The 288,358-nt window shown below is 46.0% G+C and overlaps 2 protein-coding genes and 1 long non-coding RNA gene across 3 annotated transcripts in view; all 3 read left to right on the forward strand.

Moving 5' to 3' along the window:
* Window positions 1-66,256: 66,256 nt before the first annotated feature.
* LOC142491917 (uncharacterized) lies at window positions 66,257-78,462 on the forward strand. The gene is made up of 3 exons (XR_012800585.1): window positions 66,257-66,354; window positions 77,579-77,809; window positions 77,939-78,462. It is a non-coding gene; the product is annotated as an uncharacterized LOC142491917 (long non-coding RNA).
* A 33,861-nt stretch (window positions 78,463-112,323) lies between these two features.
* Window positions 112,324-235,659, forward strand: ITPKB (inositol-trisphosphate 3-kinase B). Its single transcript, XM_075595483.1, has 8 exons — window positions 112,324-112,544; window positions 118,792-120,052; window positions 197,652-197,751; window positions 201,427-201,640; window positions 212,849-213,053; window positions 219,230-219,331; window positions 222,185-222,256; window positions 233,086-235,659. The coding sequence occupies exons 2-8, from the start codon at window positions 118,958-118,960 to the stop codon at window positions 233,299-233,301; spliced, it is 2,004 nt and encodes a 667-aa protein (XP_075451598.1). The 5' UTR covers window positions 112,324-112,544; window positions 118,792-118,957; the 3' UTR covers window positions 233,302-235,659.
* Window positions 235,660-287,619: 51,960 nt separating this feature from the next.
* LOC142492242 (uncharacterized) overlaps window positions 287,620-288,358 on the forward strand; it is a 1,489-nt gene continuing 750 nt past the window's right edge. The window contains exons 1-2 of the mRNA XM_075594912.1: window positions 287,620-287,693; window positions 288,057-288,358. The exon at window positions 288,057-288,358 is cut by the window's right edge and continues 750 nt beyond it. Of these exons, the coding sequence (XP_075451027.1) occupies window positions 287,645-287,693; window positions 288,057-288,358 (351 nt within the window). The 5' untranslated portion in view covers window positions 287,620-287,644. The remainder of the gene's footprint in view (window positions 287,694-288,056) is intronic.

The following is a 288,358-nucleotide window of genomic DNA, read 5'->3' on the forward strand; positions in this document are numbered from 1 at the left end:
TGCCTTGCTCGTGTTTGATAATATTGTAGAGGGAGGTCACATCCATAGTCACCCATCTGTAACTCTCTCGCCACTGTACGTGATTGAGGTCAAATATTAATTGACTTGAGTCTTTCAAAAAGGATGGTAGTGTTTGTACAATCGGTTGAAGATAAGCATCTATGAAACGAGAAAGTCCATCTCCCAAAGATCCAATGCTCGCCACAATGGGCCGTCCAGGTGGACTAGTGAGAGACTTGTGGATCTTTGGGAGATGGTGACAGATGGGGACTATGGGATTAGGAGAACATAAAAATTCAAATTCTTTCTTGCTAAGTACATACAATTCTCTCCCAAGGTCAAGCAGATCATTCAATTCATGTAAGAAAGTAGTAGTGGGATCTGAGGGCAGTCTGCGATAAGCTTGTTCTTCAGACAGCTGTCTCAGTGCTTCCTGTCTGTAAGACTCGGCGGATTGAACCACAATCGCACCACCCTTGTCTGCATTTTTGATAACAATAGTTTTATCTGATTTCAAGATTTGTAGTTCTTGCAACTCAAGGGTGGTTAGATTGCTGCTCTGATATATACTTTTTTTGTTGTTACAGTTTTCCGCCAAATTCCTCAAATCTTTTTCCACTAATCTTTCAAATGTGGTAATAAATGGACTCTTTGAACCGTAAGGGCAAAAGGTAGATTTCTTTCTAAAAGTGGTGTGTTCAAAGCTAAGGAAATTAGAAAGGGACATATCCTCAGAATTATTTTCTATATCTTTTTCCATATACAAATCCTCTAGGTCAGAGACCGCACAGTAATCTTTAAATGAAAGATTTGATACAATTTGCTCTGGTGAATCAACGCCAGAGTGATCTGGTGTTGATTCCGCAGAACCACACAACATAGGCACATCAGAAATGGGTACAGTAATATTTTGTTTGTTCATGAAAAATTTCTTCAAAGACAATTTGCGGGTGAATCGCTGCAGATCAATATAGGTGTTAAAGAGGTCGAAGTTGCTGTGAGGGGCAAAATTCAACCCTCTATTAAGTAAGGATAATTGTCCAGCAGTAAGTGTCTTATTCGAAATATTGATAACATTATTATCCTCTGTGGTTAAGAGTACTTTTTCCTCTTTGTTGCCCCTCTTGATCCCCCTCTTCCTCTTTGACCTCCTTGTCCTTGGTAGTTTTTTGACTCCTGAGATTTATACATTTGGGAAAAATGTCCAGTAGACCCTGACGTGGAAGCATCTCTTGCGTCTAAACCTGTGGAGCCTTTTCCCCTCCAAGTGTCTGATGTGATATCAAAAGACACAGATGGATATTTGTTTTCGCTTTCTGAATTGTCTGATTCATAACTGGAGGTGTCTGTGTATTTGGACTTTAAGATGGATTTCTTTGGGGTACTAGATGTTTTATCTCTATGGGATTGTGATTGTGACAGTGTTCTGGATCTTCCTCTATTGGGATTAGTATTCCCTGGTCTTTCCCAGGTGTAGACCTGATTTCTCTCATAGTCCAATTTATCTCGTTCAAACTTGGACTGCTTTTTTTGCATGATAGTATCTTCCATGTCTTCAATGTTACATAGTAAGACCTTATCATTGTTGGAGAAATGATCCATCTTTTCAAACAATTTGAGTTTATTTTGTAATGTTTTAATCTCTATACCCAAGGAAGCTCTCTCTCTTGTCTTATGTTCTATGATCAAGTCCATGAGTTTAAATGAACATTCATTAAGTGTGTCTTTCCATTTCTGCTCAAATTCTTTTGTGCTGAAACCAAAAGTGGGTGCTTTTTTAATCCTCAATCCTCGCGGGATTCTCTTGGTTTTATCATAATTTTGTAAAGTTGTTATGTCCCACCATAACCTGATGTTATCCGTCAGTAATTTTTCCAATTTGAGAAAATGGGCTGTTAAATCTGAATTTTCTTCACATATAAACTCAGTGGACGTGTCAAAAACATGTTCTGCTCTCTTAATCCTTTTGGTATTATCACCACATGTTTGAACAAATAAGTTACTCTGTATGTCTTCATTTTCAGAATGATCAGTGTCCTCCATGATGGTATGAAAAAAGTGTATATTAAAAAAGGGTTGTAGTGTGTGATTTACAGTTTTCAAAAAAAGTATAACCACATTAGGAGAAAAAATATCACCACAGCCTCATATACAAAAAGGATATAAATGTACTAAGTAAATAGAATCAGTCACTGGAACATATGAGCAACCGACGGATAATGAATATACAAGTGGAAAACGGGGATGGGTCCCCACGTGGAAGCTACAAATATGGCAAGTACTGTAAAACCCGGTATAAAAATATGAAGGCAGAGAGTGTCTCACATAGATATCTGATGTAATGTGTGGGTCTGTGTGACACCCACCTCACCTGTAGGATCTCGGGGTGTCCTCCGATCAGATCAATGGCACCAGTCCCCCATAGGATAGAAATTTGACCCTCCTCAATCCAGCAAGCGGTTCTGGCTCCTCGGTGTAAAGGACTGGCTGTTGGTAGTAGAGATCTGCAAGCAGAGTCTCCCGCCGCCTAACCGAGTGCCTGGTGGTGTGTCGCGATGTTTCAGCTAGACGGGATCTGGGGGGCACTGGTCAGCGTGGATGGAACGGCGCGCAATCCAGAGCTGCAGCCGCTCGTTTCCGCAAGCCGTGATCCTACCCGGAACAGGTGAGGGCTGGGCGTAGAGACCACACACTGGCCCGAAGATCCGGATCCACTCTGCAGCTCCTGGGGGGAATCCCCCGATGTAAACAGCTGCTCTGCAATACCGAAGACCGGAGCGTGCTGCTACACTGATGAGGCAAAAATAGAAAGGAAAGAAAAAAAGCGGAGCACTGCCAGGGAATAAAAAATTAAGGCTGGGGCAAAAATTGAAATAAAAATTATTTATTGGGCATAATGGCCAAAAAAAACAAACACACAAGGGGTTAAAAAAACTCTGACGCGTTTCCCGCCGTGGAGGCGCTTTATCAAAGAGTACTGAGGCTCTCACAGTATCAGAATATATATAGCAGTCTCTAGGGTGTACGCCCTAATCTGAGACCAATGAATCAAGAGATGGTCTAATTGATTATGCAAGCAGCTGTGATTTAAAGCTGTTGAAAGGGTCTAGTAGTATAAGATGTTAACATGACACCAATCATCATATGAGACTGTGAGAGCCTGGAGAGTTACAGATGGGTGACTATGGATGTGACCTCCCTCTACAATATTATCAAACACGAGCAAGGCATTTCCGCCATACAGCATTACCTCTCATTATCTCACCTGGCACCAGCACTATGCACTTTTTTAATAGAGTCCATCACGTTTTTACTCACACACAATTATTTTAGATTTGATGCACATTTTTATCTACAACTTCGGGGCACAGCTATGGGCACCTCTTTTGCACCCTCTTATGCGAATCTTTTTATGGGGTTGTGGGAATCTAATTTTATTTTTAGTGATCACAATTTATTTAGGCACCAAATTAAATTTTACAAACGTTACATAGATGATCTCTTATTCATTTGGGATGGTGACCTTTCTTCACTTCAATCATTTATTCACAAACTTAATATCAATGATAATAATTTAAACTTCACGTTTCAGGAGAATATTCACCATATTTATTATTTAGATCTAATGCTGTATGTAGACATGCAGGGGCACATTCAAACTGACATTTATAGGAAGTCTAATGCGCGCAATTCTTACCTCAGAGCAGACAGTAATCATTCAAAATATCTTAAAAAAGGTATACTTAAAGGTCAATTCACCAGACTGAAACGGTTGTGTTCTACGGAGGAATCGTTTGATGTTCAATCCAAAGACCTCATCTCCAGATTTAAATCTAGGGGCTATAATATATCTCATATTACAGAGGCTTTGAATTCTGTTAAACAACTAGACAGAAGGGACTTGTTGAACTCTTCCAAAAAGAAATCCTCATCAGAATATACAGATACACCATTGTTTATCACACAACAAAGTACACAGTCAGATCGTATCCGACATATTATATACAAACATTGGGACACTTTAAAACTAGATCATGACTTGTCACAGATTGTTGACAAGAAACCTAAATTTGTCTTTAGGAAGGCCAAATCATTGGGTACATCGCTCTCCCCTAGTCTTTTTGACTCCAGTTCTAATCACAAACGAATTAGTAACATCCCCAAAGGATTTTTCTCATGCGGACACTGTAGCATCTGTAAATTTGCAAACAAAATTAAAAAAATCACTGGAATTAATCCAAAGGTTGAACACACTATACATACTTTTATCAACTGCAATTCCAGCTACACAGTATACCTTTTGAGGTGCGGATGTGGAAAGGGTTATGTGGGCCGTACCATCAGGCCCCTTAAAACAAGAATCATGGAACATGTCCGTGCGATCAATAAGAGAGATCAATCCCACCCGGTCTCCAGACATTTTTCAGTATGTCCACAGGGGACGATTAAAAACTTTTCCTTTTCAGGAATAGACCATATACATGCTCCTATTCGGGGAGGAGACAGATTGGGTACTCTAAACAGAAAAGAAATGTACTGGATGTATAGTTTAGGTACTATGCAACCCTCAGGTATTAATATCGATTGGGAACTGAAGCATTTTTTATAAATGGTTTTTTTACAAATGGGTTTGTGTAAATCTGCTGTTTATATCAAAATATGCATTATTTCTGCTCTCTATGTATCCCATCTAATTATGTCTTCTATGCTATTTAGATATATTAGACTGTTGATTTGTATATACTTATACATATGTCCTCACTATTTGATATGCATTAATTGTATGATATATTATCTATTTCATAAGACAAGTCACCTGTAGAATGGATATTCATATTGGTTATATATATTTTATTATTACAATTATTATAGACACATATGTATATACTTATTCATTATCTATCCCATAGCCACATATAGGTGACTATACTATAATATATATACACGACTTCGTTATTAGGGTTTTTTATCACTATTTTTAACTTATTTGTATTAATTTGTTTATTTCACATTTGAAGATTCGACTAATTTTTAACCAAATTAATTCATTATTATTTTCACATTTTTATTATTTATAGATCTAATATTTTAGGATTATCTATGTTATAAAGCACTTATACCATATAATTCTATGTCTATGCCTTAGGTATACACATGGTTTATACTACTGCTTGAATATTTATTTATACTATCACATTTATTAGTGTTCATATAGCGTCAACACACGATTTGATTATATATACACATTATTTTTATTATCTTATATTTTTCATATATTTCTCACTTTTACACACATATTTTTCATTATAATAACACACTTGACATATTGCTGCTATAACATTCACTATTGGTCTTTCTCTTCTCTTGTTTTTTTTCCATATCTATTGTTAATTGTTGTAACCATCCAGGCTCTCACAGTCTCATATGATGATTGGTGTCATGTTAACATCTTATACTACTAGACCCTTTCAACAGCTTTAAATCACAGCTGCTTGCATAATCAATTAGACCATCTCTTGATTCATTGGTCTCAGATTAGGGCGTACACCCTAGAGACTGCTATATATATTCTGATACTGTGAGAGCCTCAGTACTCTTTGATAAAGCGCCTCCACGGCGGGAAACGCGTCAGAGTTTTTTTTAACCCCTTGTGTGTTTGTTTTTTTTGGCCATTATGCCCAATAAATAATCTTTATTTCAATTTTTGCCCCAGCCTTAATTTTTTATTCCCTGGCAGTGCTCCGCTTTTTTTCTTTCCTTTCTATTTTTGCCTCATCAGTGTAGCAGCACGCTCCGGTCTTCGGTATTGCAGAGCAGCTGTTTACATCGGGGGATTCCCCCCAGGAGCTGCAGAGTGGATCCGGATCTTCGGGCCAGTGTGTGGTCTCTACGCCCAGCCCTCACCTGTTCCGGGTAGGATCACGGCTTGCGGAAACGAGCGGCTGCAGCTCTGGATTGCGCGCCGTTCCATCCACGCTGACCAGTGCCCCCCAGATCCCGTCTAGCTGAAACATCGCGACACACCACCAGGCACTCGGTTAGGCGGCGGGAGACTCTGCTTGCAGATCTCTACTACCAACAGCCAGTCCTTTACACCGGGGAGCCAGAACCGCTTGCTGGATTGAGGAGGGTCAAATTTCTATCCTATGGGGGACTGGTGCCATTGATCTGATCGGAGGACACCCCGAGATCCTACAGGTGAGGTGGGTGTCACACAGACCCACACATTACATCAGATATCTATGTGAGACACTCTCTGCCTTCATATTTTTATACCGGGTTTTACAGCACTTGCCATATTTGTAGCTTCCACGTGGGGACCCATCCCCGTTTTCCACTTGTATATCAGATAACTGGACTGGTCCCATATCAGATAACTGGACTGGTCCCATGTCAGATAACTGGGCTGGTCCCATGTCAGATAACTGGGCTGGTCCCATGTTAGATAACTGGACTGGTCCCATGTCAGATAACTGGACTGGTCCCATGTCAGATAACTGGGCTGGTCCCATGTCAGATAACTGGACTGGTCCCATGTCGGATAACTGGACTGGTCCCATGTCAGATAACTGGGATGGTCCCATGTCAGATAACTGGACTGGTCCCATGTCAGATAACTGGGCTGGTCCCATGTCAGATAACTGGGCTGGTCCCATGTCGGATAACTGAACTGGTCCCATGTCAGATAACTGGACTGGTCCCATGTCGGATAACTGGACTGGTCCCATGTCAGATAACTGGACTGGTCCCATGTCGGTTAACTGGGCTGGTCCCATGTCAGATAACTGGGCTTGTCCCATGTCGGATAACTGGGCTGGTCCCATGTCAGATAACTGGGCTGGTCCCATGTCGGATAACTGAACTGGTCCCATGTCAGATAACTGGACTGGTCCCATGTCGGTTAACTGGGCTGGTCCCATGTCAGATAACTGGACTGGTCCCATGTCGGTTAACTGGGCTGGTCCCATGTCAGATAACTGGGCTTGTCCCATGTCGGATAACTGGGCTGGTTCCATGTCAGATAACTGGACTGGTCCCATGTCGGTTAACTGGGCTGGTCCCATGTCAGATAACTGGGCTTGTCCCATGTCGGATAACTGGACTGGTCCCATGTCAGATAACTGGACTGGTCCCATGTCGGATAACTGGGCTGGTCCCATGTCAGATAACTGGGCTGGTCCCATGTCAGATAACTGGACTGGTCCCGTGTCAGATAACTGGACTGGTCCCATATCAGATAACTGGACTGGTCCCATATCAGATAACTGTACTGGTCCCATATCAGATAACTGGGCTGGTCCCATGTCAGATAACTGGACTGGTCCAATGTCAGATAACTGGGCTGGTCCCATGTCAGATAACTGGGCTGGTCCCATGTCAGATAACTGGACTGGTCCCATGTCAGATAACTGGACTGGTCCCGTGTCTGATAACTGGACTGGTCCCATGTCAGATAACTGGACTGGTCCCATGTCAGATAACTGGACTGGTCCCATGTCTGATAACCTCTCCTGTGTTGTTACAAAACGAAGTGACTGTCTTGTGCTCTATCTTGCACTTTCTGTCTCTTAGTCTTAAGGCGTTCAGAAATGGTGATGTCATTATGTTGCACTGCCGGAATATTTATTATCTTGTCTTCTGGCAACCTTATTTACTTCCCAAAAAGGGCAACAACAAAATGAAGAAGATCTTTTATAGTTCATAAATCAGGGAGTTTCAGCAGCCCGTGCAAGACTCACAAACGGAAAAAGCCCACAGTTCCATGTACCAAACAGAAGAAGCCACGTGCGACCAGCAGAGGGAGACATAGTATCTCTTTATAAGTGATACATTATAGCCGATGTACTGTACCTCCTGTTTATGTGCAGGGCATGAAAGCTGCAGTTCAGTCTTTTTTTTAATTTATTTTTTTACTTCAATAGTTTTATGTGGGCAATCTCTAATTACCTAAAGAACTGTATAGCTGCAGGTCAATTCGTTCTCCATGTATTGATAGGTCGAAATTTGGTGACATAATTAGTGAAGGGATCTGTTTATATTCTGCTTGTCTGTCAGTGGAAGCTCATGAATATTCATGAGCAATCTTGCACTGACATGTTTATTTTATTATTTTATTTATAAAATATTTTACCAGGAAGTAATACATTGAGAGTTACCTCTCGTTTTCAAGTATGTCCTGGGCACAGAGTAAAACAAATAATACATGGTTACAAGTACAGTACATAAATGAACAAGGTATACATTATATACAAGACATTGCATGCACAGTTAAAGAAAATATATATTATGAGCGTATGAAACAGTTACAGACCAGATTAAAGTGTGAGACAGCCTTAGATTTGAAAGAACTTAAGCTGGTGGTGGATATGAGAGTCTCTGGTAGGTTGTTCCAGTTTTGGGGTGCACGGAATGAGAAGGAGGAACGTCCGGATACTTTGTTGAGCCTTGGGACCATGAATAGTCTTTTGGAGTCAGATCTCAGGTGATAGGTGCTGCATGTGGTAGGGGTGAGGAGCTTGTTCAGGTAGCTGGGTAGCTTGCCCAGAAAGTATTTGAGGGTGAAACAGGAAAGGTGAACTTTGCGCCTAGACTCTAGTGATGACCAATCTACAGTAGTTCTTTAAGCATTTCGCAGTGATGTGTGTTATAGTTGCATTGGAGAACAAAACGACAAATTGAATTGTAGAGGGTGTCAAGTTTGCTAAGGTGGGTTTGAGGAGCCGAGCCATATACTATGTCTCCATAGTCAATAATTGGCATTAGCATCTGCTGTGCAATACGCTTTCTGACCAGGAGACTTAGGGAGGATTTGTTCCTGTAAAGTACCTCTAGTTTGGCATAGGTCTTGGTTGTCAGGGTATCAATGTGCATCCCGAATGTGAAGTGGGAGTCAAACCATAAGCCCAGGTACTTAAAACCAGTGACAGGTGTTAGGGTGGTGTTAGTGTTGGTTCTAATCAGGAGCTCAGTCACTGGAAGCTTTACAAATTTAGTCTTGGTCCCAAATACCATTGTTACAGTCTTGTCAGTGTTTAAAAACAGTTTGTTTTGGGAAATCCAGTTTTCGAGTCTCAAAAAGTCAGACTGAAGTATGTGTTGAAGGTCAGAGAGGCTATGGCTGTGTGCATACAGGATTGTGTCATCTGCATACATGTGTATTGATGCTTCCTTACAAGCTGTGGGAAGATCATTAATGAACACTGAGAAGAGTAGGGGCCCCAGAACAGAGCCTTGCGGGACACCACAGGTGATATCCAGGGGGTTGGAGTTAGAGCCTGAGATGGACACATGTTGGGATCTTCCTGATAGGTAGGACTGAAACCAGTTTAAAGCATGCTTCCCTATTCCAGAGCTCTGGAGTTTGTTAAGCAGGATAACATGATCAACTGTGTCAAAAGCCTTTGCAAAATCTAGGAATACTGCGCCAGTGAGTTGTCCCCGTTCCATTCCACACTGGATTTCATTGCAAACTTTTAGCAGGGTAGTTACGGTGGAGTGTTTGGGACGAAACCCAGACTGAAATTGGCTAGGGAAATTTGTCTTGGTATAGAAATCGCTTAATTGGGAGTGGACACATTTTCCCATAACTTTGGATAGAATTGGGAGAAGTGAGATTGGCCTGTAGTTTGAGACAGTGTTTTTGTCCCCACTTTTGAAGATTGGGACAACTCTGGCAGTTTTCCAGGTCTTAGGGATATGGCCTGGAAACAGGATAGAGTTGACTATGGACGCAATTGGTTTGGCAATGGCTGGGGCACCAAGTCGTAGGAACCTAGATTGTAGTAAGTCGGGTCCACATTGCCTGCTTAGTTTTAATTTGAGGAGCGCTTGTGTAATCTCCTCTTCAGATACTGGGCTAAATTGAAAATTGTGGGCAGTGTTGGGAGGGGGTGGGACTGTAGGGATACTCCCAGGATGAGATTCATGTTTGGGGTTTGTGCTGCGTTTCGCTAATAAGTTAGTGGCACACCCCACAAAGTAATCATTGAATGCATTTGCAATGTCAGTGGGGTTTGTCAGAGTAATATCCCCCTTAGTGATATTACTTGGTTGTTGATGGTTAGGAGGCTGGAATATATTGTTGATAACCTTCCAGAAGTTAGCTGGGTTTGATGTATTTTGGTGGAGATTGTCAGAGTAATATTGTGCTTTAGCATGCCTTGTTTGCCTTGTGCACATGTTCCGCATGCATCTGTAGTGATTGAGATCCTTGGTAGTGCCAGTTACTTTGTAGCTTTTCCACAAGGCATCCCTGAACTGGTAGAGTGCTATAAGGTCAGGTGTAACCCATGGAAGGTGGCCCCCCCGTACCCTTATTTTGCGTAGTGGAGCATGGGTATCGCAGAGTTTTAAGAACTCGGATTGGAAATAGTCGAGCGCAGAATCGGGGTCGGGAATTAAATCGATTCTGTGCCATGGGCAGTTGGTAAGGTCATCCAGAAACTGTTGTGGGTTAAAGTTTTTAAATGTTCTAGTGAGGAGAACTTTAGGGATTGAATGGGGCGGTTTAATTTTCCTTACACAGTACACTATCGCATGGTCACTGAAAATATCAGGAACGATGCCAGAGGATTGGATTCTGCTGGGGTTTGAGGAGAGAATCCAGTCTAGCAAGGAATGGTTATGCGATTTCAGGTTTATCCGTGTGGGTTGGGAAATGAGTTGCGATAGGTTAAGTGACTTGAGTTGTATCTGGATTTTGTGGTTTTTAGGGTCAAGCCAATTGAAGTTGAAATCCCCAAGAACTAGCAGCTCACTCTTCTCATTCAGAGAGGAAATGGAGCCAAGAAATTGGGTAATATGAGTCAAGGATTGTAGAGGGGCTTTAGGGGGTCGGTAGATGCCAGCAAGCAAGATGGGCTTAGAAAAGGGGAGGCAGATTTTGCCAACTAGAGTTTCAAAAGAGGGTGGACTTGGTGGGCAATTTAACAGTGTAAATTGTAAGGTGTCTGCAATATAAAATAACACCCCTCCTCCTCTCTTTGACCTATCTCTCCTAAAAATGGAGTATCCCTGAATGGCACTATTTGCATCAGGGGTTTTAGGGGATAGCCATGTTTCTGTAAGAACGATGGCTTTGGGTTTATGCATAAGGCACCATGCCCTTAGTTCGTCCAGTTTGGGCAGCAGGCTCCGGATGTTTATATGGGTGACATATAGCCCTTTTTGGAATTTAAAGGTGGAATTCTCAGGGGCATGGGACAGAGCTGAAATGGGAGGACCTGGGTTAGGTTCAATATCACCTGCTAAAGAGAGTAATAGTATGAGTAGAAATTTGGTTAGTTGTTTGCAAGTTGTAAATTTGTGGTGTTTTCCATTAGAGTGAGCAGTGGTTGGTGTGCTGGTTTGTAGAGTTCTCCACCAACATTCAGTAGACAGTGCAAGGCTTTTGAGCAGTCCAGGGTGTATGGTGATGTTGGGTGTGGGCCAGGATGGAGGAGTTTGTAGTGGATAGAGGGAGTAACATCTCCATGAGGCCAGGAGAAAGAAAAAAGTTAAAAGACATAGCAGGTTCATGATGCCAGAGGAAGGCAGTGCTGCATGGAGCTGTTATGAGCAGAGTGAGTGTGTGCAGACTAAACAGCAGGGGTGAGGCTGTACCTTGTCAAGTGTTTTGCTGCATTGCAATGCTAGGGTCAATTCAGGGTTTCAGTGTTTTGTGCAGTCAGTTTTGGGAGAGGCTGCAGTGAAAGAAGTTGTAAAGGGGTGGGGGGTTAAACTATGCAGGCTAACAAGCATGGGATCATAGTGTGATCTGAATAGCTTACCGTTTGTTGTATTGAGTAAAAGAGTGTGCAGTAGGTCCAGTCACAGTCACCTCTAGTCAAACTGTAGTCTAACTGTGTTTATCACTTAAAAACCTCACTTTAAAATGCCTCACTATCTAATGCCAATTGCAGTGCTAGAGGGAGGGCAGGGCTGACAAAGGGGTGTGCCAGGGCTTGTGACAGGACATGAAGGGGCAGTGCCTTAGTAAATGGCTGTTAAAATCGAATACAAGAAAATTGGTCTTTCAAAGTTGTTTTTTTAAAAACAGAAAATGCTAAAAGTATTTTTTCTTACTACAGAACTGATTTATTAAAAAAAAACACACATGCAGGATATTGACTGAACTGCAGCTTGAATAGAAAGTTGTTTATTCTGCGCACACAAGGTAATTTGTTCATCTGATTGTAATGTTTGACATACAGTACAATGTGCACCTCACTAGAGAGAAGGGCACACAAGTCTATTGAATGACTATTCATGTACTGTATAATCATTATACCCTACCCCCTATTATTCATACTTTGGCAATACTGAAATGTTTTTTCGCTATGCCAATAAAGCTTACAGTATTTGATTTGATTTGAATGAGCGAACGAGATAAATGAAGATTTCAACTAGACTTTGTAGTCACTTTGGTTGTGTGGTTGTCTGTTTTTTTAAAGTTTTTTTTCAAGTTTGTGTGTTCTCAACAGGCCAAACACCTTGACCGATTCTGATGAAACGTTGTGGGTACCGTTCTAACATCCTAACTCAGATCTGCCAGAAGTTTCAACCAAAATCGGTGCAGCCCCCAATTTGGAATTCTTTTTTGGATTTTTTTAAGTGATAAAAAAAAAAAAATGGTACATCTCATCGACCAGATTCTTGATACAAAATCTTAAATGTATTATTTTGCAACTTGCACTACCTTCAGACAATTTGCTTGAACCATTTCAGCTAAATTAAATATTTAACATGAAAAATAAATTTGGTAACCATGGTTACAAACAAAACAGTATAATAACAACCTGTAGCTTTACCTTGACATCTAGGCGGCAGTGATAATTATTCACTGCCCAATAGGTTTTTGATTTCCCCCCCCCCCCCCATATCCACATGTCAGATCTTATCTTGCATTAAACTGCGTATGGATGGAAGGGAAGAAAACATAATTATACCCCAGTATAAAGCATTAATAAGACCCCACCTTGGGATAGATACTCAAAGCTCCTTTAAGTCTGGCAACTAACGGATGTTAGTTTCCCTGGATAATCTGAGGCAAAACTAACAAGTCACTCATTTGTATATGGCTAACATGGAGTTATCGGCTAATGCCAGCTCACATTGAGGTAAGCGCGCACCCGGCAGTAAGTGACTAACGCTGGCTCGCGTTAGCCATGTGTTAAGGAAAATGCCAGCTATAAGTATATTACAGTTCAATATATACCAGGCATCTTTTTACACAATAAAAATACAAACATTAACCCATTGGCTATAGTGTGCATGAAGGTATGCCTTCATGGCTACTAAGGTAACCAAGTAGTTAATGCAAAAACCCTAACTACCCTACTACCCATTGTATGTCATTGCGGCACAACCGCTATGGCATGCAAGGGGTTAACCCCCCATAACCATTCCGGGCGACCTAGTCTCCCTCCCTAAGACACCTGTCCCCATGACCCACAAACCTACCCCCCCCCCGCTCCCCACTAGACTAATGGCCAATACCCTTATTTGTCAAATGTGGCTAATAGGGCTTTTGCCCATAGAAAAGCATTTCACCAAATACATACATTAAAAAACACACATACTTAGATTGTAAGCTCTTCAGAGCAGGGACTCCTTCCACATTGTTACTTATATATCTGAAGCACTTATTCCCATGATCTGTTATTTATATGATTGTCACGTGTATTACTATGTACATTAATGGTGCTATATAAATAAAGACATTCAGTCTTTACATGTAAAAACTATCACTTTAATCCATTGATTATCACTGTCGTTACCTAGGACCTCAAAATGAATTATGAGGAGAGCTAAATTAGATTTGTTTAACTTAGAAACAGGTGTCTAAAAGGAGATATGATAACTATATACAAATATATTCAAGGTCAATACAAGGAGTTTTCAAAATAACTATTCATCCCAAGTACAGTACAAATGATACAGGGCCATCTCTTAAGGTTGGAGGAAAGATGATTTCACCAACAACAAAGGAAAGGGTTTCTAGGGCAGTTAAAATGTGGATTCATTACCCATGGTGACTGTGATGGCAGATACAATAGATATCTTTAAAAAAAAGGTTGGACACCTTTTTAGAAAGGAAAGGCATACAGGGATATACCAAATAAGTAAACATGGGAAGGATGTTGATTCAGGGAGAAATCTGATAGCCATTGTTTGGAGTCAGGAAGGAATTAAATGTTTTCCCTTATGAGACATTGGATGATGTTTCACTGGGGTTTTGTGTTTGTCTTCCTCTTGATCACTATACTGTATAGACTGTAATAATAAATATGGGATAAGTATCTGCCATCTAAATTGAGCACAGGTTGAACTCCATGGACATATGTAATTGTTCAACCTCATCTGCTATGTAACTAAGTTCATACATCACAGCCTCCGATCGGGGGAATGACGTCACGGAGGCCTCAAAGGGGGCGGAGCGTGTATTTTGGTGGGAGTTTGTTCATTTCTTGGCACTTATATTTCGGATGCCTGTGTTTTATGTTTTATAAATATGAATACAACCTTTACATTTTTTGTATAAGGGCGGTTGTGCCCTCCTCTCCTGTGAAGGACATACTGTAGATAGTTACAGTTCCTGCCGGGACTGAGCACGCATGTTATCTCTGTTTATTTACTCTAGGTGTGCATCCCCATCGGAGAAGGAGCGGCGCAGAGAGTAAAGACACTGACCCTGGCGCTGAGTTTGAAGCAGGTGAAACCTGGTTCAATTCCCTGTGTCAGCTCCTAGTGAACTTTGGCCGAGTCACTTTATCTCCCTTGGCCTCAGGCATCAAAAAACATAGATTGTAAGCTCTATGGGGCAGGGACTGTGTCTGCAAAATGTCTCTGTAAAGTGCTGTGTAAAACTAGCAGCGCTATACAAGAACAAACAATTATTATTACTGATATGTACAGGATGGTGCGCAAAAACTGGGGGCGCGGGATTTTGTTGGAGGGGGCGTGGCAGTGCAGAGGTCCCACGCTCTGCCCCGAGGCATCTAAGTTAAATGCCGGGGGACCGCGTGAGGCCTCTCAACCTCATTTGAAGTCGTGTTACACCACGCACCTGAATCCGAATCCCGGTAAGTGAGTTACAGAGGCCTCACGCGATCCCCCGGCGTTTAATTTAAATGCCTTGTGGAGGAGTGCAGGGCCTCTGCAACCGTCCGCGCCCCCCAGTATTAGTTGATAATGTCATTGGGAACTATGCACCACGATTTGGGGTCTGCAAAACTGGGTCAATAAAATAGTACCAGCATAATCAATCAAAACCAATCTGTAGTGTTCCATGTGATCTGTTACTTTGACAAAATCTGGTGTTGTTATTGTGCATGAACTGGAGTGAAGTTGGGCACTGTAGCAAAAAGGTTTTATTGTGTATAAAGTTGCTATTGTGCCCTGTGACTGGGGCAGCCTGTAGGCGAGGTCAGTTAAAAGTCCACACAATTAATTTTTGGCTGTACCAAAACATTGAGTGGTTTATTTCTCCACAAACACAACAAAATTGTGCACACTGTCCCTTTAAGGCAAAAAACAAAGCATTAAAAGAAAGCCTACTCCACCTTGGGAGACTTACTAAAAAGTACAAGCCCTAGCTACCTGGCTGGCTAGCCCAGTTACCAGCCCCAAAACATATAAAACAATACCAGGGAACAATATATCAAGTCCTTATCTGAGTGTGCTGGTCCGGAATTTTCGATTTCTCCAGGCGAAAATCAGATGCAGGCGTTGCAGTCCTGCTGCTCCCAGGAAGTCTCTTGCCCTATTTCTGTGCAGGCTTCTCTGCAGTGCAGGGCTTTGGAGTCCCCACTGTTCCCAGGCAAATCCCTCTGGTAAACAAGAAGCCTGGTCCCTGCGGGCTGGAGATCGGTTGGTGCTGGGCCGGGCCTTCTTTCCACTCGGTGGTCTGGAGGGGGTATTTTGTGTGTGTGTGTGTATTGTGAGGGAGTGGGGGTAGTGTGTGTGTGTGTATGTATGTGTATAGTGGGGAGAAAAAGGTGTGTGGGAGAGAGGAAGAGTGATAGGGAGACATAGTGATGGGGAGGGGGAGTGATAGAGAGTAGGGATGGGGGGAGAGAAAGAGTAGCGATGGGAAGTTAGAGAAAGATAGGGATGGGGGAGAGAGAGAGAGAGTAGGTGTGGGGGATGGGGAGAAGAGAGAAAGGTTATGGGAGGGATGGGGAGAAGGGCGAGAGGAGATGTGGGGAGAAGGGTGAGAGGACATGTGGGGAGAAGGGTGAGAGGACATGTGGGGAGAAGGGCGAGAGCAAGAGAGAGACATACATAGAGACCAGCGACCAGAGACATTGACATATTTTTAATAACAAAAATTTAAGAACAAAGTGTAAACGTAGGTTTAAGTGACTATTTATAAAAAAAATTCTTGGTGCGGCCGGAGTCTTGCAGTCGGATTTAAGAATTAGCCCAGAAGCTATTCTGAGTTTGAAGAGCATGGTCTAATCCAGGGGTGCACAAACGTTTCCCCCTGCGCCCCCTGTCTGCTCTCCTCCCCTGCTCGTTCCCCCCTCCTCACTTTGTTTTCGGCGTCAAATGCGCTGCGGTGTCACGTGACCCTGCGACGTCACTGGACGCTGCGTTTCCATGGCAACACATTGACGAAGACAAGGTAAGGGAAATTGCAGAGGCCTCACGCGATCACCCGGCATTCAATTTAAATCCTTCCCCTTTGGCAAGGGCGAGGGGCATCTGCAACCACCGCACCCCCCCCTGGAAAATCTTGCTCCTTCCCTGGGGGGTGCCCTCCCCCCCTCAGTTTGCGCACCACTGGTCTAATCCATGGGCCACCGGGCCATTTGTAATCCACCAGTATCATGGTTCCACAATTACCCATACTCATAGTCTCCATTGTAAGTGAAGGGAACAAAACCTACTGTTCACCTCTTTTTAATTAGAATGTATGAATGAGTGGTCTCCATGTGCAGGACAACATCGGTTTCATACCGGGGAGACGATTCGGAGCTGTATCACCTGAACTTTGTTCATTCAGGGATATTCATTCAGAATGCAGAAAAAATGGGTGCCGACAAAGCAATCACTAAAGTTAGGTCCCCAGTGGCCGCTACGGCGTGTGCGCCACACACCAGAGCACAGCCCTCTATGGGGCAGGCCCCAGAAGGCGTGTGTGCGTGGGCGCGCATAGCAAGAATTTTGTCTTTCCTTGCTGCGAAGTGATAACATGGTGGGCAGGCAGCCAATGGCAGGGCAGATAGTGTGGACCAATAGGAGTGCAGGTATTGTAGACCATCATGGCTGCGCCCCACCGGGTCTCCCATCGCTCCCCCTAAACGCACAACGCGGTTTTCATCGGTGCACGCGCTGCCAGGCCACCAGGCGCGCGTGCTGCAGTAAACACTGGGGCCGTAGCCTAAGGCTCAGATTATGCTGCATACTTCTGCGCGTGTGCGCGATCACCTGACGTCACGCGGCCAACGCTTGAAAAGACAAATGTATTTGTCTTTCCAAAACGCGCTCGCGCCATTGCGCCCTCACGCTGCCACGGTCACGTGCACTGTGTGCGCCTCCATTTTTTTTTATTTTGTCCCGGCAGCGCGCGTTATACCGCGCACGCACGCCGGCACTTTAATCTCAGCCTAAGAGGGACTGATGCCATCAGCCTTTCCCCCAGCTCACCAGCAGGAAGCTGCAGGCGGGGCCACTGCAATCGTACACAGGAAGAAATGTCTAGTTCATTTACTTAAGAAAAAAGGTGGGGCCTGCGACGGAGAACTGCCATCTTAATCACCGAATTCCAACATATTATCATATGACCAGTCCAAACGTAACGGCCACTCATCACCAAGCTCAAGAGAAATAAGAAATACTTGTGGATTACAAAAGAAGAATGGAAGCCTGGGAGCAACGATCAAAAGCGAACTTTACTAGTTCCAATACCAATACCAATATTAGTTCCAGTTCCAGCATGCACAACAAAACATTACCCATTCATGCGCACCCATCCAATTGTTACTTCTGATGAAGGGTTTGTGATGAAGTTAAAAACTTTTCTGGCTCACTTAAGATAACCTGGATCATGTCCGACCTTATCACTTGGTGGTAATGTAATGATCAGTTGACCTTATTAAATATCTTATTTATCAATGATTTCTATTTCTTGTGTAAAATAATTCCAACATATAAAAGTAGCTAACAGACCAGCACACAAGAACGCTAAACCAGGACTGGACCATTGTCACCTTGATGACCTGGAGTTACTTGGCAGGTGGGAAACCTGTCCTGCATGAACATCTTCAGGATGCAATAAGCCAGGTGGCAACACCACCCTTACGACGAAGCTCACACAGGATGCCATCATGTTTCCCTTTATCCAGGAGGGAAGTCTATTTGGATAAATTCTTTAACTAACTACGGACGGAAAAATGACCTAACCAATGGAAACTAATTTGAATAAAGCAGACTACCTCACATGTTGTATGTAAATACAGACGCTTCATTTTTGAATATGACAACCAAAGCAGCCTGTGTTCTCCAGGTGTATGGTTCCTGTGCGGAAAATCAACTGAGCAAATATAGGATTTTTTCCTGTTCCCGTGGCGAGGTAGAAGAGCAGCAGATGATACTAATTGTGGGGGTAGAGCGCTCTGTTGATGAAGCACGGGCACCAGAGGATGAAGTGATTAGCACGATGTCTTCTGCATCAGTGAAAAGGCATTCTGCAAAAGTGCAGCACAGGCTGCGACATGAACAACCATTGCTATCATTGTTAGCTATTCAACCCATCGGCCCAACATGTCTCTACTGGATGCGTTCATTAACCCTTTCACTGGCAGGAAGGTCTGCAACGTATTAATACTATGTGGCAGCATAAGGTGCGCGGCGCGAACAAAAGGCTGTGGCTCGATGAACACGGGCAAAAAGGGCGCGTGCGCGCACAAGAGCAACGGCGAGGACGATTTATCGCACAACAAAATATTTGATTTTGTCGCGCGATGGCTGGGTCATGTGAGCGGTTCCGCCAGTGAGGTCGAACCTGCTCTGTGACATCACGGCCACGCCTCCCCATTACGTCTCCCCCTAATCCACAAATCACCTCTGCTGCAGGCGCGTGTGATGTCACACACTCTGTTGCACGCACACACACGCACGCGCCTAGCATAGAAATGTAATGGTACTCAGTGACAGCCACAGCAGGGTAGCACAAGGCGTGACAAAGTATTAATATGTTGTACTGCTAAAACTTTCACTCTTGTTACTATTTAAGCGCAGTGCCACTACTTTTTTAACTACGCTTTTTCCCCTGCATAGTGAAACTCTGTAACCATCTATTTTTTAGACACCATAACACCCTCCTGCTGTCTCAGTAAGTTCTCCCTACTTACCACTTAGATTGTAAGCTCTTCGGGGCAGGGACTTCTATTCCTACAGTAATGTTACTTTTATGTCTGAAGCTCTTATTCCCATTATGTGCTACAGTATAATATTATGGCTGTGTGTTACAGCTGTGACGCACTGTGCATATGGATGTCGCTAAATTAACAAATATATCCATACTGTACATACATACGACATAAATATTGCACTGTACTGTATGCAATATTAATATTGGATTGGAAACTCCCCCAAGCAGGGACCTTGTTACCCATCGCGTCAGTATATTCCAGGTGGGTCCTTCACTGGTGTATTGGTTTTGGTTGGAATTTTATTTCTGTGTTTTGGTTTTGTAAGAACACGATTGGTTTTGGATTTTAAAGAAAAAGAAAGCAAGAAAATTGATATTGCCCCCTCCCCCCCCCCAAAAAAAAGTTTTTCTGATTACAGACCCAAAGTCCTTCCCATTTGTGCGACTCCGGACATCCGAACAAACTTCAGAGTTTGCACAGTTCTGATTTGGAGCCCACAAATCTGTCCCATCCTTACAGTGTGTAGCAATGTTTCAATATTGTTGTGTTACCATGTTCTAGAATTTCCATGCCTATTACACATTTATATATATATATATATACATATTAACATATATAATTGCAGTATTTTCGGCATTGCTTTAATCAGGTATTGTGCTTTCCTGTAATTAAGTAGTGTTTGAAAGACACCTAGTTTATTGTACCCAGAGTGTGACCGCATCAGTGGTTTGTACCTCACTTATGCCCCAGAGCCCTCATTTACTTAACAAAGCAGCTAGGATCTAGGTGACGCAGGCTCCTCTCAAGGCAATTCCCTTTCTTCCACACAGGATGCTGTGAAATGTAAAATAAAGTACATGAAGTGTACTCATCATCTGCCCTCATTGTAACCCTTTGGTTGCCAGGGTAGGCTGATTACCTTTGCTGGCACTTCTAGCAGGAGGGGATTGAAGCTTTGCATTCAAAAACTGTAGGAGCCTTTGTATCCAAGTCTCCCAGCCGCAACCCAGGGCACACAATACATGCCATGCGGGAGAGAGGAGAAATAATCCTTGTGGGTGGGTGCACACATAAGTAATCCTCTACTTGAAATATCTCGCCCTAGTATACAATAGCATACACAGGTGAATGTAAAGCACCAAACAACCTTATACACAGAGTGGGGGGGTGGGAGTGGGAAGGGGGGGTGGGAGTGGGAAGGGGGAGTGGGAGTGGGAATGGGGGGTGGGAATGGGGAGGGGGAGTGGGGAAGGGGTGGGGGGGGAGTTGGATGTTAGAGGTAGGACAGAGGCTTCCTTGAAAAGGTAAGTTTTAAGGGAGTTTTTAGGTCATCACTTTCTATTTTATATAAAGCCATGTCTTTGGGAACATGTCAGCAAAGGAACATGTCATCAAAGATGGGGGTCATTATTTAACGTCTCACGGCTCCAATACCAGCGCACACGGGGTACAAAAACACTGCAGCATATTTATCAAAGAAGAAAGTCCCATTGGCTTCACTAGAAATGTTTTTCATGAATAAATCTGGTGCATTTATTGTGTGAATACAAATAGTGTATAGAACTAACTGGCTCGAACTGATTAGGGTGCTACCTAAGGATTTGAAGCTTATATAGAGCAGATAATGGCATCGGCATGAGGTAGAGGGCGAGAAGAGAAATAATCCTTGTGGGTGGGTGCACTCCTAAGTAATCCTCTACTTGAAATACCCCCCTTTTAATCCCTCTCCAGTATTTCTTCACGGATACTTTATTATGCATACAGTATATATCAATTGTTTTTGTATGAGGTTATTTGGTGCTTTACATTCACCTGTGTATGCTATTGTGTACTAGGGCGAGATATTTCAAGTAGAGGATTACTTAGGTGTGCACCCACCCACAAGGATTATTTCTCCTCTCTCCCGCTACCTCCTGCCGATGCCATTATCAGCTCTATGTAAGCTTCAAATCCTTAGGCAGCACCCTAATCAGTTCGAGACAGTTTGTTCTATACACTATTTGTATTTCATGAAAATTTTTTCTAGTGAAGCCAATGGGATTTTCTTGTTTGATAAATCTACTGCAGTGTTTTTGCACCTGCGCTGGTATTGGAGCCATGAGACTTTAAATAATGACCCCCATCTTTTAAAATTACCTTTGCTCACTAGCGTGATAAACATTTTCCTAAAGACATGGCTTTATATAAAATAGAATGCGATGACATAAAAACACCCTTAAAGCCCCCCTTTTTTAAGAAAGCCTCTGTCATACCTCTAACATCCAACCCCCCCCCCCGCAACCCCCTCCTCCCACCTTATTGGGACCAGCTCCACAGCTGGACCATTCTCCATGCTACCTAACACTCTTTAGCATCCCCACCCTCAAACCTCAATGGGAGCAGCTGTGCGGCTGAACCATACTCCAGGCATACTCCATCCCACAATGAGCAGCCACTCTACATTGTTATGTTCAGCATTGTCCCTCATTCCCTGTAGATTACAAACTCTCATGGGCAGGGCCACCATTACCTCTTTGTATCCGTTTGTCCTTATTTGGTAAGTGTGTATGTCATGTACATCTCTCTGTACCCTCATTGTACTGTCCTGCTGGATATGCTATGACACAATCAAATGCATAACAACGTTTTTGGGAGGAAATCCCCCAGACTTTTTTTAAGAGCACAAAATGTTAATTTCACTAATAATAATAATAATAATAATAATGTGTGAATAGCTGCACTTTATTAAAAGTGTGATTTGTAAGCACTGCATGGTTGTGCTGTGTTACACTGCCAAATATATGATACACAATCATACGGCCCTTCATGTTAACGTTCCTATAGGAGAGATATACAGTAGTAACAAAGGAGGGAGAGGGAGTGGAGGGTATGATACCTTTTATTGGACCAAGTAGTTATGTTACAAGCTTTCGAAACCTCTCAGTGTCCTTCATCGGGTCGGAGAGATGTGTCACGGAAATGAGCTCTGATCCCTCATTCAGTATGCTGAACATTTTAGTCCCATTCATTTGGGGAATAGGCCAATAGGTCCATCATTTCATGTAACGCAAGACTTGTGTATGGATTCCCCAAAAAACAACCATTAAGCCAATCAGATAACATATTGCATGAACCACAAATGCTTGTACATCATTCGGGCAATGATTGACCCTGACAAAAGTACTGTAATGACTAAAGAGTCAGGGAACCCTGATGAAGGTGCATGTGCACCGAAACGTTGGATGCAACTCTGATTCTTTAGTCATTAGTTGACCTTTCTTGCTATTCCCTTGATTTTTCCTATCGTCTGGTGTGCTTGGCTCCCTTCTACGTATTGCTTTTCCCATGACTAGGAATTTTTGTCTTTAGCACCCAGCTCTTGCATTTGTTTTTCAACCTAGACCCCTGCGTTTAGGGGCATGCCAAGCTGCTTTACCTGATTCTCTCCTCCTAAAAGAACTGTAATCCCACTTGGATCAGTTTCAAAAGCGTGATAAAAATGGGACTGACATACAGTATAACCCAGTACCTTTGTCTCCTTGCTGTGCAAGCGCACTGGGTGGCAGTATATGATATGAACATGCATCAGTTTGCAGAGAAATTACTATATAGCATTAGTGCCATTTCTTTCTTTGGGTGTAAAACAAATCTTCTCCCACACGCCTCAGTATGTTTTCCAGAGATGTCAGCTGCTTTATTTGCACGTGCTGTAAGGGCATAGGGGAGCTGTATGCCATGCACAGACATTTCCATGACAGGGATCTTTACATCTGGTCAATAGGCAAGTTTATGTCCCTGTACAAATCTACCTAGCAGTGAGGAAGTTAAATGGATCCTTCTTCTGAGTTACAGTAAATTGGTCTGGGGTACAAGGATAACCTGTGTAGTTATTGGTGTGAGAACATTTTCGATACTCTGTAATTGCAAATAAAGCAAATACGATGTGTAGTTGATGAGCACTGATTCTTCCATTCTGAAACACAGGTGCATCATTTGTGGCAATGAAAGGGTGCAGTGCACTTTATAGGAAAGGGAGTGGTATTTTATCTTATCTCTTGATTTAAGTGTAGTCCAGTAAAATAATAAGAGCTTCCAGGTAATAAATAGCAGAAGAACTAGTGGGTTTGATGCATAGGCAATGGCCGAAGTGCCTAAGAAAAGTAGTGGTTCTGTGTTTCAACACTGGGAAGTTAGTTGGAAATATGGTAACATAGTTATTTAGACAGTACATAAAAAAAGGTTTATGCTCTATTCATGTTGTGAGAAGAGAAAGGAACTCGTCACTGCCAGACTGGATTGTAACACAGGCTGGCATCTACCCCATCAATAGCGTCAGCTCGGCATAATCCGGAGGTCAAATGGGATCTGGTAAAAGTAAAGAAAATGGGTGGAACAGGTGAGCCAAAATCAACTTATTTTTGGTTAATGTGAATGGTTCTATGTGCTATGTTACATTATAGAAAACAACACGTCCATAACTTCCTCACCTTAATCTTACCTGAACATCACCTATTATTACTTTATCGCTTTACGAGGGCGTGTCGAGGAGCTGCTCGTGAGTGGCTGAGAGACCAGGAAGTAGTAGAGCACTGCTAAAACTCTGTAACACCAGTGCCAGAATCCAAGATGGCGGCCGCGGCAGAGTTCAAGGTATGCGCTGGGCGGCGGCATGGGTAGCGACGGGGGGGCAGGGGCAGCAGCCGCTACAGTACTGGTAGTGGGTAAGGAGGGGTCATGCCGCAAAGGGACGTGGCCCCCGATTCCTTACAGCTGTGAAGCCAGCATCCCGATGCTTAAGAAACTTTCATATCCATTCAAATGAATGGCATTACAATATTTCCTTTGCTCTCCTTGCCCTGCTTTGTGAATTTACATACAGTACACTGGCTATATTAGGTGGTACGTGACACCAGACTGCCTCCACAGAGTTAACTTTTTTCACTGACCTATAGATGTACCTGGTACATCACAGGCCCTGGCACGCCAGAGGGTGTTGGCTTACCAGTTACTGTATGTCATCACCAAGATGTTTTTGTTTTCATGGTTATGACCGGGCTGGCCGCTTCATGCTCATGTCACAAATGTCCTACGTTAAACACAATTTGTTAGTCAAAGGAGATGAAGATAGTCCAGACTAGACAGAGATGGAAAAAATTGACATGCCTAAAAAGGTGTACTGCTGAGTATTATATATAGACGTGTCTGCCAACTCCTTCTAAAACCTTCCTGCCCAAAACTTAAACTGTCACACATGGTGCAAAAGAGGTCAAAAGAAAGCGGTGTGACTTTGTGTCCAAATGACCTGTGAGCATGCCAGAAAAAGAGAGTATGATTAACTGACATAAAATTAGAGATCAATAGTGGGGTTAAATGGAGAGATGGGTGAGAGGGAAGGCTGAAAGGCCAGGGTGAGAGGGAAGGCTGATAGGGCAGGGTGAGAGAGAGGGCAGGGTGAGAGAGGGCAGGATGAGAGAGAGGGCAGGGTGAGAGAGAGGGAAGGGTGAGAGAGGGGGAAGGGTGAGAGAGAGGGGAGGGGGAAGGGTGAGAGAGAGGGAAGGGTGAGAGAGAGGGCAGGGTGAGAGAGAGTTAAGGGTGAGAGAGAGTTAAGGGTGAGAGAGAGGTAAGGGTGAGAGAGAGGGAAGGGTGAGAGAGAGGGAAGGCTGAGAGAGGGGGAAGGGTGAGAGAGGGGGAAGGGTGAGAGAGAGGGGAGGGGGAAGGGTGAGAGAGGGAAGGGCGAGAGAGAGGAAAGGGTGAGAGAGAGGGAAGGATGAGAGGGAAGGGTGAGAGAGGTGGAAGGATGAGAGGGAAGGGTGAGAGAGGAAAGGGGGAGAGAGAGGAAAGGGTGAGAGAGAGGAAAGGGTGAGAGAGAGGAAAGGGTGAGAGAGAGGAAAGGGTGAGAGAGAAGGGTGTAGTACAAAGGGGAAAGGAGATGTGTGGAAGTGAAATATATCAGTGTTCCTGGAACTGATCTGGTGCTAACAGCCTCTCATCTGCCCTTAAAATAATAGATTAAAGGTTAGGTAGCTGTGGTAAACATTTTATGGAACGGAAACCTGTTCCAAGCATGCTTCCTTTGTATTTTAGGTAATTCTGGATTACAGGTAATGGCATGTTTCAATGGTTAAGATACTGTAAGAAGGAATGAAAAAATAAAAAATTAGAATGGACTATTAACCATTAAAATAAATGCTGTGTGTTTGACCAATTAGATTGTAAGCTCCCCGGAGCAGGGTCTCCTCTTCTGAAATGTTACTTTTATGTCTGAAGCACTTATTCCCATGATCTGTTATTTGTATTATTTATTTATGTAGCCAGGTCCCCAAAGAGTCCTCCTGGTGGCGTCAGAGGCACGGCGCCGCCATCTTTGTTATGTCCGCACCGGCGCAGAGGCTCGCACATGTGCAGATGCGGCGGCCAGTGTAGTGAGCGCGAAGGGGCAGAGATGGCGCTCTGTAGTGCACGGACTCCCCAAGGTAGCGCAGGCGCAGTTAAGCATAGCGGTGGCCATTACAGCTTCACACAGGCGCAGTAAAGATCGCGCACGCGGTCCCAATGCTAAAGAGGTCCTGAGTGGACTACAATTCCCAGCAGCCTCTGGGGACTGACCTTTCACCCATATCACGTGCAGCCAGCCAGCAAATAGGGTTTGCAGCTTCTGCTGTTGGAGAAGGATACAATGTTGCAGAGACCACGCTAGTCAGTTGGAGCTGGGAGAAGGAAGGGGGAGGAAGTGTGTAAGGAGCAAGTGGCTTCTTACACTAGGCCAGGTTACCCCCAGGCCCCAGGTAGGCCCCACTCTCCACTAGGTTAGTGGGTAAGTTCATAGGGAAGGCCCCTTAGGTAGGGACCCTGCCCTTAGGTGTGTGTAAGTCTAGTCAGTGACACAACTGCAGTGCTGTGTGCTCTGACAAGGAGAGACAGTGTGGCTTTAAGTGCAGCCACAGCAGTTAGCTTTGTTTGTGTCAGTGAAAGGCCCCTCATAGGAAGAAGGGGGGTTGCTTTCCAAGTTATACAGTGTGTGTAATATCACCAGTGCCAGTTGCACGTGGTGAGCTGCCAGAGTCTGGGATCAGACAGAATCTACAGCAAGAGATCTTCTGCATGCAGGGGCTAGGATAGAGGTATACCCCAGGGCCCAGTTAGTCCCCTGAGACACTATAGGAATACTGTATGGTATAGGGTCTGCCTTAGGACAGGGACTCCTTCACCATACTCAGAGAGAAAGAGGAATACTGCATGACAGGGCCTGACTGTCAGTACAGCATGTAGCAGAGACTGATAAAGGATCATTCCGGCTAGAGATCCCTCCCCTGTGGAGTCAGCGTGTGTATCCATTCCTGCAGAGAGCAGCGCAGCACGGCGTGGGATCACTATGCGGTGTTGTTGAGTTCCAAGGATTTTCCTGATCAGGACTGATCAGGGAGGTAGTATATATTAAGTGCACCACCGGGCCCCAACACAGGGAAGCGCTATCCCTCACACTCACACTCTCTTTATCGTTGTGGACACTCAAGGGATAAGTGTCCAAGCACAGTATTATCAAAGGGACTGAGGGTGATGTGATGATGGACATGTGGTCGAGGGGACGGTATGCATTCAGGGTGATGCACTGTTATTCATATGCTGTATTGATGTTATGCAAAGAGAGTGTCATTTAAGTTACCGTTCATGCTCAGTAAATACTGTTTATTCACACGGTGTGTATTTACTGTATGGTTGTTCTGGTGAGGTCACACCCCCACCACGTTGGGATCCCTCATCAGTGGAGGCGCTGCACCGAGTGTAAGTATATACCCCAGGTTCCCCGTGGCGGAAGCTCAGCCCTCCTGGTTGCCAAACAGGTACCGCACCACACTGATAAGTAGTCAGATACACCTACCCACCCCAATCTCACTTAGGGTGGGGGAAAGAGGGCTACATATATATGATTGTCACGTGTATTACTGCAGTGAAGCGCTATGTACATTAACGGAGCTATATAAATAAAGACTTACATACATACTGTATAGAAGATTATCCAAGGATAGCAGCGGAGCGCAGCTGAACGACGGGATCAACACCAGCAATGAGAGGGTTAAAATTCTTCTTTATTGAAACATGGTGCAGTGGGGGAGACAGCAAAAAACTCTAACGCGTTTCAGGCTATGCAGCCCTTTTTCAAAGAGTGAAATCGCGTCTCCACTACTCGCAGCTTTAAAGGGGAAACCCCGCCCACTTTTCCCAGAGATGCCGTGCGGTTTTCGCGCGAGTGCTATTAAGTCTCTGATTGGTCAGAGTAGCCCTCCAACTGGGAGCTAGATCGGAGAGGCGTCTCTGGTAGCTGTGGATACCAGCTAGCCTTCTGCTTGGTCAGAGTTGATCTCCAATCAGATTACTGATTTGGAGATGCATCTTTGGTGGTCAGGGTTACCCGTTCAGCCGCGGGAGTGGGGGAAATGACAGAGGGTATAACATACAATTGTGAGTGACAACAGACATATAAAAATACAAATCAATGACAACGCAATCAATTTCCTCGTATGGATAGACACAGGATGTAGAATAACCTAAAGTATATTGTTAATGTACAGTGTCTAGTTATATCAGAAAAATATATAATTCCTTCTAGCCCTTAATTTATTATCAATCAATATATAGGGCAAAGAATTGTTAATGATATTATATAGTGATGAACAGTTTGTTCCTATTTTTGTGCAGAACAATAGATGCTGAATCCATATAGAATGAATACACAATACCCTTTAAAGCTGCGAGTAGTGGAGACGCGATTTCACTCTTTGAAAAAGGGCTGCATAGCCTGAAACGCGTTAGAGTTTTTTGCTGTCTCCCCCACTGCACCATGTTTCAATAAAGAAGAATTTTAACCCTCTCATTGCTGGTGTTGATCCCGTCGTTCAGCTGCGCTCCGCTGCTATCCTTGGATAATCTTCTATACACTTACCTACTCAGCGTGATGCACGCACACAATGGATCAAGGTTCCATAAGAGTTTGATTCTCCCCATTAATGGATTCAGGGGAGTTGCTGACCAGTAACAGTGCCGCAGGTAAGAGAGATTTTTTCTAGTCTGATGAGGTGCTTTTCTAGCATTATACATGTGTCCTCATCAAAGACAGATTAATCTTTTATATCACTCCCTGCTTTATGATGCACTGGGTCCAATACTCTTTATTACTTTATTAACCTTGTCCTAACCTGTTCATTTACATTTTTGAGCAACCATTGCCATTGTACCCCATTTCGCTGAAGCACTGTTTCTAAGGAAATCTTTCCTTTACCTATCACTGTTACATACATACTGTACATACTCTCTTCCAGTTGGTGCTACTGCCTGTGCTACGTGACAGGGTTGCCGGCGTCCTCTCATGGGGAGAGATAAGGCTTTGCGGCCCAACCGTGAGCGGCATGGCATGGTGGCCTATTCTTATGGTGGGTAAGATAGTGCCAGTACAGTCTGGGTTTGGTGGTGGACTCTGGTACTGCCCTCTCATGGAGGTAGAGGCAGCGGTAATACTTAATGGTGATTGGCAAGGCACGGGGATGTCCTTTCATGGAATGTTGTGTATGGAATTCGGATTGGACCACTAAGCAGTTACAGCTGGCGGCTGGGTGTATAAGTGCATCTGGAACACGGTGCAAATACATACAGGCAGCAAGCATGACATTTCAATTTGCTCCATTGGGCCTCTGCCAATAAAGAAGTTAATTTGTGTTCCTCCTTCATATTTTCTTCTTTCTTCTTGTATTAGTCTAATCTCTCTTAACCAGCTGCAGATGTCCCGCCAGGGTACATCAATGTGTGAGCTCATTGGTTATTAAACTGTGTGTTTTAGGCCCTGACTCAAAATGCTATAAAGCCGTTTTGCTGAGCCGGAGATGATTTTAATCTCACTCATTTGAATGGAGCTGATCTCTTTTTCCAGTACGGGAAGTGACTTTACAGCATATTGTATATAGGCCTTGGAGCTAACATTGAGCTTTAAACTGAAAGTAAACTGTCTGCTAAGCTCCTCTTGCATAGTGACCCAAACGAGCCTTATCAGAGAAGTTCAGGATATATACGGCTGTTGGACGTCTGCAAGGTAAACAGGCTTGTGCTTCCTTGTGGTGTGGAGCATGTTAGCATTAGCAGAATTCGCAGAGTTACTAGACCTTTTTAAAGTAACATTCAAATAAAACAAAAAACAGATAGGAAAAAGTAAGAATAAGATTGTATTTTACTCTAAATAACATCACATTAAAGGAGCAATCCAAGCCTGCATTTTTTAATTTTTTTAATATATGATTGAAGCAGGGGGTCTCTGGAGCTGAACCTCATCCATTTCAGCTCTGGAGGCCCCCTGCTTCCAGAGATACTTACCTCTGAAGTAGGTGCCAGAAGCTGCTCTGTCTGAGCCAGCAGGGCGTTTACATTTAAAGCTCCCGCGTCACATGGGCCAATAGCAAGCCGCACCGATGACATCACAGCTTCCTATTGGCCGGCAGGATGTGAAATCTTTGAACAGTGGCCATTACGTGATCCCTGGAAGCTGAGGAGAGCGGCTTCCGGCACCTAATTCGGAGGTAAGTATCTCCAGAAGAAGGGGGTCCATGGAGCTGAAGTTAACAGAGTACCGCTCCGTAGACCACCTGGTTCAACTATATGTATGTATGTATATACTGTATATGTAGCCATGGCTGGTCCAGACTGCCTCTGCCTCCTGTCATGTAAGGCTGAGGTCCCAGTAATGTCTGTGACACGCGCGCCCGGTGGGGGGGGCGGCGCGTGTCACAGCGCTAACCGCGATCTGCGGTCTGTGAGGAGAGGAGAATCTTGCGACGGGAGGGGGCATGGTCGGGGATTTGCGGGGGCGTGGCCATTACGTCACGTGGCTGGTTCGCCCTCATTGGGTGAACCGCCGGTGGGGGCATGGCCACGCCTCCATCGCTAGGAGTAAACTCAATTTTAATGAGTTGTGAAAAATCCTGCCGCACGGCGCGGCTACACCTTCTGCGTGACGGTGCGTAGTGGGCCCAGCCCCATTGAGGGGCGGTGCTTACACGCACAGTGCACGCCGCGCCATGCGCACAGGCTGTACTGGGACCGCAGCCTTAGTCCTGATAGCTACAGGCTGTGGCATGCTATCCTAGGGGCATTGACCCACCTCATCTCTCATGCTGACTCTCTGAGTGACAGAAGAGGTGGTACCACAAGGGTCTGTGTTTAACCAATCATGGTGCAGACCTTGTGGCCTCCCCTTCTGGTGCATCAGAGAGGAAGTGCTAAATTATAGGCGTTCTCTTCCACCCCTGCTAGAGAGAGGAGGTGTGTGCTGCTCCTCCCGGCTGAGAGTGAGACATGCAGTCAGCCCCTCATGGGCTGACTGAGCAAGAGAGATTATAGGCCTCAAGTCTACTAGAGAGCGAAAGCATCATCCAAAGGTCTGGGGACCCAGATCAATCCTCATGCATACGCTGTACTGCTAGCAGTGGCTGCTACCAAAAATCATCCCTTTTTATATACCCCTGCCTGAGCTCTCAGTCTATTGGGCAGGGTATATGGATGGAATTTGCCCTAGTGGGGGACTGACTCTGGAAATCCTAGAGCCCACTAGAGCTGGAGGCACTGACAGCCTGAATGAACATTGAAGATCTACAAAAGCCTGTTCTGTTCCCCCACCATTGTGGACCACTCAGCTCTCCTGGACCGTCACAGGTATGCTTGCACCACAAACAGCAGTAACCAGTAGTGACATCTTCCAGAGAGGGAGGAAGGGGGGGGGGGGTATAAAGAGAACTGGGCAAGCCAAGGGTTCTCGTGTTGGCCCAAAATTCACCTCAAGCTCCTCTAGCAGCAAAAGGATTGAACATTTGGGTGTCCAGGGACCCTAATACACAGTGTATCCTTCCATATAATTACAGTACATCCCAAGTAATTAAAGATAGTGAAAATATTATAGCTTTGCCTAGCAACGATAATCTCATTTGGGGGTTTATTCATGGCTCGTGCTTTATCTTGTTAAATCTATTAAACATACCTAAGATCCATCAAACCATAGCAACCAGTTTATTAAAAGCTTCTACTTGTAATACAGAGAAAATTGATGTTCTTAAATCTAATAGCTTTGATGCCTCCTGCCTTCGCTTGAATTGCAATGTTTGGGCACATCCTTTAGCTAGAACGTAACACCATTGGATTGTAAAGAACACAGTGCACAAAAATACATTCACTGTTGTCTAAAATGGTGCACTATGTATTTGGCTGAACACTGTATACCAAAAGCACTTCTATCGTTCTCTGTGCTGTTCTCCGGGGCTGAAAAGCCAGGCCATGCTTTTCCATGTCAGAAAGCAGCAATCTACCACAAATATTATTCTTATTTTATTGATCTGAAATGGCGGGGGACCTTTGGTACAGCATTTTCCCACCCCATCCTGTGGTTACATCTGAACCAACTGATTCTTGAAACGCAGGTTTCCTCCTAGGAAAATTCTAGGGCATTATTTACTGAACTGATGGATGACACAAATGAACCGAAAGGTTTCTTAAGACTTACCACTATTTAGTCAATTTTGTCTTAATTCTTTTTTTTTTTTTAATGCTTGAAGAATTAATCCTTAACTCTGTTGTCTGGGCCAGCCATGCATTACTCTGTAGCAAAGGTTAAGTCCGTTTTAGATCAGCATGTGGGCATTTGTTTGCATGTATTTGGGCCTTGACAATTTCCTGTTGAACTTTAAGACATTGACATATATATATATATATATATATATATATATATATATATATATATATATATATATATATTGTTATACAGTTAACTTCACTGCCAGAGGAAAGAATTGCAAAACAATTGTCATCACAACCTTTTGCAGCAAATAGGTTAAAGAAAGCAGCCCCTCACACGTGAATATTTAAATGAAATTAAATAATTCAGCTGTGTACTGTGCTATAATAAATATGCCTATCTTCTGTTCTTTTACTATCAGCTTCATAACTGTTGTGAACATAAAAAAAGAAAACAAACTGCGCACTAACTGTGATAAATAGTGATACAAATATTAAAATAATATATTCCTATTGTCCATACCAAATCAATAAGGAATGATATGTGAAAAGTGCACTGAGTGGTTTAAAGGAACACACAATTATGTTCCATATAGTGAATATGTGATATATAAATTAAATATACATACAAAAACCTTAACTCATTTGTAGAGTCTGAAGCCTGTTAGAGTGGATGGCTCAACATCACACAGGAACGCATGTAAGAGAGAAAAAACAAACCGCCCACTCTCATAGGGTAAATAAGTAAATATATTGTGACAGTATAAAGTGTGAAAAAATGCACGTACAAAAAGGTTCTTTATACAAGCAGGGCGTGTTTAGGGTACTTGTTACCACTCCTGGATATAGACGACTTGCTTCATAGGGATCTGCATGCACTGCCTCCGGTCCGGTCAGAAGCTGTCTCGTCTGATGCTGCAAAGTATCCAATCGTCCCCAGTAACAGTGTCCGTAACAAAGTACCCACAGGGTTACAGAGAAGTAACGCTGGAACCATCTCTCCTACACCGCTAACCCCCCGGCAGGAACCGCCGAGGAGCCACACGACCTCCGTGCTATCCGTATAGTAAATAGTAAATCATGCTCTGTATGCTAGGTGATAATGGCGATAATGTGAATGTGCTCAAAAGTAATATTTTTATATGCTATATATGTGTGTAATATATTGTCACCGGGCAGACGTCCAGCAAAAAAAGAGGCAGCACACTAAAGAAATTCAAGGTTTGTATTGAGGTAAGTGGCACACACGCCGACGTTTCGGTCCTCTCAACGGGACATTTCTCAAGGGAGAGAAATGTCCCGTTGAGAGGACCGAAACGTCGGCGTGTGTGCCACTTACCTCAATACAAACCTTTAATTACCTTTGTGTGCTGCCTCTTTTTTTTTTGCTGGACGTCTGCCCGGTGACAATATACAGTATTACCTATTCTACTTCTATGGGTCAAGCACCGACAATTACCTGGATTCACGTGAGTGCCACCTGTTTCATTGACTATATATAGTATAGTATATATATATATAGAATAGTATATATATATATATATATATATATATATATATATATGCAAATATAACTGTATGCTCATCTGCATGTCTTAGGCAGGTCTGCAACCCCGCCTTTCCCCATTATCACCCAGCATACAGCACTTCCACTGCAGCAAGGGATTCTGGGAAATGACATGCAAATGAGCACACAGTGTCACTTTTTGCCTCAATAACCATTTTTTCCCTATAGATGTTTTTTTACATTTATAAATATATAAATGTAGAGGATGGGTAGGCAAACAAAAGGTTAAAAATATATTATTTTGTTTAAAATGACATTATGGGAGTGCCAATGATCTTGTTTTCTGTGTATCCTGCCACTGGCAGTGCTCCCCGCTGAAGCACATTTTATGCCACATCAGGAGTGCCCTCATCTTCCATATCTATCTATATATCTATTTATTTATCTATGTATTTTTCTATCTATCAGCTGCTTGTATATGTTTGTCTATCCTTGTGTATATGTCGATAGATGTTTGTGTGTGTCCATGGTGTAACTACAATTTTTGGACTCCCCTGCAAAAAAAATTTGAAGGCCCTCCTCTGTCACTCTCCCCCTAACTCCTCTCTGACTCCCCCGCTCTCTATGGCTGCGCTTATAGTACTGGCTCCGGCAACTGCGACGTCGCACAGCGCAATAGCAAGTACATGCAGTCCATAGCGGGTGCCAATAGTGGGTGCGACGCTGCAGAGCGACGAAGCAGTCGCGATCGCCTGTAGTCAAAGGATTTTGACTATTTCGGCGATCGCCACGTGAAGTCAGCGGCACGTGAGCGGTTCAGCCAATGAGGGTGAACTGCTCATGGCCACGCCTCCCCCAGTCGCGGTCGCCCGCTGGTCCTGGTCGCCCTCTGGTCTCCTGCACCACAAGAGTGCATGAATCGCTATTGTGACAGCGACGGCTGAAGTCACGCGGTGGCGTCGCCGAAGCCCTAAGTATAAGCACAGCCTAACTTTCTCCGCTGCTCCTGTAGCTCAACCAACGCCTCCTCTCTAACTCTCCCCCCTTCTTTCTAAGGCTGAGTCCATAGAGGGGTCCAGCCGTGCTCCTCTGCGCCTACGCTGAGGCTCGTCTGCTCGGCCAGGAGCGATTCAATGGGCTGGCAGGTGAGCCAGCGTGCACGATCATGGGGAGGTGGGGCAGTGACGTCGCTGGGCCAATAGCCCGCAAAGCGCCAACGTCACGGTGTCAACGTCATGACGCTGCTTCTCGCTGATTGGGTGTTTTCAGCCGACAGCGCGCTGAGAAACAGTTTTGGCTGTCGGCTGAAAATCCCTGCGCCTCAGCATGCCTGCGGACGCTTGCGGGAGCCCCCTCTAAAGACATCCTCATTGAGGATGATGGGGCTCAGCGCGGAGCGTCCGCATGGCTCAGTGTGGCTTCCCCCTCTATGGACCCAGCCTAACTCTCCCAACCTTTTCTCTATCTGTCATGCTCCCTCTCCTCTCTAACTCCCTCACTCCCCCCTCGCTAACTCTGTCACACTTCCCCCTTCTCCCTAACTTTTTCACTCCTCACTTCTCTTTTTTAACTCTCTCCCCCTCCCTCCTCCTCTCTCTCTCTCTCTTCCACCTCTCTAACTCTCTCAGTCTCCCCCCTGCCTCTCTAACTTTCTCACTTTTCCTCCGTCCTCTCTCTCACTCTCCCCTCTCATCTCAACACTCCCTTCCCCTCACACTCAATTGCCCTTCCCCTCACACTCAATCCACCCTTCCTCTCACTCAATCCGCCCTTCCTCTCACACTCTATCCCCCTTCCTCTCACTCAATCCGCCCTTCCTCTCACACTCAATCTTCCCTTCCTCTCACACTCAATTCCTCACACTCAATTTGCCCTTCCTCTCACACTCAATCCCCCCTTCCTCACACTCAATCCACCCTTCCTCTCACACTCTATCCCCCTTCCTCTCACTCAATCCACCCTTCCTCTCACACTCAATCTTCCCTTCCTCTCACACTCAATCTGCCCTTCCTCACACTCAATTTGCCCTTCCTCTCACACTCAATCCCCCCTTCCTCACACTCAATCCGCCCTTCCTCTCACACTCAATCCCCCCTTCCTCACACTCAATCCGCCCTTCCTCTCACACTCTATCCCCCCTTCCTCACACTCAATCCCCCCTTCCTCACACTCAATCCGCCCTTCCTCTCACACTCTATCCCCCCTTCCTCTCACTCAATCTGCCCTTCCTCTCACACTCAATCCGCCCTTCCTCTCACACTCAATCCTCATCTCTTTCACACAAATTTACATTGCCTTGTGGGCAATGTGAAACGGGGCGAGGCCTCCGGTCCCCCATCGGAGGAAAGCTGGGGCCTTGCGGGCAGAAGTTGGGCCCGAATTCTAGGCAGGTTCTACTGCTGGCGCCATCCGGGACATGGATACACCACAAAGGAGGATGGGGCATGTTGTGAGGGCCCCGACAGCAAACCAAAAGGGCCCGGCAGCTTGACCCAGAGGTTGGACCCGACCTCTGGTCATGCCCAACTTCCCCTGTTCTCATGCCCTCCCCTCCCCGCCCCCCGCTCTCGGGCAACCATTGCAGGGTTTTGCAGTAGTGTAGTTACGCCCCTGGTTGCCTGTGTCTATTTAACTAGTATCTATCAAATCTATTTTCTGTGCATATACCCATAAATGATATTTATGATAGATATAGATACATACAGTAGATACCATCCTCATAATCAATATTACTTTCACCTGCTGCTTATAAAAATCTTTAGAGAGGATGGAAACTTGTACTAAATGTCCTTAAATATCCTGATCTTTGTATCCCCCAAAAGCTGCTGTGTAGTTTCTCCAACGTGTCATCATCTGGCCTCGGCGGCTGCAGCAAGATAAATGACCTTATATGACTGGAACATTGTGTTACACGTCCCGTTTCCCCATTGCTAATAAAAGTTATGTAGAATTGTTTCTGACACTTTCCGGTTATGGTACGAATCCAAAGAAATGACTGATTCCAGTGACTGCAGGGAGCAGACTTTCAACCCTCAAACAAACCTTCAGTCATATTCCATTTATACCTGTCTGCCCTTCCAGAGCTCGCAGTAAAAGGCATAGTCCACCCATTAATGTGACACAATGCACCTTGTATCTATTGTTGTTTAATCTGCTGCTTGATTCTGTGGAAAGAGGAAATATGAGTGAGTATGATGTCTGATGTGAACAGTCTTAGTGTAACCCCCCTTTGGGATTGCTACGGCTTTAAGGGGTTAACTGTGTGGTCCCACATAGAGTAAAGCCCCTTTTCCAATCACATGATGCTGGGGTGACTCGGCAGAAGTTAAGCCCCACCCACTTCTACCTAGAGACAGTGACATCACAGTGATATATACATATGGGGAAGCTTCTGGAATCCAGATCCCAGGAGTAGTGGAAGTGGTGGGATCTCACTGTTAATATTGTATACACGTTCATATATATATAATAGAGTGTAAGGATCCCCTTTTATTGTTTTACAGTGAGGGACAATACCCTATTAGGTAGCGTCCCACGGAGATGGCTCCCTTCAACACTAAAGGTTCATAGAGTGGCAGCCTATGCCCAGAGGGGACTCAACAGGCCAAAGTTCCGAGGCATAGTTGGACCAGCTCCAGGCTGCCACGAGGGTATGCAGTGCCCGAGAGACACCTCACCGACTGAGGGAGAATAGCACCAGGCCCGTCAGGGGACCATATGAGATGGAGCTCTACCGAAGCCACCAAGAAGAGGACTTCCGTAGGTAACAAAGGGGTTCAAGCCTAAGCACCTAGCAGGCTGAGATAGGGACAGCTAGGTAAAATAAGGTTCAGACAGCACAAGGGAGAATGCAGTTATGTCCATACAAAGATCGTGTGGATGTTGAATGAATAAAGTTCCTGGCGCCCATCATTGCTAAATGAGCGCCCAGTCGCACAAATCCAACACCCTAACCAGGTAACCAAATCTGAGTAAGCCAAGATAAGAGGGATTGATGTAGGAGCCGGGCAGGAAGGGTTATATCAGAATTTAGGTGGCTTTGATCCTCCCCCCTGCAGTGCAGGAGGGTCCTAAAACCTAAACCCTTCCCTGAAGAGCTCACAATCTAACATTATTCAATGCATCACATCTAAGGCTGCGTCCCTAGACACAGCAGCCATGCGGAGGAGTGCGGAGGCGCGCGGAGGCTGAGGGAAAGCGGGTGGTTTCCCTGGCCTTCGTTCGCGCGCCGTGCAGGGGCGTGTTTATGGGCGGGCCAGTGACGTCACGAAGCTGGTTCGCCCTCATTGGGCGAACCACTCACGTAACTGCCTTATCGTGCGAAAAATCAATTTTGACTGATTTCACGAGCATCGCGCGCCCACTCATGCCTCCGCACGCACGCACCCGCACGCTGTATAGACGTAATCACTGCCTTTAGGCAGTCTGATCGCGCAGCGTGCGGACGCGTCAACGCGGTCTTTCCTTCTATGGACGCAGCCTAAGGATGCAACGAGATGGTGATGGGTGTTGAAATGGAGTGTCCCACTTTCAATTGCAGCACAACAAAATGAATTGCACAACTTAGGTTCTCTTTCTCATTTCTCATGCTGATCACGTGCTGATCACGTGCTGCACATTCTTGTTAAGCGTGTAGTTTCATGCCGCATGTTTGCACGTCCCTCTGTGTTCAATAAGTTCCGTGACGGGTTACCGCACCGGAGCGATTCCAGGACGGCCACCTTTGCCACGTATATTCCTTGTTCTGACACAACGTGGCACAGCCTGACTTGCCACTACATGCTTAATGGAATGAAACCTCTTTAACCCATTTTTGGCCAGATACGACTGCAACTGGTTACCGACACCAATTGGAAGAGACAGGGTTAGAAAAAATTACACTATCCCCCCAAGCAGCGAGTGCAAAATGTTTAGCAAAGGGGGTTACAGAAGGGAAGAGCATTTTCATTCTCAATTCAGGGATTTTGCACCAGGGAAACGGAAGGAATCGTATGTTCTCCTTGTTATTTGTGCCACTTTTAGTCGGTGGGTGACATTTCCATTAGAGCAGCAATACTGCATTCACCACTTGTTGTCTTTTTTGGGGCTGGTTTCTTTGTATATGTATAGCATGTGACAATGTATAATTCTACGTTCTTACCTCAGCGGGCATTCGTTTGGTGCTACTGTTATAAATCTGTCAAATTGCTGATTGCGTGAGTAACATAATGGCTGCTTCAGTCAGTGTAACTCAGCAGCTACAATGTATCCTTATATTAACTATTGCTGTGATGCCGCCTTTACTTTTTATATTTGCTGTAACCTCACTTATTTTCAAATTATGCACTTCCTTCCACCAGTCTCCTTATGTCTCTAACTCTATTCATATATCTCCATCTCTCCTTCCTTCACCACTTCTCAGTTCACATAAACTCCTTTCTAACCTGCGCCCTCTGTCACCGCACAGCTATACACCCTGCACTAAAATACACCTACAAATCATCCTCACACATTCTCTTTCTTTCCATGCTTCTCCTCCTTGCTTCTGGGGATATCTCTCCCAATCCTGGTCCCTGCCTTATTACTACTTGCTCTCGTCCTCGCCTCCCACATACAACTTCTACTCCTTCTGGTGTTAACCCCTCCAACCTCATCCCCATCCCCTGCCACCCTCCCTCCTCTCTCCCATTCTCCTGTGCCCTTTGGAATGCTCGCTCCCTCTCTAACAAGTTCCTCTCTGTGCATGACTTCTTTCTCTCTCACTCCCTGCTTCTCTTTGCTATAACTGAGACCTGGCTCACTCTGTCTGACACTGCACTGGAAGCTGCCCTCTCTTATGGTGGCCTTTCCTTCCCCCACACTCCACACCCTGATGGCGTGGGGCTCCTGCTCTCCTCTCTCTGCCGTTACCGAACCCTTCCTATTCCCCCCTCTCTTGCTTTCCCCTCCTTTGATGTTCACACTGTCCAGATCTTCTCTCCTCTCCCTGTCCACGTGGCAGTCATCTATCGCCCACCTACCTCTACTTATCCCCCTTCTGCCTTTCTCACTTTGAATCCTGGCTCTCTTTCTTTCTCTCCTCAGATTCCCCTGTTCTTCTCCTTGGTGACTTCAATTGCCACATTGATGACCCCTCTCTCCCTTGGGCTTCCCGCTTTCTTTCTCTAACCTCTTCTTTTGGCCTTCAACAGTGGACTGCAGCCAGCACCCACAAGGATGGCCACTACTTAGACCTGGTTTTCACTAAAAACTTCTCTCTCTCCGATTTCTCCATTTCCCCTTTTCCTCTCTCTGACCATCACCTCATCTCATTCTCTCTATCTCGCTTCTCCCCTTCTCCACCTCCGTCTACCCCCCGGTTTTGCAGAAACCTGCACTCTATTCACTTACTTGACTTTGAGTCCACTTTACACTCCTCCCCCTCCTCTCTCAGCTCTGCTACAGACCCTGACAACCTGGTCAGGAACTACAACTCTGCCTTGTCCTCCTCTCTTGATCTACATGCCCTGCTTGCTCTCTGCCGCACTCGCCCTTCTAACCCTAGACCCTGGTTAAATTCCCACACGCACATTCTGCGTTCGTCCACTCGTTCCTCTGAACGCCTCTGGAGGAAATCTCATACTCTCGTAGACTTCCTTCACTACATATTTATGCTATCCTGTTTCAACTGTGCCCTCTCGCAAGCTAAACAAGCCTACTTTTCTTCACTAATCAACATGCACAAGTCTAACCCACGCCGACTGTTCTCTGTCTTTGATACTCTACTCAAACCACCCTCAGCTGCCTCTCCTTCCTCCATCTCCGCTCAGGACTTTGCTGACTACTTTAAGGAAAAGGTGGAATCCATACGTCAGAACATCCCCTCTGTTTCTACCTCCCATCCTACTCCTCTTCCTAACTCTCCTCCTGCCTTCCTTGACTCTTTTTCCACTGTCTCAGAGGAGGATGTGCCGCTGTTGATCGCCTCTTCTCCCTCTACCACTTGCCGTCTTGACCCCATTCCCTCCCATCTCCTAAAACCTCTTGCTCCTACTATAATCCCTATGTTCACACACATTTTTAACTCCTCCCTCTGCTCTGGAACCTTTCCATCCTCCTTCAAACATGCAACAGTCATACCATTACTCAAAAACAACAAGCTTGAACCTACCTGTCTTTCTAACTATCGACCTGTCTCCCTCCTGCCTTTTGCCTCTAAACTCCTTGAACGTCTTGTATTCTCTCGCTTGCTCCATTTTCTCAACACCTACAGTAGAGGCAACTCTTATTCTAACAAAAACCAGTGGCAATTCCCCACAAAACCCAGGAAACACCCAGGTACATTCTGAATACAAGCCTTGAACTTTCCTTAAACTAGCCCCAGCATTTCTGCATTGATTAAAGGCCTATCAGATTAACAGCGGGGGTCCCTGGCAGTCCCATTCAAACTGAATTGGACTGCCAGGGATCCCTGCTGTGTTAATCCTATGGGTCGTTAGTCAATGCAGAAATGCCTTAAACGTGCCTCAAACTAGCCCAGAACATACCCAGCACATACCCAGCACATACCCAGAATGTAACCCGGCTAGTTTACGGCAAATGTTAGAATAAACGTTGCCTCTACTGTATTCTCTCTTAGACCCTCTACAATCTGGCTTCCGCACTGCTCACTCCACGGAAACAGCCCTCACTAAAGTAACTGACGACCTCCATGCTGCCAAAGACAGAGGTCATTACACTCTGCTCATATTACTCGACCTCTCTGCAGCATTTGACACCGTGGACCACCCTCTTCTCCTTCACATTCTCCATACTCTTGGTATTCGGAACAAAGCTCTATCCTGGATCTCATCCTACCTCTCCCATCGTACTTTCAGTGTCTCTTCTGCTAACACCTCCTCCTCTATTGATCTCTCTGTGGGGGTACCCCAGGGCTCTGTCCTGGGACCTCTTCTCTTTTCTCTGTATACACTCTCTCTAGGCGACCTAATAAAATCTTTTGGGTTTAATTATCACCTCTATGCTGACGACACACAAATATACTTTTCAACACCCGACCTTACACCTGCTGTACAAACCAAAGTTTCTGAATGTCTCTCTGCTATATCATCCTGGATGGCCCTCCGCCGCCTTAAACTCAACATGGCTAAAACAGAGCTCCTCATACTTCCTCCTAAACCTGGCCCTACTACCTCCTTCCACATTACTGTTGGAACTACGATCATTCACCCTGTAGCCCAAGCACGCTGCATAGGCTCCTCTCTCACATTCGCCCCTCACATTCAAAACCTTTCTAAAACCTGTCGCTTTTTCCTCCGCAATATAACTAAGATACGCCCTTTCCTCTGTTGCTCGACTGCTAAAACTCTGACTCAGGCCCTCATTCTCTCCCGTCTTGATTACTGTAACCTCCTGCTCTCCAGCCTTCCTGCCTCTCACCTGTCTCCCCTACAATCTATCCTAAACGCTGCTGCCAGAATCACTCTACTCTTTCCTAGATCTGTCTCAGCATTTCCCCTCCTGAAATCCCTCTCCTGGCTTCCGATCAAATCCCACATCTCACACTCCATTCTTCTCCTCACTTTTAAAGCTTTACACTCTCCTGCCCCTCCTTACATCTCAGCCCTAATTTCTCGATATGCACCATCCAGACTCCTGCGTTCTTCTCAAGGATGTCTTCTTTCTACCCCCTTTGTATCTAAAGCCCTCTCCCGCCTTAAACCTTTTTCACTGACTGCCCCACACCTCTAAATGCCCTTCCCCTCAGTACCCGACTAGCACCCTCTCTATCCACCTTTAAGACCCACCTTAAGACACACTTGCTTAAAGAAGCATATGAATAGCACTGTGGATATTCTGAACACATGATACATAAAGCTTGGCCCCCTGCAGACGCACTTACCAGAACTCCCTCCTACTGTCTCTGTACGTTCTCCCTACCTACCAATTAGACTGTAAGCTCCTCGGGGCAGGGACTCCTCTTCCTTAATGTTACTTTTATGTCTAAAGCACTTACTGTATTCCCATGATCTGTTATTTATATTATCTGTTATTTATTTGATTACCACGTGTATTACTACTGTGAAGCGCTATGTACATTAATGGCGCAATATAAATAAAGACATACAATACAATACAATACAATACAAGGTAACATTATCTTTTGTTACAGTTTGCAGCTCAAACTGCTGGGAACATTGGGAACAAATTATCCCAAACAGGAAAGTGTTGCAAATAACTAGCACTGCTTGGGACGTGGGCTAAAACCTTCTATAGAAATCAAAGGATGCTTTAAAACTCATTGAAAATGGCATTGAGTTGAATAATAATAATAATAATAATAAAGAAAGTAGTATCTAATGCAGGGGTGCTCAACTGCAGTTCTCAACCCCTCCACCCCACCAACAGGCCAGGTTTTCAGAATATACCTGCTTCAGCACAGGTGGCTCTATCAGTCCCTGCTTCAGCACAGGTGGCTCAATCAGAGGCTGAGACTCTGAATGAGCACCTGTGTTAAAGGTAGGATACCCTGAAATCCTGACCTGTTGAGGGGGGTGGAGGTTGGGGGGGGGGGGCTCTTGAAGACTGGAGTTGAGCACCCCTGATCGAGTGCTACAGAACTGATTTATTTATAAAAACCCAAATAAGATTTCCCATGTTTTTGCTGCTTTAACAACAATTGATTTCCTGCTGAGCCTACGCAGTGTGTCCACGGGAGGTACTGTACTTGTCATTATGATTCCCTGGATGAAAGTGAAATCATTTTATGGCTTCCTATTTAAAACCTGCTTTTTCAAATTCAACATGATATCTGGGCCAGGAGTCAGGGGCCCGGATACATCAAGCAGTGGTAAGGAAAAGCCGAGGTTCTATCTCCAAAAAGGAGTACATTTTTGGTCAACTTGCATGCAAGTGAGAGAGCTGGCAGAGCAAAGAGAAGGCCCCGGCGATTCTGTGCACTTTCCCTGTTACACTCAGGGCCAGTTTACCAGTTTAAGCTCTGTGCAATGCAACGGCAGGAATGAAATGTTTCGTGAATTCACATTTGCCATATTAACCTCGTCAGTGCTGGAGAGACCCGCAACGCGCTCTTTTGCAACACGGCAGTGACATGTATAACACCTCCCCCCCCCCCACACGTGTGGCTGGTTTCATTCACGCAAAGAGAAAAGGGACCGTTAACATTTCCCGACTTTTAGCACATCCCGTGGCAATAGTGCGCCAATAATCACTCGCCGACAGAAGAGGGAAGAACATATGGAACATGGGAGATTAATCACTAACGCGTGATGGTGCCTGTCAGGCGTTACCGCATGGAATCTCCCATTCAAGTCACGGGGAGTTTCTGTGCGTTAGTGCCCAATCTGCCCTAACACACTTCAATTAATAACCCCTATAAAGTTGAAGTACAGTATTTAGTGTCAGCTTACTCTCATTATACCCTTCTGTGACCCTTAATTCATCCCTCAATATTCGCAGCACTTTTAGTGGTGGGGTATTTGAGGAGAGGTGGCACAGTTGCATTAGATGTATTTACTTGCATTAGATGCATTTTATCTGAAGTACTTTTTAGGGAGTATTTTTAAGTTTACAATTTACAGTGTCCCAAATACACATTAATTAATGCTGTACTTAGGTATGAAACCATGGCTGATAATAGTTCTGAAAACGGTCTTGTAGAAGGGAGGTGAAGACGTACACACGAGGAGACAGTTTTAGGGGAAACTAAAACATGGCTTTATTTAGCCTGTCCCTTTTAACACTGTACAGCATACAAAAACAAAATAGACAAAGCAACAAACAGCTATCCCTGTGTAAGGGCTAACTCACTCCCTTGTCCCTCTCTGCAAGACTGGGAGGAAAAGCCCTTTACCAGCCTATCACCCCAAAGTCTCAAAAGGTACTTCAATGCATGTGGCCTTTCATGTCAGTCTCCGGGGCCTGGATAGTGTCTGCTGAGGGTCCGCCTCTGTCAGGGTCCTACGTCCTAAGTGTCCAGGCATAGAGGTCTGGTCCTCTCGCATCTTGCTGTCAACACACAGTCCTCCTGTGTGCTCAAGACTCCCTGGGTGCAGTTTCAGCAGGAGTTTTTAAACTTGTTTGATTACCAGGACAGACTGGTTAATTGTCTAGCTGCAATTAACCAGCTCCCTGCTGGTTTCTCAGACTATTGAGGCTTTGTATTGCAGCCTCATTGAGACAGGGTTGCTTCCCTGTTACAGGTCTCATAAGAGCACTCAAATCCCTAATGTGCACGGAACAAATTATTTTACAAATAAAGAATAACAACAATAATAATAAGCGATAATCACCCGTGTTACTGGTAAAAACAGAGGACGAAAAGCAGCATAACAGCCAAAAAATATAGAACCACTTGAACGCATTTCACGTGCAGGGCGCTTTGTCAAAGAGTATCTTTTTGACAAAGTGTCCAGTGCGTGAAACGAGTTAAAGTGGTTCTGTATTTTTTGTCTGTTATGCTGCTTTTCATCCTTCATTAAACTCTGTTTTAACCAGTAAGTTGCATTTTGGACCCCATCTTTTTTTGAAGGAGCTGCGCTCTCCCCCCACCCGTAACACAGGTGATTTTCGCTGATCTATCTGACGGGAGAAGCATGCCCTCGGAGCACAGACAGGATGTACACTGTGAGTAACGGCTGTGTGCTGCTCATGCAGACACTGCCTCTGCCTTGCGGGACTAAATTACTGGACTGTGGTTGTTCTCCACATATGACTGTGTACTGTATATGCCATGAAGAGGTTTAAAATTGGGAAGGACGTGTGAAGGGAGTGATGGTTTCCTGTTTCATTTGGACTTTAGGAGGAGGGTGGGCCGCGGCACCGCTCCCCCTCTACCACCTCTCCCTGCCCCACCAATTGCTTCCAGCTACCCTTACTCTAAGGCTGCACTTATAGTGCCGGTGATGGCGACAACGATGTGAGGTCATGTCAAAACAAATGCATTGCCGCGCTCGCGTGCGTTTATAGTAAGCGAGACACGACGGCTTGGTCACGAGCGCTGGAAGCCATCTCAATTTGATTTTTCCAGCGACCATAGCCTGACATCGCCGTCGCCGGCACTATAAGCGTAGCCTAAAGATTGCGCAGTTCCCTATGTCTGTACACCTGATGATTACAAATATTCTATACATATATTGAACGGTTTGGGAGATTTTTCTCTCTAAGACCGGTTATTACTTTGTAGAACTGGTCATGAACTTTGGAACTATATCAATCAATGAGCAATAATAATAATTATAATATTAGTAACACAAGATATGTGGATGGTTAATTGATTGATTGCTTGTCACACACGTCACACACGTATGATGTCATGAACTCCTCAAATAGACAATTGCAAACATGACGGAAGAGGCTTCAATCAATGTACCTTTTTACATACAGTAGTTACATATTGTTACATAGTAGATGAGGTTGAAAAACGATCTAAGTCCATCAAGTTCAACCTATACTAAATTTAGACGACAGATACTTTATCCTATATTTGTACTTACAGTATATTGATCCAGAAGGCAAACAAAAACCCCAGTGACATATCATCCAATAATATCTCATAAGTGGAAAAATAAATTCCTCCTGGCTCCAAATATTGGCAATCATATTACTCCCTGGATCAACATCCTTCCCATGTTTACTTATCTGGTATATCCCTGTATACCTTTCCTTTCTAAAAAGATGTCCAACCTTTTTTTGAAGATACAGAATCTATTGTATCTGCCATCACCGTCTCCATGAGTAATAAATTCCAAATGTTAACTGTCCTTAAGGTAAAGAACCCTTTCCTTTGTTGCTGGTGAAATCTCGTTTCCTCCAACCTTAAGGGATGACACTGTGTCCTTTGTACTGCCCTTGGGATGAATAGTTCTTTTGAAAGCCCCTTCTATTGTCCCCAAATATATTTGTATATAGTTATCATATCCCCTCTTGGACAACTCTTTTCTAATGTTAAAAAAAACTAATTTAGCTAGCCTCTCCTCATAAATCAGATTATTCATCCTCTTTATTAATTTGGTGGCTCTTCTCTGCACTTTTTCTAGTTCCATAATGTCTTTTTTATGGAGTGGTGCCCAAAACTGTACTCCGTATTCAATGTGTGGTCTTACAAATACTTTATAAAAGGGCATCATTATGTTTACTTCCCTTCCATCCATATCCTGCTTAATGCAAGATAAGATCTTGTTTGGCTTTGCAGCTACCTGTACTGCATGACTTTGAGCACTATTGCTAAGCCTGATGTCTCAGGCACTCCCAAATCCTTCTCCATCAAGGATTCTCTAATTTATCCCCATTTAATTTGTAAGTTGCCTGTTTATTCTTGTTTCCCAAATGCATAAACTTATATTTATCTGTATTTAACCTCATCTGCCATTTACCTGCCCAAGTCTCCAGTCTTTCCTGCCCAAGTCTCCAGTCTCTCCAAGTCATTCTGGAGAGAATTTACATCCTGCTCTGATTTTACTACCTTACACAATTTAGTATCATCAGCAAAGATGGAGACTTTGCTCTCTATGCCAACCTCAAAGGTCATTAATAAACAAGTTAAAAAGCAGAGGTCCCAGTACCGATCCCTGAGGTACTCCACTCACAACCTTAGCCCAACCTGGAAAAGTTCAATTTACGACAACTCTCTGTTGTCTATCCTTGTTTAATTTTGTACACCAACCTCTTGTGTGAAACGGTATCACATCCCTTTGTAAAATCTAAGTAGACCACATCAACTGCATTACCCTGGTCTAAATACCCTGGTCTAAACTCCTCAAATAGACTAATAAGTTAGTTTGGCATGATCTATCCTTCCTAAATCCATGCTGATTATTACTAATAATTTTATATATTTTTTACATTAGGTATTCCTGACCATTTTCCCGTACTAAACCTTCAAGTAATTTTCCCATTATTGATGTTAGGCTTACAGGTCTGTAATTCCCTGGTGTGGGATCTAGCCCCTTTTTAAATATAGGCACCACATCTGCTTTACACCAATATTGTGGCACTGAGCCAGTGGAAAAAGAATGTTTGAATATTAAATATTATGGTTTGGATATTACTGAACTTAACTCCTTGAGTACTCTTGGATGCATGCCATCGGGCCAGGTGCCTTATTTACTTTAATTTGATCAAGCTGCCTATGAACTACGTCCTCCGTTAACCAATTTTTCATTAATATAGAGGTTGTAGCTTCCTCCTGCTGCACTATTATTGCAATTGGTTCTTCCCTGGTAAATACCTGAATTAATACCTCTGATTTTCCCTTATCTCCAATAATTTGCCTGCCCATTTCACACTGAAAGGGTCTTATGTTTTCTTTTCTAAAAAAAATTGTTGCAGTATTAAGGTATTACATTACTTTTTAGGGTTGATCTTACTTTCTATTGCAATCCTTTTTTCAATTTTTGCTAATTTGATTGCCCTTTTGCAAATTTTGAAACATTCCTTATAATTCTGATATGATAACTCCGTCCCTTCTGACTTTAAGAATCTAAACGCCTGCCTCTTCTTTTCCATTTCCTCCCCTACCTGCTTATTTAGCCACATTGGTTTAGACTGCTGCTGCTCGGTAGGGACATCTTGAGGGTGCTTAAAGTCCGTAAAAAGTGTAACGGACCCCACAACGCACCATACGCCCAAAGACTTGACCTAGGATGGGTGATAGTGGGCAACGTGTGCACCGACAAAGGTCATGGACCAGACTATGTTGATGCCCGCAGTACGGTGATAACAGAATGTGGACACACATCCCTCTCTGAACCATGTCTTGGCCATCTCCAAGTGACAGGAGGGCCAAGTGAAGAGAAGAGACAAGGTCATACCCCTGAGACCAACAAAAATATCTTCGCATCAGAGGGATGTGATAATGGCCTAGGATGCTCCTAGGATCCGAGGATGAGGTGTGAAGACCATTTGGGCAGGAGGGAAGGGCTCAAGTACCCACGTCTTGGGATGAATGGAAGTCCTCCGGACTACACTATTCCCCACCAGACTTGGAGGAGCCTGGCCCAGCGGGTGGTATCTGAATAGCAAGGGGCTAGGTGGCAATCTTGCGCATGTCCCTTGGCTGATTCAGAAAACCCGCTTTCCCAGTTTCAGCTGGGATGATGAGTCGACTCCACCGAAGGAAGAAAGTTATCTCCCATAGGTGACCGACAAAGGGGTCGTCCAAAAGACAATAAACAATCGGACGGTCCTCCCGCGAGCAATGGCACGGCTAAGGCGTACAGTTGTTCCTCTCTACAGAATACCAAGTGGCAAAGCAGCCAGTTGCCACGGCTGGCATAGCCGCAAAAGATTGCGCCTTGCAGGTGAAGCCACAGTGGCAAAAAGACTGTCCTCTCTCACGTCAAAAAAGGGACAGTCGCAGAGAAATTTCACAAAGGGATTTACAAGGACAAAAGAGACTGTTCTTGGTCATGTCCAGGGAGAAAACAACCTCCTGACGTCAGTTAACAAAGAGACACAAAGGAGTATCGTCAAAATACGTGGAGACGTTCTCGTGCAAGAGAAACGTTCCGATGACCTAGGGTGTACAGCGTTCCAGATAACAAGGGACGGTAATAAACAAGTACCATCGATTGAAGATGGAGAATTCCAGAAGATAATGGATAAAGAGCTCTTCAAGGACAAATCGGGCAGTTGGGTGACCCCGCTACCATTCCATTCACCAAGAAGACGCCTCCCAAACAACAAAGAACATGCCATCTCTAGGCTCACTTCGCTCCGCTGCGACCTACAAAGGAAACCGGAGACCAAACATAACTTTGTAGCCTTCACCCAGAAGACATTCCTCAGCGGCCACGCAAAGCCAGCACCTTCACTGAAGGAAGGCGAAGAACGCTGGTACCTCCAATCAGCTTGGGTCTACCACCCTCAGGAACCCGATCAAATCCGGGTAGTGTTCAGCTCCAGCGCTCAGCACCAGGGAGTCTCCCTGAACGACGCTGTTGCAGGGTACATGCAACTACACACGTGGGTTTTTTGACAAGGCTTATTTATTTAGCCTTAAAAGATATACAGCACACAAAACAAAATTAGCTTTTCATCAGCAACAAACAAAAATGGCTTTTCCTTCCGCAAACCAAACAAAACAGTTTCTCTTTAGCAGACAGTCTATAAATCAGGCAGTTACCCTTTTCCTATGCAGGGGACAGACAGTTCACAATTCAACTACCTTGCTACTCAGACCTTGTTACAGGAATCTCTTTAGCAGCTTACTCCTCTCTCCTCAACAGCCAGGCTCCATGTGTCTACAGCCTGGGTTTTAACACACCTTGATTAGGCAGCTGGGATCCAACTAATTGTCCTGAGGTTCCCAGCTGAAGTTAACCTAGTCAGTGCTGCACTGCAGACTAGACATAGGTTTTCCAGGCATATAACTGGTGGCTTTTATTTACCCTGTCACAGACGCCCTCTTCACTGGACCAGACTTGACAACCAGTCTTCCAGGAGTGTTGATCCGCTTCCGCAAGGAGCCAAAAGCCATCTCCTTCTGCCAAACGCCAGGTGATAGAGTGACAGGCTACCACGACTGGCATACCTACAAGGGGATGCACTCTGTAGGTGAAACTACAGAGACAAAAGGACTGTTGTTCCATAAGTTTAACAAGAAACAGTGCCAGAGACTTTCACCAAGAGAGACACTGTGGTGCACCCAGCTAACCTGGAGCGGTGCATCCATTTTGCATCCTTTGCCCAAGAACCTTGGCCAAGGGACTTTGAAGCCAGTGATGCCAGCCGGTATCACATCGCTATGTGGACATGGACTTTTGCATTGTTATATTATGTATGCATTGCACATATGTTCCACATACTTTATTATAGTGGTATCTCCAGATACCAGACGGGGAGTGTCATGGAACAGGTTTCCATATTTTTCTGTCTCCTTTTGCAGTTCATGGGATTCATTTCTCTCTAGTTCAGCTACCTGTTATTTCCCCTGTCCCAGCAGCTTGCTGCATGTGAGAGGGCAACATTTTGCTACACATATTGTTTACTTAGACATAGTCAGTGAGTTGCTATAGCAACCTCAGCCTTTCTCTCAGAATGGGCTCGTTTGCTCTCTCCCCCTCTGCCTTGCTCACAGATGGTCTGTCCCCAGGCTATCTTGTTACCCAGAATACACTCACACTTCCTTTTCCACCTTAGATCACAGTGAGTACCGACCTGTCTGCATCCACCCCTGGTAAGGCCTTTCTGTCTTACCGTAGTCCACCTCATAGAAGCATTCCTGATAGAGAAGCACTCTCCACTCACACTACACCTACAAGTACCCGTTGTTTTCTACTTCTGCAATAAAGTTAAAAAAGACATTAAGGACTTCTGATGCTTTGGAAGAGGGAAGACATGAGTTAAAGCTAACTGGAGCTATTCATACTTCAAACGTGACCCTAGTTTCAGGATAAACCTATTATACGGGAAGATGTTTATGAAGGGAATGATGAAAATGTAGAGACCTTGTGGGTAGAAATTAGCAGTGGAAATAAAAGTATAAGGAAAATGTTTGTAGGGATATGCTATAAACCACTAAATATCTTTGTGATTGAGGAAGCTAAAATACTTTTGCAAATGGAGAAGGCATCAAAATTAGGTAATGTTTGCATAATGGGTGATTTTAATTATCCAGACATAGACTGGGGCAATGAGATTAGCATTACAACAAAAGGAAACAGGTTTCGGGGATGCTTAAAGACAATTATATGACCCAAATTATTGAGGAACCAACCAGGGGAAGTGCAATACAGGATTTGGTAATATAAAACAGTGTAGAAGTAATAGCAAATATTCAAGTCCTAGAACATTTGGGTAACAATGATCATAACATGGTCTCATTTGTAATACATTTTCAAAAAACAGATTGCTTGGGTTAAACAAAGACCTAAATCTTTAGAAAGGCAGATTTTAATAAACTGAGGACTAATCTACAAGGAATAAATTGGGATGATGTTTTTGCAGGGAAAAATGTGGAAGGTAAATGGGCAGTCTTTAAAACATTGTTAGAAAAGCACACTTATAAGTGTATACCCTTGGGTGATAAGTATAAAAGAAATAAGTCAAAACCAATGTGGCTAAATAAACAGATAGGGAGGAAATGGAAAAGAAGAGGCAGGATTAGACTAGATTGTTAAAGTCAGAAGGGACGGAGGCATCATATCAGAATTATAAGGAATGTAACAAAAATTGCAAAAGGGCAATTAAATGAGCAAAAATGGATAATTAAAAAAGGATTGCAATAGAAAGTAAGATCAACCCTAAAAATTCTTTAAGTACCTTAATAACAAACAATCAGAAAATAAAATATAGGACCCTTTCCTAGTAGATTATTGGAGATAAGGAAAAAGCAGAGGTATTAAACAAGTTCTTTGCCTCTGTGTTTACCAGGGAAGAATCAATTTCAATTGTAGAGCCGCAGGAGGAAGCCACAACCTCTATGTATGTATGTTTGTATGTATGTCCTTATTTATATAGCGCCAGTAATGTACATAGCGCTTCACAGCAGTAATATATATGTGACAATCATATAAATAATATAAATAACACATAAAGGGGAGAAGTGCTTCAAACATAAAAGTAACATTTAGTAAAAGGAGTCCCTGCTCCGAAGAGCTTACAATCTAATTAATGAACAATTGGTTAACTGAGGAAGAAGTTCATAGACAGCTTGATAAAATTAAAGTAAATAAGGCACCTAGCCCCGATGGCATACATCCAAGAGTTCTCAAGGAGTTAAGTTCAGTAATAGCCAAACCGTTACATTTAATATTCAAGGACTCCATTTCCACAGGCTCAGTACCACAAGATTGGCGTAAACCAGATGTGGTGCCTATATTTAAAAAGGGAGCTAGGCCACAACCAGGGAATTATAGACCTGTAAGCCTGACTTCAATAGTGGGGAAGCTACTTGAAGGTTTAATACGGGATAATATTTAGGAATACCTAATGGAAAACAAAATTATTAGTAATAGTCAGCATGGATTTATGAAGGATAGATCATGCCAAACTAACCTTATTTGTTTATTTGAGGAAGTAAGTAGAAATTTAGACCAGGGTAATGCAGTTGATGTGGTCTACTTAGATTTTGCAAAGGTTTTGATACGGTTCCACACAAGAGTTTGGTGTACAAAATTAAGCAAATTGGACTCAGTAAAAATATATGCACCTGGATTGAAAACTGGTTGAAGGATAGACAATAGAGTGTTGTCATAAATGGAACTTTTTCATGTTGGGCTAAAGTCGAGAGTGGAGTACCTCAAGGATCGGTACTGGGACCCTTGTTTTTTAACTTGTTTCTTAATGACCTTGAGGTTGGCATCGAGAGCAAAGTCTCCATCTTTGCTGATGAAACTAAATTGTGTAAGGTAGTAGAATCAGAGCAGGATGTAATGTCTCTCCAGAAGGACTTGGAGACACTGGAAACTTGGGCAGGTAAATGGCAGGTGAGGTTTCATACAGACAAATGAAAGGTTATGCGTTTGGGAAGCAAGAATAAACAGGCGACTTACAAATTAAATGGGGATAAATTAGGGGAATCCTTGATGGAGAAGGATTTAGAAGTGCTTGTAGACAGCAGGCTTAGCAATAGTGCCCAAAGTCATGCAGTAGCTGCAAAGGCAAACAAGATCTTATCTTACATTAAATGGGCAATTGATGGAAGGTAAGTGAACATAATTATGCACCTTTATAAAGCATTAGTAAGACCACACTTTGAATATGGAGTACAATTTTGGGCACAACTCGTTAGAAAATACATTATGGAACTAGAGAGAGTGCAGAGAAGAGCCACCAAATTAATAAAGGGGATGGACAATCTAATTTATGAGGAGTGATTAGCTAAATTAGATTTATTTACATTAAAAAAGAGGCGTCTCAGAGGAGATATGATAACTATATACAAATATATTCGGGGACAGTACAAGGAGCTTTCAAATGAACTATTCATCCCAAGGGCAGCACAAAGGACTTGGGGCCATCCCTTAAGGTCGGAGGAAAGGAGATTTCACCAGCAACAAAGGAAAGGGTTCTTTACAGTAAGGGCAGTTAAAATGTAGAATTCATTACACATGGAGACTGTGTTGGCAGATACAATAGATTTGTTCAAAAAAAGGTTGGACATCTGTTTAGAAAGGAAAGGTATACTGGGATATACCAAATAAGTAAACATGAGAAGGATGTTGATCCAGGGAGTAATCTGATTGCCAATTATTGGAGTAAGAAAGGAATTTATTTTTCCCCTTATGAAATATCATTGGATGATATGACACTGGGGGGGAAGAGGGGCTGGGGTTTGTTTGCCTTCCTCTGGATCAATATACTGTAAGTACAGTTATAGGATAAAGTATCTGTTGTCTAAATTTAGCATAGGATGAACTTGATGGACGCATGTCTTTTTTCAACCTCATCTACTATGTAACTATGTAACTACTGTGCAAACTACAGTTCATATAAATCCTTAGGTATACAGTGCTGGTCAGAAGAGGGAGCAGGTCTCACGTCTCCAAAATCCACATATAAGGGCAAAAAGATCTTCCTCGCTCTTGTTTAAGTCCCTGATTCAGTCTCTGGTAAACTTTATTCACATTTATTATAAAGCAGACAAAAAAAAACAGACAATGAAACAAACAGCACAAAGTTTCAGAGTCTTCACTTCACCTGACCAATTGTGCTGTGGCCAGGTCACTGCCCTTTTCAGGGTCATGTAGGAACGGGCATATGTGGGGACAATGCCGAGTCGTGTGACTGAGCTCACTACACGAGAAACATACTATGGGAGCGGAGGCGGTTGCAGGTTTCCTTCCCATTTCTGCACCTTCAACCGGGATTCTGCGGGAAGCCTCACCCCGGGTATCCTTGCTGACATCTATTGGGTCTCCCATACAGCCCAGTAGGGGGCCTCAGTTTGGTCCTCTACCTGGCATACGAACCATAGGTTTTACATGGGAAGATTTGGGGCTAAAAGGTCTATAGTTCCCCATATCAGACCAACCCACACAAGCAAGTTCTGCTGCCACAAAGTTATCCACCAGTTTGGTGGCTTATAAGATGGTAGAGGATGAATGCTGACAGATCTATCCTTTTCCCCCTGTGGGCCACCAGTTCTGCCACCTCAGTGGAACTGCTGGTCTCTGGCTTTAGCCAATGCTAGTAGAGGTCCCGCAAATGCTGAACTAAGGTGTGGGGTTGCATACCGGGAAGATACCTCTCATCTCTGAACGATTGCCGGAGATTGCTCTGTCTCTCCCAGGCGATCCAGGACGGCAGCGTAGACTTGAGCATAGTCATTGGCTCTAGCGTTTTCAAGCGCAGTACTCTGTTTGGGATTCCCCCCTTAGCTGTGGAGCCAATCAGACTGCCCATTACTCCCGAGGCCATTGGGCAACTGTAGCCAAGCGCTCAAAGGTAACAAATGGAATGCAGCAAGGAAATGGATCCGCGCTCGTGCTTTCAATTTGTTGATAGTAGAATGGAAACAACTTGTTTTCCTTGTAGCTACTGTGTATAGGAGCACTCCCAGCTCCTACCAATTCCACTGAAGAAAATAACCGCGGACAAGACAGAAAAAAGGAAACACAGAGCACACCAGAAGTAAGTATAATAGGTGTATTGAATAAATATAAAAAGAGTAAGTAGAAACTTACAATTCGGGTAAAGTGAGGTCAGTGGGTTAGCGGTTCATGGTGCCTTTTGCCGATCAAGACGCTGGAAGTGTGGTGCTTGCTGATTTCTTGACTCCAGTATCATTTTGTAATCTTTATCGGTTGCCAGGGTGATTTATTATTTGAAATTCCTTTATGAGGTTTAAACATATTAGAGACTCAGATGGTTCAATATTAGTATGCGTCCACTTACCTATTTATTGCAATATTATCTCTATTGCAATTCCATGTGAAGCTTTGTATGCCAAAATTCATTCTTATACCAGTGAGTTAATTATTTACCTATCTATTTGGACAGGCTATAACCATTGGTTAGTTAATCATTACATATGAGGCATGACATGATGTGGTAATATTTAATTGGGACATAACATCAGGAATCATCTTTGTCCAATATGTATCTCATTCATTCATTTTTTTATTTTTTTATTTGTTTATTTTTATTTTTGATCACTATTATCTTTCTTTTTTCATTTGTATATAGTATATATATTCATTCTGTTTTTTCTTATTCTGTTTCTCTTCTGTTCTGTCTTGTTTCTTTACTATCTGCAAAACAAAATCAAGTGGTTATTTACATCAGCTGTTTTGCATGACGGGGAGTATGTTAAATACCCAGGACCTCCCCTTACCCAGTACTCCTTGAGAAAGCGCCATAGTGGGCGTGAAACGCGTGGGAGAGTTTGTTACTGTCTATTTTTTGTTTTTATGTAGCCCAATAAATTAGTTTTTAACTTCTTTTGCTGGTGAGTTCTTACCTTTTTTCTCCTGGAGCGGATGGACCACGGATCCTTTACCTTCTTAGTCATTGGGCAACTGTAGCCAAGCGCTCAAAGGTAACAAATGGAATGCAGCAAGGAAATGGATCCGCGCTCGTGCTTTCAATTTGTTGATAGTAGAATGGAAACAACTTGTTTTCCTTGTAGCTACTGTGTATAGGAGCACTCCCAGCTCCTACCAATTCCACTGAAGAAAATAACCGCGGACAAGACAGAAAAAAGGAAACACAGAGCACACCAGAAGTAAGTATAATAGGTGTATTGAATAAATATAAAAAGAGTAAGTAGAAACTTACAATTCGGGTAAAGTGAGGTCAGTGGGTTAGCGGTTCATGGTGCCTTTTGCCGATCAAGACGCTGGAAGTGTGGTGCTTGCTGATTTCTTGTCCCGCACACTGGGACCAGCTGTGTATCGTCAATGATTCTGCACTTCCAGATTGTGTCTCCAGCAAGTGATTTCTGACATGCAGAAGCCTGGTGTATCTCCAATAGGCTCCGTCAGGTACTGCGGCATGCACTGAACCAAATCAGCTGTGCTAAGACCACTACACGTTTCACACAATACACCAATCAGACGGCCAAGTAACATTGGAGGCACCTGCCATTGACCCTCCCTATGTATATCCATGATGTGCCATGGGGTATAAAAGGTGGAGAGGGTGGCCCCAGTTAGTTCCAGGCATGATTTCCAGTTCCAGTCATAGGTCCCAGAGTTCCTGTTGTGCCTATTGGGGTGTCTGATAGCAGTGCCTGCTAGACACTGCATGAGAGCAGAATGGAGAAAATGTCCTAATGGAGGTCCCTGCACCTAGGCCTGCAGGGTGCTCCCCAGTTACCCCAGTTGGGTGCATGTATTTTACAGCAGAGACTGCAACGATTCTAACACAAACCAGTGGCAATCGCCAAAAAGACCCAGGTACACCCAGGTACATGCTGGGTACATGCCTTAAACGTGCCTTAAACTAGACCCAGCATTTCTGCATTGACTAATGGCCCATCAGATTAACAGCGGGGGTTCCTGGCAGTCCCATTCAAACTGAATGGGACTGCCAGGGACCCCTGCTGTGTTAATCCTATGGGTCATTAGTCAATGCAGAAATGCCTTAAACTTGCCTTAAACTAGCCAGGTTACACCCAGCAAGTACCCAGAATGTAACCGGGCTAGTTTAAGGCAAGCTTTAGAATACTCGGTGTCTCGTCTGTATGTATTGGACAGTTGTGGATATAATTTTCCAATAAATTCATTTTTATTAACTCTGTAGTTCTGTCTGGCGTGTTGATCCCGGGTGTATATTTCCTGGTCTCCTGTGACAGTCCCCATAGCAGTTTCTCTCTAAAACAAAGTCCTATATTTCCCGGAGTGGGAAAACAGGTTACAATACGCTTTGGTCAGTAGTGCAAAAGATCAAACAAAATCATATGTCTGCAAACAAAACAAAATGTCCTTGGCTTTGGTGCAAAGGGGGGGTGGGGTCCCAGCTATTTCCCAGATCAGCCCTCTGGGAACCTGTTCACTTGCAGGTAGTGACGCCCTGCTTCCTTGCAGGCTTAGGCAGCTCTGACTGAGTGTCTGCTGGCTTGTTTTTAAGGTGCAGCACCCAATCAAGAGGTGATTGACTGCATCCCTGCCCTCTAGGCAGACCTGGAACTAGGGTGTAGTTTCCTGGACCTGACATAGTGCGTAAAATTAACTCTTTCACTCCCTCCCTTCCTGAATGCCCTGTAGACTGACTCGCACACCTGCTCCTCCCTATCTTCCATCTTCTCACCCCCCCTAGCCTTCACCATCAAGTCCTTCTAACTTGGCAATAGTGACCAAATCTCCACGTACTTTCCAGCAAATAGCGTCTCTTTCGTTGCTACTGGCAGATGAATTCCCAAAAGACTTGAACTTTCTACATATGTAACCCCTCTTTATTTTCTCCAGACTGATTGTACATATGCAAGGGCAGGGGCCCATGTCCTACTCCCCCATGTGAACAATATGCTAGGCCACTACTGGACAGCTTGGCAGAGGTTAGACAATATGACAGAATACAGTACGTATCTTTGAATAATATGGGTGCGTAGTTATATGCTCCCACATTAACACATTGTGTTGGGTGACTGCAGACCCCCATCCAACCCTCCATTGTGGAAATAAACACCCTTATCCCCTACCGCTCTTCTCTCCACCCTCAGACAACCCCTACTCTTACTCACTCTCCCCTACCATTTCTCCAAACAAGAGCCCTATCACTCCTCTCTCCCGGAATCTCCCTCTTACTTTTACCCCTACCTCTTCTGGCCTTCCCTCCACCTTTCAACCCCACCGCCCAGCCCAAGGCCTCAACTCCGTCAGCTGTCCCACTGGCCTGCTGCTGCATGGAACTCTTCTTCTGGATGCAACCCTTGATGGTCTAGCCACTCATTTCTTGGGAATGGCGGCAGCGCTGTGGACAGTGTCTCCCGCGATCATGTTGCGAGGTGTCCATGCCTCCAGATCGGATCCCCCACAGCATTAATCCTCCCGGGCCGTGGTAGTCCGTGACAATGTGAGCGGTAAGCTTTGCTACATCTGTACATTACTCCCATCCAGACCCTGAAATATGAGTTTTGCTAGAGAGGGTGGCTTTAGGAGTGATTATAGCCTCATTAACATCATCCACTGCAGCTTTGCAGAATATTGTATAGATGCTAAAGAAGTGATGGTTTTGCAATATATGTTGTTGAATGGTAATTGCATTTACTGCTTTTTTAAATTACATTATTTCTAATAGTAAATAACTTCTGTGATAAACACACTGTATACTGTATATGTTTTAGATAGACTATGTCTGATATTTACTAAGCAGCTGCTATTATTTTGCTGTGGGCAAAAACTGGGTCAAAGCTAGTGGAGAAATACTGTACCAAATTTATCAAATAAGAAAATCTTATTGGATTCAATGAAAAAGAAACTGCCTGAGAGTTTCACTTTGCTCCAGTTTTGCACCACAGAGACTTGGAAAAGTGACCCCATTTGTGACATCATCACGCTTCGCATCGCTCGCAAGGCTCGGGACATCTACACTTAACTGCAGGAGATTCCCTTAACCTCACGGGACGCCGTGGAGATGGCGTTTTAAAACAGCAAGTAACTGAGCACCGATCAGGAGCATTGGAGAGGAGGCATAGGACTGAGGAGCCGGTGTGGTTCATACATGTTTATTGCTCTTATGCACTGTGTGGGTATTTTAATCATTATTTTCTCCATTAAAATGACCAACTATAGTTCACCATGGAGGCATTTCTATGCGCTATCTTCTAGATATTCTTTACTTCTTTCAATGTATCCTGAGGCTAAGGCCGCGTTTATAGTGTCGGCGACGCGACCGATGATGTCACCTGTCGCCACTAGCGAAAGTTAACCTTTAGTTTTAAGCGATGTCGCTGACGTCACGAAAGGGACGGGCAGGCTCTCTGATTGGATTAGAGACAGTCACATGTGGCGACTGTCTCTAAAAAATCAAATTTACACGGCTTCAAAATTTTTGTTCGTCAATGGATTTGTTTTGAAGCGACGTCGCGTCGCCGTCGCCAGGCACTATAAGCGCAGCCTAATGTGAACTTGGATACATAAGGTATTCTCTTAACCAGTTTTTTGGAAATGTTTTTTTCTCTCTCACATAACAAGTGTTCTCTATCCATTAAAAAAAAAAACTTTTTCAAGATTATTAGATAACAAATTGTCTGAATACCCACTTACAGCTAATTTTCCTGCCATCTGATTCAATACCGTTTCTCAACATTTTCTGGAACATTCACTATTCTTTTTACACACATTAATTTACTTAAAGGCACATTTTTAATTAAATGCGGTGGATGAAAACTCTCAGTGACACGTAGGTTATTACAATCAGTAGGTGTGCAGTAGAGATCAATATAATACGTTCTGTTTATTAGTAACCTCAACATTTAAAAAATATATTTTGATATAGTCAACAGCTAAACTGAATTTCATGGTCAAATGTTTGTTATTCAATCTATTCACATATTCGACCAATGTCTGCATATCACCTTGCCATAAAAAGAAAATATCGTCAATATAGCGGTTCCAAAGGAAGCAATGTCATGCATAGCCAGCATCCGTATAGCCAAACCATCTTCCAAATGAGTCCATAAGGATGCCACCAAATGCAGGCACTACATTGCTGCCCATGGCTGTGCCCTGAGTTTGCTGGTAAAACAAAGACTCAAAGCGAAAATAGTTATGTGTCTAAATGACCTCTAACATGTTTACGTAAAACGCACAGCAAAGAAATCAACCAGAATAGGATTTCTTACTGCCTCTATATATTTCAAATATGGTATGGAGGTTTACAGGGCCGGCCTTATCTTTGGCGGAGCCCAAAGCGGCATGCCGGATGCGGGGCCCCTCCTCCTGTAGCATCATGATGTCACAGTGGAACGACGTAGCATTGTCATGGCAATACTGCACCATAATGTTATGACGGAATGACGTCACGTCGCCATGATAGTGCGATGCTGCAGAAGGAAGGCCGCTCTGCATAAGGTAAGATCTCCCGCTATACACACCCTCCACCCCCTCCCTACCTTGGGGTGAACAGCGGTGCGGTCATGCGCCAGTTCGGGGACTCCCCAGCTAAACCCTCTCATGTCGGGTGGAATTTGTATCCCGACGCCGACAGGAGGAGGGAGAGGAGGGATCACGGGGCCTTGCAAAGGTGCAGGCCCAAGGCAACCGACTTGCTCTTTTTGCCCTAAGGCTGGCCCTAAATACAGTGTAGCTAGTAGCATACCTTCATTAATCTGACCAAAATGTTGTAGAATTCTAAAGAAATGTGTTGTATCTTTAATAAAGGACAAAGTCCTTTCAACATACTGTATGGTCAGAGTATAGGATCAACATACTGTATGGTCTGAGTATAGTATACCGCTAATGACTGAAAAACAATATGTCTGCCTGTGGGGTTTAAACTTGTCTTTGTGAATCTTTGATATGGTATATAACAGCGGCCGCACTGGATAATCACTTGTAAGGAAAGATTTGAATCCATTAGAATCAATAATATTCAAATGGTGTGCTTCTATCAGCGTAGAATCAATTCTGGATTTAATCTGAAATGTAGGGTCATAAATGAATAATTTGGTGAATTCCACAGTAATTAATGCACACACTATCATAGATTAAAGGAGCAAAACACCATGCCCTACATCTTTTTGGATCTAGGATTGAAGCAGGGGATCTCTGGAACTGAACCCCATTAATTTATGCCCTGGTAAACCCTGCTTCCAGAGATACTTACCTTCATAGGGGATGCTGTTATCTCTGCAGGCAGAGAAAACTGTGTGCCTAAATAAAGGTGGTGATTAAATGTCACGCGGGCCAATAGGAAACCGTGATGTTATCTTTTGCAGCTTCCTATTGGCCAAGACCTTTAAACTAGCGATGTACTGAGTACCCGAGATTACCCGGTACCCGACCTTACCCGGCTCTTTTTCAGCTACCCGGACATTACCCGGACCCGACAACTGAGAAGTGGGCCGAGTTACTCTAACCAAGTAATGTGGGCCAGGCGTCGGGTCACACCCGGCGCCAAGTAATGTTAGAGTAGCTGAAAATAATCACATCACTTACCTGCAGCCAGCGACGGAAGACATCTATGAAGAGCAGCACAGGTCCTGTGGCGGTGGCAGCATCTGAAGTGTGTCTTCAGCCGGTGTGGGAGCAGCAGGAATCCATTACACAGCACAGCAGCAGGTAGCAGTGTGAGCCGGCTGTCCAATAGGAACGCTCCTGCTCCGGTCACATGGTTCCCCGGCTCACACTGCTACCTGCTGCTGTGCTGTGTAATGGATTCCTGCTGCTCCCACGCCAGCTGAAGACACTTCTGATGATGACACTGCCACAGGACCTCTGCTGCTCTTCATAGATGTCGCCGTGGTCTTCCTCCACCCTGCAGGTAAGTGCCAACCAGGTAACTGGGTACCCGGCCAGGTAAAACAATTGATTTTGGCCAGGTACTCATTACCCGTTTTTTTTTTTAAATTACTACCCGGTACAACACTACTTTAAACTCCACAGAGATACTTGCACCCTCTATGGTAGTATGTATCTCTGGAAGCAGGGGGTCCCCGGGGGCTCAGCACCAGAGACCCCTGCTTCAATACTATAACAAAAAAAAAAAGAAAAACAAATGTAGTGCAAGGTGTTTCACTGCTTTAACACCAAGTAAAAAATGCTAATACTTTTTTGTTTTTAAACGGCGTCCATTTCCACACGTTTAGTTTTTCTCCATGGTTACTGACCTTATAATTTTATGTGTTATTCTTACTAAATTAACTCACAAAGAAAATGACAAGGGGGGCTAAGCCCCTCCCACTTTGAGATATCACTGGACCCCAAAGAGAAGCTCTTAAAGGTGCAATCCCACATACATAGTCGGCCAATTGAAATTCTTAGAGGTCTTTGAATGGGGGGGGGGGGGGAAGTGTTTGTCAATCAAGTGTTCTCTTTGCCTTTATCCCACCCTGTCCTTAGCAGAGAACCAAGAACGTTAAGGCTACCCACCAACATTAAGGTGAGGAGTGGGGACTCTGGCTGTACAAGCACTTACTAAGCACACAAAAGGGAGCAGCCAGGGGGAATCAAACCCCTCCTACGTCTCACTTTAAAAAATAGCTCAAAATACTTATACTGTACTGTAGATGTCAGCTTTGGGTAAAAAGGGTATCAATTACCCATATAGAACTCTTTATTCATGTCACTGGAATTAGTTCACTTTGGTCCTAGGAGGGATTGCATGTGCTAAAACTAGCTGAAGTTATGGCTGTGATGTGTTTAATGGCTGAAGTGATTGGATAGTATTTTAAAATAAGGATATTGTATCTTGTGCCATGGATAGTGCAGATTATGATTGAAAATCGAAGGTGTTATTGAACAAGCAAGTTTGTTATAAGTAGTCCTGTGATGTAGTCAGCAGGCTGGAGTACAGTGATAGGCTTGTAGGAGCCTAACTTTCTGAGCTGCTAAAGCCACTGACTCAGTGTCAATAGTTCTCATTTTGTAGGTCAGAAGAAAACATGTTTCTTTATGGATTATGTCTGCACACACATAAATCTGCAGTGAACTTGTTTCAAATGACCGGGTTGCTACCTTAAAGCTGCAGATCAAGCAATATCATACGTGTGTTTTTTTTTAATATATATATATATATATATATATATATATATATAAATCTGTTCATTACTATTAGAAAATACTTGTAGCATTTTTTTTAAAACAACTCTGAATGACATGTTTAATGTATTATAATGCAACAAGCATTTTTTGTTTCTATAGCAACCATTTATAAAGTCACATCCCCTTCCTCTTCTGAAAATGGCTCTGGAACACCCCTTTTTGAGCGCTGCCCTCTCTCTAGCAGTGCAGAGCTCAATTGTATCTAGTGACTGCCTGGTCACATGATCTTCCTCACAGAACTTTGTCATATTAATATGCAAATGCATTCCACTGACTGCAGAATACTCCTCTGCAGCCATTTAGTGAACCCCCGAGTCGAATCTTCGCCGATCGATCTAAGGAAAACTTATCGATCGGCACCTTAGCTAATTAATTATCATTGTGTGGATTGTATTGATGCACATATTAAAGGGGGGGGGGCACTATAAGCGCACACGACGGCGACAATGCATTTGTTTTGCTGCGACGGCGCCGTCGCATCGCCGGCACTATAAGCGCAGCCTAAGTTGCAAGATCTCCCTGTGGAAGGGAGAGAAATGGCGCTCCAGAGGACTTGTTGAAAAAGTTAAACGGGACCATGTTCTGACAAATCCTTTTTTACCTTTTGAACAAGTCCTCTGGAGTTGCCGTTTTTTGCCAGGATTACTCACCTCAGACACAGGTGTTTTTTTTTTGAAGCAACAATTGTGAGAAAAATGAGGGATCCAGATGCAAACTTTGTTACAACCCGTTATACTGTAATGCATGAATTACAGGATCTTGTACAGTATATTGCTGCCCGCACTTAGGGCCCCATGCAGTAAAGTCCAATAGAAACGAATCGGCAGGATTTGAACTCGCCACGTTTTTTGCCGAGTTGCTCTCACGGTATGCAGAAAGGCCCCAATACCAGTGAGAGCAACATTTCCAAACATGGCAAGTTGCCGGCGGCGATAGGACCTGCCCACCGATAAGGGCTCCCCCGGCGACTTGTATCTGCTGCAGAGAGATCCGCCTCTCTCTACGAAAAAATCGCCGTAAATAAAAATATTTTTACATTTAAATGCTATTACGGTGTATATATTGTGCAGGGGGTCTCCTGAGCTGAACCACGTTGTTTTCAGGTCCGGGGACCCCCTACTTCTCGAGATACAGGCCATGTTATGGGGTGCCGGTATCTCCTATGCATGTAAATGTCCTGGTCACGTGACCGTGCATAGGAGATACCGGCACCCCATAACGGGGCCTGTATCTCGGGAAGTAGGGGGTCAATCAAGAGGTAAGACAGTAAAAAGACAAAGACTGTATTTTTTTTTTTTACCTGGTTCCTGTTCGTGGATTGTTTTGAGAGCATGCGGTGTCCCCGGGATTCGGAGGGTGAAGACATCTAAAGGTAAGTAAAAAAATGGAATGTATGTTATATTTCTTTTACAGGTTTTTTATTTTTATTTTTATTGTGTTTGAATTTTTTTTGATGCCCATTCATTGCCACTGTATTTATGTATGTCTCTATGGATATACATACATACAGGGGACAATCAATGGTTGTTTGTGCAAATGCTTGTTTTTATGTACAGTATTTTAAATGTAGTTTGCTTGTTTGTTTAGAAATGTTTGGGCAATTTAATTTTTATTTAGTAAGAGGGAATTTTAGTGGTGTTTTCAATAGTTTATTTCAGGGGGCGGGGTGCTTGCTTTTTAATAGTGGCTTCCTTTTTGTCGATTTTGTGTGATGGTGGTTACTTTGAGCTTTCATTTATTTCATAATGGTTTTGTTTTGGTGTTTTAAAGGAGAATTGTGGAATTTATTTTGGATTGGTTTAATTGATGGATGGTAATTTATTTCTGTTTACTTCTTTATTTGTTTTATTTTCTGATTGTTTAGATGGCATTGGATTTTGTTTTTGATTGTTTATTTTATTTTGACCATTGACTAGCATAGTGTTAAATGATGCACAGATTATATGGGCATCATTTACCCACTGTGCCATTCAATTGTTATCTATTTAATTGGCTATGTGATGTGTTTTATTTTGCTATGTGGTGTATTTTATTTTGCTATGTGGTGTATTTGATTTTGCTATGTGCTATTTGATTTTGGTGTTCAATGTTTTATATGTGGCTATGTAATGTTTTTTATTTGGCTATGTTATGATTTATATTTGGCTATGTAATGTGTTTTATTTGGGCCTGATTTTTTCATCCTTCCCCATTTCTTATTATATTGGTCAATCATGCCCATTTTATATGGGCATGATGTACCAATGAATGGGTGAAGGTTATAGTGGGTCTTGCTGACATCGGAGGACATGGCCCTGCAGTAAGCTGACGAGGACGACCTTCATAATGCCAGTGGTGAGAAGAACTGTTTTTATTTACTTTATTTATGCTGGTTAATGTTGTGATTAATAATGGGTAAATAATCTATTATCCATACCTGGATAATAATTATTTTGCCCATTACTGTACTGTATTTGTTTGGTGGGGGGAGGGTGGGTATTGATTTCTGGGGTCCCTGGGGGCCCGCAGGGACCATCTGAGGGCCACCAGACCCCCGTGGGAACCACCTGAGGGCCCCCAGACACCTGTGGGGATGACCCGGGACCCCCAGACACCTGCGGAGACCACCCATTGGGGTCCACAGACACCCGCAGGTACCACCTGGAGGCCCACGGAGCCTAGCAGGGACCACTTGGAGGCCCCCAGACACCCGTGGGCACCCCCCAGGGTGCACTGTGGGGCCTATGGACACCCATCTGGACCACCGGTACCCCCGCTGGACTGGGGTATTAATCCTCTGTGTAAAAATTAAATAATGGTTTTATGGGGGGGGCACAGGGGGTGGGTTGTGTATGGTTGTTTATTTTTTTGGGCAAAACAACCCTGCAATTTTTGCTCTTATCGCCAGCTTCTCGGGGCTTACTGAATCGCAGTAGGCTTTTTTGGCGAGAAGCTGGCGATAAGGGGCTTATCGCTGTTTACTGCATAGGCCCCTTAGTCTGCGATGAACGTGCACCTGAGGTGGAACTCATAAATCGTGAGATTGTAGTTTTTATTCCTTCAATCTGTCTGTCCAAAAATCCCCTAGTCAGCTCTTGCTATCTAATTCTATTACCATATTAGGTCTTACAGCCAAACTGATGTCATGGCTGTTCCTTCATCGTAACATGAAATGCCAGCATTTCCTGTACACAATGATGTTTAAAGTTGTGCTACTTGCGATGAACCAGTAACCGTCTGTCTTTAACTTCCTGAAGGGTGATTCACCAGAAGAACATATTGGATGATTGAGGGTGATAGATACACGACAAAGCAAGAGTCAGTGACGTGTCCAGCAGTCGGTTCCTGTCCTTTTGATGTAAGCATTAATGACTATTAACATTTGTTCTGTCTCCTGTCTGTTCCAACACTTCCTGGTTTCTGCTGTTGCCCTGGCAACCCCCCCTTCTCTTCTCTCTGACTTGGGTTGCTCCTCCCCCTGCCATTTGGTGCAGCCCTACCTCCTATTTCCCCTCTGACTGTGTCATGTCCTGTGCTTTCAGAGTGTGTCTCCCTGCAGCAAGGTTCTCCCACTGTTTCCCTGTCAGAAGCCTTTTTTTTTTTTTTTTACCTATTCCTATTCAAATTCCCATTACATGTTCCCAAACCTTACTGTATATGTATTTCCTGAGTACTTTTTCCCTTTTATTCCTGTTTTGTTCCCCCCAATAAACAATTCAGAGAATAGAAATCTCCCTTGTTTTGAATAGGGATTGAGTTGAACTGTCTATCTCTACTCACTAGCCACAGCGTGCATGAGTCAGAACAACAGTCATTGGTTGCTTGGGGTCTTTGTATGCCTAGAGTACATTATCATCACTTTTCTAGATTTTTCTAATTTGTTCCCGCGGCCCCAAGGACATCTTGCTACATCTGTATGTTTCACTTACCTCGACTTGTTCTAAAGTGAACACTTTCCTTTTGCATACTGTAAATACACCCAAGTCCCATTCATTTCCCTGAACAAAATACTTTGAATATTTTTGCACTCACATTACAGATCAGGTAGATAGCAAGTCCACATACTTACTGTCTTACACAACTAAACTAGATAAATCATTGCAGTTCAAAATACCGATTCAGTACCTGTACTGCTTTACAGATTTTTTAGAAGATTGTGATACCTTTTTATGGCATGAAACTACTTCATAGATGAAATACTATAATTCCATACCTCACGAGTCTCTTCTTCAAGTGTACAAAAGTCTGGGTGGTTCATTAAATAGTGATCACAACCTACACTACAACAGATCTATCTCTATCTATCATTGTGAGTGACAGCAGATTTCACTAGCGTCATCCCTGCTGAGCTTCACAAATTGCATTCACCTTCTTGTGATGACATCATGTGACACGTGGGCCTCACGTGATGATATCATGTGTCATCAAGGGGACGCGTCATCACGTGGTACCTGGAGATGCCGGCTCTTACAGAGGCTCAGCAATCTCCCCCGGACCAACACTTTGGTTTTCACAGTTTAAATGTTTCCGTGGTTAATTTAACCATTAGAACATTTAAACCGTGATGACGGAAGTTGGGCCGGGAGTGAGCGCGGGGCCTCTGTAATGCAGGGCTCGGTGCAGTGGCCATGAAGCCAGACCAGCATGGACTGACACTAAAAGAAGCATTTTTGAAATGCCTCGTTCTGCATTTTTTGAGGAAAATACCCATTGAAGTTTATAGGGATTTTCAGATGAAAACGGCGTGAACGTGAGCTTCGGCATATAGGGAAATAGCCGCTAAAGTCCTGATTCAATATACCGAGAAGTCCCATCTCCCTGGCAGTGAAGCCACTAAGTTCCTTTTACTAGAATAGTACTCTATAAGTATGTAGCCCTTTTTCTGAACCCTCCCAAAGGAACTACTGGTCACTGTACGACACCTGCGGCTCCAGGAGATCTGAGCCTCCGCTAGCTGGGATCCTGGGGTAACACTTATACATATACTTAGCGCAGCGCCTCCACTTACCCAGGATCCCCGTGACGTAAGATTCCCCTGGGGAAGAAACATACAACACCTTATGATTGTAACTGGTTTTTACTGTAATAATGCAACGTAGCAATAACACATAACATGTACTTATACTCTAACGGTATAACCTTAGTGGCTGCCCACTCATCAGGAGCAATGTCTCCGTCCCCTCACCGCATGCCCCACACACCGTGTCTATGTATAGTATATTGTATAGGCTCAGTTCTTTAACCACTCGCTCAGTGTTCCTAAAGAGTTTAGCCTAAGGCGGGATCAGCGCCTGTTGACCGGTGTTGGTGCACTTGTTGTTATAGCACCTTCCGGTCACGGCGGTGACCGGTACCTCTTCGCAAAGGGTCAGATAAATTAGCGGTCTGCCTCCTGGGTCTCAATGTCCAGCCGTCTGGTCCCAGACGACTCGCCAGCAAGCCTGCTCCGCACGCTCATCCCTTTGTCCCTAGCTGTCTACACAGTAAGGGTGATGCTCACTACCATTATGGCCGTCCCTGCAGCACCGCAACCTTTGGTGACTTGAGGGAACACTCCTAGGGGCCTGCACACTCCTATGCAGGTGGGTCACTGACCCCCTGCACCCACTCTACCTCTCCCTTCACCACCCGGGTCCCCTCTGACTAACTTCCTAAACCTGCAGCAAACACACTGCACTCACACAGTACCTGCAGCAACCGCACTGCACTCAACCGGTACCTGCAGCAACCGCACTCCACCGGTACCTGAGCAACCAAACTGCACTCACTCGGTACCTGCAGCAACCGCACTGCACACACACACTGTGCCTACTTGTCAGCACTCACAGCACTACCAGCCATGACACTGACAAGACTGCACACTCACACCTAAGGCCAGGGTCCCTAACCTAGGGGCCGTCCCTCAGTACCTACCCCCTACCCTGGTGGGGATTGGGGCCTGCCTGGGATCTGGGGCAACTACCTTATCTGGTGTAGGAGCCACTTGCTCCCTACACCCTTCTTTCCCCTTCCTGCTCCCAGCTCCAACTGCCAAACGTGGTCCCCGCAACATTGTAGCCTTCCTCCACAGGAGAAGCTGCAAAACCCTATTTGCTGGCTGGCTGCACGTGATGTGGGTGAAAGGCAATCCCCAGAGGCTGCTGGGAATTGTAGTCCACTCAGGACCTCTTTAGCATTGGGACCGCGTGCGCTACCCTTACTGCATCTGCGCGACCAATGCGCACGCTCGTGCAACCTGTCATGGCGGCCCCCGCTAGCCGGGTACGCCGCAGAGACTCCGTGGACTCGGAGTGCTCCCTGCTCCGGCCCCCACCTTTGCGTTGTGCCGGCGGCACGGCACGCTACAGAGGGGGTCTCTGGAGGCAAAATAAGACCCGGGCTACATTCTCCCCCTCGCAGAATCCCAACGATCTCGCTTGGGTAGCAACTATGCAACAGGGGATTATATAATGAAAAATGCATTGCAAACGATACATCACACACAACATGCATTTGTTCACCGGTACCCAACATACTCACGTGGATACCCGAGGCCAGCTGAGTCTCAGAGTGGAGTGCCCCTAACTGATTGGGTGAGGGTATCCCACTTTGACTCCTGTGAGTCTTTTGGAACTCAAGATCAGGTGTTACAGTCTCTACCACCAAACCATCGCCTCCCCCTCGCAGAAAAAATAGTACGGGGTTCTGGGTATTGACCCTTGCCGGATCCTCTGGTTTCATCTCGCGGGAGACAGGGAGGTTCAGTCTCTTGCCTCGGTCCACCACCTGGCGAACGAGGCGCTCCATCGTGCGCATGGAAGAGTCAACAACTACCAGAGCGGTCACAGCACAGTCTGTCCGCTCCAGCAATCCCTTTAATGGTGACATCCTGTGGACAGCACAATGTCTACGGGCAGGCCCGGGTCTTGAGAAGACTAAGCTTGGAGATTCCTCGCGCAGGAGTAGGCGTCGCTCCTGGCCGCTGTACCGGATACCTTGATGAGGTCAAATCCGCTCCCTGGTCTGCAGAGATCTTCTGGAGGAGACACCTCCCCCAGGACGCGATGACGAGGGGAGCCCATCACCCGGGTGACCCTACCTTTGGAGCCACCAGGCTCCACGATCACCGGGGAGCTCACACCCGACATCCCTGGGGCAGTCAACTCACCCCTGTCGTCGTTGGCAGGTACTGATCCCAAGCCTGGGACCGCTGGTACCATCGTAGAAGGCCGGACTGGCCACAGTAGGGCACATGGGCCCACAGCATGCTCTGCATCCGCCGAGATAGCTGGCTCGGTAACTTGGCAAGAGTGGTCCGCCGGCAGGCACATCACCACGAGTGGTTGGTCGCTGGAATCACCAAAAGAGGATGGGGGTATAGACACCTTACCCTGTGATTCTGGCATCTGCGGTTCTGGGCTCTGTGGTTCCTGCTCGGGAACCGGGTCTGGAACCGACATTTGGGGTTCCAACATCTGTGACTCTGCTTCGGCGGCTCCGGCTCGGGACCTGAGTCTAGAACGTCCATTTGGGCACACGGGCCCTCCACAACCTCCATAGCTGAGGTGGACTAGCAGCGGCTTGGGGTGGAGACATCAGGCATCTCTTTCTCCACGGGTTCCGCCATCAGAGGTTCCTGCTCTAGCACTAGGATGTCCCGTTTGAGAGGGTCTGTGTAGACGGACGTTCACAGAGGTACACAATTGGAGACTTTATAAGGTGAAATTATAACGAGGCTTTATTGTGCCTTTTCCTTAACATCAGGAAACCATCCAAACAAGGGGGAAACCAAGCTTCTATTCACTTGGGAGTGGTTCTAGTGAAATACTATGCAATTCACAACTCCCTTAGTTAAGCATGTCTCCCAGCCCCAAACACATAGCATGAAATGAACAGATATAAAAAGTCTTTTAATAAAAGTTTTATCTGTTCCTTGTGGTTTGGAGGGAAAATCTTCTCTGTCCCTGGTTGCTACCTTTTCTTCAGGGTTTGTCAGCATTCAGGTTTAGAAGTTTCCCCTGTGTCATGGAAGCAGCTCTGCTGTGTCTTCTGGCAGAGCTCAAGACATGGTCAGCTCCAGAGATCTGTGTTCTCTTGGTCAGTCTCTCCTGGGAGACTCAAGAACCTCTGCTCTGTCTCCAAAGTTCAGCTCACACGTGAGCTAAGGAGTCACTTCCTGTCTCAAAGGCAGGCTTTTTCTACCACCTGTAATCAGGCAGGTGGTGTTAGTTAAATGCTACCAGCAGTTAACCACCACACTGCTGGATTAGAGGCACATTTGTGAACAGGAATAAGTCCCCTGTTACATACCTCCCCTGTTTGTGGGAAGCTCGGGCTTACCACGGCCAAAGCCCATCCTTCCACTCTCATTCGAGATCTTTCTGTGACTTAAATGAGAGTGGATGGAGGAAGAGAACTCTCTGTCCCGCTGGGATTGGAGCCCTTTCTCCAGTTTATTTTTGTCTCCTCACGAAGGTGCTTGAGATCAGCACTCCTCAGTCGCTCGAGGAGGACTTTTTCCAAGTACAGTCTTTTTTCTACATGCGCGTCATGAGATTTCCCTCGCGTCGGGTGCTTGTCTTATTGTAGGCAGACTGTATAGCAGCAATTGCAGAGCGTTTAAAAACAGCCTTTTGAGTTTTCTGCTCTTGAAGCTGTCTCTCTGCCCTTTTCCCACTCAATGGGGTTGCTAGTTCAGCCTCTTTGAGATTAAGTTGCAATTCCACACCCACTTCCAGAGAATGTTCCATCTTTTCAGCTTCATCAGCTAAGGATTCTTCTGGTTTTGATTCAGACAGTGTACCTTCTTTTGTTGCCTGTTGGGTGGCTGAAGGTTTTTGCTAGGGCTTGTTTAGGTGGTTCAAATTTTGCAACCTTGTCTTTCAGACGAGCGGTATTCCCAGCTCTCACTGTACCCTTGTCTTCATGGGTTTTTGTGGCCGTGGGATACTGACGCTTAGTCAGGGTCAATACTTGTCCTTGTAGGACTGTAATCTCATCCGCGAGAGATCCCTGTTTTTTGAGTGCGTCTTGCAAGTCTCTTCTCAGGGAATTTATCTGCCCGCTTTGCTTTCTCTGAGCTTGCTTCCACATTTTTATTGCATTGGGAAGCACTATGAATTTCTTTGCTCGGGCCACAGTTTCTGAACCTTCTTGTGCTCCCTTTTGTGCCGGGTTCTAAGCTTGGCCACTAGCGATGCTTTAGTGACGCTCAGGGTAGCCTTCAGTTTCTCATGCTGCTTTGCGGGGACATACTGGGTCATCAGACGTTCCTGCAGCACTTGAATTTCTTTAACAGCCTGCAGATTGTGTTCCTGCAGAGTTCGCTGCTTCTCCTCTGCCTTCTCGAGGTGCGTACGCAGACCTTGCAGTTGGTTCTGCAGTCGGTGCTCTGCTTCAAACTTCTCACCTTCCAAAAGTCTATTTATTTCTTTAAGCTCGTGCAGCATTTTTTTCCTTGACGTCGTTTGTCAAATTAAAATTTTCTTCTTTGAGTTTTAAGTTTTTTCTTTGTAATCTTAAATGTTCTCTTTTTTCAGTCTCTGTACTATTCAGGGCCTCTTTGCAGTCCTCCTTCCATTTATGCACATCTGCTTTGAGAATGACAGTCTCCTGGCGTGAGACATCCTTCTCTAAGTTGAGGGTCTGAAGCTCCTTCTGGGAGACTTGGAGATTTGTATTAAGATTGACAATCGTTTCTTTAGAAATGTCCAGCTCCTCAGTGAGACTGTGTAGTTCCTTTCTGGAAACTTCCAGGTCTGTGCGGCAGCTGTTGGTCTCATGATGTGAGGCATCCAGTGCTCTGCGGAGTTTCTGAAACTCTTTCTGAGATACGTCCACCTCTATCCGGACACTGTTGACCTCCTGTTGTGAGGCATTCAGCTCTATGCGAAGAGTGTGAACCTCTTGCTGGAAGACTGTCATCTGCTTCAGTGCCTCCTCATACTTCCGCTTTAGCGTAGCCACCATTTTATCAGATTGGCTCTGCTTTTCATCCATGGCTGAAATAGTAGCATTTGCAGTATCTAGCTCAGTCTTGAGATCGTCCAATTCTGTCCTGGCTAAAGAGTATATTGCGAGCACATATTCCTGTAGCTTCACGTTATTTTTCTGTAGCTCTGTGTAACCATCTTCCTTTTGTTTCAATTGTTCACGGAGCATATCACAGTCATGCCTGGCATTTTTCAGGGCATTTTCAGGACTGGTCAAGGGATCGTCACTCACTGGTTCCGGCTCCACTTCCCTGGGATGGTTGGTTGAGGGTTCCTCACTGTTGACACCAGACAGACACTTCTTTGTGGTACACGACTTCTGCCTTGGGCCCTCTGGATATTCGGTTAACCGCGGGACGAATTCTCCATTTTCTCTAGGCTGCGGGGCAACTCGGTCCCCCTTTTCCTCCACAGGATCTGCGGACGTGTCTGTTCCTTCCACGGTAAGTGAAGAACCGCTTTTCTTTTTCTTTTTCCGCTTTTTTGTTTTGGATGACTCCGTCCCATCCGGAATACTGGGGTCTCCTTTATTTGAAATTATAGCAGCGTCACTGGATCCACCCGTATTTTCTTGCAACTGTAATAGCTGACGGAAATATTCGGTGATCCACTGCTCCCGCTCTGTCTCCTGCTGATCATATTCGTCATCAAAGGGAGCAGTCTTTTCTGTTCGTGCCGAGTTCAGGCACCCCCACCATTCTTGGGGTGTTTTGTGGGTGTGACTCAGTTCGGGTTCCCCGTAAGAGATGTCTTCCTCTTTATTGGACTGGAAGGGCCACTCTTCCGTGGGGTAGGGTTCACTACAGGAACGCTGCATCTTGTCCTCCATTTTTAGGTGTAATTTTCTTCCTGACCTCAGGAGGCGCTATTGCAGCTGTTGCCACTTTATTTGCTAGAACCCCCAATTGTGGTAGTCCTACAGGTGGGCATATTTTGCTTGTAGAGGTCGTAGCTCTCACAGGCATCTCTGTAGAATTTTTCTTTCTTGGATAAGTTTTACAATATCAGCAGTACTGTGCATGCATTATCTCTTATCAGGTATACAAGATGTGCAGTTGCTAAGTAAAAACGTCTATTTGCTTTACACCATTTACTTGCTTGGTATAATCTCTCATTAGGTATGCTGAATGTGTAGTTGCTAGGGAAAAACTTCTGTTTGCTTTACACCATTTACTTGCTAGGTACAATACCTCCGCTTCAGCAACGGAATTTGGTTTTCTGCTTGAGTTCAGTAATTTTCAGTCTCATCCTTGGGTATTATGGCATTCACACTTCACACTTTGGGTGTCTTGTTTTGCTCCCAAGATAATAGGCATACTTTTTTACTTGCAGAAAAAAAACATTCTTTGCAGTGGAATATTTCTTTCACTCACGGCAGGGTGACTCAACACTCAGCAATTGGCTTTGGAATACCTTTTACACAGTTCAGCAATCCCTTTTCCCCCTCTAGGGCAATTTTACACTCAGCATTTGTTTGCTAAAAATTCCCTTGCTTCAGCACAGTCTTACATCAATTTTTCACACTTTTCTGCATAAACTCCCTTCACAGCTGGAAGTCCTATGCGTGTGGCAACCTTTATTTGCAAAATCAGTACTGCTCGTGGGTCACCATCTGTATTCACTGCTTCAGCGAAACTTTTGAAAACAACAAACACCTATCCCTTTTTAAGGGCTGACTCACTTCTTGAACCCTGACTATGGCTAGAAGGCAAAATCCCTATTTCAATGACCATATTACACTTTGTGATAGGCAAATAAAGGTTTACCTGCTTCAGCAGTCTCTCTCTCCTCTTGGGATTGGGGAAAAGAGCCCATCTGTGGTTTTGTAAGTTTCAGTGCAGTGTACGTTTCAGTGGTGTGTATCACTTTAACTCTGATCTCTGCTGCATGAGATTTTTTTTTTTTTTAAGTTGCTCAGACTGTTTGTAGGCAAAAAGCATAAAAAAATTTCACATAAAAAATCTCCGGTCCTTTTTAACTTCAAAGACACCTCTCGTCCCACTTCGGACACCATATGTAGACGGACGTTCACAGAGGTACACAATTGGAGACTTTATAAGGTGAAATTATAACGAGGCTTTATTGTGCCTTTTCCTTAACATCAGGAAACCATCCAAACAAGGGGGAAACCAAGCTTCTATTCACTTGGGAGTGGTTCTAGTGAAATACTATGCAATTCACAACTCCCTTAGTTAAGCATGTCTCCCAGCCCCAAACACATAGCATGAAATGAACAGATATAAAAAGTCTTGTAATAAAAGTCTTATCTGTTCCTTGTGGTTTGGAGGGAAAATCTTCTCTGTCCCTGGTTGCTACCTTTTCTTCAGGGTTTGTCAGCATTCAGGTTTAGAAGTTTCCCCTGTGTCTTGGAAGCAGCTCTGCTGTGTCTTCTGGCAGAGCTCAAGACATGGTCAGCTCCAGAGATCTGTGTTCTCTTGGTCAGTGTCTCCTGGGAGACTCAAGAACCTCTGCTCTGTCTCCAAAGTTCAGCTCACACGTGAGCTAAAGAGTCACTTCCTGTCTCAAAGGCAGGCTTTTTCTACCACCTGTAATCAGGCAGGTGGTGTTAGTTAATTTGCTACCAGCAGTTAACCACCACACTGCTGGATTAGAGGCACATTTGTGAACAGGGATAAGTCCCCTGTTACAGTCTGGAACATTGATTTGGATACACGGGTCCCCTGAGGCCTCTGGAATTAGGACAGACTGATTTCCAGCATAACTCACTTTAGTAGAGAGGTCAGTCACATCAGTGTTCTCTGTGGATTCCGCAGGCTGGGGCATAAAAGGCTTCAAGAAACAGGCACCGCTGCAGTCACATTCGGGCTACCACGCCAGTGCGCCTCTAGAACAGTCACAGGCGGTACTAAAACACTGTATACACGTTTCTCCTCCCACCTCGGTTGTCTGGGAGCCTAGCGGGAACTGTAACATGTCGACTCCCTTGTCACGGGCTTCCTGAACGCAGGGGCACATTTAGCACGAGGGCATCTATTCCTGGCAATTGCCAGGGCACGTACATGTTAGGGTGTAACCCCTTGCAGTCTATGCCATTCTCGGAGGAAAAATAATCCGTTTTCGCAACAGTGTCCTCCTCCGGCGGTTCTGTAGGCTGCGGCAGTCTGAGTTTCAGGAACTGCACCTCACAGTCGGGAAACTTGAGCCCTCGGGTCAATTCACTGACGGGGCAATCACATTTGCTCAGGCAGCACTGCATGCATTCTTCCCCATCTACCACTGTCGTCGTAAGCGCTACAGGTAACATAGGTGACCCGTCCGTCCAGCCACCAGTCACCTTCCAGTCTCTTAGCGCACACGGGCATACTACCATTGGCAAGACTAAATGTGGGTGCCGTATGACTCTATACAGCCAGGGGTGTGTTTCTCTGCATCCCATGCTTTCCTTAGCGGGAACAGAAATCGCTGATTGCTGCTCACTGTACTACCTCCTATTGTGGGGGCGGGGCTCGGGTTTTAATTATTGTCTCAATAACAATTGTGTGATATACTATATCCAGAGCACACACTTAGATATGAGCACCATTCTCCTGCAATCTTCCTGTTACATTGCAACCTATTTGGAGAAACTATTGAACCAATACTTGTTATTGTGATATTTTTGTATTATAATATCGTTTAATACGTTTATCTCTCACTCATTGTACTGCGCTGCAGAATATGTTGGTGCTTTACAAAAAAAACAACAACAATAATAACTTTTCTTATCTGCAAAGCCAGCTCCCACCTGGGCCAATAAATGCTGCTTCCACCGGAAATCGCTCTAGACCACATAGATCATTCTTTACTTAGGCTAGAAATATCATTAGTGATGGCAAGTTCTTTGACATCCAAATGTAATTCTCTTTGGAAAGGTTGAAACCTTTAGAGCTGCCAGATGTGCCAACCCCACATTGCAAAGTAATATGTTCCGTGCACTTGTGACAACAGATGGGGTAAAACACATTCACAGGAGCACATGCCTTCCTAATTTGGTTTGAATTTGGAACTTCCTTTGTCTTGACTTAGTTCAAGAAAAGAGCCACCACATTACTATAACGTAACGTGGGAAAAAAATTTTCTTCAAAGAGGTCTACCCGACAACCGTCCTGGTATCCTCTTCCCAATGTACCAACTGATTATAACTTACATCATACACATGTAGCAAGACACTTACTGTCTTTGGTGCCTCTACCACGTTGGTTACACGACCATGGTGATGACGAAACCAGAGGATTAATGCTACGGGAAACCCATTCAGTTGCATGGACCCCCGCGCAGTGCGATCGCGGCAGATGGTGTCCCCAGCACCACGGACGTCTGCATCCTTGTCTGCGGCGCTGAGGACAATAAGTCTTCCTACATCTGTACATCCGCAGGACTTCTCTCCCCACTGATCAATGTCCTCATTCTTCTTCCACTTATTAGATTGTACGTTCTTTGGAGCAGGGACCTCAAATACTGTGTTATTGACATGCATTAAAGAAGCTTTTCCCTTGGTGGGAAGCAGGGGGTCTCCGGAGCTGATCCATGCTAATTTCAGCTCTGGGGACACCCTGCTTCCCGTGATACTTATTTTTGAAGGTGATGCAGGTATCTTAAATCTGTTTAAAGGTCTCTGTCACGATGGTCCAATTGGAATTGCAAGGGATGATGTTGCGGCTTCCTATTGGCCAACGGAACCTTAAAACAGACATTTTCTGTGCCCAGCCCGAGCTGCTACCAGCAACCCTTTTAGACGTACCTATCTCAGGAAGCAGGGGGTTCCCAGAACTGAAATTAACGCAATTCTGCTCCGAAGACCCCCTGGTTTAAACCTAGTCCAACCCCGCCTCTCCCCAAAAGGTAACACCACTTTAATGTTAATCTGCTTGTTTTGCTTAATATTGTCTTTTACCACATTTACGTGTGCTGCAGAACATGTTTTGTGCACTACAGATAAGTGATGTCAATGCTATTAATATTTGTTTTAAGAAATTCCACAGAACAAACAGCCTGCAAGGAAATGTTCACGAAAGCCACGTTCACACTATGAGCGTGGAAGCGCTCTCAGCGTTTCCTGGTCCCTGGAAACAGAAGTCTGCAAAGTAGAGGCAGGTTGAAGGATCCGTGGCGTGCAGACGACTGGCAGGGCGGGACAGCAAGATTGTAGATAAGGCCCGTCTTCAATAAGCTGTCAAGCAGTTTCCCCGAGCTGGACAAGACTTTAGTCTCATTCCTTGGAATCCAGCACAGAGAGGCAGCGTCCCAGTATACTGTATTGAAAAGAAACCAAGCTTTTCAGCGGCAGTTTCAAGTCAGACCGGATTTTTCTGCATAAATTTCACGCCGCGGCTGCTGTTTTCTGTGGCTAATTTCTGCACAATTGAGGAATCCCGTCGGCGCTGTAAACGTCTTGCAAAATGGTTAATTGATGCATAAAATCCTGTACATGGAAAGTATGTTCATACATTAATACTAAGAGGATGAAAATGCCTCTCTTGGGGGGGGGGGGTTAGATTATGAAAAAATACAACGGAAATAATCCAATGCCATAGAGTTGAGGTTTTAAGGATTTCCCTGCTTCACCACAGGTGGCCCAATCAGTCCCTGCTTCAGCACAAGTTGGCCAGTCTCTGATTGAGCTACCTGTGCTAAAGCAGGGTAATCCTGAAAACCTGACCTGTTGGTGGCCTTTGAGGACTGGAGTTGCCCGCCCCTTTTATAGAGATAATCCACTAATATGCAGGTATTTGGTTACTAATTAGTCTATGCATTAGATTAGTGTACAGTAATTGCTAAGTTTATTTATTTTTATTCTTTCAGCGTGTTCGTTTTTAAAGGAAATGATCTTGCAAATCATGTAATGCTGTTTTATTCCCCCAGAAGCTTTTCAGTTGCCCGATGGGACTTTTTGTTGTTGTTACAAAGAATAAAGTGAGATTAGATTACCGTCAGGTACAGTGATACTGTAACATGCTTCACAAATCAGTGCCCATCTCAGCAGAAGGGCAATGCAACAACGTGGAATGAAGCAAGTCCCTGCCTCGGAAAGGGTTTCTATTGGGTTCTGTGCACTGAGATGTGGGAGGTGTGTGAGCCAGAGATAAAGGATTGAGTGAAACAGACACAGTGCCATCGGAGTACTTGTTGTAACAAGAACCCAGGTATGTGGCTATTTCAGGTATTTTGCACTTCACATGTGACTTTGGCTCTGCCATTCATTGCTACTCCCTACAGCACCGAAGGGTTTGAAACACATTCAATGTTTTATTACATTTCATATTATATTATCCTATATATTTTTTTTTTTTTATAAAGAATAATTTGAAGTTTAGGTTCCAAAAAAAACACAGCGTCAACAGGGTTAATTCAGGCAGAAATTCTGCCGTGAAAGATCCCTTAAGCCAAGACAAGGACCCAAGTATTGTATAGTTTGCTGCTATTTCTTCTTCACCTCTTTGTTAGGGACTGTCCCAAATCATCAAGGCGGCAAAACGCCCCATATTCGGACACAGAGTTTTTACGGCATGGGACTTGTAGCCGCGGTCATTTAGTCACCGCCTGTTTCGGCCCTGAGGTAGTTGATTAGCGTTAGGGTAAGGGGTTAATGTTAGAGTTTTTAGGGTCATTGGTTAACGTTAGTGTTTTTAGGGTAAAGGGTTATGGTTTGGGTTTTTAGGGTAAGGTGTTAAGGTTAGGGTAAGGGGTTAAGGTTTTTAGGGTAAGGAGTTAAGGTTTTATGGGTATGGGGTTAAGGTTAAGGCTACAGTTTTTAGGTTAAGGGGATAGGGTTTTTAGGGTAACGGGTCAAGGTTAGGGTTTTTAGTGTAAGAGGTAAGGTTTTTAGGGTATGGAGTTAAGGTTATTAGATTAAGAGGTTAAGGTTATTAGATTAAGAGGTTAAGGTTTTTAGGGTAAGAGGTTAAGGTATTTAGGTGAAGGGGTTAAGGTTAGGGTTTTTAGGGTAAGGGGTTAAAGCTAGGGATTTTAGGATAAAAGGTTAAGTTTTTTAGGGTAAGGGGTTAACATTAGGGTTTTAGGGTAAGGGGATCGGGAATTCATTAACGGCAGCGGCTAACTGTCCCTTCGGTGAAACAGCTGCGGCTGAATGTTCACAGTTAAACGACCGTGGTTAAAACTCCTAGACCAGCATTTTTATGCTGGTGTCTGACTTTAGTAATGCTCCACTGGTGTGGAGAGCAGATACACTGTGTGAGGAGGACAGCAGATACACTGTGTGAGGAGGACAGCAGATACACTGTGTGAGAAGGACAGCAGATACACTGTGTGAGGAGGACAGCAGGTACACTGTGTGAGGAGGACTGCAGATACACTGTGTGAGGAGGACTGCAGATACACTGTGTGAGGAGGACTGCAGATACACTGTCTGAGAAGGACTGCAGATACACTATGTGTGGAGCACAGCAGGTACACTGTGTGAGGAGGACTGCAGATACACTGTGTGAGGAGGACTGCAGATACACTGTGCCGAGGAGGACTGCAGATACACTGTGCCGAGGAGGACTGCAGATACACTGTGTGAGGAGGACAGCAGATACACTGTGTGAGGAGGACTGCAGATACACTGTGTGAGGAGGACAGCAGATACACTGTGCTGAGGAGGACAGCAGATACACTGTGTGAGGAGGACTGCAGATACACTGTGCTGAGGAGGACAGCAGATACACTGTGCTTAGGAGGACAGCAGATACACTGTGTGAGGATGACAGCAGATACACTGTGTGAGGAGGACAGCAGATACACTGTGCTGAGGAGGACAGCAGATACACTGTGTGAGGAGGACAGCAGATACACTGTGTGAGGAGGACTGCAGATACACTGTGTGAAGAGGACTGCAGATATACTGTGTGAGAAGGACAGCAGATACACTGTGTGAGGAGGACAGCAGGTACACTGTGTGAGAAGGACAGCAGATACACTGTGAGGAGGACTGCAAATACACTGTGTGAGGAGGACTGCAGATACACTGTGCCGAGGAGGACTGCAGATACACTGTGTAAGGAGGACAGCAGATACACTGTTTGAGGAGGACTGCAGATACACTGTGTGAGGAGGACTGCAGATACACTGTGCTGAGGAGGAGAGCAGATACACTGTGTGAGGAGGACAGCAGATACACTGTGTGAGGAGGACTGCAGATACACTGTGCTGAGGAGGACAGCAGATACACTGTGTGAGGAGGACAGCAGATACACTGTGTGAGGAGGACTGCAGATACACTCTGTGAGGAGGACAGCAGATACACTGTGTCAGGATGACAGCAGATACACTGTGTGAGGAGGACAGCAGGTACACTGTGTGAGAAGGGCTGCAGATACACTGTGCTGAGGAGGACAGCAGATAGAATGTGTGAGGAGGGCTGCAGATACACTGTGTGAGGAGGACAGCAGATACACTGTGCTTAGGAGGACAGCAGATACACTGTGTGAGGAGGACAGCAGATACACTGTGTGAGGAGGACTGCAGATACACTGTGCTGAGGAGGACAGCAAATACACTGTGTGAGGATGATAGCAGATACACTGTGTGAGGAGGACTGCAGATACACTGTGTGACAAGGACTGCAGATACACTGTGTGAGAAGGAGAGCAGATACACTGTGTGAGGAAGACAGCAGGTACACTGTGTGAGAAGGACAGCAGATACACTGTGAGGAGGACTGCAGATACACTGTGCCGAGGAGGACTGCAGATACACTGTGTGAGGAGGACAGCATATACACTGTGTGAGGAGGAGAGCAGATACACTGTGTGAGGAGGACAGCAGATACACTGTGTGAGGAGGACAGCAGATACACTGTGTGAGGAGGACTGCAGATACACTGTGCTGAGGAGGACAGCAAATACACTGTGTGAGGATGATAGCAGATACACTGTGTGAGGAGGACTGCAGATACACTGTGTGACAAGGACTGCAGATACACTGTGTGAGAAGGAGAGCAGATACACTGTGTGAGGAAGACAGCAGGTACACTGTGTGAGAAGGAGAGCAGATACACTGTGTGAGGAGGACTGCAGATACACTGTGCCGAGGAGGACTGCAGATACACTGTGTGAGGAGGACAGCATATACACTGTGTGAGGAGGAGAGCAGATACACTGTGTGAGGAGGACTGCAGATACACTGTGCTGAGGAGGACAGCAGATACACTGTGTGAGGAGGACAGCAGATACACTGTGTGAGGAGGACTGCAGATACACTGTGCTGAGGAGGACAGCAGATACACTGTGTGAGGAGGACAGCAGGTACACTGTGTGAGAAGGACAGCAGATACACTGTGTGAGGAGGACTGCAGGACACTGTGTGAGAAGGACTGCAGATACACTGTGCCGAGGAGGACTGCAGATACACTGTGTGAGGAGGACAGCAGATACACTGTGTGAGGAGGACTGCAGATACACTGTGCCGAGGAGGACAGCAGATACACTGTGTGAGGAGGATTGCAGATACACTGTGTCAGGAGGACAGCAGATACACTGTGTGAGGAGGACAGCAGATACACTGTGAGGAGGATGCAGATACACTATGTGAGGAGGGCTGCAGATACACTGTGTGAGGAGGACTGCAGATACACTGTGCCGAGGAGGACTGCAGATACACTGTGTGAGGAGGACTGCAGATACACTGTGCCGAGGAGGACTGCAGATACACTGTGCCGAGGAGGACTGCAGATACACTGTGTGAGGAGGACAGCACATAAACTGTGTGAGGAGGACTGCAGATACACTGTGTGAGGAGGACTGCAGATACACTGTGTGAGGAGGACAGCAGATACACTGTGTGAGGAGGACAGCAGATACACTGTGTGAGGACTGCAGATACACTGTGTGAGGACAGCAGATACACTGTGTGAGGAGGACTGCAGATACACTGTGTGAGGAGGACTGCAGATACACTGTGTGAGGAGGACTGCAGATACACTGTGTGAGGAGGACAGCAGATACACTGTGTGAGGAGGACAGCAGATACACTGTGTGAGGAGGACTGCAGATACACTGTGTGAGGACAGCAGATACACTGTGCCAAGGAGGACTGCAGATACACTGTGTGAGGACAGCAGACACACTGTGTGAGGAGGACTGCAGATACACTGTGTGAGGAGGACTGCAGATACACTGTGTGAGGAGGACTGCAGATACACTGTGTGAGGAGGTTTGCAGATACACTGTGTGAGGAGGATTGCAGATACACTGTGTGAGGAGGACAGCAGATACACTGTGTGAGGAGGACTGCAGATACACTGTGTGAGGAGGACAGCAGATACACTGTGTGAGGAGGACTGCAGATACACGGTGTGAGGAGGACTGCAGATACACCGTGTGAGAAGGACTGCAGATACACTGTGTGAAGAGGACTGCAGATACACCGTGTGAGAAGGACTGCAGACACACTGTGTGAGGAGGACAGCAGATACACTGTGTGAGGAGGACAGCAGATACACCGTGTGAGGAGGACTGCAGATACACTGTGTGAGGAGGGCTGCAGATACACTGTGTGAGAAGGACTGCAGATACAATGTGTGAGGAGGACTGCAGATACACCGTGTGAGGAGGACTGCAGATACACAGTGTGAGGAGGGCTGCAGATACACTGTGTGAGGAGGACAGCAGATACACTGTGCCGAGGAGGACTGCAGATACACTGTGTGAGGAGGACTGCAGATACACTGTGTCAGGAGGACTGCGGGTACACTGTGTGAGGAGGACAGCAGATAGACTGTGTGAGGAGGACTGAAGATACACTGTGTCAGGAGAACTGCAGGCACACTGTGTGAGGAGGACAGCAGATAGACAGTGTGAGGAGGCTGCAGATATACTGTGCTGAGGAGGACAGCAGATACACTGTGCTGAGGAGGACTGCAGATACACTGTGTGAGGAGGACAGCAGAAACACTGTGTGAGGAGGACTGAAGATACACTGTGCTGAGGAGGACTGCAGACACACTGTGTGAGGAGGAATGCAGATACACTGCGTGAGGAGGACAGCAGATAGACTGTGTGAGGAGGACAGCAGATAGACTGTGTGAGGAGGACAGCAGAGAGAATGTGTGAGGAGGACAGCAGATACACTTTGCTGAGGAGGACAACAGATACACCGTGTGAGGAGGACAGCAGATACACTGTGTGAGGAGGACTGCAGATACACTGTGTGAGGAGGACTGCAGATACACTGTGTCAGGAGGACTGCAGGTACACTGTGTGAGGAGGACTGCAGATACACTGTGTGAGGAGGACTGCAGATACACTGTGCCGAGGAGGACTGCAGATACACTGTGTGTGAAGGACTGCAGATACACTGTGTGAGGAGGACAGCAGATACACCATGTCAGGAGGACTGCAGGCACACCATGTGAGGAGGACTGCAGATACACTGTGTGAGGAGGACAGCAGATACACTGTGTGAGGAGGACAGCAGATACACTGTGAGGATCACAGCAGATACACTGTGTGAGGATGACAGCAGATACACTGTGTGAGGAGGACAGCAGATAGACTGTGTGAGGAGGACTGCAGATACACTGTGTGAGAAGGACTGCAGATACACTGTGTGAGGAGGACAGCAGATACACCGTGTCAGGAGGACTGCAGGCACACCGTGTGAGGAGGAATGCAGATACACTGTGTGAGGAGGACTGCAGGTACACTGTGTGAGAAGGACAGCAGATACACTGTGTGGAGGACTGCAGATACACTGTGTGAGGAGGACTGCAGATACACTGTGCCGAGGAGGACTGCAGATACACTGTGTGAGGAGTACAGCATATACACTGTGTGAGGAGGACAGCAGATACACTGTGTGAGGAGGACTGCAGATACACTGTGCTGAGGAGGACAGCAGATACACTGTGTGAGGAGGACAGCAGATACACTGTGTGAGGAGGACTGCAGATACACTGTGCTGAGGAGGACAGCAGATACACTGTGAGGAGGACAGCAGGTACACTGTGTGAGAAGGACAGCAGATACACTGTGTGAGGAGGACTGCAGATACACTGTGTGAGGAGGACTGCAGATACACTGTGCCGAGGAGGACTGCAGATACACTATGTGAGGAGGACAGCAGATACACTGTGTGAGGAGGACTGCAGATACAATGTGCCGAGGAGGACAGCAGATACACTGTGTGAGGACGACTGCAGATTCACTGTATCAGGAGGACAGCAGATACACTGTGTGAGGAGGACAGCAGATACACGGTGTGAGGAGGATGCAGATACACTATGTGAGGAGGGCTGCAGATACACTGTGCCGAGGAGGACTGCAGATACACTGTGTGAGGAGGACTGCAGATACACTGTGCCGAGGAGGACTGCAGATACACTGTGCCGAGGAGGACTGCAGATACACTGTGTGAGGAGGACAGCACATAAACTGTGTGAGGAGGACTGCAGATACACTGTGTGAGGAGGACAGCAGATACACTGTGTGAGGGGGACAGCAGATACACTGTGTGAGGAGGACTGCAGATACACTGTGAGCAGGACTGCAGATACACTGTGTGAGGCGGACTGCAGATACACTGTGTGAGGAGGACTGCAGATACACTGTGTGAGGAGGACTGCAGATACACTGTGTGAGGAGGACAGCAGATACACTGTGTGAGGAGGACAGCAGATACACTGTGTGAGGAGGACTGCAGATACACTGTGTGAGGACAGCAGATACACTGTGCCAAGGAGGACTGCAGATACACTGTGTGAGGACAGCAGATACACTGTGTGAGGAGGACTGCAGATACACTGTGTGAGGAGGACTGCAGATACACCGTGTGAGGAGGACTGCAGATACACCGTGTGAGGAGGACTGCAGATACACTGTGTGAGGAGGACTGCAGACACACTGTGTGAGGAGGACTGCAGATACACTGTGAGCAGGACTGCAGATACACTGTGTGAGGCGGACTGCAGATAGACTGTGTGAGGAGGACTGCAGATACACTGTGTGAGGAGGACTGCAGATACACTGTGTGAGGAGGACAGCAGATACACTGCGTGAGGAGGACAGCAGATACACTGTGCCAAGGAGGACTGCAGATACACTGTGTGAGGACAGCAGATACACTGTGTGAGGAGGACTGCAGATACACTGTGTGAGGAGGACTGCAGATACACTGTGTGAGGAGGACTGCAGATACACTGTGTGAGGAGGACTGCAGATACACTGTGTGAGGAGGACTGCAGATACACTGTGTGAGGAGGACTGCAGATACACTGTGTGAGGAGGACTGTAGATACACTGTGTGAGGAGAACTGCAGATACACTGTGTGAGGAGGACTGCAGATACACTGTGCCGAGGAGGACTGCAGATATACTGTGCCGAGGAGGACTGCAGATACACTGTGTGAGGAGGACTGCAGATAAACTGTGTGAGGAGGACTGCAGATACACTGTGTGAGGAGGACTGCAGATACACTGTGTGAGGAGGACTGCAGATACACTGTGTGAGGAGGATGCATATACACAATGTGAGGAGGACAGCAGATACACTGTGTGAGGAGGACAGCAGATACACAGTGCTGAGGAGGACTGCAGATACACTGTGTGAGGAGGACTGCAGATACACCGTGTGAGTAGGACTGCAGATACACTGTGTGAGGAGGATGCAGATACACTATGTGAGGAGGATGCAGATACACTGTGTGAGGAGGACAGCAGATACACTGTGTGAGGAGGACAGCAGATACACAGTGCTGAGGAGGACTGCAGATACACTGTGTGAGGAGGACTGCAGATACACCGTGTGAGGAGGACTGCAGATACACCGTGTGAGGAGGACTGCAGATACACTGTGTGAGGAGGATGCAGATACACTGTGTGAGGAGGATGCAGATACACTGTGTGAGGAGGACAGCAGATAGAATGTGTGAGGAGGACTGCAGATACACTGTGTGGGGAGGACTGCAGATACACTGTGTGAGGAGGACAGCAGATACACTGTGTGAGGAGGACTGCAGATACACTGTGTGAGGAGGACAGCAGATACACTGTGTGAGCAGGACTGCAGATACACTGTGTGAGGAGGACTGCAGATACACTGTGTGAGAAGGACTGCAGATACACCGTGTGAGAAGGACTGCAGATACACCGTGTGAGAAGGACTGCAGACACACTGTGTGAGGAGGACAGAAGATACACTGTGTGAGGAGGACAGCAGATACACTGTGTGAGCAGGACTGCAGATACACTGTGCTGAGGAGGACTGCAGATACACTGTGCTGAGGAGGACTGCGGATACACTGTGTGAGGAGGACTGCAGACACACTGTGTGAGCAGGACTGCAGATACACTGTGTGAGGAGGACTGCAGATACACTGTGTGAGGAGGACAGCAGATACACTGTGTGAGGAGGGCTGCAGATACACTGTGTGAGGAGGAGGGCAGATACACTGTGTGAGGAGGACTGCAGATACACTTTGTGAGGAGGTCAGCAGATACACTGTGTGAGGAGGGCTGCAGATACACTGTGTGAGGAGGACAGTAGATACTGTACACTGTGCCGAGGAGGACTGCAGATACACTGTGTGAGGAGGACTGCAGATACACTGTGTCAGGAGGACTGCAGGTACACTGTGTGAGGAGGACTGCAGATACACTGTGTGAGGAGGACTGCAGATACACTGTGTGAGAAGGACTGCAGATACAATGTGTGAGGAGGACTGCAGATACACCGTGTGAGGAGGACTACAGATACACTGTGTGAGGAGGGCTGCAGATACACTGTGTGAGGAGGACAGCAGATACACTGTGCCGAGGAGGACTGCAGATACACTGTGTGAGGAGGACTGCAGATACAATGTGTCAGGAGGACTTCAGGTACACTGTGTGAGGAGGACAGCAGATAGACTGTGTGAGGAGGACAGCAGATACACTGTGCTGAGGAGGACTGAAGATACACTGTGTCAGGAGAACTGCAGGCACACTGTGTGAGGAGGACAGCAGATAGACAGTGTGAGGAGGACTGCAGATATACTGTGCTGAGGAGGAAAGCAGATACACTGTGCTGAGGAGGACTGCAGATACACTGTGTGAGGAGGACTGAAGATACACTGTGCTGAGGAGGATTGCAGACACACTGTGTGAGGAGGAATGCAGATACACTGCGTGAGGAGGACAGCAGATAGACTGTGTGATGAGGACAGCAGATAGACTGTGTGATGAGGACAGCAGATAGACTGTGTGAGGAGGACAGCAGATACACTATGTGAGGAGGACTGCAGATACACTGTGTGAGGAGGACTGCAGATACACTGTGTCAGGAGGACTGCAGGTACACTGTGTGAGGAGGACTGCAGATACACTGTGTGAGGAGGACTGCAGATACACTGTGCCGAGGAGGACTGCAGATACACTGTGTGAGAAGGACTGCAGATACACTGTGTGAGGAGGACAGCAGATACACCGTGTCAGGAGGACTGCAGGCACACCGTGTGAGGAGGACTGCAGATACACTGTGTGAGGAGGACAGCAGATACACTGTGTGAGGAGGACAGCAGATACACTGTGAGGATCACAGCAGATACACTGTGTGAGGATGACAGCAGATACACTGTGTGAGGAGGACAGCAGATAGACTGTGTGAGGAGGACTGCAGATACACGGTGCCGAGGAGGACTGCAGATACACTGTGTGAGAAGGACTGCAGATACACTGTGTGAGGAGGACAGCAGATACACCGTGTCAGGAGGACTGCAGGCACACCGTGTGAGGAGGACTGCAGATACACTGTGTGACGAGGTCAGCAGATACACTGTGTGAGGAGGACAGCAGATACACTGTGCTGAGGAGGACTGCAGATACACTGTGCTTAGGAGGACAGCAGATACACTGTGTGAAGAGGACAGCAGATACACTGTGCTGAGGAGGATTGCAGACACACTGTGTGAGGAGGAATGCAGATACACTGCGTGAGGAGGACAGCAGATAGACTGTGTGATGAGGACAGCAGATAGACTGTGTGATGAGGACAGCAGATAGACTGTGTGAGGAGGACAGCAGATACACTATGTGAGGAGGACTGCAGATACACTGTGTGAGGAGGACTGCAGATACACTGTGTCAGGAGGACTGCAGGTACACTGTGTGAGGAGGACTGCAGATACACTGTGTGAGGAGGACTGCAGATACACTGTGCCGAGGAGGACTGCAGATACACTGTGTGAGAAGGACTGCAGATACACTGTGTGAGGAGGACAGCAGATACACCGTGTCAGGAGGACTGCAGGCACACCGTGTGAGGAGGACTGCAGATACACTGTGTGAGGAGGACAGCAGATACACTGTGTGAGGAGGACAGCAGATACACTGTGAGGATCACAGCAGATACACTGTGTGAGGATGACAGCAGATACACTGTGTGAGGAGGACAGCAGATAGACTGTGTGAGGAGGACTGCAGATACACGGTGCCGAGGAGGACTGCAGATACACTGTGTGAGAAGGACTGCAGATACACTGTGTGAGGAGGACAGCAGATACACCGTGTCAGGAGGACTGCAGGCACACCGTGTGAGGAGGACTGCAGATACACTGTGTGACGAGGTCAGCAGATACACTGTGTGAGGAGGACAGCAGATACACTGTGCTGAGGAGGACTGCAGATACACTGTGCTTAGGAGGACAGCAGATACACTGTGTGAAGAGGACAGCAGATACACTGTGTCAAGAGGACTGCAGGCACACCGTGTGAGGAGGACTGCAGATACACTGTGTGAGGAGGACAGCAGATACACTGTGTGAGGAGGACAGCAGATACACTGTGCTGAGGAGGACAGCAGATACACTGTGCTGAGGAGGACTGCAGATACACTGTGAGCAGGACTGCAGATACACTGTGTGAGGAGGACTGCAGATACACTGTGAGCAGGACTGCAGATACACTGTGTGAGGCGGACTGCAGATACACTGTGTGAGGAGGACTGCAGATACACTGTGTGAGGAGGACTGCAGATACACTGTGTGAGGAGGACAGCAGATACACTGTGTGAGGAGGACAGCAGAAACACTGTGTGAGGAGGACTGCAGATACACTGTGTGAGGACAGCAGATACACTGTGCCAAGGAGGACTGCAGATACACTGTGTGAGGACAGCAGATACACTGTGTGAGGAGGACTGCAGATACACTGTGTGAGGAGGACTGCAGATACACTGTGTGAGGAGGACTGCAGATACACTGTGTGAGGAGGACTGCAGACACACTGTGTGAGGAGGACTGCAGATACACTGTGAGCAGGACTGCAGATACACTGTGTGAGGCGGACTGCAGATACACTGTGTGAGGAGGACTGCAGATACACTGTGTGAGGAGGACTGCAGATACACTGTGTGAGGAGGACAGCAGATACACTGTGTGAGGAGGACAGCAGATACACTGTGTGAGGAGGACTGCAGATACACTGTGTGAGGACAGCAGATACACTGTGCCAAGGAGGACTGCAGATACACTGTGTGAGGACAGCAGATACACTGTGTGAGGAGGACTGCAGATACACTGTGTGAGGAGGACTGCAGATACACTGTGTGAGGAGGACTGCAGATACACTGTGTGAGGAGGACTGCAGATACACTGTGTGAGGAGGACTGCAGATACACTGTGTGAGGAGGACTGCAGATACACTGTGTGAGGAGGACTGTAGATACACTGTGTGAGGAGAACTGCAGATACACTGTGTGAGGAGGACTGCAGATACACTGTGCCGAGGAGGACTGCAGATATACTGTGCCGAGGAGGACTGCAGATACACTGTGTGAGGAGGACTGCAGATAAACTGTGTGAGGAGGACTGCAGATACACTGTGTGAGGAGGACTGCAGATACACTGTGTGAGGAGGACTGCAGATACACTGTGTGAGGAGGATGCATATACACAATGTGAGGAGGACAGCAGATACACTGTGTGAGGAGGACAGCAGATACACAGTGCTGAGGAGGACTGCAGATACACTGTGTGAGGAGGACTGCAGATACACCGTGTGAGTAGGACTGCAGATACACTGTGTGAGGAGGATGCAGATACACTATGTGAGGAGGATGCAGATACACTGTGTGAGGAGGACAGCAGATACACTGTGTGAGGAGGACAGCAGATACACAGTGCTGAGGAGGACTGCAGATACACTGTGTGAGGAGGACTGCAGATACACCGTGTGAGGAGGACTGCAGATACACCGTGTGAGGAGGACTGCAGATACACTGTGTGAGGAGGATGCAGATACACTGTGTGAGGAGGATGCAGATACACTGTGTGAGGAGGACAGCAGATAGAATGTGTGAGGAGGACTGCAGATACACTGTGTGGGGAGGACTGCAGATACACTGTGTGAGGAGGACAGCAGATACACTGTGTGAGGAGGACTGCAGATACACTGTGTGAGGAGGACAGCAGATACACTGTGTGAGCAGTACTGCAGATACACTGTGTGAGGAGGACTGCAGATACACTGTGTGAGAAGGACTGCAGATACACCGTGTGAGAAGGACTGCAGATACACCGTGTGAGAAGGACTGCAGACACACTGTGTGAGGAGGACAGCAGATACACTGTGTGAGGAGGACAGCAGATACACTGTGTGAGCAGGACTGCAGATACACTGTGCTGAGGAGGACTGCAGATACACTGTGCTGAGGAGGACTGCGGATACACTGTGTGAGGAGGACTGCAGACACACTGTGTGAGCAGGACTGCAGATACACTGTGTGAGGAGGACTGCAGATACACTGTGTGAGGAGGACTGCAGATACACTGTGTGAGGAGGGCTGCAGATACACTGTGTGAGGAGGAGAGCAGATACACTGTGTGAGGAGGACTGCAGATACACTTTGTGAGGAGGACAGCAGATACACTGTGTGAGGAGGGCTACAGATACACTGTGTGAGGAGGGCTGCAGATACACTGTGTGAGGAGGACAGCAGATAGACTGTGTGATGAGGACAGCAGATAGACTGTGTAAGGAGGACAGCAGAGAGAATGTGTGAGGAGGACAGCAGATACACTTTGCTGAGGAGGACAGCAGATACACCGTGTGAGGAGGACAGCAGATACACTATGTGAGGAGGACTGCAGATACACTGTGTGAGGAGGACTGCAGATACACTGTGTCAGGAGGACTGCAGGTACACTGTGTGAGGAGGACTGCAGATACACTGTGTGAGGAGGACTGCAGATACACTGTGCCGAGGAGGACTGCAGATACACTGTGTGAGAAGGACTGCAGATACACTGTGTGAGGAGGACAGCAGATACACCGTGTCAGGAGGACTGCAGGCACACCGTGTGAGGAGGACTGCAGATACACTGTGTGAGGAGGACAGCAGATACACTGTGTGAGGAGGACAGCAGATACACTGTGAGGATCACAGCAGATACACTGTGTGAGGATGACAGCAGATACACTGTGTGAGGAGGACAGCAGATAGACTGTGTGAGGAGGACTGCAGATACACGGTGCCGAGGAGGACTGCAGATACACTGTGTGAGAAGGACTGCAGATACACTGTGTGAGGAGGACAGCAGATACACCGTGTCAGGAGGACTGCAGGCACACCGTGTGAGGAGGACTGCAGATACACTGTGTGACGAGGTCAGCAGATACACTGTGTGAGGAGGACAGCAGATACACTGTGCTGAGGAGGACTGCAGATACACTGTGCTTAGGAGGACAGCAGATACACTGTGTGAAGAGGACAGCAGATACACTGTGTCAAGAGGACTGCAGGCACACCGTGTGAGGAGGACTGCAGATACACTGTGTGAGGAGGACAGCAGATACACTGTGTGAGGAGGACAGCAGATACACTGTGCTGAGGAGGACTGCAGATACACTGTGCTGAGGAGGACTGCAGATACACTGTGTGTGGAGGACTGCAGATACACTGTGTGAGGAGGACTGCAGATACACTTTGTGAGGAGGACAGCAGATACACTGTGTGAGGAGGGCTGCAGATACACTGTGTGAGGAGGACAGTAGATACACTGTGCCGAGGAGGACTGCAGATACACTGTGTGAGGAGGACTGCAGATACACTGTGTCAGGAGGACTGCAGGTACACTGTGTGAGGAGGACTGCAGATACACTGTGTGAGTAGGACTGCAGATACACGGTGTGAGGAGGACTGCAGATACACCGTGTGAGGAGGACTGCAGATACACTGTGTGAGGAGGGCTGCAGATACACTGTGTGAGGAGGACAGCAGATACACTGTGTCAGGAGGACTGCAGGCACACTGTGTGAGGAGGACAGCAGATAGACAGTGTGAGGAGGACTGCAGATACACTGTGCCGAGGAGGACTGCAGATACACTGTGTGAGGAGGACTGAAGATACACTGTGTCAGGAGGACTGCAGGCACACTGTGTGAGGAGGACAGCAGATAGACAGTGTGAGGAGGACTGCAGATATACTGTGCTGAGGAGGACAGCAGATACACTGTGCTGAGGAGGACTGCAGATACACAGTGTGAGTAGGACAGCAGAAACACTGTGTGAGGAGGACTGAAGATACACTGTGCTGAGGAGGACTGCAGACACACTGTGTGAGGAGGAATGCAGATACACTGCGTGAGGAGGACAGCAGATAGACTGTGTGAGGAGGACAGCAGATAGACTGTGTGAGGAGGACAGCAGATAGACTGTGTAAGGAGGACAGCAGATAGAATGTGTGAGGAGGACAGCAGATACACTTTGCTGAGGAGGACAGCAGATACACTTTGCTGAGGAGGACAGCAGATACACCGTGTGAGGAGGACAGCAGATACACTGTGTGAGGAGGACTGCAGATACACTGTGTGAGGAGGACTGCAGATACACTGTGTGAGGAGGACTGCAGATACACTGTGTGAGGAGGACTGCAGATACACTGTGTGAGGAGGACAGCAGATACACTGTGTGAGGAGGACAGCAGATACACTGTGTGAGGAGGATTGCAGGTACACTGTGTGAGGAGGACTGCAGATACACTGTGTGAGGAGGACTGCAGATACACTGTGTGAGGAGGACTGCAGATACACTGTGTGAGATTGACAGCAGAAACACTGTGAGGATCACAGCAGATACACTGTGTGAGGATGACAGCAGATACACTGTGTGAGGAGGACAGCAGATAGACTGTGTGAGGAGGACTGCAGATACACTGTGCCGAGGAGGACTGCAGATACACTGTGTGAGAAGGACTGCAGATAGACTGTGTGAGGAGGACAGCAGATACACCGTGTCAGGAGGACTGCAGGCACACCGTGTGAGGAGGACTGCAGATACACTGTGTGAGGAGGACAGCAGATACACTGTGTGAGCAGGACTGCAGATACACTGTGCTGAGGAGTACTGCAGATACATTGTGTGAGGAGGACTGCAGACACACTGTGTGAGCAGGACTGCAGATACACTGTGTGAGGAGGACAGCAGATACACTGTGTGAGCAGGACTGCAGATAAACTGTGCTGAGGAGGACTGAAGATACACTGTGTGAGGAGGACTGCAGACACACTGTGTGAGCAGGACTGCAGATACACTGTGTGAGGAGGACTGCAGATACACTGTGTGAGGAGGGCTGCAGATACACCGTGTGAGAAGGACTGCAGATACACCGTGTGAGAAGTACTGCAGACACACTGTGTGAGGAGGACAGCAGATACACTGTGTGAGGAGGACAGCAGATACACTGTGTGAGCAGGACTGCAGATACACTGTGCTGAGGAGGACTGCAGATACACTGTGCTGAGGAGGACTGCAGATACACTGTGTGAGGAGGACTGCAGATACACTGTGTGAGGAGGACTGCAGACACACTGTGTGAGGAGGTCTGCAGATACACTGTGTGAGGAGGACTGCAGATACACTGTGTGAGAAGGACTGCAGATACAATGTGTGAGGAGGACTGCAGATACACCGTGTGAGGAGAACTGCAGATTCACTGTGTGAGGAGGGCTGCATATACACTGTGTGAGGAGGACAGCAGATACACTGTGCCGAGGAGGACTGCAGATACACTGTGTGAGGAGGACTGCAGATACACTGTGTCAGGAGGACTGCAGGTACACTGTGTGAGGAGGACAGCAGATAGACTGTGTGTGGAGGACTGAAGATACACTGTGTCAGGAGAACTGCAGGCACACTGTGTGAGGAGGACAGCAGATAGACAGTGTGAGGAGGACTGCAGATATACTGTGCTGAGGAGGACAGCAGATACACTGTGCTGAGGAGGACTGCAGATACACTGTGTGAGGAGGACAGCAGAAACACTGTGTGAGGAGGACTGAAGATACACTGTGCTGAGGAGGACTGCAGACACACTGTGTGAGGAGGAATGCAGATACACTGCGTGAGGAGGACAGCAGATAGACTGTGTGAGGAGGACAGCAGATAGACTGTGTGAGGAGGACAGCAGAGAGAATGTGTGAGGAGGACAGCAGATACACTTTGCTGAGGAGGGCAGCAGATACACCGTGTGAGGAGGACTGCAGGTACACTGTGTGAGGAGGACTGCAGATACACTGTGTCAGGAGGACTGCAGGTACACTGTGTGAGGAGGACTGCAGATACACTGTGTCAGGAGGACTGCAGGTACACTGTGTGAGGAGGACTGCAGATACACTGTGGCGAGGAGGACTGCAGATACACTGTGCGAGAAGGACTGCAGATACACTGTGTGAGGACAGCAGATACACCGTGTCAGGAGGACTGCAGGCACACCATGTGAGGAGGACTGCAGATACACTGTGTGAGGAGGACAGCAGATACACTGTGTAAGGAGGACAGCAGATACACTGTGAGGATCACAGCAGATACACTGTGTGAGGATGACAGCAGATACACTGTGTGAGGAGGACAGCAGATAGACTGTGTGAGGAGGACTGCAGATACACTGTGCCGAGGAGGACTGCAGATACACTGTGTGAGAAGGACTGCAGATACACCGTGTGAGGAGGACAGCAGATACACCGTGTCAGGAGGACTGCAGGCACACCGTGTGAGGAGGACTGCAGATACACTGTGTGAGGAGGACAGCAGATACACTGTGCTGAGGAGGACTGCAGATACACTGTGTGAGTAGGACAGCAGATACACTGTGTGAGGAGGACAGCAGATACACTGTGTCAGGAGGACTGCAGGCACACCGTGTGAGGAGGACTGCAGATACACTGTGTGAGGAGGACAGCAGATACACTGTGTGAGGAGGACAGCAGATACACTGTGCTGAGGAGGACTGCAGATACACTGTGTGAGGAGGACAGCAGATACACTGTGCTGAGGAGGACTGCAGATACACTGTGCTGAGGAGGACTGCAGATACACTGTGCTGAGGAGGACTGCAGATACACTGTGTGTGGAGGACTGCAGATACACTGTGTGAGGAGGACTGCAGATACACTTTGTGAGGAGGACAGCAGATACACTGTGTGAGGAGGGCTGCAGATACACTGTGTGAGGAGGACAGTAGATACACTGTGCCGAGGAGGACTGCAGATACACTGTGTGAGGAGGACTGCAGATACACTGTGTCAGGAGGACTGCAGGTACACTGTGCGAGGAGGACTGCAGATACACTGTGTGAGGAGGACTGCAGATACACTGTGTGAGAAGGACTGCAGATGCAATGTGTGAGGAGGACTGCAGATACACCGTGTGAGGAGGACTGCAGATACACTGTGTGAGGAGGGCTGCAGATACACTGTGTGAGGAGGACAGCAGATACACTGTGCCGAGGAGGACTGCAGATACACTGTGTGAGGAGGGCTGCAGATACACTGTGTCAGGAGGACTGCAGGTACACTGTGTGAGGAGGACATCAGATAGACTGTGTGAGGAGGACTGAAGATACACTGTGTCAGGAGGACTGCAGGCACACTGTGTGAGGAGGACAGCAGATAGACAGTGTGAGGAGGACTGCAGATATACTGTGCTGAGGAGGACAGCAGATACACTGTGCTGAGGAGGACTGCAGATACACTGTGTGAGGAGGACAGCAGAAACACTGTGTGAGGAGGACTGAAGATACACTGTGCTGAGGAGGACTGCAGACACACTGTGTGAGGAGGAATGCAGATACACTGCGTGAGGAGGACAGCAGATAGACTGTGTGAGGAGGACAGCAGATAGACTGTGTGAGGAGGACAGCAGATACACTGTGTGAGGAGGACAGCAGATACACTGTGTGAGGAGGACTGCAGATACACTGTGTGAGGAGGACTGCAGATACACTGTGTGAGGAGGACTGCAGATACACTGTGTGAGGAGGACTGCAGATACACTGTGTGAGGATGACAGCAGAAACACTGTGAGGATCACAGCAGATACACTGTGTGAGGATGACAGCAGATACACTGTGTGAGGAGGACAGCAGATAGACTGTGTGAGGAGGACTGCAGATACACTGTGCCGAGGAGGACTGCAGATACACTGTGTGAGAAGGACTGCAGATACACTGTGTGAGGAGGACAGCAGATACACCGTGTCAGGAGGACTGCAGGCACACCGTGTGAGGAGGACTGCAGATACACTGTGTGAGGAGGACAGCAGATACACTGTGTGAGGAGGACAGCAGATACACTGTGCTGAGGAGCACTGCAGATACACTGTGTGAGGAGGACAGCAGATACACTGTGTGAGGAGGACAGCAGATAGACTGTGTGAGGAGGACAGCAGATAGACTGTGTGAGGAGGACAGCAGATACACTGTGTGAGGAGGACAGCAGATACACTGTGTGAGGAGGACTGCAGATACACTGTGTGAGGAGGACTGCAGATACACTGTGCTACGGAGCACTGCAGATACAATGTGTGAGGAGGACAGCAGATACACTGCGTGAGGAGGACAGCAGATAGACTGTGTGAGGAGGACAGCAGATAGACTGTGTGAGGAGGACAGCAGATACACTGTGTGAGGAGGACAGCAGATACACTGTGTGAGGAGGACTGCAGATACACTGTGTGAGGAGGACTGCAGATACACTATGTGAGGAGGACTGCAAATACACTGTGTGAGGAGGACTGCAGATACACTGTGTGAGGAGGACTGCAGATACACTGTGCCGAGGAGGACTGCAGATACACTGTGTGAGAAGGACTGCAGATACACTGTGTGAGGAGGACAGCAGATACACCGTGTCAGGAGGACTGCAGGCACACCGTGTGAGGAGGACTGCAGATACACTGTGTGAGGAGGACAGCAGATACACTGTGTGAGGAGGACAGCAGATACACTGTGCTGAGGAGCACTGCAGATACACTGTGTGAGGAGGACAGCAGATACACTGTGTGAGGAGGACAGCAGATACACTGTGTCAGGAGGACTGCAGGCACACCGTGTGAGGAGGACTGCAGATACACTGTGTGAGGAGGACAGCAGATACACTGTGTGAGGAGGACAGCAGATACACTGTGCTGAGGAGGACTGCAGATACACTGTGTGTGGAGGACTGCAGATACACAGTGTGAGGAGGACTGCAGATACACTTTGTGAGGAGGACAGCAGATACACTGTGTGAGGAGGGCTGCAGATACACTGTGTGAGGAGGACAGTAGATACACTGTGCCGAGGAGGACTGCAGATACACTGTGTGAGGAGGACTGCAGATACACTGTGTCAGGAGGACTGCAGGTACACTGTGTGAGGCGGACTGCAGATACACTGTGTGAGGAGGACTGCAGATACACTGTGTGAGAAGGACTGCAGATGCAATGTGTGAGGAGGACTGCAGATACACCGTGTGAGGAGGACTGCAGATACACTGTGTGAGGAGGGCTGCAGATACACTGTGTGAGGAGGACAGCAGATACACTGTGCCGAGGAGGACTGCAGATACACTGTGCTGAGGAGGACTGCAGATACACAGTGTGAGGAGGACAGCAGAAACACTGTGTGAGGAGGACTGAAGATACACTGTGCTGAGGAGGACTGCAGACACACTGTGTGAGGAGGAATGCAGATACACTGCGTGAGGAGGACAGCAGATAGACTGTGTGAGGAGGACAGCAGATAGACTGTGTGAGGAGGACAGCAGATAGAATGTGTGAGGAGGACAGCAGATACACTTTGCTGAGGAGGACAGCAGATACACCGTGTGAGGAGGACAGCAGATACACTGTGTGAGGAGGACTGCAGATACACTGTGTGAGGAGGACTGCAGATACACTGTGTGAGGAGGACTGCAGATACACTGTGTGAGGAGGACTGCAGATACACTGTGTGAGGAGGACAGCAGATACACTGTGTGAGGAGGACAGCAGATACACTGTGTGAGGAGGACTGCAGATACACTGTGTGAGGAGGACTGCAGATACACTGTGTGAGGAGGACTGCAGATACACTGTGTGAGGAGGACTGCAGATACACTGTGTGAGGATGACAGCAGAAACACTGTGAGGATCACAGCAGATACACTGTGTGAGGATGACAGCAGATACACTGTGTGAGGAGGACAGCAGATACACTGTGTGAGGAGGACTGCAGATACACTGTGTGAGAAGGACTGCAAATACACTGTGTGAGGAGGACAGCAGATACACCGTGTCAGGAGGACTGCAGGCACACCGTGTGAGGAGGACTGCAGATACACTGTGTGAGGAGGACAGCAGATACACTGTGTGAGGAGGACAGCAGATACACTGTGCTGAGGAGCACTGCAGATACACTGTGTGAGGAGGACAGCAGATACACTGTGCTGAGGAGCACTGCAGATACACTGTGTGAGGAGGACAGCAGATACACTGTGTGAGGAGGACAGCAGATACACTGTGTCAGGAGGACTGCAGATACACTGTGTCAGGAGGACTGCAGGCACACCGTGTGAGGAGGACTGCAGATACACTGTGTGAGGAGGACAGCAGATACACTGTGTGAGGAGGACAGCAGATACACTGTGCTGAGGAGGACTGCAGATACACTGTGTGAGGAGGACAACAGATAGACTGTGTGAGGAGGACTGAAGATACACTGTGCTGAGGAGGACTGCAGACACACTGTGTGAGGAGGAATGCAGATACACTGCGTGAGGAGGACAGCAGATAGACTGTGTGAGGAGGACAGCAGATACACTGTGTGAGGAGGACAGCAGATACACTGTGTGAGGAGGACTGCAGATACACTGTGTGAGGAGGACTGCAGATACACTGTGTGAGGAGGACTGCAGATACACTGTGTGAGGAGGACTGCAGATACACTGTGTGAGGATGACAGCAGAAACAGTGTGAGGATCACAGCAGATACACTGTGTGAGGATGACAGCAGATACACTGTGTGAGGAGGACAGCAGATAGACTGTGTGAGGAGGACTGCAGATACACTGTGCCGAGGAGGACTGCAGATACACTGTGTGAGAAGGACTGCAGATACACTGTGTGAGGAGGACAGCAGATACACCGTGTCAGGAGGACTGCAGGCACACCGTGTGAGGAGGACTGCAGATACACTGTGTGAGGAGGACAGCAGATACACTGTGTGAGGAGGACAGCAGATACACTGTGCTGAGGAGCACTGCAGATACACTGTGTGAGGAGGACAGCAGATACACTGTGTGAGGAGGACAGCAGATAGACTGTGTGAGGAGGACAGCAGATAGACTGTGTGAGGAGGACAGCAGATACACTGTGTGAGGAGGACAGCAGATACACTGTGTGAGGAGGACTGCAGATACACTGTGTGAGGAGGACTGCAGATACACTGTGCTGAGGAGCACTGCAGATACACTGTGTGAGGAGGACAGCAGATACACTGCGTGAGGAGGACAGCAGATAGACTGTGTGAGGAGGACAGCAGATAGACTGTGTGAGGAGGACAGCAGATACACTGTGTGAGGAGGACAGCAGATACACTGTGTGAGGAGGACTGCAGATACACTGTGTGAGGAGGACTGCAGATACACTATGTGAGGAGGACTGCAAATACACTGTGTGAGGAGGACTGCAGATACACTGTGTGAGAAGGACTGCAGATACACTGTGTGAGGAGGACAGCAGATACACCGTGTCAGGAGGACTGCAGGCACACCGTGTGAGGAGGACTGCAGATACACTGTGTGAGGAGGACAGCAGATACACTGTGTGAGGAGGACAGCAGATACACTGTGCTGAGGAGCACTGCAGATACACTGTGTGAGGAGGACAGCAGATACACTGTGTGAGGAGGACAGCAGATACACTGTGTCAGGAGGACTGCAGGCACACCGTGTGAGGAGGACTGCAGATACACTGTGTGAGGAGGACAGCAGATACACTGTGTGAGGAGGACAGCAGATACACTGTGCTGAGGAGGACTGCAGATACACTGTGTGTGGAGGACTGCAGATACACTGTGTGAGGAGGACTGCAGATACACTTTGTGAGGAGGACAGCAGATACACTGTGTGAGGAGGGCTGCAGATACACTGTGTGAGGAGGACAGTAGATACACTGTGCCAAGGAGGACTGCAGATACACTGTGTGAGGAGGACTGCAGATACACTGTGTCAGGAGGACTGCAGGTACACTGTGTGAGGAGGACTGCAGATACACCGTGTGAGGAGGACTGCAGATACACTGTGTGAGGAGGGCTGCAGATACACTGTGTGAGGAGGACAGCAGATACACTGTGCCAAGGAGGACTGCAGATACACTGTGCTGAGGAGGACTGCAGATACACAGTGTGAGGAGGACAGCAGAAACACTGTGTGAGGAGGACTGAAGATACACTGTGCTGAGGAGGACTGCAGACACACTGTGTGAGGAGGAATGCAGATACACTGCGTGAGGAGGACAGCAGATAGACTGTGTGAGGAGGACAGCAGATAGACTGTGTGAGGAGGACAGCAGATAGAATGTGTGAGGAGGACAGCAGATACACTTTGCTGAGGAGGACAGCAGATACACCGTGTGAGGAGGACAGCAGATACACTGTGTGAGGAGGACTGCAGATACACTGTGTGAGGAGGACTGCAGATACACTGTGTGAGGAGGACTGCAGATACACTGTGTGAGGAGGACTGCAGATACACTGTGTGAGGAGGACAGCAGATACACTGTGTGAGGAGGACAGCAGATACACTGTGTGAGGAGGACTGCAGATACACTGTGTGAGGAGGACTGCAGATACACTGTGTGAGGAGGACTGCAGATACACTGTGTGAGGAGGACTGCAGATACACTGTGTGAGGATGACAGCAGAAACACTGTGAGGATCACAGCAGATACACTGTGTGAGGATGACAGCAGATACACTGTGTGAGGAGGACAGCAGATACACTGTGTGAGGAGGACTGCAGATACACTGTGCCGAGGAGGACTGCAGATACACTGTGTGAGAAGGACTGCAAATACACTGTGTGAGGAGGACAGCAGATACACCGTGTCAGGAGGACTGCAGGCACACCGTGTGAGGAGGACTGCAGATACACTGTGTGAGGAGGACAGCAGATACACTGTGTGAGGAGGACAGCAGATACACTGTGCTGAGGAGCACTGCAGATACACTGTGTGAGGAGGACAGCAGATACACTGTGTGAGGAGGACAGCAGATACACTGTGTCAGGAGGACTGCAGATACACTGTGTCAGGAGGACTGCAAGCACACCGTGTGAGGAGGACTGCAGATACACTGTGTGAGGAGGACAGCAGATACACTGTGTGAGGAGGACAGCAGATACACTGTGCTGAGGAGGACTGCAGATACACTGTGTGAGGAGGACAACAGATAGACTGTGTGAGGAGGACTGAAGATACACTGTGCTGAGGAGGACTGCAGACACACTGTGTGAGGAGGAATGCAGATACACTGCGTGAGGAGGACAGCAGATAGACTGTGTGAGGAGGACAGCAGATAGACTGTGTGAGGAGGACTGAAGATACACTGTGTGAGGAGGACAGCAGATAGACTGTGTGAGGAGGACAGCAGATAGAATGTGTGAGGAGGACAGCAGATACACTTTGCTGAGGAGGAAAGCAGATACACCGTGTGAGGAGGACTGCAGATACACTGTGTGAGGAGTACTGCAGATACACTGTGTGAGGAGGACTGCATACACAGCATAAGGAGGAGTGCAGATACACTGTGTGAGGAGGACTGCATACACTGCATAAGGAGGACTGCAGATACACTGTGTGAGGAGAACTGCATACACTGCATAAGGAGGACTGCAGATACACTGTGTGAGGAGGACAGCAGAAACACTGTGAGGATCACAGCAGATACACTGTGTGAGGATGACAGCAGATACACTGTGTGAGGAGGACAGCAGATAGACTGTGTGAGGAGGACTGCAGATACACTGTGCTGAGGAGGACTGCAGATACACTGTGTGAGGAGGACAGCAGATACACTGTGTGAGGAGGACAGCAGATACACCGTGTGAGGAGGACTGCAGATACACTGTGTGAGGAGGACAGCAGATACACTGTGTGAGGAGGACTGCAGATACACCGTGTGAGGAGGACTGCAGATACACTGTGTGAGGAGGACAGCAGATATACTGTGCTGAGGAGGACTGCAGATACACTGTGTGAGGAGGACAGCAGATACACTGTGCTGAGGAGGACTGCAGATAGAATGTGTGAGGAGGACAGCAGACACACTGTGTGAGGAGGACAGCAGATACACCTTGTGAGGAGGACAGCAGATACACTGTGCTGAGGAGGACAGCAGATACACTGTGCTGAGGAGGACTGCAGATACACTGTGTGAGGAGGACAGCAGATACACTGTGCTGAAGAGGACTGCAGATACACTGTGTGAGGAGGACTGCAGATACACTGTGTGAGGAGGACAGCAGATACACTGTGCTGAGGAGGACTGCAAATACACCGTGTGAGGAGGACTGCAGATACACTGTGTGAGGAGGACAGCAGATACACTGTGCTGAGGAGGACTGCAGATACACCGTGTGAGGAGGACTGCAGATACACTGTGTGAGGAGGACAGCAGATACACTGTGCTGAGGAGGACTGCAGATACACTGTGTGAGGAGGACAGCAGATACACTGTGCTGAGGAGGACTGCAGATAGAATGTGTGAGGAGGACTGCAGACACACTGTGTGAGGAGGACAGCAGATACACCTTGTGAGGAGGACAGCAGATACACCGTGTGAGGAGGAGAGCAGATAGACTGTGTGAGGAGGACAGCAGATAGAATGTGTGAGGAGGACTGCAGATACACTGTGCTCAGGAGGACTGCAGATACACTGTGTGAGGAGGAAAGCAGATACACCGTGTGAGGAGGACTGCAGATACACTGTGTGAGGAGGACTGCAGATACACTGTGTCAGGAGGACTGCAGGTACACTGTGTGAGGAGGACAGCAGATAGACTGTGTGAGGAGGACTGAAGATACACTGTGTCAGGAGGACTGCAGGCACACTGTGTGAGGAGGACAGCAGATAGACAGTGTGAGGAGGACAGCAGATATACTGTGCTGAGGAGGACAGCAGATACATTGTGCTGAGGAGGACTGTAGATACACTGTGTGAGGAGGACAGCAGAAACACTGTGTGAGGAGGACTGAAGATACATTGTGCTGAGGAGGACTGCAGACACACTGTGTGAGGAGGACTGCACATACACTGCGTGAGGAGGACAGCAGAAACACTGTGTGAGGAGGACTGAAGATACATTGTGCTGAGGAGGACTGCAGACACACTGTGTGAGGAGGACTGCAGATACACTGTGTGAGGAGTACAGCAGATAGAATATGTGAGGAGGACAGCAGATACATTTTGCTGAGGAGGACAGCAGATACACCGTGTGAGGATGACTGCAGATATACTGTGTGAGGAGGACTGCAGATACACTGTGTGAGGATGACAGCAGATAGACTGTGTGAGGAGGACAGCAGATAGACTGTGTGAGGAGGACTGAAGATATACTGTGTGAGGAGGACTGCAGATACACTGTGTCAGGAGGACTGCAGGTACACTGTGTGAGGAGGACAGCAGAAACACTGTGTGAAGAGGACTGAAGATACACTGTGCTAAGGAGGACTGCAGACACACTGTGCTGAGGAGGACTGCAGACACACTGCGTGAGGAGGAATGCAGATACACTGCGTGAGGAGGACAACAGATAGACTGTGTGAGGAGGACAACAGATAGACTGTGTGAGGAGGACTGAAGATACACTGTGTGAGAAGGACTGCAGATACACTGTGTGAGTAGGACAGCAGATAGAATGTGTGAGGAGGACAGCAGATACACTTTGCTGAGGAGGACAGCAGATACACCGTGTGAGGAGGACTGCAGATACACTGTGTGAGGAGGACTGCAGATACACTGTGTGAGGAGGACTGCAGATACACTGTGTGAGGAGGACTGCAGATACACTGTGTGAGGAGGACTGCAGATACACTGTGTGAGGATGACAGCAGAAACACTGTGAGGATCACAGCAGATACACTGTGTAAGGATGACAGCAGATACACTGTGTGAGGAGGACAGCAGATAGACTGTGTGAGGAGGACTGCAGATACACTGTGCTGAGGAGGACTGCAGATACACTGTGTGAGGAGGACAGCAGATACACTGTGCTGAGGAGGACTGCAGATACACTGTGTGAGGAGGACAGCAGATACACTGTATGAAGAGGACAGCAGATACACTGTGCTGAGAAGGACTGCAGATACACTGTGTGAGGAGGACTGCAGATACACTGTGCTGAGGAGGACTGCAGATACACTGTGTGAGGAGGATTGCAGATACACTGGGCTGAGGAGGACAGCAGATACACTGTGCTGAGGAGGACTGCAGATACACCATGTGAGGAGGACTGCATATACACTGTGCTGAGGAGGACTGCAGATACACTGTGTGAGGAGGACAGCAGATACACTGTGCTGAGGAGGACTGCAGATACACCGTGTGAGGAGGACTGCAGATACACTGTGTCAGGAGGACTGAAGATACACTTTGTGAGGAGGACAGCAGATACACTGTGTGAGGAGGACAGCAGATACACTGTGTCAGGAGGACTGCAGGTACACTGTGTGAGGAGGACAGAAGATAGACTGTGTGAGGAGGACTGAAGATACACTGTGTCAGGAGGACTGCAGGCACAATGTGTGAGGAGGACTGCAGATAGACAGTGTGAGGAGGACTGCAGATATACTGTGCTGAGGAGGACAGCAGATACACTGTGCTGAGGAGGACTGCAGGCACACTGTGTGAGGAGGACAGCAGATAGACAGTGTGAGGAGGTCTGCAGATATACTGTGCTGAGGAGGACAGCAGATACACTGTGCTGAGGAGGACTGCAGATACACTGTGTGAGGAGGACAGCAGAAACACTGTGTGAGGAGGACTGAAGATACATTGTGCTGAGGAGGACTGCAGACACACTGTGTGAGTAGGACTGCAGATACACTGCGTGAGGAGGACAGCAGAAACACTGTGTGAGGAGGACTGAAGATACATTGTGCTGAGGAGGACTGCAGACACACTGTGTGAGGAGGACTGCAGATACACTGCGTGAGGAGGACAGCAGATACACTGTGTGAGGAGGACAGCAGATAGACTGTGTGAGGAGGACTGAAGATACACTGTGTGAGGAGGACAGCAGATAGACTGTGTGAGGAGGACAGCAGATAGAATGTGTGAGGAGGACAGCAGATACACTTTGCTGAGGAGGACAGCAGATACACCGTGTGAGGAGGACTGCAGATATACTGTGTGAGGAGGACTGCAGATACACTGTGTGAGGATGACAGCAGAAACACTGTGAGGATCACAGTAGATACACTGTGTGAGGATGACAGCAGATACACTGTGTGAGGAGGACAGCAGATAGACTGTGTGAGGAGGACTGCAGATACACTGTGTGAGGAGGACTGCAGATACACTGTGTCAGGAGGACTGCAGGTACACTGTGTGAGGAGGACAGCAGAAACACTGTGTGAGGAGGACTGAAGATACACTGTGCTAAGGAGGACTGCAGACACACTGTGCTGAGGAGGACTGCAGACACACTGTGTGAGGAGGAATGCAGTCACACTGCGTGAGGAGGAATGCAGATACACTGCGTGAGGAGGACAGCAGATACACTGTGTGAGGAGGACAGCAGATAGACTGTGTGAGGAGGACTGAAGATACACTGTGTGAGGAGGACTGCAGATACACTGTGTGAGAAGGACAGCAGATAGAATGTGTGAGGAGGACAGCAGATACACTTTGCTGAGGAGGACAGCAGATACACCGTGTGAGGAGGACTGCAGATACACTGTGTGAGGAGGACTGCAGATACACTGTGTGAGGAGGACTGCAGATACACTGTGTGAGGAGGACTGCAGATACACTGTGTGAGGAGGACTGCAGATACACTGTGTGAGGATGACAGCAGAAACACTGTGAGGATCACAGTAGACACACTGTGTGAGGATGACAGCAGATACACTGTGTGAGGAGGACAGCAGATAGACTGTGTGAGGAGGACTGCAGATACACTGTGTGAGGAGGACTGCAGATACACTGTGTCAGGAGGACTGCAGGTACACTGTGTGAGGAGGACAGCAGAAACACTGTGTGAGGAGGACTGAAGATACACTGTGCTAAGGAGGACTGCAGACACACTGTGCTGAGGAGGACTGCAGACACACTGTGTGAGGAGGAATGCAGACACACTGCGTGAGGAGGAATGCAGATACACTGCGTGAGGAGGAATGCAGATACACTGCGTGAGGAGGACAGCAGATACACTGTGTGAGGAGGACAGCAGATAGACTGTGTGAGGAGGACTGAAGATACACTGTGTGAGGAGGACTGCAGATACACTGTGTCAGGAGGACAGCAGATAGAATGTGTGAGGAGGACAGCAGATACACTTTGCTGAGGAGGACAGCAGATACACCGTGTGAGGAGGACTGCAGATACACTGTGCTGAGGAGGACTGCAGATACACTGTGTGAGGAGGACAGCAGATACACCGTGTGAGGAGGACTGCAGATACACTGTGTGAGGAGGACTGCAGATACACTGTGTCAGGAGGACTGCAGGTACACTGTGTGAGGAGGACTGCAGATACACTGTGTGAGGATGACAGCAGAAACACTGTGAGGATCACAGTAGATACACTGTGTGAGGATGACAGCAGATACACTGTGTGAGGAGGACAGCAGATAGACTGTGTGAGGAGGACTGAAGATATACTGTGTGAGGAGGACTGCAGATACACTGTGTCAGGAGGACTGCAGGTACACTGTGTGAGGAGGACAGCAGAAACACTGTGTGAAGAGGACTGAAGATACACTGTGCTAAGGAGGACTGCAGACACACTGTGCTGAGGAGGACTGCAGACACACTGCGTGAGGAGGAATGCAGACACACTGCGTGAGGAGGAATGCAGATACACTGCGTGAGGAGGACAGCAGATACACTGTGTGAGGAGGACAGCAGATAGACTGTGTGAGGAGGACTGAAGATACACTGTGTGAGGAGGACTGCAGATACACTGTGTGAGGAGGACAGCAGATAGAATGTGTGAGGAGGACAGCAGATACACTTTGCTGAGGAGGACAGCAGATACACCGTGTGAGGAGGACTGCAGATACACTGTGTGAGGAGGACTGCAGATACACTGTGTGAGGAGGACTGCAGATACACTGTGTGAGGAGGACTGCAGATACACTGTGTGAGGAGGACTGCAGATACACTGTGTGAGGATGACAGCAGAAACACTGTGAGGATCACAGCAGATACACTGTGTGAGGATGACAGCAGATACACTGTGTGAGGAGGACAGCAGATAGACTGTGTGAGGAGGACTGCAGATACACTGTGTGAGGAGGACAGCAGATACACTGTGTGAGGAGGACTGCAGATACACTGTATGAGGATGACAGCAGAAACACTGTGAGGATCACAGTAGATACACTGTGTGAGGATGACAGCAGATACACTGTGTGAGGAGGACAGCAGATAGACTGTGTGAGGAGGACTGCAGATACACTGTGTGAGGAGGACTGCAGATACACTGTGTCAGGAGGACTGCAGGTACACTGTGTGAGGAGGACAGCAGAAACACTGTGTGAGGAGGACTGAAGATACACTGTGCTAAGGAGGACTGCAGACACACTGTGCTGAGGAGGACTGCAGACACACTGCGTGAGGAGGAATGCAGATACACTGCGTGAGGAGGACAGCAGATACACTGTGTGAGGAGGACTGCAGATACACTGTGTGAGGAGGACAGCAGATAGAATGTGTGAGGAGGACAGCAGATACACTTTGCTGAGGAGGACAGCAGATACACCGTGTGAGGAGGACTGCAGATACACTGTGTGAGGAGGACAGCAGATACACTGTGTGAGGAGGACTGCAGATACACTGTGTGAGGAGGACTGCAGATACACTATGAGGAGGACAGCAGATACACTGTGTGAGGAGGACTGCAGATACACTGTGTGAGGAGGACTGCAGATACACTGTGTGAGGAGGACTGCAGATACACTGTGTGAGGAGGACAGCAGATACACTGTGTGAGGAGGACAGCAGATACACTGTGTGAGGAGGACTGCAGATACACTGTGTGAGGAGGGCTGCAGATACACTGTGTGAGGAGGACAGCAGATACACTGTGTGAGGAGGACAGCAGATACACTGTGTGAGGAGGACAGCAGATACACTGTGTGAGGAGGACTGCAGATACACTGTGTGAGGAGGGCTGCAGATACACTGTGTGAGGAGGACAGCAGATACACTGTGTGAGGAGGACAGCAGATACACCGTGTGAGGAAGGAGCGAGGAGGAGACAAAGAAACAGGACAGGTTTTTTTAATATTATTGTTATTTAGTTGTAAACCATCAAGATATTCCCCAGTGCCGTGGAATGGGCGGAGAGGCCAATAACAATACAATTGCAACATACCCCGGTACAGTAAATAACCAAAGCTCTGTCCCATGGGGCTTACACTCTTAGCTATAAAGAGGTTGCAATGTGCTAAATGCAGAAAATAAGCCCTGTCTGCGGTGTCACTGTTCTCATTGGGTGTTACTAATAATCAAGTGTCCCGACTTGCCCTGTTAGAAAGTGGGTAAGTGTAATTAAAATAGACTAATATCATAGCTGCATTAGTCCAGTCCAATACATTGCAGCAATTAAATATATGAACACATCTATTGTTTCGTGTACCTTATTAATAGATGCAGGTTTACATTTTTTTTTAACTGTTTCAGTGCCGGACTTGCAGCAGACCTCCGGGATTGGCGCCATAATGTCATCTGGTACGTCAATCGGGCACTCAAAAGGTTAATACATATTAATTACCCGGAACCTGAGGAAGGGATAAAATTAGCTCCCAAGGCTACGGCCCCAGTATCAGCTGCAACACGCGCGCCTGGCGTGTGCGTGCATGTGTGAAAGACGCGATTTGCGATCTGTGGCTGAGCTGCAGAGGGAACAATAAGATCACGATGAGGGGGGGGCGTGGCGGGGACGTGGCCATGTCACGTGGCTGGTTTGCCCAGATTGGCTGAACCGCTGCCGTGATGTGGACAGCGCTCCGTCCCCTCTAGCAACGACAAGATTCTTGTCTTTGCAAAAATGCGGTCGTGCATCGCGATCCGTACATGCGCTTGCAGGCTGCCCGGCCCCATAGAGGGGCGGATCTTGTTCCTGCAGCACACGCCGTAGCGCTCGCCGCAGCCTACACTGGGGACTCAGACTACGAATGTTACACTTTGCTAGTCCAGTGATCCTTTTGCTGCCCTAAGGGAGCAACTCCCTTGCATGTCAGGGCATACATCTCCTGCCAATAAAAAAAACAAATGGAACATTAGCATTTAAAGTAAAAGTAGCAGAGCTCCGTCTCGCCAGCAGGCACGATAACCAAACTCCTGTAGTGAGACAGGAATACAGCACTAAAGCAACCTAGCACAGCTAAAAGGCCAGCATCCTGCCAACCAGATTGCATGTAGCAACAAGGATCCAGTTATGCCAAGGGGTTGTGCCCATGCCAGCCAGTAATAGCAGCCTCTGCTGGGAACATTGGCAACAAATGATCCCAAACAGGAAAGTGTTGCAAATATCTTACACTGCTGGGGATGTGTTCTAAAAGCTGTTCTATATATCAATGGATGCTTTAAAACTCATTAAAAATGGCATTAATAGTAGACTAATAATAATAAAAACACAGCATAATCTAATACTGATTTACAGTATTTTCATAAAAGCTCATATAAGATTTCACATATTTTGTTGCTTTAACTAAAGTCTCCTGACTTCAAAACTGGAGCAAAGTCTGTGCAAAAGAATTGCACCAGTGGAACCCCCCATTGCTTTCAATGGGATTCTTTTCCTTTGATGAATATTATATAGCTATTTTTTTGCAGTGGTTTTGCACTACTTTTGCAGCGGTGAGATTTTAGTGAACAGATCTCGGTGTATTTCTTGGTGAGTGTGTAAGTCCTGCGCTCACGGTTGTGTTCTGTTTTGCGATTACTTGATGTGCTTGTGGCAGCAAACCTTCTATTTTTGGAAATGTCTGTTTAGACTTTGCATCAGTCGCTTTGCACATGTATCAGTGTGGTGTTACGTGTGCACTGCATGTGCAGTGTGTGTTAGTGAATTTGTGCATTAAGTGCTGGGTACCGATGTGCAAACCTTTCACGCGCTTAGGCGAATATCCCTTATTTCCATTCGCTTTCGATACGAAAGTTTGCAGCAAATCCGATTAATGCTGAAAAGCCTCGCACTTCTGTTTACCTTCTCTCCCGAAACTCCATCCAACGTGTAAAATAAACATTTAAGTCCCTGACCTGCCATTTAAAAAAAAAAAGGGCAAACTGCGAATTTTGACCCGCTTGGGTAAAACTCTTGGCGCCAAAAAGTTTAATCGAATATTTTCTGAGATTTTTTTAATTCTACCTCTTTAAAAGTTCGATCGAATCTTTCAGGGATTCGTTTGCAACGCTTCGCTGTAAACACCGGCAAAGCGGATCGCGTCGGCGCCTCCAGTGCTGGCATTAAAGATCAGCGGCTACAAACGGCAGGTGGTAGGTAGCACAGACAGCCCCAGGTCCCACCATACAGCATAGGAGTTGTAGCTTATTGCCCCCCCTCCTGTTTGCATGCTGCTGTGTACTGTATGCGACCCTGATTGGGCAGTAAATGAATGCAGGGCTCGCGGTCTGCACGTTGTCAGCTTGCAGGATCAGCCAGTGGAAAATAGCTGATGTATCTTTAACTCGCAGAGGGTGCAGCCTCCTCTGACAATGGAAACTTTCTGAGTGTTTCCCTCCTGCCAAGCCCCAGAAAAAGGAAGCTTGTTCCGCTGAGTTCAACCCCAGACAGCTTCACAACTTCCTTCCTGCTTGCTGCAAATTTTTTTTTTTTTTAATACATTGTACAAATATTGTAGGAAAAAAACACACACACACACACACACACCCACACACCCCCCCACCCCCCCCCCCACACACACACACACACACAACAATGTTGCAGCTGAAGAGGTGATCCTGAGTTTAGCAGAGACAGATAGAGCTGGTGGTGACACAGATCTCAGGGAAGCTCAGGCTGGAGGAGGGGGTTGATCACTGGGGAGGAAGAACCCTGCAGGATTTTTCCATCCCTCTCTCTACCAGTTTGAGCTCTTGGAGATGAGAGGTTGAGTGCGGAATACCCATCTGATTGCACAGGTAAGGGCTGCTGCTGCTGCATTCTCTCTTGGCTATCTGTGCACAGCAGAGCTGCTGTGTGTGATGTGAGGGGGTCACTGTCTGATTGTGTCCGTTCAATGCTGTGATCATCAGCAGGAGAGAGATGGCACATTTTTAATGGAGTTTTTTTTTCCTCCCCACTGGGAAAATGGCAAGATCCCTCTCCCATCTTTTCATACCAGTAGACGTGCTGTGTTCTGCTTGTCTGTGGATTTGTCCTCTCCCCATACAGACGGGATTGTAATTAGATTGTAAGCTCTTTGGAGCAAAGTCTCCTGTTGCCTTGTCATTTACCTGTTGCACTTATCTCCATTGTATTGTACTCACCTCCTGTTGTAAAGCGCTGTGTGTACTTGCCTGGCGCTATATAAATACGATGGTACATACATAATGTACAGTATCTGGGAGACTGGATCTCCAGTAACTGAGATACACGGTCCGTTTTCAGGGACTTTGGATTGATGAGCTTGCCTTTTTCCTGTACATGGACAGATCTGTTCGTGTTGTGTGTGGAAGTTGTCATGTCAGCCTTTGGCGGCGTCCACGCTAGCGCTGAGCGCGCGGCGCATGCCGAGTTTAGTTACTGCAATTTAAATTGGCCCGTCCCCGCTAACGCAGTGCACGCCCGCGCTCTCCCAAGCTTGGCACTTGGAGAGACAAAAAAAAAAGGGAGTTTGAAGCGCGCTCAACATGCCCCCAACGCCCCCTCTGCGCGCGCTTGCAAAATAGACAGGACACCCGGCGCTCATGCTTGGCGAGCTGGGGATGTCACCGCTCTCAACATGAGCGCGGTCAGCGCCAGTGGGGTCGCAGCCTTATTATTATGCCGCTTTAGAGCTATTCTCCCATGAGCAGCCACATAGAGAAATGTATCGTGCGGAGAATTGGGGGAGCAGTGAACACTGAGGGCCGTTCTCCTTGTTGTGTGTCTGTGTTGTGTAAGTGTGTGGATTAGCCCTTTGTGCATTTTTTTTTTTGTACATTTAAATGGGGCTTTGACGAAAGGCAAAGACGGTCAGATTATCAGATTATGAACTAGAACAGTTCCTCAATTAGCTCTTATTAGTTCAACTGGCAGCGAAGGGGTTAAACCCCCCCACAAACGTGCTGAAATTGTAAAAAAAAAAACAGGCAAACAAACAATAATGGGTCTGGAGACGCCAAATTTGTATAACAAAGGAGATTCTGATAAACCCTCCCTCGTTCTGCGCTACAATATATACCTATTATAGTTTATTACAGTATATCAAAGTGTAAAAGCAGTTAAACAATGGACCTGGCACGGGAGCGCTGAGTTTATATAAGAACACGGCGGTGGTTATAACAGCGTTGTGGAGACGGTTTAATAAATGGCAAAAGTTGAATGACACTGAGCGCTCCGGGGCAATAGAGGACGTCTAATGTCAGTATACTGCTGTGCTAATCAGTGGCTGTCATATGGAAACGGGTGATACTGTACATTGTAACATGATGGGCATTAGTGGGCAGGGGGTCCAGATTCTGTAGGTTTACATACAAACAAAAGAACTGGCTATGGGAAAGATATGAGTGATTAACCCCTAAACTACTGACTCCAGATGCTTATCCTCCCTGCCCTTGTAACAAATGTCATTTTACCCCCTACTGTGTCTGTCTCCCAATATACAACACGATTGCATGCTCTTGGGGGGCAGGGTCACCCTTTGCCTCATGTTGATAGTTACTTGTCGCCCTTATCACCCCGTTGCTTGTACTTTATTTTCCCTGTGAGGTACATTTTGTAAAGCGCTGTGTAGACCGCTGGCGCGACGGAAAATAAAATGATACGACGCATACACGCATTATCATTTCTTTCAAACGAACCAACCTATTCTGTAGCGTAGTACAATGGGGGGTGTGATGGCCATAACAGTACAATGACAAAATGAACATACATTGGGCTATCAGGTCATGGAAGAGGAGAGTTAATCATTTATCTCCACAGTTCAATAGGGTCTAACATAGGGGGGGGGGGGTGACTGCCTTACTCAAGGGTTGGCAACATGTCCGGTTTTCAGGATATCTCTGCTTCAGCGCAGGTGGCTCAGTCGAAGCCACTGCTATGCGGGCCGTGCTGCTGATGAAAGGGTTAAATGGAAGACAGATAATATAAGACAGGATAACGCCCCTTTGAACGTTGGGGCAAGTGATGCGTAAACTGAATTAAAGTTGGCTTTTTTGACATTTACTCTTGACATTTTTTAGGCAGTGTATTCATGTACAGTATATTTCTTATTACGTTATGATGGGGTTTTAGTGAACAACAGCTATCTACATCTTTCCCCCCAAAATACATAAAGTATTACAATACAGTAGTACAGTCCAAACAATACTTATCTATAGCCACATATCTATATCCACATATATATATATATACACACATATATAGAAATACACACACACACACACACACACACACAGGCAAAATAGTTATTTTTTGTTAATATGGCAAAGTAGGGATAATAAGGACAGGTGACATAACACAACCTGCCACAGTTCTGTAAAGGTGGATTGTATTTTCCCACAAAACCTTTAAAATCAGGGAAGCAAGGTCCCATTTAACCTCACAGGTAGCGTTGTGTTGCAACATACCTAGTTTTGAAGTCCTTAATGCTAGGTGTATTGAAGTTTTGGAGCACTGCAGGTGTTCAGTTACCTACAGATAATCCTGAATTTTGAGGCATAAAAGAGGGTAACCAAACTCCTGCAGCGCCTTAGTACTATTGCACACATTGTGTTGTCTCATTACAAAGCAAGTTGTGCAAAATAGGACTTTTAAGTGAGGTGACCAGGTTAGATATATATTCAATGCTTGAAGCACCTCCCGCTCTCCGACAGCATTTGCGACCTCACAGGCCTACTCTTATGTCAAAATATAGTCTATTGAAAGGCCATTTGTTTTTGTTCCAGAACCCCAAAATCTTACTTTTTTGGGGGTTCTCAGACTTGAACGCCTTTTCTCTGTCGCAGCCTTTTGAATACATGATCCGGTCGTTCTTTGGGTTATGGTTAGCCAAGCCAACTGGTCTTGGGAACCTCTTCTTTAGAAGATACTACATGTTGTCATAAAAGGACAAAGTGCTGTGGAGGGATGGACGCGTTTTCTTCTACCCTATCAGCAAGATTTCAGATATGCCCATATTGTTAGTAGAGTGACTGGAAGGGGGGGACCTACTGTCAATGTCACCTTTCATGTAGGTGAAGTGGTTCAAATCTTAGGCCTCGGAAATAGTAGGCGTGCGGGCGTGACGGAGCGGGTGGCGTCACGCGCCCGTCTGCTGCAGAGACGATCCGTGGCCCGTGGGATGGGGCGGAGGAGACGCGACAGGGAGGTATGTCGGAGGCGTGGCCATGACGTCACGTGGAGCCGTCCACCCTCATTGGCTGAACCGCTCACGTGACCCGCCCGTGGCGCGCGACAAAATCTAAAGGTTTTGCCTTTGCGAAAAATCGTCCCGCGTCGTCGCTCGCGTGCACAAGGCGCGCTCTATGTCACATCAGCCTAACTTCAAATCACGTGAGCAGCCTTACCTCATTATCCTCAAAGCCAATAACGCTAAGTCATGCTTTCTCCCGGGAAGGAGCATTAACGCTTAGCGGTTGTTAGCGATAATTAGATGCAAAGGAGACGTTTACCCTAATATCACGTATCCACTACAGTCTGTCCGGGTTAACGCAGGGACTTATCATAACGTTAGTTAAGTCATAGCTAAACGTGCAGTTACTCCCATCCAGACCCTGGTTTTTGTTTCTCTCCACACAAACAATAAAAGCCCTTTTGCAGGTCTGCAAAGAAGTCGTGCTCATTAGCTTAGTGCACGTGCCTTATTGTTCTCAGTAACATCATGCTATGAGCCCTGATTTAATGGAACAGTGTGGATCTATGCCTTAGTACAGGGCTGGGCAACTCCAGTCCTCAAGAGTCACCAACAGTCAGGTTTATCAGGATATCCCTGCTTCAGCACAGGTGGCTCAATCAGTGGCCGAGTCTTCGACTGTGTCACTGATGAAGCCACCTGTGCTGAAGCAGGGATATCCTTACAGTCTGACCTGTTGGCGACCCTTGGGGACTGGAGTTGCCCACCCCCTGCCTCAGTATCGTCTCATTACCTTGGGATGGTCACTTTATCTATGTGCCCGTTGCACATATCAAATAATTAAACACAATTGTAGGCTCGTGATCCATGCTGGCAAAATGATGTGGGTGTCATTCATTATATGTATTTATTATTCTTCATACGTGTGCTCTCGCTGGCCTTTTTGCTAAGCAAATTTCTGTCAAGTATTCCATGACCGGTTTATTGGCATACAAACACCTTTATACAAAACAGGGTTACCACTTTTTTTTTTTTTTTTTTTTTAAAGCCAAAAGAGATACAGTATTTTCTATATTTTAATGTCAGTGACTTTGTGCCACATGTCAAATCAAGAGGCTGAGATGGTGAGCCAAACCGTGACTACTTTTGTCTGCTTCTGGCTGTGTAAAGTGTAGCCAACATGTTAACAAAGTTTCTCACTTTGGAACCAGATCTGTTTGGTCAATAAGCCTCTCTCCCTGTAACGTGTGCTGCTAAATGGTGTTTGAAATATAGCACTGTGTTGCGTTGGCAGCAAGGAGTATGTGTTTAATAAGTCAACCAAATAGAATAGATGAAGTGTAGTAATTACAAGTAGTAACCAACCAGCATTGCATTTAAACGGGAGCATGAGGAAGAACATGCTATTTTCTCTGGTTTGGTGACCCAACCTTGGGCTTATTCATATGGCAACATTAGTCAATTAAAATAAATCTTTGCACCTTATCAGTGACTTTGTGCACTTAAAGAAAGCATGTCCTAACAGCACTTCCATTCCACCCACTGTGCGTTATTGAAAGAATTGTGCTTCCACTGTCTTCTACAATAAAAGACCTTCTTTGGTGGGATTTGGAGGGGATTTGAGAGCTTACAGGTCTGCAGTCTTTGGAAGCCCTAGTTGTGTCTTGCGACGTTGTCCTGCAGTCCTGAGATGTTGTTACTGAGAATACCCCAACGATATTTGATTGAGTTTGAGTCAGGAGTGGCCAACGCCGGTCCTCAAGGGCCACCAACAATATTTTAAGGATATCGCTGCTTCAGCACAGGTGGCTCCATCAAGGCTCAGCCACTGACGGAGCCACCTGTGCTGAAGCAAGGATATCCTGATAATCTGACTGTTTGGTGGGCCCTTGAGGACAGGAGTTGCCCACCCCTGCTTAATGCTGTTCGATGCACTTAAATGTCCTTATTGGAAGTCAGAGATAAAACTTCTGAACATGACAGGCTGCCCCCACCTAAGATCTGATTAGATGTGCCATCTTCGGGTTGGACCCCTGGACACCTCTGTGTTTGTATTTCTATCACTAATGCTCTATGCTCGTCTGTGGCCAAGTGTGCCACACTGCTGCTTTTTAAATGTTTTTGGGCCATGGTAGTTTGTTTGACCCTTTAGGGTTAATAGAATAGGGTATACAAAGACACAAAGCCCCTTCAGAGTCCAGCCACATGTCTCTCACAGGATTCCAACGAGATTATTCAATAAACCCTGAACGTATCAGAGCTTATTAAATAAGCCCTCAAGTATTTTGTCGGAAACTCCCATAGGAACTGTGGATTCATCCCTGTTGATGAATCTGTGTTATTATTATTATTATTGTTTATTTGTTAAGCACCAACATATTCCACAGCATGGTACAATGGGGGCACAGAGACTGATAATTACATAGAGTTATATACAAATAAGGACAGATACAGAGAGGCAATGAGAGCCCTGCTCCTCAGAGCTTACATACACTCTAGAGAGTTTAGACGGTTTTATCAGAATGGAATTCACAGATACTGTAATGATATGTAATAATAAGGGGGAAATAATCATCCACTTTACAATATACAGTAAAGGTAACCAAACTCCAGCGAGCCTATTCACGGCTCATGCAGGTTCCCCAAGCCAGCTCCAGTCTCGCACACATCATACGGCGTTTACACTTACAGAGACCAACATTCTGGGCATGGATGTGCAAATGACCACTCTATCATCATGGTGAATGGCATTAAGTGAGCTTCATTGTCTTGTACTGTTAGCTTTCAGACTCTTATGATCTCTGCCACAGTGAAAGCAGACACAGCACATGTGCCAGAAGTTTATGATTTAAATGTTTTTCTTCTCTCCCTCCCTCTCTCCTCATTTGCAGCTGATTTGTTTATGGAGGTTTGGGCAGCGGCCCAGCTCAGCTCTCCTCAGTCCAGCTTTCCGGGCGATGCTGCTGCTCTCCTGGAAGGGAAGGGGAGGGGATCCCCGTGTGTGAGCCCCAGGTGCACCGCCCACGTTGTGTCTGAAGCTCCCCTCCTCACAGTACTATGGCTGTATATTGCTATGCCTTGAATAGCTTGGTGATGATGAATAATAGCAATGTGAAGACAGGCAATGTGACAAAGACAAGCCCGAGCTGCCAGAGACCCGTGCTGCCCGTGCCTGACAGGCGGAGCACCTACTGCCCGCTGCTGGTGAGCCCACCACTTCCGCTCTATAGCCCAGGACCTTCCAGTCCCGGGGGCTCTCCCAGGAGTCCTTACACCACGTCTTTTATCTTCCCTGGTGAGACACAAGAGCGGCCGAGGAGCCGGAGCCCTAGCTGGAGCTGCAGAGGCGGACAGACACCACGAGCTGGAAGGTGTCCTTCCCCAATGCGACTTCAGGGTGGCAACATGGGAGAAGCAGGATCAGTGATAGGCTCGCGATTGAGAGCGTTATCAGGGATAGGAGATGGAACAGCTTCAGGATCTGGCATAGGTTCAGGAATGTGGCTGGGGGAATCGGAGGACAAGAGGCGTCTGGCTCGGATCCAGCGGGAGCTTCAGAATGTGCAGGTCAATCAGGTGGTGGGACTTTTTGAAGCGCACATCCAGGCTCAGAACTGCCCGCTGTCCCCTGTGCTGCGGAGTCCAAGATTGTGCAGCAGGTCCCCATCCCCCTTACGCAGAGCCAGGGGAGAAGAGATGACTTTCTGCTTTGGCCAGGATGTAGTGCGCAGAGTGTCGGGCTGCAGCCGGGAAGGAATGCCGGTGATTCCTACAACTCCATCAGTGGATTCCACAGTGGAAAAGGACCTATCCAGAACTAACAATGCAGTGTGTACAGGGCAGTCATGCGACAATCACTCCTACCAGGAAGACTCTACCAAGCCCAGCTCTCCAGGAGGGATCAGGCCAGGACCTATCCCTGCTGTTATTGTGACTGACCACGGGGCGGATGAGGATGGACAAGTGGAGAACAATAGTTATGGCAACAACCCAACGTCTTTCCCCAGGAAACTGTCATCCTCCTCCGCCTCCTCTACTGGCTTCTCCTCCTCCTGGGATGACTCTGAGGACGATGTGTCTAGTGACCCTGAGCGATCCCCAGACCGGAGCACCCCTTTCCTTCAGACTGTCGAGCAGCAGAAGCCACGCGTGGTAAGTGCACATTACCATCAATTCAAGTTTTTCTGAATATGCTTTGCATTGAGATCTAAAACACATGCCCCTAAAACTAAAAGGAACCGGCACTCCAGAGGTCTTCATACAAAGAGATGTTAATCCACATAGATCAACGTTTCGGTCAAGATGACAAAGGTCAGTGTGTTTGACCGAAACGTTGATCTACAGTATGTGGACTAAAATCTCACTTTTCGTATGAAGACCTCTGGAGTGCCGGTTCCTTTTAGTTTTAGGAGGATGTGCCCTATTGTAGAGGTCTCATCAGTGGGGGATGAACGCTGTGCACGTGATCCAGTTGCATACATCCAGTGAGTGCACCTATTTCTTTCTTCCTTTGCATTGAGATCTTACTGTAGATTTTGAGATCCACCACCATTTCTTTTTTTTGCAGACCCTAGTTGTAAAGAGGTGAAATTCCATTTAAAAAAAATTGTTGGTCCCAAGTTAGTTATCTTTTTCACTTCATTCTTTTAATGAGATTTTATCATTAAAGTTGGAGTGGTTCTGGAAAATCTTTAGCTTTGTCATTCCAGATCGTAGATGTCACACCGTGTAGAAAAACATCATGCTATCTACTTCACGTGGTTATCCAATTGACGGCCATTTAAATTCTAAATAGGAAACAAGTGTTTCCATCACGGATTCCAAACGGCGGTGTTTTTACTTTGCATAAAACTTTGCTGAGATAGTATCATGCTCCAAAAACTGCTTTAACAGATGAGTCCTTTTTGAGGAGGTCTTCGTTGAAGCGGATTCAATTGAGGTTGTCATAGTACACTATATGCAACATTTTTCTGCCTCCCAACTTGTCATATTCAGGGACATTTAAAGAGTGCAGCAGTAAGTAGGCACTTATTTGTGCACTTGAATGATGCTTAATGCTCAACAGTTTGAAACACCATTTGATTTTTGAGGTTACGATTGTCCTTTTTAATCAGCATTTGCAGTGTTGAGTGATACTGAGCAAGACAGTACTTTGTAAAAAGCTGATTTAGCTTGAGAGAGTTTAGAGCAGGGGTGGGCAACTCCAGTCCTCAAGGGCTAGCAACGAGTCTCTGATTGAGCCACCTGTGTTGTTGCCCTTGAGGCCTGGAGTTGACCACTCCTGGCCAAAATGATTCACGGCTCTCTCGTGTATGGCATTTTTCACTTTTACTACTTCTGTCTGTGTGTTCAGATTCAGGTTGGCGGAGGAATTTTCAGCTTTAACGTAAATGCTTCAGATGACTCCGGGCATAAGTCATTTTCCCACTAACTGCATTGTGTGCGATGTTTGTCAGAGATAAGAAGTGTGAAGGAAATCATAAATACAGCTTGGTTTTGCAGAATTACAAACCAAACCAGGCACACTCTCTTCAGTGCAAGATATAGGTATGTTCCCCATTGCACTTCAGCTTCCTTTTCAAGCTCGGAAAAAGTGTCACATGTGCAGGGAGGGAGTTTGGACTTTGTTTAGCAGATTCATTATTTTCGTTTTATTCGTTAAGCGCTTTCAGAACTGCGGATTCATTGCAGGCTTTACTGAACCAAAAAAATTACTTTTTCTTAGATGTAACTGAGCTTTCAAAACCTCCCATATCTCTTCTGTACAAGTGCACATTACGTCTTGCCAAAACTCTCACTGGTCCATTAGGGCCTTTATCCGATATACCGTGAAGCCACTTCCCAGGGCTCTGGAGCTCACCTCTTTGAAGACGACTGCACTTGAGTGTCACCGATCTTCTGGTACTTGACCATGTGATGGCTTGGTGTAGCGATCGTATGGTCACGGGAACCTGCCCCCCCCCTCAGGACATGATCGTGTTCACCGCCCCAATGGATCTCCCCCCACACCCCCAGAAAATGAGCATTTCTAGCATGACGGACACTGTACGGCATAGGGCACCAGGAGTGCCAATCCTTATTACATACAGGGTATGTCTTGGGAAACAAAGGGTTGAATAAGGGCTTAAAAGGGCCTAAAGTGCTTTGAGAGTTACTCTGAATATGGCTTTTATAAGCATGTCCTGTGGAAACAATGCCTGTCTTGCAGGGACAATGCACAGGCAGAGTCAATTACTGGCATAATGAAAAAGTAGGGCAGAGAGGCAGTCTTGGGGTTTCTGAGCTCTGCGGCCATCAGGTTAAACCAGGGGTTCTCAACTCCAGTCCTCAAAACCCCCCTCCCCCCCCCCCCGCCCCCCACAGGTCAGGTTTTGAGGATATCCCTGCATCAGCACAGGTGGCTCAATCAGTGACTCAGTCTCAGACTGAGCTGTTTTGGGAGGGCGGGGGGGGGGGGGGGGGGGGGTTGTTGACTGGAGTTAAGCATCCCTGGGTTAAACATTCCAGAACAGAGGGTCCTGCTACGACAATACAGAACATCCAGTACCCTCATTAAGATTGAGTGGGCTAAGAAACACGACAAGCAGAAAATAACGCGTCTCCCGACCACCGCCGATGCCCTTGTTATAATGTGCCGTGAAGCCGCTCCTGTGTTTTGGAGAAGAGATTAGCTCTATCAATAACAATGGGATTAAAACCTCGTGTGTTGCAGGGAAGCCGATTCACAGCGTGTTGGAATGAAGGCGTGAGTGTTGATCGCATCAACGCCGCGTTCTACGCACTCCTCCAGCAGTGAGAGTTTCGGCTTATTCGCATGGCACCTCAATGTAACAAATCATTTTTGATGTCAGTTTTAGAGATGTTTCTGCAGAGCACCAGCAACAGAATTCAGCACAGACACATTCTCCCAGTCTTATGATACATGACTAAACTAGATAAATATGACTTCAGTAACTTCCCTTCTGTCAGATCTACCTTCAATATTGAAGTGAAATGCACTTTTCTGCGTAATAACGGAGGCTCCTAATTTTGAACGGGAAACGTGATGATACGTTTAGCATTATTAGTTCCTTTATCACTTTCGTTTTTTTCCTGTTGGGAAGTTTTTGACTTGACATAAAGTTGAAGTCAAATGAGATGTTTCCTTTGCCCAGCGGTAACACAGACACCAAGACGCCCCGGCCAATCAGTGCTGCAGGTGTGACTTAGCCCCTGTGCAATAATGCCTGCAGCGATCAGCCAAAAACTGCAATGGCTTTGAATGTGAGTTTGTGTCCAATCGCGGTGTGACCGGCTGCACCAGACTATATGGCAATGATTCAATAATGGCGCCGCTATCCGCCAAAACTCCAATTTGTACCATTATTTTTTTTTATATAAAATGCAGAATTTTATTAAGGTTTTTATAGGAAATAAACACAAAATAGGGAGTTGGGGTCAGGAGCACAGAAAGGAAAATAAAGTGAGTTTACATTCACGTGTCCACAGATTAATACAGAGTCAGGCAAACACAGGGACATTCCACATGGCCTTTAACTCTGCACATGTTGTTGGGCTTGGGCCATGAGAGAGGTGGGTGACTTTTGAGGGACGATGGTTCGGTGGCGGCTCATTCCTCTACCGCAGGGGTTCTTCACCTTTTGTACGTTAATCACCCCTAAGGGACCAACACGGTGCCCAATCACCCCACACCAATCATTTTATACATGACGTACCGGTACCATTTCAATATTTTGATTTCACCTCAACGAAGGCGTTCAACCGCGCCAGTAGCTAGACTGAAATGTTTAGTATATGGCCCTATATCTCTTTTTAGTAAGTACGTGTCACGGAAAATAATGGGTGGATCCCTATCGATCACACATTTATGTGGCGGGAGATAAAGAAGCTTTCACACAATGTATCGACATCGTGTTATTTTAATTTTTTTTTCAAACGGTTTTTATTAGGCATATTCATTTATACATACATTGGGTTACGTTACATTTCTGGCCTAATACAAATAGATTTTCCTTGTTCGGTTGGGGGTCGGGGGGGGAGAAAGCACACTCAGGGCCACTTTATGGTCCATGAGGTGTAGCGAAAGAGAGAAAAGGTATGTGAGAGAGAGGGGGGTGAGGAGTTGGGGAAAGGAGGGGGGGGGGGAGAGTGGTCATCCCTCCCCTCGTCCGGCCGCTCCGCTTCTAATCTTCTACAACCCTTAACTGTTTCTGTTATGGTGCAAGGGATTCTATTCTGAGTCTTTCTAGTGAATTATCCAGGGTTCCCAGATTTATAGAACCCTTCGGTAGATCGTTTTAGAAAAGCCGTAAGTTTTTCCATCCTCATTACCTCATTGAGTCTATTTTTCACCTGTTGTTTTGTGGGGGGTGCTGTCTTCTTCCAGGAGTATGCTCCCGAGCATCTTGCTGCTGTCAGAATAAAGGAGATTAATTTCCATACTGGGCGATCGATCTCCTCTATCGGTCTGCCCAGTATGAAGGACAATAACAGAAAAAGAAGACTAGCGCTCCAGGAGCTGAAAAGGTCTAAGGGAGATATCATCTTCCTCCAGGAGACGCACTTTGGATCTCAAGAGCTGCCCAAATTAATTAGCAATGTATTCCCGACGGGTTTCTTCTCATCATTTAATAGTAAAAAGCGCGGAGTAGCTATTCTACTCAGACAAGGAACCCCATTCAATATTACCAAAATGACTTCAGATCCAGAGGGTAGATTTCTAATGGTATACGGTTAGCTCGCGGGTACAGCAATCGCTCTGGTCAACATCTATGCGCCAAATGAAAATCAAACAGAATTCCTAAAAACAGTGCTAGAGAAGATTGATCCTAACTACCTACCCTCTTTGATTATAGGTGGGGACTTTAATATGCTGATAAACTCCACTGAGGACAGAGTCTCAACTCTGAATCGCTCACAAAGAGCATCCTCCCAGAAAATGGAGAGACAATTTAAAGCGATTACTATGGAAACGAATGTTTGATGTCTTGAGTTTTGTAGCTCAGAGCTCATAATAGCATTGTGGTGGGGTCTAGTCCGGGAGAACCCCTAAAGGTGAGCCAGGGCTGCCAAACCCTCTGGAATTTGGCATGTGTGTCATTTAGAAAGCTCGTCAGCTTTTCCATCTGGCAAACAAACCATTGCTTTTGGCTTATGATGGATATGGACAGGATTTTGTCCTGTTTCCAGAGGGCCGCCAGCGGATTCATGTACTTTTAATAACATTTTCGGGAACTTCCTTTTGTCCTTTTTCATTTCCAGCAGGAACTCTAAATGGAGCGGGATAAGGGGGAAATGGGCATGATTGCCAATTTTAATTGTTCCAACCTGGGCATAAGAGAATTAGATTTATCAAAGCGCACTTCGTGTCTGGAGGCCAATTAGGAAACAGGTTAAATTAGGGCAATAAAACTCAACCTAAACTCTAATTGACAATGTTTCCAAGTAATTGTTGGGATAAAGTTTAAACACAATACTTGTCTAATTATTTTCTGAGGCATCAATTGCTTAGTATTAAATATTCCTGCCACTGTTTCGTTTGATGAGACCCTATGCCCCTTAAACATGGACACATATGTTACGTGAATATTGAAGTTGGCTTGACAATCTTGCCAAGCAAGGGGAAGACTTCAAAGCATATTGAATAATATTTATGCCTTAAGAGTACAATTAACTAGTAGATAAGGTGTTACATGACTGAGTACTTCCACATTATTTTAAGCCTAGAATACATTTCTAAGTGGAATTGTGCCTTTAACATTGCCCATGCTAGAGGAGCTTCAATTATATTACTTAACCGCGCCTCGCAGCTCTCTTCTGATATATCGGGTAGTCTCAACGTCAGCTCAAATACCTACAGCAGATTGTAGAGAAAAATGGTATTTCCTTGCAAGGGAATATCTGTGGCGGTGGCTTGGCTCGCTGCACCTCCTCTGGGCAGCCTCTCTGACTTACTCTGCTTAGCCTGTTTGCTATGTTGAGTCATAAACAAACGGGTTTCCCTGCATGTGCCCATTCACGTAACACGTCTTTAAGAGCAAACAGCTGCCACCCTAGAACCCTGATGAAGGGAATCCCTAAAGGGCCAACGTAGGAGGCGCAGGAGAAGTTGCTCCAGGGACAAAGATTTTCATATACCAGCTAGGGATTTACACAGGAGGTTCGCATGCTCCTCCGTGCAGCCTCTCTGGCTGAGGGGTCCGCAGGTTCAAACCTTGGCACCCCCACTTTTGCCTTTTATCACCCTGCCTGTGATAATTGTCGCAGTGGTGGTAGTAACGGCACAAGGACGCACTATGCACCGCTGTCATCGTCTTAACAAACGTACGACTCAACGCCATTTCTCTTTTCACTCTTAGAACATTAATACTGCATACACTTTGTGGGGGGGCTTAGGTACACAAACCATGGTCCAGTTACAAACCCCGTTCCTGACGTGGCAGTGAAAGGGTTACGCACATTTACGGTTATTCAGAACAGGCGTATTACTGCTGTGTGGCAGAAACCAGGCTTCTATTGATTTATCGCCATATGTAAAAAAAAAAGCCTTTGAAATCCAAGCAGAAGGCTGTAAGAATGTTGGACGTGAATACTAACATTTGTGAACAAGAATAAGTGGGGAAAAAAACGACTTTGACGTACAGAAGATCAGAGACACACGTGTGTCATTGAAATGGTTTCTTCTGTTTGCATCTCTTCAGTGTTACTCAGAACATACGTGAAAAAACTGATGCCTGCGTGAGTGTCTCTGGTCTGGCAAAAGAGATTTTGAGCTGGGACTGAAAGTGTCACAGGAGTCATAAGGAAACAATGCAACATGCCGTTCAAATCCACATTTCTTGCAAACGTGTCCTATATTTTGGGCTTATTTTGCAATCTGTCCACCTTTATTCTCGTGTGAGCGACCGGTCACCCCTCACAGCTGTAACGAGAATCTACAGATGGACCCTGATTGTAACAAACTCTGGCAAAAATCAGGGTTATTGGTTTAGAAAGACAATTATAATTTCAAGCTATAATTGCCGTTTTAATTATATTTTAGGTGCATTCAAAACAATAAAATAAAAAAATATATATCCAAGCAATAGACTTTACTAGCTTACAGTACAGTTGCACACACCTTGCATTATTAAGTGACTTTTTAAATATCTGTGTCTTTCCATTTTTTACAGTGATATTGTAGTAACCCCGAGCTAAGTCCTTTTGCCACCTTGCTGTGTTATGTCATACTGTTGCTCTATCGCTTGCCTTTGGTGGGCAGGGCGTGGGCGAGGTCTACTAACTATCTAGTGGAAATTGAACCACATGTGGTTTTGAGATCTGCAGAAAGTGTCATGCAGTTATTCAGCTGCTCTGCGGCAAATGCAAGATTCTCTGGCAGGTTATGCAGAGCGGGCCTTGGGATGTCGGAGTTCCACTTCTGAAAATGAACGGACCACTGTCTCTAATTCAGGGGTAGCCAACTCCAGTCCTCAAGGGCCACCAGCAGGTCAGGTTTTCAGGATACCCCTGCTTCAGCACAGGTGGCTCAAATCGTCCCTGCTTCAGCACAGGTGTCTCAATCAGTGGCTCAGTCTTCGACCGAGCCACCTGTGCTGAAGCTGGGATATCCTAAAAACCTGACCTGTTGGTAGCCCTTGAGAACTGGAGTTGCCCACCCCTGCTTTAATTAATATTACTACTGCATATATATTTCTAATCCCCTATAGAAAAAACAAACCAGCATCAAGTTGGCAATACATGCTAGAGTGAAAGTTAATAGCCACAAGACACCTTCTCAGCGTTCAAAATGCAACACTACCAGTACCACTGCTTTCTTCTTTTCACACCAAGAGGACTGCTACAGTCTTTATTTTCACACTGGGAGTGCCACGGCAGTGTCATTTTATTCACAAAACAACAATGTCATTTTTAAAGAAGAGATTTATTTTAGAAGAAAAAAAAAAAACCTCACCCTTTTTTATATCTACAGCATAAATCCATTATAAAATACAGTTCAAATAATCTTGGCCCTCTTGGTTTGAGGGGTTCCCCTTCAGTCAAAAGCAAACACATCACAAACAGAGCCTCAGTTCAGCCCGATAATAATGAAGCGCTTAACATATTTGTATATCCGCAACTCGGCATTTTCCGTGCTGCAGAGAATAGCCAGCAATGTTGAACTGTTTAGGGAAAGGGATCGGTTTACTAATGTTTAAAATGCAAGAACAGGGTCCCCTTTCATGAATTCGCTCAAACAGTTCCTGCTTTTGCTTAGGATCCCACATACGGGCCCCTTTGTTCTCTCCCCAGCCTTTGACAGGTAGATTACGTCTCTCCGGTGACAGAGCAGTGAAGTTTCCATTCACTAGTGCAGGGGCCTGCAACCTCACACGGAAGAAGATGCATTTTATATCAAGTGTCTTTCTCCAAAATATTCCCAGAGCCGCAACACATGCATGAATATTACACCCACACAGAGAAAGTGGGGGGTACAGTGGCCTGTACTCCAAAGAAAATTCACTCCAATGCACACTACCTAAATTTAAAATTTAACCTTTAATATCAAGTACTTAAAACATATATTACCAAAGTGAAAATGTGATAAATAAATTAAATAAAGTAACTCGTGCAGACAGGCAGTCTCCAATGTTTAAATGCTCCAGTATATCATTAAAACTGGAGAATAGGAGGCTGCTAGGGTGCACACAGCCGGAGTGAGCAAACAAGCACCCCACTTCACTGATTAGCCTAATAAATCGTGAATATCGTAGTGGCTATTAATATCATTGATTATAACTTGATACTGGCAGTATAGCCTCCTAATCAGGTCTTGACCTGCTCCAGGAATCCTTGCCTAGCCGCTACCCTAATTTTATATATATATCAGCTAATCTAGTGAACGGCTGACAAGTACTGTATTAAAATAGCCCCATGAAGGGGGCTGACATCATCAACACGCGTCCAACGCGCGTTTCCCTCCTACTACGGAGCTTCCTCAGGGACAAAATTTGTATATATATAAAATTAGGGTAGCGGCTAGGCAAGGATTCCTGGAGCAGGTCAAGACCTGATTAGGAGGCTATACTGCCAGTATCAAGTTATAATCAGTGAAGTGGGGTGCTTGTTTGCTCACTCCGGCTGTGTGCACCCTAGCAGCCTCCTATTCTCCAGTTTTAATGATATAATGCAGCATTTAAACATTAGAGACTGCCTGTCTGCACGAGTTACTTTATTTAATTTATTTTTAAACGCTATCACATTTTCACTTTGGTAATATATGTTTTAAGTACTTGATATTAAAGGTTAAATTTTAAATTTAGGTAGTGTGCATTTGAGTGAATTTTCTTTGGAGTACAGGCCACTGTACCCCCCACTTTCTCTGATTCACTTCAGTTCACAGTTGCACCTACTTTTCATTATCAATTGAATTTATTATTATTAACATTTTCTACACAATTAGTATGGTTTAGTCGATCACTCCCTTATCCCCTCCTTTTTACACCAACACACACATATACTGTACACACACTAATAGGTATATACTGTATAAGCATTAACATACAACACATGCATGAATATTACACCCCCACAAACACACATACTGTACACACACTAATAGGTATATACATTAACATACAACACATGCATGAATATTACACCCCCACAAACACACATACTGTACACATACTAATAGGTATATACATTAACATACAACACATGCATGAATATTACACCCCCACAAACACACATACTGTACACATACTAATAGGTATATACATTAACATACAACACATGCATGAATATTACACCCCCACAAACACACATACTGTACACACACTAATAGGTATATGCATTAACATACAACACATGCATGAATATTACACCCCCACAAATACACATACTGTACACATACTAATAGGTATATGCATTAACATACAACACATGCATGAATATTACACCCCCACAAACACACACACACACACACACACACACACACACACACACATATACTGTACACACACTAATAGGTATATACTGTATAAGCATTAACATATGACAAAATATGTGGGGGAATAAAATGCATCTCACAATAATATGTCCCTTTATTTAGTTTTTTTCATTGTTTTTTTGTGCAAAACAGTGTCGTCTACAAATATACAATACATACACTACCCCCCCCCCCAAAAAACACCTACACCCCCCCTGAAATACATATATATTATATATATATATATATATATATATATATATATATATATATATAGTGCAGAATAAATGAGTTCTTCACTATTAGGTGATACCTTTTTTTATTTGGACTAACAATTTATGTCATAGGACAAGCTTTCGAGAGTTCTCCTCTCTTCCTCAGGTCACAGCGGTATATATATTTATATATTTAAAAAAAAAGTAAGTTATGGTGAAAAAGACAACAAAAACCTCCACCGTTAGCATATAGCCAATAAAGAATATCACTTGTGAGCACATTCACATGTCTTAGACAGGTCTGCAACCCTGCCTTTCACCATTATCACCTAGCATACAGTGCTCCCACTGCAGCAAGGGATTCTGGGATATAAATATATATATATATATTTCCCCTACCCTATGGGAGATGAGACAGCTACTACGTGTGTGTGTGTGTGTGTTTGTATGTGTGTGTGTAGTACTTTATCTGTGTCTCACAAGAGGCCTGAACATCCGCTGCTGGGAGCCTGGGGTGTACGTGGATCGTCGGGTGACAGCACCTCCACCTGTGAGGAATCCTGACAGCGCCAGATAACCCCCTCACAGGACCCAATGCAATAGCTACACACAGTACATATGATAACAGTTTACTACATGCAGATGATGATAATAGAGATAACAATATAACACACACCAAATAGGCCACGCACGACCGTAACCTCCCACAGGGCCCTCCAACCCAGCGTCCACACCCTGATGGGATATCCCAAAGTACTGAGGTGCCCCTGGGTACCTAACCACCCAGTGTCCACAGATGTCAACCCACCCAATATGTGTGACAGCGCTGCCCACAACTAACGTGTTATTGTTGGTGCACTTGGATAGATAATTGGTAGAGATAACTGCCAGGGGCTCCAGCACCCGGTAGCGCCGATTGAAGACAAGGGGCCGCCCGGCCCCGCACTGTCGTTGTCAGCGATGAGTCCGCCTCCACGTGGGGTGGTATCCTCTGACAGTCTCAGTATGCGTTGATGGTCTGGTCCCAGACCACAGGCCCATCTGCTGCACGGCGTCCTTTACTGTGTCCCTGACACTAACGAGATAATGGGGCAGTGTCCCTGTCTAAGGGCTTGTCCCTGTAGTAGCCACAAACTTTACATGGGAGTCGGGGCCTATGGGGCCTCTGGCCTAGTGCAGGGGCAACAGAAATCCTGCACACACACCCTACCCTCTCCTTGTCCCAGCTCCGTCTGACGTGCTCCTAGCGCGCCAAATGTATATCCTCAGCAGGGAATCCGGGCAGCCATATTGGCTGTGCAGCCCCGCATGGTATCTGCCCCTGGCATTATCTTATACTATATTAGTGAAAGCACTGTATGTTTGCCTGCCTGCCTGCATGCATGCCTGCCTGCTGGATGTCCGGTGTCCCTAGCGGCAATCTCATTGGTCCCTTGGCCCGCCCGCCCCCGCACACCTCTCATTGGCCTCACACACTCACACCACCCCCTTGGCCCGCCCCCCACACCTCTCATTGGCCTGAGGCGGAGTGACGGGCCAAAGGTCCAAAAAAATAAATAAAACACACACACACACACACACACACACACACACACACACACACACACACACACACACACACACACACACACACACACACACACACACACACACCTCTCTCCCCTCTCCAAATCACCTCTTCCCCCTCCCCAGCGGCATCACCTCTTCCCCCTCCCCAGCGGCATCACCTCTTCCCCCTCCCCAGCGGCATCACCTCTTCCCCCTCCCCAGCGGCATCACCTCTTCCCCCTCCCCAGCGGCATCACCTCTCCACCCTCACCGCTCCAAATCACCTCTTCCCCCTCCCCAGCGGCATCACCTCTTCCCCCTCCCCAGCGGCATCACCTCTTCCCCCTCCCCAGCGGCATCACCTCTTCCCCCTCCCCAGCGGCATCACCTCTTCCCCCTCCCCAGCGGCATCACCTCTTCCCCCTCCCCAGCGGCATCACCTCTCCCCCCTCACCGCTCCAAATCACCTCTCCCCGCTCCAAATCACCTCTCCCCGCTCCAAATCACCTCTCCCCCCTCCCCGCTCCAAATCACCTCGCTTCCCGCAGCTGCCACGCGGCGCGTAAGATGGCGGCTCCCCTTCCTCCCTCGCGGCGCCGAGTCAGACGGTGGCGGCGCCCGGAAGTACAGGTAGGTGTCGCTCCCCACCTCCGGCGCCAAACGGAACTGAGAAAGGGCGCATCAACTGAGGTGTGTGTGTGTGTGTGTGTGTGTGTGTGTGTGTGTGTCACTGTCCACTGCCCCCCCCTCCTATCCACTGCCCCCCCCTCCTGTCCACTGCCCCCCCCTCCTGTCCACTGCCCCCCCCTCCTGTCCACTGCGTCCCCCCTCCTGTCCACTGCGTCCCCCCTCCTGTCCCCCCTCCTGTCCACTGCCCCCCCCCCTCCTGTCCACTGCCCCCCCCTCCTGTCCACTGCCCCCCCCTCCTGTCCACTGCCCCCCCCTCCTGTCCACTGCCCCCCCTCCTGTCCACTGCCCCCCCTCCTGTCCACTGCCCCCCCCTCCTGTCCACTGCCCCCCCTCCTGTCCACTGCCCCCTCCCTCCTGTCCACTGCCCCCCCCCTCCTGTCCACTGCCCCCCCCCTCCTGTCCACTGCCCCCCCCTCCTGTCCACTGCCCCCCCCTCCTGTCCACTGCCCCCCCCTCCTGTCCACTGCCCCCCCCTCCTGTCCACTGCCCCCCCCCTCCTGTCCACTGCCCCCCCCTCCTGTCCACTGCCCCCTCCCTCCTGTCCACTGCCCCCCCCTCCTGTCCACTGCCCCCCCCTCCTGTCCACTGCCCCCCCCTCCTGTCCACTGCCCCCCCCCTCCGGTCCACTGCCCCCCCCCTCCTGTCCACTGCAGGAAATGCAGGGGGAGGAATCCATGCCTTTGAGGCGCCCCCCCCTCCCTCCCTTTGACGCCCCCCCCCTCCCTTTGACGCCCCCCCCCTCCCTTTGACGCCCCCCCTCCCTTTGACGCCCCCCCCTCCCTTTGACGCCCCCCCTCCCTTTGACGCCCCCCCTCCCTTTGACGCCCCCCCCTCCCTTTGACGCCCCCCCCCTCCCTTTGACGCCCCCCCCCCTCCCTTTGACGCCCCCCCCCCCCTCCCTTTGACGCCCCCCCCCTCCCTTTGATGCCCCCCCCCTCCCTTTGACGCCCCCCCCCTCCCTTTGACGCCCCCCCCTCCCTTTGACGCCCCCCCCCTCCCTTTGACGCCCCCCCCCTCCCTTTGACGCCCCCCCCCTCCCTTTGACGCCCCCCCCCTCCCTTTGACGCCCCCCCCCTCCCTTTGAGGCCCCCCCCCTCCCTTTGAGGCCCCCCCCCTCCCTTTGACACCCCCCCTTCCCTTTGACGCCCCCCCCTCCCTTTGACGCCCCCCCCTCCCTTTGACGCCCCCCCCTGCCTTTGACGCCCCCCCCTGCCTTTGACGCCCCGCGCGCACACACTGACTGACTGCCGCACGCACGCACACACTGACTGACGCGCACACAAAGCCTGACTGACGCACGCACACACTGACTGAGGCACACACTGACTGTGTGTGCGTCAGTCAGTCTGTGTGTGTTTGTGTTTCTGCCTCAGACTCACTGACGCGCGAGCAAACACACAGTGACTGACGCACACACGCTACATGAAGCTGTAAAGGAGGGAGGGAGGGGGGGGACTGGATTGATGTGAATGGGGGACAAACAGAGAGAGGGGGGAGGAGAGAGAGGAACGGGAACATTACATCCCGGGCAACGCCGGGTCTCTCAGCTAGTGGACAATAAAGCATGGCATGTTTAGGGGGTTAAACACAGATTTTCTGCCTGGTACACATGGCGTGTGAGGGTTTTCCCTTCCTTTAGCTGCTCCTTGCTTGTGTGACTGTTTTGCACAGGTTCTTGCCCAGGTGAAGTGTCTGCCCCTGTCACATCCCTTCTCTTGGTTGGTCCTCTGGCAGGGAGGGTAAAGGAAACAGTGGACCCCTTCCCCTCCATTTTCAATTGCCGCCGGGAAAAGGAAAAAAAAACAACAACTTTCTGAGTTTGCAAAGAAACTAAAACAGGCAGATATTTGCATTACGCATGGCTCCATTTGTTTAAAGAAACCAATGACCATGTTAACATTGGTTTGTGTGAGGAAATGGCACTATGGTCCTAGGCAAGCCACTTTATTACCAAGTGCCTCAGGTATCTCTCCCCCCCTTCCCCCATAACATTCATTTATCTTGAAAGTGAGCTACATGTGGTGCCATTTAAAGCTGCAGACCAAGCAATATCCTGTCTGTGTTTAAAAAAAATAAAATTATATATATATATACATATATATATTAGTACTGTACTATGAGAAAATACTTGTAGCATTTTTTTAAAACAACTCTGAATGACATCTTTAATGTATTATAATGTAACACGCATTTTTTGTTTCTACTGCAACCATTTACAAATCCTATCCCCTTCTGAAACAGGCTCTGGCACACCCTTTTTGAGCCCTGCCCTCTCTCTAGCAGTGCACCAATTGTATCTAGTGACTGCCCGGTCACATGATCTTCCCCACAGAACATTGCAGGTCCTCTGCTGCTGCACTGACAGGCATTTAGTGAATCCCGGAAGGATCACAGGAGAACGGTGTCACGGTAGCTTATGACAAGATATAATGAACACCAAATATCTGGGTTGAACTGAACGAGGCTTAGATATAATAAAATATAATTTATTCCTTAAATAAGGTGAACACAGCAATATAGTACAATTAACAGACAAGAAAATAACACTTACTTAGGGTTGGGGGATGGAGAAGTATCCACTAGCAATTCTCCAGCAGTCCAGTGACATTCAAGATGGTATAAGAAGCACAACTCCAGCACAACTAAAAACTGTAGGATTGACACAGTTTATATACCTGTGCAACCCTATTCTTAACATTTAACACAGCCTATTGGTGAACAATTATCTGTATCCACTCTCTAATGTGGAGACACAGACTAACCCATGCCCTCAGGTAACAATTAGATTGGCAGAGTTTGTTGATTGACTAATACTTAATCCCTAGACATTGGGTAACAATCAAGGCAGTTACTTTTTGATCACCGTGCTTAGGCTACTCAGCCGTCTGCCTTTCATGACTTATTAGCCTAGCAAATGGCGTCTGCATTTTCAGAACAGATTCAAAATAAAATACATATACACTTTAATATCTACACATATTAATAAGTTCCATTCTGGTGGGCTCAGTGGGTCGACCTTTGCCAGTTTTTAATGCCTACAGTGACTCCACATATTGGCCAAATATGAACTCTCTGCGACCTCCAGAACTGCAGATACAGAAATGCACTTTAAAACATTAAAATACATGCTTATAATGAAACATGGGAACAGGGGAACATACATTTTCAAGGTACAACAAGGTGCAAACCTCATCCCTGGACCGCAGTCCAGTTAACCCCTTGTCTCTCTGGTGAGGTCAGGGGATGGCCATATGGGGTGCAACCCCTTTAATACCGGGCCACCCCCTTTCTCCCTATACAAACGGCTAGATCGGCAACTTAGCCAATTACTTATCATTATGTGGATTGTATTAATGCTCATAACACAGGGGGAAAAAAAACAATTTTTTAAAAACGGCAGCTTGGACTGCTGCTTTAAAGCAGATTACCAACCTCGTTTTTGTTCACTTTTATTTTTTTAAAGGCCCAAAGCCTGCAGTAGAGTATCACATGGCAACTCCTGCTATTTATTCTACCACAAATCTGGAACAACCTACCAGATACTCTCACAGCCGCCACCAGTTTAAGTTCTTTCAAAACTAAAGCTGTCTCCCATTTTAATCTGGTCTGTAACTGTTACATTCGCCAATAACATATATTATCTTTAACTGTGCATGCAAAGTCTTGTATATAATGTATACCCTGTTCACTTATGTAACTGTATATGTAACCATGTATTATTTGTAATTTAACTCTATGCCCAGGACATACTTAAAAACGAGAGGTAACTCTGAATGTATTACTTCCTGGTAAAACATTTTTTTGTAAATAAATAAATTATTCTGACCTGCTCCGTCCCACACGGTGCCGAAGAAACACTTACAAAGTGAAACAGAATGGGGCACCTTGAATAAGAAAGTTCCGATCCTGTGATTGGCAGGAAATGTCACATTATTATTTAAAGCATTACACTACCCTTGTGCTTTTGCCAAGGATGAAACTGTAATGCACGTGGAGGATCAAATCTGAGGCTGTAGGAACAAATGATTTGCCATGTGATTTCCAGCCAAGGATAATGAGATCTGCAACACATTGGGAAAAGATTAATATTTGCCACGCTCCGCTAAATTATACAAGGTTTCATTGCTTCTCACAATACATTTTTTCCCCTCCACTTTAACTGTATTTCCAGATCTGGCTTGGCTTTGTTTTTACCTCTGCTATGACATTTAATGACTTATTTATGTCCACAATACGCATTACCTGGCGAGCCAGCGTCGTGCATTTCTTCCGCCATAGTTTTATAGTATTTCTGGAGTCGTCTACGGAACGAGAGAAAAGGCCAATAGATGACATCACCGCCATTATCACCACGCTTTATTCTAATTTCGTCTCGCAATATAAAATCACAGCTGCACACCATTTTTTTTTTCAAAAAGGAGGAGCTCTATTAAAAAAATAAATAAATAAATAATTTCAGTAAAATAGGATTCAATGCACCGAATATTTGGGGACTTTCTCACCAACCCCCAGATTCATCGAGGTCTGTTACAGGGTAACGCACCAGAACGGGCATGAATAGGAGGTACACTAACACCTACAGTATTCAGGTGAGTTAACATGCAATGGAGCTTGATGAATCTGGGGGAAAGATCTTTAAAACATACAGGATTAAATAAGTATTACAACCATTAAATGATTGAGGACCATTAACGAGTGACCGTGTCTTATCATACAGTAGGAACCTGATGACAGTGTTTACACCATTTGTATATACCCGTATATGTTAGGTTTGCGTTGTTCTTATGGTTATGGCAGCATTGCGGGTTTTATTATACATATCAAACATACACAGTGTACATTGCGATCACAGAACAGTTACTGTACTATGTAATGCAGCTCTCGGCTGCGAGATGTGGCTCGTAATGTGACCGCTTATTATTGGAAAGTTTATAGCATATGTTTGGTAAATGCCATAAGGGAGGCAGCACACAGTGGGGTTTTATGAACCAAAGTCTCCCAGTTGCAAAACAGGGATACAAAGTTGCACAAAATGAATCACTGAAAGTAATTATGTAACTCCCATAGGGCTTAACTAAATGCATTTGTTTCAATGAATAACACATACTGTATAACACAGTGAGAAAATGTGCATTCAAGTTGAATTGAAGCCAAATGCACTATTAATTATGTGTTAACAGCTTGAAAGTTTGGGTGTAAGTCAGTGGTTGCCAATTCCATGCCTCAAAGGCCACCACCAACAGGTCAGGTTTTATGGCTATCCCTGCTTCAGCACAGGTAGTGGTGTCTTCGATTGAGCCACCTGTGCTGAAGCAGGAATATTTATAAAACCGGACCTGTTGGTGGCCCTTAAAGACAGGAGTTAGCCGCCCCCCTTCTATGTTACGAAATCATCAACCTACCACCCTTCCCTCCTGTGCTCGGTCCCGATTTTGCAGGTTCTTCTGCATACATGTTCGTGCTGCAGCATTCTGCCAAGGCTGAGCTCAGACAGGCTGCTACACTACCGCGCGTCCGCAAGCCTGTCTGCTGGGCGGTGTGTGCTCATCCCCAGCAGGCAGAATGGCGCAACTTGGAGGCGGGACTTAAGTCATCCATTTAATTAAAAAAAAAGAAAGAAACAAAGTGTGTAATGTGATTGGCTGGCGAAATACACGTGACACAGCAGCGACAATGCTGTACTTCACCGCCAGGAGTCCCAGCCCACCTGCTCCCCTGGCCCTTAGCTGTGGTGCGGGTGGCGGAGGCAACAGGGCAGCGAGAGCCCATCCAGGTGGTCCCAAAACAGAAGTTAGGGCCGACTGGAAGTCGGGCCAAACTTCCATAATCACCTCCTGGGTGGGCTCCTGCCAAGCTGCTGCCACCTCCACCATAAGGACCACAGGTAGGGAGAAGAGTGAGGGGGGGGGGGGAGGAGAGAGATATAGGGATAGTGAACGATAGTGGGGGGGAGAAGAGGGGGAGAGTGAACAAGAGAGGGGGGAGAAGAGAGAGGGAGGGAGAAGAGAGAGAGGGGGCGGAGGATTAAAAGAGAAGAAGGCGGAGAGTGAGAAAGAATGGGAGATAGTGAGAGAAAGGAGTGATTGAGTGAGAGAAAGGGAGGTGGAGAGGGAGAAAGAGAGAGGATTCAGGAGATGCAGGTGAGAAGAACAGTATGTAGGGGAGAAGCTGGTGAGGAGGGGAGATTTGGTAAGCTTCACGGGGCCACGGAACTAATATAGATTCTACATTAAGTATGTGGCCCGCAAAGCTTACTAAAGCTTGTCAAGTGGCCCTCCGGCCAAAATAATTGCCCACCCCTGTCTTAGGCACTTTGGTCCTTATGAGGAATCACCCCGTGAAAGAACAAAGACGGATAAAAGATGCATTTTATCATACGTAATGCGGACAGATTGTACGATGTTCTCATCACTGTTACTTTACATCCGTTCCCCGAATCAGAGCCAAGCCACGTACCGTTTGCAAAGAACTGTTTACTAGCACTCAGGTTTCAAAAGTAGGTGATGTTATTTGCGGAAACTGCTTGTGAATTGTAAGGCTGGTGTGTTTCACACGCTTGCCGGTTGAAGTGGAAACTTTCTTTTTCACATACAAAATGACCTCATAGAAATTCCCTGCTCTAGTAATTATGTGAAAGAAAACAAACGTGAGCTCAGACATTCATCTCATAACCCAGGGACGCTCATCTCCTGTCTCCAAGACATCCCCCCCCCAACAGGTCAGGTTTTCAGGATATTCCAGCTTCAGCACAGGTGGCTCAATCAGAGGTTCAGTCTTAGACTTAGACTTAGTCTAAGACTGAGCCTCTGATTGAGCCACCTGTGCTGAAGCTGGGATATCCTGAAAACCTGACCTGTTAGGGGGTTTTGAGGACTGCAGATGAGCACCCCTGGTATAACCTATTTTCTGCCAGCGGGGCCTGCAGTGCATTGCTTTCGGTAGCATCTACTGGAGATTTGAACCATATGTAGTAAGGCACAATTTCATGGGAGCTATCCAAGTCTGGGGACAAAAGTACTGCACTAAATTTAATCAAGGATAAATATTCCAATTGAAATTCTGATAATATTGGTGCAAGGTTTTTGCATCAGTTATCCAGGGCAAGTGAAACGTCAATATGAGCTGAACTTTTGTCAAGAGACCAGATTTAATTTGTAATATAAATATACTGTACGGCACTGAAATTATTCAAGAGACAGCAGTGCACTTAAATTCACTATGATTCCCTCTGGCTCCTGCTTTTTATAGAAGGGGTCCATGTTAAAATGGATGTGAAGCAAAGGTGACACTGTGCGCTCATTTGCTGGTCATTTCCCAGAATCCCTGGCTGCAGTGGAAGCACTGAATGCTGGGAGATAATGGCGATAAGCATGTTAATATGGGCACAAGTGATTTTATGTATGGAATGGCACAGACCTGTCCGTTTCTTGCTTCTACGGCTGGTGTTTTACACCGCAGCAGTAAAAGCTTTTTTTTTTGTTTTTCAGGAAGGAATAGTAAACCGGTTTTCTCCCCAAAATAATATATTCATTGTAATGAGGGTGCAATGATTCCTTGGAATTAATGCACAACAGCTCTTACAATATTTGAGCAGCCCGTGTTTGTATCTCATATCAAACCTTAACTGTACGCAATAAAAAAAAGATAGAACAGGTGTGCGTGTTTTTTTTTTACACTTTGTAGGTGTGTGATGATCTCTTAAACCTTTAGAGCTTTGCTCTGCGGGTTTATAATATAGCTCGCGTTTCTAAAACAAATCCATAACACACGCTGATCTACCTATTATTATCTGTAAACATTAAACTTGCGCAGCTAAGCGTCCTTCCTGCGGGCCCAGAAACGTGATGTTCTGTACGTGATCCGGGAGCTTCAAACGTGCAGAGAGATACAGACCTCCCTAGGGGGCGCCAGTATTTCGGGAAGCAGGGGGTCCCCAGAGCTGAAATCAGTGGGGTTCAGCTGCAGACCAGCTTCAAACCTATGTAATAATAACAGCACATGAATTTTTCCTTTGAGAGTTGCTCGGGGAGACACAGAGAGAGGCGGCTTCTCTCTGGCACAGCTCTTACGCTGGACTGGCCGGCCCGGTAGGATTTAACGCTGCGGTGGTCCAATTCAGAAGCAGGGAAGCCCCCCGCAAAATTAAACCTCAAGAGCCACTTTCTGTTTTCGCGGCCGCAAATCGCCAGGCGGCACACACCTGAACGCGGCACCGCGAACAGCTAGTCTGTATTAACACGGGGCTGTCGCTGCGGCAAAATGTGCACCTTCTACTTCCCCTTCACATGCCGGCGCAGTTTAACCCTTCGAGTGCTGTGGCACAGGCGTGTCACTGGAGAACGATGAAACCGCCCCTATTTGTGTGTATATTTCCTTGCGAAAGTGCCTGCTTAATACGTCTCTCCCACTGCATCTCGATTATTATTTTTAACCATTAACCAGGAATCCACCCGAATGGCATTTTCTGTTCCATTGCCTGGCGCTGATCTGCGTTCCTTCAAGGAACCTCAGAGTTCCTGTGGTATTGGGCATTTAAAGCAGCGTGGTTTGCTGTTACTGTCAGTTATTGTGTAGCACACCTGACGAAGGAGGGTCCTCTAGAGTGGATCTGTGTCTCCCTGAGCGACAAGGGGTCAGGGCTCGCCCTGCCGGCCAATAAACATCGCCGGGATCTGACGTTGTTCTTCTCTATTTGTGACCCCAAATACAAATATGTCTCTGATACTAGGGGGTCCCGGGAGGGCAGGGGGCCATAGATGAGCACCAAAGGACCCCCAGGGTGGGTTGCTACTTTAAAATCCCCTGTGGAAGAATATTTGTCTGGTAGAACAATATGGCGGCTGTTATTGGTTGACCTGTGACCATGCATATCCTGGGAAGTGAGGTGCCGCTGGACTTCATTGTACCACCGTTTAACTCCAGCAATTTCCCCACCCTCCTGCTTCATATAATGTTAAAAATAAAATTGTGCTAAAGCTGGTTCAAACAATATCCTACATGTGTTTTTTTTAATTTTTTTTAAATAAATCAGTTCTGTACTATGAGAAAATACTTGTAGCATAAAAAAATATACATTTTAAATGTTTCTAATGTAACAAGCATTTTTGTTTCTATAGCAACCATTTACAAAGTCACATCCTCTTCCTGTTCTGAAACAGGCTCTGGCACACCCCTTTTGCCCTCTCTCTAGCAGTGCACCAATTGTATCTAATGACTGCCTGGCCACATGGTCTTCCCCACAGAACTTTGAATCTTGGGTCCTCTTCTGCTGCACTAACAGTGATTTAAACAACCCCCGAGCCGAATCTTCAGCGATCGATTACAGCAGGGGAGCGCAAACTTTTACAGCTGCGCCCCCCTTTCTGCCTGCTCCGGAGCTCGTGACCCTCCTCCTCCCTTTACCACTGCGTCAAATGACCGCTTCTGAATCCAGGTACGTTTTTTGTTGTTGCAGGGGCCTCACGCGATACCCCGGCATTTAATTTAAATGCCTGGGGGGAAAGCGCGGGACCTCTGCAACCGCTCTGCACCCCCCCACCCCCCTTTCTGCCTGCTCCGGAGCTCGCGACCCTCCTCCTCCCTTTACCACTGCGTCAAATGACACTCCCGGGCCACGTGACCGCGCATCATCATTGGCTTCACCGCTTCTGAATCTAGGTCAGTTTTTTGTTGCACCTCACGCGGTACCCCGGCATTTAATTTAAATGCCTGGGGGAAAGCGCAGGACCTCTGCAACCGCCCGCACACCCCCCCACCCCCCAGACAAGTCTCCCGTGTCCCCCAGTTTGCGCACCTCTGGATTACAGGAGAACGGATCGATCGCCAACTTAGCTAATGACGTGTCAGTGTGCAGATTGTATTGATGCACATACTGTATTGAATGGGGAAAAAAATTAAGAAAACGGCAGCTTGAACTGCAGCTTTAATACAAACTGAGCAGACCCGATTGCGACCGTGGTCCCATTTAAAGTACACTTCCCCATATAAAAGAAAACCCCCAAAGAAATAAATAAAAAAAAGTATGATCTCTAGTATTTTAACAACAAGCGGGTGAAGATGGTGGTTTAGTTTGTCAAAACACAGTAGGATTCAGGCTACGGCTGCAAAGACTCGTGATTAATGTTCATTGTATGCAAATACAAACTATAGGATACGTACGTCGTCTAAATTTAGCTTGGGTTAATATGTCTTTTTTCAACTTCATCCACTATGTTCAACCTCATGCACTATGTAACTATGCGCATAGACACTATCTGAATAATATGTAAGGAATGCTTCCTGGATTGTTCCCACTTACTTTACATTTGTTTTTCACGCTATAGTTCCTGCTTCACTTGTATATTAGAGAGAGAGATTGTATCACTTAGACACCTGGCTGGGTTTGTTCTCTTTGAATTTTTGAATGGCTTGTTTGAAATGTGTTTGCCATGATAAAAAACACCCCCTTACACTCACCCTGAGACAGTTCTGCGCACACATGGTAAACCAACATGGTTTCTAACCTTTTGCATGTACAGTAATGCTAGCGAGATGCTGAATCTTTTATCTAAGTGTTTAATGCTCTTCACAAATAATAAGACATTCAGGGGATGGGGTGAGAAAAGTCATAGTAAATTTGAAGCAAAATTCGCGCAAATTGTGTCATTTTCATCTTCAATAAATATTTGAAAGATTTTGAATGGGGAAAAAAAAAAGGCATCAATCCAGTTGCCAAGACTCTTGATCTCGTCTTCAAATACTTTCTGGGCAAGCTACTAAACTATCTAAACAAGCTCCTCACCCCTACCACACGCAGCACTTATCTGATATCCGACTCCAAAACACTGTTCACGGTCCCAAGGCTCAGCAAAGTATCCGGCCGCTCCTCCTTCTCTTACCGTGCACCCCAAAACTGGAACAGTCCACCGGAGACTCTCACAGCCGCCACCAGTCTAAGTTCTTTCATAACTAAAGCTGTCTCACATTTTAATCTTGTCTGTAACTGTTATATACGCCTTTAATATATTATCTCTAACTGTGCATGCAATGTCTTTATATATAATGTATAATGAAGCGGAGAATCAAGAGCGCAAATACGTGAGAGGATTTCTTCAAATATTCTCAGAGGGGGCGTCTCCTCAGGAACAGGATGGAAGAGACAGGTAAATTCTCATATGTGGGAAAACAGAGAGGACACACAGATAGTATAGATTGCTTTATATTCATGCAAAAATAAAGGTAATACACTTACAAAAGTGCTGTAAGTACAGGCATTTGGACCAATACATGGACCATGTATAACCCTGTTTACTTAATGTAACGTAACTACAGTAGGGCCCCGCTTTTCGGCGTTCCCAGTACCGCTGTATGAGCGGAACGAGGGCTGCCCAAGCTGCGCATGAGCAGAGTGGGGGGTGCAGAGGTCGCGCTTGTACAGAACGAAGGTCGCGCATGCGCAGAAGGGGAAATTGCCAGTCTGCGCATGCGCGGATGCCGAAAATCGCCGGTTCCACTTTTCGATGATTTTCGCTTTGCGGCGAGACCATAGAACGGAACCCGACGCATTACCGGGACATTCCTGTATGTATTTGTCATCACCAACTCTGTGCCCAGGACATACTTGAAAACAAGAGGTAACTCTCAATGTATTACTTCCTGGTAAAACATTGTATAAATAAACAAACATGAAACTCACCTCTGCCATTACAAGGGGGTCACTTTGGTCCTACACGAGGCGGCACCGTTAAGGGGGGAGGGTATCTGCTTTATTAATAAGGTTTCAAAGTAAAAAATGTCTCCGGCTAAATTGAAACCGTTTATTAACTCTGGATTAAAAAATGGGATATCTGCTCAAACCTCGAATAAATGGACAGAAAGGTTCACTGTGGGACAGAACATATACAGACAGAAGTCCAAACCCAAGGAATCTCCCCACAGAGGGAGAATAGGGGCAGGTAACGCCCCCAGTTATATGCACCCAATTTCTATCAGGGAAATGTAGTAAATGTGCCCGTCAGGGAAATCAAATAGTGAATGTGGAGCTTAAATTAACGGTTCAAGGTAGTACTGCACAGCAGTGTGGAACACCAGAGCTCAAGGGGAACAGAATGACGGCCAAAGTATTGTCCCCAATATACAATTAAGGTTTAGAAGAAAAGGGCAAGTTGATGATAAAAACAAATCTTTTATAAGTCCATCTAAAATAACAGGCGGGCTAACAAAAAATCTCTGTACAGTGAGTTAAAAATGCAGTGTGAATTCCTCATGGGATATTGCTACAAACCGCTCACCTCTAACTAATGGTATCAGGAATAGAGAGGGGGCAGTGCAGGAGACCCAAAGAGACCACCCCTCGTGCCCAAATCCAGATTAAAGCTGCAGTTCAGTCAATATCCTGCATGTGTGTTTTTTTTAATAAATCAGTTCTGTAGTAAGAAAAAATACTTTTAGCATTTTCTGTTTTTAAAAAAACAACTTTTAAAGACCAATTTTTTTGTATTCTATTTTAACAGCCATTTTGCTAAGGCACTGCCCCTTCATGTCCTGTCACAAGCCCTGGCACACCCCTTTGTCAGCCCTGCCCTCCCTCTAGCACATGTCAATGCAGGATTGCTCATGAATATTCATGAGCTTCCACTGACAGACAAGCAGAATATAAACAGATCCCTTCACTAATTATGTCACCAAATTTCGACCTATCAATACATGGAGAACAAATTGACCTGCAGCTATACAGTTCTTTAGGTAATTAGAGATTGCACACATAAAACTATTGAAGTAAAAAAATAAATTAAAAAAAAAAAAAAAAAAAGACTGAACTGCAGCTTTAAGACCTTTAGAGGCCCTAAGCACTGAAAAGATTACGGTGCCCGCCATATGTAATTTAAAATAAAAAAACAATACTAACCCATAAAATGTTATTTTTTAAAATGACCTAAAACGTACATGTATGCCGACATTAAATAGCTTTTTTTTTTAACCAATTTCAATAACAACTGCTTCATTTTTGATTTACCAAAAATGTCAACAGAACGCATAAATTCTTGGCATTATTACCATTCCTTTTTTTTTTAAGTTACTAATAAAACGGTATAATACTTTTGAAAATAATTGCAGTTTTGAAAATTAGACACAAGGTTTGTCCATACGAAATATTGAATTTTGAAAGAAGCAAAAACGGAAACAAATTCTTAATAAAGGGATTCTAACCATTCCATGGCTCGCGTCGCCCCAAAACCCCGAAATGTGGGGGTTTCGCAAAGCCACGCACTGGCCGTGTAGGAGGGATGCAGCAACGAGCCAAAGAGGACTAACACATAAAACGGTGTCGGTACTGACGTCCAACGGTGAAAATGAGACGGATATTAGAAACGGCCGATGTTGCCACTATTGTGGCCTACTCAACACGCCCACATTTTCCAAATTTCGCCCCTTATATTTTATTAAAAAATGCTCAACTTTTTTGTATGGTTGGCCAAAGTTATTCACAAAGGGCCAATGTTACCACCGTTTTTGGTGTGTATATATAATATAAAAATATATATATATATGGGAGGCGCATGCGTGATGGTGTGGTGGATGGATGCATAAGCCTTGAGCTCCGTCCCCCGCCAAGTTAAAAGCAGCAAAATATCCACATTAAAGCTGATTAAGTGTCTCAGATTCCCCCAAGCCCAAATAGTGAACTAGCAGGGATGGCAACGCAAAAGAATAAAAAGAAGAATACAGGCGATCTGAGGAAATATTTGAGCAGATCGGCCTCGAGGAGTGCCGGAGCTGAAATGGCGCCAAATTCAACCGCAGGCTCTGACTCCGACCGGGATGAAGATATGGCGGAGGAACCCGAACAAATGTCGGTCCGACGATGCGATTTTGATCGGCTCAACCGGGATATGAAAACCCTCCTGCACGCTGAGATACAAGAACTCCGCAAAGAGGTACAAGGAGTAGGGGAACGCATGGGAGCCGTAGAAGAGAAAATGTCAGCCGCTTCGAAATCAATAAAGAAGACGGAGAAATGAACCTCGCATATGCAAGCCCAAATAACAGAACTCGCAGATCGGCAGGAGGATGCGGAGAACAGGGATCGCCGCAATAATATAAGGATCCGCGGCATCCCTAAGAGGTTACATAAGTCGAGGGGTTCATCTCCCGGTGGATGGCGACTCTGCTCCCTGACCTGCTTGTGGCGGAACTTCTGATGGACCGCTGCCATAGGGCCCTAAGGAGCAGGCCCGTGGCAACTGAGCAACCATGAGATGTCATTGCAAGACTGCATTATTTCCGTACCAGGGATGCGGTGTTTCAAAAAAACAAGGACTGAGGGGGCCTGCCGGTTCGAAGAAGCCACCCTTCAGATTTTCCAAGATCTATTCCCAATTACGCTGGCCAGACGGAGGAAGTTACAGCCGATTACGAAGCTACTCCGTGAGAGAGAAATCCGGTACAGATGGACCTTCCCGTTTGGTCTACTGGTCATCAAAAACGGGAGGGCCATCTCTATTAGGGAGATCGAAGAGGGTGAAGACTTCCTTCACAAACTGGGAGTAAAGGAGGGTCCAGCGGTGGGACCACGCAGGGAGCAGACGCCGGAGGCGGAGTGGCAGAAAGCCAGCAACCCTAGAAGGAACACGAGGCATCGGCAGAGGGAGATGACTAATCCGAAAGAGTTGCTCAGATAGGACTGTTAGCTTTTATAAGTTCCATAAAGTTACCGTGGTTGCGGACAAATTAATAAAATGGCGCTGTATTCCCAAATATGTGACTTTCCAGTAATGGGCAACCTCCTGATAACCTCACAAGTTGGGGCCCAAAGAGGATAAGAAGCGGCTCCGTAGCAGAATCCGGAGCTGAAGTATCGGCTGAAAGCAGAAGAAAAATGTTGCAGTAACCTTACCTGGTCTGATATCCCGAAAACGGTACGATGGACACTAAAGTTGGCTGTGGAACGCATAACAGGCAAGATGGCATCAGCAGAGGCCGCAGGCGACATAGTGGGAAGTGGCTGGAGAAGAAGTAGCTGTGGCGGGAAGCCTGCACGGGAAAGCATCCGACTTCGCGGCCATCCGGCAGGAAAATGGCGGCGACCGGAAATACGTCACCGGAAATAGACGGGCAGCCATCTTGGTAGAGGCAAGAACGGAGCCCCGTCCGACGTCAGCAAAGGTCGACAGACCCACGTAGCGGGGGAGCGACCCGGGGAACCATACGAAAGAGCCGGGGAAGGAAGAGCCGGACGGACATTCGAAAGGGGAAAAGAGACAAGAGACAAGAGGACAGCAACTGGGGGAGAGAGCGGAGGGGCAAGGAGAGGGGGCGAGGGATGCTAGAGTTAAGAGAAGGGTGGAAGACAAAGGGAAGTGGAAAGATCAGGCTAGGAAGCAAGTGGTAACAGAGAGGTTAGTAAGGGGGGGGGGGAAGGAATAAGGAATGACACAGGCATACAAGAAGCCAGGGGAAAAGGGTGCCAAAAGACAGACAGTCCGTCGGTAAAGAGGTGTGTTGAGGTCGCAGAGAGGGGGAAAAAAGCAGTAGGAAGCTCGAGTGCTAGCTGAGAGGGGGAGACATTCCAGGGGATCGGACAGGTTAGGTCTAGAGAGATGCAGGTGAGATGAGAGCCGAGGTCACAGGTAACAGGGGGCAGCGGACCTATACAAAGGGGATCAGAAGGAGGAGAAGGAAGTAGGTCAGAGAGAGGACGAGAGAAGGCGTACGAGAATATACGACCAGAGGAGGAGGTCTCAAATGGAGGAAAGGCAGGGGGAGGCGTTAAAGCGAGGCAGGCAAAGGGGGGTCTGCTAGCGGAAGTTGAGTGCAGGGCCCAATACAGAGCCAAAAGAGGGGAGCGCCGAGTTCAATAAGGTGGATGTTTTTTCGTTATGTATAGATTATGTTAGGGGGGGAGGGGAGGTGGTTTGGATCCGTACCCGCCTTCGCCATGGGACTCCACATGGGTGCCGGGAGGTCAACCTCCAGGTGGCTCATGAAAGTCCTCACTGGGCCAGCAGACATGGGCCGTAGGGGTGGAGTGAAGACCACCCAGGACCGCGCCCAAGCTTGAAGCCCAGAAGGGGCAAACAGAGTGGCAGTTGGGGTTCGACCCCGACTAACCACCGAGTGCTTTTATATGTTTCAATGTCGTTATCTCAATGTTTTCCTTTTGTGTGCCCCTTTATTTTTTCCCCACGTAGTCAAGGATCACAGGACGGAGGTGGTGGGGCCCGATTGAGAGGTCGGGACATAGTGCCACCCCGGTCGCCCAGAAAGCTCATAGACAAGAGAGGAACACAGCTGCCACAAATGGGTAGGGATATTATAATATTATCCCACAATGTGAAGGGATTTAACAGCCCCCAGAAGAGGAGAATGGCCATGACTGACTATAAAAGATCAGACCCAGACATCATTCTGTTACAGGAGACACATTTTTCCAAAGCTAGTTCCTCGAAGTTCATAGAAGGCAGGTACAAGCGTTGGGTTTCAGCCGCAGCCAATAAAAATCAGAAAGGAGTGTCAATCCTAATTCACAACCACTTACCGCTGGATATCAAAATAACTAAAAAAGACAAAAACGGGCGGTTCCTAATTGTAGTGGGGGATATTCGTGGCCAAACTATCACTTTGGCAAACGTCTATGCTCCTAGCGATCAAGCGGAAGCCTTCCTAGACCGATTTTTTTTCAATTTTGGGCAAATTAGCGCAAGGCTGTGTAGTAGTAGGAGGTGACTTCAACCAGACATTAGACCCGACAATAGATAGGTGTACCCCGGGAGGCCACAATCGACCGAATGTTAGGGCCTCGTGGCTCAGGGGCCTGAGGGCCAACAAGTTGGTAGACATCTGGCGTGAACAACACCAAGGGGAGAGGGGGTTCACCTTCTACTCACACCCACATGACAGATACAGCAGGAAAGATTACCTCTTTGTGTCTAAAAGGATGGTTTCTCAGATCGCCCATACGGGAATCCATGATATTTCATGGTTGGATCACGCACCTATTGAGATGCGGTGCTCTGATTTCAGGCTAGACAGACCAATAGCGAACTGGAAACTCAATGAGTTACTGATAAAAATCCCCGAGATTGAACAGAAGGTAGGGGATAGAATCAGGGAATATTTCCAGGAGAACGTCGGCAGTGTGATTTCACAGTCCACTCTATGGGAGGCCCATAAGGCAACTCTGAGAGGAGAGCTCATAGAGATCGCGAGCAGACGTAAAAGGGAGAAGGACAAATAGATTAAACAGTTACAATCAGAATTGGCTGCCCTATCTTCCCTACATAAAGAGAAAAAGCAGGCAACCACTCTAAAGGTGCTGCTGGACACCAAAACTAAACTAAATTTACTGTTGGCCTCCCGAGCCGAGAAGGAGCTGTGATGGTCCAAACGGAAATTCTATGAAAAAGCGAACAAGCCAGATACCCTTCTTGCCAATAAACTTAGAGACAGAGCCCAAAATGTCCACATCCAAGCAATTCGGACAAGGAAGGGGGATCTTACTTCTGACCCCAAACTTATAGTAGAGGAATTCAAAGCATATTACGAGACCCTGTATGATGGGGCAAAGGTCATCCATACGGGGACAACTCGTAGACAACTGAAGACATTCCTAGAGGGGGCTAGATTACCTAGATTAAGCAGAGGAAAGGGATGCGCTACAGGAAGACTTCACATTAGAGGAGCTTCTAGAGGTAATGAAGTCACTGAAGCTAGCCAAAGCCCCTGGCCCGGATGGCTTATCCAACCTTTATTACAAAAAATTCCGAAATCTTCTAGCTCCGCATCTATTAAAGCTTTTTAATTCCTTTCTGGAGGGTGCCCCTATCCCCGACCCGATGCTCCAAGCGTCTATATCAGTGATTCATAAACAAGGGAAGGACCAGGCAGATTGTAAAAGCTATAGACCCATTTCTCTGATTAATTTGGATACTTAAATATTTTCCAAATTACTGGCTAACCGTCTTAACAGGTAAATGCCAAAGCTGGTCCACCCTGATCAAGTGGGGTTCATATGCGGCAGACAACACCAGATGGATAATAGATTTAATCGATTTGGCGCAGAGGAAAAATATCCTGCCTGTGTTGGTTAGTCTGGACGCCGAGAAAGCATTTGATAGAAAAGATTGGCCCTACTTGAGAGAGACGCTTGGGGAGTATGGCCTAGGTGGGAGAATGATGGGTGCCATTCTAGCTCTTTATCGGGGTCTGACGGCGAAGGTCAGGCACCAGGGTTTCCCGTCGGAAGAATTTCTGATAAAGAGTGGCACCAGACAGGGCTGCCCCCTGTCTCCTCTCCTGTTCGCACTATGCATCGAGCCCCTGGCAGCACATATCCGCCTCAGCCCAGACATATGCACCACATTAAAGGAGAATACATATAAGGTTCTGATGAGGTGGTATCTTACCCCGAAAAGATTGGCTAAGTTTGTCAAAGATTAACCCCCCTTGTGCCCTAAACAATGTGGGGAACAGGCAGACTTTTTGCACATGCTGTGGAGCTGCACCAAGGTGGCCCCGATCTGGGAAGACACTAGCTGTTTCTGTTGGGCAGATGGTCCCGGGGGCTAAACAGGTCGGAGCACAAATTAATTGCACATTTTGCAACAGGTCTGAGGTGCGAAATCAAGGCATTGTGGAAGGAACCCGATTTACCCATCATCCCAAAAATTAGGGACAGAATCTGGTACGTTTGCCGGATGGAGCAGTTGACGTGTCTGGTCAACGACACCGGCACCAATTTCATAAAAGTATGGGCTCTGTGGCTAGCCCAATTGGATATACCAGGGGTAGACGCCTCCAATATATTGCTTTGATAGGTTGAAATGCATTCTCCTTGAATGGGCCAGTACAGACGATAGACGGTAAAGAGACAGGTAGGATCCATTCGAAAGGAAAGAAGGTCGCACAAAGAATTCTCTGCCGAAATATAAGAGGTCACGCGAATGGAAAAAGATCCAGAAGCATCCAAGACTGCAGTCACCCCCCCCCCTCTTCCCCACCACCCCTTCTATCGTCTCGTCTTGTTTGTCCCCCCAGTACGTCTAATTGGTTCAGTCTGTAAAATTTGAGTGGGTTGGATACTGAGATGCATGACAATGTGTTGGTATATTTTTGTATGCCTGTACCAGACGCTCAATAAAAACTTTGGTTGGAAAAAAATATATATTTCAACACGACAGGATCTCATTTCCTCGCATTATTTCGATCTATGTTAGTAGTACACCCCCTGGTTTAGGTGGGGATAAGTTATAAAAGAGAACAGAAAAATGGGGGAAAGAGTATGTAAAAGAGTGTAAAAATCCAGCAAAGTTTTAGATTTTTCCCCGGTGATGACTTTGATGCTTTTTTAAATTTTATTTAAATTTATTTTTTGAAATATCAAATTAATTCAAAATAAATGTCAAATTTTTGGTGGTGCCCTAAGCACGTGCTTAGTCTGCCTACTGTGTAATCCGGCCCTGACTCTGCCATACAGGCATACCCCGCATTAACGTACGCAATGGGACCGGAGCATGTATGTAAAGTGAAAATGTACTTAAAGTGAAGCACTACCTTTCTTCCACTTATTGATGCATGTACTGTACTGCAATCATCATATACGTGCATAACCGATGTAAATAACGCATTTGTAACAGGCTCTATAGTCTCCCCGCTTGCGCACAGCTTCGGTGCAGGTAGGGAGTTCAACTTTGCTGTACAGGTCGTGCTGACAGGCGCATGCGTGAGCTGCTGTTTGACTACTGAGCGATATGTACTTACTCGCGAGTGTACTTAAAGTGAGTGTCCTTAAAGCGGGGTATGCCTGTACACGCTTCATTGTCTGCACTGCTCTATAGCTCATAGTGAGGATACACAGGGATATGTGTGTGTATTTCAATTCCACGACCCCAGGTTGCTGAGGACAAGTTAATATTAAAGTGTATGTACACAGGCTGCTGTCTTGTGTATTCAATTTATAGACTAGGATTTTTCTTTGGTGTATTTCTAGATTGCGTGTGCGTCTGTGTGCATGTAAAAATGTGTGTGTGTATGTGTGTGTGTGGAGAGGGTGAAAGTGTGTAATTGTGTGCATTTGTGTAAATGTTGTGCATGTGTGTACAAATGTGTATTTATGCAAAAGTGTGCGTGTGTGTGTAAATCTATTTGTGTGTGTACATTTCCTACAAAATTGTAGGCAGGAGGATGTGTAGTTGAGGGTTAATGATTTCTACTGACAAGACCAATTGCTGAATGAAACTATTGGATATGAGCCAACATGGCAGATTCCTGAGTACCGGGCATCCCCTGGTAATGTAACGTCGCCCGTACTATTTATATTGCTAAGCGTCGTGTGCACAAACGCTCAGTCTGCACAGCACCAAGCTCTGACCTTTGCACTTTCCTTCAGCATGCGCCTAGTTATTTCTGTATGCAGAGAGAGAACGTGTTTGTTGTATACTTTGCATATTCATAAAGGAGTGGCCCATCCATGGCCTACATTCAACTTGCTCTAAAGCGGTCTTCCAACTGCTCTGGTAAGTTTTAGCCCCACAGGATGGGCGTTTAATATTCCCCCCCCCCCGCACCCGAGCAAGAGAAACCTACATTGGATAAGGACCTGTGCCGTCTATCAAGCCTCAGAAAAGTCATCCAAGCCAACATGACTTTGGTTAGTTATTGGGTTTTCTGATAATAAAATGGGATGCATAGATGAAAACTAAGGGAAGGTCAAAGAAAAAACAGTACAATACAGATAATAAAAAATAAATAAATGAAAAATAAATAAATTAAAAAAATAAAATAAAAAATAAATATATATATAATTATTTTTTATTATGGTGCTATTTAAAAAAAAAAAAAAAAAATGTCCTAGACCACGGGTTGCCAACTCCAGGCCTCAAGGGCCACCACCAGGTCAGGTTTTAAGGTTATCCCTGCTTCAGCACAGGTGGCTCAGTTGTTGGCTCAGGTGGCCCTTGAGGATTGGTGTTGGCCACCCCTGTCCTAGACAAAGAGATAAAATGGTAACATAGCAGTTATCCTGCGATAAAAGGAGGGGGGACCATCGATCCGGGGAACACCAGGTAGTGCTGTAATCCCAGCGACTCACACCAAGGGCTGGGAACGAAATTCCAGCAAAGCCAAGCTGGTTAAAACAAGTCTCCATGTCAACTTTAACCCCTTCATAACTGGACGGGAAAGCACCAAAAGAGTTTCAGAAACATCTTACCTTTGATTCAGTTTATTAGCCAGATAAATGTAAGTCACCCCTTATCTGCTGTAAAACAAATATAATCACTGCGCTTCTCCATGTAAAGAGCATGCAGCTAGTGAAGGAAATGGCCATACAAATGTGCAAAACAGAAAGTGAATCCCTGCGCTTCTCCCATAGGGATAGCAATCAATGGGGAATATATATATGTATGGTGTAAATACCTATAAGAAAAAAGGAGACTTTTGGTATACATCCTTTGATCAAATAATGCCAAGCCTGCTAACCACGTCAAGGTAAGTCTCTTTAGCAGGTCCCTACGCTAAGTGCATACTAGTGTTATGTGAAATAAGCCCAGAAGGGGTTAAAATATCAAAGCATATGCTTGTATAACCTAGTGCAATTAAAAACTGGTATATACCAGTACAGATACCCACATGTAAGTGAAGTGGAATAAGGGGACCTTGCTAGGAGATTATATACCTAGAAGAGGAGGGGCTGGCCTGCCACAAACTGCTCAATAAGCAGTTGCAGGTGATTGGCTAAATATATTCAATTACACCATAGTAGTGTTGCCCTCTAGGAGCGTGCTGCAAAGGATTAAAATCGGCCCAACAAATAATGTAAAACAAATATAATCACTGCGCTTCTCCATGTAAAGAGCATGCAGCTAGTGAAGGAAATGGCCATACAAATGTGCAAAACAGAAAGTGAATCCCTGCGCTTCTCCCATAGGGATAGCAATCAATGGGGAATATATATATGTATGGTGTAAATACCTATAAGAAAAAAGGAGACTTTTGGTATACATCCTTTGATCAAATAATGCCAAGCCTGCTAACCACGTCAAGATAAGTCTCTTTAGCAGGTCCCTACGCTAAATGCATACTAGTGTTATGTGAAATAAGCCCAGAAGGGGTTAAAATATCAAAGCATATGCTTGTATAACCTAGTGCAATTAAAAACTGGTATATACCAGTACAGATACTCACATGTAAGTGAAGTGGAATAAGGGGACCTTGCTAGGAGATTATATACCTAGAAGAGGAGGGGCTTATAGGTATTTACACCTAACATATATATATTCCCCATTGATTGCTATCCCTATGGGAGAAGCGCAGGGATTCACTTTCTGTTTTACCCCTTATCTGCTGGATTTATTTTAACCCCTTGTTTCCCCATGACCGTGCTACCATGAATTGAGTTCTGACACACCAGGGGCCCGTGACGTAGTAACTACGCAGTGAGATTTCCGCTCGTTTGCCGGGGGGGGGGAGGGGGAGGTCGGGGTGGAAAAGTGGAGCGTGGGACCAGTGCATGGGATTTAAACAGAAGAGAAATCCTCCTCTCCCGTTCGCGTTACCCTGCGACGTTGCGATAAAGTGACTGCGATGTGCCGGAGAGGTGGTGCCAGCGGCACATAACCCCACGGTATCTCTTTGTATCGACCTTCCAGAAATCGTTAACGCGAGCGATTCAAACGAGTCGCAAATAACTTCTGATACATGGCTGCCAAGCGAGATATGCGCCAATAAACTCATTTACCATCAATTTCATTGGAAAAACTCAAATTATCCCACCCTGCAAATTCTTAGGGGCAATGTGAAGAATCGTTTTTTTTCCTCCTACAAATGTATATTGCGTTTGGCCCATAAGGAAAGAATCTCGTGCTCCTGCCCTGAGTTTCATGGGGTTGCTTTTGAATTGTGAATCCTCGCAGCACATAGTGGAGTTGCAATAAAGTAGTAATGAGTTCTCTACCAATGGCGGCAGCCTGTTGAGCGGGAGGTGGGTACCTCGTAGCCCAATAACCATAGCCACAAGGGCCTGGCAGAGGAGGAGGCCCGGCTGACCATGGAAGTTGGGTCCACCTTTTGACCGGACCCAACTTCAGGGGGCAGCTGGGCCCCACTCTGTGTCGCCTGGCCTGGGACACTCGTCTTCACTCTTCCCTACACGTCGGTGACCCTATACAGCCGGTCCTCGCTTATCCGATAGAATGCCTCCCGCAAACCGCCGTCGGATAACGGACCGTCGGATTGCGAGTCCATATTAATCCGCGGCCGTGAGCGTTGGATATGCGTTTCCGACGTCGGATAATGCGTCCAGCGGCCTGCATTATGCAGCGTCGGACAAGCCGCCGTTCGACGGAAAGTGGACCGTCGGATACCGAGGACCACCTCTACATAGTATATCCAAGCCAGTAGAATAGCCGGCACTGTTTTGCTTCATACTGCAGTATGCCGACGTACTCACCATTCTTAGTACTGTGACTTTTGTTAACACGGCTTTATCAAATAATACAAATGAATCACCGGCACAGCATTTCCACCACACAAATCACCGCAGCGGATTTGCGTACGTCGTTTCCTTTCATAGCGCGTTTGTCTTTTTTTCATATTCACTAGCGATGACGTATTACAATCCATACATCCCGTCTTTGAAAAAGATGTTTGCTGTTCTCCAGACAAAGCCGTGTGTGTCATGTTCTACTTGTCCTGCAGTGTAAAATGAGAGTATTTCTTTCCTGTTGAATGTATTTGTGACAGCCGGACATTAAGCAGACGATCCCTTGGACAATACAAAGCCCCTGGCAGATACAGCAAATGTTAATTGTTATTATTCCTGGCAGGAACAGTGCTGGTCATGGACATTCTCAAAGTCAGAGTTTTATACTGTCAAGTATCAAAGCTTTGTTTGAAAATCATCTTAGCACCTTCAAGGGGATTCATACTTGGCACCTTCACACAGAACTCGCGTTCCCTGCTTACACACACAGAACGCGCGTTCCCTGCTTACACACACAGAACGCGCGTTCCCTGCTTACACACAGAACGCGTGTCCCCTGCTTACACACACAGAGCGTGCGTCCCCTGCTTACACACAGAACGCGTGTCCCCTGCTTACACACAGAGCGCGCGTCCCCTGCTTACACACAGAGCGCGCGTCCCCTGCTTACACACAGAGCGCGCGTCCCCTGCTTACACACAGAACGCGCGTCCCCTGCTTACACACAGAACGCGCGTCCCCTGCTTACACACACAGAGCGCGCGTCCCCTGCTTACACACAGAGCGCGCATCCTCTGCTTACACACAGAGCGCGCGTCCCCTGCTTACACACAGAGCGCGCGTCCCCTGCTTACACACAGAGCGCGCGTTCCCTGCTTACACACAGAACGCGCGTCCCCTGCTTACACACAGAGCGCGCCTCCCCTGCTTACACACAGAGCGCGCGTCCACTGCTTACACACAGCGCACGTCCCCTGCTTACACACAGAACGCGCGTCCCCTGCTTACACACAGAACGCGCGTCCCCTGCTTACACACAGAGCGCGTCCCCTGCTTACACACAGAGCGCGCGTCCCCTGCTTACACACAGAGCGCGCGTCCCCTGCTTACACACAGCGCGCGTCCCCTGCTTACACACAGCGCGCGTCCCCTGCTTACACAGAGAACGCGCGTCCCCTGCTTACACACAGAACGCGCGTCCCCTGCTTACACACACAGAACGCGTGTCCCCTGCTTACACACACAGAACGCGCGTCCCCTGCTTACACACACAGAACGCGCGTCCCCTGCTTACACACACAGAACCCGTGCTCCCTGCTTACACACAGAACACGCGTGCTCCCTGCTTACACACAGAACGCGTGCTCCCTGCTTACACACAGTACGCGTGCTCCCTGCTTACACACAGAACGCGTTCTCCCTGCTTACACACAGAACGCGCGTCCCCTGCTTACACAGAGCGCGTGTCCCCTGCTTACACACAGAGCGCGCGTCCCCTGCTTACACACAGAACGCGTGCTCCCTGCTTACACACAGAACGCGCGTCCCCTGCTTACACACACAGAACGCGCGTCCCCTGCTTACACACAGAACGCGTGCTCCCTGCTTACACACAGAATGCGCGTCCCCTGCTTACACACACAGAACGCGCGTCCCCTGCTTACACACACAGAACGCGTGCTCCCTGCTTACACACAGAACGCGCGTCCCCTGCTTACACACAGAACGCATGCTCCCTGCTTACACACAGAACGCGTGCTCCCTGCTTACACACAGAACGCGCGTCCCCTGCTTACACACACAGAACGCGTGTCCCCTGCTTACACACAGAACGTGCGTCCCCTGCTTACACACAGAACGCGTGCTCCCTGCTTACACACAGAATGCGCGTCCCCTGCTTACACACACAGAACGCGCGTCCCCTGCTTACACACACAGAACGCGTGTCCCCTGCTTACACACACAGAACGCGTGTCCCCTGCTTACACACAGAACGCGTGTCCCCTGCTTACACACACAGAGCGCGCGTGCCCTGCTTACACACACAGAGCGCGTGTCCCCTGCTTACACACAGAGCGCGCGTCCCCTGCTTACACAGAGCGCGCGTCCCCTGCTTACACAGAGCGCGTGTCCCCTGTTTACACACAGAGCGAGCGTCCCCTGCTTACACACAGAACGCGCGTCCCCTGCTTACACACACAGAGCGTGTGCTCCCTGCTTACACACAGAACGCGCGTCCCCTGCTTACACACACAGAACGCGCGTCCCCTGCTTACACACACAGAACCCGTGCTCCCTGCTTACACACAGAGAACGCGTGTCCCCTGCTTACACACAGAACGCGTGTCCCCTGCTTACACACACAGAGCGCGCGTCCCCTGCTTACACACACAGAGCGCGCGTCCCCTGCTTACACACAGAGCGCGCGTCCCCTGCTTACACAGAGCGCGTGTCCCCTGCTTACACACAGAGCGCGCGTCCCCTGCTTACACACAGAACACGCGTCCCCTGCTTACACACAGAACGCGCGTCCCCTGCTTACACACACAGAGCGTGTGCTCCCTGCTTACACACAGAACGCGCGTCCCCTGCTTATACACACAGAACGCGCGTCCCCTGCTTACACACAGAACACGCGTCCCCTGCTTACACACAGAACACGCGTCACCTGCTTACACACAGAACGTGTGTCCCCTGCTTACACACACAGAACGCGCGTCCCCTGCTTACACACACAGAACGCGCGTCCCCTGCTTACACACACAGAGCGTGTGCTCCCTGCTTACACACAGAACGCGTGCTCCCTGCTTACACACAGAACGCGCGTGCCCTGCTTACACAAAGAACGCGCGCTCCCTGCTTACACACAGAACGCGTGCTCCCTGCTTACACACAGAACGCGTGCTCCCTGCTTACACACAGAACGCGTGCTCCCTGCTTACACACAGAACGCGTGCTCCCTGCTTACACACAGAACGCGTGCCCCCTACTTACACACAGAACGCGTGCCCCCTGCTTACACACAGAACCCGTGCTCCCTGCTTACACACAGAACCCGTGCTCCCTGCTTACACACAGAACGCGTGCTCCCTGCTTACACACAGAACCCGTGCTCCCTGCTTACACACAGAACGCGTGCTCCCTGCTTACACACAGAACGCGTGCTCCCTGCTTACACACAGAACGCGTGCTCCCTGCTTACACACAGAACGTGTGCTCCCTGCTTACACACAGAACGCGTGCTCCCTGCTTACACACAGAACCCGTGCTCCCTGCTTACACACAGAACGCGTGCTCCCTGCTTACACACAGAACCCGTGCTCCCTGCTTACACACAGAACGCGTGCTCCCTGCTTACACACAGAACGCGTGCTCCCTGCTTACACACAGAACGCGTGCTCCCTGCTTACACACAGAACGCGTGCTCCCTGCTTACACACAGAACGTGTGTCCCCTGCTTACACACAGAACGCGCGTCCCCTGCTTACACACAGAACGCGTGCTCCCTGCTTACACACAGAACGTGAGTCCCCTGCTTACACACAGAACCCGTGCTCCCTGCTTACACACAGAACGCGTGCTCCCTGCTTTCACACAGAACGCGCGTCCCCTGCTTACACACAGAACGCGCGTCCCCTACTTACACACAGAACGCGTGCTCCCTGCTTACACACAGAACGCGCATCCCCTGCTTACACACAGAACGCGCGCTCCCTGCTTACACACAGAACGCGCGTCCCCTGCTTACACACAGAACCCGTGCTCCCTGCTTACACACAGAACGCGCATCCCCTGCTTACACACAGAACGCGCGTCCCCTGCTTACACACAGAGCGCGCGTCCCCTGCTTACACACAGAACGCGTGCTCCCTGCTTACACACAACGCGCGTCCCCTGCTTACACACAGGGAATTGACAGCAGTGACATGTCAAATTTCGGTGATTGTAGCCTTTCTTTAAGCATTGGGACCTGGGAGTCCTCCGGAACTGCAATGCATTATTTTTAGCTTTGGAAACCCCCGGTTTACGGAGAGCTTTAACGATGCCGTTACCGCTGGTCCAATAGCCACTTTTAGTTCCCGTCAGGACGCTGTCTCACCAGTAACTACAGGATAAGTATCTCAGGAACAGGCTGCAGGGCCGCCGACAGCTTTCAGCTTTTATGGAGTGTCGCCCCGGGCCCCCCGGTTTGTTGAGCGGGGCAGAAATTTTGATGAGGGAGGTGGGGGGCGGAGATTTGTTGAGTGTGAGGGGTGTTAGCTCTCCCTCAGGTGGAGGGGGGATGCACACACCCAGGGCGTGAATTCTATTATATTCCCGATGGCAAAGCCAAGAAAGTCAGAATCCCTTATTCCATTTACAAGGAAAAAACACATTAAAATCATTCAGTAAAACTAAAAAAACACCACTTTTTATCGTGAGTTAAACAGGATTAACGCGACCTTATTTTCTTAAGTGAATATGTTGTTGCTTACAGCGCAAGTCAACTTAGATGCCACATGTGCTAATATCTTTTAGTGAATGTCGGTCTAAACACAGGGTCACTGTTACAGTGTATATACAGTGATACTATGTTGGAAACTACAACTCACCCAACGAAGGTAACTAAAGACCTGACCACAGTCCAGAAACCATTCTAACCCCCCGTGCCCCCCCCCCCCCCTAGAAAATCTTGGGGCCCCCAGTTTGAGCACCCCTGGGCTAGGAGATAATGGAGACAGGTAGGTTTGCAAACTGGTCTGAGATGTGAATGTGCTCACAAGTGATATTTTTATTCGCAATAATAAAAAAATCTCAAGTCCCCCCGTGCCCCTCAAAGTTAAATGTCAACATGTAATTGCAAATGTAAGTGATCGCATGTTTGAGCCCTGTCTCTGCAGCGATCTGAATTCCAACCTACGTCAAAGTACCACAACAAAGCTTTGGAATATGTAACGTACTGTAAATATTAGGGAGAGACTCAGATACGGGTCATTTATCATTGTTCCAGGACGGCAAAATCCCATGGAAAACAAGGGGATTTCCGTTGTTACATCCGTATTGGCCGGGATTTGGAGCTGTTGGCTTTTGGTAAATTATTACCGTTCATTTTATTATCGTTTATTTGTACGGAGCCGGCATATTAATAACCGTCACTATGATGTCACCCAGGCCGGTGGGGTGTCTATCAAAATCACTGCAACAGTTAGCACCAGATTTAGCGAAGGTAACGGAAGCTCGTTGAAAGCAGCAGGATTTTAGCCCCAATTCTTCAGCCGGGAGACCGTGATAAATAGACCACGTCATGTTTACGAGACAAGGTCCGGCTTTCCTTCATTCAACTGAAAATGAGTTATGGGAAAGGATGAGAAAATGAGGGATAAGGGGGGGTCTGCCTTTCCTTATTTAGGAGGGGACTGGAATCCCCACTGCTCTCTGGGGAGCGCTGGAGAATTCCGCACAGTAAAACCTGAAGAATTGCCTCCTGCCAGCAGCATCCACATCTGTTCTGGTGTAAAATCCTCTGGTCAGCGCCCTTAAGGAGGAGAGCAAGAATGTGCTATTTACTGTAGCACTACTACACGTTCTATATTTCGGGGATGTATTCCTCTAATTTCTATTATTGTGCAGCTGGCGGCCGCATTACAAGATCTAGTGACTATGACGTCATCGGCCTCTGTGGCAGGGAAGGATTTAATGGGTGCAGTGATGAAAGTTTCCGTGGTGAAAGCACTCTGTCACGTAACATCTTCACTGTAGTCGTTAATGTTCTTGCATAATTTAAAGACAGGACAGTGGTTTTTTTTTTTTATTGTTTTTTTATTGGGTTTACAAGCATTAAAACACAACATTACAATACAGGAAAAAAAAAACAATAAAATACACAGAAAAAACATACATTTGTGCAAAACTATTTTTAGTATTGCCCATCATACTTATAATTGCAAAATTCAACACATTAACACAAATAATAATAAGAAAAAACAGATAACGGCATTTTCAAAGATTAACATCAAAGCTATCACCACACCACCTCCTAACAGAATCTGGTATAAGATTCCCCATTCACAATATACCATCATATTTCCTCAATGATGAAATTATCTGTGACCCATCACAATCAGCATGTGGAGACCCCAAGAGGGATGCTCAAATCCCAATCCTATTGTGACATACTGTAGTATCAATACACTTTTCCATTTTGTTTTATATTTGTCGGTTCTTAGTTCTTTATTCGTCTCAGCTTCTAATTTGTCCATCATCAATTTATTCAGATAATCGTTTAGAATATGTAAAGTGTGTGTGGGGGGGGGGGGGGGGGTGTCCAGGCTTTATCCATTTCACCATCACTGGTTTCCTTGCTGCTAGCAAGACAATCTCTGCCAGCCTTGGGACATTGTTCCCTACATTGACCTCTTTCCAACCAGTAAGGCTAAGGGCTCTTTTATGGAAGTTACCCCAATAACTTCTTGTATATACTGCAGAACTTTATGCCAAAAATCAGAAATAACCAGACAATCCCACAAACAGTGTTTTAAATCTGCTTTTCCTGGGAGCACGTTGGGCACTTATTTTTAGATTTCTCTATCCCCTTATAATTGATATCAAAAGCAGTATAGGCCCTATGCAGTATATTATATTGCATGTCTCTCAACTCCTCAGATATTAGTTTCCTAACCCGAGTTAACCCTTTGAGTAACAGGTCAACTCCTTAAATTCCTAGGAAATCTTTTTCCCATCTAGTGAACATTTTGTCTTAGATCCTTCCCATAGTCCTTGTCCTTAATCCAATCATATAAATCTGAGATAGAATATTTGTTACTATTAGCATCCTCAAAAAATACATCAACATCTATTCCCAATAGATCTGATTTGCAGCTTTCCATACTCTTGCAATAATGCATTACTTGTATATAAGGGACATCTATTCCCAATAGAGCTGATTTGCAGCTTTCCATACTCTTGCAATAATGCATTACTTGTATATAAGGGAAGTGATGTATTCGAGGCAGTCCCATTTGTTCTTTCAGTTCCCGGAACGTCAAGAACCATCCCGCAAAACTAGATTATGATTGGTCTATGTGGAGTCTTAATTATTTTTTTCCCAAAGCTTCACCAAAATGCTGTTCCCTCGCCCCGTCCCCCTTCCCTTTTGTTTTTTGTACCCAACCCCCCCACCCTCCCCAAATAACCCATTCAACTATGTTATATTTCTGTATATCTCTGCTCTGATACCCAATAAAAAATTGGTAAATTGGGAAAATAAATAAATAAATAAAAGCCCATCACTGTTCACACCTACCAACTTGCCCAGAGTTCTAATCCCCTTGTCTCTCCATGTCTGGAGACACGCCTGCATCTTTCCTGGGGGAAACCTTACATTCCCTTGAATAGTTAAACATTTTGAGCATGTATATGAAAGCCCAAATTGTTTTCTCAATATTCTCCAAGTAGCCCATGCATCCTTAATTAGCGGGTTTGCTTTGGCCTCCATTGGTATTTCTCTCAATTTTACATGTAAAATCCCCAGGAGACTCTCTGGGGAAACCAACTGCACCTCTAATTCTAGGCATGAGTTATAGCTGCCTCCAGTTATCCAATCTCCTACATGTCTTGCTACACAGGCCAGATTATATTTTCTAATATTAGGCACATTAAGCCCCCCCCCCAACCCCCCACTCTTTCTTCAGACAGAATTTATTAATAGAAATTCTATTACTCCCTTTCCTCCAGATAAACCTAGAAATTGTTTTATTTGGAGGTTTAACATCGGAGTGTTTCCAATAATATTGTTAACATCTGTAAAGGGAAGATTAGGAGGAGCGGCTCAGTGAGTAAAGACACTGAGTTTGAAACAGGGGAGCCTGCTTCAATTCCCGGTGTCGGCTCCTTGTGACCTTGGGCAAGTCACTTTATCTCCCTGTGCCTCAGGCACCAAAAACATAGATTGTAAGCTCCACGGGGCAGGGACCTGTGACCGCGAAATGTCTCTGTAAAGCGCTACGTAAAACTAGCAGCGCCATACAAGAACATGATAATAATAATAATAATAATATGAAACGGATCATTTTAACCATCTGCTGGACAGATTAAGTGGTAAATTTGGCCACCCTTCTAATTCTGTGATTATTTTAGAGAATTGCCCTAAAATTATTTTTGTAAAGATATTTGCCCTCTGGACCAATATAGATTTCCTAAATATTTAAGTGGTTTCCTAGTTACCTTGAATGGGCATTCTCCTTCCCATTTCATATTGTTTTTACTGGATAGGATTAGTATTTCCGTTTTAGCTGCGTTCACCTTAAAACCCGAACATTTTCCGAACTCTTCGAATATGTCTCTTCGAAAATCTCAATCATGCACGTTTAATTACTATATTGTGGGTTCATTGGAGGAGGATTCCTTTTTGTGGGGACTTTGAGACTCTAGCAGATTACTTTATTAAAATGTAGTGTACATATATCTTTTGTAAATATTATATATGTCGTTTAAGAATATTGGATTTACAACCACATAAATGCTATTCCTGCGGTAATATTGCCCACAGTGATTTTATGAGCGTTTTTCTATATTGTATTTCTTAAATAGTATATATGGCAAAGATAGAAAACCTATAAATGTACGTTTCCCCACACATCCTCAAACCTCCTTCAAGCTAAAAGTGACTCCCAGTGGTTGCTCATTTGCATGTCATTTCCCATAATCCTTGTCTGCATCTTAACCACAGTATAGCAACGGGACTATGAATGCAGGGTTTAGGACCCATGGAAGACTCAGATACACAGGCTTTCTATACTTTTTACTTTCGAGAATATTATCACTTTATCCACCACAAGTATGCGTCTGTTAAAGAATATGTGAAAGTTGCTGAATCTTTATAAACCGAGCATATTACGAATCTTTTAATACCCATTTGTTAATTAGAATTGCCATCTATTAGTATCCATGTATTTACTTCTTTATTATAATCTTTAAATATCCATTTAATATGACAATATATATTTAATTCATAGAATATTCGATATACTGCTGCTGAATAAATTCTTTCATTGCTTGTTTTCTTGATTACTTTGCTCATTGCCCTGTTACATATTAATAAAATAATATTGTTACGAAAAGTAAATAAATGACTATGTTGGATTAATGGGGGGGTGGGGGGGGGGGGGGGGTCACTGTCTGTTACACAGGAAGAAAAAAAACCCCCAGGTATGCGGGATTACAGCTTTAAAAAGGTGAAATTAATTTGCTTTATTTTTGTCTGTTTGTTACACGCATTAAACACGTGGAAATGACACCATAGATGTAGCATGTGCCTATTGATTGTAGGTGTTAAGGGTATGGGATGTGTGGGTTTACAGGTCCCGTGGTGAACAAGATGAGTCCCCATCACTGCCAGAGGCGCCCGTCACTGCCAGAGGCGCCCATCCCTGCCAGAGGCGCCCGTCACTGCCAGAGGCGCCCATCAACCCATCCCTGCCAGAGGCGCCCGTCACTGCCAGAGGCGCCCATCCCTGCCAGAGGCGCCCGTCACTGCCAGAGGCGCCCATCACTGCCAGAGGCGCCCATCACTGCCAGAGGCGCCCATCCCTGCCAGAGGCGCCCGTCACTGCCAGAGGCGCCCGTCACTGCCAGAGGCGCCCATCACTGCCAGAGGCGCCCGTCACTGCCAGAGGCGCCCATCAACCCATCCCTGCCAGAGGCGCCCATCAACCCATCCCTGCCAGAGGCGCCCATCAACCCATCCCTGCCAGAGGCGCCCATCCCTGCCAGAGGCGCTCATCACTGCCAGAGGCGCTCATCAACCCATCCCTGCCAGAGGCGCCCATCCCTGCCAGAGGCGCTCATCACTGCCAGAGGCGCCCATCCCTGCCAGAGGCGCCCATCACTGCCAGAGGCGCCCATCACTGCCAGAGGCGCCCATCACTGCCAGAGGCGCCCATCACTGCCAGAGGCGCTCATCACTGCCAGAGGCGCTCATCACTGCCAGAGGCGCCCATCAACCCATCCCTGCCAGAGGCGCCCATCCCTGCCAGAGGCACCCATCCCTGCCAGAGGCGCTCGTCACTGCCAGAGGCGCCCGTCACTGCCAGAGGCGCCCGTCACTGCCAGAGGCGCCCATCACTGCCAGAGGCGCCCGTCACTGCCAGAGGCGCGCATCACTGCCAGAGGCGCCCATCAACCCATCCCTGCCAGAGGCGCCCATCCCTGCCAGAGGCGCTCATCACTGCCAGAGGCGCCCATCAACCCATCCCTGCCAGAGGCGCCCATCCCTGCCAGAGGCGCTCATCACTGCCAGAGGCGCTCATCACTGCCAGAGGCGCCCATCACTGCCAGAGGCGCCCATCACTGCCAGAGGCGCCCATCACTGCCAGAGGCGCCCATCAACCCATCACTGCCAGAGGCGCCCATCACTGCCAGAGGCGCCCATCACTGCCAGAGGCGCCCATCAACCCATCACTGCCAGAGGCGCCCATCACTGCCAGAGGCGCCCGTCACTGCCAGAGGCGCCCATCAACCCATCACTGCCAGAGGCGCTCATCACTGCCAGAGGCGCCCATCACTGCCAGAGGCGCCCATCACTGCCAGAGGCGCCCATCACTGCCAGAGGCGCCCATCACTGCCAGAGGCGCTCATCACTGCCAGAGGCGCTCATCACTGCCAGAGGCGCCCATCAACCCATCCCTGCCAGAGGCGCCCATCCCTGCCAGAGGCGCTCATCACTGCCAGAGGCGCCCGTCACTGCCAGAGGCGCCCATCACTGCCAGAGGCGCCCGTCACTGCCAGAGGCGCGCATCACTGCCAGAGGCGCCCATCAACCCATCCCTGCCAGAGGCGCCCATCCCTGCCAGAGGCGCTCATCACTGCCAGAGGCGCTCATCACTGCCAGAGTCGCCCATCAACCCATCCCTGCCAGAGGCGCCCATCCCTGCCAGAGGCGCTCATCACTGCCAGAGGCGCTCATCACTGCCAGAGGCGCCCATCACTGCCAGAGGCGCCCATCACTGCCAGAGGCGCCCATCACTGCCAGAGGCGCCCATCAACCCATCACTGCCAGAGGCGCCCATCACTGCCAGAGGCGCCCATCACTGCCAGAGGCGCCCATCACTGCCAGAGGCGCCCATCAACCCATCACTGCCAGAGGCGCCCATCACTGCCAGAGGCGCCCGTCACTGCCAGAGGCGCCCATCAACCCATCACTGCCAGAGGCGCCCATCACTGCCAGAGGCGCCCGTCACTGCCAGAGGCGCCCATCAACCCATCACTGCCAGAGGCGCCCTCACTGCCAGAGGCGCCCGTCACTGCCAGAGGCGCCCATCAACCCATCACTGCCAGAGGCGCCCGTCGCTGCCAGAGGCGCCCATCACTGCCAGAGGCGCCCATCAACCCATCACTGACAGAGGCGCCCATCACTGCCAGAGGCGCCCATCAACCCATCACTGCCAGAGGCGCCCATCACTGCCAGAGGCGCCCATCACTGCCAGAGGCGCCCATCAACCCATCACTGCCAGAGGCGCCCATCAACCCATCAATGCCAGAGGCGCCCATCAACCCATCACTGCCAGAGGCGCCTGTCACTGCCAGAGGCGCCCATCACTGCCAGAGGCGCCCATCAACCCATCACTGCCAGAGGTGCCCATCACTGCCAGAGGCGAACATCAACCCATCACTGCCAGAGGCGCCTGTCACTGCCATAGGCGCCCATCACTGCCAGAGGCGCCCATCAGCCCATCACTGCCAGAGGCGCCCGTCACTGCCAGAGGTGCCCATCACTGCCAGAGGCGCCCATCAACCCATCACTGCCAGAGGCGCCCATCCCTGCCAGAGGCGCCCATCCCTGCCAGAGGCGCCCATCCCTGCCATAGGCGCCCATCGCTGCCAGAGGCGCCCATCGCTGCCAGAGGCGGCACCCATCACTGCCAGAGGCGCCCATCACTGCCAGAGGCGCCCATCCCTGCCAGAGGCGCCCATCACTGCCAGAGGCGCCCATCCCTGCCAGAGGCGCACATCACAGAAGTTATTTTGGCTCCAAAAAGAAAGAGCTTAAAGTTACAAATGTTTAAATCTATACAACAAAAAGACAAAAATACCCAATGCTACATCCAATGGGACAAAATACTGTACATAGTTACATACAATACAATATTATATTACTAATACAATGTTAGTATTCTCATTACTAAGACCTCCTCGTTTATAGTAGAGCCGGTAGTGCGCGTGCGACGTCACACTCACATGAAACCTGGGCTGGAGGCATCGGGAGGTGATAGGGAGGCGTGGCATTACATGAACGGTTCGTCCCCATTGGCTGAACTGCTCACGTGACGTGGCCGCCGCGCAGGGAAAACAATTTTGGGATTTTTTTGTAAAATCGTGTCTGGATGGTGCAGTCTCTCGCACTGTGTGCACCTTCCTTGCTCTGCATAGGTTTGTTCCAGCAGCGCACGGCGTTATGCGCACCGCCATTATAAGCATGGCCTAAGGGTCATTTAGTTAAACCCTTTGGTCAAAGCGTTATAGGCCGGCCGCCATGACCAGTATGCAGGTCCTAACACTACCGGTGCGTATTCTCATTTACCTCTGCTGGAGGGAGAAAGGTCTCAGTGGAACATGTGCAGTGGAACAGTGCAGAGGAACATGGAAAAACCTGATACTTAAAAAGTGGGGCGGGGTGAGCTTAAACCCTGGGAGGAGAGTGAGCTTAAACCCTGGGAGGAGAGTGAGCTTAAACCCTGGGAGGAGGGGTGAGCTTAAACCCTGGGAGGAGGGGCCACCAACCTCCAACCAACGGATACCAGTTGAAAATTAAATGAATAAATACACAATCCCAGCATGCTCTAACCCCAGAAAACACACACACACACACACACACACACACACACACACACACACACACACACACACACACACACACACACACACACACACACACACACACACACACACACACACACACACAATAAAGAGTGCTGCAGAGCGTGGCCAAATGTATACAACAAATGACAAAGATACCCAATGCAACATCTAATATGACAAAATACATAGTTAAATACTTCACTGTTAGTATTCTCATGAGTTACTATATTCTCTGAATCTTGTGCTAAACCATGTGCAGAGTTATTGTATTCTATTTGATGGTATACAGTACAAGTGAAGTGACCCAGTTTCGCCTTCACACACACACACACCGACTCTTGAGAAATTATATTTAACATTTGAAGGGCTATTTATCAAATTCTCCTGGCTGTAAAACTACGGCGAAAATAGCATCAAATCAACTTTGAAAAAGTCTCCATTGCTGTCCATTTTCGCGCCGCTGGATCAAGCATTATACAGTACATTTCCGTTCTTCAAAGAAATCACAGGCTACTTCTAATAATATTTTATCTATGACAGGTCAGTGTTTATTCCAGCTTTCATTGCGTTAAAACGTTACATCTGTTTAATTGCCAATTCCAGGTTTTACTGAAGAATAATGTTAAAAACCTTTTCTGTGGCGTTTTGTAGAGCGGTTTAATGTTTTGCTCAGTGTTTGAAGAGCGGTGTCCTGCCTGTGTACTGGACGTACAAGATAGCCTGTCTGCCAACGATTTGTGTACGTGAGGCACAGGGGATGTAATGTGACGGCCCAAGGTAGCTAGTACTTGACCTGTCATCTTCACAGTTCAGTGACTGACCACAAAACCATTCACCTCAACGGGACAACCCCACAAGGGAACTTACAGCTGGATGCATTCAATAAGTTAAAATCTGAGTGGCACTCATCTGTAGGAAAATACAAATATACCCATAATACTTTGCTTCTAATCCCATGCTGTGCTTAAAAGCTCTGTGAGCAGCGAACATTATCTATAAGGGTTCCATGTAAAAATGGATTTCAGGGAAAAGGTGACACTGTGCTCATTTGCATGTAATTTCCCATAATCCCTTGCTGCAGTGGAACCACTGTATGCTAGGCGATAATGGTTAAAGGCAGGGTTGCAGACCTGTCTAAGACATGTGAATGTGCTCACAAGTGATTCTTTATTGGCTATACATTTCAATATATATATATTTATATATTTGTTTAAATTTACAATTTATTGAAAAAAATAACCTTTGCATACATATTCATAACATCACGTATTTGGTGGGTGGAATAATATAGGAGGCTACACATCAGGGATGCGTATTTTGACATTTACAGGTGTCCTCGAACAGTATTGTTTATTTCTGTGTATTTTTCCTGCTGTCAGCTCTCCCCAGCTAAGGCCGAGTCCATACAAGGACAGGCCGTGCTGAGGCGTGCGGACGCTCAGCGCTGAGCCCCTGCATCCTCAATGAGGATGCCTTGAGAGGGGGCTCGCGCGAGCGTCCGCAGGCGTGCTCAGGCTTTGGAGTTTTCAGCCGAGCGCCAAGCTGTTTTTCAGCGCGCTGTCGGCTGAAAACCTCCAATGAGAGCGGGGCTGCGTCAACGTCACGGCGCCGTGACGTCGGCGCCGTGACGTCGACATCAGTGCGTCGCGGGCGATTGGCCCAGCAACGTCACTGCCCCGCCTCCCTCAGTCTCCCCCCACCTCCGATCGCGGACGCTGGCTCGCCTGTATGTGCATGGAATCGCACAGCTTCTGCAGGCGAGCCTCAGTGTCAGCGCGGTGCAGCACGGCTCCCCCCTCTATGGCCCGGGCCTAAGGCTGCGCTTACACAGCCGGTGACGCGACCGCTGACGTCACCGTCGCCATTGCGAAAGTTGTATTTCAGACTCTGGGGACATCGCTGGCAGCAGGGCCACTGACACCAGCAAGTGGGAAGCCAGGCGGGAGGAGAAGCTCGCTGATTGGCTTATAGCCAGTCACATGTGGAGACCGTCTGACTACCAGAATTTTGGTAGCACTGTCGCTCCGTCACGCCTTCGCGTCCACTCTAAGCACCGACGCCAATGCATTTGTTTTGACGCAACGTCACGTCGCTCTCGCCGGCACTATAAGCGCAGCCCCAGTTGCACGTTTTCCCCTGTTCCAAGCAGCCAGTGCTCCTGTGTATAGTGCAAAGTTATTGTTACAAATAGTATTTTTTCCACATGCCACTAGTCAGTTGCCCTGCCAACTTCCCAACACTCACAGTTTGAGATTGGTTTAGCCCGCTCCCCCTGCCTTTATCTGCATATTGTTATGCCCCTTGGCTTGTTCCTGTCTGGAAAGGAAAGTGTGCTCTCTCTTTTCATCAGCAGACACAGAGTGTAAGACACTTCTTCCAGTGCTCCCTTAGAAAGGGGTTCCTTTTCACCTTCCCCTCAGAGAAGCACTCCCCCCCCATAACAGAGTACCTTCATCTCACAAGGTTAATTCTCCTGACAAGAGACATTTGCTATCACAATCCACATGCAAGAACTTTTATATTTCTGTTAACTCAACTCAATAAAGTTGAAAAAAATAGAAGGACATTGTGTGCTTTAAAAAGGGGATGAGTTAAGCTACATGGATCTTCTCACATGTCACAAGTGAGCCTGGGTCCAGAATAACAGGCATTAGCATTTATAATTCTTTTTGTGATGGGAGGGGGTAACCAGGCTCTATAATAAAGGTCAAGCCAGTTTTGGTTACCCCTGCTCCGTGTGTAAGGGTCCACGAAAGAGTTAGCTCTTGGGCCCAGTAACATTGTATTACTGCATTATACTGTCTAATAAAACAATTTGTTTTTCCCTTTCCGGGCATGCAATCAAGCAGGGATTTCTATGGTATGAGTTTCAAAGGGGGGGGGGGGGGGAGTTTGGGGAGGAACCATTGACAGAATGTGCCTAGGAGGTTGGGGTCCGGAGTTGCTGGTCCTCCCAGAAATGTACCCGGGAATCATGCCTGATTCTCGGATACATGTAGGCACTATGTTCCAGCAATATCTCCCCTTGAAAACGTAAGCGCGACTCACCACTAGGGTGCCCTGCTTCAGCACAGCCCAGAAAGGAGAATGAGGCACAGGGATAAATATGTATTCCTGTAGCTGAGGGAATCCCTAGGTTAAGGGGGGTACCCCAGCTAGTGCCAAGGTGACCCACAACCAGTATAGGGTTTGTGGGTGCCCAACCGTATACAAGGTTGGAGGGGCTCTGCGAGTCCAAACTAAGTCACAGGGAAATTGTGTGGGGAAATTAGGCAGGCATTTTGGACCCCAAGACTCAGTGTATTACTATATACTTTAATGTAGTGTAATATGTTTTTACATTCGGAACCGATGTCCAAACAGGCAGCCCGTGCAAACCCATAGGCGCCGGTAAGTCTGATGGACATCGTAGTTCAAAGCAGCCAGAGGATGCCCAGAGATGTGAACAGTGTTTGGTCAGTGGGGAAAGGTGGAGTACTAGGTGCGGAGATCAATGGCAGTCCTCCGGGATGCCACTTGTTCTGCCAGACCTAGGGGTGCCTGCCCAGCAGGTGGCATTGGGATGGCTGGGTGGTATGTGGCAGGCTTGCGCATGCCCCATAGCTATTTCAAATTTACCGCTGACCTGCCTTTTCTAGCCGGCTTGGCTTTGATTGGCTGCTTAGGAAAGTTCCCACGCGCTGATTGGCTGTCCGGTCTGCATCTATTTTTTGAATGAAGCAGAGAATACTATAAGAAGCCCTGAGCCAATCAGATGGTGTGTTCCCCTTGAGTCTGAGCTGAAAGAGCGTGGGCGGCCTTTGCAAAGATGCTCTGTTTGTAATAGCCAAGCAATCGGCTTCGATTTCAAGCCTGAAAAACCTGCCCACCAGAGACTAAGTCCAGTAATTTGCGCCTAAGTTCTCAGAAATGAACGTAGCGGACGCGGCTGGGATTTTATGCCGATTTGAGTTCCAGGAGAGTTGGGCCGACTCGCGGTCAGGAGGGACGTAGCTGTGGCGTATGGAATTTTTTGTCGATTTGGGTTCCAGGAGATTTTGGTCAAAGTCCTGGTCAGGGTAAAACTCTCCCAAAGAGTTCCCTGCACCTCGGAAAGTCTAGTTTTCAACTCCAGCCCCAAAGTAAGTATGTCTTTTCGTCTGTATTTTGTTTTTCACTGTGTGTAAGCGAATTTATGCCGAATAAATTGCAATTTCTCTACTTGTTTTGCTCAATGAAGGAGCCCGGTAAAAAGGTGTAAAATATCGGATTGAGCTAACCAGAGTTTCCATATATTTTTTTCATTTAGCACAGAAATCATTAACCATACTCGTCAATTTTTCCATTTGGCACACGATTGAGCAATTAGTTTACCTTCCACTCTGGATATTATAGCCAGGGGTCTAGAGGTACAACATTTTTAATAAGTTTTCTTGGCGGTGCCATACGTGTGGATAGCTCAGATAAGGCTGTGTTAAGGAGTGCGCAAACTGGGGGGTGGAGGATTTTTCTCGGGGGGGAAAGGGGGAAAGGCGTGGAGGTTGCAGATGCCCCATGCTCTTCCCCAAACCGTTTAAATAAAATGCCGGGGGATCGCGTGAGGCCACTGCAACTGAACGTGCCGGCTCCAAATGACACGTTGACATGGCTATGACAACGTGGGTGATGTTACGTGACATCACATGACCCCGCGGCGTCATTTGACGTCCGTCACCATGGCACTTTGACACCGCTAGGTCACATCACATGACCACACAGTGACATTTGACGCCGACAGGAAGGTATGGGGCGGCGCGAGCACCAGGGGGAGTGGAGGGCAGGGTGGCGCAGCAACAGAAGTCTGCGTACCCCTGCTGAAGTCTGCGTACCCCTGCTGAAGTCTGCGTACCCCTGCTGAAGTCTGTCGTGGGCAGAGCAGTGGAAGGAAACCTGGTTCATGATTCTGTTGTGTAGAAAACCAGGTACAAAAGAATTTATGGTGGGTAAAAAGGAAGCAAAGAGTGACACTCTGCGAGTGCCCATTTGCATGTCTTTACCCAGAATCCCTGGCTGCAGTGGAGGCATTGTAAGCTAATGGGGAAGGGCAGGGTCACAGACCTTTCTGAGACATGCAAATAAACCCACAAGTGGTGTTTTTATTTGCTGTACACTGTTCTGCAGATGAAATTGAGCAGCGTTTTAGGCAATGGAATGAGTTTGGAATAAAAGAACCTAGTTAGCCCCTTGTGACCCGCAGTAAATACTTTATTTTTTCTATCTTGGGCACCAACATTTAATTGTACGACAGGTGGGGGGATTGTACTGTGTATAACACTGTGCTATACGAGTGCAACGATGGTCGGGTATTAACACAACACGGATGTAGGAAGCGTGACTTGTGCCTTTTTTTAAATAATTTATCCGTATACAATCTTGGATAATACTAGTCCTCACTCCACTGTCAGCCAAAAAAAAATAGCTTGGCATCCCCTACATAATACAGCAAGAATGTTACCAACAGCCAGCAGACAAGGAAACCCCCAGTGTTTGCATGGAAGAATCTCCCCCGGGTGACAGAAGCAAGGACAATGATCTTATTTATGCTGCGGAGACAATGGGCTCATGTTTCCTCATAGAGTAATGTAAACAGAGAAGTGTCGGGCTCTTAAACTGTAAACTGTAGTTGTGTTGTGCCCTGCAGCAAGTATAGAAGCGCAGAGTAATGGAACATTGAGGTCCTACGTCACCTGGTATCATAGCAACCAGGCACCGGGGCGGAGGCGTCTGAGCAGGAGGGTTCAGGTGCAGAGCGGACATTGCATTCAGTATCCATTTAGCATGGAGATGGGTGCAAGATACGCACAAGGCATTGCACGCTCCTGTAGCAATACTGAGAGCACTCAACCATCCAAGCAAGCACATCATTACAATCTGATATATACGTCAGAATGTTTGTCTGTGTGTCTCATTATACGCGCCCAAACTAGAAGACCCAGAACAACCAGATTTGGAAGGATTACTTTATCAAAAGGCATCGAAGGGTCACGGTTTGGATACATTCAATTTTTCATGCTAGGAGTTGCTACCATTTTCTCTAAGCAAGACAGCCACTGGGAGTTGTACCCGGTAGGCTATTTGTCAGACACGTGACATCATACCGGTGACATCATAATCAGTCAGATAGCTATAAAGTTTACACAGGAAGCAGACAGAGAGAGGCAGTCAGTGGGCAGGAGGAGAAAGCAAGAATGATGGGGGAGAGGCGGGAAGAATTCAGGACATCATAAGGTATTAAAGGAAAGTGATGGGAGGAAGAGAGATGGGGGGGAGGGAGAGAGAAAGATAAGGGGGTGAGAGGAGAGGCAGGAGGAGGTTGTTTTTGAGAATTCCCGAGCAACACCGGGTATTTTCAGCTAATATATATATATATATACACACACACACACACACACACACACACACAATGCAAATCAACAACCAGCACCCTGTAGTAATAAAAAATCCAGATGCTAGTAAGAATATTGGAGATATTACCAGATTGGAGTCCAGCAATGAGGAGACAGCACACCAGTAATGATATTCAAAATGATTCTGTATTGTAGAAAAATACAGGCACCCCAGCCAACGTTTCGGTCTGCAGAGAGCTACCTTCTACAGGGCAATACAGAATCATTTTGAATATCATTCCTGGTGTGCTGTCTCCTCATTGCTGGACTCCAATCTGGTAATATCTCCAATATAAAGCCGACCGCGCATGCGTGCACCGGTGCCAACCGCTCTTGCATGTGCAGTCGGCTTTCATTCACGCATGCGCAGGCAGCATTGGACAACCACGCACACACCAGCCGCTCTCATTGCTCACGCATGCGTGGATATTTTGAGTTATTTACAAATTCCTCCCGGATGGCAACCCTGCAACATGGCAACATGTGCAGAGCGGACATTGCATTCAGTATCCATTTAGCATGGAGATGGGTGCAAGATACGCACAAGGCATTGCACGCTCCTGTAGCAATACTGAGAGCACTCAACCATCCAAGCAAGCACATCATTACAATCTGATATATACGTCAGAATGTTTGTCTGTGTGTCTCATTATACGCGCCGAAGCTAGAAAACCCAGAACAACCAGATTTGGAAGGATTACTTTATGTATCAAAAGGTGGCGAAGGGTCACGGTTTGGATACATTCAATTTTTCATTCTAGGAGTTGCTGCCATTTTCTCTAAGCAAGTCAGCCACTGGGAGTTGTACCCGGTAGGCTATTTGTCAGACACGTGACATCATACCGGTGACATCATAATCAGTCAGATAGCTATAAAGTTTACACAGGAAGCAGACAGAGAGAGGACGTCAGTGGGCAAGAGGAGAAAGCAAGAATGATGGGGGAGAGGCGGGAAGAATTCAGGACATAAGGTATTAAAGGAAAGTGATGGGAGGGAGAGAGAGGAGGGGGGGGAGAGAGAAAGATAAGGGGGTGAGAGGAGAGGCAGGATGAGGTTGGTTTTGAGAATTCCTGAGCAACACCGGGTATTTTCAGCTAATATATATACACACACACACACACACACACACACACAATGCAAATCAACAACAACCACCCTGTAGTAATAAAAAATCCAGATGCTAGTAAGAATATTGGAGATATTACCAGATTGGAGTCCAGCAATGAGGAGACAGCACACCAGGAATGATATTCAAAATGATTCTGTATTGTAGAAAAATACAGGCACCCCAGCCAACGTTTCGGTCTGCAGAGAGCGACCTTCTACAGGGCAATACAGAATACAGAATCATTTTGAATATCATTCCTGGTGTGCTGTCTCCTCATTGCTGGACTCCAATCTGGTAATATCTACTATATATATATATATATATATATATATATATATACTTATACTTTATATAGATAGAGATAGATATTAGTTAAATATGCTGAAGCACTCCTAAAGGCAATAAGGTAGGGTTACCATAAACTCATTCTCAAAAAAAAAGAGGACACCAAAAGTCGACCGCGCATGCGTGAGCCCGGTGCCAACCGCTCTTGCATGTGCAGTCGGCTTTCATTCACGCATGCGCAGGCAGCATTGGACAACCACGCACCAGCCGCTCATTGCTCACGCATGCGTGGATATTTTGAGTTATTTACAAATTCCTCCCGGATGGCAACCTTCAAAAATCAATAATACGGACATATGGTAACCCTAAATAAGGGGAAAGAAACAGAGGAGTACCCATACCACTTTTTTCCTATATATAATGATTGTTATTAACGATGAAAGAGAAGATAACTCCCAGCAAAGGCGGTGAGACAGAACAAGCCTACAAAGCATGATCATGGAGACTGAGACAAGATGCCTCAACTGTGAGATAGATAGGAGATATATTTATATATATATTTTTTAATTGAATGTTTGTAAGCCTTTCCTCCCTTTAAAATAAGGTTTGTGGAAGAAGCATGATGATGTACTGTAAGGCAAACAGAAAGCTGTCAAGCGCTTCGGTGTAAAGCAGATGCACCTATGGTGTCATGAATGGCATGTGGGGCTGTGGAAAGGGAGCGGTGTGGGCCACTAGATTGACCGGAGTGTCTGAGTGAGGCAATGACCCTTACCTCAAACTCAGCTACATAGCTGATGTACTGTAAGGCCTTGCCCCCGCTGCCTGCTACAGCGTCCGCTGTGGCGGACGCTGCGCTCACGAGAGCCCTCCCCGCAATGGCGCCGGGCCCGCTACGAGGGGGGGCCGCAGCGCTCGCGCGAGAGCTACTCCTGCTCTCAATAGAATAGACTCGCGTCGAGCGGCTAGGCACGCCCCCTGGCGGTTCAGCCAATGAGGGCGAACCTGCCGGGTGACGTCATGGCCGCGCCCCCGTCACTCCTCCGGCACGCCCCCCCCGGTCTCTGCTCCTGCAGTAAGCTGCAGACCGGGGAATCGCCGGAACGCGCAGCCAAAAGCGCGGGCGTTACACTAACACTGAGGCCATTTGACGAAGCATGAAATGGCCGGTATTATTGCGGATTTACCAAATAGTTTTCATGATGGAACAATTGGCATCATCACGCATTGCATTTTCCAGTATTTGTGGTCTAGATGTTGTACAAGATAAGCATCATTAAGAAAATAAGCCTCTGTTAAACCATCAAAATTCCCCTTGGACAGTGCCCAGTTCTAACAGCTGTATGAGTCATGAGTAAAACGAGATTTAATAATTAAGATTTTTTTTTTACAAGCGTGCATGTAACTTTGTACACAGTTTACCAATGTACAGTGGCCCCTGGCAAATTGCTATGAAGCCCTTTCTTCCTTGCCAGGGAATAGTTAAGCCCCATTTATTGTAAATTAATGGGGAACGAGCTGAACTGAGCACCGGAAAGATAAGTTCATTGCATATTGAGAGAGGGCCTTAGAGTTATTTCGGAGTGGGCATTATACCATATTGAAAAAGGGCATTAGAGCAAAATTGAAAGAGGACCTTATTGCATATTGAAAGAGGACCTAATAGCATATTGAAAGAGGACCTTATAGCATATTGAAAGAGGACATTAAAGCATATTGAAAGAGGACATTATAGCATGGGTGCGCAAAGTTTTGAACCTGCGCCTCCCTTCCTGCTCAACTCCCGGCTCCTCTCCCTCCCCCGTCGTCAAATGACCCTGCGACGTCATTTGACGCCAGGTTACCATGGCGACGCGTCGCCGAAGACCAGGTAGGAGCAGCTGCAGAGGCCTCGTGCGGTCCCCCAACATTTAAGTTGTTAAATCGCCTTGGGGGAAGAGCGCCAGACTTCTCTGTAGCCACCGCACCCCCTGAAAAATCTCCCGCCCCCCACTGTGCACACCACTGCCTTATAGCATATTGAAAGAGGCCCTTATAGGATATTGAAAGAGGCCCTTATAGGATATTGAAAGAGGACCTTATAGGATATTGAAAGAGGGCATTAGAAGCTTTGGAGACGTGTGTACTGAGTGAGCTGGAAATGAGGTTGGAACATTTCCTAGTGGGACAAGCTGTACCGTACAGAACACTGAGCAGGGACCGGGGAATCCCTGGGAAGCTCACAAGCCATTTTAGGGAGATAATAAAATGGCATTGGGATCCCTGCTAACTTATGTTAGTTGCAGTTTACAGTACTTTAAATCTTGCTTCTAGCGTTGCATTAAACCGGTGGCTGCCACCTGTTTTGCATCCACAAAACGAGCATAACACCGGTACAATAACTAGCACCAGATTTATCCAAGAAAAACATCCTATTGAATTCATTAAACCCCCCCCCCCACACACACACACACACACAGAAACCTGTAAAAATGATTCCCTGTTTTGCCCCTCCCCGTGTTAAAAAACACGATTTTAATCTCTGGGTTCTGAGGTTACCATGGCAACATTTAGGACTGCTCTGGGGAGAGCTTCATTTTAACCTCCTGTACACTTAATATTTAGAACGCGTATATCGCCTGTACAAAGCGTCATCATTTACAAATAAATTCAGTTTGGAAAGGGCAAACATATCTTATTATTATTATTATTAATGAATGCCAATGGTTTGATTTACCATCCTGATGGTATTTTATAAATAATAATAATAATAATAATAGCACGCTCTTGTATAGCGCTGCTAATTGTACGCAGTGCTTACAGAGACATTTTGCAGACACAGGTCCCTGCCCCGTTGAGCTTACACTCTATGTTTTTGGTGCCTGAGGCACAGGGAGATAAAGTGTGATTTGCCCAAGGTCACAAGGAGCCGACACCGGGAATTGAACCAGGCTCCACTTTACTTTACTCACTGAGCCACTCCTTCTCCCTTATTAGGTTGCGTTGTGTTAGGCAACAAGGGGTTAGTTATCCATTATATACCAATTACGACACAGTCTAACACTGTAAAGAGACAGGGGGTGCCCAATGCTGCATCCAATTGACAAAACATATAAAGTAAAATACTTCAATAATAATTGGTTATTTAGTTAACCCTTTGGCCAAAGGCGTCATAAGCCTGCATACCAACGTCAAGGTATAACCAAAATAATGCAGGTCCTACACTACACTGTGAACCCTTCCTTTTACCTCTGTGAGAGGGGAAAAAACCATAATGGGTCTTGTTCTGCAGCAAGTGAAATGACCTTCCAAGTTAAAAGGGTGAAGGAGGAGGAGTGAGCTCTGGGGGGAGGTGCCACAGCCTCCAAAGAGACATAGGTTAACACAGATACCCAGCATTATTGAAGTATTTTACTTTATATGTTTTGTCAATTGGATGCAGCATTGGGCACCCCCTGTCTCTTGTTATATACAATTGCCACGCTCAGTAGCTCTCTGGTTGACATAAATATATATTCACTTTGTGGTGGGTGTGGGAGTTTGAGCTTGCTGGGTATCTGTGTTAACACTGTAAAGAAATAGCACGCACCATCGCCCAGTCATCATTTCTAATCATTTCATAATTTAAGGAAGAAGTTGCTCGCTGGTAATGTCAATGGCCTTTGAAGTGGGTGAAGAATCCGGTTTGAATACCCGTGTAAACTCCCCTTGGGCAGGTCACCCAATGTCCCTGTGCCTCAGGCATCAACATTAGATTGTAAACCTAACCTCTATTGGGAATAGACTTGCTGGGCCTGCAAAATGATGCAGTATGCAAAGTGCTGTGTACACTGTGAGTACCATATCAATGGAAAAGGTCATTAAAACGGGGTGAGTTTCATCTCAAAAATAGCGCAGGTGTTCATCTGATTTGGGACCAACTCCAGTCCTCATGGGCCACCAACAGGTCAGGTTTTAAGGATATCCCTGCTTCAGTCATTCTGATTGAACCACCTGTGCTGAAGCAGGGATATCCTGAAAACCTGACCTGTTGGCAGTGGGGGGGCTCGCTGGAGGACTGGAGTTGCGTACCCCTGTCTTACACCACAGCGCACGGTGCATTGCAGGGTCTTCTCGCTGTATAAGTGCGCGCGCGCGCGGCTTCAATGGAAAGAAATTAGTTCCATTTTCCTGTTTGAAACGAACGTTTCCCCCTTGGGGTCAGAAACCACTTCCTCCCCAGCACCCAGTGGAACATAATACCACAGACATACAAATTCCCTCTTTATAGGCCGTTAGCTCCTTTGGTGTTAAAGAACTTTACTTTGTGTGTGCAGAAGCCAAAGGGGCCGGGGCGGCTTTTTCAAACAGGAGATTTTAGTGAAAGCTGTTACTGCAGTACTGTATGTGAACCGGGGTGAGATGTTACTGCAGTACTGTATGTGAACCGGGGTGAGATGTTACTGCAGTACTGTATGTGAACCGGGGTGAGATGTTACTGCAGTACTGTATGTGAACCGGGGTGGGTGCATATATTTGAATTTGTAGTTAAGGGAAGTTAAATAACAAACAACATTTTTTTATTTAACATTTTTTTTTAACACAGGATTTGAAGATGGGGGTGCCCCAGGGCTAACCCCCATTAATTTCAGCTCCGGGAACCCAGTTCCCAGAGATACAGACCTCCCTATGTAAGGGTTGGAGGTAGCTGGGTTTTAAAGTTTAAAGCTCTCGCGTCATGCTGGCCAATAGGAAGCTGAACCCAATATCACGTCTTCCTATTGGTCTGCAGGGCGCGGGAGCTTTGAAACGCCGCCATGTGAAACCTGGTAGCGGAGCGGCTACCGGCACCCCCTATGGCGGCAAGTATCTCCGGAAGCAGGGGGGGGTCTCCGAAGTTTAAATGAATGGGGGTTCCGATCCGGACCCCCTTGATTTGAATCCTATGTAAAAAAAAAAAAATGTTAAAAAACAAAACCCGTTTGGATTGACGCTTTAATATTCACAAGGAGTCAGCTGATCTGTTAAAGGACATCAAAACCAGGGCAACACTATTACAGAAAACACTACACCAGATGTACCAAACAAGAAATTCCCATTGGTTTAACTCCCATTAAATCAAATGGTATTTTCTTGATTGATAAATATGGCGTCCAGCTTTGCAGTCTGCTGATGAATCACCCCGATTGTCTGTTTGATTTGTTTGCTTGGGTGATTAGACATCAGAACGTGTGCAATTGTGTCCATGATGAAAACAACTTGCCGGGGCCAGTGTGGAATTTCACAATTTCTTCCAATCACTACAGCCGACCTTTGTAATCTTTGTGTTCGGAATGCATGGAATTGTTACAAAAGAAAGAGCAGCTCGGCCGGATACGCACGGCTTCCCTGGGCGATGAGATGTTTCATTCCATTGTCAACAGTGGTAACTTCCACTATAATAATAGGTCAGTATTTGAAAGTGCCAACTCAAACAGGATTAAAAATGAATGAATGACGATAACATATTTAATATTACAACTAGATCGTTTGTCTTTGGAAAAATAAGTACCTTTTTAAAAAAAATAGTTTTGAAAATAGAACCTTCAGTTTTATAGTTCAGTCATAATAATGCTTAAATGATAGTGTTTTATTTTAAAGCAGCAAACCCTCCAAAATGAGTTTTTGTTACCGTACCTGTACTAGGGCGTTCCACGGTGCGGATGTGTGGTCCCCCAACCTCAAGTAACCCTTAGGTTCCCTGAGATATTTGTCGTTTTTGGTGCCGGGTTTGAGAGATAGTGGAGAGATAGTGGAGAGATAAGGGGAACAATGCGAGCCTTGAAGGATGAGAATTTCAGGGAAGCAGGTATAGGAAGGAGTTGAAGCTTGCAGTGGGACGAAAGAAGAATTTCCACCACCACGTCCCATTTGTGTGTGTGTGTGTGGGGGGGGGGGGGGGGGGGGGGGGGGGGGGGGGCGCCATAGAAGAGTGGCCAGAGCAAAGTCCCAAGTGTGAGAACCAAGTTTCAGCCAGTGCATAGAGGTGAAGAGAGCGAGAGAAGGGGAGGTGAAGAAAGCAAGAGAAGGAGAGGTGAAGAGAGCAAGAGGAGAGGTGAAGCACAGCTAGTATTTAGTAAGAGAGAGAGCATTCCAGACAACACATGAAAGAGGTGGAGAACTTGGATGTAAGCGTGAGATGGATATCAGGTTGGAAGGGATGGAGCTATAAGATATTACAAAGGGAGAGAGATGGTATTAGAGGGCAAAAGCATGTGGGAATATGGTAGGGGCCAGGATTTGGAGAAATGTCACTTGCACCACGAGAGTGATATTAATAGTAGAGGTTGGATCTTGCAGAAGGATTTCCAGTGGTATCCCCTGGTAGGTGAATCTGTAGTATGTAAAAAAAAAAAAAAAAAAAGAGAAAACAAAGCGCACGACTATTAGGGTAATAAAGTACATATAATGTGACAATTCAAAAGTAATAAATGCACGTACAAGAAGTTAAGTTAAACAAGCAGGACATGTTCTGGGTACATGTTACCACTTCAGGATACAGATGATTCGACTTGTAGGGAACCCTCTGCATATACAGCCTCCGGTCCGGGCAGTAGTCTCACACTGTAGCTGTGGGTATCCAGTCAATAAAGAAATGTTCGTAACAAAGTAACTCCCAGAGCACACAGAAGTAACACTGGAACAACTCTCCTGCACCGCAGCTCCGCCGGCTGCCCGCCAAGAAGCAGAGGACCTCCCGTGCTACCGGATTGGTAGAGCAAGACGTTGACGTCACTCCGGAACGCCGCAAACTTTCAAATTCCCACGGATAGCCTGAGATAAAGTTAATGTCACAGTGCAGATACTATAGGAGAGTGTCCGGTAATAGTACAATCCTACGCGTTTCGTAGATAACTCTACTTCGTCAGGGATGTTTGTTCATAATGAATACAATAGCATATATACCCCTAAATGAACAATTGGTGGATGGAAAAATCCAATCAACCTATCACAACATAAGGCACGTAGCTAACACAGGTGATGTCAGGATCATAAGTACTGTTCAATCTAAATACCCAAATGACATTTAATAAAACCTTTATTAAACACATAGTATATACAAAACCTTATGAATAGGACACTGAAACAAGAAAAAAGTATATTAAAAACCAATATATACACATATATAATGTTTAATCAATAAGACACCATTATGGTTAACATTAAAATGGAGAAAGCTTGAAAAGTAAAAATATTAAATTACTTTAAAAAGAGCAGGTCATTTGAAAACAAGGGACATATACCACAAAAACTAGAAAATAAATATTAGTGGCAAAAATGCCTTCTTAAAGATACGGAAAAACTTAATTAACTTAATAAAGGGACCATACATCAAGTTCTTCATTAAGGCCCCTAGGGTCCAAAGTCTTCAGTTGATATATCCCAAAAGTTTGTTTGGAAAGAGCCTTTAACCTGTCGCCCCCTCTTCTGATGGGGTGCACTACTTGAATACCTTTATATTTCATTACACCAGAGTCACTTTGGTGATGTAGTTTAAAGTGACAGGGAACACTATGCGTGTCCATGCCCAATCTAATATTACTTGCGTTTTCAAATATTCTACTGTAGTTTAAAAAAAAAAAAAAAAAAACGCTTTGTACGGCCCAAATATTGGAGTCCGCACGGACATTCCAACATGTAGACGACGTAGGAAGTCTTACAGGAAATGCAGTCATCAATAGGATATTTATTTTTAGTGACCATTGATGTAACACTGTGTCACTATGTAGGTGACTACAAGCCCGGCATTTGCCACAACCTAAAATTGCCCATAGGATTAGAAGCCAACGACGTTGGTTCAACTACTTTAATCACACTTGGTCCTATATCACCATCATCATTTTTTAGGTTTTTAGCTTTCCTGTAGATAAAATTTGGTCTAGTGCCAAGGTAGGGACCTAGACTCAGGTACATGGTTAATCTGAAATAGACAGAATTCCAACTCCTGTGTAACTGAAGCTACACTTAGAAAGTTCACCATTTGAATGTGAATACTGCCTCACCAATGGCACATTGCCTGCTCACGCTTAGGCTGCACTTATAGTGCCGTCAATGGCGACGGCAACATGACGGGTGACGTCACCCGTCGCCACAGGCAAAAGTTATATTAGGAGGGATGGTCACCTTATAAATCGGACAAATACGGTAATAGGCATGTGCACAAATAAAACATTGCTGTTGTACTATAATAAACACTACTAAAAAGTATTTATTTAATAGTAAGCAATATAGTGGGACAGGGACTACTCAACTGGTGTAACAAACGCATTGGCCCATGTTTACTAAGACATGTTCTGCCGTAAAACACCTTTCAGCGACGGAAGACTCCTTACTGCATATCTATTTCAGTGGCTTGTAACGAGAACGTGATTCAGATCCACACACAAATAATGTCATGTAAAAGTTGCCATGGCTATACACAAAAACAGCAAGGGACAGGTGTTTTATGGCAGAACACTGCTTGGTGAATAGGGCCCATATATTGCTTTCCTATAGATTCATAGTATTTAAATTCATGTTACATTCCTGACCAGTAAAGCAATATGTACATTGTTGGTGCTATTAAAATAACATACATGTGCATATATTTGTAAGCTCTGTAGATACGATTTTGTGCATGAATAATTAGTTCTGCACAAGAACAACTTAAATGTGTATAACGATTACATCCAACACATTCCCAGCAAGCTCATTTCTAACTGGCAACAGTTGTCTGGAGGTAGGTGGCCCCTCCTCCCAGAGCTCACCCCTCCTTTTTAACTTGGGAAGTCTTCATTTTGCTGTATGGACAGGACCTACTATGGTTGTTCCCCCTCATACAGAGGTAAAGGAAGGGTTCACAGTTTAGTGTTAGGACCTGCACATTTGGTTATGCCTTGACGTCGGTATGCAGGCATATGACACTTTGGCCAAAGGGTTAAACTAAATAACCAAGAAAATATTATTATAGAAGTATTTAAACTTTATACTTATTACCATATATATTTTGTCAATTGGATGTATCATTGGGCACCCCTGTCTTTTGTTGTATAACTACTGCAAAGCTTTGGAAAGCTCACAGGTGTCCTCTTCGTGTTTGTATCAGTGAGAATATTACACTTGCAGGGCATCTGTGACTGGGCCAGGTGAGCCTCTGCTGTGCTACCTACAGTACTTGCCCCCTTTATGTTCAAATAGATCCAAGTGGTACCGTGCCAATTTCCAAGAATATGCTAAAATATTTCACAGTTCACACTCAGCAGAATTTGGAAAAAGCGTAATGATGGACCTACCGAGGTTGAAGCCTTCATTTGTGTGAATGAAAATATTGCTCCTTATTTGACTAGGCGCAATGGTGAAATGTTTAAAGGTCAGCGCCAAGCAAAGTTTTCCAGCCACCGTCTATTTACTAAGCAAAATAAAGCCAAGCACTAAAAATAGATGACATGCAAAGCCAGGTGCAGAGCCACAGGAGGATTGTGAGGCCGGGCTCCCCGAGTTCAGTCCTGGAGAGTAACCAACAGATTAACAATGAACTATAATCTAGCTCTATCACAAAGGCAACATGCTTAAGTAAGGACGTAGTAAGCCTTAGTGTCTTCAGTGCCACTGCCATTCGTGGTCACACGATGGCAGTGGTCATGGCATCAAAGGATAAAAATAGTGGGTGTCCCATTCAGAAACATGGACCCCCTCCCCAGGGCCATCACGGCAGACACTTCCTGGCACTGTGGACTTTTTCTTGGTGGCCCGCGGACCCCGAGGACAGCACGTCTTGCTACATTTGTGTGCGTTAACCTGAAAACATGGCATCATGGTTACTTTTGAGGACTGAAGTTTCGGAAACCCTGGGAGTGTCCTCATATTGTGTGATTAGATGCATCAAACTCTGCGTCTCTCGTCAAAATCCAGCAGGGCTGAGGTGGCGCCAACTTTTTTGGCTGAAAGTTTGCGTCACGTGGGAAACTCTTAGGCTGCGCCCATAGTTGGAGCGACATCGCGCCGAGAACAAAAGGCCGCACCTCCATGAGGCAGGCCATAGAGCGCACGACTTTTTATTGTGCCGTACGACGGCCGGGTCACGTGCGCGGTTCAGCCAGAGCGCGAACCACTCGTGACATCACAGGCACTCCTCCCCGTCACGTGTCCTCCAGATCCCACGGATCGCCTCTGCAGCAGGCGCGCGCAACGCCATGCATTCCGCCGCGCACACGCCTATCCGAAGCCTTACGCTCACTTCATGCCGACAGTAACTGGAGTAACGCGTCCGTACAGACGTCTCTTTACACTTTCTGCACATTGATAAGTGTTGTACATTGATACATCTCGCCGTTTGCGTTCTGCCTCAGCAGCTGATTTATTTCATGCAAATTACTTGGGGATTTATGTATCAAAGGTTAATGTGATAAACAAAAAAACGGCTGTATGAAAGAAATAGACAGCCTGAAATTGGGATCTACGGGGGAGACAGATCAATGTGAAGAAAGTGCGACGAGACGCGGATTTTGATGGATTGCTCCATTTTCCTGTTTGCGCTGGTGTCAAATGTAAGGAAGAGTTTCCTACTTTTCATGCACATTGTTGGCTTCAAAAGTTTACGCCGACCTCAGACCTGGCAGATATTTTTGATGCAAATACCAGATAAACGCGACAGGCGAACATGTCATTGGAATCTGGGAGTTCTGTAACTCCCCCTAACTTTCATCCGTTGATACAGTGACACAAAGACAAATAATGGTGCAATGTGGGTCCATTTTGCTTGAAATTAAAGCAAAAGGGGTGCAATTCTGGGGCAAAAAAATAAATGGATCGGATGCATCAAAGAAATGAATTCTACCGATTTCAATGAGATTATTTTGCCCCAGAAATGCTGATTTATATTCACCCCATTACATAAATATGGTTTTTAATTCGCTGCATATGGTGCAGTTTATTTGCCTCAAGTGCTCCACTTTTTCGCTGAAACAGCCCCTATTGTTATATATATTTCTTCTTCTCATTGTAATTAGATTTGTACAAACATACACCCCCTTTCCCTGCCGCTCACGTCCTCTCTCCCAGTGACACGCGGCTGAACAGACAGCACCCCCCGCACACTTGCATCTTTCCATATAAGGATCTGATGACAGCTGCCCCAACAGAATGGAAAATCAATTTGGAGTATTGAGCGGCGTTTTGCTAAATAAGCACGATCTGCAAGGAGGACTAACACACAATGCTGCTATTTATAAAGCAGCACTTTGACATAACGCAAGCAGCGTGCTGCCTTCAGCTGTCAGCCGCTTATGTTAATCTGGTACCTCGTACACAGCTCTATGAAAAGGAATTCTGGTTATCCAGGGTACACAAAACTGCCACTCACCTAGGACAAAGATCTCCCGGTCCTCGGATACACAGCTATCACCCGGATTGTTTTATTTAGCTCAGCGTTTCTCAACTTTACGAAACCCCTGGCAGTCCCATGTTTTAGGTTATATGTATTCACCAATACTTACACTTGTGCTTGATCATGCATTGTCATCCACGCAATCCGACCTGGCTGAGATCCCCTAAAGAAAAGGGGGTTAAGAAAATAATTGAGTTTTTAGGTATTTCTGCTTGTGCCACCCTCTCGTGTCACAATCACTGCCGGTTGCGAAGGGGTTAAAAATCTATGTTTAGCCTTGCAGCGCCAGTTCTGGCTGATGCATATTGTTCCAGGAAGAGGCTTTTGAGCACGATCTGCCTGTCAGGGCTTGCACACACATTACAATAACTCACTGCCAGTGTATGTCAAACGGAACAAAACAAAAAAAAAGGGCAAAAACAAACGTGTCCTTATCACTTGCAGTCTTCACGTGGGGCCCGAGAATAGTCGCTCAGGGAAACCCGTAGACGTTCAGAGATGGAGAGAAAACATTGGTCACCATGAAAAATTCAATAGCGTTTTGTTTGTGTATTTAAAGAGCAGAGCAAATAATATTCTGTCTGACGTAGAGCGTTAACAAAAGACACAAAGTCCCAGTGTTACATCCAATATGGCAGATGATAGTTATACACTTCTGTTTTTCTTTTCATAAGCGAGGTTCATTTAATGAAATTAGGCCAAAGCATGTTAAGCAGCAAACCCACGGCACTGTATCCCCTCTTCAGCAAGTCTTAACATTACTGTACTCAAAGGCTCTCATAACCTCTGTAATGGAGTATATGAGGGAGGGAACATGATTGGGGGGTGGGGGGGGGGGGTGCAATTAGCCTTCTGATGGAGCTGGGGTTCATTTTGGCTCGGAGGGAGGGTATTTAAGGGAGGGGGTAGGGGATTACCTGCAGATGTTTGGAGGGAGGGTATTTAAGGGAGGGGGTAGGGGATTACCTGCAGATGTTTGGAGGGAGGGTATTTAAGGGAGGGGGTAGGGGATTACCTGCAGATGTTTGGAGGGAGGGTATTTAAGGGAGGGGGTAGGGGATTACCTGCAGATGTTTGGAGGGAGGGTATTTAAGGGAGGGGGTAGGGGATTACATGCCGATGTTTGGAGGGAGGGTATTTAAGGGAGGGGGTAGGGGATTACCTGCAGATGTTTGGAGGGAGGGTATTTAAGGGAGGGGGTAGGGGATTACCTGCAGATGTTTGGAGGGAGGGTATTTAAGGGAGGGGGTAGGGGATTACCTGCAGATGTTTGGAGGGAGGGTATTTAAGGGAGGGGGTAGGGGATTACCTGCAGATGTTTGGAGGGAACACAGTGTTTTCCTCCCTGTCCTTTGTCACAGCTGTGTGATCAGGAGGTCCAGGGGAAGATATTACCAGGAACCAAGGACTGAGGGTTTAATAAACCTGTAGGTGGTCCCTGTTGGAATGGTAGGGGCATGTCTGGCCAGGGCAGCACCCACCTGACCCTGCTATGCCTATTTATTGTATACAAGGGTGCCATGGTAAGGAATATCATGGCCTTAATGGGCAGTAGCCTCCTGGTAGGAGTGTGAGGGACCTCTTGTTTAAACCCGATTTTGTCGTTTGTGGTGGTTACAGGGGAAGGGTGTATTGAGGCTCCACCGGTCTTGGGTCTAGAAAGCATTTAGTAAAACATTTGTGAATTTGATTGAGCCACCTGTGCTGAAGCAGGGATATCCTGAAAACCTGACCTGTTGGGGGCCCTTGAGGACTGAAGCTGGCCCCCCTGCTTTAGTCTAAAAAAAAAGCGTTACCGCACAACACATCAAATAGTTTGTTTTTTATATTGGCGCACTAGGACGCATGAATTAATTACTCTTCTGTGTCCTTTTTACAATAAAATTGCTCTTGGCAATGTTTTATATGTGTCCCCTGTTGACTGATGAACTGAAGGATTGGCACCATCACTGCTTTTTGGCCAGGAACACATTGTGCTTGTGAAGTTCTATGATATTCTCGGGCCCGTATTTAGGCCTAGACTTAGGCTAAGGCCCCAGTCTTACCTGCAGCAGGCACGCCTGGCGACCTGCCGGTGCGTGCACAGTATAAAGCCGCGATCGACTGTTTGTAGGGGACCAGGTCCATGACGGGCATATCTGCCCTTCCATTGGCTGCGTGCTGACCACATGATCGAGGCACAGGAAGACAAAAGTCTTGCCTGCCAGTGTACGCGTCACAGCACTTTGCGAGCCCCCCCCCCACACACACACAGCCACTGGGGCCTGCCCCATAGAGGCCTGTGCCATAGCACGCGCCGCAGCCGCCACTGGGGACCTGCCTTAGGGTGGCAAATTTCCGAGGGGCGGCAAATTTTAGGAGGAGGGAGTGCTGCGGTTAGAGGCCCTGCTTTCTACCCCACAACAACAATTAATCAGATTGCCGGGGGGAGAGCGTGGGGCCTTTGCGAAGGACTCTTACCTCCTGCAGCGCCTCGACAACTTGACACCCCGTCGTCATGGAAACGCGACGCCACGTGACATCGGGACGCTGGACAAGGAGGCGGCCAGGGTGGCAAAAAAGCTAAGTGCCTACGGTGGCCAAATGTCTAAAACCAGCCTGGATATAGTCTTCTTGTTTTACTGTGGATAAAGAGTTGTATTCAAATCTGATACATACACTGCGGAATTGTTTTGTGAGGGGGAAAAAAAAAAAAAAGTCTGCATTTATTTCCTGCAGCTCCCGAAATCGCTCGGTACAGTATGTGCTGTTTTTGATGTAGTTCCGAGAATTGTTTTTCCCACCCTGCTGACTTAATATTATCATGCTGGGGGGGGGGGGGGAATAATCCTGAAAGACATACAGGCGGGGGGACGGGGGGAAACCTCTGCGACAGTCACGGAAAATGTCTTCTTTCTGTGAAAAGGAAAAATCAGCGGGTGCAAGGTCTCCCCCACCCCACGGGCAGGGAATTCTTAATCAATACAGGGAAAACGGCAGGAAAAAATATTCATCTCTGCTCCACGTCAACAGCAAACTCATAAAAATAACAAATACAGTCGGCAGATGTTTAAAATAAGCATCAGTTCAGTGGACATTGAATATTAATTTCTGTACTTGCAGGGAAGATCTTCTCCGTGGTTCTTAATTAGGAATAAAATATTTCCAGTGGAACAGCACGTCGGCTTGAAATGTGTTTTTCAAATACATTTTAAACTCTGTTCCGAAGGGCTCAACTTACTCGTTACCTTCCACCGGTCAGTGCGAGCATGCTACGGGGGGTACAGAATATCACACCTTTTTTTATTTTCATGCCCGTAGTACCACTAAATATGAACAATTTCTTTTTCTAAAGGGCTTGTTTTAGCAAGTCTCCCCGGTTTCCTATATTTACCGCACAGATATGACTTGAATCTTTTTCAAAATAAAAGTAAGAAAAGCTTTGTCATGGGGTGCAGCAGGGGGGGGGGGGAGGGGACGGCCACGAGTGCAGCCACGGGCATAGGATGTGCAGCCACTGGCTGTCTGCGTGATGCTCCTGAAAAGAAATATATTACATATCAAATACATTCATGCAGGACGCGGGTACATGTAAGCACTTTTGGATAGATTTGCTTGGCCAAAACTGGCTTTTTTTTTTTTTTTAAACATGTCTCTTTATAGAATATTTGGGCTGTAGAATATATAGAGGCCCCGATCGATAAACTGGTGCTAAACTGTTTACTCCCGGGCACAGGAATGAGAACTGAGGAATGCTGCAGTTTATCACCGCCTCGCGGAGCAATTACATTTAGCATTACCTCCGTTTCGAGCATGTCCTGGGCCCCCAGTACGCACATCACACGCCCGGAATGCATGTAGGGAGGGAGGGGATTGGCGGGATACATGTGAATAGGTGTAGCAGGGGGGTGATCGGTAGCAGAAGGAAGAGCAACATTCATCAGCGAACCACAAGACTAGGAGCAGGTTGCTGATGGTGAATCTTAGGAGACAAGTGCGGGTTTTACAGGGACTTGGAGATACTGAAACTCTTTAGGTGTTGATTAGTGAGCAGTTATAGGTCTTCATGTAGGGAAATGATTACTTTACTTATTGCAATGTGGAAGGCATGGCCTATAGTGTTTGGCAATCTTATGAGGGCAGACATGTAAGCATGTCACATGTTATTTTAGCTACTTGTAAGTACTGTCTTCACTTGTATGGGAGTGCACTGCAAATAGGACATTAATGTTTGTTCTGACCAAGGTAGTGTCTAAAGTGAAATGTATATCTAGTGCATTATATATGTACTGTATTGTCAGACCAGGTCTCAACGGCATCCTCCAAATCCAGGTAGCCCCACTACCTGGGAGGTAGCTACCACAGAGCTGTCCCCCTCATCTTATGGGCCTGGGCTGCGTGGTCAATCAGCTTATTTTTTTTACTCTGCACTTGGCATCAGCCAAGCGCTTCTTCAGCATGTCCACAGCATTACCAAGTGCATTTAGGTGCCCCTAGGTAGCGTCCCCAAGTCTGCTGCTTCCCAGTGGTGCTGGCCCTGGAGCAAAGAGACCCCCAATAGTGCAGAGTGGTTATCCACCACCCCATATATTAAGATCTCCAGATCCTCATTAAATATCTGGCTTCTGATCGTCCCACCATCAGTAGCAGGAACAACCCCAGCAGTACAGGTTGAAGCCTACTCAGCCATCTGAACAGTAGAGCTGATTAGCTGAAAGGTTTCAGTTTCTATATTTAATGAATTTGAAACACGTTGATCGGTCACACTAAGGCGCAACGCATCACAACCCGACATGTTATCATTTGACCCAACCGTGACATGTCTCCAGAGAGCAGGTAAGAGGCCTCGTGTGCTCCCCCGGCATTTCATTTAAATGTTGTGGGGAAGAGCGCGGGGCCTCTGTAAGCACTAGCCTCCCCGAAAATCTTGCACCCCCGGTATAAAAGTGTGTCAGAGCTTGCTGTATCTGGGCCTTAGGAGGACAACATGCAAACTCTCCTGGTTTCAAAACGGAGGCCCCAAAAAAATGATTGTACAAGATCAAGAACAAAAACACATCCCGATTGAAACCAATTATTTCTTTGATACATCAGTGCATTATGACCTTGATAAAGAGACGCTCTTAGATTCAGGGAGATCTTCCGTGTCAGAAAACAAACAAGGATTGTATCTTAATATTAGAAGACTAAGGGGATTATTAATCAGAGTCTGTGCTACAGTACAAAACAGGAAAAATACGGCCAAAAGCAGCACCAGATCTATAAGTTACAAACACTTAATTGCTTCCTACATAATACTTTTTCTTAATAAATCTGGTGCTGTTATTTGACACCCATTGTGCAGCCAGAGTGAAACACAAACCCAGGTCAAAACGATAGCTCTTACCGTGCACCCCAAAACTGAGACAATCTACCGGAGACTCACAGCCACCACCAGTTTAAGTTCTTTCAAAACTAAAGTTTTTCACATTTTAATCTGGTCTGTAACTGTTACATACGCCTATAACATTATCTCTTACCGTGCATTCAATGTCTTGTATATAATGTTATAACCCTGTTCACTTATGTAACTATGTACAGTATTTGTAACCATTTATGACATCATAACTCTATGCCCAGGACATACTTGATAACGAGCGGTAACTCTCAATGTATTACTTCCTGGTAACACATTTTATAAATAAATAAATTTTCTGGCAATTTGAAAATTGAACCAAATACAGAAGAATTTACAATGCATTTGATCTCAGACGCGCTATTAGAGAGGGTTGTGGTTCCTTACAATGCATCTGATCTTAGACACGCTATTAGAGAGGGTTGGGGTTCCTTACAATGCATCTGATCTCTGATATGCTATTAGAGAGGGTTGGGGTTCCTTACAATGCATCTGATCTCTGATATGCTATTAGAGGATTGGGTTCTGTAGCATTTCTCAATATAATTATAGGGTGCTTTAACCAAAAAAAAAAAAAAAAGGTTCAAAACCACTGGCGTAGGCTGTAAGTTTAACATGACATTAACTGAGCTTCATGAGTCTGGACCTAAGAGTGCCCATTGCACTTTGGAACACAATGGGTTAAAGGCCAAAAGATCAGAGGAGAATGCAAAGCACTGATGGGTTATTAAAGAGCCCTGCCATGTTACATGCATCTCAGTACTGCAGAGATTAATACAATATTAGCCATATGCATAGTACCTTGAAATTGACATTTGGAACGTGTGGGCTGGGTATTCAGTATGCCACGTTGTGTATTGACAGGAAGCCAGTCCAAGAACACGCCATCAAAGGCTTGTTTCTGTTAAGGACTGGAGCATGTGAATATACAGGGTCAGATGCCAATAACAGATGTAAAGCACAATGATATGTGCTACAAACCGTCTCTTGGCACTGGAAGATAAGAATGCTGAATTTCTGATCCTGTAATCGTCAGCTTGGAAAAAGTGACTATGTACAGAGCACAATTTAAAAAAAAAAATGTTTGTTTTCATAAGGAGCCAATCCGTGCTGTTCTTAGAAATACGTTTTTGGCATCTTTTGAAACTCTTGATCCCTATTTTGCATCCTGTTTTCAGTATCTCAGGGCCAATTTCCAAGCATCTAAACAGCGTCCAATGGAGCCATTAAAGCCAAACAAAAGAAAAGCCAAATATAAAAGTATATCAATAACCAACTACTAGAATTGATGTGGGTAGCTTGTAGATCTAGTTCCGAAACATACCATTTACGAACGTTTGCACCGTGCGTTGTGACAAGCAACTCCCTCCGGTTGTCCTGCCGCCTGTCCAGGCTCTTCATGACACGGTATTTTAGGCCACGTTCTTCCCCCCAAAGCATTTAAATTAAATGCCGGGAGAGCACGCGAGGCCTCTGTTTGTTACTTACCTGGTCTCCGGTGGCTTCTGGCGACTCGTCACCATGGCGTCAAATGACGCCATGGGTCACGACATTGCGTTGCCATAGCAATGCGACATCACATGACGTCGTGACATCAGAAACACCGGTGACAAGGTAAGGGGGGAGGGTGCGAGCAGGGGGCAGAAAGCAGACAGGGGGCGCAGACAAAAGTTTGCACACCCCCGTTTTAGGGTAATCACAGACATACCACAATTTTAGATTATTCAAGCTTCTGCCTGCTTTATTAGTCCCATCATGTCCGACTAAGGCTGCGCTTATAGTGCCGGCGACTGTTGCGTCAAAACAAATGCATTGTCACCGTCGTCGGCGCTTATAGTGCACGTGATGGCGCGACAGTGCTACCAAAAATCTGGTAGTCACTGTTATTTGATTTTTCTCGGCGACGGTCTCCCCTTGTGGCCAATCAGGAGCTTCTCCGTCCTCTGCCTTCCCCCTTTATGACGTCACTATCAGCGACGTCGCCTGGATTTGAAATATAACTAAATCGCAAAGGCATCGGTCGCGTCGCCGGCACTTATAAGCGCAGCCATAGACTTCAGGATTTCCCTCTCTAAGGTTGGGCGGCTTAACCACTTTCCAACAACACAAAAATACACGGTGTTCATAATAAGACACAGAATTCTAATGAGCACAAGAATGAAGGTTTGTGTTACCTGGCAGGGAGAAGGTCCTCCCCTGTCTGGCTGCTGGAAGCAGGCCCAGCCTCCAGGCTCTAGGAGAGAGGGAGAGGTAGCAGGCAAACTGCTTTAAGTTCCCGATTCCTTAATTAGGAAGGCAGGTGAGGGAAATAATAGCAACTCTGGTGTGGATTTCCCATCCAGCAGCTTCAGCAACTGCAGAGCTGTGGGATGGCTCACATTTACACTGGGGCGGCACTATCTGATCTCAATAGAAACTGCCTAATATCCTGGGACTATGTCACAGTGTGTATCAGTGAGTTAATGTGCGTGTGCTTGTGTGTGTATCAGTGAGTTAATGTGCATGTATTTAGTGCCTATATCAGGATATAAAGAGCTGACATTAGGACATGGAAAGGTGTATTCATTTCCACCGTAAAGGGAACAAGTTATCTCGGGGAAATATTGAAATTGTCTTTATATAGGATCTCTTTAGCGCAGAGCAGTCTGATTTTGCCTAGGAAAATATACCCCACCCAGGAAGAGATGTACATGTGTCTGACATGAAAACACATTTGTTTTTTTAAATAGCCATGGGTAACTGGGTTCATCAAGGGAGGCGAAAAATAGATTTACATTTTTAAGCAAATTTTAAGCAAAATTGGGGCAGAGAAGGCAGTTTCACCTTTTTTGTCTCATTAATTGTAGTGTATGTCTTTATTTATATAGCGCCATTAATGTACGTAGCGCTTCACAGTAGTAATACACGTGGTAATCAAATAAATAACACATAATATAAATATGATAAACTATCATTAAGTCAAGTTCCTATTCTGCCCCACGTACACTAGCCTGGGAAGGGTCAATCGGAGGAGTTTCATAAGTTGATGCATCATGTACAGAACTTGCTAATGCAACCGTTCCAAAGTAGCAATGTCTCCAGAATGCAATGGAGAAAAACCACACCAGCCAACCCCTCACCGTGGAGGTACGGAGATCTACTAGCCCTGGCATTAAAATGGCACATTAGCCAATGAGTTAGGAGAATGTTTGTTCCTGTTATTCGCTGGATGTTATTGCCCAGTTGGAATCGCAGCATAATCACGATGGACTGAAGAGCTCTTATCGCCACGTAACGATAGGGGGGATGCAAGGTGTTGGACTACGGCAGGGGGTGGCTCAGCTCCAGTCCTCGTGGGCCACAAATAGGTCAGGTTTTAAGGATATCCCTGCTTCAAGTCATTCTGATTGAGCCACCTGTGCTGAAGCAGGGATATCCTTAACACCGGACCTGCTAGTGGCCCTCGAGGACTGGAGTTGGCCCTTCCCTCGACTACTGTGGGGAGTAAAAATGCTGACGGGGATGTTATTCTTTAAGAAAGCCATTGGAGATTGTTACAGCCATTCACTTGAATAGCCATTAATAATTAATAATGGCTTTGATGTTTATTGAGTAACCCTTTTTGGGCGTGGGTGCTCAGTGGGCAAAAAAGTACAACCTATTAATGATCCTCCTGTGCTGAAGCTCAGATATCCTGAAAACCTGACCTGGGGTGGGGTGGGGGGGGGGGGGGTGGTGCTTGAGGACTGGAGTTGAGCACCTATGTACTAGACCAGGGGTGCACAAAGTGGGGGTGGGGTGCGAGTTTCTGGGGGGGCATGGTGCGCGGCTATTACAGAAGCCGGGGATCGCGCGAGGCCTCTAGATACTACTTACCTTGCCATGGCAACATGACGTCGCGTGACCCGTGACATAATTTGACGCCAGAGCCATGCAGGGGGGGGGGGGGGTGGGGGCGCAAGCTGGAGAGGAGACGGGGGTACATTAAGGATAGTTTGCACACCCCTGCACTAGACCACCACTAGTTGTTTAATTGGGTCATCCATTTGATATACAGGCAGTCCTCGGTTATCCGACACAATGCGTTACTCAAAATAGCGTTGGATAGCGAAACGTCTTAAAGTGAAACGTTTTCCCATAGGAACACTGTTTAAATGAAAGGTTCCGTTCCTGAAGGCATTTTTAATGCTAAAATACACAAAATATTTTATGCAGGCAATAAGATATGCAGCACACACATACATTAGTGTATATACTGTATTATATATATATAATATAAAATATAATATATTATATAGTATAATCTAATATTATATTATATAATATATATGATATACACAAACAACTTTGCAAAGCGTTGTAAGAGCGTTGGATAAGCCGTTTTGGCGTTGTAAAAATGAAAATAGATATGCATTGCATAGCGTTGGATAAGCCATTCGCTGTAAAGCGAAGCGTTGTAATACGAGGACTGCCTGTACTGGTTTGACATCTTTCTTACATCTTGTTCACTGGTTTTGTATTGCAGAGCAAGGCATGGAGAAAAATCAAACACATGGTGCACTGGTCCCCATTCGTCATGTCTTTCAAGAAAAAGTACCCATGGATCCAGCTGGCAGGACACGCAGGTACAGGACATGGGGTGGTTTGCCAACTTACCCGTGAAACATATAGCAGGCCTGTAGTGAATCCACCTAAGCATTTGCAATCTAAACCACATATTAAATAAGTTAAGGTGCAAAAGAGAAAGTTGACTGGACCGCTCACCATGGAATATCCTGGAAGTTATTATATCCAATGGGCCGCAAGGTGCATGGAGGAAAATTGTATATATTTCATTACAAAGTGGATCCGGAGGGGGGGAAAAAATAATAATACAACTTTATTACATCTAAAGATAATACACAGTGAATGGTAATTAGTGTACTGTAGGATGAATTCCCATTCACTGTGTATTATCTTTAGATGTAACAAAGTTGTATTATTTTTTATTTTAATAGTAGCAGACTTTTTGGTTACGGGACCAGCCCTGTGGAGATATTATATCTCACGGACATACTCGGTCCTAATAATATTTGTTACTAATACCAGCACTGAGTGCATAATTTGGGAGCTCTTTTTCGGATCCCCTCTGAATCCAGTTTGTAATAAAATAAAAAGTGACAAAAACTTGTAAGCACATTCACATGTCTCAGTCAGGCCTGCAGCCCTGCTTTTCACCATTATCTCTTAGTATGCTCAGCTTCCACTGCAGCCATGGGTCATTTCCCAGAATCCCTAGCTGCAGTGGAAACACTGTATGCTGGGAGGTTATGTATGTATGTCTTTATTTGTATAGCGCTATTAATGTACATAGCGCTTCACAGCAGTAATAGTTACAATCATATAAATAATAAGATATAAATAACACAAAGGGAAGAAGTGCTTCAGACTTAAAAGTAACATTTAGGAAAAGGTGTCCCTGCTCCGAAGAGCTTACAATCTAATTGTAATGGGGAAAGACTGCGTTGCAGACCTGACAGACATATGAATGTGCGCACAAGTCGTATTTCTATTTGCCGTGCAATTTACAGTAAGTACTATATATGTGAGCGTTACCCTGTGCTGGGAATTGTGGCATAGCCGTTAACAGTATGTGTGTTGCGCATTAGTATGTGTGTTGCGCATTAGGCTGCGCTTATAGTGCCGACGACAGCGACGCGACGTCGCGTCAAAACAAATGCATTGCCGCCGTCACGTGCGCTTATAGTAAGCGCGACGCGGCGGCTTGGTCGCGATCGCTGGAAGTCATCTCACTTTGATTTTTCCAGCGACCGCAGCGTGACGTCACCGTCGCATCACCGGCACAATAATCGTAGCCTTCGTTTGATGCGATGCAAGACACATTGCCGTTGTTTATCTACCATACAGAATTCGTTGTTGGTCAGCATTTTGTGTGCAGTTCTTAATGTCAATACACTGACTAAGGGGGTAATTTTATATACATCAAAGAAGCTGGACGAGCTGTTTTTGATCGAAAATTCCCATAGACTAAAACGAGTAGCCACTTTGGGTTATATAGAATAAGGCCCTACAGGAGAACTAGCAGGTGCAATCCCGGGTACCATAGGGTTTGTGTTTGTAGGTATTATATAAGGGACAGCAGAAGGGAACATAAGCTCTGGTTTATGTCAAAGCCTTGATTTATGAATATCAATAAAGTTTCTTAACCCTTTACGAGGCTTGTATAGCAAAATCTAGTTCAATATTCAGATAGCTTTTCCATTATTTAGAAGCAGATGGCATAACATTTGGAAAGACTCATGTCGGCTGATTAGCGAATGTACATTGGCTTTGCCGCTCAGCTTAGTTACGCATTTAACTTTTGTTTCATCAAGATATGTTTAATATAGTTTACAATTTGCCAATTCCCCAAAAATCATACCCTGTTCTTAATCAAATTAGCAATGGCAGCTGTTTAAGGGAAACTATTTGAGATCATTATCTTTCCAGCTCTGGAAGAATCCAATAAAATACTTGATTCGGGGGAATAACGAGCTGTAATAGCAATTAGTCAACAAGACACATTTGGCCCGCATAAATGGGACAGCCAAGTGAACAAAACTGACATAAGAAGAATTGGGGGAGCTCAGATGTAGGAAGATATTAAAGAACTGGTTTGCCACAAACTCACTTGTTCAGGTCCATCCAATCCCAGAAATGTAAACCGGAAGAAAAGGTTTCGGCAAAATCAAGTTAATACCAAATGTGAATAGAGTTTGCCTGGCCCACTATAAACATGAACGTCTTTGTGTCGGGGATCAAATAATGATGTACTTATTCATCTGCATTAGTTACAAAGTGGTCCTGCTAAACACCTCCACCTTCCCTGCCAGATCTCCCCGATCACCGTGCTTGCCCTCTGCTGAAGGCTGCCCCAAGCTCATTGTTAATGAGACTAATTTCCCACCAGTGCCTCCCAAGGTTCTTGTCGCCGTCTGCAATACGAGCCCGAAAACTCTGATTCTTAAGAGCGAAATGTAACGAGCATGAAAACAGAAATGATTACAACACCCAGCAGCGACATCTTCTTACTATCTGTGCCATGCACTAACATGTCTAATGCACGGGTTGTACATAAATGCAATCAGACCGTAACCTTTTATGTGCAGGGATATATATATACATATACATACACACACATATATACATACACACATATATACATATATACATACACACATATATACATATATACATACACACATATATACATACACACATATATACATATATACATACACACATATATACATATATACATACACACATATATACATATATACACACACACATATATACATATATACACACACACATATATACATATATACACACACACATATATACATATATACACACACACATAGACAAACACACACACACACACACACACACACACACACACACACACACACACACACACACACACACACACACACACACACACACACGTGTGAAAAAGAAAGTACACCCTCTTTGAATTCCATGGTTTTACATATCAGGACATAGTAACAATCACCTGTTCCTTGGCAGGTCTTAAAATTAGGTAAATACAACCTCAGCTGCACAGCAACACATGACATATTACACCGTGTCATGATTTATTTAACAAAAATAAAGCCAAAATGGAGAAGCCATGTGTGAAATCTGGATCAATCTGTTCTTACTTCATTTTTGCATAGCCAGTATAACCAACCCCACACTGATGAGACCCATTAAGGTTGAAACGGCTGTCTGTGGGTGGGTTTACTGGCTATGCATCCTAACCCTGGCTGTGCTCAAAGCTGTGACCATGCAGCAAGCTTAAGCCTATAGGGAACCATGTTAATGGTTTTGAAGCAAAAGGTGGCACTGTGTGCTCATTGGCATGTAATTTCCCAGAATCCCTTGCTGCAGTGGAAGTGCTGTGTGCTGGGTGATAATGGTGACAGGCGGGGTTGCAGACCTGTCTAAGACAAGCAAATGAGCATACAGTTATATTTCCATTTGATATATAGATATAGATATATAGATATCACCGGTTTGCAACATGATAAAAAAAAAAAAAAAAAGAATCACACTAAAAAACTGCACAAACTAAATGCAAACATCACCCCCAAAGTATAAGTTTTGAAATGACCTTTGCGGTTATTGAGATCTGCAACGCATCACTGTGACAGAGAAGGGGGTTAATTAAGTAGTGTGAAGTGCCGCTTTTAGCACGGTTAGATATTTTTGGGAATAGCATGCATTATATATAATACATGTTGATGGAATTGCAGGTAGCTTTAAGGCTGCAGCAAACGGCAAAATCCTGAAGAAGCACTGCGAGTGTGAGCAGCGCTGCCTGAGCCTGCTGATGGACGACTTGTTGAAGCCCTACGTTCCTGCCTACCACGGGGACGTGGTGAAAGACGGGGAGAGGTACAATCAGATGGACGACCTGCTCTCCGAATTTGACAGCCCTTGCGTCATGGATTGCAAGATGGGCGTCAGGTGAGCTGCGTTTAACATGTTTCCACCTGGATCCAGATCACACGAACATGTCAACTTAGTACAGAGTATTCACTATGCATTAAAGATTTGTAAGCCTTAATAAGGTAGATATTCAATTTTAAAGCAGCAACCTCCCCCCCTCCACAATCCAGTGGGAGACCCTTGTTATATTGCTACTCGATCCACAAGTTATATTTCCCGAGCCAATCTGTGATCACCATGTAGCTAGACGTGTGTAGAACTGGCCAATTTGGGTTCCCCGGGAAACGTTATCCGAAGTCTCAAAGGGTTAATGATTTCACAAAAGTAGTGTTAGACGTTACAATGTCGCCAGACAGCGAGCGATGGATACATGCTGCCGGGGCCCTATTTATAGTCTCCGCATTATGCGAAGCTAAAGAATTTCGGCAGCCAGTGTAGCGGTTTTAGAGAAGGACGTCTGTTCCAGACATAATTGCGCGTCAGCCCTCGGGCTGTTTGGGCCCAGAGAGTTCGAATTTCTGCCTATTCAGTTGTATTTGGGGCTGACTATTAAAGTGGATGAGAAAGACTCTTTGTCAACAAGCGCTCTGACCTTTATTCTGTCTCATGCAAGGTTACCAGGTGGGTTCTCTCTCAGCAGCCAGGGGCCAGGCGGGTTATCTCAGCAGCCAGGGGCCAGGCGGGTTATCAGCAGCCAGGGGCCAGGCGGGTTATCTCTCAGGAGCCAGGCGGGTTATCTCTCAGCAGTCAGGGGCCAGGCGGGGTACCTTTCAGCAGTCAGGGGCCAGGCGGGTTATCTCCGGAGCCAGGGGCCAGGCGGGTTATCTCAGGAGCCAGGCGGGTTATCTCAGGAGCCAGGCGGGTTATCTCAGGAGCCAGGCGGGTTATCTCAGGAGCCAGGCGGGTTATCTCAGGAGCCAGGCGGGGTATCTCAGGAGCCAGGCGGGGTATCTCTCAGCAGTCAGGGGCCAGGCGGCTATCTTTCCGCAGCGAGGGGCCAGGCAGGTTATCTCTCAACAGTGTGTCTTATGGCATAGAGCCACTTTGTAAATATGGGCCTGAATCATTATAATGGATGGTGGAAGGTGAAGGAGTAATTTCCCCCAGGAACCCACAATGACCTTGACTTAGGTACCTTCACTTACTGCAGGAGTTCTCAACTCCAGTCCTCAAGCCCACACCAACAGGTCAGGTTTTAAGGATATCCCTGCTGCAGCACAAGTGGCTCAATCCATCCCTGCTTCAGTACAGGTGGCTCACTCTTGAGGAATGGAGTTGAGAACCCCTGACTTACAGGGCAAGGGAATCCCCAATAGAAGCAGCTATCCCTGTGGTGCTGGAGAGGCCAGGAACACACTGCAGAGGACTGCGTTGCTGGCCTCTCTAGCAACGAAGGCATTAAGGAAGCCGTCGCCAGCCTGACTGTGTGGGTGGGTGGTTGGTTCCTGCATAGAACTGCAGAGAGGAAGCTGGACTCCATGTGCTGCCTCTGACAATGCTATCTCCAACACTCTGCACTGCCCCGACCACACACTATGAAAAGAAATGTACGGTCCTTCCTTTGCTCAAGAAAAGCACACACTATTATATTATGTTATGTTATATACTATATTATATTATTATATACTATATTATATTTGTGGGCAGCGCGAGAGGGAAACGTACACAAGGCTTGATGGCGATAGCGTTGGACGTGGAGCCTCCATGTATCTCCTGGCCACCTCCAGGGTTATCAGTAAGCTGTGGGAGTTTTACAAATACAACTGGCTGGGGCTTCCCTGTTGTTGTAAAGGAAGGTGGTTCCAAACACAGCTGCATCCGGGACGTGTGAAAACCGCAGCAGCTGATTGACCTTCCTATCTCTAAACCCAGTTAAGTTTTGGTTGCGACCATTCATACGCAGCGCAAACAGCGCTATTAAAAGAATGCTGGCTTACTTTTTTTTTTTGTGTGTGCCAATTCTTTTTTATACTATCATTTTGGGGAAGTCCTTTTTAATAATAATAACAACCTTATATTTCATATAACTGTTCTTTGGACTTGACCAAGGCCACACTGAGCTCACACTGGGATTTGAACCAGGTTCCCTTGCTTCAAACTCCGTATGGTTTTCAGAGTCAGCAGCTTTACTCACTGAGCCGCTGCCCTGCTCCCTGCTTTTTTTGGAGCTAGCCCTTAAACCTTTTGTATAAAGGGAGGAGAAACAGAAAACACTCAAGATGTCACGGGACTCTACCATTTTATAACCAAACAATCAAACATTGGGGGAAATAAATAAAAAGAACCTGCACACTAGGAAAAGCAAACTGATGTTTATCAGCAAATAAGTAATCACATCAGAGCTATTTACTTACAATGTAATCACTAGTGGGCTGCCAGGGTTTGGATTCTGGGCGTGGAGACATCTAAATGACCAAATTGCATGTGTCATCTCGTTTTACTGATGGGAAAAGGATCTTACGGCTGCATTGTTCTTATAGAAGTGCAATGGAAGGTAAATTGCCTGTATATAGCAGCATTCATCGGCACATAGTGCATGGAGGCTAAATAAAGCCGGTCCTGTACAGTAAGGGAGCACAAGTCCCAGTCTGACCTCAACGCTGCAGTTTCCCCCCACATGGATATTTTGTTTTCAACCTTACCTGTACCAGGAAAGTCCCCCAGAGCTTATCCATGGTCTCCCGACGTCCATGGGGCTCCCGGTTCCAGAGATTTGAAGATTTTCATGTTACTAAAAAACCCTATAAATGTATTAAAAAATATATATATATATTTATACCGTATATTAACAGGGGAGCCGAGCCCATGGCCCCTGACAGAGTAGCTATTCAGTTAAATTTCAGGGCTAAAAAGTAATACAAACCTTCATTTAATGTGTCGTATGTATGTGTGTGAAGACTTCAAATATTTGAAGCAAAATTCATTGTTTGAAAATATTTGATGCATCAAGTCAAGTGGAATTGATACAAGTTAAATAAAAAACAGAATGATGTATATATTTCGTTTAGAAGTAGTATCCTTAAATATCAAATGTGTGTTATATTTATGTAAACCCCTCCCCCTGGCTGAAGGATAGGATGCCCAACAAAAATATAACTGTCCCAGTCTTGTATTACTATTTCTTTAAGTATGAATGTACTTGAGTGTATGGGTGCTCAGAAGTGACCTTGTTCTTCTCAGGGTGCTCAGAAGTGACCTTGTTCTTCTCAGGGTGCTCAGAAGTGACCTTGTTCTTCTCAGGGTGCTCAGAAGTGACCTTGTTCATCTCAGGGTGCTCAGAAGTGACCTTGTTCATCTCAGGGTGCTCAGAAGTGACCTTGTTCATCTCAGGGTGCTCAGAAGTGACCTTGTTCTTCTCAGGGTGCTCAGAAGTGACCTTGTTCTTCTCAGGGTGCTCAGAAGTGACCTTGTTCTTCTCAGGGTGCTCAGAAGTGACCTTGTTCTTCTCAGGGTGCTCAGAAGTGACCTTGTTCTTCTCAGGGTGCTCAGAAGTGACCTTGTTCTTCTCAGGGTGCTCAGAAGTGACCTTGTTCTTCTCAGGGTGCTCAGAAGTTACCTTGTTCTTCTCAGGGTGCTTAGAAGTGACCTTGTTTTTCTCAGGGTGCTTAGAAGTGACCTTGTTCTTCTCAGGGTGCTTAGAAGTGACCTTGTTCTTCTCAGGGTGCTCAGAAGTTACCTTGTTCTTCTCAGGGTGCTCAGAAGTTACCTTGTTCTTCTCAGGGTGCTCAGAAGTTACCTTGTTCTTCTCAGGGTGCTCAGAAGTTACCTTGTTCTTCTCAGGGTGCTCAGAAGTTACCTTGTTCTTCTCAGGGTGCTCAGTAGTTACCTTGTTCTTCTCAGGGTGCTGTGGATCCGTGCTGGCTCTTGACAAGGAGAATAAAATCCAGGCCGCCAGGAACTTTTAACCTTTTATTAACAGAGATCTTGGACTGTTTTTTTTAGTATAAAAGACCCCTTGTACTCCAGTTCCTCACACCATGTGATTAGTAGGTACTGTAGTGCCGACGAGTATTCTAAAACAAATCTGGCGCAATCACCAACAAGACCCAGGTACATGCTGCAACATTTCTGCAGACAGACTAATGGCCCATCAGATTAGCAGCCGGGGTCCCTGGCAGTCCCATTCAAACTGAATGGGACTGCCAGGGATCCCGGCTGTGTTAATCCGATGGGCCATTAGTCTGTCTGCAGAAATGTCACTGAAATGTTGCAGCATGTACCTGGATCTGGTTGGTGATAGTCCCAGATTTTCCAAGGCAAGTTTAAGGCAAGTTTTAGAATACTCGTCGGCGCACCTGTAGCTCATCTTTTCTACTTTAAGTCTGTTGCTACTGCCCAGGACAGATCTGAAGACCCTTCTTTCTAAAATTCCTGGCAGTTCCCCCTTGGTCTCCTAAGCTCTGAGATAGGAACCCTCTCTTTACCGTGATGAAGTTCCCCTAACCACTAGTCTTTAAGCCCCCCCCCCCCTCCTCACACTTGCCCTAATACTAAAACAATAAAAGTGCCCTCATTGCAGGCTAGTAGGGCCTGGGAACCCCCTTTCTGGTACCTCCCAGGAATCCAAATATAAAAGGGCTGAACCCTAACTTTTATAACCTAGGTTGAACATACTACCTCACCCCTGTTGCTGGGCAAATTTAAAGGTGGGCGTAATATTACAATGAGGTCACACCATAGCAGGTGACCATGTAGCCTGTTCCAGAACTAAGGCGGTGTCAGACATTAACCTTTAAAATAGCAACATTAATACACAAAATGTGTAACAGGCCCTAGAGACAATGAACCCCTACACAGCCTTAGGGACCACGACTCACTGTGGTAATTTAGCAAGGGTGCTACATTTATAATAGCTGTGCTAGGAAAATATATATTTTTGGCAACCTGTATAATGAAACATCCCTGCTGCGTCATACATAGCAACGTCATTCTGCGACAACACTGTGCACAGTGTACTTGGCGAACGCTTTCGATGCACTTTTTTTGGCGTACAGAAACATCTGTACACCCAGCCAGGGCCGCCAACAGAAATCATGGGGCCCAGGACAAATTAAAGGAGCAGGCCCAACCTCTCCCCACCAACCACGCCAAACCCATAGCGCACCTATAACGAAAAAATATTTTTTCGCGTGCAACTCTTAGTTAACTGTTTTTATATTGTAATACGGAAAAAAACATTACAATGCAATCTGTTTATTTTTATATTTTTACAAAAGGTGAGTGACAGTGACTGGGTGGGTGAGTGAATGGGTGGATAAGTGGTGACTGGATGAGTGAGTGACTGCCAGGGTGGGTGAGTGAGTGACTGCCAGGGTGGGTGAGTGAGTGACTGCCAGGGTGGGTGAGTGAGTGACTTTCAGGGTGGGTGAGTGAGTGACTGTCAGGGTGGGTGAGTGACCTTGACCGGATGGGTGCTGCTTCCTTGCCCGCCAGACGCTTCCCCCGCCTGCCCCCAATATCCCCGCAGCTGCTGCCCGGGGTGTGAGGTGGGTGCAGGGGAAGGAGAGGGTGGACGCGGGGGGTGCCCGGGAGGTAGGCAGCTGGGGGGGAGGATTCCGCGGCTGCTGCCCGGGCAGGCGAAGCTGGGTTGGCGCGCGGGGAAGCTCAATTGGCGCGCGCAGGCTTGCAATGGAGCTTTCCCTCCATCCAACGTTGGGAGCGGGCCCACAGGTAGCAGCCGAACACCCTGCTTGCCCTGTGCATACACGCCGGGACTTCGGCTCTGCGTATTCACACAGGGAATTTCCGCCATTTTTTTTAATATAACGGGCCCGGCCATGCAGGGGCCCGGGATGCCAACCCCAGCAGACCTTTCCCCCCCCCCCCTGTTGGCGGCCCTGCATCCAGCACAGTACAGTTCTGCTCGCCAACACACAATTCTCATTGATAAAGCTTATGGCGCAGAATGAGAAATTCCCGGTTAAAACTTAGACGCACACAAGCGTAATTTAACATAAGACTCCTTGCCTAAAAAGCCTTTTTGCAGCACTACAGTACAGTATAGTACATAGGCTCCTGAGACTTTGGTCATACTGGAATCTTAGGCTGAGGCCCCAGTACCTCCGCTGCACGCGCGCCCGCGAGACAGGCGGCGCGTGCAGCCGATTCCCCGGTCTGCAGGGAGCTGCAGACCAAAAGACCGGGGGGGGGGGCGTGGCGAGGGAGTGACGGGGGCGCGGCCATGACGTCACCCGGCAGGTTCGCCCTCATTGGCTGAACCACCGGGGGGCATGGCTTAGCGCTCCGTAGCGAGTCCTGCTCAATTCTATTGAGAGCAGGAGCTGTAGGGCGCTGCAGTAGCAACTCTCGCCACAGCGCTGCGGCCCCCCCCTAGCAGCGGGCCCGACGCCATTGAGGGGAGGGCTCTCGTCCCTGCAGCGCCCGCTGTAGGGCGCTGCAGTAGCCAGCGGGGACCAGCCCTTAGCTCTGCTTCATACACTTTACTTCTCCTTTGAATTCTCCAACCTAGTTTGGTCGTAACCATTTTTGTTTATTTACTTCCTTGCCCTTTAATCCATTAGCAAAGTGACTGCCTCCCCTGTCCTGGTGTTCCCTCATACCTACCAAAGAAGTTCCCTTCCCGATCCCACCCTTCTTAATCACATTTCCCTGTTTTTCTCCTCCCCTTCCTTCCCCCCAAATTCTCTCTCTTTGAAACATGCTCCCCTTGTGCCCTTTGTTGAAACTCTTTATTTAAAACATTCCAGCATATCCCACCTCTAACCTCCAAACTGGACATGCTTAGTAACTATTGTGACAAAATACCCTTTTGTCTGAAGGGTTCTTGTCTGGGAACCTTAAAACCTGCTGTCGTTTAGGGTAAAGCACAGTCACAGGGCCATCCAGCTCTTGTTTTAAGGCTTTATTTTAATTGTCACTCAGCAGACAAAATCAAGACAAACAAAAGAAATAACATAAATCCTAGCTCTATCTGAGCATTAACTACACAGCAATTCTCTAGCTTATCTTTGGGTGGCTTTCCCACACACCAAACAATAAAACATACAGTACCATAAACCAAACCTGTTGCAGGCCAGTCCCTGTCTGTAGCATCCAGCTCTCTTAGCTGGAATCAGGGAAGAACTGATCCAGCCTGCCCTTTCTTATACTCTGTTAAGTAAGGACAGGTGATCTGCACCTGGCTTCATTTGCAAAGCCTTCCCTGGGAAGCCTTTAACCCTTGGTAGGGATAGGTATAATTTGGAAATGCATGGCTTATATATCTCTCATCCACAACTTCACCACATTTCTTCTCACACTATGCTTTGCACAACTCGGTATGATTACTGTATGTCCTTCTGGAGACATCATGGGTTATTTATGAAACTAAGATAGTGCCAATCGGGGCACTGCCTATATTATCTATACAGTGTATAACTATACTAATTGAATAAGGTGAAGAGGCGCAAGTACACCTATTTATAAAGTTGCACTGTGGTGACTAAATGTTGGTATCAAGTTAATGTGCAAAGGTGAAATGTATGATACATTTACCCAACTGAGCGCTCCTTTAAAATAGGTGTCTTTGCACCTCTTCGCCTTATTCAAATAGTGTACTATATACACATCTATTATGGTGCACCCTTTCACCCCCATGGGGATAGTGTGGTTCTTATTACCATTAGATGTATCTTTATTTTAGTAGATGTTATCCTGAGTGTACGTTGCGCCTATAACTATCTATTCAAACGTGTTGCCAAACTTGTTACACAACCCAAAAATATTTGTTGCCATTGTGTGTATTTTTGTACGTAGTGATACATTTTGCTGCACATGGTCGAGAGTTCTTCATAGATGTCATCGCTCATCAACTTGCAAGAGCTCACAAGTCTCTTCTTCTGATGTAGCAGCGTGCCTTCAGCACCTGGCAAATGGAAGATTGGTGAGGTCTCCCAAGCTTGTGTGCAACTAGGTGTATAAAGATCAGCTTGGTCCATTAAAAAGCTATCGCGACACTTTTCCAAGGACCAATCCATCTGCAAGAAGCTTTGCACGGTGCTGTGTGCATGCAAGAATTCCCCAGTCCCTGCCATCTGTTATTCATGTACAGCCGCTTATCTGCCTGCACTCTCAGGTTCTCTTCCTGTTTGCTTTAAGAAAACTCGTCCCTAATTAGACTGTTTACACAGCATCTATTGTTGTGAGCTAAACACACCACTTTATATTTTTCAACCGTCAACAATTTTTTTTAACTCTTTAGAATGAAGAAGAAAAACAAAACAAAAAAAACCACACGTTCACAATACAGCACAAATGAGTCACACCCTGTCCTTCCTGTAATTCCATCTGCTAGAGACATTTATTACCTTTGGCGCAACTAAACGGTTTGTACATGTATGTATTTATGTGTATAGCGACATTAATGTACATAGCGCTTTACTGCAGTAATACACGTGACATAATAAGTTAAAATAACAAATAATACAAATAACACATAAGGGGAAGAAGCGCTTCAGACACAGTACAAGTAATATTACGAAAGGGAGTCCCTGCCCCAAAGAGGTAACGATCTAATTGGTAGGTAGGGAGAACTTACAGAGACAGTAGGAGGGTGTTCTGGTAAGTGCGTCTGCAGGGGGCCATAGTTGATGTATGAGGTGTATAGTATCAGCCACGGAGCTACTCATATGTTTCGTTAAGGAGGTGTTTTAAGATAGGTCTTAAATGTGGATAGAAAGGGTACTAATCGGTTACTGAGGGGAAGGGCATTCCTGAGGTGTGGGGCAGTCAGTGAGAAAGGTTTAAGGTGGGAGAGGGCTTTAGACACAAAAGGAGGTAGAGAGAAGACATCCTTGAGCAGAAAGGCAAGAGTCGGGATGGTGTATAGCAAGACATTAGGGCTGAGATGTAAGGAGGGGCAGAAGAGTGTAAAGCTGTAAAAGTGAGGAGGAGAATAGTGTCTGATACGGGATGTGTAGTGTATTATATCCAGGCTTGCTTACTACAGTGGAAGCAGTTACTGTCTGTTGGAATTCCGTTTTTTACAGCGGAGAAGTATTGATATGGAACATGATTCTTAATAATTTACCACACATTTACATGGGGCTTGTTTTCGGGTCCTCGGGGAAATCTTAATTAGATTCAAATGTCACAAAATAGGACATGTACATACAGGACTTTAGATCCTCTCCCAATGTAGTCGTTGAAATGAAGCGAGTTTATTGTACTTGTTAATAACCCTTTGATGCCAGCGTGGCCTGCAGCCCACCTCAAAGCTATATCCGGCAAGCTCCAATTTCCGTGCAGGGATTCCATTAAACCTGGTTTTACCATCAGGTTGAGGCCAACTCCAGTCCTCAAGGGCAACCAACAGGTCAGGTTTAAAGGATATCCCTGCTTCAGCACAGGTGGTTCAATCAGTCCCTGCTTCAGCACAAGTGGCTCAATCAGTGGCTCTGTCATGATTGCGCCACCTGTGCTGAAGCAGGGATATCCTTAAAACCTGACCTGTTGGTGGCCCTTCAGGACTGGAGTTGACTACCCCTGGAAGAGTGTACAAGAAAACACGTGGCACATTGCTCGTTCTGAGTTTTGAAACAAAGATGATATAAACTAAGTGTAAGCAAACTTAAGATAGAGAAAAATAGACAACCGTTTTCAGTATGTGCTAAAGCAAAAGCTTGGAAACGGGTGCCAAATAAACTCTCAGCTCAGTTTTCTTTCTCAATGCTTTTGAAGCTACAGTATTCCCCACCCATTTCCCTGCAGTCTCTGGCTTCTGAATAGAACGATGTTATAACTCTCCCTTTTCCTATATGTTCTCATTCGCCGTGTTTTTGACATTCAAAGCCTAATAAAATACTTTCCAAAAACAGATGATCTAGTTGGGTGCCTGAAGCCCTGACTCAGCACATTGGATTTAGCCGCAGTACTGTACCTGAAATGCAGACAAAAAACCGGGCGCTTACCTTAGGGTATTAGTACAGGGTAGAGAATAAAGTAAAATACTTATCCCAAAACCAATGGATGTAGTCTTTCACAGTGGAATCTGTAACTTGCGATGAGTTCCTCTGCTCAACCCCAGAGAGGGGTATCCAAACCCTCAGGGTATAGGAGAACGAAAAGGAAAAAAAAGGGGGAGCAAAGGATTAGAGGAGATGGACCTATATTAGCAATTCTAAGATGACTTCATAGCATATCTAGCTGTTTAATAAAGGTGGGGTGACCAAATAACAGTCGATTGTAATCAAATACTCACACGGCCCTGTATGAGCACATATGTGTAGAGATATCTTGCTTCCGGTAGCCACTTCTATTCCCAAATGACTGATATTGTTCAGACGAAAAGGGGGGGGGGGGGGGTTAGAAAAAATAATCATAAACTACTTACACGGCCATGTGTAAGCTCAATCCTGGGAGAGAATAATGTGGGGTTGTTTAATGGACCCGTCCGTGGTGTTTCCCATAGCAACGTGTAATCAGCTGCTGGCGGGCAAAGTAATGGCTGGCGGTTCCCCTTCCCTCACGCGTTACAATCCTCCCCCCTCCCCGATTCAGGAAACGGGGATACGTGGGGGACAATGATAGCAGGGCGTCAGTGACAGTCTTCAATCAAAAATGAACATTTTATTAAACATATGAACAGAAAATAAACTCACAAAATACTGTTTAAAACACCCCGTGGCACTCCGATCAGCGTGGTTGCAGGTCGCCTTCCAGCTGCGCTGTCTTCCGCGTCCGGGTTCAGTACTGTACCTGCTTGGATTATTTTCCATTAACCAGCTGGGGGGAACAGGCTGACTGTTTAAAGGAGCAATCCACACCATTTATTTTTTCATTTTTTTTTAAATACAGGATTGAAGCAGGGGTCGTCCGGAGCTGAACCCCGTTAATTTCAGCTTCGGGGATCCCCCTGCTTCCGGAGATAACTTACCTCTGAAAGGGGGTGCCGGTATCTCCTGCAGGTTAAAGCCCCATGTCACATGGGCACCGGGTGACGTTACAGCTTCCTTTTGGCGGGCAGGGCCCGGGAGCTTTGAAAAGCAGTCATATCGTGGACCCTGGAGTAGCTCCCGGCGCCCTCTGCAGAGGTAAGTACCTCCGGAAGCATGGGGACCCCCGGGCTGAAATAATCGGAGAACCCCTGCTTCAAGCCTGTATTTAAAAAAAACGTTTGGATTGCATCTTTAATACCAAACCTGTCGTAAAAAGGGAATATATTTTATTATCGTTTTGTTTAAACACCGCAGATCTTCTGAAACCTTTCTATTTGTTCACTAAATACAGGACCTACTTAGAGGAAGAGCTGACAAAGGCCAGGAAGAAGCCCAGCCTGAGGAAGGATATGTATCTCAAGATGATTGAGGTAGATCCTGAGGCCCCAACGGAGGAAGAGCGCACGCAACAGGCCGTTACCAAGCCACGTTATATGACGTGGAGAGAGACTATCAGTTCCACGGCCACGCTTGGCTTCAGAATCGAGGGCATAAAGGTACAGGGTCATCTTTCTGTCCATTATAAATGAGCCGTACGTGAAGTGCATCAAGAGCATTTGTCCACACGCCCTCTAAACTAGAGGTTCTCAGTTCTCTCCTCAGATTCCTGGGCTAGACCAGGTTGCTTGGGTTAGCAATGAATGTGACATGTACGTGCAAATAAAGTGCAAATGCTTTGGGTATTTCTTCAACCTGGGAAGGCCGGTGGTTCCAGTGGAGAAGATGTTTATCCTTCCCCCACTGAACAGTTTGCTAATCACATGCACAACTCTCCTTTGGCCGGTAGCAGAGACGAGGGTTTGTGTTAGGAGGGAATGGACTTCTATTTACAAAAAAAAATGTTACTCTTTCAAAAAATATTTAATTTTTTATTTTGACATTAAAAATACAAGAAAATAAAAAGTGTGGGGGGGGAGGGGGAGGGGGAGGTAGGAGGTACAGTAGTAACTTTTCCACACAGAACAGCTATAGTTGACATTGTTGAGACATTAAATACATTGGGTATTATTTGAGCCTACGGAGTTCGCAGGGAGTTCTGGTCGGTCGGAGAGGACCACATTATGTGGAGTGAATTACAGTAAGTTGGTGACAAGTAGAGCACAAGTGACCCCCCAGAGGACATTGCTAAGTGAGCGTATGTGGGGGTCTCTATAGTTAATTACAGTAGGTCAGCCTGTTATATTTTGCTTTATTGAGTTCTGCTGGGAAGTGCAACTTCATTTTGATGTTGGGGGTCATATTTCCCCCTGAACATGAGCTCCTGCTTCAACCAAAAAAAACTAATTCTTTAGGACATTATTATTACATATTGCCATTAACAAGCCTTCTCACATAGTGTCAGGAATGAATGTCTTGTATCTCTCCGTTCTATTGTCCCCTTCCTGAGCTTCTTATTTGGCAGCTGGAACTTACGTAACCGACTAGAGTCTGACAGGAAGGAGGTTTAGACGGGTACAACGATTGACTTGCTAATTCTGCTTGGCAGGATGTTCATTGTCTGTCCTAGCAAACGGTACAATGCATATAAAGTTGTATTTTTAGCTGCGCTTCATCTGCTTTCTCATAAATACAATATTCCAAAGTTAGCCAGAGCTGGTGTGGTGTGGCAACAGGACATAGTTACATAGTTACATAGTTACATAGTAGATGAGGTTGAAAAAAGACATACATCCATCAAGTTCAACCTATGCTAAATTTAGATAACAGATACTTTATCCTATATCTATACTTACTTATTGATCCAGAGGAAGGCAAACAAAAAAACCCAGAGTCCTATCATCCAATGATATCTCATAAGGGGAAAAATAAATTCCTTCCTGACTCCAAGAATTGGCAATCGGATTAATCCCTGGATCAACATCCTTCCCATGTTTACTTATTTGGTATATCCCTGTATACCTTTCCCATCTAAAGGATATGTTTGGGATTAAGAGTTTCTTACCTAAACTGGCAATCGTTTGGTGCTCCTGTTAGAAATCTGTAACAATTCTGATTGTGTGCGTAACATAATGGCTGCCTTTCAGTTTCAATCAATCGTTCAGTCAGTGTAAGTAACATTATCTATTGTTATAGTTTGCAGCTCAAACTGCTGGGAACATTGGCTATAAATTATCCCAAACAGGAAAGTGTTGCAAATATCTTGCACTGCTGGGGAGGTGGGCTAAAACCTGCTATAGAAAGCAAAGGGTGCTTTAACACTCATTAAAAAGTCACTTTTCTATAATACTACGGAACTGATTTAATGAAATAAAAAATATATAAGATTTCACGTTTTTGCTCCTTTAAACCCTTTTCCCGCACTGCCCTTCACCTGTGTGACTCCCACGCACTCTGTATATGCAAAGCACCTTCAAGCAAACCTTAAAACCCTCCTCTTAAATGAAGCATCCAAATAGCCTGGACTCATGGCTATTGTCCCACAGTCAATCCTATCAACTGTTGTGGCCAAGCACTGCCATCTACAGCACTTACTCCCTCACCTGCTGTCTTGCAAGTCTCCCAACGTACCACTTAGATTGTAAGCTCTCCGGCACAGCGATTTCCTTTCCTATTGTCTGACTTTGTTGCGCTTATTGCATTATAATTCCCTGTACTGTATTGCCTGTGTAAAGTGCTGAGTACACTGGGGGTGCTGTATAAATAAAGCTTTACATACATTACCCCATTCTTACAGTATTAAATACTGCCCTGTGACAGAGCTGTCCCTCAGGCTCTTGATAAAGGGCGACTTTCAGCCCCAAACATTGAGTCTCCCTTTTGCCATTGTGTTAGCCTGATCTTTTATTGTTCCGTTTGGGTAAGGGAATGTTTTTAAATGAGCTGCTTATATTGGTATATATGACCATATATAAAAACATCGGAGTCTATGTAGCATAATTAAATTTCAATGCTATCCATTTTGTGTAATGTATTGTTGTTGCTCCATTTACGTGATATATATATAACACTATCCCTCTTTTACTAACTCTATGTGCAAGTTTTGCTTCACAGGGACAGAGGCAATACTATTATAATTTTTTTTCCCATTTCCACTTTTAGGACACAGGAGTATAGGTTTTATTATCAGCAAACATACGGGCACCTGTCCCTATATCACAAAAATGCTAAATAACTCCCCCAACCAGGCCCAGCTAAGCCAGGTCCTGAAAATCTCTCCACAGTCCCAGCTTGGTACTGCAGTGTCCATAGGGAGGTTCCTACTCCAACCTCATGTAATGCTCCTAGCAGGTCTTTTCCTCCTGACTCGGGTAGCTGGAAGGGTATGTTTCTGGGAAACAAATGCCAGGAAAGATAAGATAAAAGATCACCTGACACCCCCCACACAGACAGAATATATACGGTATGTTTTGTTCCATGGTCAAAACATTTAATTCATTTCATTTTGATAAGCTGGGGGCGTTGCACCTTTGTGCTGATTAAAAATAGGATGTGTATCATACATTTTATTTGTAAAAATGGTTTACCAGGAAGTAATACATTGAGAGTTACCTCCCGTTTTCAAGAATGTCCTGGGCAGAGAGTTATAACAATACAGGATTACATTAAATGAACATAGGTTATACAGTCAATTCACAGACATTTCGTGGACAGAGAGTTGGAAAATTGGGTACAGGGGATAAAAGGGCTGGTGAGTTTCAGATTGAAATAGAGAAGCTTTAACATCACCAAACATCAGCAAACAGCTCACACCCTTTAGCTGCACTTAGCCTGCGCCAAAGGCTGTCCACCTTTGGGCGACGCAGATGTACACTGAAGGAGTTCAAAATGAACGCAGCAGGGAATAGAAAGTTCTTTGTGTCCTCTTGGCTGATTAACATTCCAGTGGGTGGGGTTGACGTTCCACAAAGTACAAGCAAATGTTAACCCTTGGCACGCTGGTCCTGTGCAGAGGGGAGCAGGTCTTAGGGAGCCCCATCAGGCGTCCGCCTTTGTGTGCAAGCTAAGACACAGGCAAAGTAGACGAGTTTACAGCTTCCTTACCGAACAAAAGATATTCAATACGTTACTTTGCATTGTTGAAAAAGAGTTCAAATGTATGGGACTAAAATCTTCCCCAGCATGCACAAGAAGCTTCACAGCATAGTAAAGGAGCAATTCATGCAATATCCTTCATGTGTGTTTTTTCCCCGAAATCAATCAGTTCTGTAGTATTACATAATACTTACTACATTTCTTTTGTGTTCAACTCTTAATGCCATTTTTAATGAGTATTAATATACTGATAATCCTTTGCTTTCTGTAGCAGGGTTTTAGCACACTTCCTTAGCAGTGCAAGATGTTTGCAACGCTTTCCTATTTGTGATAATTTGTTGCCAATATTTCCAGCAGTTTGAGCTGCAAACTGTAACAATAGATAATGTTACCTTCATAAAATAAGAATACGTTGTAGCTGCTGAGTTACACAGGCTGAAGGATTGATTGAAACGCAAAGGCAGACATTTAGTGAACCATGGGAAGTAGGATCTTTGTTGATCGATCACTGAAGAACTAATCAATCAGCAGCTTGGGTAATTAGGTTTCAATAAAGGTAATCAAAGGTTGCATAAATTAAAACAAAAAAAGTGTTTTTTTTTTTTTTGTTTTTTTAAGTGTTGTGCGGACTGGACTGCCCCTTTAAATAAGGACCTTCATTTGGGGCACATTTTGGGGACTCTAAATGACCCCTATTTATTATGCTGCAAAGTAACTTGATGAATGTGATGACATTCACGTGAACGGAACTCCCTGACCTGCAGAACGCGCTTCACAGCTGGATGAATAGGGACCAGTCAGAGAAATGCAAACATGACTGTGCTCATCCTAAGTGTGAATCGCACGTTGGGACCCTCTGACCATGCTGTGACTGCACGTCTCAGGCGCTCAGTATCTATGCACCAATGTGTAGCTTTTACAGCCTTTTCTTTCATTTGTTCTGTCCCAGATTGGAATGGCAGCTGGGCTGCTGAATAATTCAGACATGGCTTCTGAATAATGTATGCAATACATTGCCATGAAAACATTGCATAATCATATTAAAGGAGGTAAAAAAAAAAGCAGATCCTGAAACCGAACATTTGTGGAAATTCACAAAGCTGGTGGGCACTAGTAACCCGTGTCTGTGAAGCACTATTTTTCTAGTGATCTCTGTGGTTAGGTACAATATGACATTGTGCTTGTGAAATTGGAATATTAATAGCCCAGTGACGTAGCACTTGGACACTACCACCCTTGTCCCTGTTTGGCTAATTTCAGGCTCTCTTGAGGGTGATTGGTTAACAGCGGTCACTGGGCCTGTTTACCCCTGATTGGTTTGCTGGAACAAACTGCAGCAGATACAGTTCAATTGAGCAACTAGTTTGGTACAGTATGAAAGGCAGAGTTTTGGTGAATCCCTTTCACCCCTTTTGTGATGTAGTCTACAGACAAATATTTATATATATGTATATGTGTATGTATATATGTGTGTGTGTATGTGCGTGTGTGTGTATATAAAGTGATACCGTATCTCCTTGTTTGTAAGACGCACCATCGATTTGGCCCTTACAATCGAGGAAAATTACTTTTCCACTTACCATGTTTCAGGAGAGGTCCCATGTCAGCGGAGGATGAAGCGGGCGGCGGCGGCAGGAGAGGTCCCACGTCTGCAGATGGTTGAAGATGGACAGCGGGTGGGTGTGCGACAGCAGGACGGGTCCAAAGTCTGCAGGTGAATGAAGATAAGAAGACAGTGGGCAGGCGGCCGGTGGCGGCAGCAGGAGATCATAATAGCAGGAGAGCTGAGCTCAGGAGCAGAGCGGCATAGGGGAACGGCTTGGGAGGTGCACACTGTAACACCGGAAGTCAGACACCGGTCAACTTCCCGTGTTACAGTGTGCACCTCCCAAGCCGTTCCCCTACGCCGCTCTGCTCCTCCTATGATGATCTGTTATCCGCCACCGCATGCCCGCTGTCTTCTTATCTTCATTCACCTGCAGACTTGGGACCTGTCCTGCCGCCGCTGCCGCACACCCGCCCGCTGTCCATCTTCAACCATCTGCAGACGTGGGACCTCTCCTGCCGCCGCCGCACACTTCGTCCTCCGCTGACATGGGACCTCTCCTGAAACATGGTAAGTGAAAAGAGGGGGTTAGTACTGTACACACTTCATTTTTTTTTTTTTTTTTTAATACATCGATTCTAAGACGCATCCCGATTTCAGACATGTGAAAATCGAAAAAAAGGTGCGTCTTAGAATTGAGGAAATAGGGTATATGAATATATATGATTGATTCAAAGAAATGTCAGTCCTGGCGCCTGTGCTGTTACCCGTGCTGACTGACCTGTCAGTCACCTCTGTGACCAGCAGCGGGGAACTCTTTATGCTTTGCTAGCACAACAGCATGATTGGGCCCTTGTTGCTGGCTGCAGCGGTGACTGACAGGTCAGTCATCACTGCGCTGCTTACTCTGGCAGGAGAGAAAGAAGTGGGGGGCAGGGAGTGAGATGAAACGCTCCGCCGGGACTCTGCATGTGCAGCTAACTTCAGGGGGAGGTTTATCTGTCAGTGTGTGTGTGTCTGTGGTTTTCTCATAGCGTTTGTACTACTTAATGGCGGTACCATTTTGTAGACAGAAGGCGTGTCCCACTGCTGTTCTCAGCACGTTGAAAGTTTACGGTTTTGTGTACAACGCCTTCATTGATTTCCTCTTTTCAGAAGGAAGACGGCACAGTTAACAGGGACTTTAAAAAGACCAAAAGCAGGGAACAAGTGATGGAGGCCTTCAAAGAGTTCACCAAAAGGAACCAAAACATTCTGGTAGGTGGATAGCAATTCACAATAGCGGTGCCAGTTATACTGCTGAATCGAATAATTCAAGTTAGCTGGACATGCGTAACAAATGCACAGTGAATATTCAGCTGCAAATCAGCTAAGGGTCCTCAGTGGGATCATATTTGATGTGCTCATCAAAAAAGGAAGGATCAAGCAATCTATGTGTGCACTTCAGTCCATTCCGTGCTGAGATGTTTTGGAGACTGTAGTATTCCCTGTAATTTAAGCAGCAGTACGGGTTAAATTTTTAAAAAAAATGTATTTATTATTACAGGTTTGAAGAAGGGGGTCTCCAGGCGTGAACTGTGTTATTAAAGTTCTGGGGGCCCCCTGCTTCCAGAATTACTTACAACCCCTAGCAGTGCCGGTAACTCTGCAGAGTTTAAATGCCCCCCGTGTCACGCGGACCAATAGGAAGCCCGAGCAGATGACGTCACGGCTTCCTATTGGCCCGCGTGACCTGGACCTTTAAACTCCACTGAGAAACCGACACCGCTGCTGAGGTAAGTAAATCTGGAAGCAGGGTGTCCTCAGAGCTGGAATAACACAGCTCAGCCCCGGAGCTGGAATAACACAGCTCAGCCCCTGAGCTGGAATAACACAGCTCAGCCCCGGAGCTGGAATAACACAGCTCAGCCCCGGAGCTGGAATAACACAGCTCAGCCCCGGAGCTGGAATAACACAGCTCAGCCCCGGAGCTGGAATAACACAGCTCAGCCCCGGAGCTGGAATAACACAGCTCAGCCCCGGCGCTGGAATAACACAGCTCAGCCCCGGAGCTGGAATAACACAGCTCAGCCCCGGAGCTGGAATAACACAGCTCAGCCCCGGAGCTGGAATAACACAGCTCAGCCCCGGAGCTGGAATAACACAGCTCAGCCCCGGAGCTGGAATAACACAGCTCAGCCCCGGAGCTGGAATAACACAGCTCAGCCCTCGAGCCCTGGAGCTGGAATAACACAGCTCAGCCCCGGAGCTGGAATAACACAGCTCAGCCCCGGAGCTGGAATAACACAGCTCAGCCCCGGAGCTGGAATAACACAGCTCAGCCCCGGAGCTGGAATAACACAGCTCAGCCCCGGAGCTGGAATAACACAGCTCAGCCCCGGAGCTGGAATAACACAGCTCAGCCCCGGAGCTGGAATAACACAGCTCAGCCCCGGAGCTGGAATAACACAGCTCAGCCCCGGAGCTGGAATAACACAGCTCAGCCCCGGAGCTGGAATAACACAGCTCAGCCCCGGAGCTGGAATAACACAGCTCAGCCCTGGAGCTGGAATAACACAGCTCAGCCCCGGAGCTGGAATAACACAGCTCAGCCCCGGAGCTGGAATAACACAGCTCAGCCCCGGAGCTGGAATAACACAGCTCAGCCCCGGAGCTGGAATAACACAGCTCAGCCCTGGAGCTGGAATAACACAGCTCAGCCCCGGAGCTGGAATAACACAGCTCAGCCCTGGAGCTGGAATAACACAGCTCAGCCCCGGAGCTCCTCTGCTTCAAACCTGCAATAAAAAAATACATATTTTAAAAAAAAACAAAGTTAACCCGTATTGCTGTCTGAGCCTAACAAGCTGCCTGAGAGCTGGTTTGTTGGCTATTCACTTCTTTAACCCAGGCTGTGCTGAAAAGCGGTGTAATACGGCAGGCATATGCTTATAGGGGTCCATGTTAAAATGGACAAGAAGCAAAAAGTGACTCACAGTGAGTGCTCATTTGCATGTCGTTACCCAGAATCCCTGGCTGCAGTGGAAGCACTGTAAGCTAACTGAAAGGCAGGTGTATGGACCTGTCTGAGACGTTTATGTGCGCACATGTGGCATTTTTATTTCCTGTACACTGTAAAGTGGAGGGTTTTGGGCACTTTTTACCCCATGAGTTCCTATTTTTTTAGACAATGATATGAACGTTTAGCCATTTCCTCAGATTATCTATCTATCTATCTATCTATTAGTGACACTTTCTTAGAATGGTTGTACCTGCCCCAGTCTGCATGTACAGTACACCTTGGTTGATCTGCAACATGGCGCAGTATGTTACTTCTCTCGCATACGACTGGCAGGATGTGTAGTTATCACAGCTTGTCTCTGCTGTGCACAGCCTTTTTCTCATGTGTCGGCGGACTTTGCTGTATTCCAGCATTATTTCTGAGTGTGTTGTAGAGGGGTTAAGGGATTAAAACTTCCTAGTTTAAGCTCACCCATTGGCATTCTGTGTGGTCTCGGGTGTGCATGACCTTAGAGACTTGGGTGTGCATGACCTTAGAGACAAGTGCTGGTACGGGTGACCAGTTAACGCTGGGACAAGTGCGATAACCAGCACCGCCACTTGATGAATTTGCCACTATGGGCCAAATGTATGACCTTTTTGTATAAATGGGCATATACCACTATTTGTGCTTTTTAATTACCATTGATACGTTTCACCTCCCTATAAAAGGGAAAACTGCCATTTAGTCCATGAAGAAATTAGAATCTAATTGTATTATTGTAGGGAGGTTAGTCAATTAACCCAGGATTTTAGGTTCCATATCATTGTGAGTGCCTTTCCTGAACTTAATTAACCAAGCCGCTCATCCTCCTGTCAACTGTAAATCTTGGCATTAGAAGTAGCATGTTTCCATCGCAGCCAGTTGTGTCTTAAAATGTGTAATTCTGAATAATGTTAAATAAATTGTCATAATGTATTAATATTTCTGTGTTTTGGTCTAAAAACACCTACAAACGATCTTATTACAAATGTAAATGTTTAAGTTATGCTGCTCTCCTTATAACGTGTATCATTAGGATCATACACTATTCTTTTATGGCTGAGATTTTTTTTTATGTTTGTTTCCAGAAGTCTTACCTCATTCGTCTAAAGGAGATACGCACCATGCTGGAAATCTCACCTTTCTTTAAAAGCCACGAGGTAAGAAGTGCAAACGTGTGAGTACTTTGCAGCCCTTAAAATGAGGGTTCTATCACAATAAGACTACATGAATATCCCCAGCACTATCGTTATTGATACGCAGAAACCATTTGGCATGGATAGTTCCTTCACGACTTTCCTGCATGCAATGTAAGGAACCGCAACAATCTGTAATACCGCGTCTGAGATCAGATGCCTTGTAAGGAACACCAACAATCTGTAATAGCGCGTCTGAGATCAGATGCATTGTAAGGAACCCCAACAATCTGTAATAGCGTGTCTGAGATCAGATGCATTGTAAGGAACCCCAACCCCCTCTAATAGCGCATCTGAGATCAGATGCATTGGAAGGAACCCCAACAATCTGTAATAGCGCATTACAATAGCGCATTAAGTGCCAGCTCCCCTGGCACTTAATTTAAGTGCCTTCGGGAAGCGCGCGGGGCCTCTGTAAACCCCGTGCCCCCCGCAGTCAGTCACGTGCCCCCCCTGGGTGTCGCGCCCCCCCTGGGTGTCGCGCCCCCCACTTTGCGCACCGCTGCCCTAGAGGATCAAAGCAAAGCTCAGTCACAAAGAATGTAAGTTGGGCTACAACTGTATGGATACTGAATCCGATAAAATGGACGGGATTGTTTATTCGAATAAAATATGAAGCTTGGTTGTTCCCTTGTGGGGTTTGCCATCTGGGGAATATTGACCTCGCCTGACATCTTGCAGGGGCATTTCATACACGGTACATTTTATTTATATTTGTAACCGAGCTCCTGTCCAGGCAAACTGGAGGAAGGAGTGTGGCGCGGGTTCTTCTATAACATCCGGTAGATTCCCGGAGACGAGCAAGCGCTGGGTTGTCCAATGTTAATATAAATGTATGTGGTCTCAGGGTTACACATTGGTAGGAAAAAAAAAATATAAAGCCTGCAGTCAACCACAACAAGCGGGCGTTAACTTCATTTACACATCCATATTACAGCCCAAATCTTCTCAAAAAATATTTCTTAATAACAAGATAAAGACATCACGGAGGTGTGACAGTGTCACGTAAAGTAACAGAATGCAGAAGTTACACGGGGCGTGACCTTTACTTACAGAAGAGAAACATTCCGTGTGAGACCGTTTCCTCTTCCCAGACGAGTGCAGCTTTTGATCAGTATCCCTTTAAATGCTGGAGATGCCAAGCATTGAGACTAGGCATTTCCCCTTGAAACCCAGTGGGGCCGTGACTACTCATGTCCTCTGTCTGACTTGCACTGGGCTGTGGTACTTAGTACTGGAATTTCTTAAAGAGGCAGTCCAAGCATGCGATTTTTGGGGGGGGGGGGGGCAAATGTTTTTTACGTTGAACATTAAAGCAGGAGGTCTTTAGAGCTGAACCCAGTTAATTGCCGCGCCGGGGGCCCCCCTGCTTCTGGAGATACTTACCTGCATAGGGGGTGCCAGTAGCCACTCCGCTCGGCTAGCAGCGTTCATGTAATAGCGGCGTTTCAAAGCTCCCTGGCCATACGGGCCAATAGGAAGCCGTGGCATCACCAGGTTCATCTTCATCTATTGGCCCACTTGCCGCGAGAGCTTTAAACTTAGCCGAGATACCGGCACCCCCGTGGGTGGTATATCTCGGGATACAGGGGCTCCCTGAAATGAATGGGGTTCAGCTCCGGAGACGCCTCTGCTGCAATCCTATGTTAAAAAAATGATAAATAAAAGGGCATGAATTGCTCCATTAAGTTACATTAAAGTCCAAAGGTAAAGAACACTGGCAGATTTTATATCTCAGCGTTCTGGGTGTCAGGGCACCCCAGCAGGACTGGCCCGTGATGTCTCTATAAGCCTTGCCATGGGGTGGGCAACTCCAGTTCTCAAGGAACCCCAACAGGTCAGGTTTTCAGGATATCCCTGCTTCAGCACAGGTGGCTCAGTCTTTGACTCAGTCTTTGACTGAGCCACTTGAGCTGAAGCAGGGATATCCTTAAAACCTAGGGTTACCATATTTGAACATTCCAAAAAGAGCGTTTATTAATGTGTTTTATATATGCTGTGCACTACATGTCATCAGCCCCCCTCCAACTCTCAGCCCCCTCCTCCCCCAGCCACCACTTCTTCCCTCAACCTCACAGCCCCATCCTCTTCCTCCTCACAGCCCCCCGCCCCGTATTCCTGAAGTCTCTTAGCCCCCGGCCTCCTCCCGGCCCCTCTCTCGCTGTTCCCCACTTACCTTGCGGTAGAGCTCAGGGATGGCAGCGACGGGAGGAGAAGGAGAAGTGCTGGAGCCCGTCCCAGCAGACACCGGTAGTTGTAATTGACTTCTTGGTCATATACCGCCGGGGTGAGCTCCATCACTGCTCTCTGCCGCCACCATGGTTCTCCTCTTCACCCACCATCCCCCGCCTTCTGTCACCGCACTGCTGCGCTCCTTCAACTCTTCTTTGGGGGCAATTTTTTTCCAAATATAATAATGCCAAAATCCCGGACGGCAATTTACGGACCAAAAAGCCGGACATGTCCGGGGAAATTCAGATGTATGGTAACCCTATGCAAACCTGCCCAGGCGGTGGCCCTGGAGGACTGAAGTTGTCTCTCGTCCTTCCTTCTTAGGGGAAAATAATCTCTCTCACTCTGTGTCACTCCCAGCATGGCAGTTCCCTATATCGGCCTTAAACACTTCCTTGTTCACTCAAGGAGTCTAGCCTGATTAATTAGGCAGCAGCTGCTGCTGGCTACTCTAGAGGATTAACTCTGAGAGCTGAAAAGGTCCCTTACTGCACTGTTCCAGCACCTGGAGGACAGTGATGGTATCACAACCCTAAAAGAAAAAATATACAATTTCAAACAAGAAATGCACGTATCAGCTGTATACTGTACATATATCCTCCCAATCTCTCCAGAGCTGCCATCTCCTAGAAGCAAAACACAGTCACACAAGTGCCCTGCCGTTAATACCCCTCCCAACAGTGCTTACATTTTTCAGTTCGTCCCAGTATCTGAGGAGAACAGTACACAGGTGCTCTTAACATTACAACTAAGCAGCCAATGGGGACCTGACCTACTGCAATCAAAGTTCCTACGACTTGGTGCCCCAGCCATTGCCAAACCGCTTGCCTCTCTAATCAACTCTATCCTGTCTGCAGGCCATATCCCGCAGACCTGGAAAACTGCTACAGTTGACCCAGTCTACAAAAGTGGGGACAAAAACTTGTCTCAAACTACAGGCCAATCTCTCTTCTCCCAATACTATCCAAAGTCATGGAAAAATGTGTCCACTCCCAATTAAGTGATTACTACACCCAGACAAATTTCCTTAGCCAACTCCAATTTGGCTTTCGCCCAAAACACTCTTAAAAGTTTGCATGAGATTTAGTGCAGAATGGAACTGGGACAACTCACTGGTGCAATATTCCTAGATTTTGCGAAGGCTTTTGACACTGTTGATCATGTTATCTTGTTAAACAAGCTCCAGTGCTCTGGAATAGGGGAACATGCTTTAAATTGGTTTAACTCCTACCTATCAGGTAGATCTGTGTCTAACTCTGGCTCTAACTCTAACCCCTTGAATATCACCTGTGGGGTTCTGTAAGGCTCTCTTCTGGGGCCACTTTTCTTTTCAGTCTTCATTAATAATCTATCTACAGATTGTATGTATGTATGTATGTCTTTATTTACATAGTGCCATTAATGTACATAGCACTTCACAGTAGTAATACACTTGACAATCATATAAAAAACAAATAACACATCATGCGAATAAGTGCATCAGACATAAAAGTAACATTGTGGAAGAGGAGTCTCTGCTCCGAAGAGCTTACAATCTAATTGGTAGGGAGCACGTACCGAGACAGTGGGAGGGAGTTCTGGTAAGTGCGTCTGCAGGGGGCCAAGCTTTATGTATCATGTGTATAGTATTAGCCACGGTGCTATTCATATGCTTCTATAAGCAAGTGTGTCTTAAGGTGGGTCTTAAAGGTGGATAGAGAGGGTGCTATTCGACTATTGCGGGGAAGGGCATTCCAGAGGCGCGGGGCAGTCGGTTAGAAGGGTTTAAGGCGGGAGAGGGCTTTAGATACAAGGGGGTAGAGAGAATACATCCTTGAGCAGAACGCAAGAGTCGGGATGGTGCATAGCAAGAAATTAGGGCTGAGATGTAAGGAGGGGCAGAAGAGTGTAAAGCTTTAAAGTGAGGAGAATTCAGTGTGCGATGCGAGATTTGATAGGAAGCCTGGAGAGTGATTTCAGCAGGGGAGACGCTGAGACAGATTTAGGAAAGAGTAGAGTGATTCTGGCAGCTGTGTAAAGGATAGATTGTAGGGGAGACAGGTGAGAGGCATGAAGGCCGGACAGCTACAATGCAATGTAAATTAAACAATCTTATATGTATGCAGCACTAGCCTCACTGACCTTGGACATGTACTTCAACTTAATTTTTCAAGATTTGAATACTGAATTTCCAAAACCAACTGTTTTTAAATGCAGACAAAACTGTATCGGGTATTTGGGACTAAGGCTAAATTTCTAAAGCTTCCAACGACAGAGCTACAGCTCAGAATTAATGCTAATACCATCCTAGCCCCTGTCACTAGTTTTGAGTATCTGGGAATTCGGTTTGTCTCCCACTATTCGGGCTGCATATTGATACTCTGACATCCAAAATCTATGCCAAACTAGGTATACTTTATTGTAACAAATCCTCCCTAAGCCCGCTGGTCAGAAAGCGCATTGCACAGCAGATGATAATGCGAATTATAGACAATGGGGACATAGTATATGGTACAGCACCCCAAACTCACCTTAGCAAACTTGACACCTTCTACAACTCATTACGCCACTTTGTCCTCCAATGTAACTACAACACACATCACTGCGAAATGGTCAGGCGCAAAGTTCACCATTCCTGTCTTGCCTTCAAATACTTTCTGGGCAACTGCCCTCATATCGGAACAATCTCCTCACCCCTACCACATGCAGCACTTATCACCCGAGATCTGACTCCAAAAGACTGTTCATGGTCTCAAGGTTCAACAAAGTATCCGGCCGCTCCTCCTTCTCTTACCGTGCACCCCAAAAACTGGAACAACCTACCGGAGACTCTCACAGCCGCCACCAGTCTAAGTTCTTTCAAAACTAAGGCTGTCACACTTTTTAATCTGGTCTGTAACTGTTACATACGCCTATAATATATATTACCTCTAACTGTGCATGAAATGTCTGTAAATGTAATGTTTAACCCTGCTCATTTAACGTAACCATGCATTGTCACCCAAAACTCTGCCCAGGATATACTTGAAAACGAGAGGTAACTCTCAATGTATTACTCCCTGGTAAAACATTTTATAAATAAAATAAATAACACTATGTAAACATTGCAGGACCTACTTCATAGGGTATTGCTTGCTTCAAGAGATAAGGATCCTTTATTTGCTCTGCGGTTGTAACTTTGCGGATCATTACAATGAGACATTGTCAGGCACTGGAAGAATGGTGGGGACACATTGCTTTTTTTTGAAGCTGCATTCACTGACTTAAGGCCGTGCGTATAGTGCCGGCGAAGCCGCCCCCAAAAAAATGCATTGCCGCCGCCGCCAACTTTGGAAGCTAGCAATATTTGAGTTTTCAAGGGCTGTCACCTCATGTGAGCCCCTAAACCAATCAAATGCCGGTATGCCTGCGACGCCGCCGCAAAACGAAATATAACTTTCGCTGACGGTCGACGGGTGATGTCACCTGTCCCGTCGCGTCGCCGCTCGCGGGCACAATATGCGCGGCCTAAGTCTGCAGGTCTCCCAGAGGAAAAAGAAGTCACAAAGGAAAGGGAACTTCAGCGCAGCTTGTCAACGGTGGCAAACACAATGTCCCTACCTTACAGCTTACTCGGGAATGGAAGTGATGCGGCTGCTATGGAATGTGATGATCTCATCGCCTGAACATGTAGTAACTACACTTCCTGAAAAGCTAAAACCAAAAGCCTAGCAACACGAGCACAACAAATATTATCCAAGCTGCTTGAAAACTAAAAGCTGCTCCACTACTACATGTTTATTTACATTTTTGACAAGAAGCATATTCCCTAGTGTTTCAAGTACTGTATGTGGGAAGTTTTCCCAGGCTCAGGCCAGGACACGTTTACCCTCATTATGCTTCTGAAGAGGCAGCTGCAGACCACTTCGCTGCACACTTCTTAGCAAGAGAATGGATGAAGCTAATCACACACAGTGCAGTACAATCTCATCAACAATTCATGTGTGGTACACTGATAGCACTGATAGCACTGACAGCACTGATGTGGGAGAGGTGTTATAAAGGCAGGTAGTTACAATAAGTAAATGGAAAGGGCAGGGGACTTGTTATTATAAGGGGCAGGGGACAAGTTATTATAAGGGGCAGGGACTAGTTATCATAAGGTGCAGGGGACTAGTTATTATAAGGGCCAGGAGGCTAGTTATAAGGTGCAGGGGACTATTTATTATAAGGGGCAGGGGACTAGTTATCATAAGGGGCAGCAGACTAGTTATAAGGTGCAGGGGATTAGTTATCATATGGTGCAGGGAACTAGTTATTATGAGGCTAGTTATTATAAGGGGCAGGGAACTAGTTATTATAAAGGGCAGGGGGCTAGTTATTATATATTATCTTTACCTACCTCCACTTATCCCCTTTTACCTTTCCCTCTGATTTTTTTCATCTTGGCTCACCTCCGACCTGTTCTCTTTTCCATGCAATATTGATGACCACTCTCTCCCATTGGGCTTTGCTATTCTTTTCCTTTGGCCTTCACCAATGGACGGCAGTCAGCTCCTACATGGATGGCCAGTATCTTGACTTAGTTTTCACTACAACCACTTATCCCTCTAATGTATCTATTTCCTCCCTAAGGGCTGTTACAGTATATAGTGTGTGCGGCCGTGCGCGCGCGTGTGCCTTTTTGAAGGCGCGTGCACGTGCCGCATGCTTTTTGTAAGTATATTGTGAGCTGTGTGTGTGTGTGTGTGTGTGTGTGTGTGTGTGTGTGTGTGTAATTTATTATTTATTAAAAAAAAACATTGGTAAAAATAAAATATTTATAAAATTTGTGCAGACACACAAACACACACACACATATATATACATACATTCAGCGCCGGTAGCGGCGCGAAAATATTATTTTCCCGTCTTCGCCGCTGTCTGTCGGCTCCCCGCTCCCTGCCGCTGCGCTTGCGGCCCTTGTATAGAAGAGCTGACTAACCTCAGCCATCTATAACTGCCGTCATGAACTATAGCTCTGCCCTAGGCTCCTCTTTTTGATCTAAATGCCCCTGTTACTCTCTTCCGTTCTCATCCTTCCATCCCCACACTTTGACAAAACTGCCACACACACATGCTCCGCTCCTGCACTCGCTCCTCTGAATGCCTCTAGAGGAATACTCATACTCTCGCAGATTACCTTCACATCAAAATGTTTCAACTCTGCCCTCTCCCGGGCTAAAAAAAAGCTACTTTTCTGTCTTTGACTCTCTACTCAAACCACCATCTGTTAGCTGTCTTTCTTCCTCTATTTCACCTCAGGACTTTGATGACTATTTCAAGACAAAAGTGGATTCCATCCGTGAAGGTTCTCTGTATCATCCCCATATTCCACACCTCTTCCTAACTCGCCTCCCACCTTCCTTTACTCTTTCTCCTCTGTCACAGAGGAGGAAGTGTCTCTGCTGTTCTCCTCCTCTTCTTCTACCACTTCCCCTCTTGACCCCATTCCCTCCCATCTCCTCTGGCTTCCAATCTAATCCCTACACTCAACGCATATTTTTAATTCTTCTCTCAGCTCTAGCAACTTTCCCACCTCTTTCAAGCATGCAATAGTTCTACCTATTCAAAAACAATAACACCTTTCGCCCTACATGTCTCTCTATCACCCTGTCTCCCTTCTGCATTTTGCCTTCAAACTCATTTAACGGCTTGTAGTCTCTCGCCTGATCCGTTTTCTTAACTGATATTCTCTCCTAGACCTCTATAATTGAGTTTCGACATTGTTTACTCCACTAAAACAGCCGTAACCAAAATAACTAATGACCTTCATGCTGCCAAAGACCAAGATCGTTAAACCCTGCTCATACAGATGTAAACAGATTTAATGATCACCCTGTTGGGGGAAAGGTGGAATCCTGACTGTGGCATCCCCCAACCAAGGGAAATCAAATCTCACCGTGGGGGGGTCCGGCTCGCAAGAACAGACCCCCCACTGCCAAGGTGTATTGCTTTATAGCTATGGGGACAGGAAGTCTGACTACATCTGTATTACTCAACCTCTCTGCGTTTTTTGACACTATGATCCACCCTTTTTTCTCTTTCACATTCTCCATACACTTGGAATCCATAACAACACTCTATCCTGGATTTCCTCCTACCTCTACCATAGTACTTTCAGTGTCTCTTTTGCAAACACCTCCTCTTACTTTAGTCAGTCTCTCTGTAGGTGTACCCATTGGGTCTGTCCGGAGACTTCTTTTCTCTTCACATTTTCTGCAGGCAACCTTATCAAAGTTTTGGGTTCAAATATCACATCTACATTGATGACACAAAAATTGACTGTGCAAACCCAAACATGACGCCTGCTGCCCAGATCAAAGTCTTGTAATGTCTCTCCACCATATCACATCTTTAGATAGGAGCATTCCCTATACTGAGGTATACATTGCCACATGGGCATGAATAGCAAAGTCCAAGGGGGGGAATCTGTGGATGGAATAAATCACAAAAATGTTGGCAATAATAACGTCTTTAAGTGAAGAAGAATATCAACGTATTCAATAAGAATCTTTTTATTTAATAAATTGATATTCTTTACTTAAAGACTTCATGGGTGCCAACATTTTAGCGATTCATTCTCCACCATATCATCCCGGATGGTCCATTGTCGTTTTAATCTTAATATCTGGAAAAGGGTACTCGTTATACTTACTCGCAATCCTGACCCTATTGCCCCCTTATCCACTAATGTTGCTAGCACTACCATACACCCAGTACCCCAAGCACTCTGTCTCACAATCATACTAAAACCTGACGTTTGTTTTTTTCTAACGCCCGTTCCTCAGTGGTTCTAATGCTAAAAATCACATTTGCCCATTCTCTCCCGTCGTGATTAATGAAACTTTCTACTGTGCAGCCTTCCAGCCTCTCAGCTATCTCCTCTAAAACTATTCTAAATACCACCTCTATACTCCACTCGCTCCTAAATCTGTCTCTGCTTCTCTCCAGCTGAAATCCCTTTCCTTGGATCATGTTACTTTTTCTTGGAGATGTGAATAGTTTGCCTTTGTTGCCACAGTTGAAGTACAATGCATCTGAAATGACTTGTTCAAATATATCGCCTCAATGCTGATTTCATTGTGTCATTCTTGGCAGCCCTATCAATACCACCCTTCTTAATTGGAGTAGGGAGTACAGTAGGTCTATCCTTAACAGTAAAATTGCTGCAGCCCGAGTCGGTTCAGACCATAGCAGCACATTGACAGCTGCATAAACACATTTGGAGCATGAAGGGCGTTTTCTATCTACTCGTTTTTTGGTCTGCCATGTATGCTCTGTTTGTCCCTGCAATGCATAAATATGACATTGCGTGCATTGAAAGTGCCAGAACTTGTGTTACCTCCCAAGAAGAATTTTCTTTTCTTTTAAACCATGCACTGGGTAATATTACTAAGACCTTTGGCTTGATCTTGTATTGTTTGGCTCCTAAGTTTTACTTACAGCATGTTAAGCACGTGTGGCTAGAGCGTGATGGATCTTTAGTCCGGAGGTCTGGATTTTATTGAACATTGTAAGCTGTTAAATATGGCTCTTTGTTGAAACAAAGTGTCTTAATCCTTCTTAATGACTCACTTACTGTCTTACAAAAAGGTATTATTATCTATTCATAAACTTGTGAGAGGTTTGTGTGTGGTGCTGTTAACAGTTGCCTAAGAGAAAGCAAATGTGCCAAGTACTTTAGCTTTCGGGATACTGAGTTTTGCAGAATAAGTGTGTACGGAAGCTGTCAAAATGCCAGTTTTGCAAAGTGGATATGGTTAGGATAATTTAATCAGACGTCCAAAAATCCGAACTAGTCTAGGGATACCGTGCAGTTGGACAAAATATTCACCCAGTTTTTTGGTCAAAGGCCAATGTGCGTATTTTAATATTGATGTTCATGCTTAGCATACAAGGCAAGAGTGCAAGAGCAAGAGAACATGACAATACATGTGCCAAAGGAAAATATCCCATTTATTTGAATAGGATTTTTTCATTGACCCACCAGGAGCAATGTTTTGGAATTGCATTACTTTGGCATTGATACATATACCCCCTTGTGTGAAGCACTTTGTGAAGATGGTCCCCTGTACTAAATATGCTCATGTAGACCATTAGATTACTTTATGGGAAGCCTACACCCAAACGCTCTTCATTAATTTTGTCGGGGCACGACTGTAAACTGTAGACAAGTGCCATCTTCCAACTCATTGTAGGATGAATCCCTTCCTTGCTGCAGCAGGACAAAGTGGTTCCCTTCATCAAACTAAAGTGCACTTTATATCACAGGCATCAGGACCAATACAGCTGGTAAAGCTTAACAGTGGGATTCTACACTCTTCAGGGCCTGACTCCCTGTTCCCTGTGTTTAATTGCAATGTATGTCAGGTACACATACCCATGTACTATATAACTTCTCTATATTTAAACCCATTTACTGGCGTATGGCACTGCGCTGCTTTGCAGATCCCGCTGTCACCAAATGGTTTTTATTCTCTGTCCGCTTGTATAGCAAAGCATGAAGTCCAGACAATGTGCGAATACATAGTAATAACCCGTTGGTTGTCTTCCCCTTGCAGGTGATCGGAAGCTCCCTACTTTTTATCCACGATAAGAACGATCACGCCAACGCGTGGATGATTGACTTTGGGAAAACCACCCCACTGCCAGAAGGAGACGTCCTAAACCACAGAGTGCCCTGGTTGGAAGGGAACCGCGAGGACGGCTACCTCTGGGGACTGGATAACTTGATAGACATCATGGCGGAGCTGGCACAGGAAGAAGATAAGGAATAATGCCGTATCCACTCCACCACCCCAAACTGACACTGTAGGAATGCACTACGAGATGACTCTGTCCATTGTATAACAACACCCTGTACTGCTGGAGGGGGCTTACAGCAGCAACAGGTTCTTGTGGTTTTAGGTTTATGTAAATAGTTCACTTACCAGAACAAAATGGCTAATCTTTTTATTTGTTTTTATATATAGTGTTGCTGATGGCTTATAGTGGAGATCTGAAGCAGCTTACTGACCGTACACACTGATCTGAGTTGTTCCTTTTATCACACACTCCTTCTCTGTTTCAGTTCAACACAAGATTTATTTGCTCCTTTATTGTAAGGTTTTCCCCGAGTTAAAACGCATGTGGGCCACTTATTGAATAGCCCATTGGTTACATAATAATAAAGACAAAGCTGGGTACCAGGCTACCTATCTTCAGATCACATAGCTTGTCTGCTGTTAACAGCTAGTCTGTAAGAAATGTGCTTCTAAAGTTTCATGCAGCTGATACCTTACATCAGTTTGTGCGAGCTCAGTTCTAACGCTTTTTATTGATCAAATAACTCCTCCAACCCACTGATTTCTTCACTGAACCATCCTGTAAGCACTTCATAAATGTATCACCAATTTTGAAGAGAGCCCAGCTGACTGGAAACTAATAGACACCATGTAAGGGTCTATATATCTCCCAGCTGCAAAATTAAGGCCCAAAAAGACAGATTTATTAGGGAAAAACACGTCAATTAAAACCAATGGGATTTTCTTGTGTGGTAAATCTGGGGCAGGGTCTTTTAACTTCGTTTTTGCACTGTTTGTGAAGCTGTGAGACGTGATATACGCCTCCCCCACTACCCCCACGATGTCAGAGTAGGAAAACATATTTAAAGCCCTCTCGAGGTTATTTCCACGTCTTCCTGTTGTTAAACTGGGGGGCAAACCAGCAACACCAGTGCATCACATTCATCCGAGAAAATAATACTTCCAATAGGATCCCTTTTCTTTTATTAATAAGTTTTGTGTGCTGACTTTGCCCAGTTTTGCGTAATAACTGGACATGTACAGTATCTACATTATCAGGTCATAGGACTGAGAAAGGGATAAAATGACGTTTGTTTCCGTGCAACGTAGCTCTTTAAATACCTTTTATAGAACCATCCAAAAGACAAACTCTTTTAACAAATTGCAGATGCATTGATGTGTTATCATTTTGTGCTTGTATTAACCCTTTGGTTGCACGTGTCATTAGACATATTGGTCCTGAAAAATAATATATATATATTTCCAGATTGTGGTACCTTTCAGTGAGTCCACATCAGATTTGTATGCAGGTATGATTGGCAGGTGAGGCTTGAACCTGATGCCGGTGAGATGTTACTTCTAAGTACAGTATTACTAAGTGATACGTTTCCTGGTAAGGAAGTTGCTAGACAGGTGAGGGGTAAGTCGCAAAGTTCATTAACAGTTTGATGCAATGTGTGTGCGAGCCGATTTAATATTCTGTGGTTGGGTCTACATGACACCGTTTGCACCAAAACAAACTGCCCGGTTTCTTCTGGCCACAGCACACTGCTTGTTGGAAGCTTATGTCACTGTTGTGTAACTTGTCCCCCTTAGTCATGCACTGACATATACATATATATATATATATATATATATATATATATATATATATATATATATATATATATATATATATATATATATATATAGTATGTATGTATGTGTGTGTGTGTGTGTGTGTGTGTGTGTGTATTTAATTCCTGCGTGGGCTACTTACAGTCTGGCCACTAATCAATACCTTGTGAAGCCGGTTCCCAGTGCTTGAGAAGGGTTCAGCTCCATTCAAATGAATTGAACTAAAACCTTCCCCAGCATAGGGAAGACGTCTTCCCATGATGTGTAGGGTCTTGGACAAATCACTTTATCTCCCTGTGCCTTTCAGAACAAACTTATAATCAAGAAGTACAGTATATCTCAATATCTCAATCAGTAATATATTTAAGAAAACCTATTGATCCTTAGCTCTTATATTGGTCCATTAAAAGTATCACTTGTTGCAAAAGAATCAAGTTTGGTGCTTTAGATCATTTATCTTCCTATTTGTTTACGGCTTGACAAATTCTCTGTCTTTCCGACAGGACATTGACCTATTACTAAACCACCGCAGGTCTTATAGTCAATGGAAGATTCAGAGTACTTCCAAGATAAATGTATACTACGTGTATAAGGAAGAAATATGGCATAGTAATTAAGTTTGGGCCTTAAAGCTTGTGGGTTCAATTCCACTCTAAGCCACTTGCAATTACTTTCTGTGATCTGGGCAGATCTGTGTTTTCTCCTTGTGCCTCATCTTACCCATCTGTAATTGGGTACAGATGTGGTTCATTTATCCCCTTCCCCATTTGGAAGATACAGTACACAGATCACAAATGTGCTGCATTGGTTCATCCCAGTGATGGCTGCATGTATTATTCTGAAGTGCTACTGCAGAACACTTTGGAAAACACAGATAAGTACACGTCATCATGTTTCACAAAAGGCTCGTTTTCGGAGGAAAATACATTGCTTTGAAGGTATCAGCCGTAAACCTTTGAGTGTTGGAGGGGCCGCCGCACCAGAGTGCCACAGCCCCTCCGTCACGTCACCGCTCACCCGAAGCCATCGTGTGATCGCTCCGTCACCGGCGACGGAGAAAAAGAGCCATCGTCCTCTTCTATTCCACCTCCTGTGAGATTGTGTTATGCGCTCCTGACCGCGATCACCCCCCCCCCCTCCCGGGGGAAAACCAATTACAACTAGATTATGACGTAGCTTCTATGTCATGGGACCTCAAACGGTTAATTGCAAGAATTTCTACGAATTTGGATTCTTCAGTCGGGATTGTGTTTATTGGAATACACTGAGACCAATGCTCTTTTTTTTTTTCCAAATAGTTTTATTAGGCATTGGTACAACAGGTGATTTACAGTTTAATTACATCGCCTAATACATAAACATTTTAACTTTTTCTGGGGTAAAGAAGGGATCACCCTAGGTGACCCTGAAAAGGAGGTCCTCTAAGAGAGAGGACAGAGGGATCAAGGGGAGTGGGTAGGGGGGGGGAGGGAGAACTTCACAGCCTGGGGGCCCTATCTTTGTGGTACTTGGACCTACTAGGTCAGCATTGGGGGACGGAAGGGGTTGGTTTGCTCTTAATACTAGCTTTCTGTCTGTCAGGGCCTTCGTCTGTTGAAGAACCACCAGGGTTCCCATATCTTATCAAAGGCGATGAGCCTTTGCCTCAGCATTGCCGTCAACTTCTCCATTATCATTACTTCGTTGATCCTCTTTTTAATGGATTTTTTAGATGGTGTGGATTGTCTCTTCCAGGATGCCGCGATCTCACATCTGGCCGCAGTTAGAATGTGGGAGATTAATTTCCTAGTTGTCCGGGCAATACCTGGTATTGGCCTGGCAAGTAGGAAGGTCAGCGGTTCTATAGGTAGATCTAGGTCTGTGACCTCTTTTATTAAATTTTGAACCTTAGTCCAATACTTTTCAATTTCTGGGCAGGTCCACCAGATGTGGGCCATGTCCCCTCTATGTCCGCAGCCTCTCCAACACAGATCTGACGCCAGGGGGTATATCTGGTTCAACCTCGCTGGAGTGAGGTACCAGTGGTAGAGAATTTTATAAATATTCTCCTTCGTAACGGTGCATAGGGACGTTCCTGAGGCTGCTAGCCAAATTTCCTCCCAAATCTCCCTTTCTATTATGATGTTCAGGTCGGCAGCCCATTTGAGCATATAGTCGTGCTCTTGGATGGTTTTTGAGTTATACAAAATGGTATATATACTAGAAATTAATCCCCTTTGGTATGTGTTTGCTTGACACAATCGTTCGAATTTTGTAAGGGAGGGGAATTCTGGGGATGGGCATATCTTTTGGGCAAAATGTCGGATTTGTAAGTATTTAAATGTATCCAATTCCCTGATTTTATATTTGGCTTTGACTTCTTGAAAGCTCAGGAACGTGTCAAATCTCAGGAGGTCCGCGATCGTCCCGACCCCCCCCTCTTTAAGTCGGTCGTATAGTTTAGATCCGCAACCCGGTGGAAACTTTGGGTTGTTGGATAAGGGCGTGAGTTGAGGGCTAGCCGAGCACAGCCCGAATCTGGTCTTGCTTTTTGACCATACATCCCATGTGAACAGGGACGCTTGTAGTTTTAAGTTATGCATCTGCTTATCTCCTTTATCCAAACTCCATAGGCAGGCCTGCAGAGAAGGCATTCTGGCATATTTAGATTCAATATCGATCCAGCAGTGTTTGGCTGGGTCAGCATTCCACATGACAGCTTGTTTCAATTGTGCTGCTATGTAATATTTGTGTATATCTGGGACTGCCATACCCCCTCTACTCTTTGGTGCCAACAGGACCGATCTTGCAACCCTGGGTCTTTTGTCCTGCCAAATGAAATTAAACATTCTGTTTTGTATGCTCTTTAGATCAGCGCCAGGCACCTGGATCGGGAGTGTCTGGAAATAGTACAAAATTCTAGGGAGAATATTCATCTTAACTGAGACCATTCTCCCAATCCATGATATCTGGAAACCTTGCCACTGTTCCAAATCTTTTTTAATTGTTGCCCATAACGCTGGGTAGTTGTCTTGATATAGAGCATTGTAGTGTCTTGATATATTTACTCCCAAATATTTAATATATGCAGGACACCACCGGTAATTGAAATTCAGTTTGAGTAGTTTCACTTCCACGTCAGGTAGGCTAATATTTAAAGCCTCTGACTTTCCGCTGTTTATTTTATATCCAGACACTTTACCAAAGTCCGATAGTTCTCTTTGAAGGTTCGGAAGAGAAGTTTGGGGTCTGGACAGGGTCAGAATGATGTCGTCGGCGAATAGAGATATTTTAAAATTTGTTTCTCCAATCTCGACGCCCTGTATATTTATATTATTTCGAATTTTAGTTGCGAGTGGTTCGATCGTGAGGGCGAAAAGAAGAGGAGATAGGGGACAACCCTGCCTTGTGCCATTTTTAATTTGAAATCTCTCGCCCGTTCCCCCTGGGAGTTTAACCGCAGCGGAAGGGTTCTGGTAGAGAGCCCGGATTCCATCCAGGAACTTATCTTTGAAACCAAATTTTTCCAAGGTCTTATCTAGGAATAACCAGTCTATCCTATCGAATGCCTTCTCTGCATCTAGGCTCAGTAGGAGACCAATGCTCTTTAACTACTTCTTCAGGGGTTCCGGATCAGAATTATAATTTTTTTTAGAGCAATAGTAATGTAATTTTAGATACATTTAAATACTTTAAAATGATTATAAACATATATATAATATTTCCCCCATATACTATTACCTTAATTTACAAAGCAAGTTTTGCAAAAAAATTGCAATTTATATACTGTAGATGGTTGAGCAACTGCTATGAAATTAGCAGGAGCAGACATTCCAACGGCCAAATCAAGGCCCGTCCTATTCTGTATGTGGCCAACAAGCTGCCAGTTAAAGAGTCCTTTCTTAGATTGCAGTGAATATATATATATATATATATTATTTTTTAAACTAAAGGATTGGAAAGGCTAAGCAGTATGACAAAAGTAATTGTATTATATTCAAGGAATACAAACACTTGTGAAAAAATAAGGAAGGTGGATTTGGTTGTAGCGGAGCCACAAAGCAGTTCTCTATTGCAAGATACAGTAGACACAAATGGTGTGGGGTGGCCTTGCACAAAGACCTCAGGAATTAACCTCTATGACCAGAGCGGGTTGCAAAGCAATGTGTAGCGCTGCCCAGCAGCAAGGACTGTACTAGCTCTCCGTTTCCTACACAAGTACAGTATGGCTTCAATTATACCAGGAGCTGCGGAGCCATCCGGTGACGTCATCGTAGCCACGCTACATGTGCACATGCAGAAGCGATTTGTAGCGCTACTTCAGTGAGACATGGCCAGATCATCTCTCTCTATCTCATGTTATATGTGTGTATATGTATGTGTATATATATATATATATATATATATATATATATATATATATATACACATATACATATATACATATATACATATATATACATACGCACACACACACACACACATTATATATATATATAGTGTGTATATGTGTATGTGTGTGTATATATATATACACACACACACATATATTGGCCGTGCAAATCACGTGACGCGGCCGTCGCCTGTGAAAAACAAAATCCTAAATCTCTACAGGAGACAGCAGCTTTGCAGCGCGTCGTCGCGACTGGTATCTGCGCGTTCATTGCATTTTATTGTTTTGTTTCTGAAGCTGCGCGGCGTTGGGCGCGATTTCTGGTATAATCACGGCCTGTTACTAAAGAGGTTAGGTAAATGGCAGTGTGGCTGTCAAAATCAACAACACCCCGGAGGGGCGTGGCCAGCAGCCGAACTGGGAAGCAGCACAGCCAGAGAGCTCCGTGCGGCCCCAGTTTAAATACGGCAAAAAAGCCCATAAAACAAGCCAAAAAGCGGCGAAAAAGTGCCACAAAAGCGGGGGAGACTCACCCGCACCCCGTGAGGCCCCGTGGCGGCAGACCGAGCGAGCAACAGGCGCTCGGGAGAGCCGGAGTCCCGGAGCCCCTGCAGCCGAGGTTCCCAAGATGGCCGCCGGACGCAACTGAAGGAGCCCTGCAGCGGTGGCACTCAGCCTGAACGGCGAGCTTCGCGCACGGGACCTCGGCCCTGCGGGCGGCGCCGGGAGCTCCCACAGCGGGAAATAAATAGAGCAGCCAGCCGACAGCGCTCCCCACGAGGCAGAGGAACCAAGATGGCTGCCGAATCGGAAGCCTAGGCGGATCCGCGGCACGCTACAGAACCGGAGGCGGAGGGGAGGCGTGCAGGACGGCGGAGGGACAATCAGGCTCAGCCGGAGCTGGGGAAGGGTAAGGAGGGATAGACAGTTGGGGGACAACGGAGCCCTGCTGTACAGAAGCGCCCAGAGACACCCTGCCATTAGAGCACAGCAGGGTCCAACAAAAACAGTGCAGAAGGAGTGGGTGCCCCCTCTCCCCCCCTGGTCAGAAATACAATTGCAAAGTGAACCTTCACCCTCCCCCTCACACCCAAAGCCATAATTACAGGGCCCCCCCCCGCCTTCCCCCCCCCCCCCCCCCAAAAAAAAAACCTGAGGTTGCCAATCTCTAACAGCTGCCAGAGTCTGCCGTCCGAGACCCACGGGCTTAACCAACGGCCCAACCCCATCCTGGCACAAAACTTCCTGGCAGCACAACCGGCAAAATCGCCCAAAACACTCTAAAATAGCTGCCACAAATATATGAGTGTCCAACATTGAGAGCCAGAAAAGCTACACAGCCACGCTTCCCAATTCCCCCTGCCCCCCCCCCCCGCTACAACATATGAACACATAAACAAAACTATGTAGGGGCGTGGCCAGGACGCCGACGGAGATGGACGTGTAGCAGAGGAACTCGCCAGACCCCCTAACAAATAAACAAATAGAGGCTCTTTTCCCCCGAAAATTCCCCCTCCTAAAGCACTACCCTAGACCCACAACCCTAGAGGAAATGGCTAACAAACAAAAATCCCAAACAGCCCAGGCTGTTAACAAGCTATTCTCCCCGCGAAACTCAGAGGCGGCGGCAAGAAACCAAGATGGCGCAGGCCCATCAGGCGCACGAGGCCCCAAACAAACTGCCCAAACGCAAGACCGGCAAGAAATGCCAGCGCAGCCGGCGGCAACACTCACCCGAGAGGACATGAAAGAGCTTATGGCAGAAATGCTGCATGACCTGCACAAGTCGCTAAAGGCCGATCTCAGATCCGCAGTCACTGAGCTAAAGCAAGAACTGACAGGCCTAAGGGAGCGCACGGATGAACTGGAAGGCAAAATGGAGACCTTCGCACAGGCCCAAGAATTGGCTGCAAACGAGATATTCCGGCTCGGGGCCGAGGTAGAAAGTCTCCGCGACTCCCTAGAAGATCAGGAGAATCGCGACAGGAGACAAAACATAAGAATCAGAGGCATCCCCGAGTCGGTACTTCCAGGGCAGTTAAAGACTTACCTCCTGGAGCTCTTCACCTCCCTATGTGGAGACTTGAATCAGACGGACCTTGAACTGGACAGGGCTCACCGCTCCCTTGGCCCTAGATCAGAGGATCCAAAAAGGATGAGAGACGTCATAGCCAGACTTCATAAATTTTCGGCAAAAGAAAAAATAATGGAGGTTGCCCGAACCAAAGATCTCATCACATTTGAGGACAGCCAACTGCAACTTTACAACGATCTATCCAAAAGAACTGTAGATCGCCGCAAGGAACTAAGACCCCTAACCATACTACTGCGGGACAGCGGAGTAAAGTATAAATGGGGCTTCCCATTTAGACTAATGGTGCAGCGCAATGGAAAGATGCTCTCAATTAAACATCAAGAAGATATGGAGCACTTTGCTAAAGCTCTAAACCTCACCCCTCCTGCCAGCTGGAGAAACGAAGGACCCAGACAAGAAGAGCCCCCAACCAGGGCCTCGGAAAGGCTGGCGGGACAGAGGGGTCAGAGGATTAAGTAGAAGAACTCAACCCCACACTCTCAGCACATACAAGGGCACCATCCTCAAGAATGACACAAAGACCCCACCTTACCAGCACTGCAGGGAGAGGACGAGCACTGCCGGAGATGACTACACCGACCCACCGGGAGAGGAGAGACAGCTGACGAGGGAACAGCACCGCTCTCAAATCTTCACAACCGCTTGCAACACCCACTTCACTTACCTGAAAAGTGAGACGGGGCTCCGATCGGCGGGAGATGGAGGGACCAGCATTCTGCGGTGCGGGGGAGGGGGGGGGGGGGCGCCGCCCCCCCCCCCCCTTCTCTTCTCTTTTTTTTTTCTTTTTTTTTTTTTCCCCCCTCTTTCTCCCCCTTTCTCGCCATGTCACCGTCCTCTTGTTGGCTACCTACGGCCTTTCGGCTTCTTTTGGCCCCCGACCCTCCCCGTGTGGGGTCCCTGGAGGTGGAGAGCCGGTCCTTACCGGCCTTATGATCTCCCGAGCCCAGGTCGAACTGCTCCAGCAACCGTGAGTAATCCCTAAAAAATCTCTGGAGAGATTGACGGTGCTGGACGGGTTGGGGGGGGGGGGGTCACGCAGCGAGTTGAATGGACTGGTTCTGCTGAGAAGAGCGGACCCTCTCCCCTCCCCAGGTGCCCCCGCGCTTTCCCCTCGGGCGATACCCATACTCACGGCCTGGTGCCCCACAGCCGGGGGAGGCCTGACAGAGAAGAGGCACCGAGCCGGGACAATTAAGTTTGAAATTGCCACCCCGCCCACTCGCTTAGCCATAAGGAACGGTGACCTAAGACTAACGCATAATATATGGGCTGAGGGAAAGGCTGACAAGCAGAGGCAAAAATAAGCATCAATGGCCTCGGGCTAAAGGAACTGCTAAGCCACCCACCGAAGCATACACACAAAGGCTGCGTCTAGCAGGAACAAACACCATATACAGCGATCACGCGACAGAGTCAGATACACAAATAGAAAACAAACATCACCAACACAACATAGCTAGACTGCCCCCCCCCTCCTCTCCCCCCCCCTCCCCCCCCTCCCTCCCCCCCCTCCCTCCCCCCTCCCCCCTCCCCCCCCCCCCCCTCCCCCCCCTCTCCCTCCTCCCCCCCCCTTCCCCCCCCTCCCTCCCCCCCTTCCCCCCCCCTCCCCCCCTCCCCCCCCCTTCCCCCCCCTTCCCATCCCCCCCTCCCCTCCCCCCCCTCCCCCCCTTCCCCTCCTCCCCTCCCCCCCTTCCCCTCCTCCCCTCCCCCCCTTCCCCCCCCTCCCCTCCCCTCCCCCCTTCCCCCCCCTCCCCTCCCCCCCCTCCCCTCCCCCCTCCCCCCCTCCCCTCCCCCCCATCTCCCCTACCCACCTCCCCCCCATCCCCCCCTCCCTCCCCTCCTCCCCCCCTCTCCCCCCCTCCCCCCCTCCCCCCCTTCCCCCCCCTCCCCCCCCCACACTTAGACACAACTACAACACCCCACCCAAAGAGCACATAGTACACAACCTAGAAAAAGAGCTAACATATAAAATACACTCTGTTTACACAAGGCGGTGAGGCAAAACAAAACATCAGGACAATATTAAAACCTGCTTCAAACTGGTCTAGAATGTTATCTAGCACTAGATGATGCTTTGTTGTGTGAAATGTTGTTGAGTTATGTTATAATAAGTTAAATTATGTTATATTATGCCAAAAATGTGAGATCCACTAGGGGAGTGTCTCTCCTAGACAAAAATGTGATGATACCCTGGATATACGATATATGACTGCTCATGTAACAGGTACTTAACAAAACTAACACCATAGACTCCCCCTCCCCTCCCACCCCCCCTCCCTTTTCCCTCCCTCCCACCCCCCCTCCCCTTTCCCTCCCTCCCACCCCCCCTCCCCTTTCCCTCCCTCCCACCCCCCCTCCCCCCGTTCCCCCCCTCCCCCCCCCTTCCCCCCTCCCCTTCCTCCCCTCCCCCCCTTCCCCCCCCCTCCCCTCCCCCCTTCCCCCCCCTCCCCTCCCCCCCTCCCCTCCCCCCCTACCGCCCTCCCCCCCCTCCTCCCCTACCCACCATCCCCCCCTCCCTCCCCCCCCTCCTCTCCCCCCTCCCCCCCTCCCCCCCCTCCCCCCCCCACACTTAGACACAACTACAACACCCCACCCAAAGAGCACATAGTACACAACCTAGAAAAAGAGCTAACATATAAAATACACTCTGTTTACACAAGGCGGTGAGGCAAAACAAAACATCAGGACAATATTAAAACCTGCTTCAAACTGGTCTAGAATGTTATCTAGCACTAGATGATGCTTTGTTGTGTGAAATGTTGTTGAGTTATGTTATAATAAGTTAAATTATGTTATATTATGCCAAAAATGTGAGATCCACTAGGGGAGTGTCTCTCCTGGACAAAAATGTGATGATACCCTGGATATACGATATATGACTGCTCATGTAACAGGTACTTAACAAAACTAACACCATAGACTCCCCCTCCCCTCCCACCCCCCCTCCCTTTTCCCTCCCTCCCACCCCCCCTCCCCTTTCCCTCCCTCCCACCCCCCCTCCCCTTTCCCTCCCTCCCACCCCCCCTCTCTTTCCCTCCCCCCTCCCTCCCTCCCCCTCCCTTCCCCTCCCTCCCCTCCCCCCCCCCTCCCTCCCCCTCACCCCCCCTCCCTTCCCCCCCATGCTTACATCCTTCACCCCACCAACCCCCCCCCCTAGACAGCCATATAATGCTTTCCCCCCCCCCTCCTCTCTTCCCCCCCTCCCCCCCCTCCCCTTCCCCCCCTCTCCCCCTCTCCCCCCCTACCCTCCCCCCCTCTCCCCCCTTTCCCCCCCTAAAGTCCTGCCTCTCCCCTCCCCTTCCCCCCCTCCCTCCGCCCCCACATGGAGACCCCCTTCCCTCACACCACCCCGGCACACTATCGGCCATCCCCTCGACCCCCCCCCCCCTCTCCCTACCTCTAAGAAGCGCCCAGCTATCCCTAGGACAGACTAAGAGAACTTCCCCCCACCACACACTTAGACACAACTACAACCCCCCACCCAAAGAGCACATAGTACACAACCTAGAAAAAGAGCTAACACATAAAATACACTCTGTTTACACAAGGCGGTGAGGCAAAACAAAACATCAGGACAATGTTAAAATCTGCTCCAAACTGGACTAGAATGTTATCTAGCACTAGATGATGCAATGTTATGCGAAATGTTGTTGAGTTATGTTATGATAAATTAAATTATGTTATATAATGCCAAAAATGTGAGATCCGCAAGGGTAGTCTCTCTCCTAGACAAAAATGTGATGATATCCTGGATATATGATATATGACTGCTCATGTAACAGGTACTTAATAAAACTAACACCATAGACTCCCCCCCCTCCCTTTTCCCTCCCTCCCACCCCCCCTCCCTTTTCCCTCCCTCCCACCCCCCCCCCCTCCCTTTTCCCTCCCCCCCTCCCTCCCTTTTCCCTCCCCCTCACCCCCCCCCTCCCTCCCCCCCTCCCTCCCCCTCACCCCCCCCCTCCCTCCCCCTCACCCCCCCCTCCCTCCCTCTCCCTTCCCCTCCCTCCCCATCACCCCCCCTCCCTACCCCTCCCTTCTCTTCCGTGCTTACATCCCTCCCCCCACCAGCCCCCCCCCCCCTGTGTCCCCTCCCCCCCTCCCCCCATCTAGTTACCAGCAAATATAATAATTGGCGAGGTTCTAAAATGGAATAAAGGTGACGAATGGGAAAGGAGCCACACAACAGTAGCTCAGGGTCTGGCCCCCCTCTGTTGCGACCCAACCGTCGGATCCAGACACACCCCAGAAGGGCGTCCAAGCCCAAACGCCGGTCGACCAAAGACCAGGCGAAACCATTTCAGGACCAAAACTGGCCCTACTTCTATCTTTTCTCCACCTGCTGGTCCTGTCCCAGCAGATCTTTACCCCCCCTCCCCCTCCTCTCCACCCCTCTCCCCCTCCCCAAAGGCAAACCCAGCACACCCCCCCTAGAAGGAGGCCCAGCCCAATAGGCGACCTCAATCATACAGGGTCTTTAGAATATAAAAACAAGGTCTCCCCTAGTGGGAAAGGAGGGACCCCAAGACCCCGAACAACTAGAAGCCAACAATGGCCACTAAGGCCCCAATAAAAATCCGTTCCTTGAACGTTAAAGGACTACAGAATAACCGAAAAAGAAGGCTAGCTTTCATGGACATGAAAAAATCAGGGGGAGACATTATATTCTTGCAGGAGACCCACTTCACATCACAAGACCCCCCAAATTTATTCAAAAAATTCTTCCCAGTGTGCTTTTTTGCATCATTTAGTAGCAAGAAAAGGGGTGTGGCTATCCTGATCAGACAAGGCACCCCATTTAATCATGTCAAAACAACGGCGGACCCAGAGGGTAGATTTCTAATGGTATATGGCTCCCTTGCGGGCTCAGCAATCGTTCTAATCAATGTGTACGCCCCAAACGAGAACCAAACAGAATTCCTACAAACTGTTCTCGAGGGCGTTGACCCGGGATATCTGTCATCGATAATAGTGGGAGGAGACCTAAACATGGTCTTAAACCCCTCCGAGGACAGATCAACCACAGTGGGCCCCTCCCGTACAACCCACTCCCAGATCAAGGGGAAAAGGTTTAGGGACATCATGAGCGAATTCTCGTTAGTGGACATTTGGAGAACCCAACATCAGGGTCAGAGGGACTATACTTTTTACTCAGCGCCTCACCAGACTTACTCTCGAATAGACCACTTTCTGACCACCAAAAATGTGCTGGCGGCAGCCATAGAATCAGACATTGGCTCAATCACATGGTCAGACCATGCCCCGATCACCCTGACACTGTCAATCCCCTTTGAAAAAACAACAACATATGCATGGAGACTGAATGATTCACTACTTAATCACCCAGAGATTGAGAGAGAGATAAGATCCTCACTTAAGGACTATTTCTCCCTCAACGTGGGAACAGTCTCCTCTCCAGCAATCCTATGGGAAGCCCATAAGGCAACTATCAGAGGGAAATTTATTTCCATCGCATCCCACAGGAAAAAAGCCCGCCAAACGCTAATCAAAGAACTCACAGAGAATATAAAAGTAATAGAGCAAGCTCATAAAGCAAATCCATCAAAAAAAGTATACAAAACATTAATAGAAGCTAGAACAAAACTTAGACAAACCCAGCTGGAAGACGTTGAAAAGGCCCTCAAATGGACCAATCAACAATATTATGACAAAGGGAACAAAGCTGACAGACTATTAGCCAGTAAATTAAGAGGGATACAAAAAAGATCCCAGATAACGGCGATCAAGAGTAGGTCTGGAGAAATTCAATATAGTGAAAGCAAAATAGCAGCAGAATTTACTAAATACTACACAGAACTATACAACCTAAGAACTAAAAACGGCCGACCCGAACCGATAGCGTCAGAAACTATAACTCAATATTTAAATAAATGTCAACTCCCCTCACTGACGGAGGAGGAAAACACAGTCCTCAATGCTGAGATTTCAAAAGAGGAACTGGAAGAGGCGGTCAAATCACTAAAGCTCACTAAGTCTCCTGGCCCTGACGGTTTCACAAATGTCTACTACAAAAGATTCTTGCCAACCCTATCCACGCATCTGCTAAAAACATTCAACCATTTCATGGAAGGGAACCAAATCCCTCCAACAATGTCTCTAGCCAATTTGGCAATAATACACAAGGAAGGCAGAGACCCGATGCAATGTGGAAGCTACCGTCCAATCTCCCTCCTCAACAGTGATCTCAAGCTATATAGCAAAATTTTAGCAAACAGATTAAACCCAATATTACCGAGGTTAATCAACATTGATCAGGTAGGATTTGTTGCGGGGAGACAAGCCTCTGACAACACCCGAAAAATAATCGATATTATCGATCATGTCCACCTCACAGGCACCAAAGCACTACTGTTAAGCTTAGACGCAGAGAAGGCGTTCGATAGAATATACTGGCAATTTCTGGACCAGACTATGTGTAAATTTGGCTTTAAAGACACATACCTAGAGGGGGTCCGTAGACTATACCAAAATCCATCAGCAACGGTAAAACTACCAGGGGGGACTAACCAAAGATTCGAGATAACTAATGGGACTCGACAGGGGTGCCCCCTATCTCCTCTCCTCTTTGCGCTAACGATAGAACCACTGGCTTCAGCAATACGACTCAATAAAGACATCCAGGGAATAGATATTGGAAATAGGCAGCATAAAATTTCTCTATTCGCAGATGATGTCATCTTAACCCTCTCCAAACCCCAAACCTCATTACCCAACCTTCAAAAAGAACTCCGAGACTTTGGAAAAATCTCAGGATATAAGATAAATAATGACAAATCAGAAGCCCTGAACTTAAGTCTGCCAGAGCCAGAGGTGAAACTCCTCAAACTAAACTTTAATTACCGTTGGAGTTCCTCTTGTATCAAATACTTGGGAGTTAAGATATCGAGGACCTACCAATCACTATATAAACATAACTATCCGACCTTGTTCCATAAAATCAAACAAGATTTGGAAAAATGGGGAGGATATCAAATATCATGGATTGGGAGAATGATCTCGGTCAAAATGAATATACTCCCTAGATTATTATATTACTTCCAGACTCTCCCGGTCCACATCCCTGGCTCAGAATTGAAAAATATTCAAAAATCAATCTTCCATTTTATTTGGCAAGGTAAAAAACCTAGAGTCCCCAGGTCAGTTCTCTTGGCTTCAAGGGGGAGAGGAGGACTGGGAGTTCCAGACATTACGAAATACTATCTGGCCGCACAATTGAGACAGGTGGTAGTCTGGAACGCAAGCCCAAATCAATATTGCTGGCTGGATATAGAAACGCAATATGCCGGAACGCCTTCACTGCCGGCTTGCCTATGGTCCCTGAGCAGGGAGGACATGCAAAATAACAAATTCAAATTAGGCCCAATGAGACACACTTGGGAGACCTGGACGAAAAGCAAACTCAAGTACAAGCTCACATCGCCACAATCCCAACTCATACCAATCCACAGAAATCCGAAATTTCCACCTGGCTGTGAGCCCAGACAATTTGACCAATTTCAAACCAAAAACATTAAAACGATTGCCGACCTCCTGAGCCTCGGGAAGTTCCTGAGCTACCAAAATCTACAAACCAAGTATGACATACTAGGACTGAACGTGTTCAAGTACCTACAAATTCGGCACTTTCTCCAAACATTATCCCCAACATTGGAATTTCCCCCTCTCACAGGTTTCGAGCGACTTTGCAGCGAAACAGATCACCAGAAAGGTCTAATAACACAAATTTGCACAGAGCTAGGAGGGACTACAGAAGTCCCCACGCATGACTACATGCTGCATTGGGCAGCAGAATTGGATATAGTTATAGACCGAGAGGACTGGGAAAGTATTTGGGAAAATGCCTCAGGAACTTCCATATGTACCACAATCAAAGAAAACATTTACAAAATACTGTTCCGCTGGTATCTCACTCCAGTCAGAATAAATCAAATCTACCCACTGGCATCCGATCTATGTTGGAGAGGCTGCGGTCAAAAGGGGGACATGGCCCACATTTGGTGGACATGTCCGGAAATTCAGAAATACTGGGAAACAACACAAAAATTAATAGAGGAGGTCACAGACCTCAAAATACCTGTCGAACCGCTGACCTACCTGTTGGCCAGGCCCCTAGACTATCTGGACCGACCAACAGGAAAATTAGTCTCCTTCATCCTCACGGCGGCTAGGTGTGCGGTGGCAGCCGCCTGGAAGAAAGTGTCTCCCCCCTCGAAACAAACAATAATAAGAAGGGTGCAAGAAGTAATGGACATGGAGAGATTGTCTGCTTTCCTTAAGAGGTCTTCCACCTCATTTACAGCAATTTGGGACCCATGGTACACCTATTTGGCGCATATAAGACGAAACGCCCCCTAACAAACCAGAAGCCCAATTCACATTAAAGCCCAAACCAGAATCACCAAGGTTCTGGGGATCATGACCACCCCCCGCTATACCCTTTGTACCCTCTCCTCCCTCCCCCCCCCACACCCTGCCCCCCCTTCTCTACTCCCTCTCTGTTTCCATACTCGCGCCTCCCTGATGGACTTCGTGAGATCAGGGAGGCGTTGAGCCTTTTCTTTTCTCTTTTCTCTCAAGAAAAAGAAAAAAATGTACATTAGGCTGACATATTGTTTATACCGTACATACCATGTAATTGTTTAACTGCCTAATAAAAAAATTTTTGGAAAAAAAAAAATCAACAACACCCGTAGCATGGCATCTCCTAGCGTGGCATCTCCCGGCCTTTTTAGAGCGTTCCTGTTTTGCTTTCAAAACAGTTCTGCACGGCGATGTAAAACATTGCTCACGTGCACGGACTGCCACCTGGTGGCAGACCAACTATAGCAATGAGGCTCACAAGAGCCTGTGCAGCTGTAGGGCTAATCTTCCAACCCAACTGGGGCAAACCACCCCACAGGTTACTCAGCAGGTTTACCTGCTCTCAGTGGGATTACTTCTCCTAGATAAATAGGATAGTGTTTTGTGCTCCGGTTTTGCAGCCGGGACACTTGAGTATATAGACTCACTGGAAGACAAGAATCGACTTGTGCTATATACATTTGCTGAGTGACCAGGATCCGGGGCACAGCTTCTTCCCTGGAGGAAGGGCCATCTAATGCAGGGTGGGTTTCCTTTGAATTAATCGATCTACCAAAAATGAAGGCGTTGGAAAGAATGTATTTTTATACAGCACATATATTTGTCCCCTAAAAGATCTTACATTTGGAGTTTGAGGCACAGGGAGATAAAGGTCCACATTTTCTAAGCAGTGCTATGCTACAAGAAACATTGAAATGCTGGAAGACGCCTTACGTCACATTGATTTAAGGCAGGGGAGCGCAATCTTTTTTTCCCCTGCGCCCCCCTGCCGGCTGTCCCCCTCTCCTCGCACCCCCCCCCCACCTCCTTACCTTGGCTCTGGCATTCTGGCGTCATGATGTGTGACGTATTACGCTGCGTTGCCATGGCGATGCGTTACCAGAAACCATTTAAGCCAAAGTAAGGAGAAGTTAGAGGCCTTCACGCTTCACCGGCATTTAATTTAAATGCCTTCTGGAAGAGCGCGGGACCTCTCTAACCCCCCGTGTCCCCCGCAGAGAATCTCGCGCCCCCCCTGATTTAAGGTGTGTATTGGAATCTGAAGGTTTTACATAGCTGGGTATATATGGCTGAGCTCTGAAGAGTTCTTCAACCCCAACCATGAATGTATTGCCAGTTCTCTTCTTGTTTAAGATGACAGGTATTTATCTTGTCCTCTGTCCATGAACGTTCTTTGTCGGGATGATCTGATACTTGATATTGGAGAGTGACTTCACTAGCGTGGATAGTGGAGCTCCTGTAGTTATTACTCTAGTCTAGCAGCAATGGTGCTTCCAAAGCAATAACAATGACAGTCATTTAACAGGCGAGCCTGCCGTTCAGCTTACAAAATGGTTAGGGTTATTGTTTTAAAATTATTACCTTAACTTTAACAAGAGAAACAACAAACTGGAACTAAATGGACACAAATGGGCCATTTTTTTGCACTCATATAGTACCACTTAATTGCAAAAGCTCTGTGGCCAATTTTTTTTTATTTACAACCCAAAAGTACCACATCTATTGGTATTTAGTTTAGGTATTTAGTTTCTTGTCATTTGTATAGTAAAAAAAAAAAAGATGATGTGACAAATTCTCTCTCCCGTGGTTTTTTACTGCATAAATAGTGCATGAACTTTTGTAAAATGGGATCCTAGAACGTTGCCCCAAACGTTTTAACAGTTTTTACACTTCATGGCATCAGTCGCAGTACTACTGCAGGCACTTCGACCACTGCTTGTGTGAAATGCTAGCAGGCATTCTGAATATCTCTAACAGCAACAGAGACGAGGACACTCACAATAGTGGAGAAAAGTAACCGCAGCATCCCCTGTGCACCAGGAACATAGCACAATCACAGAACATAGACGCAGGAGACGCAGACAGTCACAGGTCTTGAATAAAGTAGCGTATGTACAGTATGTTTATTAAAGAAAACACATGATGAAGGTTTCACTCTGCCCTGGGACCGTTATCAAGACTTTGGCCTTTGATAAAGGTCTAAAAGCAGACCAAAATGTTAATGGTGTTTTCTTTCACAAACATTTATTCAAGACATTACCTACCTAATATCTGCACAGCTTACAAGTTCATGGTTTGTGTTCCTGCAAGTTTGTAAATAAGGGTGGCTGACTGCTAAGTATATATATGCATTTTTATGGTCATTTGGCCTTTTAAAATCTTGATTTTCAGGCTCTTTATATCCTATTCCTGGTCCAGGGGCCTCTGCTGTACATCTCTCTGTATATGGGTATTTTTGCAGTGATTTATATAGTCTTACTTTTCTAGTCTGTCTATTTTATATCTTGTTCCCCTATTTAGCTTCTTCCAGGTTTACATTGTTTTGTGGAATAGCCTATATATTTGTATACATATATAAAAGTGCCTTACGGGCTTGCTTTTGTATTCCCCTAGTGTAATGCATAATGTTTTTAAGTTATATTTATTTCAGGTTTTTTTTTATTTGATTTGCACAGGACACTAAAAGTAAATGCATGGCAATCATTTTATATTTTTTATTGTTGCTTTAATTGTGTTTTATGGCATGTCCATAGCTCTTATTCTCTTTTGTCTTTTTTTTAAATACCTTGCTGCCTGTACAAACGGTATCAGCCACTTTGCTTGTTTTTGTAGATGAGGATGATTCATTTGAGCGCGTGTCTTTCTTAATAAATATCTTTGCGGTGAATTGTCACTTGGTACATGCTTTTGTGTGAAAAAACCTTCCAATGCCTAAAAAAATGTTACATAAATAAGACACCAGTACTGTGCCTCGGACCCCTCTTTCTAGAATAAAGGCATATAATACACGTTTTTAAAGTGTGTGTGTGTGTGTGTGTGTTGTTATTGGGACTTAATATTAATGAAAACAAGGGGTTCCCTGGTGGGAGGGTGTCACGGTTGTGCTCGCCAGAGTACTCCGCTTCAGCACAGGAGACAGGAACAGAACTCTGCGTGAACAAGGGAATAGAACTAGAGAGATTAGAACACAACAGAGCCAAGCCTTAGGGCTTGTGGCAGAACACTTGGGAAAAACAGGAAGGGTTATGCTCGGCAGGGAAGCATTGTGGGAAAGGTGTCTTTAAAGGTCAGTGAACCAATAGCAGAAGGGGCGTGTGACAGCACTGCTTTAATGAGTGAACACCGGGTGTAGCTGCAGCAAAGGTCAGGAGCAGTATTCCAGGGCTGAATGGAGTCTGTAAGGCAAGGCAAACCGCAAACTAAGGTGCGGATCCGTTACAGAGGGAAGCTTTTTTTTTTTTTAAATATAAATAACTTTCGGACACAGACCTGCAACACATTAAAACGAGTCTTTGATACAGAAGGATCATTAAAACCTATCCGGTGTTCCGTTTTGATTTTGCAGTAGTATGAAAGCGAAACGAAGCTCCGTGTATAACGGTGAGTTACACATTACTGCAGTTTTATCAACCTGTAATAAAAGCAGCAGCACAATTCTGTCCATGTTGCATAGTACGGTGTTTCTCAACCAGTGGGACGCAAAGGTTGTCCAGGTGGGACGCTAGAGTGGATTGGCTTATCGGGCATTCGGGCTTGGGCCGGTGCTGCTGGGGATAGGCTGTGTGGCAGGTGATAGGACGACGGTGCCAGCGATTCCCCACCAGCGGCGGCTGTCCGAAAGCTTCCCATGCAGCAGCTGCCCGGAGGTCACAGCAACCCTCTCTCTCCTGTTGGCACCAAAAGTTGGGTCCAACTTCCAACCGGAGGAGTCGCTGTATCGGAACAGCCCAAGGTAAGATTGTTGGGTGGGGGGGGGGGAGTGAGTGATTGGAAAGAGAGTGAGTGAGAGATGGAGGAGTGAGGGGAGACTGTAAGGGGGGAAGAAAGAGAAGAGGGGAGTGTAAGGGTGGAAGAGAGGAGGCAGTCTAAGGGGGGAAAAGAGAGGGGGGAGTAAGGGAGGCTTGATGGCGGTAACGTCCATATAAAAAGAGAACCACTGACATAAAGTAGTTGATGAAGTTGAAAAAAAGACATGTCCATCGAGTTCAGCCTACAGAATTTCATTATATCAGTTGGATTGACCTATCGGGGTCCAAGGAAGGCAAACAAAAAACCCCAGTGAAACATTTCTCAGTTATGGGGGTAATTCTATATGTAACTGGTGTTCCCCCACCCGACAGGAGATCTCACTGTTACACAGTGTTGTGGTGCTCATCTGCAGTTATACAGAAGGCCCTGAGCTTCCGCCGGTATTAGTTGGGGAATCAACAGGCCAAGCTTTTGGGTGATTCGCAGCGCTCTTCTATGGTATAGCGCCTCCACAGGGCCTATCGCAGATAGGTACAGTCCCCTGTAGAAAACATCTCGCTCTTCCCCTGACAGACTGCAGCCTCAGGCAGGAGTATGAAAACAGATAACTTGGTTCTTTATTTTTGTACAGCAGTACACAGCATACATCACAGCACACTCCTCTCTTTGATCCCTGGACTCAACCCCCAGGGCTTGAGGCCCCAAAGGTCTATCCCAATCTCCCACACTCCCTGCGGGAGGGAAAGCCTGAAACCAGGTCCCTGGCTCAGCACACAGAATCACACACCTCCCCCAGAGGGGGACGGAAGAGAGAACTTACATTTGTAGCTGCAGCCCCTTTTTGTTACCAGGGGAGGGTCCCCAGGTCGATACCCCTATTATGGGCTTTGGACCCCCCCCCTCCATCACTAATAAGGAGGGGTTTACTCCAGTAGGGCAGAGATTAACCCTAACACTGCCTGCGCTGGTATCAGGACTTACATGTTAGGCCGGGAAGATTAGTAGCCCAGGGGGTACCTGGCTACATGCTCCCCCTGGTGGAACTCTCATGCCCCGCTGGGACTTCCAATTCACATAACATCCTAAATTGGAGAAAAAGGGTAAAAAAACATGGAACATGGCATAACATGTAATACAGGTAGATCCTCCCTACACTGAAGAATCTATACCCCTCAGTAGTAGTGCTTGGGATACGGTTTGCGAACCTTTCTGCCCTCACTATCCGTTACGGTGATTGAATAGCAACGCTTCTGGCTCTTCTCTGAGGTATACTCAACCCTGTCCAAATAAATGTTCCTGCCTACTTTCCATACGCTCATTAGCTAGGACACGTACTCTTCGTTGTAGTAATACGCCACTACACAACGGGCAGCTAGATAGTCTAACAAGGCCTCCCTGAGCCATTCCTCCCTATTGCCTCCGCCTCTCTCATAAGGGGTTCAGGAACATAAGGGTAATCGTAACCGTGTGACTTCCTATAACTTTGGACCACTGCGATTCGCCCTGCTATTCTTAATTAAGTTCTGCCCACAGGCTGGCCCTGCAGTACCCAAAATAGCAGCTCTGAAGATAGGGTTTCTTTCTTTACCACCTCCAAGCCTGAAGGTGTTATCATCCCCAGCCTTATATCTCTACTATGATCCCTAAGGATCTCTGCTGTTTATTCTGGGGTAAACTCTCCCTCTTCCCACCAGTGGTCCATTGTGTTACCCTGAATTAATAGGAATCTAATTCTATGCATATGCGGCACATATCCCTGGAACAAGGGGTCCAACCATGGTAATACTTTCTTGGTACTAGAGATAGGCATCTCAATACATTCTTCCCGCATTGAACCCGCAATAGATGGTGGTCTAGAAGTACTAGATTTACAGGAACCTTCCCGTGAAGACATTGTATAATCGGGCAAACCAACCCCAGGCACATCATCATCAAATCCCTCCCACACTTAGCCTAAGGGTCTTAGCCGGCACGACTGTGATACTTTGTAACAGCGTACCTCGTTATTAAATATCCATTATTTTATTAGTAAAGTTGTGAACGTGCATTATATATTCTAACCAACTATGCTGCTCCATATGCGGCATCATACATGCAGCACCATGTGATCGAGTGAATTTTTAAGCCTTTCAATTCCGTTTATAAGGGGAATAACAAACTGCACCGCAGTACATATACGTTAAACTCGTTCTCTATATACTCCAAGAACATGGCATAAAATACACTCTATTTACTCTACAGCACCCTAGACTTGCAACTTCGCTGCAATTATTCTCCATCTCTACAGATATCCACAGTTAGAGATTTAACATCTCAATAGAGATATAAGACATTTTTATAGGCTGTGAATATATTGCTACGCAGGGTCTATATATATATATATATGCGCAATTCATTTAGTTTAAGTCCCAACCTATTATACGCATGCATATCTACCTTACCTTGACTATTGTAGTCAATACAGCACTACGGCATTTGACACTGTATACTAAGTGCCACACGCATGCGCAGTTCGTTTTACCACACTCTGAATGTAGGCTCCTATTACTCACAAGTCATTACTACGGTTATTTTACAAACCGCTATGCATGATCCTAATTAGAAATCCCTCTCTCTACTTATACTTACCTTGACATCGGTGATCGCTACACTGGATGTTGATCACGCAGATTGAGGCGCATGCGCAGTTTGCTAGAGTGCACTTAGTCTGGTATATTACACTGTATTTATTGATTTGGTTCACGTTGTTAGGCTTTATCACGTTACTTTATATTAACACATCGAGTTATTTATCAGCACATCTTGCACTTTTTTGACCATTTATTTTGAACCTTTAGGGACATTTCATTCACAGATGTGAGAGCTTCCACCGCATATTATTAGGTTACTACTTTGGTACTTACACTTCAGAGACATTATTCTCCTTTAATTGATTTCCAATTGTATGGATTAATACTTCGAGGGACCTGTTTATAGCTATATGTCCTTCCCTCTGGATATATATCTATTTTTATTCTATTTTATATATATATCTAGTTTATCATTAATAAAATTATTTTAACTTTGTAATTTCAGCTGCTTCTGACCTCATTATATATAAATTGGTTTGCAGTGCGCCATCATTTGGGATCTTTTAGTGTACTTTGCTCTTGAAGTACACCTCTTTAGCTGGCGTTATCCTGACCTCAGCTTTTCCAGTGTAGCTGCAGACCCTCTACTTACAGAGAAGTTTTTTCATTATTTTTTGCACTGTGGTGTTAATTCATTTATGTCACTCAAATGGTTGATAACTCACATATATGTCAACCAGTATTTGTTTAATTATTGTTTTACACGGTATATATTTTTATCGTTCCTTTATTATGATCATATATAATCACAATTTATATCACACACAATTATTGATGCACTTGGACATTTTTTCTATGTATTAGAGGCCTGGCGCCTACTTCGGCCCATCACCGCCAATACATTGCTAGGGTTAGGGTCCTTGGCAGCGTGTCTGTCCATGGCTTTGCCTCAGGCATGGCACTGCTTAAGAAAATGGGCGGCCTCGGCCTTACTTACCAGAGGTCACGACTTCCGTTTCCGCCCCGGCAGCCAAGGTCGGGATGACGCTTTCTGGTCGCACCAGAAGGGTGGCAGCAACGACTGGAAAAAAAGAATTACCGGCCGGTACCTCCAAGATGGCTGCCTCCGCAGGAACCAGCAGGGCCGAAGCACCCTCGATGGTCAGGTAGGCCGTTGTCATCGCCGAAAGCTGTGGATCAGATGTATCCTCACCGCTCTGCTGGGCTATTGTCGTCTCATAGGCCTCCCGGCTGGGAGCGGACACCTCCGCCGCCTCCCGAAAATCTTCCGCAGCTGCAGACATTATCCGCTCGGGTGGGGTCACCTCCGATGATGTCACAGACGGTTGACGAAGCTCCCTCTCGCACCGCGTGGCCGTTCTCACCGCTGCAGGTACGATATGGTGACACTACGGCAGGAGTAACGCGATGGAGCCTCTAGCCTCTATCTCCTCCAGTACAGCGTCAGACATCTTTGTGAGTATCTTCCAACAGGACGCCACGCTCATAACCGGAGAATCAGGTAAGAGTTTTTCAAGCGCTACGGTAGTCGAAGAAGACCTTGGGGGCATCAGTATGGAGCCGGTAGTGGCTCGCAAGTAGTGGGCCCAAGCTTGTTTTGCTAAGGAGGGTGGAAAACGTCCATTCTCCCCCAGCATCTCACCAGTATTTCACACACATAGTCACTTACAGGATTAGAATTGGGACCGCGCTGTTCCTCCTCAGCAGCCGCTTCTAGGGATCCCACTCCCAATTCCTCAATCCAGGCCATATAGTCACGACTGTGGCCTTTATTAATGCACCGCCGATCTGCGTTGTACATATCGTAGAGCCGACAGGCAGCCCTGCTCTTCTCTGGGAGAGCCAGTCTCCATGAGTTTCTGCAGGCCGCAAATTAAGTCATAGAAGGCCCACCCGTCCTTCTGGGTAGGTGCGGGTGGTGGCGGCAGTACCAGCTGAAGATGAGGCATTACTGAGTAAAGGCCACAAGGGCATTTAATAAAATATACTACATATTTGGATTCACAATTGAGGTGATGTTTAATTTTAATCGGATTACCATCATGGGGATGAGCATAAGACGTGCCTTGCAGTTTGTACATCCATGACACCTGTATACACCTGGTTTTCTCGCCAACCAGGTCGTGGTTGGTGTATACTTCGTTACAGGATCAGAGTTCGTAAGCAGGTCGCCTATGTTCATAAGATGGCAACACGGTTCAGAGAGAGAGAGGCTACTGTGCTAAGGATGTCAAGGAAGCTTTATTTAAAGCACGACTGCCTAACAGGGATGATTTACTCAGACCAGTTCAAGGAAAAGCTGACATGAATCGCTTCAAGATCATGAGCACATTCAGCACTGCATCAAGTCACATTAAACGGAGCGTACAGAGTCAGTGGCATATACTGGCCAATGACCGCAATATTGGCAAGGATTTTGTAGCCCCACCGCTTTTTTGCTATCGGAGGGGTAAGAACACAGGTGACCTGCTTACAAACTCTGATCCTGTAAGAAAGTATATACCAACTTGTGTGTGTTGAGCGTGTCGCACCTTTCACTATTGTGCCCAGTATTTTTAGGTAAGCCACCTGGCAACCATACCTCCATGACAGGGACAGTGCTCAGTCTTACATAAGGCTTTGCTCACTATAACAGTGATACATATATATATATAAATATATATATATATTTAAGTTGGCTGATTACCCTTTTTTCTTAAGGCATAATTAATATTTTGTTATGAAATGGTTGACCCTATCCCCTCAAAGCTAAGGCAAAACTAAGGTACTTTAACCAGATCTCCAGTTGTTGATTCTATGTCTTTGTTTTGATAACATATATTGATATAATCTCTAATAATATAGAAGAGGTTCCACTCAACACACATATTCAATAAATCATAACGGCACTAGGTGGCAGCAATGGAGTTACACATTTGTGCTGAAATGTGTAGGGATGATCATCAAAGTCGTTTTTCAAATTCCATAAATGGATTAGTGGAATGTTATGATACATTTAATTAGACACCATCATTTAATATAAATGTTGTGCTTTGGCTTTTGAGTTCAGACTTTAATAAATCTTATATATAAATGTTGTTAAGGTTTTAAACATCCACATTTCTTCAAAGATACTGAGCCACATACTGTACACTCATTGAATAGCCATCACAATAATGTCATTTTACCTTTACATGTAGCATCCCTCCAAGCAGGAACGGTTCCTTCGGGCCAATTAAATACCATCATTAGCTTGGCATGAAGTTGTGTTAATCATACATGTCCAAAAAAAAACTGAGAAGATACACGAATAAGCATGTACAGTAAATTCTATTCAGGCTGCATATGGTAATACTGTACTTTGAAATGTATTTTACTCGCTGGAAGGAAAATGACCCTCTGGGTCAATCCTGAGATTATCTTCCCCCATCGGAATCCATCCAGCCTTTATACAAGACAATCTACATATTAAATCCCTATTACTATGCTGCTCACACAGGGGGAAAAAAAAAAAAAAAAAACTATGACTGAAGCATAGCAATTATTCAAAAGGAAGGAGCCCCATCCCTTCAGTTCCCATCGCGTTCCCCACTCCAACGCGATCTCCTGCTGGAAATTCAGCACAAATAATAGGACAAACTCACCTTGTTCACAGATCACGTTTTTCTCACGGTGTCTAATTTCCTAACAGTATAGCCTAATGCGCTTAATGACATCAATAGATTTGGAAAAGTGGCAGGATTTAGAATAAACAGTAACCCACCTGATCTTTGTCTGCCTTAGTTAATTAAGGAACATATTTATGTGTTAGTATTACTACATCATACCTGGATCTATCTGGAGCTACTTACCCTCTGCTATTTAGGCCAGTCAAGAGACCAGGCGAGCTATAACAAATTTATATATCTGTTGCATTTCGAAAATCACTGTTATAACTTAACATCCTTTTTTTTAACTCATTGCCTATTCTATTCAAAGAATTGAGGAATAACAACATAGTTTTCCCTTTTTCAAATGGAACAATAGAAACCTAAAGCGAGGAGGTTCATTCAATGTAGAACTACTGAAATGGGGGGTGGAGGGGGGGTCTTTTACTTCCAGTCCTAGATTGGCACTACTTGGCCAAACGGGATATTGGTCCTTGCATAAGGGAAAAAAGGTGATGGGTGGACCTGGAGTCAGACCACATCTCGGCTAACTCTACCAAGGATGTTCTACAGCTGCTGAGAAAAACTAGATATCTGTTGAGTAAATCACACCTGGTTAATCCTGTATGTACTTGTAAAATCTGGAATGATTGTAGTCTAAAAATAGATCTAACTTCTATAAAATACCCCAAATTGTTTTTGTTTAATAATCCCCTCCCCCGTTCCTGATTCTCCCATTCTTTCTTCTTGGACTCACAGAATATTCATTATGGACGTGGTTTATTCAGAGAACTCTATCCGTTGATGAATTACAGAAAATCTCCAAACCGTATCCTCTGAAAGCTTCCTAAAGCATTAGGCCTCGGATATAGTGGGCGCGCGGGCGTGACGGAGCGCGTGACGTTGCGTGTGCACGTGCTGCAGAGGCGATCTGTGGCTTGTGGGACGTGGAGGAGGAGACGTGACGGGGAGGCATGTCGGAGGCGTGCCCGTGACGTCACATGAGCGGTTCGCCCTCATTGCCTGTCCAAAAGTGTTCCACTTTGGAATTGTCACGCTTGTGCGAGCCCACAGACAAGACCTGACCCCCGGCACTGAGGTGGGAAGGACAATGCCACACACCCACAGTAGCGAAGGCGGGCCCAGTAGGTGGTTTGTAGCGTTGGTTGGTCTGGGTATGAAGAAAAAGGGTTAATCCAATACTCGCCAGGTTACAAGGGCAGGAGAGGTACACGTAGTCGTTATCCGTAAACCAGGGGTAAAGAGTCAGAGAGAATCCAAATCCAAAGCCAGGTCGGTACACGAGAGGTTAATCCATAAACCAGGGGTCACGAGCCAGAGAGAATCCAAATCCAAAGCCAGGTCGGTACACGGGAGGTAACTGTAGAAAACAAAGCAAGACAGGGCTGGACAAGCCAGGCACACACAAGGCTACACAAAGTCTATGTTCAGCAAGGTATGCCAGGAAGAGGCAGTCTTATATAGGAGACAGGAACCAGTAGGGGAGGGAGCGGAGGCGGGGCCTCCGCAGATGCCAGGATAGGCTGCAGGAGACAAGGCTCATAGCAAAGCATGACACGTAGCTGGGGCTCGTTGCACGCCGTCATGCGTGTGCACCGCGCACAGCGGAGGTGCAGCGCGTCCCGAGGGGGCGGAGCTATGCTCAGTGACCGTGCATAGAAAGAGCGGGTGCGCGCACGCTCTGTAACAGGAACGGTGATGCGCACATCAGCGGGGGGCGAATCTTCGGCAGCTGCCGCTGCAGTACTATAGGTAAGCGAGGAGAGAACGCGCCGCAAGGGACGCCCCCCCCCCCCCCGATTCCTCACAGGAATAAGATTAAGTTGGCATTGCATGTTAAAATCCAACAGGATCGACCTGCAGAAGGCCTCTCAAAAACTAAAGACAAGCTCATGTACCATACTCAACCGCAGATCAGATGTGTAATAGCAGCCTTCTGGAAAGGCCAAGTCCTCCCTCCTGTCCAAAGGGTAAAATCCAGATTAAGGCATGTTATGCCTTTGGAAAAAATGACTCATTACCTTAGACATTCTTTTGCAAATTCTATAAAGTCTGGGGCCCCTGTGGGGCCCCTGTTGTATACAACAAACCTGCATACAAATCGCGTGATTTGACATATAATTTCCTGCAATACCACTCGGAAAGTGGATGAAAATCTCACCTGCAGATACTGTAGGTGAAGTAGGGTGTTTTTACTGGAGGGGGAAATGAGAGGGTGTCACTGATGCTCACTACAACCTGGACTAGACCGCGGGGCTGAGGTGGGGATGTGTATATACCGCCGCCCTACAACCACGGGGCCAGGTCCGGATAGCAGGTTCAGGGATGTGTAGCCGGGTCAGGGTAGGAGAGTGTAGGTAGGTCAGAGTACTTGCCATGGTCCGGGTTTGGAGAGAGGAGAATAGTCGTAGACCGTAAGCCGTAGAGTGGAGAGAGCAGAAGTCCAATAACGCGCCGAAGTCCAGGGATGTAGAAGAGACAGGTCCGGTACAGGCAGGGGTCACAACGGAGATCAAGACAGATTCAGATACAAGCCAGTTCAGGCTTGACAAATCACCCAAAAATCTACTCGCCCCCTAGCCCCCCCCCCAAAAGAGAAATTGAATAAATTCCTAGTAAGAACAACATTTGTTTTTGACATAAGTTTATTTATTGTATTACATTTATACTTTACTACTGTAGCCCTGTTTCCCCAGAAATACAGTAAACTACTAGTGCTGTTGTCACCTGTTGGCTCACAGGAGCCTGAGCCTCTGCCACAGAGAGCCCTGGGGTGTTACACTTACGAATATGGTGCAGCGCCTCCACCTGGGAGGGATCCCAACGGAGTGGAATCTGCCCCTCACAGGAAACAATCACGATAATCACACACTTGCATAAAACAGAACTGGCTTTACTATACATATGAATACCACTTATCACTCTATGATTGTCATAATCAATTCCCTTAGCCTATAGAAAGTATAACCCTTCTCCCACCACCGTGTACACCCACACCGTGTCCACAGTATAACCCCTGTCCTGTGGTCAGAGCTGCCACTATGTGTGAGTACTCAGTTGGTGCACGTGTATAACGATACCTGCCCAGGGCGGCGGCACCTGGGCGTTCAAGTATCTTCGCAAAGGATCCGACGACCTCCTGGGCGACGTTCGGTTCCACCATCGTGTAGTGCTTTCAGGACCAGATACTGTAGGTTCCTGGGTAGAACCAGTTGTCGCCTGTCTGGGTGGTTATGGTATTTCCCCACTCTATAGAGCAATCCTGCTTCCATCTCGAACGGTTGCGCTACCCTCATGAGTACCGCAACCACCTCGCTAGGCGCACTCTTCATCAGTGATGGCTGGTTTTTCTGAATAGCATTGTGTATAACGCCGGCTACGGGGTCCAGCCTCTGATATAACACCATATCTTTCCAGGAAACAATCTTATCTGGGTAAGGTGCATTCCGCTGGGATCACAGTAAGCGGCGGGAATGACTTTAGACTGACAGCCGAGAGAGTCGGCTACTCTGAGTTCTGAGAAGGCCACTTGATTGTGAATGATGCACATAGCACTCAACCCCGGCCCCGGAATTTCTTCCCATTGATCATCGTCCGGGGTGATACTTAGGCCAGGTCCTCTAGACAGAGCCAATCCCAAGTCCAAAAAAATGTAGCACACCGCCAAAGAGAGTGGGTCAGAAACACTGCATAAAAATTCAATCCTTTATTCGTCCATAAAGTACAGGAGTGTAGAGCTTCCTACATGTTAAGTGCGCAATGCACTCCTTGATAAAGTGCATTGCGCATGAAACTTGTAGGAGGCTCTACACTCCTGTACTTTATGGACGAATAAAGGATTGAATTTTTATGCAGTGTTTCTGACCCACTCTCTTTGGCGGTGCGCTACATTTTTTTGTACTTGGGATTGGATCTATTACCAGTGGCAGCACGCCTAAAGAATAGCACAGAAGGGGTTATCCACAGAGATGTGAGTAAGAATCTTTGTACTACAATATTTTCTGTATGGTCTATGGATGTCCAGGGATCATCTCAATGAGGGGTAGATTAGTGGGTTTATGCTCATTTACCTGCCCCTTCAGGGAGTATAGGTCTCGTTAAGGACTATATACCATTTCTATATTGGACATTATGATATAATATCCCCGTTATCAGTGCTATGGAGTTATATACTTGATTATTCAGAGGACGTGGATCCGGTATTAGAGCGCTTATACCACAGACACATTGACATCTAGACAGAGCGTCTGCCCCAATGTTCAGGGGCCCGGGATTGTACTTCAAGGTGAATTGGTAATTGGACAGAGCGACCAGCCACCGATGTCCAGTCGCATCCAGCATGGCCAAGGTCATGATGTAAGTAAGAGGGTTATTGTCGGTCCGCACTTCAAAGACGACTCCATAGAGGTAATCATGGAGATTATCCACGACGGCCCACTTGAGAGCCAGAAACTCTAACTTGTGCACCGGGTAGTTTTGCTCACTGCGGCTGGCATAGGCTACGGGTCTGAGCACTTTCGGATGTTTGTGATGCAGCACTGCACCCAGGCCATTGGGGCTAGCATCCACGTACAACACATAGGGCTGTTCTGGGTCCACATAGGCGAGGACCGGTGTGGCCGTCAGGTTCCTCTTCAATTCCAGGAAGGCCTGTTCACACTATGGAGTCCACTTCTCTCCAAAGGCCTGCTGGGCTGAAGTAGCTCTTCTCCCAGTATCTTCGAGGTATATTTTCAGGAGACTATTGAGAGGCTTGGCCCGACGGGAATAGCCTTCCACAAACCGACGGTTATACCCACAGAACCCCAAGAATGAGCGCAGCTCCATAACATTTTCGGGGCGAGGCCAATTCACGACCGCCTCTACCTTAGCCGGATCAGTGGCAATCCCGTCGGCTGACACTATATGTCCCACATAGGTCACCGAGGTGTGGCAGAACCGGCACTTGTCCAGTGATAACTTCAGTCCTTTTTCCAGGCAGTCCAGCACCTTCAATAGTCGAGCCACATGTTCCTCCAAGGTTCTCCCGAAGACAATAATATCATCGAGATACACCAGACACTCTTGAGGGTTCATGTCGCCTATCATTTTTTCCATGAGGCATTGAAAGGTGGCTGGGGCTCCACAGATGCCTTGAGGCATGTGCGTAAACTGGTAAAAGCCTAGTGGGCAGACGAAAGCAGTCTTTTCCTGATCTTCCTAACTCATGGGTACTTGATAATACCCGGATCTTAAGTCGAGCACACTGAACCACTGGCTCCCATTCAAGGCATTGAGGATCTCTTCTATACAAGGAAGGGTATACTGATCCGGCACGGTACGATTGTTCAGTGTGCGATAGTCGATGCACAGCCTCACTGTACCATTCTTTTTCCTCACCATGACAATGAGCGAGTCGTAGGGGCTTCGTGAATCAGTCACAATTCCCACTTCCTCCATCTCGTGTATCACATTCTGTATGTCGTTCACATCCCTAGGGGGGATGGGCGAGACCTCTCTCGGAAGGGTGTGGCATTGCTTAGTCTGATGGTATGCTGGGCGCAGCGACTGCACCCCACATCCATCTCGCTTGTGGAGAACACGGCCCGTTGCCGTTCCAACTTGGTGGCCAGCCGGTCCTTCCATTCTGCCAGTAGTGTCGACTGTCCAAAGTCAAACTTCAAATCTGTAGATTGTTCGCTGGCCGCGGCCGCGTGTGAGTGGGACAGGCTGTCCACAGGGTTGACGGGATATATATTGCCCAACTTCTGTCCTACATCGATGGCCATGATAAAGGGGAAAGGTTCTGAAGGTACACATTGGTCCGACGTGGCACAGAGGACGTCCAGTCCCGTAGTTCAGGTATTATCTTGTAGCCCCTCTGAGCATCTTCTTCCGGCGTACTTTCCAAGGAAAAGAGATGGTCCATTTCCTCACGATCCAGATAAGAGCACCAGGCGGCCAGTTGCTGCACTTCCCCTGGTGAAATTTCAGTCAGCCTGGGCCGTCCATTGAAAAGGAGTCCATAGCTGTCGTCCCCGGCCGTGGCATGTCCCTCTTCCTCTTGCACGAGTTGAAGACGTAAACTAGACATAGGCAATTCATGAGTTTCTTGTAACTAGACCCGAATGACTGCACGCACGATATCCGCATTGGTTCCCAGTATGATCAGGTATTTGGGTGAGTCCTGGGGCTAAGGACATACCAAAGTCTGCACTTCCATAGGGTATGATTTCATATGTTTGGTATGAAGTCTCTCGTGCTCTTTAGAAGTGTGTGTCAGTTGCTACTTGTCTGAGGAGCTCGCAAGCTACAAGGTCCTCACTATATTACAGAGCCCGCAGGAAACTGCAATATAGGTTCAAACAGTATCCCACCAGCTGCCACCAGTTTTTTAAAAGCCTGTCACGATGACACCAACTTTTATCAACACATTTATATTTCTGGGTACTTGATTGAACAGAACAAGTTGCAAAATAAATTGTGATATATTTCCTTAATAGACAAACACACGACATCTGCAGAATACACTTGAAAACAACACTTACTGGAATAACGGAATGAAAGAAATTGTCCTTTGAAACAAAAGAAATTGTCCTCTCTCGCAAGTGCAAGAAATGCAGCCTTGGTTTTAAAAGTCCTGTGGTTATGTGGTTATTAACCCCTTCCCTCCTGGACTGGTTGCTGCTGTGCTGAAACAAAGTCTTGCATCTTTACATCATGGATTAAAATTCAGGAATCCCACTGGGTATACCTGGGGGAGCCACAGTTATAGACTGCCCAAAGCTATCTTTAACATGTGGATCCAATCCCCTTGTGGGAACAAAAAAACCCACGAATAGCCAAGTTACCCACAGTTCATAAGACCAGTCAAAAGGGCTGTCCGGTGGGCAGAGCGTATGGGTCAGGTTGACGCCCATGCCACTTAGCATACCTGGGCTACACCCATAACTTGGTGCCACTGTGTCTGGTTTCTGACTCAAAGGTGTCACTAGCCTGACATCTGATGTGCATCAGTATGCCAGTATTGTATACATTATGGGTTTCTAGGTCTTTTCATAATTGACACTCTTTTAGACAGGGGGACTCTAAATCTGTGAGAGCCTTTTGAGGCTCCATCATAAAAATAACTACAGCCATTTGAGGCTTGGTCATAAAAATAGCCCCAGCTCATTCACCCATATCACAGCTGGATGTCCAAGTAATTCCTGCTTGGACTTACAAAAAAATACCTCCTGCCTTACATTTAAGATCTGCCATCATGTGTCGGTTAGAGGGTATGGCAAGCAATGCATCTTGTGCAAAACAGAAAGTGAAAAACAGATTTGCACTTTTGCACATTTGTATGGCCATTTCCTTCACTAGCTGCATGCTCTTTACATGGAGAAGCGCAGTGATTATATTTGTTTTACAAGCAATGTATCTTGTCTTTTACCCTCGCAGACAGGTAATGGCCTGCAAATGCGGAATAAAAAAGGCGGGGACAGGGCAACAACAGTAATGCATAGCAAATCAGGTATTAAACCTTTCCTCCCCATCACATTGACACTATAGTGTCATTGGGAATTAAAGTTAATACTGTGCTGTATATTGTAGTGTAATACAGTATACTGTAGTACATCCTATTTACCTTCATTATAAACTTTGCCAAACGGTTGCAGATGAGCCAATGTCAGAGGTGTATTGTGCGTACAAGCTGGGGACACTCCTGTAGTCTGAATTATAGTTTACAGCATTATACACGTAGTTGACAGGTGCCTGCTGAAGCGGCTGAAACTGATAATCTGTTTGGAAGAAGCTTGTGGGGAGTGCAGAATTTCACCATGTAAAGGGAATGAAATAAATAATAGTGTAATATATCCTAAACACATGTAACAGTGTATATGGGGATCGAGATTAAGAACTCACATTCTCCCAGTCAAATAACAGCATTGGAAGACAATATGAAGACTCTGTAGTTCTGCGCTCCCCACAAGCTTCTTCCAAACAGTCAAGAGAGGAGGAACTGGATCTTCTCCTAAGAGGGTTGAGCAGCGAACTTTACTATTATTTTTGAACACTGTTTATATTTATATATTTAATTATCACTATATATATTTATTTATCACTATATATTTATTTTTATCACACCTTTATCGGAAGCGCCTCACAATTTTTGTTTTATACTTGAAACTGATAATCTGTCTGGTAATATGGTTGGAAATCCGGCTGGAAATCTCTCTGGAAATCTGTCTGGTAATCTGTCTGGTAATATGGTTGGAAATCCGGCTGGAAATCTCTCTGGAAATCTGTCTGGTAATCTGGCTGGGCCAGGTAGCAAGGATTGCGGTTCACCAAGTTTTCACTGAGAGTCGGGCCGTTATTGCAATAGTATTGGTAAGCAGGTGCTGGTACATTGCTGGATCGGGAAAGATGAATCTTAAATGGATTAAAGCCGAACTTTCTCCTTTTGTAGTTGCCTTGAGCAAACATACTGTCAAAATGTGGGATCACAGACCAATGCCCTCTTCTATCGCCCGGTGGAGGTGCAGTGCGAAAAAAAGCATTGCTCATTACTTAATGTTTGCCTTACCGAATGCTTCCACACACAAACTTTTGGTGAATATTTGAAAAAATCATAGTTCGAAATGAAATATTCATATATTTCTGATAAGGTTGCCTTCTTATCTTTTCCAGTATTAATTGCAGAGAATATTAAATATGCATAACTATAGTCAGGTTTGGTATACATATACGGGGTTGAAAAAAGCCCACAGCATTGTGTTTTAGAGATTTTTTATTATGAAACACCTACATTTGATAACGTCTTCAGCGACCAAGGTCGATTCACAATGGGTCCTTGTAGTAGACTTGGTTTTTATCTGGTTTTTAAACACCTGCAAATTGCTACAGTACGGATCTGTGTAGTAATTGTACTAGCCACTGGATAATGAGTGCAAAGGGAATTCATCTGCCATCTGGCGGATACGAGAAGAACTGCACACAAAGAAATTAGAATCCAGGTAATTCAAATAAATGAACAACGGTAAACAAAAGGTGTGACTCGTGTGATTGGGTGCGTTCACGGCAGCGTTCACGGAACAATAACGAGTGAATGCCACATGTAATACAGCAGACTTCACGAAAACAGCTCCGTGAAATGTTCGAATAACGGCCACTGCATCTTTAATTACTTATCATTAGCTTGGACTGCAGCTGTAAACTGCTGCTCTGAGACCTCTGACTGCTTTAGGTTTCGTGGGGGACCTTCACATTTGGAAAGTACAAAGTCACTAATATGCTTGCGACCTTCCTAGTAGCTAACTATTAACACATTAACATTGTTGCTTAGTGTGACTCCAGAGAAACAGTTATTCAGTAATTATCACCAGAAATATTATTGGCAGGGAAGTCAAGTTAATATGTGCTGTGTAAGTTTCCAGTGTATTATAATATAACTACACTTTCTAGAAGGCAGTCAAAAATGTACACTAGTTATTAAAATGTTATTCCACCCACCATGGAGTTTATTTGTCTTTAAATTAATTAACAAGCAGCCTATTTTATTCATAATTAGTGTTTGATCTTTTTGTGGGTTGTTGTCTCTGGTTTAGTCTGTAACATCACGGACAGATATGAAGTCCCGCTGGGATTAAGAAACATTGATAGTTAGCATGTTTTCTTCTTGCTTTTAAATTTCCATCAGCTGGTCGCCATTCGCCATTTATGAACTTAAGTTACTTGCAGCAGTGTGATCTCAGCAGAGGCACAAAATATCGCAGTCGTATTTCCTTGAATAAAATTTTCTTAAGGAGACTTGGTTGTAATTGTTTTGCCCAGACAGATATTTTATTAGTAGAAATAACTAAAATGTGTCAATTGTTTGTAACTATTAATGAACAGTTTCTAAGGCTGCATCCCCCGTGCTGTGGACCGCGCTCATGCTTGAGAGTGGTGATGTCACCAACTCTGCAAGCATGAGCGTAGGGTGTCCGGCAAGTTTTTGGGTAAGTGCGAGCGGGGGGCGTGGCTGAACAGTGACTGGGGCTGATTGGCCGAGGAGGGCATGTGACCCGTCAGCGCGCCTCAAACTCAATTTTATTTATCTCAGCAAGCGCCCAGCGCCCACGAGCGTATGTGCACCCTCACGAGCATGCGCGCTGCCACGTGACCGTGGCCTGACAAATTTAAATTGATTCTGCTGACCGCGCCAAGTGCCAAGCGTTGTCAGTGGCAGCGTGGACGCAGCCTAATGGGTAAACCGGTAATTTAAGCTTTTGATTTGTCGGTGAAACGGTCACAATTTGTGGACTTCTTAAAAACATTTACTAATTGTAAAAAAAAGTGCATCTTTGATTTCAGTGAAAGCCCTGGAGTAATTAGTCTTACTGTCCTTTGTGCCGCGGACGACCAAGCAAAAGTCTGCGGAGCCTGGGACAGTGCCTGCCGTGATCGCGCCGCGGGGGTCCATGCTTCGGAATGGGACTCCTACCATTAATCCTTTGGTGCCGCAACCACCGTGGTCACATGACAGCGAGAGACTGTGGCATCGAAGATGCCAAGTCTTGCTACATCTGTAGTGCATCTCTGTGTTCCAGGTGGCAAGCTCACCCCTCCCCACTGCCCTAGTTAGCAAGTCTCTTTATTTTACTGGATATGGATCCAGTGTTGTTCCTTCTCCCTCCTAATAGAGGTAAATGAGAATTTAAATCTTAGTATTGGTGTATTAGTATTTTATCTGGTAGTATTAGGACCTGTGAGCAGGGTCTGCCTTGATGTGGCTCACAGGCTTACGATGCTTTGGCCAAAGGGTTAAAATAAATGACCCTTTTTCAAGAGAATATATAAGTATTTTACTGTGTATTTTTGTCATATTGGATGTAGCATTGGGCTTTTTTGTTCTTTGTTTTATGTATCTGTCACGCTCAGTAGCACTCCTTTTTGACACTTAAATACATATATATATTTTTGTGGGGGCTCAGGGGTTCCCAAAATGTGCTTCTTGGGGTTCTGTGTGTTGTCCCAAGAGTGTTACAGAACATTGTGCCTGCTACACCTTTTTAAGAAGGCGGAAACCATGGCTGGAGATTTCTGATGTGGCATCTTCATTTATGTAGGGAAGCTCTGGAAACGTCACTTAATAATCTGCACGACCCTGATATGGTCAGGTGGGAGGATTTTAATGGACAGGCGAGAAGGAACTGGGGAATTGAAGACTAATTCTGGGCATTGAGTGATTGACTGTGGAACAGGAGGGAGAAGAACATAAAGAGTGATGGGAAGGAACTAGGGACTTGATGTTTGCAGTGATTGAGTAATCGATCATTGCCAATGATCCTTGTTCTTTTAAGTGCTTTTTCATTATTGTTACTAACAGAATTGTAATAAACTCTCTCCTTATCCGTATATAATAGTGAGTATTGTTATTTGTTTTTTGTATTGTAATTATTAAATCCGCAGACGGATTTTGCTCCGGGGGGGGGATTCGGATTTGGTTTAAAATATCGGAGAAAATCCGGTATTTGGAACAGTTCTATTAATTCCAACTTGAAAAAGCGCCGTTTGAGCGCAAAACGCACAGAAGGATTTTTTTAAACCTTTTTTACTTTTGTTAATAACTTTAATATGGTAACTTTGATTATTTTTCTAAAAAAACCCGGTGGGTTCCCGTGCAATTACTTGCTTGCTGTTGCTTTGTTGATCTCTTCTTTGGTATGACAATGGTGCACCTAATTCTCCAAATAAACCAATTTAAGGCACATACTGTAGTTTGGGCTGTAGCAGTTATTGTAGTCTCTGAGGAATTATTTTCTTTTTCAGATAGCGATACCTTTTAATGCAGCGACATGAGAACTCTTGGTAGGTCTGTTAAATGTGATGCACTCATTATCTCTGGACAACAGAACCTTCTGCCACGGAGTATCTCGCACATCGTGCTTGTGTATATTTCCTATCCAATATAACACACGATGTTTCACACCGCTCACTGTAAGTTTAACAGTATTAAATAATTATATTTTTCAAGTGTTAAATAACACAAATGAGTGCTACCTATGTACAGAGGTTAATCGTTTTAACAGTTGAATGATCACGTGATATAGTCACTAGAACATTCAGAGAAGTACATTTAGGGTGCACATCACAATAGACATTTTTAATTTTATCATAGCTTTAGTGAAAAAACCAAGGTGAATAAGTGAAAAATAAAATAATAATAAAATATTATTAAAACACGTTGAGCTGATGTTAGAGATCCCAAGCAGCAGCACTGGTAAATAACATAGTGTTTTGCTAGATTTCAGCTGTATTGCGCTAATCACTGGATAACCTCCTGCCTGATATAATAAATCACAGATGAAACCCAACTTGCAAAGTGTAATCACAATTGGAAACAGCTAGAGGAGCGTCAACATAGACATAATGTACATATAACTGTGTATTGCTACAATAAAAGCCAGCCGTGGGAGCAGGGATAGTATACACAATTGGTTAAACAATAGTGAAGGGGATTCCCTGCAGCTAGTCTGACATATAAACGCTGCTTGCTTGCAAGTAGCAGAGCTCCAACATCGCTCTCAACACGTACTGGGAGTCCCTATAGCTAGTGACCGTAGAGTGTATCTATGTGAGGTTGCAACATGGGAAATGTATCAGTGCAATCAATGAACACAGGCTAATTAGCCACGTTGGAAGGGATTCCCTAGTCGCTAGACTATCATATGAATGTTGCTTGCTCGCAAGCAACACAGCTCTAACATCACTGTCAACAGTTACTCGGGGTCCCTGTACTAGTGTCAGAGAGTGTGGATGTTACTTATCTGTGTCGTTACTTCACCCGGCTCCTACACGGTACACAGTACTGTCACGACGCTCCTACTAGCTCTCAGCTGCTTGGGATCAGCTGCTCAACGCGACGTGACGTCACCACGCCACAATGCCCACGCCCTACGCGTTTCTCTCTTTTGTGATGTGCACCCTAAATGTACTTCTCTGAATGTTCTAGTGACTATATCACGTGATCATTCAACTGTTAAAATATTTCCTATCCAATGTTCATGTGAGAGAGGCTCAAGGCAGAACATTTCAATAAAAAGGCAAATAAAACCTAGTAGCGGATATAAAAGTAATTAGGAGAATTTAATGACATCTAATCATCCAAAATATAGACGTATTGTAAATCGGTTTCCATTACACATTTCCAAACAAAGTTGTTAAATAATGAAAACAGCAAATAACTAGGAAGCTCTTACCAAAAGAAATTACAAATCTATGTTATCACTTTTGCTTTCCAGTTATGTACAATCTTTTTGGAAGAGTAATTTCTCTCAGTTTCTCCTTGACTTGTTTAACGGGTGTGTGCTAACCATGTATGATTACAGTCTTACAAGTGTCTTCAGAGCAGAAACTGGGAATTGTTGTTGTTGCAAGAACATGTTTGAGTGGATCTTTTCTTGCTTGCCTTGGTGCGGCCAGGGCCGCCAACAGGGGGGGACAGCCAGGACAAGTGTCCCAAGCCCATTGGTTCCAGGGGGGCCTGGCGCCAGACAAAGCAGTTGCCGCCGGGCCCCGGCTTTCCCCCAGCTGCAGGCCTCTCCCTCACTCTGTCCCACGCTGCTACATCCGTATCTGCATCCTCTTCTCCCATTTAGTATATGCCTTTATGCATCGCTTTATTTACTCTGGTGGGAAAGAGAATGGCCACAGGTATTCTTATCAGCAAACTTGCTCACCAGCTCCCGTCTCACTTGTGTAGCTCCCTGTAAATCACGCACGACATTCTTTTGGACTGCCGTAGGTTTCTGAGTTAGAACTTGCCTTATCATCTCAACCAATTGCAGAATACATGTCTTCTTATGTGTTCATACAACAGAATGTAAGCGGTTCATTAGTCAATCTCACTACAGTACTGTATATACATGGTAATCATTGTCCTGATATCACAGTGGATGCAAGAATCATCTGTTCAGTGCCCCTTGTGGAAAGCTGTCTGGGATATGTAGCTACTGAAAGGTGATCAATGACACAAGCGCATTTTTTGTGACCATCTTGTAATGTAAGAAATATGTTACTGAAATGTTGTACATGTCCGGTATATTTATTAGTAAAAATAGCAAGGCACTCAGGAATTATGTTGTAACACAATAAAGAAACAAGCAAGAGTGCCCGCTGCATTTCAATTTTGTTCTATAAACTCGATTAGGATTGACCACAGGAAAAGACCCCGGACAGCCTTTGGTGCACCACAAATATTAAATTGAAGTACAGTGAGTATAAAGCTGCAGCCAGGCTGGGAGCACGCGTGCTGGTGCCTGAGCGCCGTGACATCATGTGCTCTGCTTGGCCGTGCGATTCCTGGCCAGCTAGTTGCGCGCATGTGGGGGCGTGTCGGGGGGGGGGGGCACGGCCATGAGAGATCTACAGCGCCTCACACCTGAAATCCTTTTGTTTAGTCACTAAAACCAAGATCTGTAGATTGGTAGATCGTGAAAAGTGAAGTGAAGAGAGATTTTCTCAGAAGACCAACTTGGTTTTGGTATAAACCTTAATAAATTCCAAGAAGAGCTGGCTAACAAGACACAACTGCTGAATTAATGCACCACCTGGAGGCAACAAGGACACCAGTACAAACTGTGCACTAAAAACAAACCCCAGAAGATTCCATCTCACCCACTGCCAAACAGGAGCCAAGCATAAGGGCGTTTGGAGGATACCCATCCATTTGTTCATTACGGTGCTTTCGGATGTATATCGGTTCTAATGTGAACTGAATAAAATAGAGAAACCTTTTCCCCCCCAAGAATTGACTTCCTATATAGGATTTGCAATCCTCTTTGAGCCGCCGTTCAGAACACACTTTCTGCAGTAAAGGGGTCTTGTAATAGTCGCTAAGAACTCTCATCTGCCCGTGTTTGACATATTAGGATTTGTGTATGGGGTAGCTGAATAAAAGCTATGTTATGCTACAATACACAGAGTACTGATTTGAGGATTATTTGTTAAACTGTGATAGTGCCAGTGGGGGTTCTATGGCACAGAAATTCTCATTCACTTCAGTGGAATTTGTGTGTTTAATCAAAAGCCCCATTGAATTCCTTTTCACTTTTATATTAGTTCAATTGAAATGTGAATACTGAGAAATGAAGCTGCTTGATGGGTGTATATAGTAGCTGTTTATGCTACACTAGATACAATAATTTCAAACGTATTTCTGTATTACGTTTTGTAGTGGATTGGAACTTTCCTGGCACTTTCCATGTTTTCCTATGCTTGCTCTGGCTATGATTTCATACGTAACATTTCAAACGCTCGCTGTACTTTCTATTTCTTTCAACAGTGCACTTTAATTGGGGTTTTAGTTTAAAAAAAATGTCAAAACGTAATAATATAAGGAGACCTCTGATCTTTAGTTTTTTAAACCACAGAGATGACAGGAATAATGAGGTTCTGGGAGAAGTATAAGGGAACAAAGTGGCAGAGCGTAACAGCTTCATAAATCGCAAGTGTTTTGCAAAGAATCGCAGGGCTTTCTGTCTCTTATGGACGTTCTAAAATGCAGAAGCGTGCAAAACTGTCCCCCCCTCTCCCTTCACCATATTCCTTTGTCAGCTTTAAACCTGCCACTTCCTTTGCAGGAGGGGTTGCAGAGTTTTGGGGTAACCAAGGGAAGCTGTAAGGGGATAATCTGATATATAATTAAATCAATCTGCATTTATTTTTATTCGGGCCTCTCAGCTTAATCAATAAACAAGTCTATTGGAAGTGACAAGACAGCAGGAATGACGACTTTGACTTGAAGGGTAAGATGAGCATTAAGCTTCAACATCATTTTGCCCACTGTATATTCTGTTTAACCTTTTTCTTTCTACAGAAAACTGATTGCAGTCACACCAGATATAATAATAATTAATAATAACAACTTTATTTATATAGTTTTTCTTCCAATGGGACTCAAAGTGCTTCACAGTTATAAAAAGGGAAAAAGAAGAAAACATTAAGGTTAAAAAAGAGACAAAACACAAGGAAAGATACAATACAAGATGGGACGATGATGTAGCTATTAAATGCCGGACAGGTTGTGGTTCATTAATTAAATGCCTTGGTAAACAGGTAGCTTGGATCTGGTTTTATAGATTTCCAGAGAGGGAGCCTTTAGAACTCTATGAGACAGACTGTTCCAGAGAGTGGGAGCAGCGAGGCTAAAAGCTCGGGCGCCAAAGGAAGTCAAGGAGATTCTGGGACCTGTTCGGAGTCCTTCATCTGCAGGTCGAAGTGAGCGAATGGGAGTGTAGGAAACCAGAAGCGCTTTCAGATATCTGGGACCCTGGTCATGTAGTGCTTTGAATATCAACAAGCCAATCTTGAAATAAATTCACCATTTTAAAGGCAGCCAGCGCAGATAATGGATAACAGGTCTCATGTGGTAAGAACAGCTCTGGTTAGTTAACAACCTGGTCGCAGCATTCTGCACCAGCTGTAGGCGGCACAGCTCTTTTTCCAGAAGACCCAAGCAGAGTGAATTGCAGTAGTCGAGGCATGAGGACAAGCATAGTAAGATCCTCTGGGGGATCAAGTGCTTAATCTGGCTATGTTCTTTAGCTGGAAGAATGAGGCTTTGATCATGACTAACATTTGCTGTTTCAGGGTCAAGTCACAGTTAAGGACAACACCAAGATTCCTCACATGGACAGAGTTTAGCAACTGGGAACTCCCAAGCTTAAGGCTGTTTGTTGACCTAGCTGCAGTCTTGTTGTCTTCCGACGGTGAGCATCCACCACAAGCACGTCTGTCTTATTAGGATTCAACCGCAACCAACTGGCACTCATCCACTCTAGGAGCTCATAAAAACATCTATTGAAAACTGATAATGGCTCCTTAGTACCTGGTGCAAAGAACAAGTAGAGTTGAGTGTCATATGCATAGCAGTGATAACCCAGGCCATGCCATCTGATTATGTCACCTAGTGGCAGCATGTACATTGCGAACAACATAGGAGATAAGATAGAACCATGTGGCACTCCACATGACAGAGGCATTGGGGCTGAGGAGAACACTCCTGAAGATAATCTCTATGACCTGCCAGTGAGAAAATATCTGAACCAGCTGAGAACTGTGCCACCTACTCCACAGAAGTCCTTCAGCTGCTCCATTAAGATCCCGTGGTCCATGGTATGAAATGCTGCAGAGAGGTCAAGGAATACTAAGATCGCCTCTGTCTCTCGCCACCAGAAGATCATTTAGCACAGGAACCAGAGCTGTTTCAGTACTATGCCGTCTTCTGAATCCTGACAAGAACGGGTCATAAATATCATGTGTTGATAGATGGATTTCCAGTTGGGTTGCTACCACTTTTTTAATAACCTTCCCTAGGAAAGGAAGGTTTGATACAGGCCTTTAATTAGCCATGCAATCCAGGTCTAAAGAATGCTTTTTTTGAAGTGGTCTGGTAACTGCTTCCTTCAGCAGTTTGGCAAAGATCCCTGTCTGCAAAGAAAACAGGACTATTTTGGCAAACATTAGGCTGATTCCAACACAGCCTAAGAGAAGGCATGTTAGGACTGGGTCCAACTCACAGGTAGTGGGACACAACCCCTGGATTGTTTGCACAATGTCTTCTACATCCAGATGGTCAAAGCTAGTTGATAAAGCCAGAGACTCTTTATTTGTATGCCTTGAATCCTGACGCGTATTAGCACAGCCAGGACCCAAGCCCGAATGGAGGTTACTTTATCAGAGAAGAAGAGAGCAAAATAATCACAATGGGACTGTGAAAAAGCTTTACCAGACTGCAGACCTGCTGGTTTGCAGAACCTCTCCACGGTGCAGAAGAGCTGAGATGGTCTATTCTCCACTGCCATGATCTCATGTTACAGGAACGTTCTGCGCATGCGTAGACATGGCAGCCCCCTTCTCGGTACCGCCGTATCAGCAGATCGCCAAAAAGCGGGGCACCGAGAAGCGGGGCCTTGCTGTACTCCATATTCGGCTCACAGAATGATGTAATCCCGCGGGCTATAGCAAGAGAAGTGTTTGCTCAGGATGCAAGTGGAAGAGAGGCACCAAATGAATTTACATCTATTCTAGCACAGTGTGGCATGTACACAGGATATTGAACTTTGGCCTTAAAATACTGTAGGTGCAATTTAACGCTGATGTGTTTTTAGATGCTTTTGGCAGATAAGGTTGTGCAATATTCATTGTGTTAGCTTGATATTCAGACATCATTCTCCCTATGTAATACCATGTATTCCATTTGCAGTAGCAGTTGTGCTTGGAAAGAGCCAGTAGTAACAATATGAACAAAAGCAAGTAATAATTACATAATCTGTATATTTGGCAAAGTATGTAAAATGTCTGTGATGACACACAGAACACTTCTTTATCAGATGAACCAAGAATGATTCTTTGGCCATATTACGAGACTCTTTCTACTTCTCATTTGTCTGTGTTGGCTAGTGATTTGATCTTGGTAGACAAAATGCTTATTGGCCAAAAATATTTGAAAGCATCAGCCATCTTTAAAGACAAAGAATAATCCAATGTTTAAAGAGGTTTGGGTCAGAAACCTTGATCACTATGCATAAATATATATTCCCATAAACATAATAAAAATGGCACGTATATTACATCTATCCGATGTTCGATGTCCAGATTGGAAGCCAGCCTCCTCGTGGTCCTCAGCAGATCATCAGTGGAAATATCCGCACCTATCCGGGCCTCCTTCAGTCGACAGCAGACACTTCCACTGAATATTTTTAGTAGCAGTAACTTCTGTAGCACTGATTAGTAAAGTACCAGAGGAGGGAGATGAAGTAGGTACTATAGTACCTTTTATTGGACCAACAGATAGCTGATAAGCTTTCAGCCCTCACAAGGTTCTTCATCAGGTGTTTGATGTGTCTACATTTACAAGTAAGAAGGCATTACCTATTAGGTAATGTACTGTCACCAAGTTTGTTTCAGTTGGATCAAAAACATAAGAAGTATTCCATTTATTGCGGTTATCCTGGTGGTCATGGCAAATTTTTGAACTACTGTATATGACATACTGTAAGCAATAAAAACATTGTGTGTGTGTGTGCTCTCTCTCTAAAGGAGAAGGAGGCTGAAGGAGTGGCTCAGTGAGTAAAGACGCTGACTCTGGCACTGAGTTTGAAGCAGGCCCCAGTGTCATCTCTTTGTGACCTTGGGTAAGTCACCTTATCTCCCTGTGCCCCATGCACCAAAAACATAGATTGTATGCTCCACGGGGACAGTGTCTGTAAAAATGTCTCTATAAAGCGCTACGTAAAAACTAGCAGCCCTATACAAGAGCAAACTATTATTATTATTAATTATTCTCTACTTTGAATTATGTGAATATAGATAAGCACCCTGCTCGGCGGTGATTCTCTTTGCAAGTATATATATGACACCGAATGCTAGGGTTACCAGTGGCGTGATTACGTATTGTAGTGATTAATAAGAGTTACAAGATTTCTACTTATGTTAATTGCCAAATGGAATGCGGTTTCTATGTGAACATGGATCTTTGTAAGCGTATGCCTAAGGCTGCGGTCCCAGTCACTGCTACAGCGCACACCTTGGCGTGCGCTATGCGTGTAAGCACCGCCCCTCAATGGGGCTGGGCCCAGTACTCACCTTCCCGCTGAAGGTGCAGCCGCGCTGTACTCGCAGTTTTTTTTAACTCAATGGAATTGAGTTCAGAACTGGCGACGGAGGCGTGGCCACGCCCCCACCGGCGGTTCACCCAATGAGGGCGAACCAGCCGCGTGAGGTCATGACCACGCCCCCGCAAAACCCCGACCACGCCCCCTCCCGTCGCAATCTCCCTCTCTCCCTAAAGATCGCGGGTAGCGCTGTGCACGCACCGTCACCCCTCCCCCCCGCTGGGCGCGCGTGTCACAGTGATCACTGGGACCACAGCCTAACACATAGCACATAGCAGCGCCTGGGTTAAAGAAGTGCAGAGCCAGTAAGCCTACACACAGACAGCTCTTTCCACCTTTTGGGTCTCATAAATGTGAGGCTGGTTATAATGGCTTTGCGATGTGAAGCTGGAAGTGATTTCAACCGCACCTTAAATAAGTTATGGTGGGTAAAAAAAGTGCCAAAAACCCTGCACCGTATAGTGTACAGCTAATAAAAATACCACTTGTGAGCATATTCACGTCTCAGACAGGTCTTCAACCCTGCCCTGCCCCATTATCTCTTAGCATACAATGATTCCATTTTAACATGGACCCTTCTAAGCTTATGGCTGCTGTATTACACCGCTTTGCAGCGCAGCCCGGGTTAAAGAAGTGGGTTAAAGTTGATTTTTTAGTATGGTTTCCTTGGGTTAGCCGCATAAAGAGGTAGCAGACGTCATTGCTGGCGCGTTATTTAACAGGATGGCCGTGGCAAACAATAGTAAAGGAGAGAACGTGTTAAATAATGCACGCGTTATTTTGTGTCTTATTTTGCATTAACAGATAACCACGTCGGCGACATCTGTATAAACCCACCGAGGACAGAGCTTCTCTTCAACTGTCCTGCCAATTTCAGGTGATAAATACATCTGACTTAAGCGGTCCAGTTCCAGCACTGATTATATGTGTCTACGATATAATACTGTACATCTCATTTCTGTTTTTCTTTGTTCGGTGCCATTATTTAGTTTTCGTGCTGTGCGCTGACTGGCGTTCTCCCCCTTTTTGTAATTTGTTTTAGGGAAAACGCAACTTCAGTGTGGCTACACATACAGTAATACTCTTTTTTGTAAAGGTTGCTAAAGTACTTTACGTAAGGACTTGTAGTAACAAAGGAGGGAGAAAGGAGTAGGGGGGGCATGATATCTTTTTATTGGACCAACAAGTAGATGATATGTTACACGCTTTGGAACCTTTCAGGACAAGCCCAAGTAATGAGAATTCCGACAAGGACATGACTGTATGCATGCTTTGTCATTTCATTTACACACTGTATCTCAGCACTCATTTACATGTTTCCATTCTGTCCTTGCTTGTCATTGAATATATTTGTGCTACTGTAAAGAAGATAATATACCCAATATTCTCCGATCTCTAAATGAGATGTTACATTTGAAAAGGCACAAATGGTGCTTTTATATAAGTGCCTTTTCCTCTATGGTGTCAAAAAACTGTAAATCCAGCCCAGCCTTTTATCTATAGTTTTGCACATAGTGTTCTGTTGTTTAATTGTTACTGCAGTTTGTATTATTATTAGAAATAATCCAAATTATTGGTGCCTGCTGTGATGTAACAAAGCTGAAAAATACTTAACTCCAACACATTGCCGACCCTGGGCGAAACGCCAGTCCTCAAGGGCCACCAGCATGTCAGGATTTCAGGATATCCCTGCTTCAGCACAGGTGGTGCAGTCTTCGACTGGGCCACTGATTGAGCCCCCAGAGCTGAAGTAGGGATATCCTGAAAACCTGACCTGTTCGTGGCCCTTGAGGACTGGAGTTACCCCACCCCTGCGTTAACACAAAGCACAAACTGTATGTGTCAGGAAACCTGCCCTGCATTTTAAATGCATCATTTCTATATTTCATTGCATTTTATTTTCACCTGTATGTGGCTGATGTTATTAGTATACTAAAGAAATGAGTTCTGTATATTAATAAAAACATCAATATAACCTAAATACGCTCATTGTATTGTATTTATATACATATAGAGCCAGCCATATATAATGTTGTATATAGCTGGGAGATTTAGTCATGGCTATCGGTAGGTGTAGTGCTGGTTACCTGTTTGGCACAGGAGAGCTGAGATGCCCACGATGGTGTGGGGGAAGACAGACAGACTTTTAGGGATTCCTCTGGTTCTTTCCTTCTTGGTGACAGCGCCTCCAGACATAGGGGGCTTGAGCAAAGCTGAAGGCGGTCCCCACAATGACAGTTCTTACTCACAATACTCCCTCCACACAGACTGCTGCGGAGCCAGACGTATAAATGAGGATGGTCTTTATTACAGCAGCCACTGCTGGTGTTGTTACAGCGAATGCTCCAGTTGATAAGGCCTGGCTTCTGGATGCTACTGGCATGCTGATGATAGTGAGGCCTCCCTGGATTGAATTAGTGCCTCAGCCGATGATGGACTGAGCACGTCTCTCTCTCCCAGCCGGGAGGAGAGCCCAGAGCTCCTACCCCATGAAGGGATAGTTTGGAACCCCAATGACAGACTGAAGGACCCACCCCTAAGGGGCTGAACTTCATACTATAATTTAGGCACTTCCTTCCTGTAGCTCGAAGAGGGAGGGCCCAGCACATGCACCACCACTCCAGTCACTCAGGAAGTCGGCACGAGGAAGGGGAAAGCCCCATAGGACAGCCTGTCACTGTCTGTGTCTTACTAGCACTTACATGACAGGGGAAGGTGGAGAGCTAGCTGGACCAGCCATCGCTATACATAGATATTGTGTGGATTCAAATTCTCTTTTTTTTTTGTATGAAGACCTCTGGACCCCCGGCTCCTTCTTGTTTTAGGAGGATGTGTCCTGTATTATACAGTAGGTCTCCCCAGCGGGGGACGATCTCTGTGCACCTGAGGCAGCTACATAAATACAGTGAGAGCACCTAATTCTTTCTTCAAGATATTATACAAGACATAAAGCAGTGAAGAATAATACAAATAAAGATAAGTGCATAATACATAAATATAAACACTGGGGGAACGGATCTGAAAAGGCTCAGCTCTGTATTCCCACCGGCGACTGCTGCATTGCCAACGGAAGTCTAATTGCTGTAACAATGTTACGCAGTGTGTTGCATGTTTATTTAATAGTAATAAATACATTACAGGGAAATTATATTATATTCTTATACGCTCAGAGAAATTGAGACTGTGGGATTTATGCTTTGTGAAGCATTCATTCTGTCAATGCTCCTCTTGGCAGGAATACTTTCTTATTACTTACTTGCCAAACACCTATTTTAATATCCATTCCCTTGACACCCAGGGATAGGGTTTATTGCTCAGGTAGATCAAGGGAGGGCTCAGAGTGAAGCTGACAGCGTTTTAGTATCAGGTGTCTATCGGAGGTGGACAGGCATATCTCAACTGTGCCTAGCAAAGCAAAACTAACATGAATGCACAGGCTTTGGCATCTGAGAGCTAAGACCTATTGTCTCTCTGCAAATAAACAATGGCAATGATTGAAATGGTATACTGTATATACTGTGCTCTTTCCTACCGCCATGCGTTCAATGACTAAATATCGAAAACGCAAATAAAATGTCTTCGCAGAATAACTCACGGAGTATAACGGTAAACATATTTACTTTAAACCAGGGTTGATTCCAACATTTGGCACGCTTCAAAAAAGCAACAAGCACGCGCCCTCTGGTTCTTTCATCTCTAAACATCTACGGAGAGATTATATTGTTTATGCAAACACTGCCCCTGGCTGGCAATTTAGAGGGTGTATGAGGAGGGGGGCTAACGATATTACAATAGTTCTCAGGCAATGCAAGTTCAGAACACCGAAGGTTACTTGAGCTACACAAAGACTGAAGAAGAACATGGTGAAAAATGAAACTGTGATGGTGAGTTTTTATGTATCTCCCTTTATTGGTGAGGTCACCACTATTTTAAGACACCTTGACAGCTATGGACATGAACTATTTTAAAGCGTCTGCATAGAATTGGCATCTGATGAGAAGCACTGATTTGATGGTCAGTGGCTTTCTTAAACTACACTGTAACTTCAAACTTCCACCTCCACTATACTGTAAGTCATTTCAAGACTTCAGCTGTCTCTCATTTTAATCTGGTCTGTAATGGTTACATATGCCCCGTATCATATTATCTCTAACTGTGCATGAAATATCTGTAAATTGAATGTATCACCTCTGTTCATTTACTGTAACCATGAATTGTCATCATTAACTCTGTGCCAGGATATACTGTACAGGCAGTCCTCGTTTTACAACGAATGGCTTATCCAATGCTATGCAATGCATACGTATATTCACTTTTACAACGCCAAAACGGCTTATCCAACGCTCTTGCGACGCTTTGCAAAGTTGTTTATGTGGTTATAATATATTATATTATATTATACTATATAATATATTATATTATTATATTATATATTATGTTATATTATATATATAATACAGTATATACACTATATAATTTATGTGTGTGCTGCATATCTCATTGCCTGCGTAAAATATTTGGTGTATTTTAGTGTTAAAAATGCCTTCAAGAACGGAACCTTTCATTTTAACAGTGTTCCTATGGGAAAACGTGTTTCGCTTTACAACGTTTCACTATCCAACGCCATTTTGAGTAACGCATTGTGTCGGATAACTGTGGACTGCCTGTACTTGAAAACGAGCGGTAACTCTCAATGTAATATTTAATGGTAAAACATTTTCTAAATAAATATATTCCATTTGCATCCCCGAGGTTAATGATTTCCCTAAATTGAGAGAGTTAACAATATTCATTAAGCGTTGCTAAGGCACCTAGGGCCTCATGCAGTAAGCGACGATTATGTGAAATCGGCAAGCTTATCGATTAGTCATGTTATTGGCGTTTTTCCCTCTCCGTATGCAGTAAGTGCCGAATACATTCAAAATCAACCAGAAAACAAATCCGCCCACTCTCACGATGATGAGCCGATCACACACAGGTGTATCGGCGTGCGTGGCGGGGTGCTGTTAGGTTGCACAATCACAAATCTTGCTGAATCAGGCGAAACAAGCATGTTTTTGATTGCGCGCCATATTTAAAGGCAACGTGTACTGCTAATCATTCTCTGTGTTGTTGGGAGTGAGAGAGAGAGAGAGACGCACAGAGCTGGACGATTGAAGATTTGCATATTGACTGAGAGACTTGTTGTGTATTGGGTGAGCTTTGTCCTTTGTTGTTTTGTTTACATCTTTGTCTTGTTTTATATGTGGAAGTGGGTCGTGTGATTGCCTGTACATTTCTTGTCTGTTTTTTGTGAGTGCTGGAAGTATGCCCGCAAAGCGTGGGAAGAGTGATGCTGGTGGGAGTGGGAGTGCTACTCGTGGGAGTACGCGTCGGAGTGAACGTTCTGTTCAGGGGAGTGATGTTGCTGGTGCACCGAGTGGTGTTGCTGGGAGTGGGAGTGCTGTTGTTGGGAGTGGGAGTGCTGGTGCTGCGAGTGGTGTTGCTGGGAGTGGGAGTGCTGTTGTTGGGAGTGGGAGTGCTGTTGTTGGGAGTGGGAGTGCTGTTGCTGTGAGTGGGAGTGCTGGTGCTGGGAGTGGGAGTGCTGTTGCTGTGAGTGGGAGTGCTGGTGCTGGGAGTGCTGGTGCTAGGAGTGTGAGTGCTGGTGCTAGGAGTGTGAGTGCTGGTGCTAGGAGTGGGAGTGCTGGTGCTAGGAGTGGGAGTGCTGGTGGTGGGAGTGCTGCTGGTGGCGCAGTTGCTGATGGGGTGTCTGGTGGTGGCGTGCTTGCTGGTGGCCAGCTTTTGGAGGCTCTTCCATTGGAAGAAGGAGAGTCCAGTCAGCACCAGCCAAGCTCTGACCCTAAACCTGCTCGGAAAAAACGTGTGGAGAAGCCACGTAATCCTCGCTTCAATGACCAGGAAAATAGGGCTCTTGTCACTGGCATTCTGGAGCACTATGACAGTCTCTATGGACATTTAGTAGGTAAGTGTAACTTTACATTTATTATTCAAATACATGTGATCCTAGGTCATCTGAGTTTTGTTCATATGCAAATATGGGTACACAATATCTTTCTATGTTCATTAGTGTGGAAACACAGCTTTTTATCATGCCTTACAAGGACAAATAAACACAGGCGGTCAATTTGCCAGAACTGCATACAATATGAATGCAACCTTGCTTACATGTATAGGTTTAGTAGTGAATGCTCATGTGCTGCACATATTACACATAAAACAGCATGTTTGCTATCTCTTGGAACAGCTAGCAGTGTAGGAAACTGGTGCTTATATTATTATTAATTTACCTCATATCTTTTATATGTTTTTCAAGGGCGGACAAGTGCAGCAAGCAAAAAAGAAATGTGGGACACAATAGTCATTGGTGTCAATGCCTGTGGGAATAGTGTCAGGGACAAGTATCATTGTCGGAAAAGATTTGATGATATTAGGTCCAAATTGAAAAAGAAAATACAAGACCAACGCGTGCATGCTACTGGCACTGGAGGTGGGCCCACACCACAACGTCTCATATTGACTCCATTGGAGGAGCTGCTTCGGCCAAAATTACTTACCGTCGTCGTGGAAGGCTTGGCTGGTGACCGTGACATTGGAATTTATCCGTCACAATTTCCAGCAGGTGATAAATATTACTGTACTAGGCGTGTCGTTGCTTACAGTTATTTTGCATATTTACACTGCTTTTTATACTGTCTTCACAATATAAGCATACCTGCATCTATATATGTATATGTCTGATTCTGTATATATATATCTCAAAATAGACATATATGTAGTAGTCCTACTAAAAGCAGTAACTAATATAGCACGTGCCATTGCGTGCTCATTTACATGTGAATTCCCAAAATGCATAGCTGCAGTGGAAGCAATTGATGGTGGGCGAAGATGGGGAACAACAGGGTAGTACACATGTGTAACACATGTTCATGAGAAATTATTAGTAGCTACAGGTACAGAACAGAAATATGTATCATATTATTGTGTATTTTATTGATTTTACTCCGACAAACATGACATTACTGCCTATTTTAAGCATGCATCAAAGAAATTGCATGTAACGGCCTACAAACATCACTGGCACTAACACATCTATAGTTGCTTATGAAAAGGTCCATTTTTGCTTTATGTCATATACAGACAGCATAATGAGGCACACGTATCATATGTTATGTCATTGTTTTCATAACTTAAACACTGCAGATGACTACTTAGCTCATCTACCATTGTGTTAAAGCAGCTGCAATTAATATCTCATCACAGCATACACTTCAACAGAGGGGGTGGGGTTCAGCACACACACTAATTACAGCCTCATTTCACGGTCAACTTAGTTCACACCATTTGCACCTGTTTCAAGTCATTGAAAGGTGTGGCTGATTAGGCTTTTTGGGGAAGGGAATACCTTTCTTACAACCTGAATAGCACAACTGAAGTTAATCACACTCATTTGAAAGCTTAACTCTAGCTACTAAATGCCCCAACAACTCATTACTTATCAAAGCGTACGTCACACATTAGTTCACTCATATCTATAGTTGAACTACTATGAAAGACACATTATCACACACTGCATGTGTTGTCTTGTTGAGTCACAGCCACATTCAGGTGTGCCACATCTTCGATTAATGTACCACACATATCCTCTACCAAAAACAACACTTTTTGCAATATGACCACCTTCATGATAACCATTGTGAATGGTCATCTCATGATAGTTATGTACATTATGATACTGATATCACTACACAACATATGATTTTTATGTACTCATTTAATCTATTTATCCTCACGCATTACTGCAGAAACATAGTATGTTGTATGTTAGGGAACTCAAAAATTCTAAGTACACAGGCATGTACAGTGTTATTACAACTATTTATGTTCACTTTCACACACATTTTCGGTTAAGGAACTGATGTTGTTAGTTAATCATAAATACAGAACATACAATAAGTGTTTGTTCAATATTTACACATGTAAATGTAAAACTTATGTTATTGTTATATATAGTTGCCCCTGGAGGACATGTGTCACCTGAGATGGAACAAGTGTCTTCACCTGGGTCAGCCAGCTCAACACTACTAGAAGGTGAGTGTATCATTTGCTGGCCATATAATATGTGCTCTTCTATATGTTATGTTGTCATGTGCATTATTTGTTTTGCACATCTTCTTTAAATAGGATTACTTAGTGTCAGTGAAAATTAAGTGTAAGGCAACATGTATTGTGTTAGTGATGTTAATTATCATGTAGGACTTCTGAGTTTAGAGCAACTTTTCATTCATTCATATTTCATACTGAGTCCAAACATTATTCGTAAGTCAAGGTAGTTTTTAATGAGGTTATAAAACGTATGCTAACATGTTAGGTGTTACTTAGGACACAGTACAATTACATAGTAACACAGCATACATTAACATGCCATTTAATAATGTGTACATTTCTTTTTAGAACATCATGGTGATGAGGATGATGAGTATGATGAGGATGACGCCACAGAAGAGACTGAAATACAATCATGTGACCATGAAGAGGTGCCAATAGAAACTGTTGTACCGCCAAATCGTCCATCAACTTCCACATACGATGCAATTGTAGCTTCAGAGGGAAAAATAGTGGACGCAGAAAATCGTCGCCATTCAGACATGATGACAGTGCTGGAAAGGATGATTGGACTGCAGGAAGAAACAGTATCACAATTGGCACATCTCCACAGAGTCTTCATTGAAGTGCCTAAACAGTTGCAAAAAATC

The sequence above is a fragment of the Ascaphus truei genome, chromosome 4 (assembly GCF_040206685.1).
Source record: "Ascaphus truei isolate aAscTru1 chromosome 4, aAscTru1.hap1, whole genome shotgun sequence".
Taxonomy (NCBI): Eukaryota; Metazoa; Chordata; class Amphibia; order Anura; family Ascaphidae; genus Ascaphus; species Ascaphus truei.

Coding starts and splice junctions, on each gene's coding strand:
- ITPKB (XM_075595483.1), top strand. CDS start 118,958: ATGGCTGTATATTGCTATGCCTTGAATAGCTTGGTGATGATGAATAAT. Junction 120,053..197,651: donor AGCAGCAGAAGCCACGCGTG/GTAAGTGCACAT, acceptor TTTGTATTGCAG/AGCAAGGCATGGAGAAAAAT. Junction 201,641..212,848: donor GATTGCAAGATGGGCGTCAG/GTGAGCTGCGTT, acceptor CACTAAATACAG/GACCTACTTAGAGGAAGAGC.